The sequence below is a fragment of the Pantherophis guttatus genome, chromosome 3 (assembly GCF_059756535.1).
Source record: "Pantherophis guttatus breed Tessera chromosome 3, ASM5975653v1, whole genome shotgun sequence".
NCBI classification, from domain to species: Eukaryota; Metazoa; Chordata; class Lepidosauria; order Squamata; family Colubridae; genus Pantherophis; species Pantherophis guttatus.
Genome location: NC_142065.1, coordinates 17,301,735 through 17,531,493, shown reverse-complemented (window position 1 = coordinate 17,531,493; position 229,759 = coordinate 17,301,735). Strand labels below are relative to the sequence as shown.

At 40.6% G+C, this 229,759-nt stretch overlaps 5 protein-coding genes and 1 long non-coding RNA gene across 21 annotated transcripts; all 6 read left to right on the top strand.

Annotated features, from left to right (window-relative positions):
* Window positions 1–40,601: 40,601 nt before the first annotated feature.
* SPO11 (SPO11 initiator of meiotic double strand breaks) lies at window positions 40,602–66,000 on the top strand. The gene is made up of 13 exons (XM_034433072.3): window positions 40,602–40,803; window positions 45,280–45,393; window positions 48,455–48,543; window positions 49,837–49,903; window positions 51,207–51,315; window positions 52,135–52,221; window positions 53,196–53,229; window positions 53,435–53,544; window positions 55,885–55,984; window positions 58,198–58,235; window positions 60,363–60,439; window positions 64,027–64,138; window positions 65,510–66,000. The coding sequence occupies exons 1-13, from the start codon at window positions 40,691–40,693 to the stop codon at window positions 65,627–65,629; spliced, it is 1,170 nt and encodes a 389-aa protein (XP_034288963.2). The 5' UTR covers window positions 40,602–40,690; the 3' UTR covers window positions 65,630–66,000.
* Window positions 66,001–68,257: 2,257 nt separating this feature from the next.
* RAE1 (ribonucleic acid export 1) lies at window positions 68,258–89,537 on the top strand. Of its 10 annotated transcripts, XR_004594021.3 has the most exons (15): window positions 68,269–68,382; window positions 70,630–70,726; window positions 71,442–71,546; window positions 72,223–72,315; window positions 72,850–72,936; window positions 74,044–74,130; window positions 75,038–75,109; window positions 76,662–76,769; window positions 78,127–78,233; window positions 78,344–78,419; window positions 79,639–79,833; window positions 81,347–81,432; window positions 83,727–83,760; window positions 87,680–87,799; window positions 88,659–88,804. XR_004594021.3 is itself a non-coding variant. In XM_034433073.3 (14 exons), exons 2-13 carry the CDS (start codon window positions 70,637–70,639, stop codon window positions 83,728–83,730), a joined length of 1,110 nt encoding a protein of 369 aa, XP_034288964.1. In that variant the 5' UTR covers window positions 68,269–68,382; window positions 70,630–70,636; the 3' UTR covers window positions 83,731–83,760; window positions 88,659–89,537. The 10 variants fall into 10 exon arrangements, 6 of the variants coding, with proteins under 6 accessions (XP_034288964.1, XP_034288965.1, XP_060545595.1 ...); XR_004594018.3 differs by lacking the exon at window positions 83,727–83,760 and having other exon boundaries at window positions 68,258–68,382; window positions 88,659–89,537; XR_004594020.3 differs by lacking the exon at window positions 83,727–83,760 and having other exon boundaries at window positions 87,683–87,799.
* Window positions 89,538–98,330: 8,793 nt separating this feature from the next.
* Window positions 98,331–107,968, top strand: LOC117674863 (uncharacterized). 5 transcript variants are annotated; one of them, XM_060689611.2, is made up of 3 exons: window positions 98,331–98,594; window positions 103,028–103,085; window positions 106,785–107,968. In XM_060689611.2, exons 1-3 carry the CDS (start codon window positions 98,460–98,462, stop codon window positions 107,834–107,836), a joined length of 1,245 nt encoding a protein of 414 aa, XP_060545594.1. In that variant the 5' UTR covers window positions 98,331–98,459; the 3' UTR covers window positions 107,837–107,968. The 5 variants fall into 5 exon arrangements, with proteins under 5 accessions (XP_060545594.1, XP_087745196.1, XP_060545593.1 ...); XM_087889070.1 differs by having other exon boundaries at window positions 106,668–107,968; XM_060689610.2 differs by having other exon boundaries at window positions 98,331–98,612.
* A 10,779-nt stretch (window positions 107,969–118,747) lies between these two features.
* RBM38 (RNA binding motif protein 38) lies at window positions 118,748–172,870 on the top strand. 2 transcript variants are annotated; one of them, XM_087889068.1, is made up of 5 exons: window positions 118,749–119,424; window positions 128,904–129,027; window positions 136,261–136,315; window positions 167,502–167,723; window positions 171,397–172,870. In XM_087889068.1, the coding sequence occupies exons 1-5, from the start codon at window positions 119,257–119,259 to the stop codon at window positions 171,698–171,700; spliced, it is 873 nt and encodes a 290-aa protein (XP_087745194.1). In that variant the 5' UTR covers window positions 118,749–119,256; the 3' UTR covers window positions 171,701–172,870. The 2 variants fall into 2 exon arrangements, with proteins under 2 accessions (XP_060545592.1, XP_087745194.1); XM_060689609.2 differs by lacking the exon at window positions 167,502–167,723 and having other exon boundaries at window positions 118,748–119,424.
* Window positions 148,762–151,292, top strand: LOC148114505 (uncharacterized). Its single transcript, XM_087889067.1, has one exon. It carries the CDS (start codon window positions 149,508–149,510, stop codon window positions 151,269–151,271), a length of 1,764 nt encoding a protein of 587 aa, XP_087745193.1. The 5' UTR covers window positions 148,762–149,507; the 3' UTR covers window positions 151,272–151,292.
* Window positions 172,871–183,474: 10,604 nt separating the features above from the next.
* Window positions 183,475–199,910, top strand: LOC132711185 (uncharacterized). Of its 2 annotated transcripts, XR_015732973.1 has the most exons (5): window positions 183,475–183,985; window positions 184,346–184,413; window positions 184,574–184,619; window positions 188,695–188,796; window positions 199,339–199,910. It is a non-coding gene; the product is annotated as an uncharacterized LOC132711185 (long non-coding RNA). The 2 variants fall into 2 exon arrangements; XR_015732972.1 differs by having other exon boundaries at window positions 183,475–184,413.
* The last annotated feature ends 29,849 nt before the right edge of the window (window positions 199,911–229,759 follow it).

Genomic DNA, 229,759 nt, shown 5'->3' with positions numbered 1-229,759 from the left:
ATTGCAACTAGCTGAGTAATAACCAAAACACTCCCTTAATCCTTTTATAAGCCTAACCATTTAAATAGCTAGAAATGATTAAACACCCTACGTAAAGGATATAAATAATATTTGAGGCAGAAAATATGCTGAGATTGGATCCAACCTTGAAATGGTTCATTCCAACCTTATCTGTTTTGACTTCACCAAAGATGTTCTCAGATCAGAAGGGGCTCTTCTGACTTAAGGGAAGTGTCCAGACCTCAAATCAACTCATTCGGACTGTAAAATTGTGAGCCTTCCAATGAAGTTAGAATGACTCATTAAAAGGCCAGGTCAAATGTTCTGAGGCTCTAAGATGCTTTAAGTGTTGAACAATTTCACCTCAAAACATTTGCATACAGGTAGTTCTCGACTTACAACTGGTCACTTAGTGACTGTTCAAAGTTACGACAGACCCACAAAAAGATACTTATGACCCAGGTTTGAGGTTCCAATATCACCCCTTACACATGTGACCGGATTTGATGATAATTTTGCCAGATTTTGCTAACAACTGCAACATGATCTTTATGACCATTGCATTTGTTTAATAAACTCTGCAGAAAAATAGGTCCCTGTTTACAATCTCTTGAATTGCCAGGCTCAATTTATATATTATTAAACTTATTGGCCATCCATCTTATTACAGAGTAACTCTGGGAAGCCAACAATTACAGTTTTGTCTGGCACAAAGAATCAGGACCATAAGTTAAGTTGCAATTAAGAAGATTTATTACTGAAGCCTATACAAAGAATCTAGTCTACTAAGGTTCAGTTATAAATTGGTGCCAGATAGGGTCAACGGAATTCAAGAGGGGTTGGATTTACACCATTAGTGGTAACATAAGGACTAGGCTGATGACTCATGTAACTCTGCCCTACCTATACCTCTATCTGATTCAGGGGTGGGCTCTACTTACCTTTACTACCGGTTCACAGCGGGGCCACGCACTCTTCTGCACAAGAGCAGAAGCTTCTGCGTATGTGCAGAAGCGTTTTGATGACGTCGGGGTCAGTGGGTGGAGCCTCCCGCCGGTTTTACTACTGGTTCTATAGAACCAGTGCGAACCGGGGGCAACCCACCACTGATCTGATTCCTTGAAGACCATTCCCTGAGACTTCAGAAAGCTACTATCAATTGAAGCAGACAGTTTTGGAATATTAGTAAATGGATCTAATATGTACTATTTCTTATATTATTTCTTCTGCCAATGAATATAAAAATACTGAAAATAAACACCAGCCAATATGAGTCAACGAATGTTAAATACATTATGCCACACATGTCCTGAAGCATTTACTATTGATTACTGACTTGCAACACTGCAACCAATGTATTCATAGCCCAGTTCCCAGCTTTGTGACTAATGTGCCTGATAAAAGTTCAGCAGTAGTTTATCTTTCCTCATCCCAGTGCAGAGAGCCAAAAGAGCTTTATAGTCTGATTTTTGTGGTCACCTAAAAGGCACCTTTGAAAGCAGGAAGGTGTCTGTGGGGTGAGGGTGGGGCATGGAGTAAAATACGTCAAATAGTAGCCACCACTGTATGATCAAAGTATTGCCCTTTGTTTACATGAATTACATGACACAGGTGAAAAAAGGGCTAGAGCTTGAATGTCATAGTCATAGCTTCTATTCGATTTATTTGACACCCTCTGTGCAGTAGTGGGTTTCGATTTAGTTTGCTACTGCCTCGCTCATGTGTGTGTGCGCATTCGTGCGCATGCGTGACACTTCTGCGCAGAAGCGTCTGGGCAGAGCCTCCCGCTGCCACTGCTACCGGTTCACCCAATCTGGGGCAAACCGGTAGCAACCCACCACTGCCTCTGTGGACTGTCTAGGAGGTTACTAACTATATATCTAATACACTATTTGGAAACATTACCATCATGATAATGCAACCCATGTAGTGACATACAACCATTTCTAAAGAGAGACAATAAAAAATTGATTGATTGATTGATTGATTGATTACCTTGCTGACCCATACTGCTTAGCCATTTGACTCATCCTGCTGGCAGGAGAATCATAAGGTTGGAAGACCCTGGAGGTCTTTTAATGTGACACCAGCCCAATGCAGGAATCTTCATATTATCCCAGACAAATGGGTATCTAATCTTTTCTTGAAAATGTCTGTGGATGGAGCACATACAACTTCAGAGGAGAGCCTGTTCCGTTGTGTACTAGTTCTCCCAGACAGGAAATTCCTCCTTATTTCAAGCTTAAATATTCCCCTGTGAAGCTCCCATCCATCGGTTCTTGTTTTACCCTCAGGCTTCTCAGGCAATAAATCCACACCGTCTTCTGTGTAGCATCACTTCATGCATGAAAGACTGCTATTATGTCTCCCTTCTCTTCTTTAAGCTAAACATTACCAAGATCTGCTTTTCACGAGATTTAGCCTCCAAGTCCCTTACGTATATGTGGGGCAAACGTCGTGGAGGACATGGCGCATATAATATTTGAATGTAGGCTGTATGAGGAAGCAAGAAAACAATATCTGTCCCCAATTGTAAATAAATTTCCCCACTGGAATATAAGGCATAAATTATCATTTCTGTTGAAGGCAGACTCTCCTCCCCTGGTAAGGGCTATCACTCGCTATCTTAAAAGGATGACAGCAATACGAGCCAGTTATATCGAAAAAAATTTCATTGATTGTAAGAAAGATGAGCTGAGTTAGAGAGGAGCTATCTTATTTGGGTTATCTAATCTAATCTAGTCTTGGCAATTTAGCTATTGAAAGCTGATATTGTAAAATTTTAATGTCATATATCATATATTTTTAGATTGTTATTTCTGTAACTGTTTTGTCTTTTTCCCTTTTTCTTTTCTGTTTTGTTTGAAAAGGCCTTCGGGCTATTCAATAAACAAATACAAATACAAGTCCCTTACCATCTTTTCACTATTCTCCACACCCTTTCCAGGTTCTCCGTGTCCCTTTTGTATTGTGGCAGCCAAAACTGGACACAGTATTCCAGGTGCGATCCAATCAGTGCAACACAGAGCAGTGCTATCACTTCTCATGATTTTGACCTGACAACTCTATTGAATCAAAGTGCATGGGATCTTTTGGCAACTGTGGCACATTGTTGGCTTATGCTTAATTTGTGGTCTACCAAGACACGCAAATTCTTCTCGCAAGGGTACTTGCTAAACCAGGTACCTCCAACCCTACACCTGTGCATTTTTTTCCTGCCTAAAATGCAGAATATTTTTCACATATTTTACTATTCAGAGTAGCAGCTAAACAAATCATGGATCTGGTTTGCCTATTCGAAAGTCAACTATCTGATATCCTCAAATGTTTTTAACTGGCGTTCTCCTCGGCTGCAGCTAGATCAGTTTTATCCAGACAATCTAAAAATATTGACTCCCCAGTTTAGCATGATTTGGGAAATTCTGCTTTGTTTTCCTGAGAATTCAGAACCGGAAGCCATTTTCTTTTTGGATTCTCACTTAGGTTCCTAGTTTGTACGTCACACCCAACAAACTGCAAGGAATTAGTATTCCCGTTGCCAGCTGGGGCAAGTAAGAACTATGGAGCTTATGCACAATAAACTAGAATTATTCAGAATTCTATATTAGCATAGCAAACAGACATCATTAAGTACTCTGAAGGGAATAGTAATGCATATACTTTGTCTACTAATGTTCCAACATTAGGCCCCCAGGGACTCAAGTTAACCCTGAAAAAGAATCCAGATTACATTTTGGAAAGCCACTGCCAACCAAATGATAGTAGGCAAATTTGTATTTCGCACCATGCCATATGTCTATGGAGATTCTCAATCATCCAGCACATGGTTGTCCCAAAGGTGCTTTTTCCAAAAGACAATTGGACTTTCTTAGGTTTGTTTTTTTTTCTTTGAAAACATCTCACTCCTCATCCAAGAAGCTTCTTCAGGTCTGAACTGAAGAAGCTTCTTTGATGAGAAGCAAAATGTTTTCAAAGAACAAGAAACCAAGAAAGTCCCGTTGCCTTTTGGAAAAATTATCTTTGGGCACCAACCGATTTATCTCGTGTGAACTTGCCCTTGCTATTATATAATCTGTGTTTTATGAGACCACATGGTATGTGAACCCAGACAAAACTCATGGTCCATGCCTTAGAGTGATAATATGAACTTGCCCATTATAAGGCAACTCTATATGTTCTTATTACATGTGTCGCCTTCAAGGATAGAAAAGAACATGGAACAAACAATGACTATGTAATGAAATGTACCAGAAGTGGACCCTTCATAGAGATAGAAGGGCCATTGTGTCTAATCTTCTGTTCAGGGCACAAATCCAGATTAAAGCATCTTAATACAGATGGTTGTTTAGCCTCCACTTACATATAGCCACACTTTTAGGGAAGCCACCCACTTCTATGAAACATTGATTCCATTATAAAAATGTTAATTCACTTTGGAAGATTTTCTAATCCAGTAAATTAGCATTATTATTTTTAATCTTAGACTGTAGTCTAGAAAGAAAGAGAACAAGGCAGATGATCTTCTACTGATATCTTTTCACATATTTGAAGAGTTCTATTATATCTGTACTCGACCATCTTTTCTCAAGGCTAAAATGCCTAGGTCTTTCCATTTTATTGAATGATTCCATATACAGTTCCTTGGTCATCTTTGTTGCCCTTTAAACCTAGGATCAGGTCAATACAAGTGGTCAAGTAGACAATAGTGTATCTGAGAATAGAATGGAACCGCTCCAAACTCGATTGCAGAAAATATGACTTCAGCAACAGATTGATCAAGGCCTGGAATACACTACCTGGCTCTGTGGTTTCATCCCAAAACCCCCCAAATTTTAACCTAAGACCTCACCCAATTCCTAAGAGCACCAGCATGCCTACCGTCCCTGTCCTAATGTTTCCTCTATTTGTATCTATTTTATGTATCCAATCCATGTTTATACCTATTACCTAATGCGTTCTTGACAAATAAATAAATAAAAATAAATAAAAACTTATTTCCCAAGATTTGGGGATTATATTTCTGCTTGGCTCATTTGTTACAAATACAGATTTGCCTCTGTTGTGCTTAGTGTCCCTGAAATATTATGCCCAATCCAGGTAAAATTACAGAAAGGGGAAAAGAAGATCTTAACACTGGATAAGAGTGTTATCCTGGGAGAATAGCAAAGAGTTTGTTGGCTCTCCCTTCCTTCTCATCTTACTGTACAAGGCGGGAGAGAAAAGTATATTCTGAAGGTGTCTCAACTCTGCCTGCTAAAGTAACCTCCATGATCTGGTGTCCTCCAGATGTTTTCAGCAGCCACATTCCCAGTGAGCTGGGCCTTTGGAGAGTTATAGCCAAACACATCTGCAAGTCACCAGATGGGAAAGAATGCTGTAATAGCTTGCAGACAAAGTTGCCCCCTTTTCTATTTACTGGCTCTGCTCTTGAGCTTTTAGTAGCAGCCCAGGCAACCATATACATTGAGCAGGAAAACTGGTAATTGGAAAAATAAAGTTCTTTAACCCAGAATTCATAATCTCCTCTTGTACTTTACAGAAATCTTGGAAGGTATATTCATTAATACCCAGGTGTCTACAGAGATTCTCAGTTATCCAGATCACAGTTGTCATAAAGGTGCTTTTTCAAAAGATAACTGGGCTTTGTTTTCCTTGAAGACATTTCACTTTGCATCCAAGAAGCTTCTTCAGTTCTGAAGCTTCAGAACTGAAGAAGCTCCTTGGATGAAAAGCAAAATGTCTTCAGGGAAAAACAAAATCCAGCTGCCTTTTGAAAAACTACCTTTGAGATTTATACTCAAGCTTTGGATCCCAGGATGCCTTCCTTGCCATTCACACATGATCTCCTGTTGAGACCAAAATAGGCCTGGCTTCAGTAGCTTCATGTCTCCTCAGGCCATGTCTCCAGTCCAGTGAAACTGCTATAAAATCTGCATTAGGAGCGTCCAAAGGAATCTTTTCCAGTCTGGTTTGTGGAGTTTTAGAAACAATAGCAAAATGTGCTAAAATAACCTTCTCTATAGAACCCTCCTAAACGTGTCATTTTGCTAGATCTTGCGTGTTCAGCAGGATCTTGCATGTTCAGCACCTCCGTTTCTAATAGTTTTCTAGAAAAAGAAATTTGAGCAAGCCTTGGCTTACATGTCCAGCTGCACCTCTTTAACATTTGCTTAGGGACAGTTTTATTAAAGAGACAGGATATCCTCTTTCTTTTTCATTGGCTATTCTGAAGTGAAACAAAAAGCTTAGAAAAAGGAATAAGAATTAATCAGATATAGCAATTTACTTGTAGAGGAGCTGTGCAACCAATAAATACACTCCCACATTTAAGATATGCACTCAGTGGTGGGATTCAGACAGTTCGGGAGAACCGGTAGTTAAATTGCTGACTGACTCCTCCACATCCCTTCCAGGAGTCCCCACACACCCCATTTTGGCTCCCAGGTAAGTGCAGGGAGGCCTCCTAGGCCCAAAATGGGGCGCGGGGTGCAACATGGCCCACCTGTGGCCCCCCGTGGTCCATTTTCACTCCCAAGAGGCTGCAGGGAGGCCTACTAGGCCCAAAACATGGCACAGGGAGGCGGTGCGTCCCCCCCCCCCATGGGTCATTTTTGCTCCCAGGGGGTGCAGGAGGCCGAGTGCTGGCTGTCACACCCCCTGGCCGTGCCCACTATGGCCACAACCACCCAGCTGGTCATTAGGACACAGAACTGGTTGTTAAATTATTTGAATTCCACCACTGCGTAAGTATACTTTTTAATAAAAAAAACAAGAAACAAAGCCTGTTTATGTCTTTCCCAAGTTGTTTTCAAACTTGTAGGAATGCATTTATGCTGTTAGCAGTAATTGGGAAACATTCCTCACTCATAAGCTTCCAGATAATGAAAGCAGTTCGCTGGGAATATTACACATCCATGAACTCATTCCAGAACAACAGGGGAAAACCAGTTTCTCTTCTTTACCACCTTCCTTTTAGTACTCTCCAAGTGTCTTCCAAGATGAAGCAACCTATGAGCTGGCAGCTGTTATTTCTGATCTTTCCCAGAGATTACGAACACCAGCCCTGAGCCGCCTCCCTGCAGAGTTCACTCAGGCCATATGACCAGGTCAGCAATACTTCCTTTTTCCCCCCCAGGGACCTTATTCTTTTTGGCTTCATCACAGGGGTGAAATGCTACCGGTTTGTGTGAACTGGTAGTGATATAAACTACCGGTTCACGTGAACCAGTAGTAAAAAAAAGCTACCGGTTCATCCAAACCAGAATTTCTGCCAATCAGCTGTGCCGGATGAAATCCTGCTTTCTAGCAAATCTAAATCGCGCGGCACAGCTGTTCCTCCCCCCACCCACCGCGTTTGGTGCGCACCACGCATGCATGGGCAGCGAACCGGTGGCAATCCGTGGAGGATTTCACCACTGCTTCATCATACATCAATATATGATGCTGGCTTATTTCTCAGATGCCCTGGACAAGTGAAGACTAGCATTCTGAAGAAAGGAAGCTCTATAATGGCGGGGGGCGGGGGGAAGATGGCCATTCTTTATTTATTTTTTATTTATTTATAATTTAATTTATATATTCATGCAACCTTTATCATGTTTATCATTTCTGCTATAATCTCTCAGAGAATCTGCACACTCCCAAGTCAACCACTCTTGACTAACAAGGGTTAGACTACTGGAAATGCAGCCACCCCGTTTTCAAAGGTGATCCTAAAGGGTGAATGTTCTCTGTTTCTAATGGAGCTGTGGGAATTTCCCCCTCCCAATCCCACCCCATACTAAAAGGCAGTTAAATCTCATTACCAGTAGAAACCAGTAGAAACCAGTAGAAACAGTTTTAAATGGAACTGAAAGCTCAGAAGTTGATGTTTAAAATACGTACTGTAGGGCTGCCTGCTTTGGTCAAAAATAAAAGACAGGAAATCAGATTACAGATTAACAGAGTTGGAAGGGACCTTGTAGGTCATCTACTCCAACCCCCACCCCCGCCCAAGCAGAAGACCCTACACCATTTCTGACAAATGGCAGTCCAATCAAAATCAAATCAACTGAAATATAACTAATATATTTAAAGCTAAGACTATAGACTAGAAATAGAAGGGTAAATAACTGTTGTGCTTTCACAGCTGAACATTAGAGACCCAGAAAGTGTTTTTGAACGCTCAAGTTTAAAACCAGGATATCCACAGGGTATGGTAAAAAAAATAAAATAAAAATGGTGGCTGCAACAGCATTACAGGCAGAGCTTTTGATGGCATCACTGTGGCCACTAGCTTGACTTTTTTGATTGTACCCTGCAGACACCTGTTTAATACACAGTTTTGTGGCTGTCCACAAAATAGTGCAATCTAAAGTGCTACTCCTCAGGGTGCAACTGACTTCAGGATGCCTTTTCCAGGTTACTCCACTCTGGTTTTCTCTTTCATCTCTCCAATCATCAGCCAGCTTTCAGGTAGCTACTTATCAGATTCTTACCTCCATGGACCATTTTATATTCTTTCTCCCTTAGGAGTTCTTTAATCATTTGGGGTAAAATGATACCCTGTTTCCCCCAAAATAAGACATCCCCTGATAATAAGCCCAATCGGGCTTTTGAGAGCATGGCAATAAAGCCAAGCGCTTATTTCAGGGTTCAAAAAAATATAAGACAGGGTCTTATTTTCAGGGAAACACGGTACCTCTTCAGAACTTTTACAGTTTCCCTAAAAGTTGTTTTTGCAAGCAAACATGCTTTGAAGAATGGGATTTTCCCCAGAAAAAAAAAGCAGAAGCCATAAAACTTTACAAATAAAAACAATAACGTGAAAAAGTTAGGCTCGCTTCCTTCCTTCCTTCCTTCCTTCCTCCCTTCCTTCCTTCCTTCCTTCCTTCCTTCCTTCCTCCCTCCCTCCCTCCCTCCCTCCCTCCCTCCCTTCCTTTCTCTTTCTTTTTTTCTTTCTCCCTTCTTTTCTTCCTTCCTTCCTTCCTTTCTTTTCTTCTTTCTTTTCTTTCTTTTTCTCTTTCTTTCTCCCTTCTTCCAGGGATTAGCTCTAATATCAAGGTTCTTGCTCGGAAGAAGTACCTGCCTAAAAGAAACCCATGATGAGAAAAGGGGCTACTCAGCCCCCTCCCACCCGACCATCCTTTTTGTTTCAGAATCCTGACTGCTTGCTATTTTGCTTCTGCAGGGTGGAGGCAGCTCTGTGCTCCATCCATTGGACTGGGCTCTGTAAAGAGTGAGTGATGTTTCACTTGCATCAACCATTTGTTGGTAGTAGGATAAGAGCCAGTTTGGGGTAGTGGTTAGGGTGCTGTCCTAGAAACCAAGAGACTCTGCGTTCTATTCCCACCTTAGACACAAAAGCCACCTGCGTAACTTTGGACCAATCACCAGGATTCTAGTCCTACCTTAGGCATGGAAGCCAGTTGTATAACCTTGAGACAGTCATTCTTTCTCAGTCCAACCTGCCTCACGGGCTTTTTATAGTGGGGGGAAATAGGAGGAAGGAATATTAGGTATATTCACTGCCTTAAGTTACTTACAAAGTAATAAAAGTGGAATAAAAATCTAGTAAATAAATACATGCATTTCAAAATAACAAGGAGAAATCCCCTGAACAAATGTTCTTAAATATTTCTCTTTTTTGCACACCAATCTCAAACTTATCTAAAACTGGGTGCTTGCCTTTCCCAGTTTTTGAGGTCAAAAGAGCTCATCCAATTCTCTAGTCCAAAGGAGACCTTCAGCTCTGACTGATTCCAAATTACCAAATGGATTCATTTTCATTGGAAGACATTTATATAGAAAAGGCCTTAGGAGCCTATGGGATCTTGTATCTTCTTCACTGACAACTAAACACTTATAATTACTCTAGCAAGCTTAATGCAAATTCTGCTAATTATCAGAGCAAGATATCCCCATCTAATTTAGAGAATCCAGATTGACAGATTAACAATTGGAAGGGACCTTATAGGTCATCTAGTCGAACCCACTGCCTAAGCAGGAGACCCTACACCATTTCTGACAAATGACAGTCCAATCTTTTCTTGAAAGTCTCAAGTGATGAAGCTCCCACAACTTCCAAAGGCAACTTCTGTTCCATTAGTTGATTGTTCTCGCTGTGTTCTGCCCCAGCTCTGTATTGGATATTGACACACACCAACGGTCCTTATCAAATTTATTAAGTAGCAAGAATAAACAAGACCGGCAAAGGTTGGCAACCAGCCCAGAAAACAAGATATGATAGACCAAAATACTCTGATAATAATACGAGTTGTTTCTAGCAAGAAACTTACTAACGGCGTGTGACTTAAATAGGCTAAGGGAGTGGCCAATTATCCTCAAGCCTTACTCTCGAGGAGACCTCCTCCTCCTGAGTAGCCACTCCTGCCTTTTGGCAGCCCTGCGTGCTTGAGCATTGAGGAGAGGCTCCTCCACTTCGCTCTCTCCACTTGAAGGAGCCTCTGGAGGTTCTGAAGGCCCTGGCTGAGTCTCTGCCTCTGGCACCACATCCTCTTCAGCCTCCTCGCTGTCCGACGTGAGCGCCAGCTGCGCAGGCTGCTGGCGCGACACCACACCAGCCTCCTCGTCGTCAGGATCAGCCACGATCCGCGCAGGCCGCTGGCGGGCCACAACACACTGTCAGAAAGATCCTCCTTATTTGTGATATTTCTTATCCTTCAAAGAAGGGATTGAAGGCAAAATTATTAAATGACCAGGAAAAGAATTACCATTCCCTGTTATTGCACTGGTAACAATAACAAAATCTTGAGCATCCTTCAGGTTAATGGCTCCATATGCTAGCTGTTTCTCTTGTCCATCTTTTCCATGTGTCTTTTTTTTTCTTTTTTTTACCAAGTAAGGGAATATTGGAAATTCACCCTCATAAGACCTCAGTGCCCTGTCATCTTCTCTTCACTTCTAAATTTGCCTATGCTGTACAAAGTAGACTGCTTATACAATACACATTTAATCTGAAAGTACATCCCAGGTTAAAAGGGGTGATTTTTAAAAATAAATAAATAAATAAAGAGCAGGAATTGCTTTCTTTAAAGAAAAAAGCATGCATTTTTCTTCTATGTAAATAAAAGAACCGCAAAAGATGCAGCATTTGTATGAGTCAGGTTCATGTTAAGTATAGGGATCTAATTGAGGATCTAACATTTCCACATCTCTAACCAATGTTTGGGTTTCTAGACAAGTTTACCTGTCCTCCCATGACCTTTATTGTTGTGTAGGAAGGCTGATCACTGAAATGTGTTTCTTAAACTCATGAAGGCCATGTAAAGAATAAGGCTTCCAGATTGGGACTGGAAATATCTGGAGGACCATTAGATGGCAGAAATTCACTTTTAGCCGCCATCTTATTTTGGACTGAATTTTTGCAACTTGAATCTAATAGCTTTAGGATATAGTCAAGTTGGTTCCCGACTTGCACCTGCCTGATCTTCCTTACCATTTCATTCATAAATAAATAAGACACTGATTTTCCTGCCAACAAGCTTTCCCTTTTATCTTATAAGACTTGAACCACTTGTATAGACCTGCTTTTTGAGTTCTTCCACGCTTTAAAAACAAAACAAAAACAACAGCCCAGAGTGTAGGAACCCAGCTCGCAAGGTGGGAGGTTTTAGGCTTTGCGTATCCCTGTTGTGATAGAAAGCTGAGGCCCTAGCACTGATTTTGGAACTTCTGGGCCAGTAGACTCTGACTAGTTTTCAATTTGCTCCTAGGAAGATGCTCCAGGTACCTTTAGTTGAGATAAATCAAGAAAACACCATTTCTTCATTGCCATCCCAACAATCTACTTCTAAGATCTAGCTGGCCTTTGCTTAGTCATCTTCCATAAAGCCATTAAAACATGGCTGTTCTGACAAGCTTTGGGAGAGTAATATCTTTGCTATGCCCACATCATTTGGGTAGGATGCTATCTTATTTTTCTATTGTTTTAAGTGAGACTTATGTTGTGCTTCTATAGGCTTGCTGTTTTATTACGTGATTTGTGGATGTGTAATGGTGGATATGCAGGAAGTAGAAAATGAATGAGTAATATATTTCCTTTTTGCCATATTTATTCCTCATCTATTTTTTTAAAAAAACAATATTACCCTTCATCCTCATCTCTAATCTTAATCAAATTCAATTTTTCCCTTCTATTCTATATTATACCCCTTCCCATTGTCATCTATTTTTATATCCATCCGCACATTGGTTAATTATGTAATTATGTAATACAGTTGTTTAATACAAATTCAACATTTTAATATAAATTAATTAGTTATATAACTATCTTTTTTGTATATTAATCAATATGAACATGAATATTCCAATTATTTCCATGCAATCCAATTTCTTACAAATCAATTAATTGTATTTACCAATAATAATAAACCAAATAATTTCCCCCATATATTCCTCCAAACCACAACTTAACCATTTCTGCTTTCAACACAATATACAATTATTAATAGTATCTCAATTATTACAATTCCCTAGTTAAATAGAGCTTTTTTTCTTTTGTGTTTTAAAATCTTGAACTCTCCTCTTTTGCCCAAAATTTCCCATTGTTTGCAGTTTTGTACCTACCTTTTTTGGTGAGGAAAAAGAAAAAGAAAAAGAAAAAGAAAAAGAAAGAAATCTCTCTGTGTCTCATTTTGTCACGTTGCAGCTTTACTTTCGCTTTCGCCTTTGTTTTCAGCATAGCTAGGGGAAAAAAAAATCTGCTCCAGGAACTTTTTGCAGCTTTTTGCAGCTTTTTGCAGCTAATTAACCTAGCGGAAGCTGTTAACAGGGGCTGTTTTTTCTATTTTTGCAGGCATGGGTCTATTCATTTTTTTTTTAACACTGATCAGCTGTAGGTCGGCCCTTTGAAGCCCCGCGGCAAGAGTTTAAAGAGTTTTTTTTCCCTCTAGCCATCAGCGGGGATTCAGGAGGCAGCCAGGACTCAGGAGGCAGAATGAAAAATCGGGACTTTTTTAAAATGCCGCGGGACACGGGACAAATTGCTCAAAAGCGGGACTGTCCCGCCAAAAGCGGGACGTCTGGTCACCTTATACAACTGAGTAATGAAATTTTTATTTCATCTTTTATTCTTTATCTAGCGCGGCACATTGGCCTGGAAGCAGTGGTGGAATTCAAATTTTTTTATTACCGGTTCTGTGGGTGTGGCTTGGTGGGTGTGGTGTGGCTTGGTGGGCATGGCTTGGGAAGGATACTACAAAATCTCCATTCCCACCCCATTTCAGGGGAAGGATACTGTAAAATCCCCATTCCCTCCCCACTCCTGGGGGAAGGATATTGCAAAAACTTCATTCCAACCCCACTCTGGGGCCATCCAGAGATGGTATTTGCCGGTTCTCTGAACTGCTCAAAATTTCCGCTACAGGTTCTCCAGAACTTGTCAAAACCTGCTGAATAGCATCCCTACCTGGAAGTGAAGATGCTCATCTCCCACTTGGAAGGTTGAGAGTTCAATCCTAGGCAGCGACAGATGTTTCTCTATCAGGCTACAAAGAGAAAGTATCTGCTGTGAACTCCACATAGGCATCAGGAAGGGCATCTGGCCAGTAAATGCTCAGCTCCACTCAGTCGCCCTGACTCCACCCTGATAAAAGGAATTATATGGTCGTAAAAAGGAAAAAAAATCTTTGTCTATGAAGGTACTATTTTAAAATGCTCTTCTATTTAGAATGTTTTATATTTAAAGAACAGAAGGCAGCTTGTGAATCAGTGTATAGACATGATGGAAACAAGGACAGTCTGCAAAGATGGAACATAGACCAAGAAAAAAGGTGTTGGAGAAAAGGTGTTTATATTACTATTTCCTTTCTATTACAACTTTAATTTCTTTTGTTTATTTGTTTCTTCTTCGTCTATTTTTTGTATAATGCTGCTTGACCTAAAAGGAATTGGTACGATGTGTATGATACACATAAGTTCTATAGCGGATGTTTAGGGAACGCACTAGTCCATAATGTCTTCATTTTCCACCTATAGCAGGGGTGTCAAACTTGTTGTGGCCCATGGGCTGGAATGCGTCACAAGGTGGCCACACCCACCCCGGTTTAGCAAAGGGGGGGGGAAGTCACAATACATCATGTGCCATGATGCTGTGAGTTTGACACCTCTGACCTATAGGAAGTGGTTGGTTACAGAAAGGAACAACCTGAAACATTTTTTTTTTAAGTTATGGAGTTAAGAAACTTATCAGGGAAAAATATTCAGCAAAATGTCTACACTTCTGTCCGACTTGTTACTGTAATCCATGTAAAATGTAGAAAGCATTTATCTCTGCGCACATTGAAGTGTGGTATAAGAGAGAGTGATCCAGCAACCTATATAATTCTGTTTGCAAAAGTAGAGTTCTTCACTTTTTAAATATTTTTTAATAAAATACCAGCAAACAGAACTGTATTTACTATATGAAAATTTTCTTTAATGAAGTATCCAGCTTTTCAGTAATGAGTGGTAACTTTTCCTTAGAGTTTTTTATAACATTGTAGGCAAATTTATGTAGGTAGATAATTAATATGATTTTTCTGCATTTTAAGACATCCAGTGACAAGACAATGAGAACAAGCCGCCTTTTGTTCAGACCAAACTATTCCTAATGATCTCCTGTACCAGCAGTGCTACTAATTCACAAGGCCTTGCACTAAGTCCCTTTCAAAAGGCCAAACAGAGCAGAACATGAAGTAGAAACTCTCAGCGTTTGCTAGCTCTTTACACCATGTTGGTGGTCTCATAAACTGGGTGTGGAGAAATAGGTTCCAAACACGAAGAGCAAAAGGGGGGAAATATAAATCATCCTATAAAATAAAATGTTGCCCTGGGGCCTTCATTTCACTTCTAAATAAAAGTCTGCAAGTAAAGGCGTGTGGAATTTAATGGGAATTATCACATAGGAAACAAGGTGATCTCAAACATTGGAGATCCAGAAAGGTGATTCTTCAGTGACAGAGTGGCAGTGGTGCTGGCATTACAAAATTTAAGGACTCCAGAAGATGTCGTTTCAACACATATGGAGAGCATTTAGTAAGGAAAGGCTGTCTTGGTATGCTTTGTTCCATGTGCCCAACATGGAACAAGATCTTGGCTTCTCAGCAGAAAGCATGTTGCATAGAAAATGCAATAGACCAGTGGTAAAATCCAATTTTTTTACTACCGATTCTGTGGGCGTGGCTTGATGGGCATGGTGTGGGTTGGTGGGTGTGGCAGGGGAAGGATACTGCAAAATATCCATTCCCACCCCACTCTAGGAGAAGGATACTGCAAAATCCCCATTCCCTCCCCACTCCTGGGGGAAGGATATTGCAAAATCTCCATTCCCACCCCACTCTGGGGCCAGCCAGAGGTGGTATTTGCCAGTTCTCTGAACTGCTTAAAATTTCCGCTACCAGTTCTCCAGAACCTGTCAGAACCTGCTGGATTTCATCCCTGGAATAGACTGAAAAATGAGAACGCAGCCTTTTTTTTTCCAGGACCTTTGCCTCGCATGGAAAAGGAGAAAGTCATTTAGTGGGCGACTGCATACAATTATTTATTTTCATACCAAGTATGGCAACTAGACTCTCTCTGCTCTGCGCTTCCAAGCATATCCCAGAAGGTTGGATAGGTAGATTTATCACATAGGTTTGCCATCACAGTCCTAGGACATACCTGAGAGACCAGTTATGTATTTATTTAGCTTAAAGCATATCATACATAGACTAGCAATATAGATTAATATTTCAATTAGATTAATAGAACCCAATAAAATATAAATGTTAAAAAGATCTACGTTCAAATATCACTCTCTAAACCATCTAACCATTGAAGTGCAGTATCGTTTATATTAAAAAAAACAGATACTGGAGCAGTGTAGAGTCTCAGCTTACAGCTGGTCACAATGTGATCTACGGTTTGATGTGAACCCCATAGTCACACCGAGAGGAGGATACTATGCCCCATTTATATGGAGAGTCCCGGCAGACACCATGTGAGGTGTGAATCCTGTTCAGGATTGTCCATTGCTGACGTGGCAGTTCAAAGCCTGGCACCTTTTTTGTGGGCTCATTTACATGTTTTCTTATAACTCAGTGTTCAGCGACCCGTTTGACTTTCCATTGGGAATCAATGTTCAAGTTGTTGGGCAGATGTTGCTCCAGTGCCTGTGGGGGCTTCCTGGATTTGAGTCTTCCTGCTGATAAATGAGAGTGAAATTAAGCAAAAGATATAGAGCCACCTCTGGATTAGAGGAAGAGGAAGAATGAAATGGAAATCAGTGCTTGGGTGTAGAGAAATCTATAGGAAAATAGATGCCTACATAGATCAGCTCAGACTGTTTAACTTCCGTCAAATCCAAGTTTTCTGATGACCTGAATTCATGCCCATTTTCCATAGAAAGTTAGTACCTGTCAGAGAAATCAATATTTATGTAATAGAGGGATTACAAAACTGATGAATAACTTTCATTTAACCCCCATTCTTTGTTTGATGGTATAGAAGTTTCTGAATAATGAAAAGGGTGACCTTGCAAAGAAAAGTAAAGAGAAAGGAAGCTCATACCTGAATGTCTTGCTTTTTTTTCAGTGATTAAGAAGTGATGATTGATTTAATTATAGGTTATATTCATTTGGATGGGATTGAGACTGGCATTGGTTTAAAGTGCCATAGGAAAAATCTAACGTCTTCAGAAAAGAGTCAGGAAAGTTGTGAACTCATGGGATCCAGTTGCTTGGTATAATCAGGTTTATATCAGGACACGAACTGACTCACTACACACTTTTTTCTCACTGTGTGAATAATTCCTTCAAGATCTTATCTTTGCAATATGTCTTGTCTCGGAGATTAAAAGTGTCCAGTTTTACAGATGGTTTAAAATACCAGTAGCTTTGCTTGCATTCATATTGCAGCATGATGACTCAAACTGGGTGAGATCATGCTGTATCTGCAAATTGTCTGTGCTAGAACAGACCTGTTAAGATGGGGTCATGTTTGAAATACTCCCAGCTTCTGTCTGTGGTTAATGTTACATCTTAATGAAGCAGCACAAGTCAGGACCACAGGATGATGGAGATGTAAGTCAAGAAGATGAAGACCGGTCCCATGACAAGGATAAATCATATTTGGCAGAGCAGAAAATCATAGAGATGGACATTGGATTTCGGATTTTGTTGTTGTTTTTGATGTTTTTTTTTTTTTTTTTAGAATAAGTAAGAACTAGAAAGTTGTGGGGGGAGGAAGTAGGAAATGTGAATATTTAAGAACCACCTACAATTAACCTGGAAGCATGCACTGCTATGCTAAAAAGGGCCCCATAATCTCTCTGTAGGAAAATCTGAATGAATAAAGCATCAGATTTTCACTACAGTCTTGAAAGGGCTGCTACTACAGGAAGTGTGCACAAAGATCTGAAGATGATGCCTGAAGAATGGATGGGGCCTCACTTAAGAAAAAAAAAATGAATAGTTGGCAGAGTTATCAGGCCCAAACAACACAGCTGGCTGATTCCATTTAATATAAAAAGCTCGGAGGCTTTGTATTGTGGAGCAATTTGTTCGTTTGTATACGTTTATAATTTATTTGGGGACAAAATGGACCAGTTAAGGTGTCGTATATTATAGATTTCTAAGATTAAACTATGTCACATGTTGTCTCTCTTAACTTCAAAGTCTTTGGTCCAAAAGACAGCTGTTTACTTGTGAAGCTTTCTGATAAATGGTTGACTAAACTTGACTACAGTCTGCTGGCTGTAGCTTCAAAGACAATTTGGAAATTCCAGACAGATTTCTAGATATGTTTGAAAACACTTTACCATATTTTCTTTTTTTAAAAAAACCTCTCAGAGAAGCTCACAGAAATCTGTAATTTATTCAGGACAAAATTATGAAATTAAATGTGTAGGGTTTTTAAATGTTATTGTTTTCTTTTGTTAAAAAAAGAAACACCTCTTTTTATCTCTGATCTATATTCAAAAGGAATGTCAGCAATAGGCCTAAGTCATTGTTTAGTCATTTGCCTGTTGGGTATTATGGAACTTTTTCCTTTGATCCAATGTACTATCATCATTATTAAAGTATATCAGTTCAACATTAATTTGCCACTCTAGGTAAGGATCACTTTCAAAGACTTCCTCAAGTATAAAGGGTCCAACTTATTTCAGCCTTCCTAAATCATCAGAATATGATCCCTCTGCTGATAAATGTTTATATATTGGGGACAGATTGAAGTGGTGAACATTTGACTGTCTGCTTCTTACAAAAGACAATGAAATAGTAAATAGTCATTTAGTCCTTATGTCCTTCTCAACAATTATATGAATGAAGTTAGGCTGAAAAGACAATGATTAGCTCAAGATCACCCAGAAAATGAGATAGGTAAGATTGTTAAATTTTGACACACAAATTCTATTTGTCTTGCTATACTTGGGATTCAAGAAGGTTAAATCATTTGTGCGTCCAATCATTGTCCATCCTTATCCACCCTTTTGTGTCCGATTACATTTGGCCTATAAAGAATATTCTAATTCTAATTTCCATTAAGAATGGTTTATTGAGTAAACCAGATGACAGGAATTATGCAACACGCTCTCTCAGGAAATATGGTTTATAAAACTCAGGGGATAGATTTACACAGCATACTAAGCCAAATCACTTGTGTTATGGTTAAGAGCAGAGGTGTCCAACCTTGGCCATTTTAAGACCTGTGGTCTTCAACTCCCTGCTTGCTGGAGAATTTTGGGAGTTGAAGTCCACAAATCTTAAAGTTGCCAAGGTTAGATAATGCTGGTTTAGAGCTTCAGGCTTGGGATGTGAAATAATACCTTCAACAAAATCATTACTAGTCAGTGCTAAGTTCTGTTTTGGGAGACTGTAAGTAGAATTCTCCCTTGTGTTCCCAGTAGAGATCACCAAAAAGCGGAGTCGAAAATGCCTTTTTCTGTTACATTTTCTGAAAGTCACTGGTACCCCGCACAGGAATTTGCAATGACAAAAATGAAAAACAAGTCCTGTTAGCTAATACTATGGAAAGATTGATCAATTTGTAACCAAAGCTTTGCAAAGGCAGAATACACCCGGTAGTCCTTGAATTACAACAATTCATTTAGTGACCATTCAAAGGTACAACGGCACTGAAAAAAGTGACTTATGACCGTTTTTCACACTTAGGACCCTCATAGCATCTCCATGGTCACATGATCAAAATTCAAAAGCTTGACCCACATATATGACGGTTGCAATGTCCTGGGGTCATATGATCACCTTTTGCAACCTTTTGACAAGCAAAATCAACAGGGAAGCCAGATTCACTTTGTTATTCACTTTTTGACTGCAATGATTTACTTAACAACTATGGCAAGAAAGGTCATAAAATGAGGCAAAACTCACTTAACAAATGCTTCACTTAACAGCAGAAAATTTGGGCACAATTGTGGTTGTAAGTCGAGGACTACCTGTACAGTTCTAAATCACTCTTTAAAAGCACGGTGTTACTTCTTGCTTTTTATAGGAATCCACTCAGTTACCTGTTATCATTTGTCCAGAAATTATCACATTATTTAATTTAATAAATAAATCATACTTCTTTTCATTTTGCATATATTTAATCAAGTCTTGGCCTTCGTAGCTACCATCCATTGTTTATTGCACTCTTCCCCAAATTGTCTGCTGGTGCAACCAGTGGTTCGACATTCCATTTGAGCTGTTTCAAAGAGAACGATGAAGTTTTAACACTTGAATTATATTATTACTCTCCTCCAATATCTCTGGTGTTGGGAAGATAAGATAACTCTTCGGGCCCAAGGCACAAAAACTGCATAAAGCCTTCATGTAAATCTGGTTGGGTAACATGTCAAAAAAAGGGAGGATATTATCTATGGAAAACAGTTTTTAGATTCTATCAGCACACATTTGGCATAAAGAATTTCCTGTGGTAATGCAGGTTACACTTTCCCAGACGTTTGCTGGCACCAATAAAAGCTGCAGCCTTCTTTGTAATGTTAATGAATTATCTTAATGGACTACTTTATTGAGTGGGGGGAAAAAAACTTCATCACCTTTTGTGCCCCTGTAACTTATAAAAAAAGGTAAATAGTTAATTAGGTAATAAATCCATATCAAAGCAATCATTGTAGTTTATTAATCTGTAACTATACATAATCAGTCCAACATCCCAGTCATATTAGCACCTTCAGAGATTTTATCATTACCAAGCCTTAATGGGGAATCTTGTTCCTAATAAGAAAAAGTGTGTTTATCTGCAAAACATTCCTGTTAGTTCACATCTGCAAAAAAAGTGTGAAAAGGAATATCATTACAACTTGTTCAAAGATAATCAATCCCCATGCATTTCAGCTCTTTATCTTTACCTTTAGTTGGATTGTGGGTTCTGTATTTTTTCTGTGCTTTAATTAAGTAAACAATGAACACAATGTTAATTATGTAAAAGGAAAATAATTTGGAGGTATTTTTTCAAAGGAATTCCAACTTCTCTTCGGTTTAGAAGATGTAGTGAGTTATGAAATATTGGGGCCAAATTTTTGTCTTAATTCAGAAGAAATATAAAGCTGAAACAAGTTTTCTTTTTAGGGCTGTTGGATAAAGAACATGAAAGAAAATTTGGAACTTTGTTATTGTATATATTGAGAGCAGCGAGAATCTTATATATACAAAGATGGAAAGACATGTCAATTCCTACAATGAAAGAATGGATAGAAAAAGTTGGCGGAGATAGCAAAGTTAACTGTTTTAATTAAGGAGAATTTGTCCAGTTTCATTTCCGCTTAGAAATCACTTCTGGGCTTTATGCTCAAAAGAGAAAAAAATGAAAATTGGATCTACATTAACTTTATTGTTGTAGAAATGGCTTGTATCTATCAGAAATGTAAAGCAAAAATATGTGTTTGTAACTGTATTTTTGCATTCTACTGCACCAAAAAAGTTGGAATTCACTGCTTTTTAAAAACTTTTTCTTTTTACCTTACCCTCTCCCCACTGATCTTTTATTTCCATTTGTATTCTATATCACAATAAACTAATAAAAAGAAATTATGTAAAGGTAGATGTATTAGAATGTGAGAGAATCCAACATTTGGAGTGGGATGGGATGGGAAAAAGTAACATTTAAAATATTACTATTGCAGATATTTGGATCAGTAACATTTTTGTGGGAATTGCATTGAAAATACAAACTAAAGATTATCTAGAATTAATGGAATGCTTGATTGAACTCAAGTTTTGACACATTTGTGAATATTCCTAGCTATGATAACACCAAAATTATGCAACATACATTATGACATCACAACAGAAGACATGCCCAATCTTAAATCATGAGATCAGAAAAAATATGGGATGGAATGTGTGTCACAACATTATCATATATACTTGTTGTTTGCCCTCTCTCTTGGTTTAAGCACATTTAACAATATTTAGCACGAATAGAGAAAATTAAGATTTCAGAATATTTATCACATTTAGAATAGGTGGTAGCATTGAACTGACTTTGAGTGATCTTGAAAAAGTTAAGTATTGGTGGACTTGACTAAGACTCTGAAGGGAACATCAGAAAATCTGAAATATCTATTAGACTGGAAAGGGAGGAGGAGGAAGAGGAGGATCCTGGAAGAAAACAATAACTTCTGAATTGTTGCCAAAAGAACTGCATGAAGATGTCCATGTAATCACAAGGAATTTATTTTAGCTCAGGGGGAGATGTTTTCCTTCACTGCAATCAGTATAGGTCATTAGTACTAGCCTCATTATATTGATTCAAAATGAAAAGCATTATTATAGGTGGGTAATCCATAACAGAACAACAGTCTAAGACTCGTGGAAATTTAATAATGCAAGACCTAACCAAGGACCCAAGAATGATTAAAATAGCATCTAATACACGCAGGTCCAAGCAGGTGGGTTTTTTTTTTCCAGGGGGGGGTGGTGTGTAAAATTAGGATATTCAGGTCTGATAAATTCAATATTTCCAGATATTGAGGAAGTCCTTTAGGTACTACTCCAATCACAATTGGTATTATTATTATTTTCATTTTAATTTATATTACTGCCTTACAACTTAAATAGCGATATTGTATTCATTATTTATTTTTATCCCACTTATATTTATAACTCGAGGCAGCAAACATACCTAATACTCCTTCCCCTCTTATTTTCTCTAGAACAACAACCCTGTGAGGTGGGCTGGACTGAGAGAGAGTGACTGCCCCAAAGTAGCCAATTGGACTAAAACTCCCAGTATCTTGGTTTCTAGCCTGATTCCTTAACCACCAGATAAAACTGGGTGGATTTTTTTTTTTTTGGCTCTACAAAAAAGTATTTTGCAACGCAATAGTTATATGTATTACTAGTGTACATCTATGGTTTGTCTAGATAAAAGTTATAGGACTGGATTTATTGATTTCTGGGGGGAAATAATATGTGCAGTGAAAAAAAATGTTTTTAAGCTGAACATTTCAACCCTAGGGAATTCCCCACTTGCTAGAGAGGTAACAGAAGATAAATGGATGTAAGAGAATAGCAAGAAGAACAAAGCCAGAGGTATAAGTTTTCATGCAGCATCAACATTTCTTCAAGATTCCCATCAAGTAGCGACAAAACATTTTACTGGATTCGTATTTCACATTAGGTGACTCATGTATTATCAAATAAATAGCCATTGGCTGGATTCAGAAAACTGACCAAGTTATAAACTGGCCTATTTGATTTTAGTCCTCTGTGATTCTTCTTTGTTTTGGTCAGGATTACTTGAGCATTAGAGTAAAACAAAAAAGGGGATTGTCTGAAAAAGATGTAACTGTACAGTACTCAAACTCTAATAATTTGGCTGTAACTCCAGCAATGACCTTTCAGGAGATCTGTTAATTGTGTAACTTATTTTTTATCAAATTATTGAGGAGGGTTTTTTTTTTTTTTTTTTTTGTAAGTGAGCCTTGAATTAGCCTTGAGGAGGTAACGGGGTGGGTGGGTGGGCATTTTAAAAAATACGATAAGCTACGTCAAGGTTAGAAATTATTTTTCATATATTTCCTAGCTTCACAGGCTGGAAAGTAATTTACAGCCACAGATTTGTGAAGGATTTAGACATTTCTACAAACCACCTAAGAGTCTTTTCCTTATTTAGTCAACACACTGGAGATACCCAATTCATCTGTAAAATAATAGGATCCTGTTTTCAATGGCAAATTGTGCTCTGGAGAAAAGACATTCACATTGGGCTCCCCCCCCCCTTGTTTTTTTTCTTTTTTTCTTTTTCATGTCCTAAGCTAGCATTGTATTACTTTGAATGTCACTTCACTGAATGAGTTGGATGACTTTAAGAAAAAGAAAAGAAAAGAAAACCAGTTGAACCAGATTGCTTGTGAAACAACTTTTGGTAGATATAGATTTGCATTGAGCCAAACATATATCCAGTCCTAAGTATTCTTACATTATTATGCATATTGCTGTGGTATGTACATATATTTATATATGCTGCATTTGTTAATCAAACTTATAACCACAAAATCTTAAAGAGTATTTATGAATCATTTGTAGAGTAATAATTGTTAAGTATCTACATATCCAGTTGATAGCTTCTACATTGTTCCTAAGGAATCATATCATTTCAAATTATTCTACATCTTATCTTCATTTTTATTTTACAGTTTAGCCTGTCACTTGCAAAAACTTTACCAATTGTAACATCGAAGCAGTCAAGTTTCAAAAAATGGGATACCAAAGGTATTCAAAGAATAGCTTTGTCCAGATGAAAGAAAGCTGTCTGCTAGTGAATCTAACCTGTTTGATCTCCATTGCAATTTCCTCCTAACATGAAGTTAGTGCTAAGTGTTTATGATTTGTTTTCTTTTTTTGTTAGTTTGAATTTTAGGGAGAAAATTGGCTTGAGGCATTACATGGCCCACGATTAGAAAAGCAAGTATGTATTAAAATGATAAGTAAATATAAGCAATATTTCTTTTTTCACAAGGGGATCCAAACTTTTTAAGAATTTACCAGCTACTGAACTGACCCACTTATGTTCTTGTCACTTTTGTTCTGATATTTAAAAAAAAAATCATACACAATGCTGATTGGTTAGCATATGTGACAGGCATAAACTCATTTTCTTCCCATTTCTCAGAGTAATAGTTCATTTTTTTTAAAAAAATATCAGTTTATTATGTAAGGCACTTTATAAAAAAAACCTGGCAACCCAATTATTATTATTTTTCATTTATTGGAATTTCTATGCTATTCCAATTCAACAGGACTTTTAGCAGTTTACATTCACTTCTACAATAGAAGAGCTAAAGTACAGATATATTGTAATAAAATGGCATAACACAATACAAAACAATAAGAAGTTACTAAGATTAAACCCAAGAACAACTTATCTAAGGACAATCCAGTCTAATTTATATTATTATATAATTGAAAACTGAAGGAAATCCAAGATGAAATGATATTGAACTGGGATTAAATAAATTTATTACTTAAATAAGAACATGAGATCATCCACTGCAAACCATTTGCAAGTAGTCCCTTGTTTCATTGGAAACCTTACTATCTCAGATCATTTCATGGAATTACCACGTAGAATATTCTATTTAAGTTTTTAGAAGTCTTATTTTGATATACTCTAGCAGCTGGAAGATGTTCCAACGAAGTGTACAAGGTGCCCCCTACAGTTTATATCAGTGAAGGACATCAACCAAGAACATGGAGTAATCTGTCCAACTTCTTCCCATTGATATTTAGAGCAAAGAAAAAAAATAACTACAGATTAAATCTTTTATTATACTAATCACATCAAAATTTCTTTCAAGATGAAGCTGAGAGTTTTATTCAATCTGCAGTACTATCTAAATATTAAAGAGAAAATAGGGGCCATGATCAAGAATAACCAGAAATGAATAACACCTACCATAATTATAGGAATCTAAACTTTTTTTGAAGCTGTCTCTCAATCCAGCAAACAAGGTGCCATGAAACAATAACTGACTTTAATTTATTACATTTACATATTATTTTGCTATTAATCTTCTCATCGTTCCCACCACCCATTTCCTTCCACTTATGACTGTATGACTGTAATTTTGTTGCTTGTATCCTTACAATTTATATTTATATTGTTTCCTGATTGCTTATTTGTACCCTATGACTATCATTAAGTGTTGTACCTTATGATTCTTGATGAACATATCTTTTCTTTTATGTACACTGAGAGCATATGCACCAAGACAAATTCCTTGTGTGTCCAATCACACTTGGCCAATAAAAAATTCTATTCTGTTCTATTCTATTCTGTTCTGTTCATTTCTGAGTTCAAGACAGACTTTGGGTAAAATGTAAATGTATAAATAAAATTTGAATTTAAAAAAATCCTATCTAGTTAAACATAATTAAAATAAATCAGTATGATTTAATCTACTTATTATAATTTTATCTTATACATCTATAGAAAACTTCATATATTTATAGACAAATCTTTGATTGACTTAAATGTTTAAGAATAAATGCCTGCTTTCTGAATAGTTATAGCAAGAATTGCTTTCTTATCTATTCAGAAAAGATTTTGTACATTTAGAGACTCAGTCTCTAAATACTTACACAACAGCCAATCCTTTGAACTCAGTTTGGCTTATGTTTACAATTCAAATTGGAATTGGGAATTGGAATTAACAGTTGAAATAAATTACCAATTTATCAGAAACACTAATGTCCAAAGATCTCCCATGTGCACTTTGTTTGGGTTATATATGAAAAGATTATATCTTCAAAGGATATTTCTCAGCTCAGACAGGATAAATTCTGTTAGAAGATTTTTTTTTTTTTTTGCTCCACATAAAGAATTTATAGATTTACAGCAGATTGGGGAAACTGTGAATAATCCATTTTGAAGACAATTTACAAGCTTCCAGTTATAAACTAGCATCTAAATCCCTTAGAGAACTCTTTTGGAATACATGGAGCTTGTATCAACAGATCTTAGGATTTTTATTTATTTAGATTGATTGATTTTAAAGGCCAGCTAACTCCAAAACAACTCCAGATGGCTTCCACTTTTAAATAGTAGAAATAATAAAAAGAACAGAAACTTTCCCACTGGCATCGTAAGCACTACTTCAGAGGAATATGTTAATGAAAGAAAGTATCACTATTAGATAATTGTTAGTTGTTGATGCCCATAGTTTAATCTAAAGTATAGAATATAATTCAGTTACACTTTAGATTAGGAATGTGTAAAAGGAGTGTGTTTGGGGATTGTTATGTGTGTTGGACCTGGTCTCTGGGTTTTAAGTGAATTTTGTTGTATGGGTATACTGTGTATACACGTACAACGACAATAAAGTTATTATATTATTAAAAACATTACTGCATTTTTTTTTTAAAAAAATGTGAATATAAGCCATCCAATTAGCATTAGATTTTACCATTATTTTTAAGCAACATGGTTTAAATATTGCCTTAAAGAAGCTTCAAGTGGGTCCGTGTAAAAGATGTGTGGATGGGAGAACATGCTAATGTGAAATTAAGAGTTTGCCTTTTCCAGAGTCTTTCTAAATCAAAACAAAAAGTTTCTGCTGTTAGGGTAGTCTCAATATTTTCATTCCTACTACTGATTGTTTCTCTGTCCTAACACTGAGCTTGTAGGAGGCCTTTTTGCAGGACAGCCCCAACATTTCCTGGTATCTACATAGCAGCCAAGCACAGGGAGATGTAAACCATACTAGAAACAATATAGTTCAGACTTCCTGCTGTTACATATGCTTAGCACATTATCCCTCCCATTATGGGGGAGGTTGGCACTCTGCTGGAAATGTTGTCCCAGTTCATCTGGAGGATGTTGGGATGAAGAATGCTTTTTAGAAGAGTTTTTTAGATCCCAGAAAGTAATGAGGACCTCCAGAGTGACAATATATTTTCTTGATTTAATTTAAATTCAATTTACAGGGCTCATGGGCTTATTTTGAAGAGAAACTATGCAAAATTGATAACAATTACAGTGTGTTTTAGTGGCTCAAACGTCTTCATATCTGCCATTACAAAAATGACAAATTCAGTCAACAATTTGAATTTTATTTTTTACCAGGAATCAAACTGCACTTGTGTGGTATGGAAATCCGATGAATAATCTAGTTTGTACATTACTTGTTATGATTGAAGCAATGAGTGTGTAATCATTCTTTGGGAGTCATGTTTAGTATTCTAGGAACTTGGACTACATTTCACAGCAGCATGTCTTCCAGAATTATAATTCATATTAGAGTTTGCGGAAGAAGTACAGGTAGTCGTTGACTTACAACTGTTCATTTAGTGACCGTTCAAAGTTACAACGGCACTGAAAAAAGTGGCTTATGGCCTTTTTTCACTTATGATTTTTGCAGCATCCCCATGTGAATTACATTCGGATGCTTGACAACTGACTCACATTTATGACAATTGCAGGTGTCCGGGAGTCATGTGATCCCCTTTTGTGACCTTCTGACAAGCAAAGTCAATGGGAAAGCCAGATTCACTTAACAACCGTGCTACTAATTTAAGAAGTGCAGTGATTCACTTAACAAATGTGATGAGAAAATCATAAAATGGGCAAAATTCACTTAACAAATTTCTCACTTAGCAACATAAATTTTGGTTACAACCATTCCCATTATTGTTGTAAGTTGAGGACTACCTGTATCTAATGCAATTTATAGTAAATATGGATGAACCTTAATGTTTTCCTGTATTACCCAAAAGAAGAATGTCCCAAAGTGAAAATTTCTCCACCATCACCACAAAAAATGAATAAATACAGACAAAAGTTCTCTGGAATACCCATCACAACAAACAAGGGGTACCAACTCCAGCTGAAACTAATTGCTCACTATATGTCTATCTGTTTGTAGACCTGCCAGAAGTTACACACACAGAAGGAAGAACTAAGATTGTTTGTCTGTCTGTCTATCACTTTTTCAAGCACCTTTGGGATAGTGACATTTACCTACTTCTATCTATCTTATCTACCCATCCATCCATTCCCTCCATCCATCAATCCAATTAATTATATATTAATGTTTTTATGTATAGACACCTTTCTTAAATTTATTACACAAAGGTACCCCATGAAGCAGGTTGAATTGAGTCTTACTCAAAGTAATTCAATGAGCAACATGTCTGAAGGAGTTTTGATTGTGTCCCCTTGATCTTAGTCTAATGTGTTAACCACTGTACTCTGTTAGCACTTTCTGATACTTGCCAACCTCCATGCCTACTCTCTAACAGAACTGACAGAAAAAAAACAAGCTGCACAATGACCTACAACAGGTTAGGATCTATTCATTCTAACCCTTTACTCATAATTGTCTTATTATGACCTGGCTTCTCGCCCAAGAAGATGAGGTGATAGGATGAAGTGACTACATGTTGGAAGCTTGGCTTGGCGTCAGGATTTTGTTTTTAATGTCTAAGGTTTTAATAGTTTTATATGGTTTTTATTATTTTTAATTCTTGATTGGGAGATGCCCAGAGTTTGTTTTAAATATTTATTAAACTTTTAAAAAGTGATTTGCTTTATTTTCTGATCAATATTCATTTTCTGATCAATATTTTCTGATCAACTTATTTTTCAAAGCACCATATGGCAAAGGGAGAAACAATGAGTGGAAACTAATCAAAGAGAGACACAACCTGGAATTAAGGAGACGCTTCCTAATTGTAAGAAGAATTAACCTGTGGAACAGCTTGCCATCAGAAGTTATGGGTGTTTCATTACTGGAGGTTTTTAAGAAGAGACTGGTCAGTCACTTGTCTCAAATTGTAGGGTCTTGAGCAGGGGGTTGGACTAGAAGACTTCCAATGTTCCTTCCAGCTCTATTATGATTGATTGATTGATTGATTGATTTCGAAGATAGATATTCATAGCATTTTCCTAGGAATTGAACAGGTTTGCTTCAGGGAACATGTTCAACATTCATTTCAAACTGAAGTTAGGATGGGGCAAGACTTCTTTAAGACAGCACACAGGACACATGAAACAACTTCAGTAGCTTGCTACTTGTGCTGCTGGTAACTTTTTTAAAAATGCATTTTAGCATGACTACTAAAGTACGTACTGCCTTTGGAATATTGTATGTCAGAGCAATTTCCCCCTCCTCCAATTATTTATTTAAATAAATAAATGTTCAGAATCCCAACTTAATTCTATCTTAATCCAGAATCTAAAGGAACTGATTCAGGTCCTTCTATTCTGTGTTAGATGAAAATTAAATTCTGTTTTGAATTTCCCTGATCAAATCAACTCTGAGCTCTGTATGAAATACCTACCTCATGGAATAGAGATATACTTGATTAATCTGAAGGTATGTTGAGCTTCTTGACCACAATGAAGAGGTCAACGCACCAATCTTTTGTCTTTATATTGGCCTTATAGCAGTCTCATTATAGTACACTTAATAATTCAAGAAAAAAAATAGTATTTGAAAGCAAAATCCATGGAGCTAATCAGTCCGGATCCCTCACAGTTTCCCACTGCCAACCGCAAAGAAATGTCATGCTTTTCTTTATGTCCATATATGGCATATGTTTTTTAACAAAGACATCTGTCTGAGTCATTTGTGTTTGTTCTAAGCCAGGAGAAAAGAAAAAGTTACAGACAGACAGAAAACAGTCTGTTCTAAAAAGTGAAAATGAAACGTATTTCCTCTAATTTTAAAAATGGTACTCAAGAAAACATTCCAAGCATTTATTAAATAAGAAGGATATTAATATCTAGGTGTCTCAGCAGATTGAAATACATTTTTTGGTAATGCCTCTGAAAAATGAAATGAAATAATGAAGCTTTTCCTATGTGCTTTCAACTTTTCAAACTCCCCAGTTTTAAATTTATTTGAAGGATGAGGTGAGAAATGCAGTATAAAGATAACCAGGCTAAAATAAACCTCCTTACAACCCTACCAGTTTGACCTCTACTGATTTTTTTCCCTGACTATTTCATACAAAATTAATCTCCATCCTATTTCTTACAAGTCTCTTCCTTTTTGCTCCATTGTACACATTTTAGTTAGCATTGAAAATCAGCCACATGAGCTTTCATGTTCCCATTGTGCCTGGTGTAAATTTAAACCTATAGTACATTTATTCAAATGTTTCTCTTCCCCCTTTTCATCTTAGGACTCTAACTATGAAAGTCTAACTGATTTTAATACCACCATCATGCTTTCTTCCTTTCCTCTTCACTTTTTTTTTATTCTTTCCAACTCAATTTTATATAAATTATGTAATTATTTCTGTTTGTTAGAATAACTCTCTAAAAATTGAAGAGTACACTACCAAATCTTGTGTTGAGAGAGAAGCAAACATAAGGAAGATTGAGATCTGAAATATACTAGATTAATAGAAGAGAATATTTGTAGTTTTGATTGAAACATGGAATCCTTAGTGCTCTCTTTGGACCCTGCACCTGCGGGAATACGAGAACAAGAAGTCTCCTTAGTGCTCTCCTCAGAAGATGTTAACTAGTTGGGTAATGAAATGTCAACAATTAAACAACAAAGCTCAGTAAGCATGGACTCTACAATAGTCTAGATCAGTGTTTCTCAACCTTGGCCACTTGAAGATGTGTGGACATCTCCCAGAATTCTGGGAGCTGAAGTCCACACATCTCCAAGAAGCTAAAGTTGAGAAACACTGCACTAGATCTAACTAGAAGTTGTCAAAAAGAAAAAGATTCGGGGGGGGGGATCTCCCAACAATCCTTTGAGTGACTCATTGACTGGAAAAGTTGGTGACTACACCTTTCTTAAGCCCTAATGAGGAATTATTATTAAGAATTTGGAAAGAATTCTGGAAGCCAAGCTGTTCCTGCTTCCCAACCTCCTCCTTTAACATCTTGCTTAAATGAAGAATTTGAAGGTATCTGTAGAGGACTTTAGTGTTCACCTTAAGAAGGAAGAGGGAGGGAGAAAATGGTCATTCACCCCTGGGAAAGTAGAAAACATGAGAAAAGGAATGGCTTCGGGGTAGAAGGATGCACAGATAGTCAAGGAATGCAGAGCCATTCATAGATAAAAGCGACAGTAAATCTCAGCCCTGTGAAAGAAGTGCAAAAAAGATACTCAAAATAACCCCACCTTGAATCTCTGTGTACTAAGAGAGGACAAAAGGAATTTTGGCAGGCTTTCAAAATTATGATGCCCTTCCTAACAACAATAAAATAAAATTTAAGTAGCCCTCCTTGTATCCAATTCCTGGTCTGGTCTATTTTGAAGGAGTTTCATTTTGTTATTCTTGAAAATAGGCAATGAAGGTTTTGAGGAAGGATTTTAAGATCCTGATGATATATACTAAAATGATTCAAGTAGCACTTCTAGTATCCGCTCAGGTGTGTTTTTGATCTGGCCTATCTCAAAGGGTGGACATCCAACTTGAAAAACTCACTACTCTCTCATCAGAGAGGCATTGAATCCTACTTTTAGACCAGGGGTGTCAAACTCAATTTCATTGTGGGCTGCATCAGGGTTGTGTTTGACCTCGGGGATGGGAGGGTGAGTGTGACCAGGGTGGGCATTGCCAGCTCGACGTCCTGCAGCTCTCTGCCAGTGAAAACAGAGCCTGGGAGGACCGCACACAGCCCTCACGAGCTCTGTTCTTGCTGGCAGAAACACTGCAGGCCAGTTCTTCACTGTTTTCAGGATGGCCCTGTGGACCAGATCCAGCTCGTGGGCCTTGAGTTTGACACCCCTGTTTTAGACCTTCAAAATGGCAAGGGATTCTTGGAGCCCCTTGTTGTCGGTAGAAGAAGCTCTTGAGGCATTGTTGCAGCATCAACTGCAAGTGGTTCTGCAATTAAACCTACCAAGGTCATAAAAAAATTAACAAAATTACTGGGTTGAATCAATTGATGGAAAATTCTATTAATATGCCCCATAACAGTGAAGCAGCATTCCTGGAATCCTTGCAGTAACCATTCCTTAACATGGTCTACCTCAAAAGGGTGACAATATTAAACAATTTTTCATAGTTGTGTACATGTCTGTTCCACAAATCAAGATGTTGACTGAATATTTTGGCTTTTTCTAGGGGTTCAGAATAGCATGCCTTATTTATAAATCCCCAACTGATGTTTCCAGAGGAACTATTCCTCACCAGACAGAAGGCACCATATAATTACTTTATCTCTTGTAAAATTTTGTGAATGAAGCTAAGCAATTGCACAACTGTCTAGATTTTTTGCCCAATTATATCCTTTGACTAAGTAATGACAACAACTATCCAAACTTGGCTAATTGTGAAAAAACTAAATAGAGTCAGAACTTGGTAAATTCTTAGATGGGAGACCACAAGGAAATCCCAGGACTATAACTTAGATTGGATTGAATTTAAATAATCTATTGATTATTGAATGAATGGCAAACTAATTCTGGATTGATTTTTTTAAAAAACTGTCCATGTAGTCACCCAGAATTTAGTTCAATTCAACGGTGTCTTTATGTTACTAATATTCCTACTTAAAATGGACTGCCTTACATGTATCTCAACAAAGTTCATATGTATCTAGATTTAATAGACACCACACCTTGCTTATTATTTGAAGGCCTGTAAAGCATTGTTGCCAATCTAGGTTGTTACATTATTTTAGCTTGATTTCTCCAGGCATTATTAGGTACTTGGTAATGCAAGTTTCTATTCCACCCTCAATTCTGAGTGTTTAAATTCTAACAGAACCACACCCTTCATTTCAGCAATTTGATACAAGTATAATTGCAAGCAGCCTTTATCTTAAATTATTTTGGACAATTTTGAATTCTGGAAGTAATTCTGTATTTCACCAATTTATGGAAATTGAAAAAAAAAGAACATAATAAAAGACAGATGCAACACAATCACCGTAACAAAAAGTTTATCAAGCTTTCCGTACAATAAAAAAACCGGTTTGCTGAAATTTCCATTTAAGATATTTCTGTTCTTAACACAGTTTTGCAAACTGCATTGCTGACCGATTGGCATATTTGGAATGTGAAGAACATGGAAGGTGCACCGCCCCTAAATGACTATCCTGATAGTTCCTTGATAATTATAAAATTTATCAAACATGAAAGTAGTCACTCCTATCATATCTATATCCACCGTTTACTGTTGACTTTTATTTGAACAGCTGAGCAGACTTTCAAACAAAGCATCTTATCCTTTTCATTTTCTACAAATGCTTGTCCAGGTGTACTGGGGGCCCAGAAATGTTGGAAGTACAGATTATGTATGAAGCTGTTACTTTACTATTTTCTCATTCATTTTGATTTAAGAAAATGTAATTATTATCTTCTATTCTGCATGAATCAGATCATGCCTGTAATATTGTATCCAATTCTAGGTACCACACTTTTGGAAAGGTACTGATAAATTAGAGATTGGGCAGAGTGGAACAATCAAAATGACAAAGGGTCTGGCAGGAATGACCACCACAAAAAAGGTTGTAAAATTAGATTGGTCATGTGATGCATTTTACAACCATCATGACTTATTACTGTAATGGGCAGACTCCATTATAGTCATAAGTCGAGGACTACCTGCACATACAACATAAAGCAAAATTTTTCAGAGATGCTCCTGAAGACACGTCTAGAAATAATGACTTTAAACTATTGTCCAAGGAAGTAAATTTCCTAACACTAAAATATGTTCAACTGATTGTTGGGGATGCTATGAGAATAGAATTCTCCAATTTGTAAGGGATTGGAATAAATGAATCCCACAATTTGTAACAATACTTACATTCCATTAATTTTTTTTAATGAAAGCTGCAGATACCAAGTTGTGGATTGGATATCAAATATCATACTTATAAATACATACTTTCACCATGTTCTCTTTGGGGATAAACAGCATTACGTGGGAAGCACAGCAGCGTAGTGAGAAATATCTATAACAGTTAAAATCCTGAAATTTAAAAATGAAACATAACTAAATCTAATTTACACCAGTACCATGTATCATATTTCTCCATACCTTTCTATCCTTGCAAGTCATGCTTGCCTCCACCACATCCATACATAGCTTCATACGTTGTCTTTTTTCCTTTAAATATCTCATCTCTTTTGTTTTGAGACCCTCATTATTTCATCCAGTCCTCTTAGCCAGGTTTTCTTTTGTATAACTGCTTTGCAATTGTATCTTCATTTATTCTCTTTCTTTGACCAAACCATTTCAATTTACTTCTTTTCCTTTTTTCAATAATAAAAAAGTGACAGTTCAGGGGTGAAATTCAGCAGGTTCTGACAGGTTCTGGAGAACCAGTAGCGGAAATTTTGAGTAGTTCGGAGAACTGGCACATACCACCTCTGGCTGGTCCCAGAGTGGGGTGGGAATGGAGATTTTGCAATATCCTTCCCCCAGGAGTGGGGAGGGAATGGAGATTTTGGAGTATCCTTCCCCTGCCACGCCCACCAAGCCACCCACACCACACCCACCAAGCCACGCCCACAGAACCGGTAGGGAAAAAAAATGGATTTCACCACTGCGACAGTTATATGGTTTCCAAAAAGGATGACTGGGCAGTTCCTGGGTATTTCAGCTTTTCGTCTTCATCCATTGAGGTCCTTCTGTTCAGCAATATTGTAGAGTTTCACTCTGGCTCGATTTTGTTTTAGGGATGAATAAAACACTAGATTCTACTGGTCATTCACTTTTGTATACAACTCACATTCTTGAGCCTACATCTATTTTTACCATGTACACTGCTTAAGCAATGAATTCCCCTTGCATTTAATTCACTTTTCTTTTTCTCCTGACATTTCTAGCTTTATAAAGTGAGCAGATCTCTTCAAACACAGAAATGGCAGTACAGATAGTCCTCGACTTACAACAGTTCATTTAGTGACCGTTCAAAGTTACAATGGCATTGAAAAAAGTGACTTATGACTGTTTTTGCGGTACAAACACTTATGTTTCAGAATGTAAGAACAAAATTATTGAACTTTTAATCTGTTTACTAATAAATTTCAGTTTTACACACATTTTTCAAACTCAATTTCCTTAAGATTTGGTTAGCTTGCTACAGCTTATCATAATTTTGCTAAAATTTTTAACCATATTCTTAGGATGGCTGCCAGAAAGGTAATTTCAGACAAATTCTCAAAAACAACTTTTGTTGCAGTATCTAAAGATATAATATTCTCTATTGCTTCTTCCTGCAGTAGCATAAAATGCAATTGTACATTACTGACAGGATTATCCAGTAATCCAGTTTAAAAGCTCATGTTTTGCATTTTGAAATGAAAAAAAAGTCAATAAAAAATGAAAACAATGAAGAATATCAGAATGGTTCAAGCAACCAGCAAACAGAAAGTCCTTGACCTACAACAGTTCATTTAGTGACTATTTATTTATTTATTTATTTATTATATTTTTATACCGCCCTTCTCCCGAAGGACTCAGGGTGGTGAACAGCCATAATAAAACAATATACAAGACGAATTTAAAAACCATATTAAAATAATTCAATTTTGGCCGAATTTAAAATTCCCATTCTAAAACCCTTATAAAACATATTAAAACCCATATTTAAAACCCAATTAAAATTATTGTCCCATCAGACCGGCTTGTTGGAATAACAGGGTCTTCAGCGCACGACGGAAGGCACGGAGGTCGGGGATCCTTCGTATATCCAGGGGCAATTCATTCCATAGGGCAGGAGCCCCCACAGAGAAGGCTCTCCCCCTGGGAGTCGCCAGTCGACATTGTTTGGCCGACGGCACCCTGAGGAGGCCCTCTCTGTGGGAGCGTATCGGTCGGTGGGAGGCAGTCAGTGGCAGCAGGCGGTCCTGTAAATATCCAGGCCCTAAGCCATGGAGCACTTTAAAGGTGGTAACCAACACCTTGAAACGCACCCAGAAGACCACCGGGAGCCAGTGCAGCTCGTGCAAGAGAGGTGTTACATGGGAGCGATGAGTCACCCCCATTATCACTCGCGCGGCCACATTCTGGACCAGTTGGAGCCTCCGGGTGCTTCTCAAGGGGAGCCCCATGTAGAGAGCATTACAATAGTCCAGACAGGAAGTGACGAGGGCGTGGGTGACTGTGCGCAAGGCGTCCCGATCCAGAAAGGGATGCAACTGAGAGATCAGGCGAACCTGATAAAAGGCCCCCCTGGCTACGGCCGTCATATGATCATCCAACGACAGCCGTGAGTCCAGGAGGACGCCCAAATTGCGAGCCCTTTCTGAGGGGGGTAAGATCTCATCCCCAATAGCCAGTGATGGTTCTAGCTGACTATATCGGGACATCGGAAACCACAGCCACTCAGTCTTGGAGGGGTTGAGTCTAAGCCTGTTCCTCCCCATCCAGATCTGCACGGCCTCCAGGCAACGGGACATCACGTCAAGGGCATCATTGGGGTGGCCTGGGGTTGAAATGTACAACTGTGTGTCATCGGCATACAGTTGACACTTCACCCCAAAGCCACGGATGATCTCACCCAGCGGCTTCACATAAATGTTGAACAGGAGGGGCAAGAGGACTGACCCTTCCGGCACCCCACAAGTGAGGAGCCTCGAGGTTGACCTCTGTCTCCCATCAACACAGACTGCGTACGGTCAGAGAGGAAGGAGGAGAACCACCATAACACGGTGCCCCCCACTCCCATCCCCTCCAGCCGACGCAGCATGATAGCATGATCGATGGTATCAAAAGCAGCTGAGAGGTCCAGGAGGACCAGGACAGAGGAGCAACCCCTGTCCCGGGCCCTCCAGAGATCATCAACCAATGCGATCAATGCTGTTTCCGTGCTGTAACCCGTCCTGAAGCCCGACTGGCACGGATCTAGATAGACAGCTTCATCCAGGAATCGAGGAAGTTGTTACGCCACCACACTCTCAACAACCTTCGCCGCGAAGCGGAGGTTGGAGACAGGACGGTAGTTAGCTAATACAGCCAGATCCAGGGAAGGCTTCTTGAGGAGGGGCCTCACCACTTCCTCTTTCAAGGCGGATGGGAAGACACCCTCACTCAATGAAGTGTTAATAATCTCATGAAACCAGCCTCGTGTAACCTCCCGGGAGGCCAGCACCAACCAGGAGGGACACGGGTCCAATAAACATGTGGTAGTGTGAAGCCTCCCCAAAATCCTGTCCATGTCCTCAGGAGCCACCGGGTCAAACTCCTCCCAGATAACACTCTCAAGACTCACCCCCATCATCCCATCCGAAACTACCCAGTCGGAGTCCAGACCGTCCCAAATCTGACCAATTTTATCATGCAGATATTGCACAAAATCCTCAGCTCTACCCTGCAAGGGGTCCTCCCTTGCTCCTACTTGAAGTAGGGAGCGGGTCACCCTAAACAGGGCGGCTGGGCGGTTCTCTGCAGATGCTATAAGAGTGGAAAAATAGTTACAATGGCACTACAATTAGGGGATTATGACCATTTTTCACACTTATGACAATTGCAGTATCCCCATGATGACGTGATCAAAATTCAGCTGCTGCTTGGCAACTGATTCATATTTATGATGGTTGCAGTGTCCCAGGATCATGTGATCATCTTTTGTGACCTTATAAGCAAAGTCAATGGGGAAGCCAATTAACAACCATGAAACTAACTTAACAATAGCAGTGATTCACTTAACAAATGTGACAAGAAAGATGGTAAAATGGGGCAAAACTCACTTAACAAATATTTCACTTAGCAAACAGAAATGTTAGGCTCAATTGTGATTGTAAATTGAGGACCTGTAGTCTGCTGCATTTAAGCCAATTGTTTTCAATTGGCTTAAATGCAGCAAAGTACAATTGGCTTTCACCTTTCCAGTCATCAAATATTAAAATTTTGAAAAGCTTAAGAAATATGCTTTGTGCATTGCATGTGTGGTTTGGCTTGAGTCTTTGGCAACTCCAAAGTGTTTATTCTCATGATTCAAAAAGGAACAATGAAAAACACTGTTGTTTAAATTTTAGAAAAATGATAACATGTATTATTTCACACAAAACATTGCAAACTGCTGTGAAGATATATATTTTCCTGTAGTTCCGTTACCATTACAGCCTTGATATATTTTCATGCTATATAGTAGTGGAAGCATCTTGAATTTTTGAGATAAACATAAAGTTCCTTCTCATTAAAGAAAGATTTGTAAATGGTTTAAAAATACAAAACCAAGAACAATAATCTGGAAGTAAAGTCAATCTATTGTACTGGCTTGGCTGCCATTACTAAATTACTTGCAGGTGGTTCTCATTCAAATGTTGGGTAAGCTTAAAATATATTGGATTTTCTTCTTTAAGGAAGGCATGTCAAATCAGAAAGGATATGCCTGTTTTATGCTCTTTGCTGTGAATGACTTTTTGTCTCCTGTTTCTATACTAGAGGCTTTGTTCATTAAAAAAGATCAGCATCTGTCTGTCCATGTAAGCAGCAAATGATAAGTTTAATTCCCATACTCAGCTAATTTGTTCAATCAAATCATGCTACTGCAATGGAGGACTTTTCTCACAGTCATGAAGATTTCATGGTTATCAGTTGGAATTCCTTTACATTTCTTCAGATTGCTTTATGAAATTATTACGAACAGAAACATAATGTTCTGTTGGCAAACAGTAACCACAATTTTAGTACAGAAGATGAGTCAAGTGATTAAACTGTTTCTACACTGAAATGTTCTTTAATTAACAAATTATGGATTGCACATGATATAGGTAGCCTTCAATTGACACCAGAATTTCCATTGCTAAACAAGGAAGTTAAATGAGTCACACTTGATTTTATATATATATATATATATATATATATATATATATATATATATATATATATATATATTGCTATGGTTGTTAAATGAATCACTGTAGTTAAGTGGCCATTAAGTGAACCCAAGTTCCCCATTGACTTTGTTTTTTGGAAGCTAGCTGGGAAGGTTGCAAATGATGATCACATGACCCCAGCATGCTTCAACCATTGTAAATACATGTCGGTTGTCAACTGCCCAAATTTTGACCATATGACTGTGAGGATTCTGTGATGGTTGTAAGTGTAAGGGCTGGTCGTTAGTCACTTTTTCAGTGCTGTTGTAGCTTCAAACAGTCACTAAACTAATGTTTGTGAATGAGGACTACATGTATAGCTGAATGCAGCGTATATTTAATCATCTTTAATCTGACTTCTGTAATCTGAGTAATGGAAACCATTTCACTTAGATTTTTCTACCATTTGATCTTTATATTTTCAGGTTTAGCTGGAACCATAATTTAAATACATATTGCATTTATATTTATTCTATTCAAGGCAAGAAAGCATTAAATGATATTCCACATTGGAGTTATGGTAACTAACAACACTTGATGCAACAGAAATCTTCAAAACGTTCCTGACACATATTTATCAGTTTGTATATCAAGGAAATCTGTAGATGTAGAAACTGAGGGAGAGAGACAATGAGTTCTTAAAAAGGATTATAGGGGCTTTTATAAATACTTCCTGTCAGAACTGATTATTATCTAAAGAGGAAAGTGTGTTAAATGTAAAAGTATTCATTTATTTGATCTGTTTATTAACTGTACTTTTTCTTTTCTTTTATGACAGAAACTAACACTTAGACTGGTTAGAATGATAAGGGTGGAAAAAAAGTCTTTTTTCTTAATGTATTTATTTAAAGTATTATAATTCATCCACAATAGAGATCATTCTGTGGCAGGATACAAGTGTTGCTGCGAAATCTGAAGGTTCATGTAATTTAGGGCCATATGGCAAATGGTTTTTTTTAAAAAAAAAATAAACAACCAAATAAATATGCCCATGTCAAATAAAAAGTACAGTTGATGGGATCTATTTAAATAGACATTAGCTCATGTCAGAGACTTGTGTGGAATGCCCACTTAATCTTGCTATATACTTGATGAACATATCTTTTCTTTTATGTACACTGAGAGCATATGCACCAAGACAAATTCCTTGTGTGTCCAATCACACTTGGCCAATAAAGAATTCTATTCTATTCTATTCTATTCTATTCTATTCTATTCTATTCTATTCTATTCTATTCTAGTTCTTTCTCTAACGTTTCTTAACCTCAGCAACTTTTAAGAAGTGTAGATGTCAACTGTCGAATTCCTCAGCCAGCATGGGGAATTCTGGGAGTTGAAGTCCACCCATCTTAAAAGTGGCCAATGTTAAGAAACACTGTATGGTACTAATCCTTCTGAACCAAGTTGAGGGGTAAAAAAATTACAGCTGCAAATGTCTCCCCAACTTCTGAAAGAAGAAAACCAGAGCTTTATGGCTTTCATTACCTCAGAAGGAAAGACTAAACAGATTAAATCTTTACAAAAGTAAAAAAAAAATGTCCATGTGTCCTAGAAAGTATGGGTTAATAGAGACCTGGATATTGCAAATACTAGCCAAATCAGTCCCCTGCAAAGAACAGGAGCCCCCCCTCAAAATCAGCCCACAACAGCCATGGTTAATCCAGGCCCTTCTGATCACATCCAGGGGAAATATATACACTAGTGACACTGAAGTTTTTTTTAAAAAAAGATAACGGTAGCCAATTTTCTTCATCAGCCCTCAGAGTACAAACAGGTGTGTCCACACTGCAGCCCAGCAAGCAGACTAGGCCCACCTGTACCGTGATTTGATTGGCTGTTTTTCTGAGGCAAGATAAAGAGATAAAGGCCAGACTTTCAGTCTGAATCTGCTTTTTTTCCACGGGTTGAGTGTAACAGGTTGTTCTCTCCTGTTTTTTGTTTAAATCTTTGTTTATTTTCCTTATGGCTTGTTTGACAGACTGGTCTTTGTTCACTTTATTGGATCAACACCAATTGGCCCTCAGGAAAACTTCAGCAAAACCCCATGTGGCCAGCTTCAGTTGTGAAATCTCTAGGTAACGTTATCCTAACACAACCCAGATTATAATTTGAGTCCGTTACAATAAGAATCAAGGCAGAGAAAATCTTGTCAAAAGATGGTTGAACTGGTCGAGTGCCAGTTGTTGCTGAAGCCCATTCTCACTAGCATCCTGGCATCTTCCTATGGCTGCCTCCCAAAATAACCCACAAATGTCTGTCACTCCAGGTAATAGACCATGTGAGACCTCACCAAGGGGGTTTGACATCCTTCAGAGGCTACTTCAAAAAGATAGAGCAGGAACCCAATTTTCACTTCTGTTGCCACATAATAGCAGGGATACAGGTAGTCCTCATTTACTGACCACAATTGGGATTTTGGGAACGTGGTCGCTAAGTGTAACCGCAACTGTGTTTCATCTTACATCAACTTTTCTTTGCTATGAATGCTGTAAATATAAGAATTCATCATATAGTTATTTTTTTTCATCACTGTTTTAACTGAACAACAGTCGCCAAGCAAGGATTACCTATACTTGTTCTGAAGCAAGAGAATTTAATGAGTTTAGTCTAATGAAAATGCATCAGCTAGCACGTGCTATACTTAGCTACACAGAAATATTTTCACACTTTTGTAGCACACAAGAACATCCATGATTGAGAACAGCAAAAGTAACGTTTATTACTCTGCTTCTAAAGCTTTTATTTGAAACTATTTTTCTAGGTCTAAGAAGCTCTATTTTTAGGCAGTTAGTATTTTTCTCTTGTCCAGTAAAACGTTACCGTGTTTCCCCGAAAATAAGACCCTGTCTTATATTTTTTTGAACCTCGAAATAAGCGCTTGGCCTTATTTTCCGGGAGGTCTTATTATTTTGGGGCGGGTGGAGGAAACCAGAGGAAATGGCGGGGACCAGCTGCACATGGGTTTAAATATTTTCGAAGAGGGCTTATTTTCAGGGGAGGGATTATTTTAGTGCATGCGCTCAAAAGCCCAATTGGGCTTATTATCAGGGGATGTCTTATTTTAGGGGAAACAGGGTAGTTTAACAACATACCCTAAAAAGTATGCTGACTCTAAAAAATAGCTGATATTTAAATCAGTTCAAATCTGTTTCTGTTAAAATCTGTGTTTTCTGGAAGGTTGGAAACAACTTCCAGCAGAAATAATGGGTCAATCAGCAGTAATTGAGTTACTGCTTGGGATAATTACAAGTCTTATCATTTGACAAAAAAATTAAAAAATAAAATTAAAAATAAAAATAATAAGACAAAACCCCTCAAAAGCAGACTCAATGGACTGCTGGGTCTTTTTCTGACATCAGTTTTCTATGTTTCTATATTGTAGTGGCTGCTTTATTGTTGATTCTAATTTGAAAATGTGAAGCTGCCTTGCAAATTCTCAATCTCGTTTATAAATGTCTAGTAAAGGCTGGAGGAAGAGAATGGAGGAAGGCTTTAGGCTAGGACATTGAGTTGCACAACACCACATATGCAAGCTTTCCTTGCTTTTTATTCATTTCCAATCCTTAGTACAAGTTGTCCTCGACTTACAACTGTTTGTTTAGTGGTCGTTCAAAGTTACAACACCACTGAAAATAGTGACATGACCATTTTTTCACACTTATGACCATTGCAGCATCCCCATGGTCACGTGATCAAAATAGGAATGCTTGGCAACTGGCTTGTATTTATGACAGTTGCAGTGTCCCGGGGTCACGTGATCTCCTTTTGTGGCCTTCTGACAAACAAAGTCAATGGGAAATCCAGTTTCACTTAACAACCGTGTTACTAACAACTATAATGATTCACTTAACAACTGTGGCAAGAAAAGTCATAAAATGGGACAAAACTCACTTAACAAATGACTCATTTAACAATATAAAATTTGGGCTCAGTTGTGGTCATAAGTCGAGGACTACCTGTACAATATTTCTTAAGCTTTTTGCTCTTAGGATCCCTTCCCACTTTTAAAACTTAAGGAGCTTCTGTTTGTATGGGTTATATTTATCATTATTTATCATCGTAAAAATTAAAATTAATGCATTCATAAAATGTTAATTGAATCATGTAAAAATAACAACATTAAACCCACTAGCTATAACATAAATATATACAATAATATACAATGCAAAGAGTGACATTGTTTTACATTTTTTTCAAAATATCTTCAATATCTAGTAAATAAATTTGCTTTTAAGTATCACCAACAAATGAATAATAAGTTGCCCAGATTCACCTTATGGAGTTCTAGTTGAAATATGGCTTGCATTTGCTACTTTCATTAGCATTATTCACTGTAACATCTGTAATGAACAATTATTGGCTAAATTTTCAGCTTATATCAATTGTATACAAACTAACATTTGAAATTAAGAAAAGGAAGACTGAATATTTTGAAGTATGGGATCTGTTTTATCGATGGTTAAATGAGAGAAATAGGAGTTAGAATTCCTAAAATTACAAGAGAAAGATTAATTTTATTATTAGGGTTGATTTCTAACTTATTAATTCTGATTAGTATTAACAATTAATATGCATTAATATTATGAGGGAAAAACACTGTCATTATGAGATTACTATTAGAGAATACTATTATTATTATTATCATGATGAATATTACTCAAAAGAATTGTAACCAGACAACACACTGTCTACATGGATTTTGAACATGTTGCTCTTTCTATTTCTATTAATAAAAAATAAAATAAAAAAATTAATTGTACATAAGCAGCTCTAATGCTTTGAATTATCCTTTTTGCACATACAAACACAAACCATTTGAAAGTTTGCATTCCCCAAATGAAATTGGAAATGCTATTGTTTTCTAATTTAAGGAATTTGTCATCTGATACCATTGCCACGTATTTAATATTTAGTTTAGTTAGTATTTCTAACTTCAATTTGAAATAATAAATCCTAACCCACATTTGCTGAAACAAACATATTCTGCATCTTTTAAAATTTCTGTTGTGAAATAATGTTTCTATTTCTGTTGCCAAATGGAAAACAATGCTCATGCTGTGACTTGTTGGAAATGAGCTGACAAGCTTTATCCTTGTGTGATACACTGTTATTCCTTACCGTTCAACAGTTTAGATTTGTCTGTAATTACTGCTGAGGTGTTTTTTTTTTCTTTTTAACTTGGCATGTTTGGCCAGTCATATAACTTTTTATTGAGGCTTACTTCATTTTTAAGCAGTGAGAGCTAAAACGTAGGAAGACACTTGTGCAATTTCTTTGAATGAGCATGTCAATTAAATCTTTCTCTTCTCATATTTAAAATGTTCTCAAACTTTGTTGGCTCCAAAAACCTTAGATCTTAAGCCTGCACATGAAACCTGGATCTACCATCTGGGCCTCATTACTTATTTACACATTTCTAAAGATTAAATAGAAATCTGTCTAGTTAAATGATGTGGTTTACAAAGAACAATAATATTATTTAATATACATGGATCATTAATTATTACAACTGTAACTACTGAAAGAAGTGAAATAATTTAGAAAAAGGAATGGCTAATCAATAATACCAGGATTGTCCATTTCCTATTAACTCAATTTTATTCTGAAACATTTCAATCTAAAACATGAGCAATAAGTGGAGAAAGCTATCCCCTAATCTTTTTAAATGACAAATATTAGTCCTCTTAACAATACCTCTAGAATCATATTTAAAAAGCACTCAAAAATAGCAGTGAAGAAACACTAAATTTTGAGGCTCTTTTTTGTCATTCATTAAATTACTGAGTTCCCTTCTAAGAAAGTACCATGTTCAGATTTCAACTTCATGTAAGCTGTATTACAATTTTAGTTAGGAAACTTCATATTCACATATTCATATATGTGACAAAAGAAACTTGTGATTTGTGTGTGTGTGTGTGTGAACTGCAATAAAAATTCTAATCATCTTCATTCACATGGGAAAGAATGTGTCTGTGTCTGTGTGTGTATTGTCCATGAGTACAGAGACAGAGAGCAGTACTAATGTACTTACTTCAGCTCATGATACATTTCGCCTCCCCCTGCCATACACACAATGTTGTTATCCAGCCAAAACCTTCATATAATTAAAAACCACAGGCACTCATTCAAAGTGTCAGATCAAAAGGTTAATGTGCTATGGTAGAGAGGAAGTACTTATATTATATCCTTGAACTTTTATTTTAAGTTTACAGCATTTAAAAACAAGTTAAGTCAAATTCTGGCCAAAGCTAATATTACATCATATGATTGAAAAACATTAATCATAGTTGTTTTAAATCAGTTGATCCAAATATTTGGCTTGATGAAAAAAAGCTTGAGAGAACTGGCTAGAAATGCACTTCTTAAGGCTGAAACTTAAACATATGAACTGATTTCTACTACTGGAAGCAAGACAAAGCACTATGAAATGTTTCTAGAATCTTCAGAAATCTCAAAAAAAAATAGTTAGAAGGCAATAATGAAAAATATTTTGGGAAACTTGGGAAATGATATAAAATCTGTATGAAATTATATTTTGTAACATCTTTCAGCTCCGAGGTACTGAGAGCAATAGAAAATGTTATTGAAGATGTTATCATGAGCTTGTCCAAAAATAAAGCACCTATTCTTATCTTCAGAAACAGATCTGACTGGGGAAATATACAGTAAGTAAACCATGCTAGTGAAATGTGAATGTATTATATACAAACATTATGTGTAAAATATGAATTGTATATTTATATATTTATTAAATCTTATTAAATCTGTAACCTCTGATTTAAATTGCAAATGCCAAAGATAACATTATGAAAACTTTTGGTTAACAACCTACATTCTGAAGCATTAGATTAGACTCAAGTAATTCTATAGTCTTTGAACCAGAATCTAATTCTGTACCTACTCATGATTAGCAAGGCTTCATTTTATTTCTGGTTTACTGGCAGCGTATTTAAAAACCTCACTAAAATCGTCCTTCCATTGAAATGCTGATGCTCTGCAGAAATCGTGAACAAGTATTCTTCCCTTTTGCTTCACCCCAAATCCTTACTGCAGGGCTTATGCTGACACTTTTGGGAATTTCCCCTCCCGGCAGGAACTGTTCAGTTTATGAATAGAACTGGGGGTTTGACAAATATCTGTGTAAGGTGAGGATAGGAGATCTTTGAAACTTCAGAACCTTATGTAATTTGCAGTGAACATTGATCAAATTCTGCTTTTTGCACTTCTAACGATCAGTTTATTGGAGTTTGTTCTAGCCAGCTGATTGATGTTCTCAGGAGAAAAAGAGGTAAAACATGGAAGTGTCATTAGTAATACTAGTAATACTCCTTAGTAACAAGGAATGACATGGAAACAAATCAGCTGCCAATTAAATGCTCACTATTCAGGAAATTAAATGGTGATTCGAACTGTTAGCTTAATATGGAAGCCAATGGAGATGGCTGACAAAAAGAGAAAAAACAAAAACCTAGGAAATCAAAGAATTATTGGAAATGATAGTGTGGAATTTCAATAGTAGGGATTACAGATTATAGGCAGGTCACTATGACAGAACTATTCCTGAATCTCATCAATAAAGATCTAAAAATATAGAATTGTTAATAGATGTGTCCTTACTATATAATTTTTTAAAAATGTTTTAACTGCTATGAAAGAAGAAAGGGCACTAGAAATCAAGATCTATAATACTAGTGAAGAATTTATTCTATGTTTTCACTTTGTGTATTATGCAGCTACATAATAGGATTTTGGATTTTATAATTCAGAAATTTGCAATTGACTTAAACTGCATTACATTTGGTAACATGAAAATTATTATTGCTATTATTCAATTTTATATTCTTCAGTTTTAGGCTATTTGGGAGGGACCACATTTATGATAGAATAAAATTTTACAATTAGAAATTTTCAGGAACAGCAACATAACCAAAAGCTAATGTCAGGGTTCCAAGTAATAGATCCATTGCAAGCAAAACTCCGAGGCATGTGGATTCCTTAAAGAATAGCTTTATTGGAAATATCAAGTTGGCACCTGTCTGGTGAAAATCAACTCTGAGGGGGCCCTTGGTTTTCACCTAATTAAAAGTAAAAGTTGTTCCCCCAACCCCAAACAATCAGTCACATGGCCCAATCAATGCAGCGTCTGCTGGTCTGGTGACATCACTCCTCCTTCCACTGGCCAGGTGTGAGAACGTCCTTGGTTCCCAGGGGAAAGTATTTTATTTTGACTATACAACCCCAGCTATCTCTAATCCCCCTCTCTATACCTCGCTCCAGTGTGGCAGCACTGAAGCTCCAAGATGGCTTCAGCCAGGTCATGATAGATTAAACATTGCAACTCTAGCTCAATCTACAACTAAAGGTTTGGCTAACATGTTTTGTTGAGTTAATTTAGTCTGGGTTTGTGAATTTCAGAAAAGGAAATTTTGAAGTCTGTGTTCACCTCCTTGAGAACTATGAAATAAATACAATAAGGGCTGGACTAATTAATTTGAGATCAAAGTTTAATCACGAAGTAAATAAGTAGAAAGAAAGTAATCCATTTCTGAGTTTAGATTCACCTGATTTTTGTTTATATGCATAAAAAAGCAAACCAAAATAATTTTATATATAATGCTATTACCTAATCATGTTACCTAATCACATTCTTTCTAAATATAAGGAAAACTGAAATTTGACTGTAATTTGTATCAAATTTAAATGACAAAGAGTTTTCTATGCAATCACTGAAGTAAAATGAAATTAGACATGATGACTAACTTACTCTGGATTCATTTCAGTACCTTGAGAAATCACACGTTTTCTAAGACTAGATTTATTATGATTTTATAATGTAGTATCTTCTGCCACCTTAAGGATGTAAAAAGTAATGACTTTGGATACCAAAATGCAGCATTAATAACTGCTTCCTAATATTTTGTATAAATGAGCCCCATATTTCATTATACTTATCCATACAAAGTCTATGTCTATAGGCAATCTGCTCATGAGTAACAGATATAATCGGGATTTCAATCCATTAAATAAATGGGAGTGTACAGAATGTGCTTCATTCTGGACTTTAAAAATGTTTCAGTCCCTTTTGTGTAGAATAGATAATGGTAACTGCCTCTCTCCACCAAGGTCATCTTCTTTGTCCCTACATTTACGAATCCTGTTGTATTTCAGAGAAATTTTGAGATTTGGGGATTTTCTCTGAGGTGGGAAGTTTGTTTGAGGCCTTAGTCACTTCTGGAATAGTGGTGACAGGGGCTTGGATTGTACCATCCCTATGAAGCCTTTCCCTGTGTATCTCCCTGAATTATACTATACTGTGAATTTCCCTAAACACCCATTGTGTACTCCCGGGTGTTCGTCCTTGTTTCATTGGGAAGCACAGGTAAGATATCTGGAGCTCCATTGAAGGAAGACAAAGAGAAAGACAAACGGATTTTTATGATTCAAAGCCCATATTGAGAATTAACTTGAAGTGGTAAATACAGTGAAACTTCAATATTTCCCTGCCCTTAAGGCTTAGTGCATCTACTGATAGCCATCTAGTGGCCTGGAAATATTAGGCTCAATTGTGGTCATAAATTGAGGATTACCTGTACATTTTATCTTTTTTTCTCTAATCTTTAGTGCTAAAAATATTCTTGACTTTTATGCCATACTACCAATCTTGATGAATAAAATATCAGATTATTAGTTCTTCTTTTAAATTCCTGATTGGGTTTTCAAAATTAGTTTTACAGAAGCTGTAGGTTTGCAGATGATATCTAATTGTACCACACAGCAAATAAGAAGTGACAGTCCTAAGTCAGCACCCAAGTTTGGTAAGTTAAAGAAACTCAGCAATATATTGATCTATTTAGTTCAAAAACATTTTATTCCAATTCAAAGAATGCACAAATGGATGGATCTGATCATTTAATTGGGATCCACTTTTGTCCTCTTTGCTTCAAGATAAATTGTACGACAATTTGTTTTGATTTGAAGCATAAACCTTGCTTCATAAAATCCAAAGCTTTGTAGGTCTATTTAGTAAGAATAATGTAGAAATAAGTGAGTTGCTAAAATATCTTTGGGTTAAAGCTTCCTGGATATACATAATATCCTCCCGTAATTTTGCATGTATTCTTGTTTCCCTCTGCATAGTGGTATAATTATGGCATTGTTCCTATTGATAAGCAGAGATGCAGTCATTGCATATATTTTAAAGAAATCATAAGCCATACCAGAGTGAATCCATCTCCATATTTTAATGTACTTTCCATTACACCATCTATACATGAAGCCTTAGCATTTTTTTATTCAACTATCTCACATTATTTATAACTTCCTTTTCATCTGTTTTCTTTGACACAAATTCTTCAATGTATGTTTCCCATACAAAGCTTCTAGGTCTCCAACTGCCTCAGTCACTGTTTCTACATTCTTTATATCATTCCCACTAGGTATTCCTATTCTCTTCATGCCACCTAGTTCTTTTTTTCCCTTCTGGATCACATTTATTCAGAATATTCAATTTTCCCCCTCCAAAACTTCTTCCATTATCACCATTCACTGGAAGATAACTTAGATTTATTACCAACCTATGGATTCCTCTACAGTATTTCCAATCTATACCTCTACAATACCCCAATTACCTCAGTTCCTATTCCTGACATCTTTTAGCTCTTTTATTCAATTAAATATTCGAATACCTTCACTTCTGTGCATGTATTCGACAATTGTACTCTATATTATCAGATCACTTTCTTCAGATACTTTCCCTTTCTCTTAGTTCCACAAACACACACTATAAGTATTTTTCTTTCAGTTCATTTCATTTATTAATTCATGCTCTTTACCATTTAAGCCTTTTTATTCCAGGTTGTAATTTTTCTATGCTATTGTCACCAGGTAAGTGAATAAATATTGATCTCCATTGTCTGTTGTGGTTTTCATCAACTGAGGTGTTGACATAAAGCCTTACTGTCAGATAAGGTTTAGACTAGATTGTCATATCTTTACAAATAGTGCCGACAGTAAGAGAAATAAATTGTATGCCAAGCACTTGAAGATAAAATACAAGGGATGCAAATGTTTCAGGTGGCAACTGTATAAGGTTTTGCTTTATGTTTCAGCTTTGTGTCTTAAAATATTATCTATAATCTACAAGATGGTTCAGACAAACACGTATGCAACAAAAAGGTAATAATCATATTTATATTTATATGTATTTGTAAGGTTAAAATAAATATATACAATTGTGCTTAAAAGTTAGTGAATCCATTTGAATTTCAATATTTCTGCGTAAATATGGCCTAAAATGTGATCTGTTCTCCAGATAAGTCTCAAATTACATTTCTGCCTTTTATAGAACTATTGTTTTAGCAGTGAATCTTCTTCCGAGTTATTCCTAATGCCAATTATAATTTCATAGAAACAACCTTAAGAAAGGTATCAAATGATATCTGCATTTTAATGACATTACACAAAATTATGTAATATTTGTGTTACATGTCATGGCAAAAATTATATAACTGTATCATTAGTATAATGACATATGATGCATATGTCATAATTTTGATGATGTGGCTTGTAACAGATGCCTATGATGTGACACTTACCCTGTGATCTTATTATGCAAAAGTGAATTAATTTCATAAAAGCTTATTTGTGCTGTATAAACATAGCCTCTGTGATAACATTTCTATTGTGACCTTCTTCACTACCATGATATTGTTTGAAATATTGGACAATAAAGTTATTCACTGAAACATAAAATCTAGTTCACCATTCTGAAATCTTTTTGTAACTGGTTCTACCAAATATATTACATCTGAGATTACCTAATTAGCCTACAAGACTGCTGTGTTTTTATGATGCCAGAGTAGCTGTTTCAAGTTTCAGATAAATTAATATGGCTGATCAAATTTTGCTCATTTAATGATATACCAATAAGAGAATGAAAGGAATCATTTATTCCCTAATCAGATCCAAACTTTACAGATGCCACAAGAGCAGTCTAGTAAGTTAGCACACATCAAAAATAATATTTATTACATTTAAAAAGTTTTCTAAGCATCTCAAATAAGGATTCATCATTTTCCATGCCACTTCCTAAGCTTTTATCCTCTCTTATGGTAAAATAGACTGGAAGAGAAAGTAACCAACCCATTTTTGGTTGCATAGTGGTCTGAATATTTTTTTCTTCATCTTAGCTCAACAAACTCTGACAACTTGTAAAAACCATTGTTGAAAAATTCTGTATAAAAATAGTCCTGAATGCTCCCTTGGGGGTTTTTCCTACAATTTTCAATTATTGTGGGTTCCATTTAGAAGAGACAGAACCTAAGATTCAAGGAAGATGACAGAAGACTGGGACGATGTCCACAGGCAATACTTACGGGATGCCCTTTGCTAAATATTCATGAGTATTATTTTCTAAGTAGCATTGAAATCTCTTGAGACTATCATTATTTTAATTTAAAACTACATTTTATTCTGACAGAGATATCTTTTACACCGATACAGTACTTTTTGGTAACCAGAGGGTTGTGGATAATATTATAAATGACATTTCCTGTATGCTCAAGATACCCAGAAGGACTCTACATATTGTTAAGTATTAAATGTCTCTTACATGATCTGTAATAGTTTAGTACATTTTGGGGAGAAAAGGTATGAAATAATATTTTTATTAATTTCCCATAATAGTAAGCAAAGATAGACATAAGAAAATAAAAATAGAAAAATCATATCTGTATCTAATGAGTAGATTTGTGCAAATCACAGGAGGAAGAAGAAAGTATATATTTGTGTATGTGTGTGGAGGGGGGGTCTTGTCATTTCCTTTCTGTAATGAAACTATACAGTATAGCCAAAAGAAAAGAAAATAATTCTTATTTGCCCTTTCTGTGACTGCTCATAAATTTATGAGCATTATAATCCACTTTGAAAAAGAAACTTTTCAGCATATTGTTTCAGTACTATAGTGTAAAAGGGAGATACCATCCTCCTATGGTCCAGCAAGACTGTCACTGCCAGAAAACTTTCTAAACTTTCCCCATTTGCCAATAAAAAAAATACAGTTGGATAGTTTTGAGCAATCAGTTATTAAAAAACTTAAATATTGTCTATTGACAATATTGAAAGAATTGGAGGACAGTGGTCAAATTTCTATAAATGTCAAATTGGTATGGAAATAAGTCATACTATTTATGAACATGAGGAAGTAATTGCCTAAGACAATATTAAATTCAGCCAATCGAAGAACTGATAAAATTTCCTGTGACTACAGTAATTAAGAACACTATCACATCACTTATGTTCACTTAGGATTAACATTTTTTTCCTATCTAGCCTATAAATAATGATTAGATATATTATCCTGGTGACTATGTAATTACTATCTGAAGTTACTATTTTTTTCTTTGCAGCTGTCCACTAGCAAAGGATGCATTGCTGGTAATCTTAGTTATATTGAGGAAGATGGTACAAAAGTAAATTGTAGTTGCAGTACCACAGTATGTATAAATCATTATTATTTCCTGATTTTATATAAGAAAGGTACACATTTCTATATTCTAGTTGAAGTACATAGATGACATGTTTTTGCTCAATGCATTATGAGGCCTTGTCATTTTTATTCAGGAGCAACATTTTAGTTCTTTTAAAAAAAAAGACAAAAATGGGTTTTTTTTGCAAAATTACAAAAAATTGCTCTTCTTTTGTAATTGCTGGTAAAGTCTGGATTGCAAACACTCTGTTTATACTGTAGATATTGTACAATTATTGTTTCCCATCCATTCCATCAAAAACAGAATTAGTCCATAATTATTTTCAATCTGACTTCAGCATGACAATCTACAATAGCATTGGGTATAGTATGTTTAAATCGCTAGAGAAAGAATTAACACTGAATTATCCCAAATTTAGAGAAATTATACTTTAGCACTCAAATATTTCATGGCATTACTATATATATTAAGTAACAGAAAATCATTATTTATATCCATTAGGTTTCTAATATGATAATCAAATTATTGATGCTTGGGTATAATTTTACTGAACTGAATATCTGTGCTTTCTCAACTTGCACCTAACTAATGCACATTGTGGAAAAATCTTTTTCTGCACATGATGTAGTCTTCACCTTACCTCTGAATTGTGAATGTTATGTGGATTTTACTAGCAAAATACTAGAGAGAGTTGTTGTTTTTTTTCTCCAATGGATTTTATTTAATCTAATAAATTCCCAATTCATAGAGTATTTCTAATGTATGGGTCCCATCACCACTATAAGATAATGACTCTTGAAGGATGGTTAGAATTAGTGTAAGTTAACATATAAAAACCATAATACTTACAATGAAGAATTACTATAGTTAATTATTTTGGAAAAGACTTTTAGAGATTTACTTTTGTTTTTTATTGTCCAACTTATTTGAAAGAATGATTTTCCTCAGTTTCTAAAACAATTTGATGTCTGTTTTTTTAGACACCTGTACCATCTAATGTAGAAGGAATAAGAAGTATCCTTTAAACAAAATGTATAGATTAAAGAAAATAAAAAACAAAATGAAGACTCGAATACAAAAATTACTAAAGATTCCATATAAAGTGGCATCACTGATGCTAACATTGTTCATATTATAGTAACATAAAGTTATATAATCCAATACTTTATGTAGTGCAATTAAATTCCAGTATATTTTCTTGAATCCTTTAACTTTACAGATTTGATTACAGATGCAAAATTTATTCTAATTATAGAAAAAGATGCAACTTTTCAGAGACTGCTAGATGACAACTTCTGCTGTAAAATGTCCCCAAGTATAATAATTACGGTACAAGTTTACATTTTTCTAAGTAAATCCAATCATTCTCAAATAAAATTAATTATCCAGATTCATTTCAATTGTATTTAGGTCTGGTTTCAGAAGCGAAACTGCCTTGGTTATACTATGAGGTGGACTACTACCGGTATAATCTGAAAGCATAATCCTTTTTAAATTCTCCTGTATTCATTTCAGCAATTTTCAATGCTATCAATTATGCCCTTCTTGTAAATACTTTGTTTAATATTTTACAGTGATTCTATTGATAGCTAGATTATTTTTTTGAGAAAATGGTGCTAAGGTGTTTCTGCTCAACCACAATGACATTTGTGCTTTGGGGCTGTGTGGAAGATTTCATGTTATTTGCCATGCCATGTGAAACTGGTAAGTGAAGTAATTCAGATGTTAAGCATGCAGTGGCACCAGCATGGCAATCATAGGCTGTTCTGTTCTATTCCTGGGGTAACATGGAGGGATTATCCTATCATCCCAAAATGACAATATGGTCATCACCACAAAATCATTACAGAGGAATAATGTAAGCAGTATTATTAAGCCAAATCTGATTTACCTAGTAGCACTTCATATCGGAAGGAGTCAGGAAGGAGCAATAATCAGAAAGAAAAGAATCCAGGTAAATCTCAACAACTCTGGGTTTCCAAGTAGGGAGAGGTAAGACGGAAGTGTTATTTCCAGCCATTTGCTTGGCGAACTATTTGTTTATTTATGGTCAAAACACACAAGCCTAGCCATATGATTAACTAATAAGCGGTGCCCATTATTCCCCAAAAGCTGAGGTTTCAGCCTCATATTTGCACAGCTTTCACACAGTGACACTATCACTGTCGGATTGAAGGCTTATAGTTCTACTCATACCCTGCAGAAGTAATAGAAAAAGGTTCTGATTCAGGCTAAAATAGCAGGAGCCATGTCTCCCTAGAGTCTTGTCACTTTTCCTTTTTTCATCTTCTGAAGACTTAGCTACAGACAGAAATATATCATCTGAAAACCTTAATCAGTGTTTGATTGTGGGACTATGTACTGACAGAGAGCTGATGAGTTAAAGCTCAGTCTAGTCAAAGTAAAAGCTCGGTGGTTTGCCTATCCAGGAAAATGTTGCCTAATCTACAGTATATCAGCAATGCCACATTGCTCTAAGGGTCAAGTGCACGCTTAGGAGGGGTTGCAGATTTATCTTTGTCATTAAGGCACAATATCTTTCCTACTTAACAGAGATTTCTCTGGCTTCAATGGGCCTCCATTAGTTCCAACAACAATGCATTGTTGGGTAGCAGAGAGCTTTATATAGTGGAAAGAATGCATGGAAAGAGAAACACTAAAGTTAGGAGTGTAACTGAAGGTATTCTTGAGGCTGGTGCTTGAATGAAAGAAAATAAAGATAAGCTTTATTTAGAAAATAATTCAGTGATAGAAAAGCCTTAGTTATTTTATCTACAGATAAGAATTCATAGTGTGAGCTTACATTATGGAAAACGAGTGACCCGGAGAAATACCTGAGGTGTATGGTCAGAGTGAAAAGAAAAAGAGATCGGAAAGAGAAAAAAAAAGAAAGTGATGAAATCCCTGAGAATGCTAATCTAATCAAAAGGACATGTGTTACATGGAGATGGGCAAACTGGGTCTTTTTAGAGAAGGAATGGAGATAAAAGTACAGAGTCTTTCCAATGACTGTCTCTGCATCTATTGTTCATAGTGACCAGTAGGTTCATAGGTAAAGAAAGCTAGTCTGTGCAGAGCAGAATTCCAGCTTTCATTGTGTGTGAATATGCTCTGGATCCAGAACTTTAACTGATATAAAATATGTGGGAAGAGTTACTGATACTATCTGTAGTCAGGAGTGTGAATAGAGCACTGTGGGGACCAAGGCAAACCTTTCAGATGGGTGATCACCTCATCCTTACCACGTTACACAATGAAATCCTCTTGGCATTTACCCAATGTATTTTGAGACACTGAAAATACTTTTTTTTAAAAAAAATTCAAGTCTTTTTAAATTGTAATACCTGCCTGATTTGAATCTGCCTTTTGGATGTTTTTTTAAAAAATTCTTTTAATGAGCATTGTATGTTATGCCTTAATTCCCAGTTTTCATCAATTTTTTTTTGTACAGCTTTTAAGATATTAATTTTATGGGTGTGGATTTTATTGTCTTTGCATTAATGTTTCATCCATTTAATATGAACAATTGTAAAAAAAAAAAGATTATACTCATTGGAAGCTGAATTTGGAATTCTGTAATGAAGAATTTTGCTGAGTAAAAGTACAACCATGTCTAAACATACATTGAAAAATGTATCATTGTTGTAAATATTGTAATTATTTCTTCAGGGAAAAGGTGTACCAGATGTCAATACAAGACTACTAGTCAGAAAATTATGGGATACTTGTCATGTACCAATCTTTGCTCTCATGGATGCTGACCCACACGGTAAGTATGGGGATTCTCAACTTATTTATACCATATGTCTAGCAATGTAGACATGGTGATGGGCATTTTCTGTCTGAGCACATAGGAAGAATTCTGTTTCTGTTTCTCCTACCACCCCGCCCTGTCTGACAAGGGATAGATTTCAGCCTTCCTTTCCCCTTTCTTTTAGGGATAACAGATCGTCGTGGGGAAAATCCAAATGATCCACAGATGGCAGTAAACATTTAGAACAAATCTTTTGCTCCCAGTGATCAGCCCATTTTTTACATTCAGATTCAGTAACGATACTCTCTCAAAAAATTTAATACACTAGTATATATTATATACAGACATAAATACCCATTACACTAAAACTCCTTTTTTTACAACTCTGTAATCTATTTCGTTTTAAAGGAAGAAAGAGTAAGAAGTAGTAATAAAAAAAAAGAAGGCTCTAAGAGAAAGAAAATATAGATCAAAGTAATTTATATAAATGTATATCATTTGCTATTCCTTTCCATGTCTTTACCATCTGGCCTGGGGATCCAGTAATGTAGGTGTGGAATCTGTACATTGTTAGGGAACCTGACTGCACTCTTCCTCAAATTATGTATAATGGTTTTATTTAGCATTCAACACTAATCCATTCATGACTTTTCCTCCTCTTATCACAGATACTTATTTCCATTGTATTCAATTTACCTTATGTTTCTCCTGAGTCCTGTCACACTCAACTCTTATATAACAACATAGGCAGAAGTATATACACTTTTTACAAGCCATTTGGGTATTTAAAAAAAAACAAACTTTTATTCATTGCTTCAAACCACTTACTGCCCACTAACTTTTTATCAGCATTCAATATCTTAAAATTTCTCCGTCTATTTTGTCACCTTTATTAAACATTTTACTGTGATAGACAAATGCATCTCCTTTCTCTAATCAAACTCCTTTCTTCCCTGTCAAACACAACTATCTGGTTTATTATTACTTTAATTTTCAGATCTGTATTTCTTGTTGACTGTTGTGTAGGTCATATAATTTACTTAATATTCATTGCAAACCATCCAGGTTTTCAGGCAATAACTTATCTCTTGCATTAGTGGCTTTTGCAGAACAGCCAAAAAGATAAGAGACAAAGGCAGGCATAATATTGTGACCCAAGCCCAGCTCTTTTTGTATATGGGTAAGAAACTGATGTACGTACAAACCAGGTGGAAGGAGGGGCTTAGATTGCAATACTGTACCTGCTATCTGATCTGCATACAAAAAATACACACATTCACATCGTCAACTACCATACCTCTAAAATCACCAAAATAATTCCCTATACATTCAGTAATATTAAAAGACAAGGGAACATCACACATCCATATCTTATGTCACACTCAGATAAGAACTATTTGCTAAACATTTGATTAATTCTCACGCACGCTGTATACTCCTTTTATTGTGCTTAGCAATGGACTTCAACTGCATATTTATACAAAACATTTTTTATTGATTTGATTTGTATTCCACCTTTTCCATGGGAACTAATTCAAGCTTCTTGACTGTCATATACTATCTCTAAATTAACAAAGGTATAATACATGTTTTATTACATTAGTATATTTCTCACTAATTTCCTGAAGAACAGAAATCTGGTTTCTATACCCTTTGCAAAAAGTACACCACACTTCTCAGATTTTGCAAATTATCTTGCTGTTTGCTTAACATTTTTTTCATCCACAGTCTTTTTCCCCTTCATTATTTTACCTGCCACTTTTTTCTTACTTCAAATTATTCAACATAGTTCTGTTGCATTTTGGAATGTACTTTTCATTCTGCTTCAATCAGCCAGTTCATTTACATTCATTCTGTTGGCAGATTAATCCATCCACTAATACTTTTTCATACAAGACTCTTTTTCTCTTCCTTCAGACATTCTACTATATTCTATTTTCTTCACTTGCTTTCACTTCTTTTTTCTTCTATCTCTATTCTTACTCCAAGAGTCTGTCTTGACACTACCAAGATGGTAATATGTAGTACTCTTGATCTCAATGTACACATAATGCAAGGTGATAAATCTGTTCATTATTTCTGTCTGGCACTGCTACTGACTAGGAACTTCAAAACTGTGTCTTCTCTGGGACATCTGTGCCATGCATATACTTGGTATTAATTAATTCACTTGGAATTAATTGCTAACACATTGTAAAAAATTACTGGAAAATATTGTTTCTGTACAGGTATTGAAATAATGAGTATCTACAAATATGGATCTGTGGTAAGTTTTTATTAAATTTAAGCTTGTCATATTATTTCATAATGAATGAAATGTAACAGCATGTGTGTGTGTACATGTGAGCACACACAAACACACACAAACACACACATACTTTATCTCTTTCTCATATTTTGGTTTGGAATTGCAAGGTTGTTTTGAAACTGATGGGGATTGGTCACACAATTAGAACATCAATTCAAATGTTGAGAATTCTGGCAGGTAGAATTCCAAGTTAGATAAAAAGGTCAAAAATATACTGATAGTTCATTCAGAGCAAGAGAGACTCCTACTGGGCATTAACAATAATCAGGAGTAACATGGAAATCAGGAGAAACTCCAATTGAGACTACAGTCATATCTTAATCTACAGAACCACAAGAGTCCTAGAGAGAGAGCCATCAAGGGAACACTTGTATCTTGTTGACAACTATCTGCCTGTGCTTTCATGGAGGGAAGAGAGAATACTTTTAACTGTTATGTTTGAAGAATAAAAAGGGTAAAAGAATTTTAAAAGAGCAGGCTGAGATATAATGAGAATGTCAAGCCTGCATGGATGGCGAGACAAAATTAGACTGAGAAGCTGATGGACTAAAGGTAGGAAAAATATTTAAAAAGCTTTAACTGGTTAAAATTTGTATCATGACAACACCTATGTCTTAAAATAAGAAGAGGGAAAACTTATGCAAAACACTGTCACATTGATTTATTGTACCTCAAAAAAATGCACATATCCTATGTGCCATGAATATTTTATTATTTATTTATTAGATTACAGAATACCGTGCTCATACTCAGAAGCTAAAGATGGCATACATAATATTCCTTTCTCCTATTTTCCTCTCAACGCTTCTGGAATGGAGATTGGACTGAGATAGTCATTGGCCCAAAGTCTAAAGTATACAAAAGGATAGATAGAAAGACCTCGGTGTTCTTGGTGCCAGTCGAATACCTCCACTATGGCACCACTCAATCTTCTCTATTCTGAGAAGAGACTAAATATAAAAACTCACAACATGAACCATTGTTGTTATTAAAAATTTCAGTGAAGAAAACTTTTAGGGCTTATTTACAGTAGTTATTCAACTGAGGTATAGCTCAATTTTAATTTCACTCCCAGTCTGCAAGGTAAATGTCATTCCATCCCAAATCCTTCCAATGCTTTTTTTTTAATAATCAAGCACAAGGTTAGCTATGGCACAACAATGTACTGTTTGGGAATGCTTAATTCCCTCTTCCCTTCTGTAAAGAATAACAAGTTGAGCCACCAATATAGATTACCCAACCAAATGTTTGCTGCAGCATTGTATGCCTATGGCACTGGAAGCATTTAAAAAATACCTAGGCTTGGGATGGAAGGTATTTTTTCAACAGCCCTTCCCCTTAACTGTATTTCCTTACTTGATTAGCAGATATCTCTCATACATCTGATGTGGTGTAAAAGCAGTTAATCAAAACCTTGCAGAGAGAGAAATGAATAAACACACTCCCACATGTTGCCTCACCCCACAAATGCTCACTTTTCGCATCAGGGAAGAAGAGAATTAGGCTCCATTGCATACTGTAACATTTGTTGTTCTCCCCTTTGGCTAATTTAACTGCTATTCCCACATAAAGAAGTGAGGGTTTTAAAATTTTTATCATGCTTTCTGTTTCGCTTTGGTCTAATACAGAACACGTTAATTCATAAATGGAACCTGTAAACCATAATTTTTATACTTCTGCTGAAATTTTAGAAGAACTGATTCAAATAATGCAGCGAAAAAGAGAACTTAATTCTCCCATTATCTAATCAATTAGCACTGCCATAATTTGGAGGATAGAAATAATAAATCCAAGTAGACAATTCTAAGAGGATAACCAGCAGCAAGGTGGATTGACTCAGTTACCCTAGCCGTGAATACACAATTGGAAGAACTGATGGACCAGGTTAGGGACAGATCCTCATGGAGAATATCTATCTATCTTTTTGGATGCTAAGTGTCAACAATGACTTGACGGCACATAATCAGTGAAGCAGAGTAGATCTGCCTACAATGATATTAATCATTAAGAGCCTTATTTTATATTAAGTTTCAGTCTACTAAAACCAGATATATTGAGCAAAAAAATTGTGATTTCACGTTTCAGTCAATGTCATTTGAAGCCCATCGCCTCACAGTTCCAGCTGTACGATGGCTTGGCCTCCTTCCATCTGACATTTATCGGTTAGTTTTTCTAACTATCATACTTTCAATTTATTAAAAAAGCAAAAAAAGGTTCATTTTTTCTTAATAGTTAGAAGAGTTCTATTGATTTATTCTGCACAAATTTACAAGGGACAAGGCAGCAGGATAATTAGAATTAGAATAGAATAGAGCTGGAAGGGAGCTTGGAGGTCTTCTAGTTCAGCCCCCTGCTCAAGCAGGAGAACCTACCAGTATACCATTTCAGGCAAGTGACTGTCTAGTCCCATGATGGCGAACCTATGGCACGCGTGCCACAGGTGGCACGCAGAGCCATATCGGTGGGCACGCGAGCTCAGCTCCGGCGCTGGTCAGCTGATTTTCGGGTCTTCTGGGCCACCCAGAAGTAGGCTGTTTCCTGCCTCCAGAGGGCCTGGGGAGGTGGGGAAAGGCCCGTTTTTTTTTGCTCTCCCCAGGCTCCAGAGCCTCTCTAGAGGCCTGGGGAGGGTGAAAACAGCCTTCCCCATCCCCCAGAGGTCCTCCGGAAATGGCCCGTTTGCCAACTTCTGGAAGTTGGCAAACAGGCTGTTTCTGGCCTCCAGAGGGCCTCCGGGAGGTGGGTGGGGAAGGCTGTTTTCACCCTCCCCAGGCTCCTAGAGAGACTCTGGAGCCTGGGGAGATTGCATGCCAAAAGCATGGGGAGCGTGTGTGGGGGTGTCGCATGCACATGTGCAGGGCATATAGAATTATGGGTGTGGGCACGTGCGCACGACCCTCCCCCCACACTCACCCCGCTTTTGGCACATGATGGCAAAAAGGTTAGCCATCACTGGTCTAGTCTCTTCTTAAAAACATTAAAAACCTTCATGGAGCGCCCATCATTTCTGAAGACCCTAATACATGTAAGAGTATTGCATGACTAGAACTTTGACTTATTTACAATTTTTCATTCAGTTGTGGCACACAAAACTATGTATATTCCATGATTTAATAAGTATAGGTAGTCCTAGATTACAACAGTTCATTTAGTGACTGTTCAAAGTTACAATGGCGCTGAAAAAGTGACTTATAACAGTTTTTCACACGACCATTGCAACATCCCCATGGTCAGGGGTGAAATGCTCCCGGTTCGGACCAGATCACCTGATCCAGTAGCGATGGCGGCGGGTGGTTCGGAGAACCGGTAGCAAAAATCCCTGCCCCCCCCCCACATGCCCAGCTGAGCCGCGGGATCATCAGAGGCTTTTTTTTTTGCCTTTTAAAAGCATTTTTTCTACAACCTCTTCTGACGAAAAAATGCTTTTAAAAGTAAAATAAAAAGCCTCTGATGATCCCGCGGCTCAGCTGGGATTGTCAGAGGCTTTTCAAAGCATTTTTTCTGCAACCTCTTGGCCGAAGAGGTGGTTAAAAAAATGCTTTGAAAAGTCTCTGACGATCCCAGCTGAGTTACCTGATCGGCAGAGAGATATTTTTTAAAAAGCCTCTCTGACGATCCCAGCTGAGTTACCTGATCAGCAGAGGCTTTTCAAAGCATTAGAAAAAATGCTTTGAAAAGTTAAAAAAACAAAAAGTTGGCCACGCCCACCCCAGTCACATTACCCCCCCCCCACCAAGCCACGCCCACAGAACTGGTAGTAACAAATTTTACATTTCACCCCTGTCCATGGTCACATAATCAAAATTCAGATGCTTGGCAACTCATTCATATTTATGATGGTTGCAGTGTCCCATAGTGACATAACTACATAACTACCCCTACTGACAAGCAAGTCAATTGGGAAGCCATATTCACTTAACAACCGTGTTACTACCTTAACAACTGCAGTGATTCACTTAACAGCTTTGGTAAGGAAGATCATAAAATGGGGCAAAACTCACTTAACTGTCTCACTTAGCAACAGAAATCTGGGGCTCAGTCAAGGACTACCTGTAAAATGTAGAAATAAACAGTAAATATATACCAATTTAACTTACGAATTTCAAGTCCCATGCTTACAATATATATTCTGATCTATTAGGGATTCCTGCCAGAACTTCCAAATCTCTTCCAAATAACATGAAATACCGAGTCATAGAACATAGAATAGAATTGGAAGGATCCTTGGAGACCTTCTAGTCCAACCCCCTGTTCAAGCAGTCTCTATATCCGTGATGGCGAACCTATGGCACGCGTGCCACAGGTGGCACACGGAGCCATATCAGTGGGCACGTGAGCTCAGCTCCTGCCAGCTGATTTTTGGGCCTTCTGGGCCCACCAGAACTCAGGAAGAAGGCTGTTTCTGGCCTCTGGAAGGCCTCCGGGGGGGGGGAGGCCCATTTTTCGCTCTCCCCAGGCTCAGGAGCATTTCTAGGAGCCTGGGGAGGGCATAAATGGCCTTCCCCATCCCCCCGGTGGGACTGCAAGTTGGCAAACGGGCAATTTCCAGCCTTCAGAGGGCCTCGGGGGGGGGAGGTCATTTTTGCCCTCCCCAGCCTCCTAGAAAGGCTCCTGAGCCTGGGGAGAGCGAAAAATGGGCCCATACAAGCGGGGGGAGTGCAGGAGGGGGTCGCACATTCATGCATGGGGGGGGGGGCGGGGCACATAGAATTATGGCACACGATAGCAAAAAGGTTAGCCATCTCTGCTCTATATCATTCCAGACAAGTGGCTGTCCAGTCTCTCCTTAAAAGCCTCCAGTGATAGAGCACCCACAACTTCTGAAGGCAAACCGCTCCACTGGTTGGTTGATTGTTCACACTGTTAGGAAATTTCTTCTTAGTTGCTTTTCTCCTTGGTTAGTTTCCAACCATTGTCTTGCCTTCTGGTGCTTTAGAAAATAGTTTGACCCTCTCATTTTTGTAAGAACCCCTCAAATATTGGAACAGTGCTATCAACTCATTCCCAAATCTGCTTTTGCCCAAACCTTGAATATGCAGCTCAAATAGCAGGCTTTCATTTAATATCTATATTTCAGACTGTAAAAATGAATTATTTAAAGAATAATCATACAATTTAGATAAAACAAAAATTTGCTATTTGGGTGCTATGTTCATGCAAGAATACAGATATGCTCTATTTGATTTTCATAGAATGTGCATTGCTGCATGCTAAATCTCTATTGGAGATGTGACAGGAGGGCTTTCTCTGTTTACTTTGATTTAAATTTTAAACACACTTCCCTCTATAGAACAGTATTATGTACAATTTCATCACACGTAGGTCTTCAGCAACACTAGTAGCTCTATCTCAATGCCTGGATGAGAGAAAAAATGGATAATGTCCCAAACATGTGTAGCAAAAGAGAGCACCAGTTTCTAAGAGTCTTAGGGCAGATATGAAGCTTCCTTTCCTGAACTATCATCCTCCTTTGTTCCTTTCCTGTAGCAAAATGACAAAATAGGCAAGACTAACTATTGACATGTGGCAAGGAGACACATTAAGTATGTTAGCGTCCCTATTGTATGATGAGCCACTGGTAGGTAACACTTCATGGTCCCTAAAATGTGCAAAGCCTTTAGTTGAACATTAATATTTGATAGTATTAATCTTATTGGGTTTTTATTTCAGTTTCATACTATTATTTATGAAAAATAAAAATAAATCTGTAACTGTAAAAATAAGCACAGACTAATCAAACTGTTTTTTTTAGACTGAATGTTCCTAAGAGTGCATTAATTCCACTAACTAAAGAAGATCAGAGTAAACTAACTGCTTTACAGGCAAGACCATATATTGCTCATGAGTCAGCCTGGAAAAAAGAAGTATGTATAGATCATAATAAATTCTGTATTTTGTATTATAAGCAGTTTTAGCAGATTCATTTATATTCTGTTGGTAGAGTTCTACTATATGATGTAACTACATGTCCCCTCTTTAACTTGAGAATGACTAATTAAATAACTCCACATGAGCCTTCTTCAGAACTTCAGCCCATGCTAAGGGATTGGTTGCTCTGAGCCAAATTTTAACTATTGCTTTTTTCACGTTTCCTGGCAAAAGCCTTGATCTTAGATGATATGTTGCATTTGACAGCGATGAACTGATTATACAATAATTTCCCCATCATCTATTGGCTACTTGACTGGGGCATGTATGTTGTTCCAGTCCACTCTCCTCTGCACAGCATGTCAGTAGCCATGTTGGCAGGTTATATTCCCTTGTGATATGTTCTATGCAGGGATCCCACAAATCCTTTCTATAGTGTGTCAACATCTACGTCAGCCGGTCATATGTGATGGCAGCCCTTGGTTTTAGTGGGAAAAGTCTTCTTGATACATACAGAGCTGCAGCCTAATGTGAAATGTTAGCGTAGCTACAGCAGTAGACTATCTGGTTGAGATCTCTTGTAAAGTGTGCTGATAAATTGTGGGAGTCTGGCAATATAAATGCAGAAAATCCATGCTGACATGTTTGTGTTGCCTCATGGACCTAAAGGATAATAAAGCTGGTTTTGTAGAATTCTACTTGTCTCTATTAATATTAGAAAAGAATTTAAAAGAACTCCAGAAGTCAGGTGATCCTCTCTGCTGTTCAACATAAACATTAACTTGCCGGTCTAAATAATTTTTAAAAACTTAATTTTGATATTTGAATCAAGAAATAGTTTAAAAACAGATCTGCATAATATAACTTTGAACTGGATAAAATGTCTTCTTGACCAGCAGCAGGTCTAAACATGCCTTCTTATGTAAAGGCAAAACAAGGTGGGCTTCCAGAGGACTTTACAGATTCTAGTCTAGAAGAGGACATCAGAAGGTTTTCTAGTGCTGTAACACAGTTGAAGCTTAAATGCCTACCTAAAAAGGCAAAGAATATTGACATTCTTAGCTGCCTACGTGCTAAAGGAAATGTCTGAGATGTATAGGCTTGACTTGTCCTGACAATGTGCTGGATTTAAAAGATGCAAATGAGGACAGAGAGACAACACGCAATTCATCTGGCACAATATTGTAGCAAAATAACCTCTGTAGCAAATAACCTCTGCTGGTCTGTATTTTTCTATTTCTATTTTTTATTTTTACATTTTATATTTATAATGTGGAATACATGGCATAAAATGCTTAACTTTTGAATTATACGCATCTATATCAATGTTGATTGAAATGTTAATTTCTAATGCTTTTCTTTTACAGTTAGATATTATGGAAACATTTAAAATGAAAGCTGAAATTCAGGCTCTGACTTCATTTTCAACAGATTATCTTTCCAGGATATATTTGCCAAACAAGCTGCAATTCGGTGGATGGATATGAATATCAGGACACCTTTTAAAGATTTTTAATGTATGTTGACAGAATATAAATATTAAAAAAGTAAAAAGACGTAGAACATATAAGAAAACAAAAGAGAAGGTATAGATAGTTATTCCTAATGGACTACAATTTATTTCAGAGGTGTTAAGGCAGGCCATATAAAATTTTCAGTTATGTAAAATACTCTGTGAATTAATATTTCTCTTTAATTTTCCTTTTTGATAGGAAGAATGATTTCTGATCTATTCTAATATTAGTTTTCATATTTTATAATTGCATGTTTCAAAGAAAAAATACAGATGACAAAAGGATGATATTGTTTCACAAATGCTTTATCACAGTTTACTAATTAATTAAAAGGACTTGTTCATAATGTGTTGAGTTTAAAAATATGATATAAAAATTATAATTAATCAAGTAAGAAAGTCTTTATCATTATTTACACTACATTTTAAATAAGCCAAAGATTCAGGTTTTTTTATAGTTTACAACTTAATGAAATCAAATACAAATGGAAAAATTGTTAAGGATTCCCCCTAGTTTAAATGTTGTGACTACAGCCTTCTTCCAAAAGGCAAGGAACAGTTATATTCAGATAGTCCTCTACTTACACCCTACATTTCTGTTGATAAGTGAGACATTTGTTAAATGAATTTTTCCCAATTTTACAATTTATCTTGCCACAGTTGTTAAGTGAATCACCACAGTTGATAAATTGGTAAGTGAATTTGGCTTCCCTATTTTGCTTGTTAAAAGGTTGAAAAAGGTGATCACATGATCTTGGGAAACAGCAATGGTTGTAAGTATGAAACAGTTGCTAAGCATCTGAATTTTGATCACATGATCAAGGGGATGCTACAAAGGTTTTAAGTGTAAAAAATGGTCATGTCACTTTTTTCTGTGCCTATGTAACTTCGAAAGGTCATTAAATGAACTGTTGTAAATCGAGGACTACCTCTATGTGAGTAATATGTCTTTTGACGATACTGAAGAAAACCATTGGATCAAAAATAATATTGGCTCCAAGTAAGAAACAGCATTCAGTATATATCCTGTCCTCAATACTCACTAATGCAGCTCATAAATAATTTTCTATTGGAGAAAAACACAGGTGAAAGATCCATTAACACACTTCAGATGCAATCCTCTATGGAGATTCTCAGTCATCCAAGTCATGATTGTCCCAAAAGTGCTTTTTCAAAAGGCAACTGGACTTTCTGGTTTTTCTTTTGAAGATGTTTCGCTTCTCATCCAAGAAGCTTCTTCTGCTCTGACTGAAGAAACCTCTAAGTGGCCTCAACTCTGTAAAAAGAATGCAAATAACCAGCTGTGTGCAAGGAGTATAAATCCTTCCACTCCTCACCATCCGGCCAGAGCTAAAGAAGCTTCTTGGAGAAATGAAACGTCTTCAAAGAAAAAAATCCAGAAAGTCCAGTTGCCTCTTGAAAAAAAGCACCTTTGGGATTTAAATGGAATCATTAGCATCCCATCAGTCTTTAAGCAGCCCCCTTAGTAAAATCCACAGCAAGAGCCATGGTAGCACAGTGGTTAGAATGCAGTTCTGCAGGCTACTTCTGCTGACTGCCGGCTGCCAGCAGTTTGAGTCTCACTGACTCAAGTGTCTATGGCGATTCTCAGTCATCCTGGTCATGGTTATCCCAAAGGCGCTTTTTCAAGAGGCAACTGGACTTTCTGGTTTTTCTTTGAAGACGTTTCGCTCAGTGGTAAAATGTAACATTTGTTACTACCGGTTCTGTGGGTGTGGCTTAGTTGGGGGGATGTAATGTGACTGGGTGGGCATGGCCAACTTTTTTTTTTAACTTTTAAAAGCATTTTTTCTACAACCTCCGCCGCCAAAGAGGTTGCAGAAAAAAATGCTTTGAAAAGCCTCTGACGATCCCAGCTGAGCCCTGCGATCATCAGAGGCTTTTTTTTTTTACTTTTAAAAGCATTTTTCCAGCCGAAGAGGTTATAGAAAAAAATGCTTTTAAAAGTAAAAAAAACAACCCCTGATGATCGCACGGCTCAGCTGGGCATGGGGGTGCGCAGGGATTTTTACTACCGGTTCTCCGAACCACCCACCACCATCGCTACTGAATTGGGCGATCCGGTCTGAACCCGGAGCATTTCACCCCGGTTTCGCTTCTCATCCAAGAAGGTCTTCAAAGAAAATCCAGAAAGTTCAGTTGCCTTTTGAAAAAGCATCTTTGGGACACCTACTCAAAGTTGCCTCGGCCTTCCATTCTTCCAAGGTCAGTAAAATGAGGGCTCAGATTGTTGTGGGCAAGGGTCTCCAACCTTGGCAACTGTAAGCCTGGCGGACTTCAAATCCCAGAATTCCCCAGCCAGCTTTGCTGGCTGGGGAATTCTGGGAGTTGAAGTCCGCCAAGCTTACAGTTGCCAAGGTTGGAGACCCCTGCCTTAGAGAGGGCTTTAAAGCACTGTGAAGCGGTATATAAGTCTAAGTGCTATTGCTATATAGTCAGGAGGCTGAGTGGGTGAGCATCTAGCACACCTCCGAGACCCCAAGTTCGAGCGGCTACTTTTACAGCACGCTCAGCAAGAACATCACCCACCCAGCGAAAGGGACCGACGCCAACACGTCACGCCTCACCATTAACCCGCCAGTTCTATTGACGAATGAGAAACGGGCCTGGCTTGGCGCATGCGCAGTGAAGAAGGGCCTAGGCTTCGCGGACAATCCCAACCGTCCTGACCGGCGTGCTGGTTTGAGGGAAGCGGAGGATTGATAGGTGGGTGTAATATTTATTTCTCTGCTCCCGGCAGGCCCGAGTCGCGTGTCTGTCTCCTCGGATAAGGCTCCTCTCCGGAAAAGCGTCTCCGAAGTAGGCGAGGCGGCTTAAGGGCTCCCCCGTCCTACTTCGCTCTCCGGGTCCCTGTCCTTTTCTGAGGACCGTTGAGGCGGACGGGGCGCCGATAAAACTACCGGTAGAGGTAAATAGCTTCCTTTACTTCCCCAACTCTGTTCGGAAGAGAGCATCTGCCTGCCCTCTACCGCTTCCTAGTCGGTCGTGCTCTTCCCTTAACCGGCATCCCGTCCTCGGTGCGTTGGACCGCTCTCCCCATAATTCCCAGCCGGCTCGCTTGAGGTTATTGGACCTGCAGTCCCCACTCGTGGCGAGGAGAGAAGTCAGATACTGTGTGGCTCCTCGCTGTCCCTCAGTCAGGCAAGGGGGCTGGGTTTGGGGGCGACTATCGCTGAGGCTGAAGGGAGACTTTCTGAACTGAAATTGGCCCCCCAAGGGGACATTTTGGTTCCCATGGAAACCCAGAATCCGGCTGTCAAGAGTACTACTACTGAGTCCATACCGGAATGATCTGATGGCAACATCCACATCGGTTCTGAAAGACGAGCCCGTTGAATGCAATGGGACATGCTGCTACCTAAATCTATACCAGTTGTTTGTTTTCTTTTCCAAATTTGGCAACTTTTAAGATAATTATTCGGCCTGAGTGCTGGCTGGGAAATTCTGGGAGTCGAGGTCTTGTCATCTTAGAAGTTGCCAAGTTTTAAAAAATAAATGGATGGATCTGTCTCAAGACGAGAAACATATAAATACCCCTTCTCCTATTTCCCCACAACAACAACCTCATGAGGTGGGTTTGGTTGAGAGTGACTGATCAGAAGTCACCCAGTCTTTCATGCCTAAGGGATTCTCAGTCATTCATGGTTGTCCCAAAGGTGCTTTTTCAGGAGGCAACTGGACTTTCTGGTTTTTTTCCTTTTGAAGACATTTCGCTTCTCATCCAAGAAGTTTCTTCAGCTCTGACAGGATAGTAGTCCTTCCATTTCCCACTATCCTGTCAGAACTGAAGAAATTTATTGGATGATAAGCGAAACGTCTTCAAAAACAAAAAACAAGAAAGTTCAGTTGCCTCCTGAAAAAGCACCTTTGGGACATGCCTAAGAGATCCTTCCTTCCCTCCCTCCCTTCCTCCCTCTTTTATTGGCCACCCATCTTACCATAGGGTTACTCTGGGCGGATCACAATCATTAAAAATACATTAAAACATAAATAAATTAAAACCAAACATTAAAATCTAATGACACGTGGGGAGGACAGAGTGGAGGGAGTGGGATCTGTTCAAACTCACCGTCTCCCAGCACCCGAATCCCTGTACCAAAGTAGCTCTAACTAATTCACATCTAACAAATACCCTTACGATTCTGCCCACAGACATGTTCCATTCAGTGAAGTGTTATTTATTGGCTGTCCTAGAATGTAATGTAGTGTATTTTAAGAAACATTAAAATTTATAAAGAAAGCTCCTCTCCATATTAAAAATAAAAAGATAATGTGGCCAGTATATACAGATTAAATAAACTTCAGTTGAAAGTATAAACCCAAGATTAAATATGTTGTAGAAGATACTGGAGTGCTTAAGCCCATGTAAATCTCACATAAAGCAATTTTGAAGTTAAAGCTTGATAAGGTTTCAGACTAAAGATTTGCCAAATACTGTAAATGATAATGTGCTGGAAAGGCCTTAAGCCTAGGACAGATATCACCTGTCTAGAGAGTAACTGTAGATGAAAAAAGAGGCATGAGTTGATGCTGTTTTTACATTTATTTCTGTGTAAACTTTTCAATTATAAAAGCAGCCTATATTAACAATAAGAGTTATTTATTTAATATGTTATATTGATTTTTGAACACCCTGTTGAGCCCAGTCCTTGGACTCGCCACAGTTGGGAACAGTGCAGGAGTAGCAAAGGCAAAGGCAGCAATACCTGGCAGAGGTGTGACCTACCAGCACATGTCCTGGAACGTGGGAGACGCCGAAGAGCCCATGCACTTCTTAGCTGAATACTGGCCTAGAAGGCCACTGGGAAAATAGCCTGACACACTCCTTAGTCATCTATGCCGGATGTTAGCTGCGGGGGGTGGGGGGGATGCTGTAGGATAGTTGGGTAAATTGATGGTTGGGTAATTGGATAATAAATAACTTCCAGAAATTCATTTGCATTCTTATAACAGGACCAAGATGAGTTTGTTTGGGTCAACATCAGGATTTGGAACTGGAGGCACCAGCATGTTTGGCAGCACTGCTACAGATAATCACAACCCAATGAAGGTATTAAGCCACTGGATGCCATGAGAAAAACTAAAATTTAAATATTAAATTAAATTAAATTAAATCAAATCACTTCACATAAATGTTTTGAAATTATTAAGTTCCCAAAGATGGCAAGTTTGCCTATTAGTGTATGTGTATAATTCCTATAGCTGAATTCAAATATTGGTTTAGGTTTATGCATTTTTTGCTGTGAGATTTTGAGTCTGCAATAAAGAAGCTGTTAGAACTGTCATTCAAATAGCTACTACAGTTGTAGACCCTTAAGAATATTCAGAAAAAAGTGCATTGGACCTCACACAAGGACACAAGCCTCTGCTATTTTTTTAAAAGAGCTTGATCTTTCATATTTCCACTTCACTTTTGAAGTATGCAAACCTTGAAAGCTATATATGATTTAATAGGTTCTTTGACAAAAGAAAGGAAGGGAAGAAAGAGTAGTTTATTGATGTTATAAAGTGTTATACGGAATAGATATTTTTTGCTCACAAAACACATCAATTTTAGGTTATGTGAGTATGTTCTCTGTAGTATATCATTTTTGATATGAGATTTAAATGCAGATATTTATTGGAGCAAACTGTAATTTTATTTTTCTAAGGTTTTTTTTTCCATTGTAGAAGTGTAGCTGTGACCCAATTTGGATTTAATTGGATTTTTAAAAAGTGTATGATATGTGTGTTTACAACACATTTTACCTTTGACTTTTTTCCAGGATATTGAAGTTACTTCCCCACCTGATGACAGCATAGGTTGTTTGGCTTTCAGCCCACCAACATTGCCGGGTAATTTCCTTATTGCAGGATCATGGGCAAATGATGTAAGTAACAAATGAAAATAGACAGAGGCATATCATGCATTCAGCTTTCCCTGCATTTGCTGCATGGAATATGACTGCATCTAGCAGACAAAATGTGATATCTGTAAATGGGCAATGGTTAAGGTAAATTGCATGCTATCTCTATAAAACAAAGTGGGCTTGTAAAAAGTATTAATAGTAAAGAAGTGCTGCAATTTAATAGTTTGTTTTAAAGGTATCAGAACAAAACCTCTCATAGTATTAAATGAGTTAGGTAAAATTTCAGGACTGGGCTACTAATTGATTTCATTTCGTCAAACTTCATTAATTTTACATTTTTCTGACGATGCACTAAAGTAGAATGATATTTTACAATATCTAAATCTGGAGCAAGGTATTATTGTTGCTTGGGCTTCCATGAGCTGGTGTCTGTTTCATCAAAAAACACCTTTTTTCAGGTTTCTATTTATGAAATATTCTCTCATGGAATGGAAAACTGCTAAGAGAAGTGTGGCCCAGTTGCTATATAAATTGATTTCAAAGGCCTTGAATTGAGCTTCTTGGTCGATAGTCTAATCTTAACACCTTGTTGCATTTTTATAAAGCTAAATGTACTTCATTGTCAAAAAGACGGTAAAATACTTACATTCCAAGTGCTGTTTCATTCATATTTACAAATGTTCTCCATTTATTTCAGGTTCGTTGTTGGGAAATCCAAGATAACGGGCAAACTATTCCAAAAGCCCAACAGATGCATACAGGACCAGTACTGGATGTTTGCTGGAGTGATGTACGTTCCATTATTTCAGAAGAGATGTACTTAAAAGGTTTATAGTGGTTTTCAGAGGAGGAGGAATGTGAGATCAAAACCACTGTCTGAAAGCAATTTCTTTAGTGGAGGAAATTATCCTGGAATGAGAAAAGCAACCCCATTTTAGAGGTTTAACCACTAAAAATCACGTTACAAGTAGTCCTCAACTTATGACCACAATGGAGCCTAAAATTTCTGTTATTAACTGAGACATTTGTTACGTACATTTTGTCCCATTTTACGGCCTTTCTTTCCCCAGTTATTAAGTGAATCAATGCAGATGATAAGTTAGTAACATGGTTCTTAGAATTTTGATCACATGATCCTAGGAATGTTGCAGAGGTCGTAACTGAAAAACGATCATAAGTCACTTTTTTCAGTGCCATTGTAACTTTGAATGGTCACTAAATGAACTGTTGTAACCGAGGACTACCTATATTTCTTTTTAAAATGTCTCCACTCTCAGTAGGCACTATGGAATACATAGTTTTTTTGTTCTCTGTTGTTTAATAGGACGGAAGTAAAGTGTTCACAGGGTCCTGTGATAAAACTGCCAAAATGTGGGATCTTAACAGTAATCAAGCAATACAAATTGCACAGGTACAATTTTCAAATGGACATTGTTTTCTTTGTAACAAATTTAACACTAAAGATTTTGATGAATGTTTCTTCCACAAAATCGGGGGGTGGGGGGAAGCTTGCTAGAAACAATACTTAAAAGTTTCCTTACAGAGTGCAGAATACTCAAACGGAGTGATTGTGCATACCAGTCTGTGGCCTGTTGGGAACCAGGCTGTGCAAACGAGCAAGCATGCAGAGCTCCATTTTCACATGCGCAGGATTAGGTTGCATGTGCAAAACCATCCCCACCCCATCCCTGCCGCTGCCGGTCGAGTCAGGAAGGTTGGGGACCACTGATGTATACTAATTAATTGGCCTCACTTTAATTCCAATTTCTAAGAAAGGATACAAACCTTTGTCAATATTTTAGGGTATGTTCAAAAGCAAACATTTTAAATGAAGAAATTATACATGATGCTTTGATCACACAGTCTTGTCCCTAAGATTTTTTTTTTCTTAAGTGGGATTAAAAAATTGATTATATATTATTCATTGGAATGTACCCTGTTTTCCCGAAAATAAGACATCCCCTGATAATAAGCCCAATTGGGCTTTTGAGTGCATGCGATAAAATAAGCCTCCCCTCGAAAATAAGCCTTCCCCGAAAATATTTAAACACAGAGCTGGAAATCAGGAAAGACGGCAAGAGGAGCCCCATCTTGCTCCACACACCCCAAAATAATAAGACCTCCCCAAAAATAAGACCACTTATTTCGGGGTTCAAAAAAATATAAGACAGGGTCTTATTTTCGGGGAAACACGGTAATATACACTTTTCACATTATTCCTCCTCTATAAGGTAGTTTCCAGATATTTGAAAACTATGAATTGACTGAAATATAATGTGATCTTAGTGCTAATGGAGTGAGATCTGTGGGTTTGAATTAAAACTTGATGTGTTTTTAATGGGACCAGAAATGTAACAAGTCTATATTAAATTGAAGAGCACAGGAAAAAACTAAGAGCCTTACCAAAAGCATTGCAGAGGCAAGGCTTAGGCCAGTGATTTTTTTTTTATAGAAAAAATTAAATCTGTAATTGCATGAATGGGAAGTGATTCAATATTCTTTTAAATATATTCTTCAGCATGAAGCTCCTGTAAAGACCGTCCATTGGATTAAAGCAACAAATTATAGTTGTGTGATGACTGGAAGTTGGGATAAAACGTTGAAGGTAAGTCTTGTAAGTTTTTTTTAATGTGTAAAAAGGTTTTCTGCAATTCTGTGTAATAATTATTATGGAAAAATGATTGCTAGTACATAGTAGAGTAAGGTGCAATGCATTCCTGTAAATGTGAAACTTATTTCCAAGTGAATGAACTCGAGGGGAAATCTAATGGTTGACTCAAGTATCAATCTATTTAGGGAAGTCTCTATTCCATAATATCCATTTAACATATTCTTTCCCAGTTAGTGCCAATCTATCTCTGAATATTATGAAGGATATATGTGAAATACTTTGAACTTTTTACAGTTAGGAGCAATTGTTTTTTGTCTATTACATTTGTAACACTATTTTTAGCAATGCTTTTTAAAAATGCAGCAGATTAAAAATTAAACTACAAGGAACAAACAGATGAGAAAATTGGAATAAAATAGATGAACACAATAATGATGAGCTTCCAAGCAAATAGTCCTAATTTATTTGGTATCCTGACATAAATAGTTTTTTAAAAATCATAAAAAATACAGATGAATGCTCCAGAAAAATAATCTGTATTGATAAAAATGTACATTTTCAGAAACTGGGCCATGCTTGAAGTACTTCGAACGGTAGAGAAGTCAATATTGAGAGTTCCACCAAAAAGAATCTTACTTAAGTATATCAAATTCCAATATAAAAAAAATGCTTGGGAGTCTTTTGAATTGATCCTTATTTCTTCAGTGTGAACTGAGCCCAAGCATGACTTATTCAACCATTTGCTCGTTTGTATCTTCAGTCTCCCACATTCATTATAACATATTTCCTGAATCAATTTTAGTTAGGGTTTGGAGGCGTTTCAAAGTGAAATGATGAATTACCATTCTGCTACTACATAAAAAGAATTTATTGAGGCCTTATTGAACTTTTTTTTTTAAAGTTTTGGGATACACGAACCCCCACTCCAATGATGACGCTGCAGTTGCCTGAACGATGCTATTGTGCCGATGTGGTAAGATGAATTTCAGAAGCCTTCGGGCCTTGATTAGTTAGAATCATGCCACACTTGACTATCAATCTTTTCTCTATACTGTGGTAATTAGCGGTATTTGTATTATGTGTTATGATAATGAAATAGATGTACTGTTACTGCAGGAAAAAAGCATGTGATTGAATTTTGTTTTAAATACTTTGCTGTTTAGATGTGAATGTGAAATAAAACACTCTTTACTACATAACTGGCTTATGTAACATGGTCGATGGCTTTTGATACCATCAACTATGGTATCATGCTGCACCAGTTGGAAGAGTTGGGGGTGGGGGGCACTGTGTTACGGTGGTTCTCCTTTCTCTCCGACCGGTCACAGTCTGTGTTGGCAGGGGGGCAGAGGTCGACCCCGAGGCGCCTTATATGTGCTGCAGGGGTCGGTCCTCTCGCCCCTTCTGTTCAACATTTATGTGAAGCCACTGGGTGAGATCATCTGTGGTTTCGGGGTGAAGTACCATCAGTACGCTGATGACACTCAGCTGTACATCTCCACCCCGGACCACCCCAATGATGCCCTTGAAGTGATGTCCCGGTGCCTGGAGCTGTGCGGATCTGGATGGGGAGAAACAGACTCAGGCTCAACCCGTCCAAGACCGAGTGGCTGTGGTTTCCGGCGTCCCAATATAGTCAGTTGGTGCCATCACTGACTATTGGGGGCGAGTCATTGGCCCCCACGGAGAGGGCTCACAGTTGCGTCCCTTTCTGGATCGGGACTCCTTACGCACGATCACTCATGCCCTCGTCACTTCCCGCCTGGACTACTGTAATGCTCTCTACATGGGGCTCCCCTTGAGGAGCACTCAGAGGCTCCAACTGGTGCAGAGTGCGGCCGTGCGGGTGGTTATGGGAGCGACGCGTTCCCATGTAACACCTCTCCTGCACGAGCTGCACTGGCTCCCGATGGTCTTCCAGGTGTGCTTCAAGGTTTTGGTTACCACCTTTAGAGCACTCCATGGCTTAGGACCTGGGTACTTACGGGACTGCCTGCTGCCACCAGTAGCCTCTCACCGGCCAGTACCCTCTCATAGAGAGGGGCTCCTCAGGGTGCCGTCGGCCAAACAGTGTCGACTGGCGGCCCCCAGGGGAAGAGCTTTCTCTTTGGGGGCACCTGCTATCTGGAATGAGCTCCCCCCGGAGATACGGAGGATCCCGGATCTACGCACCTTCCGCCGCACCCTCAAGACCTTTTTATTCCAACAGGCTGGCCTGGCCTAACCTCCCTTTTTAATTGTAAATTTTAAATTTGTCTAAAATTTTAGGGTTGTTTTAATCTGTTCTGGGCCAAATTTATTTAATTAGGTTTTTATACTATTTTTAAATTTTGTAATTCTGTGTGTTTTATCTCTTGGCTGTTCACCGCCCTGAGTCCCTCAGGAGTAGGGCGGTATATAAATCTAATAAATAATAAATAAATAAATAAATAAATAAATAAATAAATAAATAAATAAATAAATAAATAAATAAAATCAGAGTTGAACATTCTCGATCTGTACTCACGCAATTTCTCCTGTTTTAGATATATCCCATGGCTGTTGTTGCTACTGCAGAAAGGGGCTTGATAGTTTACCAGTTAGACAATCAGCCTTCTGAATTTAGAAGGATAGACTCTCCACTTAAACATCAGGTAACTTGCGTTTTCTTGATTTCCGCAGTATGGCTTGTTTTTAATTGTAACAGATGGTCCTCGACATATGACCACGATTCAGTCTAAAATTGCTGTTGCTAAGAGAGACATCTGTTAAGTGAATTTTAGGCGTCCTCTTGGACTCACGGCTGTCTTTAGAAGAACACTTGACAGCTGTGGCCGGGAGGTCTTTTTATCAGGTTCGCCTGATTCGCCAGTTGCGTCCCTTTCTGGATCGGGACTCGTTAAAAACGGTCACTCATGCCCTCGTCACTTCACGCCTGGACTACTGTAATGCTCTCTACATGGGGCTCCCCTTGAAGAGCACCCGGAGGCTCCAGCTGGTCCAGAATGCGGCCGCGCGGGTAGTTATGGGAGCAGCATGGCGCTCCCATGTGGCTCCCCTCCTGCGCGAGCTGCACTGGCTCCCTGTGGTCTTCCGGGTGCGCTTCAAGGTCTTAGTTACCACCTTTAGAGCGCTCCATGGCTTAGGACCGGGGTACTTACGAGACCGCCTTCTGCCACCAATAGCCTCTCACCGCCCAGTACGCTCCCATAGAGAGGGGCTTCTCAGGGTGCCGTCAGCCAAACAATGTCGACTGGCGGCCCCCAGGGGGAGAGCCTTTTCTGTGGGGGCACCCACCATCTGGAACGAACTCCCCCCAGAGATACAGAAGATTCCGGATCTGCGCACTTTCCGCCGTGCCCTCAAAACATTCCTGTTTCAGCAGGCCGGCCTGGGCTAACTTTGCCTTTATATTGCTTTTTGATTTTATTTTAAACTGGGATGTCTTGAATTATCTAGGACCAGAATGTTTAGTATATTTTAATTGGTTTTTTATTATTAACGTTTGTATTACATGTATTTTTATCGTTCGCTGTTCACCGCCCTGAGTCCCTTAGGAATAGGGCGGTATATAAATTAAATAAATAAATAAATAAATAAATAAATAAATTTTGCCCCATTTTACGACGTTTCTTGGCCACAGTTAAGTGAATCACTGCAGTTGTTAAATTAGCAACACGGTTAAGTAAATCTGCTTCCCCGTTGACGTTGCTTGTCAGAAAGTCGCAAAAGGCAATCACATGACCCAGGAACACTGCAGCTGTCATAAATATGAGTCAGTTGCCAAGCAACTGAATTTTGATCACTTGAGCTTGAGCAACGGTTGTGTGAATGACAGTCATGTCACTTTTTCAGTGACATTGTAACTTTGAACAGTCACTAAATAAACTGTTGTAAGTTAAGGACTACCTGTAATGCTAGCATTGGTTTCTTATTCCTAATGGGATCAATAGAAAGCTGTAACTGCCATATATGAAAGTACCTGATTAAAATAGAGTCCCTTTTATTTAGCATCGCTGTGTGGCTATTTTCAAAGACAAAGTGAACAAACCAACAGGCTTTGCCCTTGGAAGCATTGAAGGAAGAGTTGCCATTCATTATATTAACCCACCAAATCCGTAAGTATTTGGAAATGGTCTGCTGTTTACTTTTGAATGCCAAGAAGTGCAGGCTTTTAGAATAACTGTGTTGCATGCAGAGTGAAATGAAGGAATGCATTTTTTTTCAGCGCCAAAGACAACTTTACCTTCAAATGCCATCGATCCAATGGTACAAACACATCTGCGCCTCAGGATATCTATGCAGTAAGTATTTTGTGCATTGCGCAGTAACTTTCCTCTAGGACAAATTAAAGGAGAAAAATGGATATTTATAATAAATTGCAAAAATAATTGCTCTGTTTTCTTAGTACATTTTCATTTAATATCACACATCTGAGTGGAAACCTTCTCTGACAAACTCTAGTATATTTGATAAGTAGGATTCAGAATTTAGCTAATATAAAAGCTTGGTTCTGATTAAATTCTACAGGTAAAGCAATTATGATTTAGCTTGAGGAAATGAAAAGAACAACCCTTCCTACTTCAAATATTTGCATTACTTGACTAATGGCTCCTAAGCGTACTTTTCATTCTTGCCCTTATAAATTAATTGCAATCATTTGTTTTGCGAGAATAAAATATGATGGTGAGGAAAGTAATGAAAATGAGTGCTTTAATCACCAACCCATATGGGAAAGCAGTCCTGTCTCATTGTCAAAAGCAGAGTTTGCAGTTGGCGGCCTACCATATATTGCTGAATTTAAACTCGGATTACTAAACCAATTGTGAAGGATACTGGCTGTTTAAGAATCACATTGTTCAAAGCTGTTGTTCTCTGAATCCAGTCATGTCAGTATGGGAAGCTGACCTAAAGTAGCTCTGACCGCAACCAGCAAGGAGAGGCCACTGTATTTAATAATTGCAGTCATTATCAAACTGCTTTTACAGTTAGGAAGGGTTGTTTTCCTAACATTCACTTGGGCTTTGCTTTCCTGTATATTGAATCCATTATTTGGTGGAATTCCAAAATGGTAGATAACGGGTCTTGATTTTCTTTTGTGATATATCATTTCAAGTATTTGAAGACTGCTGCCATATGCCTCTTAGTCTTCTTGTCCCAAAGTTAAATATTTTCAGATCCTTCTGTCCCTCTTAGGTTTCCAGTTCATGCTTATTTCGCTTAACTGAACTGATTCCAATTATTGTGAATCCTTCTTAAAATAAAGTGTCAGAACTGAATCCAGAGTTGATTGTTGCAGAGTAAAGTGAAGCTATTATTTGGAGCTTTTTTGTGCCACAACTACACAGCTTTTGTTCTGTACTTTAGGATACAAGTCATCTGGTTGTGGAAATAGTTACTGTTTTTCCTGATTGATTTTGTTTCTCATACTTTTAAAATTATAAGCTTGCTAAGGTGGGACTTCAATCTTCATTATTGAGAGTATGTGAACATTCAAATTATTTTTTAATTTTTACTGAACAGGTAAATGGGATTGCCTTCCATCCTGCCCATGGCACTCTTGCAACTGTGGGGTCCGACGGCAGATTCAGTTTCTGGGATAAAGATGCGCGAACAAAGCTAAAAACATCTGAACAGCTAGACCAGCCAATATCTGCTTGCTGCTTCAACCATAATGGCAACATATTTGCATATGCTTCTAGTTATGACTGGTCAAAGGTAATTGAGTTTGCTTAAGATAATTTCTATCAACTAGCAGTTGTTAGGAAAATTCAGCCTCTCCAGTGCATTGAAATATCTAGTAAACATCTCCATTGCTGTAGCTAACAATTGGAACACACTTCCAATGAGATCTATCTAATAATGTGCTTAGTAGTTGAAAAATATAAAGGATTTTGAATACAGGTAGTCCTCTCTTAACCATCCAAATTGAACTGGATTTTCCATTGCTAAGTGATGGGAGCGAAATATGACCATGCCATTGAGCAACAGTAGTATTGGTAGTCCTAGTTCTGATTGTTAGGATAGGATCTCATGCTTCTCTTACCCTTCTGCACTCGCTTTCACTCCTGCCTTTGGGAAGGCCTCACACAGCCAGCAGCTGCCTCAGGCAGGGCCATGCCACACACATCTGATCAGCAAAAGGCGGAAGAAATGATGAAGCTGGGGGTGGGGCAGGGGCATTGGAGTGCAAGGCAGACAGAAAAAAAAGTGAGGGGGGATGGGAGAGATATTTGGGTGAGGACAGTTGAAGCACACCCTGAGATCATAAATGAAGACAGGGTGCCAAGTACCCGGATTTCAATCACATTATCATGGGGGCACCGCAGTGGTCACAACACCAAGAACTACTCATAACTAAACTAACTTTGGTCACTGAACAGTGGTTGTTAAGTGAGGACTACCTGTATGACATACTAATATGACAGAATATTTTATTTGCTACTTCATTAGTAAATGTGAAATCTTCCAGAATACCAACCACATTTTTGTAAGGAAAAACTTATTTTTCAGATGGCTAATGATAGGCATTAGGCATAGTACATGATTCAGAAAAGAATTCTCATCATATTTCACCTCAACATTTTGATGCCACTGAACTCCATCTTAAGGTGGTGCAAGACCTGGTACCAAGTAGAAAATCAGTATTAAGTTTTCATAGCAAATTTTAACTGAAGTGGCAGAGGTAAGAAGGTGAAAATACCAAACCACCTATAGATCTGTTACAGTTGTGTTACATATTCTGATGATAGATAACAAAGAATTATTGGAAAAATTAGTACATTATCCACAGTATAAATAGATCTATTCTTTCTTATTATATACAAATATATATAATTTCTCCTTTCCCTTTCACCCTATTGGTGATAGAACTTCAGGTAATCTTCAGATTACAACAGCAATTGGGATTGGAATTTCTGTCACTTAGCAATTGTTTTATTCTCTTCAATCTTGCTTTTTAGCTGACAGTCTCAATTTAATTTCTCTTGCATACAGAATTTCTCTTAATGCCCCTGCATGGATATTTAAATGGAGAACCGCTTTTCAGATATATATTTTCACATAAAGTTTTAAGTCGAGGAACAACTGGTTTTTACTCTGGGCTAAAGGTTTCTATAGCGTTAATGAGTGCTTAGTAATTGTGAAGAAAAATCTAATTGAATACCACAAATATTGTGCGCAGTTATTCAGGTTTATACATAATGGTGTGTTCAACCTTTTTGTTCCCCAGGGGCATGAATTCTATAATCCCCAAAAGAAAAACTATATCTTTCTGCGCAATGCGGCCGAAGAACTAAAACCTAGAAATAAAAAGTAGTGAGTATAACTCTGTCCATTATTCCATGTTGTTTTCCTGCCACCTGCTCTCCCTTGGTTTCCTTGGAGTTGCCTATTAATTCTTAGGAGGACATTCTGTAACTAACATCAAAGCACATTTGGTTGGCTGGAAAATTACCTTGCAAGGAATGCCTGACATGTGCATGAAGGTGTGTCCTTTTTCTTAATAGAGGCAAAATCCTTGCATTGGATCAAGAGACAATAGTTGCATCTTTTAAAGGTACTTGTCAGTTTGAAAAACATATTATGAATACTGCAAAAAATCTGAGACAGCCACCCACCCCCACCCCCTTTTTTTTTTCTTGATGGAGGTAAAAGAAAGGCTAACAACTGGGATCAAGGAAATAAACCTAAAAAGACAGTTGTGATTGAAGACCTTTTGTGTATTTTTTGTTATATTTATAGGGCACCTTTCTATTTCAATAAAAACTCAAGGCAATGATTTTTCTTTTTATAATGAAAATGTAAAATTTAATGACTGTCTACTTAGAACAAAATAATGTGTTCTTATTTTTATCCTGTATGCATTATTTTTCTACCTATGAATGTGAACAATAAATTTGTGATTAAAAATCCCAAGCTAGATCAAACATATATATTTGAGATGACGGCAATTCTAGCATGCAACCATAACTTGAAAATTGTAGGCAATGCCTTAAAGGATAATTATTGGCCTTGAGGCTCTGTATCATGTAGAAGCACCATATGATACCGTATATCTTTGTGAAATTTTAAATGTTAGCACCCTGCCTTCCATTTCCAAGGGTCTGCATTAAGTGACAGGGAGTGAGTAAACAGGACAAATGTTAACATGTGCCCATGCTTGTGGTATCAACAAAAAATGAAGGACTAGTGTTTTAGATTGAAGAATACCTTCTGTGACTCAGTCGCATATGATTATTTCTGTAAACCAATCTGTGCCCTAACAGACTGTAAATACAGGGGTGTCGTCCCCCATCCCCCTGATATATCCCAAGTAGAATAACAGTTTTACCCTCAGCATTTTTATGCCAATTCCAACATCATCAAGCATGGGGATCAAATCAGAATACCACCAAATAGAAATGGTTTGAAGATTTTTATAATGTTATTCCAGTTGAGGTTTATTTTCATTTCGGAATCTTCTGTGTGACTGCCAAAGGACTATTCTTTCAAGGTTGATGCTATAGATATTTATAACGAATGGGAGCAAAACTGTAGAACTTGTATATTACGATATTTCTGTCAATTCAATCTCTGTAAGTTCATATGTTGTAATATTTGCTACTATTTAAATAAAACTGATTTGAATTAAAATGTTTTTCACGTTAATAGACTAATGGTCAAATGCTTATAATCTGGAGTTAGGCAGTGAAATAGAGGCAGCTGGCAATTGCTCTTACTAATTATTTAGCAGAGGTCTGCTTTATTTTATATATATATATATCTGCTTCTAATCTAGAGGGCAATCACTAACTTCACTGTAAATGAGAAATCTGTAATGCATCGTGTAATCTTGCTACACTTCTCAGCTCAATAACTACACGGTTGTGCTACTACATAAAGAGTGCATGTCTGTTGTTCCTGATTGGCTAACATTAAGTTAAAAAGTTAATTTGTGCAGCTTCAGACAGTTCATCCCAATACTATATCCTATTTCTCTTGAGATTAGAAAGGGTCTGATGAGAACAATGTTAGTTAATGCTGTTTTAAGTGAGGATGCTAGAACTGAATCTGCAAGACATTTAATCCACATGTTTTCATGCTGCTTGGTACCTTACAAGGATGCCTGATCTGTTAGCATCTCCTATAATGACCCTCTTCTACCCACTGTTGAAAAATTACCTTCAAGTTCACATAACCTAAATGTCTCCCAACAGAGCCATAGATTGTTTTGATGTGAATCTGTGAGATTAGATGTAGGACTACAGAGAATTCTTCCTACAGTTAGGCAGGTATGTGCATGCCCGGTATTTTGTTCAAATCAATCCAGAGTTTCACTGTGAAGGTCACAAGAAAATGCATATTTGGCATGCAGAAGCTTTGACTGCACCAATACTTGTATATGCCAATATTTTGAAATCACCTTTGCATGCATTAGGCTTTTAGGAAGAGCAGATCTGGCCCTAATCTATTGCTTAATGGCAAGAATCTGATTGTGCTGTTTCTAGATCATAGACAGTAGCTCATAAACATTTAAATGTTTGTGTCAGAATGCTGAACTGTAACTAATGTAATACAGACTAAATGTATACTCTTTCTGATTATAAAAAAAGCGTTTTTCATTTTTACAGTTAAATCTTATGGAAGTCATTATGATTCTAGCAGGTAACCATTCTTTGTGTTTATGTGTGTGACCCCTATTACTCATGCAGAGCAATGTACTCCTGGTTTCACTAGACCATAGTTATAGTCCTCTACCTGTGACCATTCATTCGGTGATTATTTGAAGTTACAGCAGTGCTGAATGAATGATATTATGGTCATTTCAGCCCTTGCAGCATCCCTAAGATCATCCTCGCAGACTGGGCGCTATGCAACTGTTTCACACAGTTGCAGTGCCCTGGATCCTCCTGACTGCTATTTACAACCTTCTCTGCTGGCTACCTCAGAAAGTCAGTGGGGAAGCCAACAGGGAAGGTTGCAAATTGCTAGGGTAAATCTCCTTCATCTGAGCAACCTCCCCAGTCCCTCTATGCTCATGCTAAGGGAAATATTCCCCAACCATTGCTGCACCTCCCTGACCTTTGCCAGACCCTTCCCGATTTTCTCACACACTCTTCCTGACCCCCTTACACTATGCTTCATGACCGGCCTCTCGTCCATCCTTCTTGACCCATGCTCCACCTCTTGCGCTATCCCTTTCATCCTCATGTACTTTCCCTGGCCCGTGCCATGCATCTCCTGAACCTCCTTGCATCCTGTCAAGTGTTTTCCTACCCCCCACCCCAAACCTTTCTCCACACCTTGCTCTGTCCCCCACCCAGCAGCCACCACTTACCTGGCTGCCAGCCTGAGACATGCAACTTCCTGCTGGCTTCCCCACTTGACTTGTGAGAAACCAGCAGGAAGTTGCCTCAGCTAACAACTGGGATTCCATTAGTGACAGCAAATGTGACTGCAGGGATTGCTGTTGCTAAGAAATGAGGTTGTACTTTATGACCACATCATTTAGCGATGGAAAGTCTGATCTTGATTTCTCTCATGTTGAGGACTACCTATATTTATGTAATATCCTCAGCTATGAAAAGCTTTTTTTTAGAGTAATATATTATGAAACCCACAATTAATACAGTGCTTTTTATTCAAGCGATTTGAACTTTTAATAATTGTAACAGGTGTTGCAAGAAAACTTCGATTTATGCATAATATCTAATAGACAAATCAGGCATTATGTTGATGGGTATTTTTTCAAAAGCTAATTGTGATACTAAGTTTTGGCATTGTTATAAGTATCAACCTTACTTTTTTGTAAATATAAATCCCATGTATTTGTCTTTAAGACATAGCTTCTTTACAATGGCACTTTTAGGTATACAACAAAAGTAAAACATGAACCAGAAGCCAGTTGCTATGCTATTGGTGGAATAGGCTATCATAAAAGGAATGGAAGTTAGTGTTTAACAATAATGCTCATTAATTTACTACAGTCGTTAAGAAATGTCAGCAGATGTGCCATGTGCCGCTATAACTCCAAACTGAGAGCTTAACCACAGTTGTCTGCAATTTTGTAACGTCTCATTGCAACTTCTGCAATTCGTTGCTTTTTAAAATAGTTCTGAAACTACAGATGGTTTAGAAAAAGACTGGCAGATTATTAATTTTGGCTACCAATGCTTTGTTGGTTGGGCTTCTAGGCCCAAGGTAAAGTTCTTTTAATGGGATGGAATCAAGATACCTTAAAGATCATTATTTCTTATGCATGGTTGTCTTGTAAAATCTTCATCAGGAGTCTAGACGCCCCCATCAATTAAAATAAGGTGGATGGATCAAGTGATATACCTTACTCATTACTGAATCATAAGGTAGAAGAAACCTTTCTCTAAGGAGACATTCAATTGGCCTTTTTCATATCACATGAAAAGGTTTAACAGAACTTCTGTTATTCATTTAGATTTAACAGAACTTCTGTTTTTACAGTCTAGTTTTCTTCATTATTTTTGTTTTTCTTAGTTATGTTTTCTTCCTGTTTTGAAAAGGACATGTTTTTTGTGCTGCCATAACAGATTGCAACTGCTCATAGAAAAATCGCTCTCCTTTCTCAAAAGTTGTCTTAAGAGTGACAACATCTTAGGGTCTTCATTTTTGGTGCACCACTTATGTAGTATTTTTCTACTGCCACCAGTTGTCCTTCCAAGGGAAGGGAATGCTGTGGGCTGGCTCTTCTTCCATTAGTATCGGCTTAGAGGGAGCATCTCAATTTGAGCAGTTACTTTCCTGAAAACCAGGTATAATGGTAGTAATAGTAGTAGCATTAATACAGTTGGTAATGGAATAGGAAGCTCTGTAGCATCATCTGCAGGGTCTAGAACTTTTAAGATGTGTGACAGAAAATAGTTACCTCTACTTTTAAAAGAAGGCAAAAGCACCAATCTTTTAAAAAAAATTATTAAAAAAAAGAAAAAGTACAGTATCTATTTAACATTACGTAGCCAAGTATCCAGAGCAGTGACAAATGGATGGAATAGGTCATTTAGTACTGACAAAAATCACAAATGGCATCTCAGACATCAGTTTCCAGCACGTCCATAATGGGAGGGAGCTGAGCCCTTGAGATAGAATAAAAGAAACCAAAGCTTTCCTCCACTGTCTTTCCTCCTTGTGTTCTCAAGGAGTTTTTGTCTATCTGGAAAACGCATGTGAGGAGAGAACGTGCCTGTTTTGCTCCCATACAGCAAATGCTGGAGTTAAGGGCATGCCGTGGACTCTGTGTGTGTGTGTGTGTGTGTGTGTTTTCTTTTTAAATATGTTTTTTAAAATAGTATAAACTATACAATAGAATTTTGGTTTAACGAGCACTCATTTAGTGTCTATTGAAACCTGTAACAGCCCTGAACAAGACCGGTGCTTGAAATTCTAGCTATTACAGTGTCCCCCACCCCCACAATCATGTGGTCACGATCCAGCCGCTCAGCAACTGACCCAGATTTCCAACAGCTGCAGTGTCGTGCATTTTTATGTGATTGCCATTTTCACCTTTCCTCCTGGCCTCACATTCACAAAGTCAATGGAGGAAACTGGCAGGCAGTTGGAAGTCAACATCCGTTTGAGGTCCTCACTTAATGAGCTGCATGGTCCTTGCTTATCGACGGCTAACTGGAGACAGTGCCACGTGATATTGTGCTTTACTACTGCACTGGTTAGTCCCAGTTACCATTGTTAAACAAGGACAACCAATGTTACTGTTCATTTGAGGTCAATCATTTAAGAGTCAGCAAGCCCAAATGTGTGCAGTTGATAATTTTCCATACTGGGAGCAAGAGAGAAGAATTGTTTTTTTATAAAGTATATCAACTACTTGAGATACAGCAATAACATCAACATGGACTGATTTAAATCTTAAGTATGTGGACTTAATTAGAAAAGAGTGATATTTCAATTATATTTTTGCAAATTTTCTCTTCAAATATTTCAGCTTAAAACTACATCATCTTGAAAGTATAATTTACCATTCAATATCATATATTTGATTATGTTTTATCTTTTAAAACTGGCTTATTATGTGTTTCTGCTGCATTTATGTTGCAAAATGTTCTATTTCTTTAGTTGGTGGTAGCCGTAAAGAAAAGCTTGTTCAAAGCTTTCCTTCAAAGGTGCCCTGCATCACGCTGTACCTTCCGATGTATATGTTTGGACAATATTAGAACAGTCTAAAGGAATTAATATATTAATATTGTATTAATATTAATATTAATAGAATGCAAATGTTCTTTTACATTTCTGATGTAAAGCTTTTGGCAGACTGGGTTTCTGTCCTTTTTTTAAAACTGCTGAGTTCTGAAGAATGATTTTGAGAAGCTTCATTTATGTGCTAAAACAAGGATTCGCTTCATTAGGGATTTAAATACATCTACGATGCTATGTTGGGTGCTCTTAAGTCCAAGTTAAGATGTTTTGTAAAGCAATTGACAAAAGATACTCACAATATTGTGAGACACTTTTAATTCAGAGTTTGAGTAGGAATGTGTTTGTGTGTATATAATATTGTCAGCTTTGAAAATGTGCTTTGTTCTTTATATTTTTCTAGCAGCTGCTCAGGTTCATGGAAAAGGTGCTGAAGCATGTGCTTAGAGATCAGTTATTTGTGTGCATCTCAGAATAATAGATCTTCAAAAGACCCCAAAATTTTAGTTTGCACCGCTTGCTGGTAAATCAAGGGTAGCGGGGAACATACTAAGTAATTATAGTTAATTCAGCAAAATGCATCTTTTCTAAGAATCACTCTTCCACTCTGAGCTTCATGTATTTAGTTTTAGGAGTTGCCAACAGGTACCATATTCCAAAGAAGGTTTTCCCTTTTAAATCTGAAATACTTCTGAGCCCTGTTAAGCAAGTACTCCTTAATGTATTACCAGCTGCTTAGCTGATGTTACGACGTATCCCCAAATGTTCTTATGACCAGAATTCAAAGTTCCAATAGCTGTAGACATGATCCATTTTTGGTGCCCAGCTCACATTTGTAGCCATTTGCAGTGTCCTGTGGTCATAATGACCCTGATTTATGACTTTTTTGCCAGATGGCATTTACTCCCAGTTTCCAGGGGAAAAAATTCCCATTGTAGACAATGGATTTGTTTAACGACTGTGGCGTTCACTTAATGGCTGCCACAAAAATGTCAGAAAATCTAGTTGATCATGTGATGATTTGCTTAATGACCTGCACAACATAAGATAATTCTGGTCTCAACTATAGTTGTAAATTGAGGACTACCTGTAATAGGAGAGTACAATTTGGAGTTGTGAAGTAGAGTATTACCATCAAACCTAAATAAAATAATTCTTATATTGTATTATATATACATGAATCTTAACTAACAAAATGTTACAGATTTTGTAGGAATTAATTGATCAGTTTATCTTAGTGTAATAATTGTTCTTTCCATTTCTAACACTGTGAGTTAATTGGTTCATAAAATAAATGTTTGGACCCTTGCGCCCATACTTGGATTGGATGATTTCTAAAGCAACCTTTCTTACAAATCCTTGTGTTCCTTTTTATTTTGAAGGTGCCACAAGAACTTCAACTGAGGAAGGAATTTCTACCAGAAACTTAACTAACCGTGCCTGTCAGTTGGGCTTCTTCCTTGTGCTTTTAATGAGGCCAAAATAAGAAAAATCAAAAAAAAAAAAAGAAAGAAAAGAAAGAAAGAAATGCTCAGTTGTCTTTTCCTTTCCCCTGTTTTTAAAAATCTGTTGTTTTTATGGGAACTGCATTCACTTGAAGTGTTCTACATGTGGCCATTTGTTCCTACCTGTACTTGAAGGCTGCGGGCCTTTAACCTGTGGCTTAATTTCAAGTAATCATGCATAGGATCGCACTGTGCATGACAGCAGCACTGCCTCCCTCCTCCAACAGGACTTGGAACAGTATTGAGGAATATTTAACAGTGAGAAAACAAACAGCAGCATAAAATATTTTAAGATCTCTCAAAGGTTCACAGTATATGAAGAGTTATAAAAATCATGAACAAAATATTTTCAGTTCTTTTCACCATGGTTGGGATTCTTATATTTTTGCCCCATCTTGGTTCTGGTGCCATCTTTATAAGTTCTTGAAAAATTTACCTTGATTTTTTTTTCCAGTAGAAAGTTAAGCAAGTGTCCTTAGCAGCAATCTGGTTGTTATTATGGATCTTCTTCAGCACAATGTCTTCAGTGGTGATTTTAAGAAATCAGTTTTCACACTGTGGTCCCATGAACTCCATTCAGGAAATCTATCGAAAAGTCAACTATTATTTATGCTTTGGCCTTGAACTTGATTTATTTTCTAAGAACAGACTTCATAGCCTGGTTGAATTAACCCTTAAACTTCAGGCGCCAGGTTTTTACAAGATGCTTCTTTTCAACAGTAATGGTGCTACTGAATAAAGCAGCATTTGTTCTTATATGAGTTATGTTCGTGCTGGAATTTGAGCTGTTTACTAAGAGGCTCATGAAGCTGTCTAACAATTTGCAAGTGGTCCATGATTTAAAATAAAAATTGGGCATCTTGTTGGAACCTCTTAATTGCCCCAAATTGATACAGAAAAGACGATGAATAGATTAGACAATGCAGATTAACAATTTCTGAAATAGGTTGTCACACTATGACAAAACTATGTGGAGAGATGATGAACCTGCATGATGATTTCACAAAACATTGGCTTTGCTTATGGCAGAAAAGTTTTATTTTACAATTTTCACCATGCAGATTCTATTCTATACCCTGTTGTATCATACCATCAGTTTGTTCCCTTACCATGCACGCACACACAAAAAACAATAACTTGCCTTTATTTCTCGTTTCTGGCATTCTTTTATTGATCAGTTCTTGCCAGGTATTAAAAATATTATATAGGGACTACTAGTGGAATCATTTTAATAATTCCTCCCACATGTTCATAGATGGCAATTTTGGTGCACTGCTGGCAAAACAAAGATTAATAGAGCTCTTCCACCATCAGCATTACACCCTGGTGTTGTGTGTAGTATAAGCAGACCAAAGTCTCACAAAGAGCAAATGGAATAAAACTATTGGTGGACTGTTCTCTTCCTCATTGTAGGTGATTGGCTATATGACTTCCTTTATCTGTAGAGAGACGTGTTAGAGGGAACAAATCTACAATATATATTTTTCTCTGTTGATGATTCCTTGTAGATGGACCTGGAATGGCAAGGTCCCAGAAAAATGTTATCCTTCCTCTGCTAATTCTTTAAAGATACATTTAAGATGCTTTGGAAATCAGTTTGCCCCATCAATTTAATGCACGTTTGCTGATCTTGCTGTTCAAACACGTGGTCCTTGACTTAAGATCATTCAATGCCAGTTCAAAGTTACGACAGCCTTGGAAAAGGTGACGACTTGTCCTCAAAGTTATGACCATCGCTTCACCCACACCCCTCGATCACCTGATGGCAATTTAGGCTCTTGGCACCCAGCTCATATTTATAGTGGTTGTGGAGTCTTGCAGTCGCATGACCATGATTTGTGACCTTCCCAGTCAGCTCCCGACAAGCAAAGTCCACTGGGAATTTTGCATTAAAAAATGGTCATAAAAATGGGTCTGGGTCACATGATGACTCATTTAATGACTGAATCATTTCATAACCAAAATTCCAACTGTTGTAAATTGAGGACTACACGTGTCCACAATATTTTGGTAAGTACAAATTCCATAGTAGGCATAGCTGCTTTAAGGCATTTGTAAGGTCCTTGGACATTTGGGACAGAATGATTATAACGACTGAAAGAGCACAATAATTTTGAGGCCAATTAATTGTTACACTTATATAATTTTTATACTTGTTTTTAACTGATACTCATTTTGTTACAGATATTTTTGTTAACTGGTATACAGTATGGCAATCAACTGCTCGAACGGCCCTATGAAAACTTTACATAAATAAATCCTGCAGACCCCAATCCCTTGAGACACTTTAGGGATCAAATCAGAAACACTACAACTTTACTAAAAACTGGAATTTCTACTAAAACAAGGTGATAAAATCTGTAAAGCTACATGTAGGCATCAGGAAGGGCATCCGGCCAGTAAATGTTCAGTTCCAGTTGCTCCGATTTTACCCCGGACAAGGATTACAGGGTTGTAAAAGGAGTTTTTATATAACTATATTGAAAACTTTTATTAATCAATAAAGAAACAAGAAATGGATGGGATTCAAGCAATCCTGCATACAAGTGTCACATGTTCTTCATAAGCAATTTAATTTCTAAGAAAGCAGTGTGTCTTCTAAGCACAAATAAGTAATGTACTTTTTTCCTTTTTTTTTTCTTTTGGTTAGTCTTTTCTATGAAATTGTTTAAATATATTTTTTTTAAAAAATATAACAAAGCGCATATGTTAATTTATGTTCCTGAACAGCCACATAAATACCTGTATGTGATACTTGGCCTGGCACTGAAAAACAGTTTTTCAGAAATTAACTGCCCACTATGTAAATAAATATATGGATGAATGATAAAAAATTTTTTTTAAGAATTGTTGATACTGTACACTTTACTTGAGCCAGAAGATGGCAGCATTTATCTATTTCAGGTTGAAAAAGGAAAGTTTGGAAGGCTTGGTCTAATCAGCCTAAACTAAAAAACGAAATAAAATTACAGGAAATTAAAATTAAAAACTCCACTGCTTTAGGTGCTTATCAAACTTAGGAAGCTGGAACCACCCAAAAGTCAGATTCCTTGTTTTGGTTTTCCTGATAATTATAGAAGACAGGCTCAGCAAATTCAGATGCTTCCTTCTGGTGTTCCAGGATGAATTTAGATACCTCCTAAAGCTATTTATAAGAATAACCTTTTCTCTCAACTGACAAGACAGTAATTTCTTCAAAAGAAGAATGGTTTTGTTTACACACTGAACTTGCAAAGAAATACTGGGAGGTGATATGCTCAGCCTGCCAAAGATTTTTTTCAACATAGCTTTCCATTCCCAACTCCCCTCCAAACTTAGACAACCCCAATAGCAAGACGTATACCCTTCATTTGACTGAGAGATGGGAATACTTCCTCTGCCCTTTCTCATTTTCTAAAATTTTCTATAGTTCCACAACAGCGTGAATCACTTCCCCCTTTATATCAAGGTGCCATTTGGCATTGGAAGTGCCATTTTGACTACATAAACGTCAGAATTTAGAGTATTTGTTATCAGCATGGGTGTGTATGTATTTGTGTGAAACACATAACTTAAAGGTTTCAGGAAAGTAAAAAATAATGCCCTTTATCATTCCAAATGTAATTTAGGATGCTGCTACATTTATATCCTGCTTTATATCCTCGTCAGCCTTGTGAGGTAGTCCAGACAAAAAGCATACTTTATTGTAAGGTTATATTAAGAGAATCTTGCAAATCTGAAAATACATCTCACCCCAACCCTGTCTTTATAATATAAGAAACTAGGAAAGGCCCCTTCTAAGATGTTTGCATGCCAAACAAATCTTACTTCATTCTTTGATAAATGACAAAATTAGTGGGCCAGTGAAATGCTGAGGGTATAGTATGCTTGAATTTCAGTAGATTGCAACCTATTTCTTGATACAATAGAAAATGTGGATAGACAGCATCACCATCAGATGAATTTGTAGCTGGCTGACAAACCACACTCAATGTGTAGTCCTCAATAGAAACTACATCTATGTGGAAGGAAGTATGCCTTGGGGTACTATCTTAGCTCCAGTACTCTACAACATCTTCATAAATGATTTAGATAAAGAGGTAGAAGGGAAACTCATCCAATTTGTAGACGATATCAAACTAGGAGGATTAACCAACATTTTAAAATATAGGCTCAAGATCCAGAAAGATTTTAACAGACTTGAACACTGGGCCCTATTCAACAAAATGCAATTCAGTGGTTAGAAGAGTAAGGTACACTTAGGCAAGAAAAACCAAATGCACGGGTATAGAATAGGTGGAACCCAGCTCAATCATAATAACTGACAGTTATCCACTATCCACTAAGTCCTAGTGGTTGACCGCTTAAGTGTAAGCCAGCAATCTGCTACAGCTGTCAAAAAAGCCAATGCAGTCCTTGGTTGCATCAACAGAGGGATAGTATCAAGATCACATGAAGTATTAGTACTGCTATATACTGTCTTGGTAAAACTACACCTGGAATACTATGTCCAGTTCTGGTCACCAGAATACCAAAAAGATGTTTAGACTCTTTTCTGGAAAGAGCAACAAAGATGATCAGGGGGCTAGAGGCCAAAACAGAACAAACAGTTGCAAGAACTGGATATGTCTAGTCTAATAAACAGAAGGACCAGGAGTGACATAGCAGTCTTCCAATATTTGAGAGCTGTCACAAAAAAGGGGACAACCTATTCTCCAAAGTAACTGAGGGCAGCAAACACAACGGATGGAAACCTATCAAAGAGAGAGATCCAACCTAGAATTGAGAAATTTCCTGACAGAACAATTAAGCAGTAGAACAACTTGCCTTCAGAAATTGTGGGTGCTCCAATACTGGAAGCTTTCAAGAATATATTCCACAGCCATTTGTCCAGAATGGTATAGGGTCTCCTGCTTGGGCTGGGGTTGGACTAGAAGACTTTCAAAGTCCCTTCCAACTCTGTTATTCTGTATTCTGCCATGTGTTCATGCCTTCTGCAGACCCAGGTGCCATTTGTCTGGCCATTGTCTAATACATGGATCTTTCTCCTGTCTCTCAAGTCATCCCCACATATTACATTCCTCCAACACATACAGACACACATAGAGTGAGAGAGAATAACAGAGTTGGAAGGGACCTTGGAAGTCTTCTAATCTACACACCACCAACTCTGTGAACTAGGCTGGACTAAAAGCAGAACTGTCCCGAGGGCAACCAGGGAGCTTCTTGTCCACGTAAGCAATTTAATTAACAGGTGAAGGCATTCATGTTCTGCAGCCAACTTCATAAGATAAGTAGTCTGGCTAAGGTTGATGTTGAACCCTAAGGTACCACCATAGATTCGCTTGGCCCTCCTACTAAAAGCTTTGGTAGCTCAAGTAGACTTGAATGTTGGGATTTCTTTTCCCAATTCCCTAACTGTCACAGCACACTAGATATCTCCTGTAGCTCTGGCACTATGTGAGATATCTGTGGGGTATGAGCATTTTGAGACATTATATACTCCAAACCAGGAACTGGTTTGCAAATGATACAATTTAAAGAGTCTTCAAACTTGGGAACTTCAATTCAACATTCTGGGAGTTGGCCACATATCTTAAAGTTCCGAAGTTTGAGAATCACTAATCTGAAGGAATTGAAAGACAAAGGAACAGTCTACATAAGCACTGAGTAATTAATGTCTTCCTGAGCTGAATGCATATGCTAAGTAATTAATCATGAGGAGAAAATCTGTTCAGTTTAGGAAGGCAACAGTGCCAGCTGTTGCATCTTGTGCTTGACTTACAAATGATATTGCAAGACCAATAATATGTACCAAAAGTTACAAGCCTGGGAGGGCAAGAATCGCTTAACCTACATTAGTGGCCTTTTAAGCAGTGTGCAGCCGCCGCCAAAAAAGGCTAATACAATCTTGGGTTGTATAAGCAGAGGCATAGAATCAAGATCATATGAAGTATTAGTACCGCTTTATAAAACCCTAGTAAGACCACCACCTGGAATACTGCAACCAAACACCAGAGGGCAGGACAAGAAACAATGGTTGGAAACTAACCAAAGAGAGAAGCAATCTGGAATTAAGGAGAAACATCCTAACAGGGGGACAATTAACCAGTGGAACAACTTGCCTCCAGAAATCATGGGCGCTCCATCACTGGAGGTTTTTAAGAGGAGACCAGACCAGTGATAGTTAACCTTTTCGGCATCGAGAACTGAAACTGGAGTACATGCATGCGTGCTGGAGCACCGTAACCCGGAAGAGAGAAGCTGGCCAGTGCACATGTGCGGCGGCCAGCTGCTCTTCCGGGTTCCGTCATGAGCATGTGCGGCGGCTATCTGGTCCGGCGCGCATGCGCACCAGCAGCTTCTCTCTTCTGGATTCTGGTGCATGCCACCTCTGGCACATGTGCCATAGGTTAACCATCACAGGATTAGACAGTCATTTATCTGAAATAGTATAGGTTCTCCTTTTTGAGCAGAGAGCTGGACTAGAAGACCTCCAACATCCCTTCCAGCTCATTCTATTCTATTCAAGCAACTAGATTATTTTTGTAGGTATTACCATCCCTCAACTGCAAACACCTGAATGCTCACGAGATGGCAGTAAGAAGACACTAAAACTCTCTTTGGTGTCATTCAGGGCCACTCAGCTTTTTGTAGCCCAAATATGCTATGCCTATTTTTTCCAAAACGTGTATTTATGATACTGTATGTAATACAGATAGTCTTTGACTTACAACCATCCGTTCAGTAACCAGAGTTACAATGGCACTGAAAAAGGTAACTTACGACCATCTTCACACTTACGACCGTTACAACATTCCCATATCATGTGATCAAAATTCAGAGGCTTGGCACTTGGCATGTAGTGTTTAAAAGCACATAGACACAGACAAATAACAAAAGAATTGTGGAAATCAGCAGAACCCATTTAAAAAGCTATTCTGGCAAAACTCAGCAGGAATGACAGTTGCTTTACATCTTTAGCATCTCCCATTAAAAAGGTCTCCAATTGGGGTGCTGTCTGGTTACAGATTCTGGAAATCTCTAGCCAAAAGGATTGGCGCAGAATCGAAGGCCAATGAAGAATGGGACAGAATTATTGGGGAAGCTGGTCTCATATTGTGCCCTGTCATCTTACCCATCCAAATAAGGTAAAGCAAAATAAGGAAATGAAAAGAAAATTGACAAATTCCATGTGAGCTTTTAATGAGTGTACTCATTAGACATGGGCTGCATGGCATGAATATTAAGCAGATCCTGTAGAGAAATTGAGAGAGGACCTTGGGGAAGATATGAAAGAGACATTAAAGGAGGGAAGAAGCCTTTAAGGAGGGATCTGAAGATGAGATTACACTCTCCAGAGCAGTGTTTCTCAATGGGGCAACTTTGAGGATGTGCGGACTTCAACTCCCAGAATTCCCCAGCCAGCATTGCTGGCTGAGGAATTCTGGGAGTTGAAGTCCGCACATCTTCAAGTTGTCATGGTTACGAAATACTGCTCCAGAGATCGAAGTGAGGGTGAAGAATATAAAATAACTCTGCCTTGTTTTCAGGACTGGAAGCCATCTTTTGCCTTGGGCCTTCAGGCCTGCCACATTTAGCACTGTGGGAAACTGAGAGGGGGGATTGTATGGAGCAGGGGAGATATAAAGTCATAACTACATTCCTTTCTCAGAGTGTCAAGGACATCTTGCCCTGCACCTGGAGGGGTGTGACTGGGAGGCATCTCCAGATGGGACAGTGCTTTGATTGAACCATATGATAACGTGGGTACTGGGCAGGGACTTGGACTTTCCTTTGGGTAGGGAAAACCTGGAAGCTTTCAGATTCGGGTTTTCCCAGATGTGCCAATATGACATCTCTAATAAAATGAAACTTTGAGGAACTTCAAGCCTCGGAATCTTCTTTTGTTGGGGGTGTTACTTGGAACCCTGACACCTTGATTTTTGTTTTGACAGATTTTGTTTGGACAGGCAATCAAGATTCTGTTCTATTTTACAACAATAATAAAGCAGCATTCCTAGAATCCCTGCCATGTATTTCTTGACCTGGCCTACCTCAAAGGGCTGATGTAAACCCTGAATGCCCATCTAAGGCTTGTTTCTCCCTGTTATGACCTCATCTACCAGGTCTTTGGCCAGCCATCAGAATTATACCTAAAACCAAAGGGATGCACGAATTTAAGGAAAGCTGCTCTCTCAGAAAGAAAATCTCAAAAAGCCTCATATTCACTGTTCAAGAAGTGCTTTCTGGCATTTCAGGAGATAATAGCATCCCTCTAGCTTTTGGGACAAGAATAATAAAAATTCTCAATTTGTGATAACATCTTCTCCTTCTTCCAATGAGTTTAGGATGATAAGAAGCATCACTTCATTAGGCTAAACAGGAATTGGCCAGTGGTGAAATTCAGCCGGTTATATCCGGTTCAGGAGAACCGGTAGCACCGGCTGTGGGAGGCTCCGCCCACTCACCCAGATGTCATCACGTCCAATTTTTGACCCTCTGTGCTTGTGTGAAGGAGGCGTGCACGCTCACATTTGCAAACTGGTAGCAAAAGTAAGTGGATTTCACCCCTGGAATTGGCCCCAAAGATCCATTTCTCCAGTATGATCTGGGAATAAATGCCGCATTTTTCTCTGTATAAGACAATACTGAAAAATGTTTACCTAAAAAGGGAGGGGTGTCTTATACATGGGGGGGTGAGGGGTGGGAGGAGAACCGTGGTTGCAAGACTGCCAATACCTTATCTCTGCAAACTACCCTCATGAGCAAAACTTCTGATTGCAGTGACAAGCTAACAGGTTTCCTCCAATCATGAGCCCTATGTAACTGATGTCAGCTCATGCTGCAGAGAGCGTGTAGCCAGTGCCCACATGCAACAGGCAGCGATAATGTCGGAGCGTTCTGAACCCATACAAATCAGTGGTGGGTTGCCCCCGGTTCGCACCGGTTCTATAGAACCGGTTCTAAAACCGACGGGAGGCTCCGCCCACCAACCCCGACATCATCAGAATGTCTTCTGCGCATGCGCAGAAGAGCGCACGCTCGTGGCCCTATTGCAAACCGGTAGTAAAGGTAAGTAGAACCCACCCCTGATACAAATGTCAGAAAACAAAAAAATAGGTACCGGTAAGCAAACGTCTTACTCTGCAAAATAAATGTCTTCTATTTAATGTTTAAAATATTGATTTCTGAATTTTGGGTAAGAAAAATAGGGAACGTCCTAAATATGGGGGGGGCGTCTTCTAGATGGAAAAATATGGTAAGTGAACATGACGCTTCCTCCTGGCCTCAATGGTTCAAGTGATGGAGTTCTTGACTGAGTATGGGACGTTAACACAGCCGCTACAGCTTAGCATGATTTGAAAAGAACGTCACCGTAGGTTGTCCACCAAACCTTAGGCTTCAAAGACTTATACGGTGTGACCTCTATCCAATGGATGAAGACCTCTTGTAGCCTTGTAGAAGACTTCTGATTGGTCAACCAAGACAATTCTAGCTTGACTCACCAGTGAAGAAATGACACAGGAATTCTGTCACAAAGGCTTGTGCAGAGGCTTGGACTCATCCACCCTTTGGAGATTTTCCACAGCTGCAGCTGGCGCTGTGCCTGCAGCCGGCAACACAGCCATGACAAGGAAGATGCTCTTCTGATTCTCAACTTGCCCATTTTGGTTTTGTTTTTTCCCCTTACCAACCATGGCCGTGCCGGGGGACAAGGTGTACAACAGTTGCCTCCCTTTTGGTGAGACCCATCAGAAGCTCTTAGCCACCATTCTGATTGTGTTGGGCCTTTTTGCTTTACTGGAATATGCCGTTAAACTGATTGCCTTGGTAAGCAAAATGAATCAGGTGGGTGTTAACACATGTCCTCACAAGCTGGATGGGCTGCAGGGAATATTTGGCCTTCTGAATTGTGGGCATTGGGTGAGCATCACTGGGCATTAAGGCTTCTAAGAGCTTCTCTACTGGATCTAAGAACCTCTTCTGAATATAAGCTTTTCTGCTGAGATGCTTCTTCTCCAAAGCAAATGATCATAGTTAAAACAAGGTTTCTTCTTTCCTGAGTGATGGTGGTGAAGGCGTGAATTAGGTCTAGGTTTACAAGGCAAGTAAATAGTGAGCACTAAAGATGATCAAGATGCAGCATGTTCCAACAGGAAGCCAATTTGGTTAATCCCAGAAAAAAAAATACTGTATTTTTCGGAGTATAAGACGCACCTTAGTTTTTGGGGAGGAAAATAAGAAAAAAGCTGATTGGCAGGTGGATCGGCCTCCCGGAATACCCCCAATCAGCTGTTCTCAGAGGTGAATTTTAGCAACAGGTTCCTTGGTTGTGAGCTCTGTGCCTTGGTTTTTTTTTCTGCCTCTGAAACTTCTGAAACTTCTGAAACTTTTTTTTCTGCCTCTGAAAGCCTCCGAAACAGAGCTTCAGAAAAAAAGCCTCTGAAGCTCTGTTTGGGGGCTTCTTTTCTGAAGCTTCATTTCTGATGCTTTTTTCAGCCTCTGAAACCTTCGTTTGAGAAGCTGGGCGGGGCTACATTCAGAGTATAAGACGCACCCAGATTTTCACCTTCTTTTTTGGGGGGAAAAGGTGCATCTTATACTCCGAAAAATATGGTAAGTAGTCTCAACCTGATTGGTACTGGGATAAGATATCACCAGAACAGGGGTGTCAAACTCACAATGACACGTCGTCATGTGACGTATCAGAACTTTTTTTCTCTTCACTAAAATGGGGGTGGGGGTGGCCAGTGCATGATGTATCCGGCCTGTGTCACAGCTTGACACCCCTGTGCTAGAAGATCAGCACAGGAGACTAGAATGGGGAGCTAAAGAAACTTTGCAAGATGGCAATGAAAACCACTTCTAAATGGCTGCCAAGAGGGCAAAGGGGACTTGAAGTCCCAAGTATCAAGTTGACAGAACAAAGTTTTACTTTTTAAACAAACAATAAGAAGAAAAAAGGGTTCTGCTAAAAAAGGCCTGTTATAAAGGTTTTCCTTACAAAGAAAATCCTGGTGAATTGCCTCAGAATCAAAAGAAATGAGACATAGGCGATACAAACACAGATCCCCAATAATTCAATTTTCTAAAAAAACAAAACCACTCAGGACTGACTGACTACTAAGTTACACTTGGCTTTCTCCTATGAGAGTCAGAGGGATGTACATTTAATATTAGTGAGAGTATGTTAGCCTTTAAAAAAGGGACGAGGTGGCTCAGCGGCTAAGACGTTGAGCTTGTCGATCGAAAGGTCGGCAGTTCAGCGGTTCGAATCCCTAGTGCCGCGTAACGGGGTGAGCTCCCGTTACTTGCCCCAGCTTCTGCCAACCTAGCAGTTCGAAAGGACGTAAAAAATGCAGGTAGAAAAATAGGGATCACCTTTGGTGGGAAGGTAACTGTTCCATGCACCTTTGGCATTTAGTCATGCCGGCCACATGACCACGGAGATGTCTTCGGACAGCGCTGGCTCTTCGGCTTTGAAACAGAGATGAGCACCGCCCCCTAGAGTCGGGAACGACTAGCACATATGTGCAAGGGGAACCTTTACCTTTACCTTTACGTTAGCCTTTCAACAATTACAAAAACACTTTTCCTTTAACTCACAAAAAGCTTCTAACACAGCAGGCTTCTATTTGTCAGCATTTTGGCCCTGCAAAAATGTGTATATGAATTAAAGTGACAAAAAACAGACCTAGATAAAGGAGAGGAATATAAATTGATTGCATTTATACAGCTGCCCAACTCAGGGAGACAAATAGCAGATCTGGGTAAGGGAGGAGAATATATACAGTATTTATTGATTTATTTATTACAGGGATTTACCCAGCCGCTGAACTCAAGAAGCATGGGCAGCATACAAAAAACATTAAGCAAGAAAAAAAGAATCCCAAAGCGTACATCGTTTGTAAAAATAATTCAAATATGCAAAATGACGAACTGACAGAATAGATTAAAACAACGGATGCTATAGGGCATGAGTGTCTAACCTTTTGGCTTGCCTGGGCAACATCAAGTGAAGAGGAATAGTGTTGGGCCACATATAAAATACGTAATATAGTTTTATAATATACAATCACATAATGTTAAAACTTTATGATCTTGTGGGGTCACATTACCTGAGATCCATGGTGGCATGTAGTCCGTGGGCTGTGGGTTGGCCGTGCCTCCTGTAGGGGATTCTACTCATCTAGACCAATGTTGAAATGTAAAATTTGTTACTACCAGTTCTGTGGGCGTGGCTTGGTGGTGGTGGTGGTAATGTGACTGGGTGGGTGTGGCCAACTTTTTTTTTTTTTTACTTTTAAAAGCATTTTTTCTACAACCTTAAGAGGTTGCAGAAAAAAATGGTTTTAGAAGCCTCTGACAATCAGGCAACTCAGCTGGGATCACCAGAGGCTTTTAAAGGCTTTTTTTTTTCCTAGAACCTCTTTGGCCGGAGGTTGCAGAAAAAAAATGCGGCTCAACTGGGCATGGGGGGAGAGGAGCAGGGATTTTTGCTACCGATACTCCGAACCACCTGCCGCCATCGCTACTGGATCCAGCGATCCAGTCTGAACCAGGAGCATTTCACCCCTGATCTAGACCCAAATGTCTAGGAAGACCGCAGTCTTCACTGCCTTGCTAAAGGCAGCAAAGATGGAACCAATTGTACATTGGAGAGAAGACAGTTCCATTGGAAGGTGACAACCACACAAAATGCACATCACTTTAATATCATGACATGGCAACCCTTAAAAATGAGGGGACCAGCACCATGGCATCCCCATGGGAATTTATGGTGCAGGCAGATAATCTTCTGAACGGATGGTCCCACAGTTATCCCAGTCCTATATCATGAAGGGTTTAAGGTGATAACCAGCACCTTGAATTGCATCCTACTGGAATGCAGCTCTCGGAGCAATCATGTTACATGGGTGTAATGACCTGTGCCCATAAGTACCCAGGCTGCTGCATATGAACCCCTGGAGGCTTCTAAATGACCTTCAAGAGCAGCCCCACATAGAGAACAATGCATTAATCGAATCAGGAGGTAAATAAGGCATGAGTCCCTATGAGCAAGGTCTCCTGGTGTCATTTATTTGTAAAATTTATTACACGGTGTAACTCTTATCCAGGCGCTACTAGACCCAGATTGAATTCCTCTTCACCAAACTACTGTCATGGCCCAATTCTAGGAGCCCTATAGCTGTTGAAAAACTAAAAGTAGAAATTTCAAAGATGCTTTTTCAAGAGGCAGCTGGACTTTCTGGTTTTTCTTTGAAGACGTTTCGCTTCTCATCCAAGAAGCTTTTTCAACGCTGAAGAAGCTTCTTGAATAAGAAGCGAAACGTCTTCAAAGAAAAACCAGAACGTCCAGTTGCCTCTTGAAAAAGCATCTTTGGGACAACCATGACCTGGATGACTGAGAATCTCCATAGACATAAATGTAGAAATATGGGAGAATCCAAACTGTGATTTCCTGAAGTTTTGAAACTACATAATGACTCTTGCTAATGACTCTTCTTGATAAGTAGAACAGGTTGTGAGTGTTCATTCAGTAGGAAGCTATGAGGAACCTTTACTGTCTCAAATTTGGGACAGCCACTGATACTCAGAACAGCGGTGTCAAGCAGAGGGATAAACAGGCCAATTGCCACCCATGCATTGGGTTTAAAAGGACATATATAGAGAGAGGCATCCTGCCCCCGAACTACACTTTCCAGCATCCCTTCTTATACGCTATACTGTTGGGGAATCTGTGGATTGTAGTTGAATCCCCAGTCCTATTCTGGGCAGTTGTGGATGTGGTAGTTGTGTCTATATGCAATGACTAATGTCTTTAGGATTCCATATTGGTTACTGTCATCGGTATCCAAAAGAATCTATATTTTGTCCTTTTTATTAGAAGATGGTATTTGCTTTCCACCCAGGCAATGAATAGGAGGAGGAAGCCTTCAGGAATGTCCAACTAAAGCATGGAAGGCACCCTCTGCCAGGCCACCCATAAACCAGCAAAGGCCTGTTCCCTGGGCTGCCCATTCTTCCTATTCCAGCTAATTCTCACGTTATAACTGCAGGAGTTCAGGGCAGTCACCTAGATGGAAAATAACCACAGCATCATCTCATATAATTTGACTTAAGTTCTTCCAATTTTACTCAAGAGGATCAGAAAACGGGGCTGGGGGTCTGATGAGCAATGAACCATTGGGGAAGACCCCAAATATTTCAGTATGTTAAGTTACTTAATTTAATGCGGTATTTCTCTCTCTCTCTCTCTTCAGTTATGGATTACCTTTCCCCCATTCCTGAGGAAAATATATGATTTTTTCTTCAAGAAAGGTATTTTATAGATGCATAAAAAGTAGGAGGGGAAACAACCAAATTCCCTTTTCTTTCCCCCCAGCCAATTCTTTTTTCTTCAGCCTTCACAAATCACCAGCTAAATTCACATATGACACAGAGTTGTAATGAGCTCTAGTTGGTTTTGCTTTAACATGCTTGCACAAAACCACACAACCATAGCTTATTCAATATAGCATTCAGTAAACTTGGCTTAATACAAGCTATGAACTAGGTCACAGAAAACTGGAGTAATTCATAACCAAAAATACCAAAAGATCCTACTCAAAGAAACAGTTGTGGAGTGAAAACTCTCAGTAAATTGTAACATTACTTTAACCATGGGTAAAGCTAAGGAAAACCCAAGATGAGGGGTCCTTGGTGCTTTGAGCTTGGTTGTTTTCTTGCAGACCTTTCATTACCCAAAATATTAATCAGAGCTAATAATCCAGCCATCCACTCTCCACTATAGAACACAGAATTCTATAGAAAGGCCTCAACTATAACAACAGGTGATGTCAATGGCCTGAATTTTTTTTGTAGCCTTAGGAGGATTTAAAACGGCTAAACTTCCCAGAGGCCCAAGAAAACTTCAGACAAACTATCATTCCACAGACAGAAGGAGATGAGAACAGGATCGACTTACAGCAGAGGATAGAGAAGCCCTCAGAAGCCTAAAAAAAGGGCCAGACCAGTGGTGAAATTCAAAATTTTTTTTACTACCAGTTCTGTGGGCGTGGTTTGGTGGGTGTGGCAGGGGAAGGATACTGCAAAATCCCCATTCCCTCCCCACTCCTGGGGGAAGGATATTGCAAAATCTCCATTCCCACCATTCTCTGGGGACAGCCAGAGGTGGTATTTGCCGGTTCTCTGAACAACTCAAAATTTCCGCTACCGGTTCTCCAGAACCTGCTGGATTTCACCCCTGGGCCAGACCATCATTATCCTACCAGCAAACCCTGAACCACGATTATTGTGGACAGATCATAATATCTACAAAAAAACAAAAAACAAAAAAATTAAGACTACTATTCCTGGTGCTGTTACCTAGTTTGGGTAATGAAACATCTGCAAGAAAACAACCAAGCTCAGCGACAGCAGCCTCATTTCACCCCCCCCAGCTGAAAATATTCCTCTTTATTGAAAACCCAAAACCATCTCACCCTTGAACTGAAAACAAAATTGAGGCATCCTGTTGGCAGAAAACAATGGCCAACGCATGTTTGTGTCACCATTAGGTGTAATGCGTTAGGGAAAATAACCTGAGGGCCTTTCTCTACTGCTGATACAAAGGGCTGTTGCTTGAAATGGCAAAAAAAAAAAAAATTAGGCAGCTTCCCTATTGCTGATCCCTATCCTGCCTCTGCCTTGACTCACTGCTGAACTGTGCCATCCTGATTTTGCCTCTGCCGTGTGATAAGCAGGAACTGGTTGATTCCGCGGGCTTTGCTCTTCTCCTCCTGCTTACGTCCGCCAATCATGGGGCTGTAGTAGAACAGGAGAAATGTGGCTGCAGGACCCTGTCATCTTCAGTCTCCCCTTTACCCCATTCTGGATAAAGCTGGCTTGTTTGAAAGAACAAGAAAAATAGGTCAGAGTAAATAAGGCAGCTGAGTCATAGGGACGCTTATTTAGAATGCTTCCATTCACACCCAAACACACACCTTTCTTCAGATAGGCAACAAATGCCAAATTCATGGGTATTTTGGCAATGGGGGGTGGGGGCCAGGAGGGTTTGGTCCTATTCATTCCATTGTTACTATTTTAGCTATGTCCTAAAATGGTAACGGCTGTAGATTTAAAGCACTTATCACACAGCCAGCTGAACAATGTAATGCTACTAACATCATCATGTTTCTACTCCCTGGAAGTAGAATAATGGGGCAGATGAGGCTGGTCAGGGAGTGTGGGGGTGGAGGAGCTCTTCCCATTAGCCTGAAAGAGTAAAGTTTAATTCCAATCCCACCCACAGTTGTTCACGTTGGACAATGATTGGTGACAAAGCATAATAGATCATGCACAACTTCTATCTGAATAGGGGAAAACACTGTTCACCGCACAGCTAAGGATGGCCTACAGTTGTCTCACTCATGAGCCAGAGAGAAGATTGAAAAAGTTCTAGGGGACAAAGCAGTGGTGGGATTCAAATAATTTAACAACTGGTTCTCTGCCCTAATGACCGGATGGGTGGGCGTGGCCAGGGCATGTGACAGACAGCACTCTGCCTCTTGCCCCCCCTGGGAGGAATAACGGGCCGTGGGGGGGCTGCCCCCCCATACCCCATTTTGGGCCTAGTAGGCCTCCCTGCAGCCTCCTGGGAGCCAAAACAGGCTGCAGGGGGAGGGGTGCCACCCCCTGCCCCCACACCCTGTTTTAGGCCTAGTAGGCCTCCCTGCAGCCTCCTGGGAGCCAAAACAGGCTGCAGGGGGAGATGTGCCGTACCTCCCGCCGCACCCTGTTTTAGGCCTAGTAGGCCTCCCTGTAGCCTCCTGGGAGCCAAAACGGGCTGCGGAGGGACTCCTGGAAGGGGTGGGGCTGGCCAGCCAGCAATTTAACAACCGGTTTGCCCAAACCGGCCTGAACTGGCTGAATCCCACCACAGGGACAAAGCCAAGGGAAAAAAAGGATGGGAAAAAAAGGATGTTTGACAATGTTGATGTTGTGGTTAGGTGCAAATGGGAAATGGCCTTAAGATTAGATTGTGAACTAATTGTTAAGATCCACTTTTTTGCCACACTGATGTGCCTTGTAGATGTTTAGACCACAATGCCCATCCTAGCCAGCTGACTGGTTAGAACAACAAAACAAGCACATGAGTGATTCAGAGAGAGTGAATAAGGAAGTATCTACATTGTACTTGCTAATTTCCCATGGTGGCTCTCATAGCCACTTTTCAGAGTCAGCAATTAACCCCATAGCTAGGGGTCATCGGTATAGGAGGTGGCTTAGCACATGATCCCGCCAGATCCAGGGAGATCCCTTTGCTGAGCCTATGGATCAACTATGGGTTTGTTTCATGTTCTCTTCACTGTTTTTCCAGAGAATTCTAGGAAACTCATCTTTCCTTTCTCCCCACCCCCCACCCCCATCTCACATTCATTGCTTCCATAATAGGTAAAATAATAGGACTAGCTCTTGACTATTGCTCGGTCAAGAATTCAATAAATTGTGGGTACAAAACAGAGTGAGCCACAACTCTATCAGGCAAGCTCCCAGAGATTCTGGGAGATGTAACTGAGCAAGGATATTGCTGAATTACGCCTCTAGCTATTCCAAAAGTGCTTTTTTTTTTCCCCAAGAGACAACTGGACTTTCTGGTTTTCCTTTGAAGACGTTTCGCTTCTCATCCAAGAAGCTTCTTCAGCTCTGACTTCCATTCCCCGCTATCCTGTCAGAGCTGAAAAAGCTTCTTGGATGAGAAGCGAAACATCTTCAAAGGAAAACCAGAAAGTCCAGTCGTCTCTTGGAGAATAAAAAAAAAAGCACCTTTAGGACAACCATACACCTCTAGCTGTGAGATGCCTTTCATGATTTTTCTTGCCCGTTTTTGAGGTTTTTAGGCTGCTTCTCCTTGGTTTGCAGGCAGTCGACTGCTCAAAACCATGAAGATTATCTCCAGCAGCAAGAGGCTATGGAAAGAATCAGCCCTTTTCAGGAGCCAGAAAAAGTCCTCAACCCTGCGCTTCCGTTGCATTGTAGATCCTGTGAAAGTGACTGTGAAAATCGGCAACCCCCACGAGTCCAAAGCCTTCTCCACTCAGCTGGGCAGGAAAAACAAGGCCTACTATTCTGGGGAATGGTCAAGCCACCATGACACGGATGACAAGAAAGCCAGTTGGCACAAGAACGAACACCTCCAGGACAGCCAAGGAAGCTCCCACCTATCTGACCCCGAGACTCCCCAGCCGGCGTGTCCTGTGGGATCGGTTGCTTCCTGGGTCCGTTTCAGCTTCAGCTCGCCAGTACGCACCCCTGACACGGTAAACAGTTCGGCCAACTATGGCGTTTTGGCAAGGAGCCACCAAAGGGCCACGGGCGATAAGCTGCAGAGTTCAGAAGTGACAGGAGGTAGTTCCCACGGGCAACGCTTCTTGACACGCTCTGTGGGCCTAAACACAGATGGCCCTGCTCCCCACCACTTAACTCAGCCCCACGAGCCCTTTCATCATCCAAACAGTGAGACCAATTTCATCCCCAGCCCAATCTTACCTGGTCCCCGGCGGGTGCTGTATTCTACCTTTGCTCCAGATACGGCATCTAGGACCCACCTTAATGCTGAGGAATATGTCTACCCACATTCTCCCAGAGGTCATCAGCCCCGTCTTGGCCTAGAGTGGCATCAGCACTTGCCAACAGCACAGCAAGCAGAGGTCTATGTCTATCTGGTCAGTCCACCCCACCCTAGAGCAGAACACCGTCCTGAGCAACCCAACCAAGCATTCCCAACCTCTCAGGCCATCTCCAGGAAGGAAATGCTGGAGAACAGAATCTCCCTTAACCAAAGCAGGGGCGGCAGCAATCAAGGCCCTGCGGTCCAAGGGGGCAGCGATTCCAATAAGCCACGCAAAAGCATCTGGGAGAGAAAGCGCCAGAGAAGATCACTGCAGCCAACCTCAGACCATGAGAAGTTAGTAGGGAGCAACGGTGGAGTTAACGTCGGGACCCATGAGCCGTTTTCTCATAGCCCATCTCTCTTGGTTGATAGAGGGAAGGAAGGTCTTGATGCAACTCCACCCAACATTGCCAGCTGAAGATACCCAACGGTCCTTTTGGGCTCTGGAGATCAGGTGGAATTCTTGAGGAAGAAACAGCCTTTCCTGCTGCTTCCCTCAACACTTCGGCGCATATCTGGGGTCATTAAAATAAAGGCAAAGCACAAAGCATTTATGGAGTGTAATTCATAAAGCACCGTATTGGTCTGGTAAAGGTACAGAACCAGTCCCGTTGATAGGCTAATCCAAAATGATAGCCCAGATCCTCAGCAACTAGGTCCCAAAGGAGCTTCCCCCGCTCCCCGCCTCCCCACAGGAGGCAACTGGATTTTGTTTTTCTTTGAAGATGTTTATCATTATCTGAAGGCATCATCCATCTCCAGTCTACAACACAGTTCTTTCAACAGTTCCAAGTAGGCTCCACACCCGTTTGCACCATTCAGGTGACCCTGATGACACAGATAAACCTCCAGGTGGCCTTAACAACTCGACTTGCTAAAAGAATGCAAAAATGGCCAGCTGTCTACAAGGTGTATAAATCTTTCCATTCCCCACCATCCAATCAGAGCTGAAGAAGCTTCTTGGATGAGAAGTGAAAACTCTTCAGAGAAAAACAAGAATGTCCAGTTGCCTCTTGAAAAAAAAGCACCTTTGGGACAACCATGACCTGGATGACTGAGAATCTCCATAGGTCCTTTGTTGCAGAAGTTATTTGAGACTTTGAAGGTTTTAAAGAAAGAATAATAATCTCCTCTCCAACTTGTAAGAACATACGTAATCCTGCTGTATTAGGCTAAAAGACAATCCAACTCAGCATTGTGTCTCACACTAGTCAACCAGATGCTTTCAGAAAGCTCACAAATAAAGGCAGGAGGATTAAAAACCTCTCCTCCATGGGTGCTTCTCAGCTGCTGGTGTTCCAGGAATGCCTATTTTTAGAAGGAAAAAAATAGAATAACAGAGTTGGAAGGGACCTTGGAGGTCTTCTAGTCCAACCCCCTGCTTAGGCAGAAAACCTTACACCACTTCAGACAAATCCAACATCTTCTTAAAAACTTCACAACTTCTGGAGACAAGTTGTTCCACTGATTAATTGTTCTAACTGTCGGGAAATTTCTCCTTAGTTCTAAGTTGCTTCTCTCCTTGACTAGCTTCCATCTATTGCTTCTTGTCCTGCCCTCAGATGCTTTGGAGAATCGCTTGACTCCCTCTTCTTTGTGGCAGCCCCTGAGATATTGGAAGACTGCTATCATATCTCCCCTAGTCCTTCTTTTCATTAAACTAGACATACCCAGTTCCTGCAGCCATTCTTCATATGTTTTAGCCTCCAGTCACCTAATCATCTTTGTTGCTTTTTTCGTGATATGAAACAGTTGTCAAGATCAATAGCTACATGCAGCCCCATCTCGCTTTGAAATCAGCAGATTCCACTTGACCATAGAATTTTAACTTCTCTTTATTGATCCTACAACTGTCCACACCATCAACTAACCCTAACTTCTAACTTTGGGGAGGGGAGGGGGAGGATTCTATCCATGTTTTCTACAGCACAGGCTATTTTGTCCTATCTGATGCAGAGCTTCTCACATCACCAAATATAGGTGCTTTCTGATGGATATCACTCATTGCTGGCATGCATAGAACCAGTACAACTGAAGCTTTTATTTTCTACCAGAATGAGAAAAGGGAGTTCTGTACAGTAATCTTGGTTTAGTTTTTGAATGTAACAAAATACAGGTAGTCCTTGACTTATGACCACAATTGAGCCCAGAATTTATGTTGATAAGTGAGTTTTGCTCCATTTTCTTGCCACGTTTGTTAAGTGAAATCACTGCAGTTATTAAATTAGTAATATGGTTATTAAGTGAATCTGGCTTCCCCGTTGACTTTGCTTTGTCAGAAGGTTGCAAAAGGGAATCATATGTTACTGCAACCATCAATACGAGTCAGTTGTCAAGCATCCAAGTGTAAATCACATGACCATGGGGATGCTGCAGTGGTCATAAGTGTGAAAAATAGTCATGTCACTTTTTTTCAGTGCCATTGTAACTTCAAACAGTCACTAAATGAACTGTCGTAAGTCGAGGACTACCTGTAACACACATTTCTGTTTAAAGATCTGCATGGAGTCTCGATTGCCAGATTTCCTAACTGAGCCATATATTCAGCTGTCAGAAGTTGGCAGTTGTAAAATGAGGTTGGGGGATGAAGCCAAGGAGATTCTCAGCTGGATATTCCTAAATTAAAATTGTTTCTTCCTAGTGGAACTGGTGAAATCACCTGCTTCCCTCACATTAAGAAGGCCAGCAAGCAACGAAACCACGGGGCTCTTTGATTTTCAAATGAAGACATCTCAAATTGCAGGAACCGTTATGGATCCTCTGTGAAATGGCCCTTGGTGGCACATTCCAAATCAGATAATGACAGACATGAGTTACAGAATTCAGAAGTTCTGATTTGTCATAATGCTACCCCTACATACTCCCATACCCAAAAGTCTATACCCGTGATGGCGAACCTATGGCACGGGTGCCAGAGGTGGCATGCAGCGCCCTCTCTGATGGCACGTGAGCCATCGCCCCAGTTCAGCTCTGTGTGTGCCCCTCCCACCAGCATGCTGCTCTTTAAGTCTCTGCCGTGCATTCCACAGGGGGGGTGCATGCAGGGGGGCCACGCGCATATGCGTGGGGGGGCACATGCAATGGGCCGCACACACATGCGCAGGGGGGGCTGGGGCATATGTGCAGGGGTCGTGCACACATTGCATTTTGGGGGTTTGGGCATGTGCACATTTATGCGTGTGTGCGCACACTGGGCATTCAGTCCAGAAAAAAGTTAGCCATCACTGGTCTATACTCATATTCTACTACACCTGCTCATCTGTCTTAATTCTAGGTAAGTAAACATACCCAACTAAGCAGTAGATTGCATCCATCCATCTTTTTTATTTATTCAGAAAGCTTATAAAATTCACCTTTCTTTTCATATACAGGTAGTCCTCGACTTACGACCACAATGAAGCCCCAAATTTTGGTTGCTAAGTGAGACATTCGTTAAGTGAATTTTGTCCCATTTTATGACCTTTCTTGTCACAGTTGCTACGTGAACCTGGCTTCCCCTTTGACTTCGCTCGTCAGAAGGTCACAAAAGGGGAATCACAGCATCTTGGCACACTGCAACCATCGTAAATATGAATCAATTGCCAAGGGTCTGAATTTTGATCACGAGACTATAGGGATATTGCAAAAGTCGTAAGTGTGAAAAAAATGGTCCTAAGTCACTTTTTTCAGTGTTGTTGTAACTTCGAACAGTCACTAAATGAACTGTTGTAAGTCGAGGACCACCTATACAATTCAAGGTGGTGAATATACCTAATACTTCTTCCTCTCCTGTTTCCCCACAGCAATCATGCGAGATAAATTAGGCTGGGAGAATGACTGGCTCAAAGTCACCCAGATGGTTTTTCATGCTAGGCTGGGATCTTAAACCACTATACCAAACCGACTCTCGTTTTGCAGCATGCCAGCTTGTCAATTTGTTAATTAAAGTAATTTAAAGAACTAAAAAAACAGCAAAGGAGGGGGGATCCCAGGGAGATACTGGGATACCACTCATAACCAGTCAGTTCTTCCGTATGTTCAGTACGGTTTATTTTTCCTAATGTCTTCCCTCCATCTTTAGAGGACTTCTGCAAAAATAGAATAGAATAACAAAAGTTGGAAAGGACCTTGGAGGTCTTCTAGTCCAACCCCCTGCTTAGGCAGGAAACCCTATACCACTTCAGACAAATGGTTATCCAAACTCTTCTTAAAAACTTCCAGTGTTGGAGCATTCACAACTTCTGGAGGCAAGTTGTTCTTCTGATTAATTGTTCTAACTGTCAGGAAATTTCTCCTTAGTTCTAAGTTGCTTCTCTCCTTGTTTAGTTTCCACCCATTGCTTCTTGTCCTACCCACAGGTGCTTTGGAGAATAGCTTGACTCCCTCTTCTTTGTGGCAGCCCCTGTGATATTAGAACACTGCTATCATGTCTCCCCTAGTCCTTATCTTCATTAAACTAGACATACCCAGTTCCTGCAACCGTTCTTCATATATTTTAGCCTCCAGTCCCCTAATCATCTTAGTTGCTCTTCTTTGGACTCTTTCTAGAGTCTCCACATCTTTTTTACATCGTGGCGACCAAAACTGAATGCAGTATTCCAAGTGTGGCCTTACCATCTACAAGGAAATTTCACATGTTCACAGCCCCAAATTCTAACGCTAGATCTCTTTCCTAAAAAGGAATGTAAGACCATAATGATGTAATAATCCCAGGGGCAGCAGTTATGAACTCCACGATGAGATTTAGTAGGAAGAACATGAGATCTAGATGGATGCTAGTCTCCAGGCTATGAGGCATCTTGAAAAAAGGTACTCTAAATCCTTTTCGGTTTGAAGCAGCAGCCATGCTGTATCCAAGGGATTTTTCTTTTTGTCTCTGCTTTTCTGATCGCCTTGAATGCACTATGCCCTTTGAAATCTCAATGCTGCTGCTATAAATAATGATGGGGGAAAAAATCTGGTTTGTGAACTAGAAAGAGAAAAAAAAAAGCATTAAAGAGATCTTAACTTGATTCAGCTATGCTTCTTCTGAAGAAACTGGTTTCTTCATCCAAACACAGTCATTTCAGGCTATAAATCCCAGGAAGGTAGATTTAAATGAAAAATTATAAAGATTTGCAGCCATGAATGTAAGTACATTATAAGCACTCTTTTCTGCTGAACACAAAGTCCTAGATTTCTGCCACACAAACCGTGCATTATGCAGATGTGTAAAACTAAGAACTACAGTAATTTGACATGGTTTTTAGCCTGTCTCAAAAGTCTTTGGCAAGCAAACTATTTAGATCTCCAATTAAACATTGTAATCTGTCCTTCCCATAGCAGAGGAAAAAATAACGCCTATGACCTCTCCATGTTGGGATCTTGGCAAAATAGAGAAATTGTTATTTTCTTCTAAGATGTTCCCCCATCCACCCAGGTCAGGGGCGGGTTTCAAAACGGGTTTGCTCGTGGGCGCGCTTGCAGGACACTTCTGCGCATGTGCAAAAGTGCCCGGGTATGCCTGCAGAGCCTCCCGCCACTGCTGCTACCGGTTCACCCGATCCAAGGCGAACCGGTAGCAACCCACCACTGACCCAGGTCCAGTTTACCTAATGATGTCCCATATCCAAGTTCTAATCAAGATTTGAAGCTGTGCCCGATTTTTACTTATCCTTTTACTCATCCATATTCCAGATCCCATAGCTGCCATTTTGTAACATGCATAAGGGCAGGATCATCCCAGGAAATTAAAATTGCAAATTAGATTTTTTTTTTATAAGTCGTGCAAGGCAATAACTAACCAAAGCCTCCATATTAAGTTAGTTGGTTAGTTTAGGTGCTCCAAGTCTGTTCCATCAATGTCTGATGCAGTGGTGGGTTGCTACCGGTTCTCCCTGGTTCTTGTGAACTGGTAGTGAAAATTTTGAGTAGTTCGGAGAACCGGTAAATACCACCTTTGCCTGGCCCCGCCCCCAATTTATTCGCTGCCTTCCGAGTCCCAGATGATCGGCTAGAAGGAAAAAATCAGGGCTCACTTGACAAAGAAGAGCGAGTCCCAACTGATCGGCTAGAACCGATCTGCTCCTTGTAAACCGCTCGGTGGTGGTAGATTGACAATTGAGGCCAAGCTGCCTGAAAGCGGTTTCTGATGCTCTCAATGGTGGCAGATGCAAAAAACTGTTTAAACTCTTGCCACGGCACTTCAAAGGGTTGCCCTACAGCTGATCAGCGGTAAAAGGCAGTGTGGTGGTAGACCAGTGCGCTCCAAAAACAAATGGGTAGACCGGTACGGCTCTGCAAGCAGTTAAATGCCTGGTAGACCGGTACCTCTGCTAAATCCTAAAGAATTGTTTGTCACATGACCATCAAACTACGCCCATAAAATAAGCCATGCCCACAGAACCGGTAGTAAAAAAAATTAGAACTCACCCCTGGTCTGATGGCTGCAACTTTTCTTTAAGCTAGAGAAAAGAAAATAAGCTTGAAAAGTATCTTCCCACAAACTAATGAAACGGTTCAAGGCAGTAAGCCATGTATCACACTAAGCCATAGTTTCTTAATCATAGGTTTGAATTAAGCAAAAATGAGTTGACACAAACCAGAGTGCAAAAGCTGTAACTTACAAAAATGGCTGGACATTACAAGTGGAACAGACTAAGATAAAACTAAATGTGTTCTGTTACTGGGTTCATACATCAGGCTAAGCCAAGCAGCAGCTTGGGTTTACACAAGCCACATCATTTAGCAATGCTAAGTTTAGTCAGTGCTCAACGTCGTCCGTTTTTTTTCCTAGCCAGGTGTGTGCACTTAGGTCATGACTACCTTGTGGTTTTAGAGCACCGTGTGAACCCAAAGAAAATTAAGAGGAAGTGCTATTCTCTTAAAATAATTTTGGGTTTCTCTGTCTTTCTTTCTTTCTCTCTCTCTCTCTCTCTCTCTGTGTGTGTGTGTGTTTGTGTGTTTCTTAAAGTTCACATGATGAATCACGTGATGTGAACTATCATTAAGTGTTGTACTTTATGATTCTTGATGAACGTATCTTTTCTTTTATGTACACCGAGAGCATATGCACCAAAGACAAATTCCTTGTGTGTCCAATCACACTTGGCCAATAAAGAATTCTTTAAAAAAAAAATTTTTTTTATTGAAACTCCAACATTTAAAAACACAATACAAAACTACAGAAAGAAAAAAAAACATAGAAAAACAACAAACCAAAAATTTTCCACTAATAACAGCTTTTCTCTATCGGTATCTCTATCATAAAGTACGTATTTACAAAATTTCTAATTCTATATATATCTTATATTACATCCTTATTTATATTTACAGTTACTTCTGTTCGTAGTTCAATTTCACATCTTATATTTCTTCAACAATTTTTACCTTCTACATATTATATTTAACAAGTTATCTCTTATTTTTTTCCGTCTCCTCTCAAGGCAGAAGTTCTATCAAATTTGGAACAGATGGCCAATAAAAAAATTCTATTCTATTCTATTCTATTCCATTCCTTTCCATTCCTATTCCTAATTCTATTCTATTCCATTCCTATTCCTAATTCTATTCTATTCCATTCCTATTCCTAATTCTATTCTATTCTATTCTATTCCATTCCTATCCCTAATTCTATTCCATTCCATTCCATTCCATTCCTATTCCTATTCCTAATTCTTTCTATTCTATTCTATTCTATTCTATTCTATTCTATTCTATTCTATTCTATTCTATGTACCATAGTAAGTTTATAAATAATTGCAGCTCTTTAATGCCAAGCCCTATAGGAAAAATACACTTTGGGCAGCTCCTCCCTTTGTAATTAATTTATAATTAAAAAGGCAAATTAAAAAAAAGAGGGGGGGGGAGAAGGCAGCCTCTCCTCGCGATCCCCGTCCCGCCAAAATCTCCCTTTGACCTTCTCCAAACGCCACCGTTTTCTTGCAAATATTCGGCATCACGATTTCCGCAAAAATCCACCCCGCCCCCCTCATCTTTCATCTACTTTATCAAAAAAAAAATTGATTTCAAACAAAGCCTCTCCTAAGGCGGTTTCCACCGGCGGGCTTCTCGACAAAAAAAAAAAAAAAACTCACAAACATTTGCTTTGCAAAAAGTGCATTTCTTAGTCAAATTAGGCGCGCCTTCCCCGCCTCTTCTTCTCCCGCCTCCTTGCAAATTGCTTGGTTGATTTCATATTCGCGAAGAGGGAAGGGAGACGAGCGGGCTCTCGCGGTGGCTGCTGGGGAATGTAGTTTCCGCGGGAGAGTCCGAGATCCGCAGGCGGGAAAAATCCAACCGTTCAAATCGTTTTCGGTTTTAAGCTGTAGGTTGGAGAAATGTCCCACTACTTGTTCAACGTGCTGACATGATCTGGCAGGCGTATAAAGTCAATTGTCTCCTTTTTCCCCCTGTTCACATAAACCAGAGGTCTTCAAACTTGGCAGCTTTAAGAATTGTGGACTTCAACTCCCAGAATTCTCCAGCCAGCTATGCTGGCTGGAGAATTCTGGGAGTTGAAGTCCACAAGTCTTAAAGCTGCCAAGTTTGGGAACCCCTGACATAAACTCTCGTTCCACAGAAGGGAACTCTTCTTCAACCTTATAAAATGTAAATCTGATCAAGGAGAGATTCAACCTAGAAATAAGAAGAAATTTTCTGACAGTGAGAACAATCAACCAATGGAACAGAAGTTGCCTTTGGCAGTTGTGGGAGCTTCATCACTAGAAGCTTTCTAGGGTTTTATAAAGTGGTACTAATATTTCACTTGATCTTGATTTTATGCCTGTTTACACAACCCAAGATTGTATTAGCTTTTTTGGCTGGTGCCGCACACATCTTCAAGTGATCATCCACTAAGACTCCAAGGTCCCTCTCTCACAGTTACTGTTTTTGAGCCAGGTCTCGCCTAATCTGTACTTATACCTTTGGTTTTTCTTGCCTACCTGTAAAACTTTGCTTTTCTCCACATTAAAATTCATTTTGTTGGATAGAGGTCATTGTTCAAGTCAGTCAAGATCTTTTTGGATCCTTTTTTAGAGAGGCATAGGAGCGGCATCCTTTCAGACTTCAGGGAATCGTCCTTGACAGCAGCCCTATTCTCTCCCGTGGGGTTCCCCAGGCTGACTCGGGTGTCTCTTGTTCCCTGTTTGAATTCTCAGAAACCTTAAATGGGGTTTCTAAGGTAGTTGCTAGGGTTATCCTCTAAGAAAATTGTTTCTGGCTAAGTATAGGTAGCCCTCAACTTACGACACAATTGAGCTCAATATTTCTGTTGCTAATTGAATAGAGCAACTTTGGATAGAGCAACTAAGATGGATCAAAGGCCTGGAGAGTAAAACATATGAAGAACAGCTGCAGGATTTGGATTTTGCTAGCCTAAAGAAAAGAAGAATTAGGCGTGACATGATATCAGTGTTCCAGTAATTGAAGGGCTGCCCCAAAGAAGAGGGGGTCAAATTATTCTCCAAAGTACCTGAGGGCAGGACAAGAAACGATGGTTGGAAACTAATCAAAGAGAGAAGCAACCTAGAACTAAGGAGAACTTTCCTTACACTGAGGACAGTTAACCAGTGGAACAACTCGCCTTCAGAAATTGTGGGTGCTTCATAACATTCTCAGAGACTCTTCCCATCCTGCTTACAATCTTTTTTGCACTGTTGCCTTCTGGCAGAAGATACAGAACAATTAAAACTCGGACCACAGGTTTTCTGAATAGTTTTTATCCCAGAGCTATAATTGCACTCAACAATGAACTAAAGGACCACCATCAGTGAGCTGTTGGACAGCATTACTTGGTCTGTTGTGTGGATGTTTGGGTGGTTTAGGGTTAGAGAATTTGTGGTGGGTGGGGGGGTGTTTGGGGATTGTTATGTGTGTTGGACCTGGTCTTTGGGTGTAAAGTGAATTTCGTTGTAGGGATATACCGTGTATACACGTACAATGCAGGGGTGGGTTCTACTTATCTTTACTACTGGTTCGCAATGGGGCTGCGTGTGCTTGCTTCGCTTGCGCACGTGCGTGGTTCACGGAAGCGCAGAAGCTTCTGCACATGCGCAGAAGCATTTTGGTGATGTCAGGATCCCGCCGGTTTTACTACCGGTTCTATAGAACCGGTGCGAACTGGGGCAACCCATCACTGGTGCAATGACAATAAAGTTGTTGTTGTTGTTGTTGTTGTGCAACCCATCACTGGTACAATGACAATAAAGTTGTTGTTGTTGTTGTTGTGCAACCCATCACTGGTACAATGACAATAAAGTTGTTGTTATTGTTGTTGTTGTTGTTTTTATTATTATTATATACACAAAAATGACAGTATACGCAGCAAACGAGATAACCATGCTGGATTTCGTATCACAAATCACTAGTCGAACAACTTCCCAAGCGTTTAGAACTGCGTGATGTATCGGCAGATTATGTCAGCAGATCCCAGTATTATTATTATTATTATTGGTTAATCTTTAGTGAGATTCACAGCCTTTGAGGCTGGTTAATAGCTCAGCAGCTTGAGTCCTAACCAAGGACCTAGGAACTGTTAAGGTATCGTCGGAGGATGTAAGCTGTTCCGAGTAAGGTGGTTTTTTGTAGAGTCAAAATGTTCAAGTCCAGCAAATTTAGAATTTCTAAATAGCGGGGTAGCCCTTTGGGTATTGCTCCGAGGGCTCCAATTACAATCGGGACAACACACGATTTCTTTTTCCACAGTCGCTCAACTTCAATTTGCAAGTCCCGGTACTTTGTGATTTTTTCTTGCTGCTTATCTTCAATCCGTGCATCACCAGGTATTGCAATGTCAATGAACCATACTTTTTTCTTTTCAACTATTGTTATGTCAGGTGTGTTGTGGACCAAGTGCCTGTCAGTCTGAATCCTAAAGTCCCACAAGATCTTGAGTTTCTCATTCTCTAAAACTTTCTCAACCTGATGTTCCCAGTGGTTTTTGCTGTACTCAAATCCAAACTTCTGGCACAATTTCCAGTGAATGATCTTAGCAACACAGTCATGGCGTTGTAGGTAGTCAGTTTGTGAAATTTTGCTGCATCCACCCACCCATATTATTATTATGATGATGATGATGATGATGATGATGATGATGATCATCATCATCATCATCATCATCATCATCACTGGAGGTTTTTAAGAAGCGACTAGACAGCCACTTGTCTGAAATGGTATACTTGAGCAGGAGGAGGCTGGACTAGAAGACCTCCAAGAACCCTTCCAGCTCTATTCCTTCTATCCTAGCTCGGCCAGGAGCATTTTAAGAGTCTCGTGCCCATTGCCCTTGACCGAGAGCGGCGAACTACGAAGCCCAGGGTCCTCTGCGGCTGACTCTCTCTCCCCCCCCTCCCTCCTCCCGGCCAGAGCATGGGGAGGCGTGGTTGACTCTGGGGTGGAAGCGGGCGGAGGGCGGGGAGGGAAAAAAAAAAAAAAAAAAGAAGGATGGGTACAAAGCCCGCTGGTTGCATCCGCCAGAAATTACTTTCGCCCTCGGCGGCTCGGCGCGGCGATCTTGGCGGGCGGTGCGCTTTTTGCAAAGGGGCGCCGATGCTGCTGCTGCTGCTGCTGTTACCGCCGCCGCCGTCTCAGCCCGTGCATGGGACGCGGGGCTGCCGGTCCGCTCCGTAAGCCTTGCGCCCGGTCTCCCGGGGGAGCAGGTTTGCCTTCCCCGCCGTGGCCCGCGTGCCGGAGAGCCACCAGCCGGGCTGCGTAGCGCCTTTTCTCCACCCTGGAACTTTTCCCTCGCGTCTCGGTTTCCCCGCGCCTCATTTGGATGCTTTTTCCAGCCTCTCCTCTTCCCCAGCACCCGCCGCCGTCGGCGTTTTCTCCTCCCAGAGCGACAGCCTCCGCTGGTCCCGCCGCCGGGGTTGCTCCGCCATGCACACGGTGCAAAAGGACACCACCTTCACCAAGATCTTCGTCGGGGGGCTGCCCTACCACACCACCGACTCCTCGCTGAGGAAATACTTCGAGGTCTTTGGGGACATCGACGAAGCCGTGGTCATCACCGACCGGCAGACGGGCAAATCCCGAGGATATGGCTTTGTAAGTGCGCGGGGCGGAGGGTGGAGCGGGAGCGCTGGCTGAGGGGCTTTTTCCCCACCCCGGAGTGTCCCATGAGCCGTCGGACTGGCCAAGGCACTTCTAACAAAGGGTCCCCGGGGGCGGGGGGGAAGGAAACCTGTGTGGCGACGTTACTGAGTTTGCCTTTTTCCTGTAGATGGATGATTTGATGCTGTAACCTATCATCCCCAGCTGTGCATGTCGGGCGCGCGCCTTTTTGCACATCTGTACCATGAAAAAAAAAAAAACTAGTTGAAAGATTGGTCTAGAACATGGCAGAAAATTGCCCCTCTCTGAATCTCCTCTTCAGCTCCCCATCTGGGTTTAAGCAACCGCTTTCTTCCTCCTTTTATTTGGCTTCCCTCTTTACACCATTTAGGAAAACATCACTCTTTTCTTCTTCCTCTTCCTCAGTCCTGGATTTGAAGCAAACAGCCTTTTCATTGTGAAGGGCTTGTACATACAAGAGATCCCTCAGCTTAACTCAGTGTTTCTCAACCTTGGTAGCTTGAAGATGGGTGGACTTCAACTCCCAGAATCCCCCAGCCAGCGTTGCTGGCTGGGGGATTCTGGGAGTTGAAGTCCACCCATCTTCAAGCTTCCAAGGTTGAGAAACACTGGCTTAACTGGATCACATTTTCAGCCTGATGAATGCTAACTTTGTTCCGTTTTGCTGTGGCTTAGTTGTCTTGTTTCTTTGTGGCTTGGTTTTGTGAACCCACCTCACCTAGTTACGACATCTAAGATGCTTATAATGAACTCAGAGAGTGAATGCAATCCGTACAGGTATAGTCCTCAACGTACGACCACAATCGAGCCCAACATTTTATGTTGCTAATTGAGGCCTGTTAAGTGAGTTTTGTCCCGTGTTACGCCTTTTCTTGTCACATGGGTTAAGTGAATCGCTGCCGTTGTTAAATCAGTAAAACCGTCGTTAAGTAAATCTGGTTTCCCCGTTGACTTTGCTTGTCAGTAGGTCGCAAACGGGGTTCATGTGACCCCGGGACACTGCAACCGTCATAAATATAAGTCAGTTGTCAAGCATCCAACCGTAAATCATGTGACTCATAGGGATGCTGCAACGATCATAACGGTGAAAAAACGGTCCTAAGTCACTTTTTTCAGTGCTGTTGTAACTTCGAACGGTCACTAAAAGAACTGTTGTAAGTCAAGGACTATCTTTACTTAGGTTAAACATGTGGTCTGAACTGGAGCCCTGACTGGATTGTGTTTCTTGTAGTGAACTTTAAGCAGGTAGAAAGGGAGGGAGGAATGAAATGTAAAACATGAGAAAGAATACATCGTGCGTTAAGCATCCCCACAGCTGCAACCGTCTTTTTCAAGTTTTCCGAAACGGATTGAAATGAGTCTCTAGAGAATGAGTTTCAAAAGTGCCTGTGGTTGGCATAACAGAGGTAAGATGAATCATTGATGCCGGGTGGGGTAGAAGAGAGAATTGGTGAAGATAGTTGGCTGCCAATTTTAAACAGAATAGAAAGTTGAACAGTTGGATTCAGCAATGGCTGTTCTTGAGATTCTTTGGAGATCAGAAGCAGCTCCCTAGATCTGAAGGGTTGAGTTCAAAACTGCCGTTTATAGACTCGCCAGGTTACATTTAATTATAGATCAGAATTATTGTCCACAATAATAGGAAGGAGACCTGATGACAGAGTGGGGCAGTTTGGTAGTCTAGTAAGTTTCTGAATAAATAGAAATATTTGGTTCATTGCTGTATCATCTACAATCAGTATATGCAGCCCTAGGAGCACGGTCTATCTTCTGTGAGGAAGTTGTCTTCTGAAATATAGAGTCTTATGAAGAAATTCCTTCTGATGTTTCCAGATAGCAACTGAACTCATTTTGCAGAACGGTAAAATGATGGATTCCTGGGCCTCAAAACTGGACAAAGAGATGGGATAACGTCAAATATGGATTCTTTGTGATGGTATTCGCTTGGAAATTAGTACTTTTCTTCTTTTGAAAAATAGAAATGTAACTGTAAATTGGTGCTTGCTGTCCCTGATCTCTGAACAATTGAAAGACATGTTTTTGTGAGACGGGATTTATATCCTCCTTGTTGCAGTTGTATTCCAGTTTTGTAAACATTGGGGGTGTCGCTCTTCCATATGTCACAACTGTCAATTCTAAGCCATGAAGTTTTTGTGGATACAATGCTATACTGAAGATAGGTTCCTTGCCTGTAGTGGCTCTTAACCATTTTCCACTACTGTTTCAAAAAAATAAATAAATTACAGGATAGGAAACAAAAACTGTCTCCAAAGTGAGTTCTGGATCATTCAAAATGGTGGAAAGATTGGATGGCAACTGCTTATATATTACTGTTCTATCTCTACATTAGGAATTAATTCCAAGGACATTAATTCCAAGGACAATCAACCAATGGAACAGAAGTTGCCTTCGGAAATTGTGGGAGCTTCATCATTTGAGACTTTCAAGAAGAGATTGGACAGCCATTTTGTCAGAAATGGTGTAGGGTCTCCTGCTTGGGCGTGTTGAACTAGATGTTCCAACTCTGTCAATCTGTTAATATCAGGAAAGTACACTGCTCAAAAAAATAAAGGGAACACTTAAAACAACACAATGTACTGTATTTAGACACTATGGTGAGGGAGAAACTCCGTATGCCATGAGATGTTAATTTGGGGAAGAAAATACGTCTGTCCTTTCAAATATATAAGCAAATACAGGAAATCTTATTTGAATAACGTTTGTTTGGAGGCTACAGGGATATTCCTATTGCTGCTTTCTAGGATATATTTTCACCTTTTTGAAGAATCTACAGCTTGGAGATTTCCTAACAGCCTCCCACCCAGGTACTATCTGACTCTCCTTAGGTTTTTGATGTTGGCCAAAATAACCTGGTATTCTCACCTAGCTGAACAATAAGAAGAATGGACATTTTAATAGCCACTAGAGTATTAGAACAAAAGTTTCTATTGGAAGTTTTTCTCCTTTTCTCCCTGGGAAGAAGGAAACAAAAATAGCCAACCCTCAGAAGGGAGGAAGATGCTAAATCTGATTATTGGAGAAGGGAGGAAGTGTAGGAAGCCATAAACAGCCAGTAACAAAGGTTTGCTAGAGAGGAAGGAACGTATACCATACTTCAGTTTAATTCCAAAGAGACAGTAACAATGCAAATGGTTGACTATTTTTTTGATAATTAAATCATGACTAAGGAAGCACTGAGATATCCTAAAATCAATTTGCAGATTCAAATGCATCACAAAGAGGCACAAACACATGCAGAACGCGTTTAAGCTCTTTTTTCCCTTAAATGCACTATGTAAAACAATTGTAGTCAGCCAACACAAATACTGTCACTTGCTTTTGATCCAATCCAGGACAGAAGTATGAAATCTGTTAATGGGTTTAACTATATAGAGAAACTGAATGAAAAGTAGCCATATTACAAACATCGGCCTCTAGTATCTTTATTTACAAGAATGTCTCTGGACTTCCCCTGAGCATTCCTAGAAATTTTTTTAAAAGTTAGGTTTTCTTTGCCCTATGATTTCTTTGGAAGGGTGTCATCTAGCAAATTCTCATTACTCTCTAATCGTATGTCGATTTTTTTTCCTAGCAAAGATCAATATAAGATTAGAGAGTAAAGAGAGTGGCAGGGAGTATCTTTGGCAGTTTACCTTCTTGGTAAACCAGTGTTTTGTGACTGGACATGTCCACCTTGATAGTCATGTTTTAAACAGGCAGGCCCCCCCTCCCTGCAGCTGCCATTTTATGAGCGCACCTGTGACATTCTCTCAAACTTCCAAATCTGCCTACAGAAATGGCCACAAAGTCTACCCTTTCCCTCTTCCTTGATCAGCTGTAAGTCTATAACTTCACCTACTTCTTCCTTGACACAATAACACCTGAAACATCAGATCTTATATCATATTGCTATCATTATATTTCCACATAATTATTAGCAGTGATCAAACTTACCTTTATTGTGAGCATTGTAGCCAAAGGCCAAGTAAAAGAGTGTCTTATCGATAGACTTACTGGAATGTGGAAAGCAAGAATGAAATTCTCCAGAATATGGAGCTTGATAGGAGATCTAATTTTTTTTCAATAATGCTTAAATTATTGACCTTCGCACCTTTCTGCCGTGAATTGAAAACCTGGGTATTTATGTCCCCCGGCCTGGACTGATGGGGTAGTATATTTTAAATTTTTTTAAAAAAAAAACTTTCTTGATTTTTATGTATATTCATTGTTTTTAACAGTCACTTGGTCGACTGTCGTTGTGAGCCGCCCTGAGTCCTTGGAGATAGGGTGGCATACAAATTTTATAAAATAAATAAATAAATAAATAAATAAATGCACTGACTGCTGGCTGAGTTTCTGGGGAAAAACTCAAGAGCATGAAGGCATGAAATGTGTAATGACATGGAATATCCTCGGATAAAGCAACTATGTTTTGCAAGCAGCACTTGCAAAGAATGTGGTCCACTATGCTGTGTTGTGACTGTCCCCTGGAATTTTTTTATATAGCAAATGCTCTCAATCAGTCATTGGTGTCAAAAGGCAAGAGACCGGTTCTTCCATGCATGAAGAGGGTACAAATTATGATGATGTACTATCCCAGGTTCAGAAATAGCACACCTGTAGGCATGAGTTGTTTGGAATGTGCATAAGGAGACAAAATGTAGCCTTGGATGCTGCTGTTGGGCTTCTCAGAGGGTTTAATTACTGGAAAGAAGATGTAGTTAGAAGAGCCTCATTCAAGGAAGCATGCTGAATTAGGAAGGTGGAGCAAACTGCAGCATCCGTGTTGATCCCTTCCCCATGCTGTTCTATATTTTCTCTGTTGATCTTGTCCACATAGTATGTAACCTGGTCAAATGTCCTAGTTCTGCAGCTTATAGCCCCAGTAACTGGGTCGAAAGTTGATATAGTGCAGGGGTATTAAACTCAAGGCCTGCTGGCCAGATCCGGCCCACAATGTGGTTGGATCCAGCCTACGGGGCCGTCCTGGTCTACCCAATGCGAAGAGGAAAGATCGGGCCAGCGTGGCTTCGGCCCAGTCTACCCAATGCGAAGAGGAAACATGCCAGCAGTTTGGGGAGTGGTGTCAAGCTGGCCACACCCATCCAGTTAGCCATGGCCACCCAATAGGCCATGCCCCCCCCCCAAGGTCAACCACAGCCCTGATGCGGCCCTTAGTGAAATTGAGTTTGACACCCGATATAGTGGGACTACAGAGCCCTCATCTGTTTTCTTCAGGAAATGCCTGCTAACCTATCCAAGGTTGTGCTTGTTCATTATTGGCAACATTTTATCACTCCTCATCAAACACCTCTTCCCAATAGGCATGGCTTGACCATGACTGTTGAGTCAATCGGTGCTTGAGAGGGGTGACCCCTGTCTGCTCTCTGGTCTTGACAGAAAGTTCAGCCACATAAAAGCTTCTTTGTGTTCAGCCAGTACATATTGCCAACTCTTCTTCTTATCACAGTGTTTCTCAACCTTGGCAACTTTAAGATGCGTAGTAGACTTCAACTCCCAGGATTCCCCAGTCAGCATGGTGTCTTAGCAGAATCACTCGATAAGGGTTGTGGAAAATAGCCTACTTTTGTTCCAGCAATAATGTTCATACAATGTAACTGGACCAGATGAATGTAGCTTAACCCTGACAAACTCAAGGCTGTTGGGGGATTAAAATAAACTTTCTCCCACCCCACTGCTGACTGAGATTGCTGTGATTGTGTGACTCATCCCGCAACTGATTTGATTTAAGTGTGTTCTGCAGAAAGAGAGCCAGCTTGCTAGCAATTCGGAAAGGAGCATTCCCACCCCCCACCCCCACGCCTTCTTAAAAGATGCTGGGGATTGCAGCTAAAAAGGCTTTTTGTACAGTTCATCCCTTGTTCTGATTGTTTTCTTAAAACTCCTGACCAAAAAAAAAAAAAAAAATTGTGAAGAGGAAATCTGTTGTTAAGAGCAACAGGTGAGGCTCAGTTTCCTGACCAGCAAATGAACTCTCTTACCTCACCCCATGCAACTGTAAAGTTCCAACGATTAAAGTTTCACTTTCTTGTCTTGCTGGGGGAACTTGTATCTTGGAATGAATAATGAAGCAATTTGCTGCTCTTCAGACCTACCCAGTGGAAGATACTTAAATCTACTACAATAGGGGCGGATATGTGCTCTGAGTCTGTTGTTGACTCCTAATGACTTCCTGGACTACTATTCATGGCAAGTTGTTTAGCAGTGATTTTTCCCTTCCTATCTTCTTTCTAAGGCTGAGAGAGGGGGACTGACTAAGGTCCCCCAGCTGGCTTTGACCCTAAGGTGGAACTAGAACTCACAGTCTCCTGGTTTCAAACTTTGTGCCTTAACTATTACACCAAATTGGCTGTCATACCTAAATAGCACTAGCAATCGCTCTTAGACTTATATATCACTTCACAGTGCTTTACAGCCCACTCTAAGCAGTTTACAGAGTCAGCATATTGCCCCCATCAATCTGGGTCCTTATTTTACCGACCTCAGAAGGATGGAAGGCTGAGTCAACCTTGAGCTGGTCAGGATCGAACTCCTGGCAGCGGGCAGAGTCAGTCCTCCATACTGTATTCTAACCACTGGACCCCCCAGGGCTCTTCGAACCATCAATGTTTTATTGATATCATTTACATTTCAACAAGTGCTTATGTCTTGTTCATGCAGGACTAGCCATAAATCACGGTTTATAAATGTAATGCTTAAATTATCCATTGTGCTTAGCTCAGATCAGTGATGCACATATTAAGCAATATGGGGACCCAGGCAACGTATTATGCTATAAATGTCCTTTTTAAAATTCTAGTTCTAGGAGCAGACCATATGGTTTTAACTTCTAATTTATTCAAATTTGGCTTGGATTTCTCAAAAATAAATTTTAGCAGATTAAATTTCCATTATTTGCCTCATCACAATCTTTATTTAGTATATTATAATAATCTTATAGACATAGTATATCTTGATTTCCACAGACTATTTGACAAAGTAACTTATGACATTCTGCTGGCAAGCCAGTTAAAGTGAATGGCTTAACCAATAAATGAATGTATATTTGGCTTTAAAAGCATATCCAGAGAGAACTCATGAATGTTAAACTGGAGTAAAATATTGACTAATGTCACAAGATACTAATCAGATTTCACTCTAGCTTTTTCAGATCAGCCAAATCAGGCTCAAAATAAGCTTTTAAGATATATTTGAATTGTTTTACTGTGTTTCTTCGAAAATAAGACCCTGTCTTATATTTTTTTGAACCCTGAAATAAGCGCTTGGCCTTATGCGCTCAAAAGCCCGATTGGGCTTATTATCAGGGGATGTCTTATTTTGGGGGAAACAGGGTAGTAAATCATAGTTTAGCCACTACAGTTGAAGGTTTGAAAATCATTTTGAACTGAATAATAAATTCCGCTGGGCAAACCACAATACAGGTAGTCCTCAGTTTAGGACTATTACTGAGCTCGAAATTACCGGCATAAGTCATTGTGGTCATAAATCAAAAGATCACATACATGGATACATTTTTTTGGACACTTTTTGGTGGTGGTTAAGCAAATACCATAGTCATTAAGGGATTCCTTTTTGCATAATGGGCTATTTTTGTTGGAAAGTAGAATTAAATGCCGGAAACCAACCCCCTCCCAAAAAAAGTCAGAAATCATAGCATTGCAAATAGCCATAAAGGTGGCCATAAGCACCCAAACCACAAGGGATGCATCCATCATAACCTCAAAAACAGGTCATAAATACCTTTGCTGGAGGGATCCATTGTAAACTTTGAATAGTCATTAACCAACCAGTTGTAAATTGAGAATTACCTGAAGTCCAAAAGAATGTATAGGTGTTTCAGGACACAAAATAGTATTGTAATTAAAAATGAAGGAGCTTTCACTTTCTCAAGGGGTCATACCTACTGAATCAAAAAACTTGAACTGCATTAGATTAACATCACCTTAGAATAGAATAGAGCTAGAAGGGATCTTGGAGGTCTTCTAGTCCAGCCTCCTGCTCAAGCATAGCATTTCAGACAAGTGGCTGTCCAGTCGCTTCTAAAAAACCTCCAGTGATGAAGCACCCACAATTTCTGAAGGCAAGCTGTTCCACTGGTTAATTGTTCTCACTGTTAGGAAGTTTCTTCTTAATTCCAGATTGCTTCTCCCCTTGATTAGTTTCCAACCATTATTTCTTGTCCTGCCCTCTGGTGCTTTGGAGAATAATTTGACCCCCTCTTCTTGTGGCAGCCCTTCAAATACTGGAATACTGCCATCATATCACTCCTAGTTCTTCTTTTCTCTAGACTAGCCAAATCCAAATCCTGCAATCGTTCTTCATATGTTTTAGTTTCCAGGCCTTTGATCATCTTAGTTGCTCTTCTCTGAACTTTTTCCAAAGTCTCAATATATTTTTTGTAGTCAAAATTGGTTGCAGTATTCCAGGTGTGGTCTTACTAGGGTTTTATAAAGTGGCACTAATACTTCACATGATTTTGATTCTATGCCTCTGTTGGCTGTTGCCGCAAACTGCTGGCTCATCTTCAAGTGATCATCCACTAGGACTCCAAGGTCCCTCTCACAGTTACTGTTTTTGAGCCAGGTCTCATCTAATCTATAATTATACCTTTGGTTCTTCCTGCCTACATGTAAAACTGCTTTTCTCCACATTAAAAATTCATTTTGTTGGATAGGGCCCGTTGTTAAAATCTGTCAAGATCTTTTTGGATCCTGAACTTGTCTTCTGGGGTGTTCCTGTCAGATGATTACTGGTAAACAGTGTCCAAAGCAAGCCAATATTTACATGCACGGGGGATAACCAGGTTAAGATAATTTTCTTAAAAAGCCAAACTGGGATGGGTATATGAAGACCTGTCTGGTTACAATACTGTACTCTGACAAAATGGACTTTTGTATTAAATGTCTTTGATCTTTGCATAGTTTTTGACATTAACTCATTGCCACAACACTACAGTGAACAGATTAGTATGGGTCTTATCTGCAAGTTTTCATCAGAGTTGATCTGGGGAGGTCTGAAAAAATCAGGGTGATGGGTATAAAAATAGGCAGGGCTTTGATCATGCTGTAGCACCCATCACCTTGGGTTTAATTTTCTTTTTATTACATCATATAAGACTGTATAATTTACAAGAATACCTACCAAGCATACACAGAGACGACTCCTGTGGACTCCCTGATTCCACCTTATTTGAGGGGAGGTACACCTGTGCCACGCCAACACTGTATGTGAAAAAAATGTAAATTTTACATTTATCCAACGTAAAACCGGTTATGCTTTAATTTTAAGGTTGCTTTTCCTACATCTTGTTTTTAATTGTTGCATACATCCCTGTCCGATCCATTTGGAGTGAAGTTGTGCTACGCATTTCTAAAACAAAATCTGTGCTTGATCTGTATTTCTACAAAGGGAAATTGTCTGCTTCTTTCCAGGTCACCATGACTGACAGAGCTGCAGCTGAAAGAGCTTGTAAAGATCCCAACCCTATCATTGATGGGCGGAAAGCAAACGTCAACCTAGCGTATCTGGGAGCAAAGCCAAGAAGTATTCAAACTGGTGAGACCAATAGCTCTTCTCTTACCGTCACTTAAGTTATTTCATCTTCCATGCCAGCGTTTCTCAACCTTGGCAGCTTTAAGATGGGTGAACTTCAACTCCCAGAATTCCCCATCTTAAAGCCTGCCAAAGTTGATAGACACTGTTTTATATGGAGTTCAGTAGAGATAATCCAGTATACAGCTCTAGCCTGCATTTTTCAAGAGGCAACTGGGCTTTCTGGGGTTTTTTCTTTGAAGACGTTTCGCTTCTCATCCAAGAAGCTTCTTCAGCTCTGACTTGGATGGTGGGGAATGGAAGGATTTATATTCCTTGCAGACAGCTGGTCATTTGCATCCTTTTAGGGAGTCCTTGAGGCCACTTGGAGGTTTATCTGTGTCCTCAGGGTCACCTGAATGTGGAGCCTTCTTGGAACTACTAAAAGGACTGTGTTGTAGATTGGAGATAGATGATGTTGTATCCCTTCCCCTCTGTTGAGAAGGAGCTGTTCAGTTTTATTCCACTCTCATGCTTTATGCAGCATTCAAGTAAATTCTGCAGTCTTTTCTTCCTTGTTTTCTACTGTCAAGCTTTGGCAGTATCCAAAGCCACAAACTGTCTCCCTGGCTATCAGTGGAGGTGCTATTATGCAGGTGCACTGCAGCAGAAGTCCCAATAAATAGCCACAGATTAGGTTCAGACATTGCACTAAGCCATTGTTTCTCAACCCCAGCAGCTTTAAGCCATGTGGCCTTCAATTCCTAGAATTCCCCACCAGTATAGCAATAGCACTTAGACTTATATACCACTTTACAGTGCTTTACAGTCCTCTCTAAGCGGTTTTATATTGCCGCCAACAATCTGCGTCCTCATTTTACCCACCACGGAAGGATGGAAGGCTGAGTCAACCTTGAGCCTGGTGAGAGTTGAACTGCCAAATTGCAGGCAGCCGGCAGGCAGCAGAAGTAGCCTGTGATACTGCATTCAAGCCACTGTGTCACCATGGCTCACCAATATGCACTCAATACAGCTTAAAGTTGCTGAGGTTGGGAAACTCTGCACTAAGTTAGGGGTACCCAACCCCCAGGTCATGAATCGGTGCTGGTCCATGGCTTGTTAGGAATTGGGCTGCACAGGTGGAGGTGAGCGGTGGGTGAATGAGTGAGGCTTCATCTTTATTTGCTGCTGTTCCCCAGTGCTAGCATCACCACCTCGGCTCCACTTTAGATCAACAGGCATTAGATTCTCATAGAAGTGTGAACCCTACTGTCAACAGCACATACGAGGGATCTAGGTTGCTCCTCCTTGCCCCTCCCTGGTCTATGGAAAAATTGTCTTCTACAATGCCAGTCCCTGGTGCCATAAAGGTTGGGGCCCACTACACTAAATCATTATGGAGTTTTCCTGTTTTCTGGCCTAGCTTAATTGATTTATTGAAATATTTATAACTTGCCATTCTGTGTAGGAAGTTTCAAAGTCACATACCAGAGGATTCAAAATGCAACCTCCATCTACAACCGTAATTTGCAAAATACAGTCAAAAATTGTATCACTTTGTATGAAGCAGACCACTGTGGATTGTTCAATAAACATGGTTAATAATCTTGGTTTAGCTTTGTGCATTACTGACTGGATTTACACACTGCTCTAAGCCATGGTTTAAGTAATCCAAAGTAGCTGGATCTACATATGTACATACATACCTATTATACTGTTCCTTTAGGGGATAAGCAACATTATTCCATGCACAGAAAAAAAGACCAATAAAAAGTAATAAAACAACAGAAATTAAAAACAAAAATAAAATAGAAAGCAACTCAATCTAAATTACACCTTTATATTTTTCTATTCTTGCAAGCCATCCTTACATCCATTACACCTATAAAGGTAAAGGTTCCCCTCACACATATGTGCTAGTCGTTCCTGACTCTAGGGGGCAGTGCTCATCTCCGTTTCAAAGCCGAAGAGCCAGCGCTGTCCGAAGACGTCTCCATGGTCATGTGGCCGGCATGACTAAACGCTAAAGGCGCACGGAACGCCGTTACCTTCCCACCAAAGGTGGTCCCTATTTTTCTACTTGCATTTTTTACGTGCTTTCAAACTGCTAGGTTGGCAGAAGCTGGGACAAGTAACGGGAGCTCACCCTGTTATGCAGCACTAGGGATTCGAACCGCTGAACTGCCGACCTTTCGATCGACAAGCTCAGTGTCTTAGCCACTGAGCCACTGCGTCCCATCACACCTATATATTGATATCAATATATAGGTGTGATATATTGATATCAATATATCACCATTATATATTGATTCAAACATTCCCTTTTGTTCCTCAAATGCCTCACTTCTATGTTTTTGAGAATCGCATCAGTTCCATCCCATCACACAACTTTCTCCAGCTTCCCTTTCATCTTGACTCATTAATTTTTCATACGCTTGTTTTGCAATTGGATTCTTATGCATTTTTTCCTGCAATGCCGCATTTCATGTCCTTCATGACGGGACATGTGCAACTGTATGTTGGCTTGTAAGGTAGACCGTAGGTGAGAGATTCTAGCTTACATAGATTAGTATGAGCGTGCATGGTATAAAACTGAGCATTGTTTTCACTTGTGCAATTTGCACTTGTTCCCCATCTAGAGTCACTGGGTTGAGATGGGCAGCTATAGAGATTAAGTTTAAGTAAAATACTTAGCAAAATTGACATGTGTGTCTATACTGTTAGTAGGGAACGTTGCCTGTTGTAAGGAATGAAGCTGGTACGACTTGAGAAACATTTCTCAGATGATAACAGAAGATCAGGAGCCTTCCAAGCCATCAAGAGAATAGGCAGTATCTTTTGAATCAGAAAGTTTGGAGTGAAAAACCTAGAATTTTAACCCAGGAGCATAAGATTTATACATATTTATTGATTTCTGAGTCTTGAAGTAGACATATCTTTTGCTTATATGTGACTTTGTTCTTATTGGGGGAAAAAAGAAGCTAATTCAGCCAAATCATGTCTTAATGCTTTCTACTGAGTAAGTTGTTTCCTGAATAAGAGGTAATCTATCTGGAGAGCTGAGTTTTATAGTTGAGCCTGGCATGAAGCTTAACAGACTTGAGACAGGAATGATTTAAGGCTGGTAACTTAGTATGTATCTTTTTCTCTGTTTTACTAACAAGCATTATATGAAAGCTCAGTTGACTAAAATCATGATAGGGAATCAAGAACAATGTTCACAAAACCAATATCTGGAATTTATGCTTAAATAGCAAAGCTAGGCAAGTATTTTGTAGCGGTTGACCAAAGTCAGATGGTAGAAAGGGATGTGAATGTTCCCTTTTTCATTTTTGGCCAAGCTTTGTCCTTTTTTTTTGGTTTGCCTTAGTCATAATTGGTCATGCCATCCAAAATGGGCACATTCAAAGCAAAGCAGAAATTGGAATCAGTGCATCATCCCCATGATCTTATCAATTTCATGCTTTAAAATTACTCTCCTTTAGATAGTGTTCTCGCTAGGTATAGGCAAACATTTCAAATTTAAATTATCTCACGCTCTCTGTTTTTAAGTACAAACCAGTTGTTTCAGGTGTGACACAAAACTGGTTTTTTTAGCCCTTTTGACAGGCGTCAAGATTGACTGTTGTTCTGAGCATGAAACTCTGTGGCAAACTTGAAATGTTTCCAAAATAATTGAAAGGGCTGTTTTGTGCGCAAAACAGGGTGCTTTGAATTTGGGGAGAGTTCAGTTTGCAATGCTTTGCCCATCCTTCATTTGCTGTTCAAAAGAAATTAAAAACCCGTCAAAATTCCAATGAGATGCATATTTTAAAACATGAACGTATAATTGATTTTCCACAACTTGCAGAGCTAGTGTGCAAATTTGAACTGGTGAGGGCATGTCACAAGCACTTTCACAAAATGGCAGCCACAATGAGCGAAACCAATCACCTATCACTCATTTCTTGGAAGGCAAGTTGTCTGGATTGCTTCTACCAATTTATGTAATTTCCCAGAATCCTGTGCACCACTTCCTCTTCCATCTTCTTTCTCCTGGTGGGGAGAGCAGGAACATTTCCAAAAAGAAAACAGCCTAAAAGTCCTGTCAGTGTATTTTCCAAGAAAGCTTCTCCAGAAACATTCCTGGAAATGATGATAATACTTGAGTTGGCACTTTGCTTTGATGCATGTTAGCTTCTCACTTAATTTCTTAAAATTAAAACAATCTTACCTTTGACTTTTCCCCCACTAGTAGATGAACACACATCCTAGCACAGTTTTGAGCTGTAACCAAGCTACCATTTTAATTTCTTGGAATGCCCCTTGAGGGGGTGAGAACTTATTTGGACTCTGGTCAAAAATTGAGAAAATAACCTAATTTGACTCTGCTGGCATTCATTTATTTAAAAAACACAGTCCATTTATGTATTATATAAAGAAATGTCAAGTAATTACAAAAAATGAAATGCAAGTAATAAATAAACTCATTTTCGGAAAGACCAGAGACCGTGCAAAAAGTACACCCCATATTCACGTAGTCCTTGCAGCCTCCAAAAATTGTGTTGAGAACCAGGAATGCTTCTGAAAATAATTGTTGGTTGTTGGGGAATGCTGGTGTGTCACCCAAAACAGTGTGGCGTTTCATCTTTGACACACACGTCATAGGTTCACCATCACTGGCCTAGCAACATTAAGGTGAGAACCCATGGGCACCAGTAGGGGGAATTGAAGGAACTGTGTATGTTTAACCCAGTGGTGGTATTCAACCGGTTCGTACCACTCCGACCGACCCAGTTGTTAAACTGCTGGGTGGCCCCGCCCCTTCCAGAAGTCCCCACGTGCCCTGTTTTGGCTCCCAGTTAAGTGTAGGGAGTTCTACTAGGCCCAAAACAGGGTATGGGTATGTAGCGCCCTCCACCCATGGCCCGTTTTTGCTCCCAGGAGGCTGCAGGGAGGCCTACTAGGCCCAAAACAGGGCACGAAGGGGCGGCACCCCCTGTGGCCCATTTTTGCTCCCAGGGGGGTGCTGCCTGTCATACCCATGGCCATGCCTACCCAGCCGGTCATTAGGGCAGAGAACCGCTTGTTAAATTATTTGAATCCCACCACTGATTTAACCTCAAGAGTGAAGGGGAATATCATATAACTCATTCCTCAAATATCTCTGCTAGACAGAAGAACATCAGAACTTTTTGGTTGTTTCAGATGCAGGACACAGAATAATAAATTTAAATTTCAGTATCAATTGAAATACCTTTGAACCCAGAGAGGTGCTGACTTTCTCTTTTTTGGTGTGGACTTGATGGAGACTTTAATTTGGATTCTTGCATGAAGCTGAGGGTGGAATTTTGTGGATTCAATAGCCCATCCCCTTCCAACTCTGTGTTTCCATGTCCCATGGAAAGTAATACAGCTTACTGCTTCATTAATAAAAAGTTCCCTCCTGTGAAGAATGCTAAATTGTGAGGTTCCTGAAAACAAGAGGATTGCTGGAAATTTCACACTTGTAAATAAAGCCAAAATGAGGGGAAACGATAGATGCTGATGGGAATCAGCAACAGAAATCTTGAGCCCTGCACTTCAATTTAGATTCTGTTTCCTCATTTTCTAGCATTGTGTAAGAAATGAAATAGAAACTGCAAAGGTATAAGCTGAAGATTTTAATTGCTTTAAAAAAAGAAAACAGAAAGTATGTTCAAATATATTTTAGCGTGTGCAGTATATTTGAATATATATCTGCAATTTTGAATATGAATTAAAAATAATAGTATTGCAAAAACAGAAAGAAATTGATGCATAAAGATGAAAATGATTTCAATTTGTATACAGAGTTGAAAAACTACAGCCAAATATTTTCCAATTAGGTAGGAGTGGTTTTGTATAAATCAGGTTCATGTCAGTGCTGCATTTATCTACCAAAGAAAGGGTCATTTATCTGAATAATACTCTGTTCTGCACAATTTCTTCTTTAATCATCTTTTTAAAAAATGTACAGAAAAAATAACATCAGGCAGATTTTGAATATGGTTTTCTGCAATACATGGATTTTTCTCCAAAGCATAACCAGCTCTTCTCATGGTATACATTAGTTAAGTTCACAAAACATACTAAACCTGATTACTGTACTGAATTAAATTATTTTTGTTGGTGTGCACAGTTTGCAGAACTATGAGTTAACAAAGTGGATGGAGTTCACATCATAGTAAATAATTAAGGAAAACCTAATTAAGAGTGAGGCTAATAAAGCTTAGGCTGTGATTTAGGTACATCTCCGCAGTATGTACTATTTCACCTGGGGGACGATATTTTTGAAACTTTCTTTGCCAAAAATAGAGAAGACCAAAGAAGACCCTATTTTGAATTAAAACACTGCAACAGTTCATACCGAAGTTATTTTTAAATGTTTATTACTCTGCTTCCAGAAGGTGTACCACAAGGAAACAAAGATGTAAATGTAATACAATCTCAAGGTGAACATTAAGAGAATTGAATTTAATCACAACCTAAATAAATAAATAAACTGGGGGCACTTGAGTAGAAAATAATAAAAGATGCAAATATGAACATCAATCTGGACGTTTGGGGAGGATTGGTCAATTGCAATACCATTATTCTACTCCAATCATGTTGTGTAAGAGAGGATGGAAAATTTTAAAGAAAGGGAAGACATGCAATATTATTATACATCTTTCTAGCACAGTCCAAAACAGCTTAGTGCATTCCAGGGGTGAAATCCAGCAGGTTCTGACAGGTTCTGGAGAACCAGTAGCAGAAATTTTGAGTAGTTTGGAGAACCGGCAAATACCACCACTGGCTGGCCCCAGAGTGGGGTGGGAATGGAGATTTTGCAATATCCTTCCCCCAGGAGTGGGGAGAGAATGGGGATTTTGCAGTATCCTTCCCCTGGAGTGGGGAGGGAATGGGGATTTTGCAGTATCCTTCCCCTGGAGTGGGGTGGGAATGGAGATTTTGCAGTATCCTTCCCCTGGAGTGGGGTGGGAATGGGGATTTTGCAGTATCCTTCCCCTGGAGTGAGGTGGGAATGGAGATTTTGCAGTATCCTTCCCCTGCCATGCCCACCAAACCACACCACGCCCACCAAGCCATGCCCACAGAACTGGTAGTAAAAAAATTTAGATTTCACCACTGGTGCATGCTAACAATTGAACATGTGAAAGCGATAAGATGCACAGTCCTATAGTTGGGTTACACTGTTGAAGAAGCCGCCAAGTTGCATGATTTAGTTTAACTTTCCTTCAACTATTTTTTCCCCAGGTTTTACCTTAGGGGTGCAGCAGTTACATCCAGCTCTTATTCAGAGACCCTATGGGTAAGTGGAACTTTTCTTTTTAACTGTGTTAACAACCAATCTGGGTTTGAATTCACAAAGCATCGAAGAAAGAGGAAACAAGCTCTAGATTACAAAACCCATGGTAGTATGGCTACAGCATCTCAAACAAGAATTCCTGGTCCTCACTTAGAATATGAAGCAAACTTTTGGAAAACTTTCTTGGATTGGGTGATTTATTTGTTTATTTGTTCATTCGATTTGTATGGCTGCCTATCTCAGCAATTGACTGTGAATAATCTTAAAATACATTAAAAACTAATTTTCTTCCTGATACAGCTCAAGGACACGGTTTCTATTTCTCTGGTTCTCTTCATTAATTCTCAACACTTCCGAGAAGTGTTACGGTGACAGATCTTCTGTAAGATTGTTCCACGATCTCCACTTTTGCTAAATTGAATTCCTTTATTTCATGAGCGTAGGTGGAAATGAAACAGAGCAGTGGTTCTTACCCTATCTTGGGAAGCAGAGCCGCTAGATTCATACATGTTTATTTATTTAATCAAATAAAAAAAATTGAGAGTTAGACATTATACTAAGCTCTCATATGTTTTGTTATTTATTTAGATAGAATGAATGTGTAATGTATAACCAGTAGTTGTGTGACTTATGCTTAAGATTTAATGAGTTGTGTGCACCCATCCAGCCTTCCCATAATGCTTCCCACAGGACGAGTCTAAGATTGGATTTGATCAGAGCCTAAAATCATAGTTTAATTATTGTTTATTTGAATGAACCATGGTTGACTGGATTTATACAGGAAAAAATAAATAAACCCATTCACATTATGGCTTAGCTTTTAATGCCCACATATCTCATGCAAAATGATTGCATTCACATAAAATGCTAACTCTTAAGGTGGCTTGTTCTACTTTAGCCTAACATGTTACATCCTCCCAACATGAAAAACCTAACCGATTGATGTTTTTTCAGCCAACTCATACCTTAGCCTGACCTGTGAACCCATGCATTTGAACTTCTCTTATCTCTGGAGTTGAAACAATCCTTTATAAGATTCTCTGAGATTGTGTTTCTTATGGACTACAAGACCTTAGGCAAGTCTCTTGCCCAAGGTCCTTGTCCCATAGGACTGTGGTGTCTCTGGGCTTGAGGCACCTAAAGACCTCTTACAAGGACATGCCGTGTGAGTTTTATATAAAACCCAACAAAAGCTTTGTTGTTTGTTTGTTTGAGTTCTAATTTAAATGGTGCCGATGCAGGAGGCCTTGGCAGCGGGTTGCATCTCATTGCTTTGGGCCCCATGTGACAATTCCAGGCCAGAGAACAAATTGCATTCAGATAGTAAATCTAATATTCAGTGAAAAGAAACATTAGGTCAAAAATTGATTCTGGACAGATGTTATACAGGACTTGAGGAGTTTATAGAAATCAGCTATTGTCTCCACTTTTCAATAGAATATCCCAGTTCCCTTTGGTCTAAAGCATCCTCTTTTTATACATCTAATAGGATCTGGCAGCTGCTTTGGAAAAGCCAAGAGTGCTTAGAGACAACAATAGCAACTGTCATCCTAACTTCATTTAACTGTTTAATGATTGATGTAATTCTCTGAATCGCTTCTCTTTAGCTCTCCAGCACTGCATTTCTGAAAATGGAAGCTTGTGGGTATTTGTGTGTCTTTTAAAGAATTTGGGAAAATTCGGTTCTCTTGGGGAGGGGTGGGGGGGGAGAAAAAACTTTGGAAGGCTGATGGTTTAAGAAACAATGGACCATTTTTTTCTTTGCCAAGAGGAATTAATATTTAATCTCCTCCGTGTCTCCCCCCCTTCCCTCCTCCAGAAACCCACACATTGACTGTCTTTAGAGCTTCCCTCTCCAACTTTCCTGCTCTGGATTATTCAACTCTTCTGAGTTTATGATTCCAGTGGTGGTGGTGTTTTTTTGCTCTCTTCTTGCTGGTCTGGTGGCGACATAATAGGGAATTAATAGGGAGCCATGATGGCACAATGCTTAGAACAGAGTATTGCAGGCTAACTCTGCTCACAGCTAGGAGTTTGACCAGCTCAAGGTTGACTCGGCCTTCTCTCCTTCTTAAATTGGTAAAATGAGGACCCAGATTGTTGGGGGCGATATGCTGACTCTGTAAATGGCTTAGAGAGTGCCGTAAAGCATGATGAAGCAGTGTACAAGTCTAAGGGCTATTACTATTGCTAATATCTTTATGGTTTCTGTAGAGGGTTCAAACAAGTTTTTCTACACCATTGTTAATGCTAATATTGGAATCCTCCTTTTATTCTGGAATAAAAGTAAGAAATATTTTTTTCTTATTCTTAATAACCAAGTGTGTGTCTTCTTATTGTTAGCAGCAGCAGCATTTTTGTTCATTAAAGTCTCTTGCAACCTAGAACTAAGGAGAAATTTCCTGACAATGAAAACAATAAGTGGAACAACTTGCCTCCCTCCAAAGCTGGAGGTTTTTAAGAAGAGATTGGACAACCATTTGTTTGAAATGGCATAGGGTTTCCTGCTTGAACAGGAGGTTGGACTAGAAGACCTCCAAGGACCCTTCCAACTCTTGTTATTCTGTTATGGTGAAAAGGTTGTCGAAAATTATAACAAGAGCTCTGTTCAATTAGAATAGAATAGAATAGAATAGAATAGAATAGAATAGAATAGAATAGAATAACAGAGTTGGAAGGGACCTTGGAGGTCTTCTAGTCCAACCCCCTGCCCAGGCAGGAAACCCTACATCACTTCAGACAAATGGTTATCCAACATCTTCTTAAAAACTTCCAGTGTTGGAGCATTCACAACTTCTGCAGGCAAATTGTTCCACTTATTGTTCTCACTGTCAGGAAAATTCTTCTTAGTTCTAAGTTGCTTCTGTCCTTGATTAGTTTCCATCCATTGCTTCTTGTCCTGCCTTCAGGTGCTTTGGAGAATAGCTTGACTCCCTCTTCTGTGTGGCAGCCTTTTAGATATTGGGAGACTGCTATCATGTCACCCTTAATCCTTCTTTTCATTAAACTAGACATACCCAGTTCCTGCAACCGTTCTTCATATGTTTTAGCCTCCAGTCCCCTAATCATCTTTGTTGCTCTTCTTGGTGCTTTCACTTGGTGCTTTCTGTAGCTGTGTTTTTGATAGCCACATTTCTCAATTGTTGATGTTTCCTAATTCTACAGTTCCTCTGAAGAAGCCTCGATAGGCATTTGCACAATGACTTTGCGATGTCGAATCCTGACCTGTCTATGAATATGTGCTTTAAATTTATAGTGCCCAGAAAAAAAGAGGAACAGTAAGGGGCTATGAATATGAATCTTGCATTTGTTTAAAACTTCATTTTAGAGCCGCTTTTTATGGCATGTTTCTTATTATGGCAATAATAAGAATTGGCTCAGTCCCAATTTTGAGGGCTTTGGTTATATAGCTGATGAAGCAGCAGTGGCAAGAGGGACCTGCAGAGTAAGAATTGTAGCAAGAGGGGAAAATACAGGTCAAAAGTCACTGTAATTTCCAGTCTACCCTGAAATCATCTAGAAATCAGGTGCTGCAGGTGGATTTGTTGGTGGGCAAACATAGAAAAGGGGAGAGTGTTTGATGTTGGTGAGAAGAGTACTTACAGAGGTAGCTTGCATGACCGGAAAAACTTGGGGAATATTGTAGAAGACCTAAACTCTATTTAATGAAAATAGTGCAAATCTATTCTCCATCAGCAAGAGTGGGATGAATAGGCTAACCTTCCCTTCCTTGTATGACCTCCATGGGTAAAAGCAAAGATGGCATCATGGAGAGCTTCTTCATAACTTTGAAGGCTGAAGATTCATCACCTCCAATCCCATTCAGAGTCTCCAGTGATGACGAAGAGTAGCTTGCTTACTTCCTGGATCTGAGAGTTTCTGTAACTGGACAATCTAGTTAACATTTGCAAACAGCTTTTTCTTTCCCTTCCTGCAAGCATTTTGAATCTGTTTGGTGAGTCTCAGTCTCTCTCTCTCTCTCCCTCTCTCTCTCTTTCCCTCCCTCCCTCCCTAGACTTACGTTCGCAATTGAGCCCAATTTTTCTATTGCTAAGCAAGACAGTTGTTAAGTGAGTTTTGCCTGGTTTTACAGCCTTTCTTGCCATAGTCGTTAAGTGAATCACTGCAATTGTTAAGTTAGTAACACGGTTGTTAAGTGAACCTGGCCTCCAAATTGACTTTGCTTGTCAAAATTGCAAAAGGTGAGCACGTGACCTCGAGACACTGCATCCGTACATGCCAGTTGCCCAATGTCTGAATTTTGATGACATGACTGTGGCGATGGTGCAACGTCCTTAAGTGTGAAAACACCATTGTAATTTCAGACGCTCATTAAATGAACGGTTGTAAGACAAGGACTATGTTGTATATATTTTTGCAACTGAACCCAGGATACATTTCGTTAAAAGAGTCTGCCTTTTGCTTTTTCCATCAGGAAAATAGTATTTAACTTGGTTACAGCAATAGAGTATGTACTGTTTCCCCGAAAATAAGACTGGGTCTTATATTAATTTTTGCTCCAAAAGGGCTTATTTTCTGGTTAGGTCGTATTTTGGGGGAAATACAGTACTAAATGCATCCATCTGGCTGACAATCTTAACTGGGGCTTATTTTGGGGGTACGGCTTATATTACGAGCATCTTGAAAAATCGTGCTAGGGCTTATTTTCCGGTTGGGTCTTATTTTCAGGGAAACAGGGTAGCTTGACGTGTAAGTTCTTTAAACTAGGATCTTCCATGTTCTTTGTAGCGTACCATACAAACCAATTCCAGTGTAGACCTCCATATTATATATTACCACTTTAAAATGCAGTCATTTGTGAGAGTCCGAGAAGAGCAGCACCTTTCTAGCAAGATTCTATGTTTAACTGTACTGTATACAAGCTACGACTGAATGGACTATGTGGTGAATAGCTCTACCGCTGCTCCTTGTTTCTAATGATTAATGGTATGACAATGTGATAAGGGTGACTCTGAGCAAAGAGCAGGCGTAACCGTTGCGTAACCATAACAATCATTTCCTTCAATAGCAGCTTTCATTAGCTCCAACGTATACTTTGAACGTAAATAAATAAAGCAATAATCAAGCTTTCTTTACAACACCCTGGAGAATAGAATCAGGCGGTCATGCAAATCCTGCCCCATCGGCTGAATGAATCCCAGAAATCCCATTCATAACTGGACTTCCAGCATACTGCAGAAAGTTGGACAGGGTGATCATTGTGGTTCCTTTCATTTCTATGACTATGTGCATCTTCAGAGTGCCAAGAGTGACTTGAATTTAATTTGTCCCATTTCTAGGTCACTCAACTCTCAGACAACTCTTCCTTGGAAGCTTTCAAAGCACACAGAGACTCCTGTACGCTAGTCATTGCGGCCACCCCAAAGGATTAAATAACAGGGCAGCCAACCTAAGCTATTCTTTCAGAAGGCTTCTTGCCATGAAACCTCCCAAGGAAGACAGGGAGAAAAGGGATTGAGGAGGATGAAGACTTTGGAAAAATAGCTGAGTTGAATCCCTGAAGATTGGCTGGGCTGCCCTGACAGATGGCTTTAAGATAAGAAGAGCCATTTTAGCTGAGGGCAGAAAAGGAACAGCCGAGGGGAAGAACTTACATAAGAAAAATGTGACAAGTAACTACCAATAGCTGTATTCCCCCCCCCCCCCAAATGGTGTGATTCCTTTTTAAAGCTGTCCTACTTTTTAAGAACCGTATATAGTAGTAAATAGATTGTGCAGTGCTTCAGATAAGTTTCCAAAAAGGTGCTTTGTTTGGAGCATATGGGGACCAAACACAGCACCTGTCTGCATCTTCTTAAGTCAGCTGTAGGATTGCACAGCTGCCAGGTGATTCCAGGAAAAAAGTCCAGCTACTATAACAAGTTGCAGACCGATACTACATTTGCATTCCTGTGGGATCGAATCTGAAAATCCATAGTAGCAAATTCTTCTTCTTCTTCTTGTGCCATATCCGTCATTGGATGTTGGCGATCATGTTGGCAATCCTATTTTTATCAACAGCTGCACGAAAAAGTTTTGTTGAGTTTTGTCCAAACCAGCCCCTTAAATTTTGGAGCCATGACATTCTTCTTCTGCCTGGACCTCGTTCTTTCAGTCTTTCTTTGGAGGATTAAGTGAAGGATGCTGTATTTTTCTGGGTGTCGCATCACATGTCCAAAATATTCTAACTTTCGCTTTTTTATTGGTTTTGATGATTTCCCTTGGCTTTCCCAGGCAGCTTATCACCTCCTCATTTCTGATTTGGTCAACCCAACTTATACGTAACAGCCGCCTGTAAATCCACATTTCAAATGCTTCGAGTCTCTTCAAGTGGTTTTCTGTCAGAGACCAACTCTCCACTTCGTAGAGCAGGATAGAAAAGATGCAGCATCTGACAAGCCTGATTATCAATCTTAGGCTTATGTCGTGACTGCAGAAGACCTTTTTCATTCTTTCATTGAAGAATGCTGTTTGAACTTTCTCTATCCATGTCTTTACTTCACTGATCAGGTCCCAGCTTTCATGTAAATTAGAACTGAGGTACTTGATCCTTTCAAATTTTTCTAGTGGTATTCCTTCCGAAGTTATCGGTGGTAAATTAGTGGGTTGTTTGCTGATGACCACGGTCTTGGTTTTAGAGTAGCAGCAGTAGTAGTAGTAGTAGCAGTAGTAGTAGCAGCAGCAGCAAATACCATAATATATTTATTCACTGAAAAAAAGCTTCTCCACCCTTCACTTCACTGGATGACACAGGATGACAATTCATCACTTGATGCTTTTTTTTTAATCGCATCCAACTACAATACACTTACCATAGCAGAAATTACATCTGTCCCTTGATCTTTTTTCTCCCAGTTTCTTTTTCATCTCTTTGTCCCTACTTCCAAGCACCATTTGGCTTCAAGTGCGAGTAGACCCAGCTAAAGCAGCTGCCAGGATGTATTTGCACATGATTGCACAGATTGTTCAGTGTGAACAACAGTCAGCCTAAATAAGGCAATCCTAGAACATGCTGAGAATTCATACATGGTTGTGGACAGATCTTTCTGCTCACAGGTTCAAGATTAGGGTGTCAGGGTTTTGACGGATGCCCTAATTAAATCATGAGTCTCGAGCCAAGCTTCAAAAGAAATCCAGTTATTTATTAGGAGCTTCATGTTGGCATGTTCCCAAGTGAAGCCAGCTCTGACCCTATGTAATTTACGCTCCAATTATGACCCTGTTTCCCCCCTCCCCCCAGGGTGTGTCATCAATCACATTCGCAATGGAGCAATTTCACGGGTTGTAGAGGTCACTCCCCTTGGCTGCTGTAGGTAACCCTGGGATACAGCCTTGAGAGAGATAAGTGTGGAATGTTGCTGCTGTGCCATTTCGCCGGTTTCCCATCCCCCCCGGCCTATGGCAACTCGAGAGCAGGCCAGGGATGCTTTGCGAGTTGACATAGGTATTGAAAAGGGAAACAAATGCCCTTTGAAGGAAAAGTGCACCAGCCTTCACCTGGAGCTTATCACTTGTGGATAGGCTTGGACATATAGGTAGACCTCAACATACAATCACAATTAAGCCCAAAGGTCATTTTCCACCCCCAAAAAAAGCAATTGGACTTTGTTGGAAAAACAAAGTCCAGTTGCTATGAAGGTTCTCAGCCATCCAGGACATGGTTGTCCAAAAAAATGCTTTTTCCAGAGGCAACTAGGAGCCTTGGTAGTACAGTGGTCTAAAGCACCCTGTTATTAAGACCAGCTGCCTGCAATTACTGCAGGTTCGAATCTCGCCAGGCTCAAGGTTGACTCAGCCTTCCATCCTTTCTAAGGTAGGTAAATTGAGGACCCAGTTGTGGGGGCAATAAGCTGACTTTGTATAAATATACAAAAGGATGAAGGCTATTGCTTAGCACATTGTAAGCCACCCTGAGTCTCCGGAGAAGGGTGGCATATAAATCAAATTAAAACAAAACAAAAAAACTAGGCTTTCTGTTTTTTCTTTGAAGACATTTTCGCTTCTCATCCAACAAGCTTCTTCAGTGCAAAGGAAAAAACACCTTTGGGACAAAGCCCAGTTGCCTTTTGGGGGAAAAAAAAGCACCTTTGAGACAACGATGACCTGGATGACTGACAATCTCCATAGACAACTGAGCCCAAAATTTCTGTGGCTACACAAGACAGTTGAGTTTTGCCCTATTTTACAACCATTCTTGCCACAGTTGTCAAATGAATCATTGATCTGGCTTCCCCGTTGACTTTGCTCGTCAGAAGGTTGCAAAAAGGCGATCACATAACCCTGTCATAAATACATGCCAGGGAACTGGCATCCAAATTTTGACCATGTGACCATGGGGATGCTTCAGTGATTGTAAGTGTGAAAAATGGTCATAAGTTTTTTTTTTCCAGTGCCGTTGTAACTTTGAACAGTCACTAAACAAATGGTTGTAAGTTGAGGAGTACCTATATTCTTGTAAGGGAGCTTAGCATGTTCTAGAAATGATTTGTGACTTCCTTCTTGGATGTGTTTTGACTTTCCAGTTGAGCCAACAAGCTTGGAGTTCCCAGGCAATCTTCTTTTCAAGTACTAACTGCGTCTTTCCTTTTTCTTCTTAAACTGCTTCTTAGGTCAGCCAACATTGGCTAAATATGCCCACCTTTTCAAGTACATTTGTCCATATATACACTTACAAGTTTACTCTCCTAGCATGTAATTAAGGATTCTTGCAACTTTTTTTCTATTCCTGTATGCAGAAAACTTCAGTGCATGAATAAGAATTGTTCAGGCATATATTTATGTCTGTATAAGAGACGAAGTGGCTCAGTGGCTAAGATTCTGAGCTTGTTGATTGAAAGGTCGGCAGTTCAGCAGTTCGAATCCCTAATGCCGCGTAACAGGGTGAGCTCCCGTTACTTGTCCCAGCTTCTGCCAACCTAGCAGTTTGAAAGCACGTAAAAAACGCAAGTAGAAAAATAGGGACCACCTTTGGTGGGAAGGTAACAGCGTTCCGTGCGCCTTTGGCATTTAGTCATGCCGGCCACATGACCACGGAGACGTCTTCGGACAGCACTGGCTCTTCGGCTTTGAAACGGAGATGGGCACCGCCCCCTAGGAGTTGGGAATGACTAACACATATGCGCGAGGGGAACTTTTATCTTTAAGAGTGTGCACATAGCCACAAATACCCATACATATGCCTTTCAGCAATTACCTTTCTAGATTTTAGACAACCACTTCCCCGATCAAAACCATCCCAGCTTCCCCTTGGGCCACTTGACGGTGTTTGTTATAAATTATTTATTGGTTGCTGAGAGATGAATGGAGTCAAGAAAGCGGGGGATATATCATTAGTATGGATCATTTGGATCAGTAAACAAGAATTTCGCCACATTCTGTTCCAGCAGTGGTTTAATTGTGAGAAATGCAGATTGGCAAGGCCCGTGCCATTTGCTTGAGCAATCTCGGTTACTATGGTGCCTTTTTTTCCTAGCAAAGCATCAAACATTCCCTTAGCAACATAGGCTTGGCTACGGGCTCTATTCTTGCCAGTTGAGACAATTGGTAATACATAGGCTTCAACATTAAACCAACATTCCTTGAACTCCCCTTCTTCAGTCTAGCAAAAAAAAAAAAGATCAAAATTTCTAAGCATTGTATGGTTACAGATCTTTTAAAACAACCGTTAAAACAAATTTGCTAAAGCGATGTTTTTCGTGCGTGTGCATGTATGTATAAGGAAGGAACCAGATTTTGTCTCTTCCGAGTCTACTTACTCATCCCATTAAACGGATATAACTCTTCTCTTTTGGAAGTCCCTCCGATGCTTGTTTTCAAACAAGGGCTCAACACATTCATGATTCCAAAGAAAGACAAATGTGTGTGTAAAGGCGGAGAGCTTAGTTGACAGATCAGGGTGGTTGCAATGGCTGGATCTTTTTGTCAGTTGGTAGATTTATTTGCTGCATAAAGTGATATTGTTGTTTTATCATTAATCAGTAGGAAATAGAAATACTGGAAATGGAGCTCTTAACTTTGTTGTTAGTTGCGAAGTCGTGTCCGACCCATCGCGACCCCATGGACAACATTCCTCCAGGCCTTCCTCCATCCTCTGGAGTCCATTTAAACTCATGCCGACTGCTTTAGTGACTCCATCCAGCCACCTCGTTCTCTGTCGACCTGTTCTTCTTTTGTCCTCAATCTTTCCCAGCATTAGGCTCTCCTCCAGTGAGTCCTTCCTTCTCATTAGGTGGCCAAAGTATATGAGTTTCATCTTCAGGATCTGGCCTTCTAAAGAGTAGTCAGGGTTGATCTCCTCTAGGACTGACCAGTTTGATTGCCTCGCAGTCCAAGGGACTCGCAGGAGTCTTCTCCAGCACCATAGTTCAAAGGCCTCAATTCTTTGGCGTTCAGCCTTTCTTATGTTCCAACTTTCACAGCCATACATGCAACTGGGAAAACCATAGCCTTGACTATATGCACTTTTGTTGGCAGGGTGATGTCTCTGCTTTTTAGAATGTTGTCTAGATTTGCCATAGCTTTCCTCCACAGGAGCAAGCGTCTTTTAATTTCTTGGCTGCAGTCCCCATCTGCGGTGATCTTGGAGCCCAGGAAAATAAAATCTGTCACTACCTCCATTTCTTCCCCATCTATTTGCCAGAGGGCCGGATGCCATGATTTTAGTTTTCTTAATATTGAGTTTCAAGCCAACTTTTGCACTCTCCTTCTTCACCAGCATCAAGAGACTCTTCAGTCCCTCTTCACTTTCTGCCATTAGAGTGGTATCATCTGCATATCTGAGGTTGTTGATATTTCTCCTGGCAATCTTAATTCCAACTTTTGATTCATTTAGCCCCGCCTTTCTCATGATGTGCTCTGCATATAAATTAAATAGGCAGGCTGACAGTATACAGCCTTGCCGGACTCCTTTCCCAATTTTGAACCAATCAGTGGTTCCGTGTCCAGTCCTCACTGTTACTTCTTGACCCACATATAGGCAAGAGACAAATAAGATGATCTGGTACTCCCATCTCTTTAAGAGCTTGCCACAATTTGTTGTGATCCACACAATCAAAGTCTTTAGCATAGTCAATGAAGCAGAAGTAGATGTTTTTCTGGAACTCCCTAGCTTTCTCCATGATCCAGCATATGTTGACAATTTGATCTTTAGTTCCTTTGCCTCTTCGAAATCCTGCCTGTACTTCTCGTAGTTCTCAATCCACATACTGCTAGAGCCTAGCTTGTAGGATTTTAAGCATAACCTTACTAGCATGTGAAATGAGTGCAATGGTGTGATAGTTTGAACATTCTTTGGCATTGCCTTTCTTTGGAATTGGAATGTAAACTGACCTTCATATCTCCAATTTTCTTGAAGAGATCTCTGGTCCTCCCTATTCTATTGTTTTCTTCTATTTCTTTGCACTGTTCATTTAAGAATGCATTCTTATCTCTTCTAGCTATTCTCTGGAATTCTGCATTCAACTGGGTGCATCTTTCTCTTTCTCCATTGCCTTTAGCTTCCATTCTTTCCTCAGCTATTTGCAAAGCTTTCTCAGACAGCCGTTTTGGTTTCCTGCATTTTTTTTCCTTTGGGATGGTTTTAGTTGCTACCTCTTAGCTCTTAACTAGGTAAATTCTGAGGAGAGTAGGAAGTTGGCCCCCATAGCAATTTCCATACACTTATTAGCTCCTTGTAGATTCTGGTTACATGTTAGGAAGAAGCTTACTTAAGAATAGTGTGATGATGAAGCCAATTACTAACAATGGGGCCCTTCTTTCTTTCATTAGATACCTTCAAGCAAAGGCTGTACAATCATTTTCCAGAAATGCTTTTATTTGGATTCTTGTAGTGATCAGGGACTTGGACTTGATCATGTTGCTACCTTATTCCAACTATGATTCCACAAAAACCAACTACAGTATTTTAAGTTGCTTTTCCTAATTGCTGCATGTGTTGGGCTCTATCATCCCATTCTCCATTGTGGGTGGAGACAGCAGCCAGGATGGGTTGTGCCCGTCTGCTAAGCTGATAGACTGAGCCCGTCAAAGTTGTTAAGTCCCGCCCTTGTCACTGGGCAGACCCAGCTTTTGGCTCAGTCTGTCAGCCTAGACAGGCGTGTGGGACTGTTCCTCTGGCTAGTTTTCTCTCTTTATTGGTATCTAATTCTTTCTCGATACGTATTTAGTGCGGATTTACTGGTTTTTCGACTTGGATTGTGACCTGGATTGCCTTGGATTCCCCTTAATTATATAGATAGTGAGTTCTCCACCCCAGTGACTGGCTTTGCTAGTTATCTGGGGTGGGTTTGTTCTTCTTTCTTCTTTCGGTCTTATTTAAGCCTTGGGAGGTTTTTTTCTGGGTATTTGTGGAGCTTTACGCCCCCGTTTGTGTTCATTTGGCCGCTATATTCAGCAACGCCTAAATCGGCGTTTGCGGAGTTTTCGCGCTCCCACTTTTATCTCCCGATCGCCATTTTGTATTCCTGCCGGCCGTTGCTAAATTCTTCGCTCCCGAGTCATCTTGCCTTACTATTTGCAGCTTCCAAGTGGAATCGGCTAGCGGAGCCTCGTTCCCTCATCACGAGCCTGCAAGCGGAGCCGCCGTTAGTTTAAAGTGGATTGCGGGCCGTGGAGCGCCTTGAGCACTGACGCCCGGTTTTGGCGCGAAGAGGCTTTTTGAAGAGCGTCGGCTTGCCGCTTTCCCCTGTCATTATACCAGCTGTTTAGCGCCGAAGGGGAGGAGAGAGGAGTTGGTGGGGCTTCGCGCCCCCCCCCAATTGTATCAGCGTCAGTGCCGCCGGGGGGAGAACGCTTTAAATTGGAGAGTTTTGCGATCTTCTGGTGAGCCTCTCTAACAACTTTATTAGTGGAGTTTTCGCGCCCCCTTTATTGGCCCGGTCATTTGCCTCTGTGTGGCCTTATTGAAAGGTGGAGCTTCGCGCCCCCCCCCCCATCTCTACCCGGGAGACAGTCTGTGACAATTCTGCTGGTGGAGCTTCGCGCCCCCCCCCCTCCATTCTGAACTGTCCTTATAGCTGCTGTCTGAACGAGCCAGTTAGTTTAAGGGGAGTTTTTACGCTCCCCGTTCCAGCTGTCCGGTCAAGGACCTCTTGACTTCGGTCTGTACCTCTTAACAACAGTTCCTTCCTTTGTGACTCTCCTAACAACAGGAGTTTATTTGGCATTGTCACAGCTAGTAGCTTCCCTGCTTTCTATCATGCCCAAAGCTTCGCACAAATCAAAGCATGGCCGCAGGGCAGGGCGCTCAGATAGCCCTCATTATGAAAGGGCTTCCCCTCCCAGGCGAGACATCGAGCATGTCTCCTCTAAACAAGTGGGGGCGGATCCAGCAAAAGCTCGTCATAAATCGGCTTCTCATTCACTACCATCTCGTGCAGAGGCCCGCAGGGATAAAGTTCTTCAAAAGATCTGCGCTAAGGCTAGTAGGCAGCATCCATCAGCCAAGGAGTCCGCTACGACAGCTCCTCACGCTGCTTCAGCCCAGGATTCTGGGGCGCAAGCTGACCAACTTTCTCTTCAGGACTGCCCTGCTGTTATTCAGACTGCCGATCTCTGGGGTTCTTCCACGGCCCCTGCTCTGGAAGCCCCGGTGGGGCCTTCCCCTCCGACTTTGTCTTCATCGGATGTGACCAACTCAGCATCTGCACATCCCTCAACAACCGTTCCTGAGGCAGGGGCGGCGCTGCCTATTAATTTCTGGTCTCCTGAGCGAATCCAGCAACTCATATCAACTACGGTTCAACAGTCATTGGCAGCTCAAGTGCGACCAACCAGCAGGGCGGCTTCAGTTCAGTCTGACGCGTTGCTGTCCCGGATGGATGTCGAGCAGGACGATGTCCTTTCAATAGCCGCCCCTGATTCTCCGGTTTCATCCCTGGAGAGCCGTGCATCATTGCTGGCTGATGAGGAATCTCAGGAGTTGGAGCTTTCCGAGGACGAGGACCTTCCCCCTGACCAACCGGCCTTTACGGGCTTGTTTCCCCAGTCCTTATTCAAATCTCTGCTTCACAAAGCCATTAATACGGCTCAGCTCAGCTCTCCCTCCCCGTCGCCAGATACGTCAGGTACGGCTAAGGGGGCTCTCAACCCCCTTTTTGCGGAACCATCCAGGCCGGTAGACACCATTCCTACCCCTCCATTGTTCCTCGATGTGATTCGGAAGCAGTGGGCCTCACCTAGTTCGACACCGGCGCCTACAGCATTTGACCGACGTAACTTCAACGTCGCTGCGGATCTTACCTCCCTTCTTCAGGTCCCGTCCGTGGATTCTCCGGTGGCCGCTCTCTTACCGCATACTGCTGTTCCCGGTGACCCAGCTGAAGGCCTGCGCCCGGAGGAACGCCGGGCGGAGCAGGTGTTGCAACGAGCCCATCAGGGCGCGGCTTGGGCCATTCGAGCGGCTTCTACAGCATCTTTCTTTAATCGTACAACGCTCCTATGGCTCCGTCATCTCCAGGAATCTTTATCCACAGAGGATGCCCGGGTGAAACAGGAACTGAATAAAATTATCGCCGCAACACAATTCTCAGCGGACGCTTCCCTCACTGCTGCTCGGTTTGCTGCCAAGTCCCTCGCTTCTTCCGTTACGGCTCGCCGCTTGGTCTGGCTCCGCCATTGGCAGGCCGATGCCAGGCATAAATGGCGCCTGGCGTCGGTTCCATTTGCCGGCTCTAAACTGTTTGGAGAACCCCTTGAGCCTTTTTTGACCGAGACCAAGGACAAACGGAAGATCCTTCCAGCTGTTTTCCGTAGGGGGGAACCGAGATTCCATCCATATCCGTCTCGGCCTCTTCCTCGTTCGTATGAGGGTGCTAACCATCCCTCTTCTTTCTTGAGGCCTCAAGGGAGTTATCAATCTAGACAGCGGGGCTTTCAGGACAGGGCGTCGAGAGGTAGGAATTTGGTTTCAAAGCGGCCCTTTCGAGGGGGAGGAGGTCGTTTCTCCAGACGCCGTCGCTAACTGCACTTTGGATCCTCCTATAGGGGGCAGATTGGCCCTCTTTGCCCCTGTTTGGGAGGATTCCACTTCCGATAACTGGGTCCTGGCCACCATTCGATCTGGCTTGGCCATTGAGTTTCTCTCCCCTCCTCCGATGTCCTTTGTACGCTGTCCGCTTTCCACCAACATCGAGAAACGATCCCTTATGGACTTGGCGGTTCAGCATCTCCTTTCAATCAGGGCTATCCAACCGGTTCCCGAGATTGAACAGGGAACGGGATTCTATTCCCGGCTTTTTCTAGTGCCGAAGTCATCGGGGGGGTGGAGACCTATCCTGGACCTCAAGCGTTTAAACCGGTACGTCGCTTATCGGAAGTTTAAGATGCAGTCTTTGAAGTCCATTCTCGACGGTGTTCGGAGGGGCGATCTCCTCTCTTCCATAGACCTCACTGAGGCCTACCTCCATATCCCCATCTTGCCGTCCCATCGTAGGTTCCTGCGGTTCTGCTACGGGGGACGCCATTTCCAGTATCGGGCCTTGCCCTTTGGCCTTTCCTCTGCTCCTCGTACCTTTACGAAGGTGCTGGCGGCTTTAGCAGCATCCCTTAGGGCTAAATCAATCCGTCTTCACTGCTATTTGGACGATATTTTAATTCTGTCGTCCACCCAGCGGCAGGCTTCTTCTGACCTGCAACTGGTTATCCAGACCTTAGCGGCCCATGGTTTTTCTATTAACTTAGAGAAGAGCCATCTTGTCCCGTCCACTCGTTTGCTCCATCTGGGAACTCTAATTGATTCGGTGGAGGGGAGGGTCTATCTTTCACATGACCGCCAGGACAGTTTGCGGGTCCTTATTAATAAGGTTGTCCGGACCAGAGCGGTGTCTCCCCTCGTCTTGTCCCAGCTATTGGGCAAGATGATTTCCGCCATCTCGATAGTTCCCTGGGCCCAACTGCACTTAAGGGAGCTGCAATGGTTCCTTTTGCCGTTGCAGAAAGCGGGCAGAAGCACTTCTTCCACTTCACTTCCCATTCCCAGTAAGGTACTCAGGTCCCTTAGGTGGTGGCATTCTCCGGCAATATCCAGAGGTTCTCTCTTCTTCGATCCACAGAGGGTAGTGGTGACAACGGACGCCAGCCTACAGGGCTGGGGGGCCCATTGCCTGGATCACGTCGCTCAGGGTACTTGGACCAGCACGGACGCCCGACGGTCAATCAACTGGCTGGAACTACGGGCGGTATACCTAGCGCTTCGAGCCTTTCATCGCCTCATCTCAAGATCTCACGTCCTGGTCCTCACGGACAACATCACGGCAAAAGCCCATATCAATCGCCAGGGGGGCACGCGGTCCCTTTCTCTGATGTCGGAAGCGCTGAGGTTGGGACTCTGGTCGGAAATCCACCTGGCCTCCTTACGTGCAGAGCACATCTCCGGCGTCGCCAATATACAAGCAGACTGGCTCAGTCGCCAACGCCTGGACCATGCGGAATGGCATCTTCATCCGCGCATATTCCATCAAATCGCCTCTCACTTCGGTGCGCCTGTGATAGACCTCTTTGCCACTTCGCACAATGCTCAGCTCCCGCGCTTCATCTCGCGGTACCCGTCGCCTCAGGCGGAGGCTGTTGACGCCCTCCGCTCCCCATGGCCCCCGGGACTCCTATATGCGTTCCCTCCGATCCCGCTACTATCCCGTGTGATTCGCAAGCTGTTATTGGAACGGGCGGAGATTGTTCTAGTGGCGCCGCATTGGCCTCGCAGACCGTGGTTCGCGGACCTAGTGTCATTGTCAATAGCCCCTCCCTGGCAGCTTCCTCAGCCAGCAGACGCTCTGACTCAAGGGGCTATACTGCATCCCGACCTGCAGTGGCTTCGTCTGACCGCCTGGCGGTTGAGCGGCACACACTAAGTGAGGCCAATGTCCCGGCAGACGTGATAAACATCATCCAGGCTTCCCGGAGACCTTCTACGGAGCGAATCTATTCAGCCACCTGGAGGGCTTTTTGTACGTGGTGTGATAGGAATGGGGTTCCCCCACTCCAGGCCTCGATTGTCAATGTACTGGTCTTTCTACGAGAGGGTTTTTCTAACGGGCTTTCTCCTAACACGTTGCGAAGGCAGGTAGCAGCTATCTCCTCGGTTCTGACATTTGGGTCGTTGTCTTCTTTGGCCCAACACCCTTTGATTCACCGTTTTTTGCGGGGCGCTACCAATTTGCGTCCTCCAGTTCTACATAGATATCCAACCTGGGACCTTTCCATTGTCCTCAATTCTCTCACGGCTGCCCCATACGAGCCTCTGCGGACAACCAGCCTTCGGCTTTTAACGTGCAAGGTTGCCTTTCTGGTAGCGATTACCTCGGCTCGCCGCATCTCAGAGATGGCCGCCCTCTCCATCCGTGCCGACCTTTGCGTATTTCACACGGACCGTGTGGTCCTTCGACTGGACCCTACGTTTCTGCCTAAGGTCAATACCGCTTTCCACCGCATGCAGGAACTAGTCCTGCCCAACTTTTGTCCTCATCCGGCTCATAGGCTTGAGCGGCAGTGGCATAACCTAGATGTCCGGCGGGCGCTGCGTATCTACATCAAGCGAACCGCGGATCTCCGTAAAACAGAATCCCTCTTTGTTTCCTTCCTGCCGGTTTCCTTGGGTAGTAAGGTATCATCATCGACGATCGGACGATGGATCCGCCAAACAATTGCTAAGGCCTACGAGCTACGCTCCCTTCCGAGACCTCCTCGGCTGACTGCTCACTCTACCCGCAGCGCGGCGACGTCGGCGGCCTGGGCCACTCAAGCCTCTCTCCTCGAAATTTGCAGGGCGGCTACATGGACTTCGCCTTCTCCGTTCATCCAACACTATAAATTGGACAAATTTGCGTCGGCAGATGCCGCCTTTGGTCGTCGGGTGCTGCAGCAGGTTCTTCAAGGGGAGGGTGCTTCGGACCAGCCTGGTCCCTCCCTTTTGTAGGGACAGTGAACTTTGGTATGTCCCATCCTGGCTGCTGTCTCCACCCACAATGGAGAAGGGGCGTTGGTCCTACCTGAGACGCACCTTCTCGTTGGGTGGAGACAGCAGCCAGACCCCCCCTTTTTTACCAGTCTGGTCTCTATCTCTGGTCTTTCCTTTCTCACTTATTGGTGTCCCACACGCCGAGCCTGTCTTCTAGTCTTCACCAAAAGCTGGGTCTGCCCAGTGACAAGGGCGGGACTTAACAACTTTGACGGGCTCAGTCTATCAGCTTAGCAGACGGGCACAACCCATCCTGGCTGCTGTCTCCACCCAACGAGAAGGTGCGTCTCAGGTAGGACCAACGCCCCTTTTCCCTGCTAGAGTATTGATCGGTTGTGTTTCTTGAGAGATTTTGAGCGTTGTTGTCCAATACTTTAGAAATGATTAATGTAGCTTCTGTAGACAGCATTACTCATAATGGTAACTTCTTAGTGTTGCAGGTTCAAAGGAAAGCTTGCTACCAACATTTTTGATTGAACTCTGTAGTTATGTTCATTTGTTGTTGTTGTCGTTGTTATTCTAATGTGAAAGTTCTTTCTGAAGTGCAATAGACATAAAATAATGAGTGAACATTTGCTTTTTGCTATTCATTTACTCTATATAAACTGTAGAAGGTTTGCCTGTGGAGATTCTTGGTCATCCAGGTTATGGTTGTCCCAAAGGTGCTTTTTCAAGAGGCAACTGGACTTTCTGGTTTTTCTTTGAAGATATTTCGCTTCTCATCCAAGAAGCTTCTTCAGTTCTGACTGGATGGTGTAGAAGGGGTTGTAGCTCTGTGGCATGTATAAAATAGTAGATTAGGAATTCTAGAAAGTAGTGAAAAATCATAAAGCCGGTGGGCACATTTGAAATTTTCAGAAAATACTGTAGATATATTCATAAAACGATAGTTGTAGACGGCTTGCCTCTGTATAAAATCACTGCATATAGCTCTACTTCATATTTCAATCCTTATTCTTATATCTAAAAGCAGTACAAGACCCCCAAAATATCCAGAGACATAGATTAGGCTATGGGAGAGTGACTGGACCAAAGTCAGAGAGAAACTATATTAAGCTAAAAGAAAATCAATTTTCTAGGACCTAAGCACACCATCTTCAAAATGCAAAATAATCCTTTTGATCTCTTAGGCCTCCTTTTGCTCTTCAGTTTCAAGAAGAGAGTCTAATTCTCAGAGGTTCAGAGTGAGTTCAAGGAACAGCCACAAATACCAACTGTTTGCTCAACAAATCCCCCATTTTCCAGAAAATGGAAAAATACTAAAAATATTAATATTTCTAAAAATGCACATGTACACATATGTGCACAAGTTCTACACTCATCTAATTCTCTCCTTAGGAAGATTGAGTCCATGAATCTAAAAAAGAAGATTTGCTGGTGATAATAAGTGCATCTATACCAGGGGTGTCAGACTCGATTTCATTGAGGACCGCATCACGGTTGTATTTGACCTCAGGGGGTGGGAGTGGCCAGAGTGGTGATGTCACTTATGTTGGGTGCGCCTGTGGCGGCCCTTGAGCTTTGCCAGAGAAAATGGGCTCCCAAGCTCCATTTCTGGCTGCAAAGGCCTCCTGCAACCCTATGCCAGCGAAAACGGAGCTCGGGAGGACCGCAGGCCAGTCCCTCACTGTTTCCAGGGTGGCCCTGTGGGCCAGATCTAAGCACCCCACAGGCCAGATCTGGCCCGCGGGCCTTGAGTTTGACACCCCTGATCTATACCAAAGTAGAGGGACCACTAAGTGTCTTGTTTATATATCGAGGTATCATGTTACTTCTTCCAATTCCTGTAAGGTGGAAGATAATCACATAATCTTGTCCTCCTAATGTACAGCCACATAACTGATCACATGGAGAACATGTTCATACATGCCTGGGAGACTCTGTGGCCCAGGGGGACAGAAGAAGCACCGTTTTCTTAGAGGATAATGCATGCAAAGAAGCAGGTAGAAACCATTATGACATTGTAGATAAATTTGGTGGACGTGGAGGAGTCCTCTCCAGTTAGCCTTACCATTTTTTAAAAGTCCATAACTTCACTGAAATTCCCATACCCTCTTGCTGGCTGGCTTGTTTTATTGGGTTTAAGGATTAAACGTCCAGTAAATAATTTAGAAAAGGGGTGGAGTTAAGAACTGTACGACATACTTGGCACTTTGCAAAGTGCTTTGTGACTCAGAGAAAATCTGTTGTGACATTTCATACCACTAAGAGAAGTGATGGAAGCTCAGTCATGTTGTACTAGGGATATAGCCAATAGCCAGGCTTTTGATTAAAAATGAGCCACAAAACTGGTAGCCTAATGAAGCCTTGGAAGCTTAAGATAAGATGAATGGTATGAGCATATGGTTGGGCTCATCTGCTTATAAAGAAGCTTGGAGGAAAAGGGGAAGGAAAGTACCCACAGAAAGGTCCAGTTGTATGTGTCAGGCAATGTGACCTACCTGATTTAAAGTGTTTTAGATGTTTCTTAAAGTTAATGAAATAAAGTTAAGTAAATAAAGTAGAAACTGGAAGGCTGCAGAGCGCTAGCACCACTCTTACTTTCATAAATATCTCTTAGCCTTATGACGAAACTATCTTAAACCAAATAGTATTATTCATGCAGTTGTGCTTATTTGTAATGATTCTGAGGGCTGAAACAATTACTTCTTGCCATCCCTGGCAAATGAAGCCTTTTATTTAGTTTGCCACTCCAAGTTGCTCATGCTTAAACTGAAGGAATCAAATTTTCTTTCGTTGCATTACCATCAAACGTGCAGTTGGTTCAGCATTATTTTTTTCAGGCCATTGGAAGCAAGATTTGAACTCATTGTCTTAACGCAAGGCTGCTTTGTAATGGCCAACATCCAAAGCTGTGTAGTCACCACATTCTGCATTGCATGTGCTAATTGGGAAGCCTTTTGCAGAACTTTCCAGAAGGAGATATCTGGATCAAATCAGATGCTACTGAAAGACAAAATCGAAAGCCCAGTTCCATAGCTTAGAGTCCATATTCCAATATCTTGAAGGAAAAAGGAACAATGGAATATAAAGAAGGAAGGAAGGAAGGAAGGAAGGAAGGAAGGAAGGAAGGAAGGAAGGAAGGAAGGAAATAAATTACGATTAACCGCAATTAGATGTTTTGTTTGGAAGTGTACCCATTTGCTTACTCTTGAAGTAAAAGGATTGCAGGATAAGAACTTTACCTATTTGCCTTCTAGCAAATAGGTATTTTGTCCACATATATACCTCCTTGCCCAGAAAAGGTGCACCATTTGAATAGATTTCACATCCACACGAACCATTTTGTTATAGAACAGATAACATGTTCTCAAGAGCCAAAAAAAGGATTGTTGCTTTGTCAGAAAATCCATTGGTAATAAATGCCCAAAAGAATCCCAACCTTAGAAATGGAAGTTGGGATTGTACTACATGCACAAGTTGTTTTGAAAGAAGCTATAGCAACCATCAAGATAATGCACAATGAACCCACATAAAGCATCATAAAACCTAAAAAAACTTGCTAGCCAGCCAACATAAAATATTAAAATGGCAATCAAACCACTAAAAGCTATTAAAAGCACATTCCTAATAGGCTTTCTGAAAACTAAGGCAAAGTCTTTCTGATGGAGACTTCTCAGGAGTTTTTATTTTCAAAGCTGTAATACAGATATTGAAATGTGAAGATGAGATGTGAATTACAGGTAAGTATGAGCTAGAAATAGGGATGCGGTGGCTCAGTGGCTAAGACGCTGAGCTTGTCGATCTAAAGGTTGGCAGTTCAGCGGTTCGAATCCTTAGTGCCGCATAACAGGGTGAGCTCCCGTTACTTGTCCCAGCTTCTGCCAACCTAGCAGTTTGAAAACATGTAAAAAATGCAAGTAGAAAAATAGGGACCACCTTTGGTGGGAACGTAACAGCGTTCCATGCGTCTTTGGCATTTAGTCATACCGACCACTTGACCATGGAGACGTCTTCTGACAGCGCTGGCTCTTTGGCTTTGAAACGGAGATGAGCACCGCCCCCTAGAGTTGGGAACAACTAGCACATATGTGCGAGGGGAACCTTTACCTTTACCTTATGAGGGAGAAAATAAAGAGTTGAGGGATTGGAAGAATTGGTCCAGTCTGAGGATGTATTAGATCTTCTGTCAGAATAGCCAATTGCTGAAATGTGCAAGATACTAAATCTTGAGCTCACCAGTTTTTTAGGAAACTGAATTTAGGTGAACTAAATCACTTCTACAACTTATACAGGAGCTCTCTGAAGGACAGAGATTGACACCAAGCCCTCATAAATCAGAGTATACAGTACAACTTTTTTTCAGACTTCAGGGCCCTGCTTGGTATTCAGGGCCATGCTCAAGGTGGTACAGTAAAACAGAAGTAGATTCAGAGTCAACTAATGGGAGTCAGAGCACATACTAGCTTTAACTCTCTAATACAAATCAAATTAGTTAATCATTTTTTACCTCTAGCTCACAAAAAAATGAAATTGTAATGACAGCTTTTGGAGGGCTGTACCAAAGTGTTGGGCGGGGCCACATGTACCCAAAGTCTGCACATAACAAGCATATGCCCTACTATTAAGATACTCACTCCTAATCAACTAATCAGCCCGTTGTTACAGGCCCGCTCAATCTTCATTTGTGTGAATTTTCTTTTCAATTAAACAAACAAACAAACAAACAAAAGCAGATGGGACATAGAAACTGGAGCTTGGCAAGGGAAGTACTTCTGGGCCAAGTTAGTGAAACAAATTGTAATTTTGTTCATGAGTTCCTGTGTTTGTGGGAGGATTCTTTTTGCATGCATACAAGAGTATGTATGTGTATATGTGTGTCAAAAAAAGTCAGTATGGTTACTACAATTACAAAATCAAAATCACCATCTTGACTTATTGATGTGCCACCTCCTCACCCCCACCGATGATCCAGGTTGCACAGGTTCTGTTTTGTAACTTCAAACATTGGAGTAGAAGGAGTGGTGATGATAACACTACATTGATAGACATGGAAGTGAAAACGTTTTCATCTGTTTGTTCCTCCCTCTCCTTTTTCTCTCTCCTGTGTCGTAACCTTGGCTTTGTTGCAGTGTTACAAGATCAACTTCCTCCCTCGGTATAATGTTTTCTCTCGAACTCTCCTTTGCTATGCCCCATCTACTTCCTGTTTAAGTATACCTTAAAAAAATAATAATAAGCCTCAGCTATGATTAAAGTGGAAGGTTTAAAGTCATGGGCGATTCTTTTTCAGAGATGTTGCAATCAACCATTAAATAGCCACAGAGAAATGGATGGTTCCTCCACTAGTATCAACTATGAAAATGTCTGGTTTCATAACTATCTTCTTAACTCTATGGTGGTATCCACATTTGGAAATTATTTTTTCTGCCTCTGCAGACTGGAAGAGTCAACTCTATTCTCTTCCTTCTTAGAAAAGGGGATAAATGCCCTTCCTTCCTACCTTCTTCCTTACTCATTCTCTCTCTCTCTCTCTCTCTCTCTCTCTCTCTCTCTCTCTCTCTCTCTCTCTCTCTCTTTCTTTCTTTCTTTCTTTCTTTCTTTCCACTTGACTGACAAACTGTCTCTTTGCCTTTTTTATTTTGTTGTTTCATGCCGATTGTATCTTCCCTTTGGTTGCCTAACAACCTTTTGTAAACTTCCTAGAATCATTTCTGATTCTTCCCGCCTTTAATGTGGCTCAATGCTGCAGTGGATAACCTGGATCTAGAAACGAAACGTTGAAACTTCTGGCTGGAGGGGAGGGAACGGATCTACTGTACTGATGAACTGAAGTATATATTGTAGCCCTCCTTGTAGGCGTAGCCTTGCACATGTTGAATTTCCTAAGGAAAAGCTGAGTATGTGGTTGGAAAGGTTTCGGTGGTTAAAGGTTGGAGAAAAGGGAGACGTTTCTAGGATTAAAAAGATGGCAGAAGAAGAATGAACTTGAAGAAGAATGAGAACTTGGAAACTACACAGATTGTATGATGCCCTGATGAGTCACACGCACTTCAGGGCCCTGTTATGGGCCAATGAAAGAATCAAAGCTGGACACAAATCAAGGCCTCAGAGGATCCTCTATCCTTTGCAGAGAACTTCAGGTCCTTAAACCAGAGTTTTCATTTTAAAGCCCACACGTATCTCCCTGCCTTCCTTCTCAGACTGGTGCCCTTCCTGTGCCTTGAATTCTATGCAATTCCCATCCTTTCAGGATTTGAAGAGACAAGTATCTAGCAAAAGCTGACCCCAGACGTTGTCTGGCCTGTGGCAAAGTAGCAAATGCTACCCTATGTTCACTCGTGTCAAATCACTTACATGTCTTTGCCTAATCCTGGCAATAAGTTAACTACAAGGAGTCCCCAACTTTCAACCACGGGTTCCCATGGAAGCTTCATGACACTGCAGGGAGTAGGGCAGATATAAGAAACAGCAGCACTCCTGCATTTAGAAGAACCCAAAGAATTGTCCAACACTGTTGACTTTTTTGGAACTCTGAGAATATAACATCTTAATAAGTATCACACTTACTACATCCAACTTCTCTTTCAGAGTCATAAACGTGTTCCTTAAACATGATTCACAGAACAGCCCAAAGCTTGTATTTCAGTAGAGAGAAATTCCTCGATAATGGGCTCTAGCATGAGTCCAAAAGCTCAGAAGAGTAAATCTCTGGTTCCAGTGACCGCTCCATCAATGATGGCTTTCAAAAAGAGATTGGACAACCATTTGTCTGAATGATAGAGGGTCTCTTGCTTGAGTAGGGTGTTGGACTAGAAGACCTCCAAGATCCCTTACAACTCTGTTATTCTGTTTAATTATGGACTGTGGCTTTGACTAAAAGTAGCATGAATGCAATACCAACAGCACTTAGACTTATATACCACTTCACAGTGCTTTATAGCCCTCTCTAAGCAGTTTACAGAGTCAGCATATTGCCCCCAACAATCTGGGTCCTCATTTTACCCACCTCGGAAGGATGGAAGGCTGAATCAAACTTGAGCCTGGTGAGATTTGAACTGCCAAATTGCAGGCAGCCGGCAGTCAGTAGAAGTAGCCTGCAGTACTGCATTCTAACCACTGCGCCACCATGGCTCAGTGGAGGGAGGGAGGGGGCCTTATATATTCCACTTCTTCAGTTAGATGCTTGGAAACTATATGTACTGGCTATTTTAGAAATGGAGTTTAAATTTTCTATAAAATTAACTGATCTTAAATTAAAACTAGGTATGTCTTATTTTTGTAGGTATTGCAAGTTTCCATGAATGTATATATCCTGTGGTTGTGTCTTGTTGATTTTTTTGTGCGACATCCAGCCCTTTAACTCCTGTCTCACCTTGAGTGTGGCCATATGCTGCCTTCCTCATCATGTTCTCCTGGTAGCAAGAGAAACCTGGCATGAAGCTCTACAACAAACCTCAGTGGTTCTAATTTTAGGTTTGAGTATGTTTCTTGGTATGTGCTTGAACTGTTTGTGGTCTTGGCCAGGAGTTAATCAGTAACGCTGTGAAAAGCTCCCAAGCTCCCATTCAGAGGGTAGATCTGATGTGTGTTGACCGTTTCAAGATGGATGTTTTGCATAATTGCGTTTCAGATGAAATGCTCTTCTGGCGTTTAGAGTCGTTATCTCCGGCTGCCTTGGATTCCCACGCGCTTTAAACAGAATTGCAAAACAGAGGAAGTTCATACTTTCATTTTCAAAACATGAAAAATCAAAGAACAGCCTTTTCAGGTTTCAGTCTTGTACTTTTAACACATTATGATGCATCTTTAATAATTTAGCCAGAAGATAATTTCATCACAAAATTGGTGTGTTCTTTGGTCAGAAAGAAACATAAAACTCAATAAACTTAGCATATCAATGTATTTTTCTTCACCCAAACATTTAATCCAGACTTAATTCCAATAATTGCTCTTCTTCTAGGAAACTTTTAGCTCGCCATTTCTGTTTGATAATTTATTTTCTCCAGTTTAAGGCTTCCATCAACCCGCTTTTCAATCAGGAAAAGTTTGGGATTTGGGTCACATTAAATTAATATCTACGCTTGATGTAAGAAGAATTGTAAGTTTTATTCTAACCATAGGCACTGGAGATAACATCCATTATTCCTAAGAAGCATAGCCAGTGGTAAGAGATGCCAGGGGTTGTCATACAGTAATATTTGAAGTGCTGCAAATTATTTAACTTGGTTACAAGGTTTGCTTGATTAGGGGAAAAGATATGCAATCATGTTAGGGCAGTATCTGAATTGCTATGGTTAGGAATGCAGAACAGAAGCTAGATTCAAATTGCTAAAACAAAATGGACATCCTACACATCTAAGACAAAGGAGGTGCGGAAGCTTTCAGACACATAAAAATATGTTTATTATGTGGAATATAATTCTAAAGAAATTACGGAGACATTCCTGGGCACAAATAGCTTCTACCTTTGGCTCTCTGGCTTCTCTATTCCTGCAGCAGGCTAAATATAAATTTGTTTAAAGTGCAATCCATATGAAACCAGCGGTCTCTTAAGGATGAATAAAGCAATTGTTTCTGGTCTAAATTAAGTCTCCCACTACCCCATTCCTTAACAGTATTTATGGCTTAGTTGCCAACATTGGTTATTAATGGCTAAGGGCTGCTACTAAATAAGATGTTGAAACCACTTTTGAAGCTACTGTATTTAACAGAATAACAGAGTTGGAAGGGACCTTGGAGATCTTCTAGTCCAATGCCCTTCTCAAGCAGGAGACCCTATAATATTTCAGATACATGGTTGGCCAATCTCTTCTTAGAAACTCCAGTGTTGGAGCACCCACAACTTATGGAGATAACTTTATAGCAAATCGAGGTCATTCTTTTCTATCATTTAGGACAGCAGCAGAATCAATTTCAGATTTTTTTGTGGGGAGGGTTGTATATGTGTGGAGAAATATTATAATCGAGTAGTATAGTTGCAATCAGTTGTCTGTGATAAAAAAACCTAAACCGGCTTACCAAATTCTGGGTGTCCACCAGATGTCAGGTTATTAGAAGTTTCTCTTGGGCAGCCCCAAATCCTTGAGAAAAGCCTTTTATACAAAAATCCATAGAACTGCAAAAGTGTGTTCCCTGATTTTATGATTTTGAGCACTATTACATTCACTTGGTGACCAGAGCTGACAACTCCAGACATCAGAATCACACTTAATACTGGAAAAGCCTTCTTAGAAGAGCCATACCCAATCTGGTACCATCTAAAATCTTTTGCAACTTACTTCCAATAATTTTCCTCTTTTCTCCTGCTTTCTGGAAAGTTTGGAAGTTGTAGCCCTAATACTTTTGGGATGATGTCATATTAGGAATGGTTGACCTCAGTGGTGGGATTCAGCTGGTTCGCACCACTTCGGGAGAACCGGTTGTTAACTTTCTGAGCAGTTTGGCAAACTGATCGTTGGAAGAAATCATTAGGGCAGAGAACCGGTTGTTAAATTACTTGAATCCCATCACTGGTTGACCTGCAGAGATGCATGCAGCATGGATAATAAACTGCTCAGAATCGTAACAACAGGGAAGAACCCTTGTGCAGATCTATGAGATCTCATATAAATGGCTTTTCTCAAGGATTTGGGATGGCCCAAGAAAACTGTGTGATAAATGCCAAATTGGTACAGATGAAAAAATATTTCTGCCTCATCTAATGATTCTTGCCCATTGAGATGTGTGTGTGTGTGTGTGTGTGTGTATACATACATACATGTGTGTCTCTGTGTGTGTGTCATGTAGAATGTAATAGAGCCGTGATGGCGAACCTATGGCACATGTGCCACAGGTGGCACACAGAGCCCTCTCTGTGGGCATGCGAGCCATCGCCCCAGTTCAGCTCCACCGCATATGCGCATGTGCCTCCTGCCGGCCAGCTGATTTTCAGGTCTCTGCCCGCGCATTCGCGGGGCATTTGGGAGATACACGGCATGCGTGGACGAGCACGGGGGGGTCACACGTGCATTGCATTATGGATTATAAGTGCAGGGAGGCCTACTAGGCCTAAAACAGGGCACGGTGGGAGTGCAGGGGAGGTTGCGTGCGCATGCACATGCGCTGGGGGGGCAGGGTGCATGGGGGGGTCGCACACACATTGCATTATGGTTGTGGGGGCGTGTGTGTGCTTTCAGCATGCGACAACAAAAAGGTGAGCCATCACTGTAATAGATTGTACATATTAATATATATTGTATGCAGCTGCCCAAAAAGCCAATATAATCCCAGGCTGCCTCAATAGAGGAGTAGTATCAAGATTACATGAAGTGTTGGTGCTGTTTTATACTGCTTTGGTAAGATCATACTTGGAATACTGCATCCAGTTTTGGTCACCATGATGTAAAAAAGATGTGGAGACTCTAAAAAGAGTGCAGAGAAGAGCAATTAAGATGCTAATTTTACTGGACTGGAGGCTAAAGCATATGAAGAACGGTTGCAGGAACTGGGTATGTCTAGTTTGATGAAAAGAAGGACAAGGGGAGACATGATAGCAGTCTTCCAATATCTCAGGGGTTGCCACAAAGAAGAGGAAATCAAGCTATTCTCCAAAGCACCTGAGGGCAGGACAAGAAGTAACAGGTGGAAGATTATCAAGGAGAGATTCATTCTAGAATTAAGGAGATATTTCCTGAAAATGAGAACAATTCATCAGTGGAATGGTTTGTCTCCAGAAGTTGTGGGTGCTCCGTGACTGGGGATTTTTAAAGAAGAGATTGGACAGTCATTTGTTCAGATTGGTACAAGGTCTCCTGCTTTTGAGGTAGGGGTTGAACTAGAAGACTTCTGAAATTCTGTAATTCTGTATTATCACTTTGTTTACCAAATACTGAAGAAGCAGATAGGGCTTCAGACAATTGAAGTAATACGTTAAGATCTGTGCAGTAATTGCATGAGTGATACAAAGAGTTTGGCACAGATAAGTGCCATTTAATGGCATTTGGAAATCTGAAAGTAGGTGAGCCACAGAATGGCCACTTGGAGAGAAGAGCTGCTAAATTAGTCAAAATATACCATTTAACCAGAAAACCTACTAGTGAAGATGTTCTCTGCCATTCCTTCTAGCCCCCTGGGATGCCCCTACCTCCACCAGTCTATTTTTAGCCATTTCTTCTGAAAAGGAATTAATAGAGCATAACGTGAAATGCTTAGCTACACTCAGTTACCTCTCTCTCTCTCTTTCTCTCTCTCTCTCTCTCTCTCTCTCTCTCTCTCTCCCTCCCTCCCTCCCTCCCTTCTTCTTTTTTTCTTTTTTTTTTTGATGCCCTTTCAGCTGAAACCTGTACAGGTCTCGGCCTGTAGAGGAAGTAAGAAGGGTGCTTGCTTGGTGATTTCATAAAAATAGGAATAGGGAGGCAGGAGGAAGAAAATTGAATAGAATAAGCATTTCATGCTTGACAACAGATGACCCCTGAAGTCACTGCTGTCCTGCAAAAAAAAAAAAAAAAAGCCTTCAGCATTGTGCCAGTGCATGTCTAAATGTAGAATACTTGACAACAGCCTGACATGTTACATAAACTTGAAAAAGGCCCTCCTATCATTCAAGGCAGAATAAATTAATCTGTGCCTATCAAAGAACAGACTATTACCTCATAGATATTGCAAATAGATAGATAGATAGATAGATAGATAGATAGATAGATAGATAGATAGATAGATAGATAGATAGATAGATATACCCTGTTTCCCCGAAAATAAGACATCCTCTGAGCACATGCGCTAAAATAAGCCTTCCCCTGAAGACAAGCCCTAGTGACGGCAAGAGGAGCCCCAACTTGTTCCATGTGCCCCAAAATAATAAGACCTCCCCGAAAATAAGATCAAATGCTTATTTCTGGATTCAAAAAAATATAAGACAGGGTCTTATTTTCAGGGAAACACGGTTTATCTCTCTCTCTCTCTCTCTCTCTATCTATCTATCTATCTATCTATCTATCTACCTACTACTACCTACACACACACACACACACACACACACACACACACACACACACACACACACATATATATATATATATATATATATATATATATATTCTCTATTGGGGAATAATTTTATACAGGATTAGAAGCTACACAATCAAAATCGAAAATTTAGGGAAAAAAGTACGAAAACAGAAAAGAAAAAGTAAGAAATTGTAAAAATCAAAGAAGAGAATGAAACAACCAGAAATAAAAATATCTAAGGAAATAAAAATACCTAAGAAAATTTCTAACCTGTTTTGCAGCAGTTACAAATATACTGTGGAGTCCTCGGTGCTCTCTGAGTTTGGTTGTTTTCTTGCACATGTTTCATTATCAAACCTCGTGTGGTGTTAGTGAGTGTGGCGTTTGCAGTCTGTTTGTATACAGTGGCTAGCTATGTCAGTGCTTGTTGTGAGAGTGTTGTTTTGGTAATTCCTTGATTAAATTGGTGTTTACTGTTTATTTGTCTTAGTTGGTAGTTCCTTGACTGAGGTATTGTTTAGTACTTGATAGTTGGTCTGGTGTCAAGCCCTGCTTATTTGGGTGCTGATTGTTGGCCAAGGAGGTGTTCTGGTCTTTTTGTTTCCTTTTTAGTTTTTTCAATGTCTGATGATTGACTGTAAACATTGTTTATCTCTGTGTGCCTGCCGACAGCTGATTTGTCTGAGTACCAAGCTTCCAGAAAATCCGTAGCGGTTTTGGACTTAGTCTAGGATGTTCAGTTTCCCAGTTGAAAATACAGGTAGTCCTCGATTTTTCTACTATAATTAGGACCAGAATTTCCATTGCTAAATAAGGTGGTTGTTAAATGAGTCATGCCTGATTTTACAAACTTTTTACAAACATGGATTGTTAAGTGAATCTGGCTTCCCCCGTTGATTTTGCTTGTTGGGAAGAGATCTGATCATTCATATCTTTCTTAAGTGGCATCTATGGATGTACATAGCAATTCATTGTCCTAGCTAGTCCCGGGGACACTTGTGGTTTGCCATGATCTTTGTGCTGCCTGGTATTTCTACAAGTAGTCCTCAGCTTACAACCATTCATTTAATGACCATTCAAACGTATAACAGCACTAAAAATCATGAGTTAACTTATGACCAGTCCTTGCCATTGAAACCAGCGCAGCATCCCCCCAATCAGAATCTGGGCGCTTAGCAACAAGTGTGTATTTACCAAGTTTTGCAACATTTTAAGATCATATTATTATGATTAGTGTATGGTGTTGTTACATTAGCCAGGACACCACAATGCTATTGCAGAGTAATAATTTGGCTGCCAATTTACCAGCTCTGTTGAAGGACATGGTCGTGTGCTTCCCAAGGTGTGCCACGGGAGGGCGAGCTGGCTTCGCACCAGAAAGAAAGACGAGTGCTTCTTCCTGCAGCGTCATCCTAGACCCCCTCCCTCCCCAGAGTGGCCTAGCAAATGGGCATCGGAACCAGGAAGGTCCAGACCTGGCAGGAATCTGACTGTCTGCACGGAGCACCAACTCGTCTCCCCACCGAAGTGGTACCTATTTATCTACTTGCATACAACATGCTTTCGAACTGCTAGGTGGATAGAAGTTGAGGCGAGTGACGGGAGCTCACTCCACTACACAGTGCTAGGACTCAAACTCGAGGTCATATGATTGCCATTTGCAATCTTCCCAACCAGCTTTTGACAAACAAAGTCAATGCTGGATTCACTTAATAACCATATGATTCACTTAACAATGGCAGTGGTCTGCTTAACAACTGCGGCAAAGCAGATCATAAAGTCGCGCACAATTCACTTAACTTGCTTAGCAATGGAAATTCTGGTCGCAATTGTGGTTGTAATCAAGGCCTGCCTTGTGCTCATATAGCACACAGCAGAACATACAGCACAATCTAACCTACTACATCAGTGTTTCTCAACCTTGGAAGCTTGAAGATGGGTGGACTTCAACTCCCAGAATCCCCCAGCCAGCGCTGCTGGCTGGGGGATTCTGGGAGTTGAAGTCCACCCATCTTCAAGCTACCAAGGTTGAGAAACACTGTACTACATACTTATCAGAAGGGTTGGGTTTGTCCAACACGTTAAGCCATCCCAAAAAGACCATCAAGGATTAACAGTGAAGTTTACCTTTGTTCAGCATATGGAGCAAATGGGCTTGCTAAATCATTACCTAACCAAGTATGTTGGAATTTCCTGAGCAAGGAAACAATAAATATTTCCAAAATGTTGCAGAAGAACAGATGGCCATTTCATTGTTTTAAATAAGCTATTAACACCCACCTCATTAAAACAAGATTCAGTTAGAAAGAAGATCAGAGCCAACAGAGAGGACCTTCCTTAGAATAACTCATTGATAACATTTTGGCAGGGGTGGGAATAGAATGGCCTTTTAATTATCCCTTTTTTCCTTGCAGTAATTCTGCCTAATCAGACTTCGTATAAGAACTTGGTTATGGACTGCTGTGTGTGGGTTAACACTAAATGTGATGTGCACATTTGGTAGAGGGGAAGAGGGGAAGCCTATCTTATAAACCTACTGTCATAATTGTGATAGAAATGCAAACAAGAGTTTGTATGAAAAGTAAGGCACACCTTTTACAAGCCCTTCACGGACACAACAGAAAAATGCGGCCTGTTTGTGAATTAGAGAGTAAAACAGGGTGAGCCTTGCAGATATTCAAAACATACATTTTACTACATATTCCCATGAAAATCAGGCCTATTTTTGTTCCCATCCCTGTTTATTTCTGGAGTGCTGCCAAAAACATGCCACGCAAGGCTAGCATGGACCTCAAACCAGGGGTGAAATGCTCCCGGTTCGGACCGGATCGCCCGATCCGATAGCGATGGAAGCGGGTGGTTCAGAGAACCGGTAGCAAAAATCCCTGCCCCCCCCCCATGCCCAGCTGAGCTGCACAATCATCAGAGGCTTTTTTTTTTACTTTTAAAAGCATTTTTTCTACAACCTCTTCGGCCGAAAAAATGCTTTTTTTAAAAAAAAAAAGCCTCAGCTGGGATCATCAAAGGCTTTTAAAAGAAAAAAACCCTTTTTTCTTTTAAATGCCTCTGACGATCCAAGCTGAGTTGCTTGATCGGCAGAGGCATTTAAAAGAAAAAAGTCTCTGCCGATCAGGCAACTCAGCTGGGATCATCAGAGCCTTTTGAAAGCATTTTTTTATAACCTCTTCACCGAAGAGGTTGTAGAAAAAATGGTTTTAAAAGTTAAAAAAAAATTGGCCATGCCACCGTTCCCCTACCAACCCACGCCCACAGAACCGGTAGTAACAAATTTTAGATTTCACCACTGCTTCAAACCAACAGAAATTTGGACAATGTGATTAAAAAAAATACTAGAATGTGCAGATAGGCTAACACTTATAATTAAGGAAAAGAAAGAAACTGAATATTTTTTGACTTGGGAACTATTTTATCAATGGTTAGCTGACAAAAAGAGAAGCTAGAAACAGGAAAGTGATATAAGGAAGGTATGTTAAATTGGTTAAACAAATATTATTTTTATTATTATAATTGATATTATTAAAACTAATGCTAATGTAATGAATACTGTTCTAAACATTTTGATTATTTCCTAAAACTATTTGTACCCAGATAACACACCGTTTAATTGATATTGGAATTTTTATATGTTATAAAATAAAAAAACTTGAAAAAAAGAGAAAAAGAAAAGAAATTTGGACCCCAATGTCGAACCACCATGTAAACCTGAGTTAATCACCAAGAATTTCCTTTCCTTTTTAGCCTCTCAAAGTCTCCTGAAACCATGAGATGGGCACTAAATAAATGTAGTAGTAATAATAATAATAATGTTCCCAAACTTTCCAAAAACAAATGTCAGGAACTCATGAGGGCTTTCTAGTGTCATCATTTGCAGAACAGATAATAATTAAACATCCTCTCCCTGCATGTGTTAATGATGATCACTAGGGCCCCAAATGATGATCACTAGGGCCCCAATTTGAATGGAACTTGACCAGTGGTGGGTTTCTACTGGTTCGGTCCGGTTCGGGCGAGCCGGTAGCAACGATGGTGAGCTGAGAGTGAACCGGTTCTCTCTAACGGTTAGGTTGGCCCTCCCGCCCCCCCGCCCCCCTGCGTTATACATACCTTATATTTGCTCGTTTTTAGCCCAGCTGAAAAGTGCGGCAAAGCGGATTGCCACGGCTCAGCTGTTCCCTAATACACTACGCTTGCATGAAGCGAACTAGTGGTAACACCGGTTGAAACCCACCACTGAACTTGACTGACGTAAAATGAAGGAATCAAACAGGCTGAAGGAAACACCAAGGTTTAAAGAAATCCATGTGGTATTCCTGTTAAAGAGTAGTCTCTTTTGGTGAACATGTGAGGAACACCATGTCTGCCTATCTATCATCTGTCTATTATCCATCTATCTATCTGTCTGTCTATCTTTCTATCATCTCTTCTGTGCCACCCATCTTGCCAAGGTGATTCTATGTGGCTAACTGTCCTGCAATTATAATACCATTTAAAACAGTAAAATATTAATACAATAAATATGAACATACATTTAAACATTCAAAGGAACTTTTACTTCAGAATACTTCTGAAGCCGTTGGCTGATTGTAAGTGTGAACAGGAGCTTCTATGTTGCATTATTCATGGCCCATGTCTTTCTAAGTATATATCAAGTCAATTATTCCGTGATTTCAATCATCTTTGTTTCTTATTTAAACCTCAGCTGTGTTGTTGCTTTCCCGTATCGCAGTTATGGCTCGACTTACTGTTTAGAGCAGGGGTGTCAAACTCGATTTCACTGAGGGCCCATCAGGGCTGTGTTTGAACTTGGGGGCCAGTATGGGTGTGGCCAGGGTGGGCATGGTCAGCTCGATGTCACTCATGCCGGGGGTGCTTGTGGTGGCCCAAATGCTCTGCCAGCAAAAATGGGCTCCCGAGCTCCTGTTTTCGGCTGCAACGGCCTCCTGCAACCCTCTGCCAGCAAAAATGGAACTTGGGAGGGCCGAACATGGTCTTCGTGAGCTCCATTTTTGGCTGCGACAGCCTCCAGAGGCACCATGGGCCAGTCCTTTCGCTGTTTCCAGGGTGTCCCCGCGGGCCAGATCTTAAGCACCCCATGGGCCAGATCCATCCCCCGGGCCTTGAGTTTGACACCCCTGGTTTAGAGAAACAATCTGATTATACCTCTTTCTCTTTCCTCTTACAGGCTGGCCCATCATTTTATCTACCCTCAAGCAATTGTTCAGCCCAGCATGGTGATCCCAACTCCTGTCCAGTCCATCACTTCTCCTTACATAGACTACACAACTGCAAGCCAGGCCTACTCGCAGTTCACCACTGCTGCCTACGACCAGTATCCCTACGCTCCTTCTCCTGCTGCTGGCTTTGTGGGATACGGGTACACGGGCGCCGTTCCTCAACCTGCCACGGCTGCCGGTCTACCAATAGCAGCACCCACAACTTTTGTGCAGTATCCAGCGACACAGCTGCAATCAGACCGTATGCAATAGAAACCCATCTTCGGAAAGGCCTTTCTGGCTATGAAGGAATGCAAAGACATGGAAGGGGCCGAGAAAAACAAAGGAGAAAACAATAATTAATTTTTTTTTTAATCAAGCTTTTGTTAAAAAAAAAAAATAAAGAAAAATTTATCCTATTAGGAAGGATGCATATCAATACCTAAGCTATTTATAGCGTTACAGACTTTTTGAAAACATCCTTGCAAAAAAAAAAAAAAAAAGACTTATAACTTACAACGAACGTTGGAAAATCTCTTTCTCCATCTTTCCCTCTCTTCCTTTTTATCGAGACAGATATTATTGCAAAGATGGACTAAAATGACTCCCCTGCGCTTAAAAGGGAAAACTGCAAACTCTTGAACATTTCATGGCAGTTCATTTCATCACCAGCCATTTTCTGCTTTATTACTTAAGTTGCTTATGTGCCATCCGATTCTTGCCATCTGTTATTTAGCCTTGTTGCAAAAGGTATTTGGAGAATACATAAATGGGGGGGAGGGGAAGGAGCAAATTTTGGGGTTCAAAGGGTGGGAGGATCCTTCCATTAAAAACTTTGTAATACTCAAATGCCTTACAGGAAAGGAAAAAAAGAGCCTATTTTAATATTTATTGTGATCTCTCTTTATTCACAGGAGCTGTGAATTGCAGGTGAAAAATATAGTAATATCTGCCTTGTCTAATACTCACACCTAAATTATTTGTGTGTTGGGGAGTTCTAAATTGCTTTCAACATGCAAAAGTAATATTGGCTTTAAGGACGGTGCAATACTCAAGTCGATGCACTGTATTTTTTCTTATTTGTAATTGTTACTCTTTTAAGATTATCTCAAAAAGTTTTAGGTATATTTTTAAAAGCAAGAAAAGCGAGGAAAAAAAAATATTGAACACATTGTCTACTTTAATAGATCTTTTGTTTATGATGCTGCAGGTCTAGAGAAATTTTACAGTATTTATATAAAAGCTAAGCGGGGTCTTTGACCACCACTGTTTTAGGCAAATGTCAGGAATAAATCCGAGCTCTGTTATAGTGTTACACACTTGAACAAGAGAGTTGAAAAAGTTACATTTTGACACCCGGTGGTACAAAGTGCTGAATAGGTAAAAGGCAATGTAAGAAGTGCATTTTTACAAAGAAGAGCAATAAACTATTTTGAATTTTAAGATCGTATTGTGCTTGGCTACCTTATGAAAAATCTGTTGGTTGGTGGGAGATATCTGTTGGTTGCTATACCTCATTGGACTGTATATTCTGATCCTGTATATCTTGGATTAGACTGTCTATGCAGATTCTCAATCATCCAGGTCATGATTGTCCCAAAGGTGCTTTTCAAAAGGTGTAGTCATAATTCGAGGGCTCCCTGAATGCTATTCCGGTTTTTATATACCGTAGTGGCCAAAATTGTGGAAACCTTTTGGGAAAAGTATATTTTCTAAAACTAGCTAATAACACCACTATTGTTTGGAGTAGTACCATAAAATTATATATCAATGGAAAGAATAATTTAATCAAGAATGCAATGCAACTTTATAACTTTTCATAACTTTTATGAAGGATTTGATATTAGAATAGCAGTTACAGTTTAAAGAAGAAAAATGAAACACGTAGAAAAAACGAGATATACAAAAATTATCACCACAGAAAAAAACGAGATATACAAAAATCATCACCGTGTCAGTTAATAGTTGGGTAACCTTTTAGCATGAATTACAGCCTTACAACGTCTTCCCATGGAGTGAACCAAGTCTTTTAGTTCTGCAGCTGTTACGATGTGAAACCAAGATCGAAGGATTGCATCTATTAACTGGGTTTTATTGCTGGATCGCTTCTGACTAACAAGTTTCTTTAGTCGGCTTCATAGATTTTCAATTGGTTAAGGTCTGGGCTATTCCCAGGCCATTCCAGCAGTGGAATATGATTATCTTGAAACTCCAAAAAAAGTGGTGTTATTAGCCATCAAACCTCAAAAATACATTTTTCCCAAAAGATTTCCACAATTTTGGCCATTACTGTATTATACTAATGTTTTTTCAGATCCAACCAGCTTCTTCGATTTGATGCAGAAATAGACCAACAATTAGAACAGAGCATCAGTTACAGGCTGTAAAGTTCATCCTACCTATAATACACATTTTAAAAGAATCTTCATAGCTCGGTTGGGGTCCAGTGAATTTGGGGGGGGAGGCAGTTTTTACAACAGGAGAGCAGTGAAGAGGGAAATTTCTCCATGCGTTTGTTGCTGGGATATTTTGATGGATGGGATTGTCAAAAGGCCATTCATGATGAACAGGAGGAAGATTATGCTGGAATGAAGAGAACAATGTAGAAGGAATGCTTATCAGGCAATAACAGGGCATTCTGGCAAGGGCAACTCTAGCCTGAGATGGTTGGCAAGCGAGCCAGCTAATGGCTGCAGAGGAACTGTTGGTCAGCAGAGCTTCAAGTCATAACTTTTCAACAATTCTCTGGAATGGAAACTCCCAGCACAGCCTGGGCTGGCAAATAAAATGTGCTTTCATTTTTTTACTTTAATCAAGATAAAATCTCCAAATCACGTCCAACTCTTGCAGACTTCATAGACATAATCCTGCAATTTTCTTCCAGGGATTTTGATTTTTCATGACTTATGCTTCTCAGCCTGCAGTCCTGGGATTTCCTAATAGGTCTTCCAATCGAGTACCAACCCTGATTACTTCTAAGTTCATTCAAGGTTGTCTAGATCCTGCTGCTTGATGAGACAATAATGTTTTATTGTGGGTCTTTAAAATGGACATTAATAGATTTGCTTAATTGACACAAAAGTGGGGTGGAGAGAAATTGCTAATACTTCAGAAGTGAGGCTCAAGATTCAAAAGAATTTTGATAGACTTGAACGTTTGGCCCTATCCAATAAAATGTGGGGATAAATGTAAGGTTCTGCACTTTGATAGGAAAAAAAAAAACCAGAGGAACAAGTACCAGGTATTACCTTGTTTAGGAGTAGCATTTGTGATCTGTGGTTTCTTTTTCTTTCTTTTTTTATTGAAAAAGTTTTACAAGTACAAATTTTCCCATTCCCCCCTCTCCCTCCCTAACCCTCCCTAGCCCTCCTCTCCTCTCATGACTTCCCCAAGGTGAAATCCAAATCCAAATCATATTGTATCATCATACTTTACCGCACATCTATTCTACCCCCTGTGTACTATACATGTCTACATGACATTGAACTATTCTATCCCCTGTATACTATACATTTCTACACAACCTTCAACTAAAAGCTATCTGGTACTTCCTAGTTTGATATTTATTCTGCACATAATATATCCATTTCTTCCACTCCCATGCATAAGTCTCTTGAGTCCGGTCTTTTAAGTATGCTGATATCTTCGCCATTTTGCAAAACTGGCCACCTTCAAAGTCCATTCTTCAATGGTAGGCATAACATCTGTGGTTTCTTAACAGAATAACAGAGTTGGAAGGGATCTTGGAGGTCATCTTGTCCAACCCCCGCTCAAGCAGGAGACCCAATACAATTCCAGACAAGCTGTCCAGTCTCTTTTTAAAAGCTTCCAATGATGGAGCACCCACAACTTCTGATAGCAAGCTGTTCCACTGGTTATTTGTTCTTACTGTAAGGAAATTTCTCCTTAGTTCTAGATTGCTTCTCTCTTAGTTTAGTTTCCATCCATTGTTTCTTGCCTTGTCTTCTGGTGCTTTGGAAAATGGGCTGACCCCTTTTCTTGCATCCCCTCAAATATTAGAATGCTGTTCAACCTACTTTGTAGTCTTGGTAGACCACAAATTAGGATGAGCCAGCATAGTGACGCAGCTGTATCAGTTTGCATTAATAGAGCTATAGTATCAATTTCATGGGAAGTGACAGCATTGCTCCATACTGCACTGGTCAAAGCACACCTGGAATGTTGTTTCTAATTCTGCCACCATAATGCAAAAAAGGACAATGAGGAACTGGAAAGACTGCAAAGAACAGGGGTTTGGAGGCTAAATCCTACAAAGAGCAATTGAAACAAGTTGGCATGTTTAGCCTAAAGGAGAGAAGGGAGACATGATAGCGTTATCAGAGTTTCTTGCAGAAATTAAATCCAGAAAGCACACACAGGTACACTGATTCAGCAGGATTGATTTAAATAAGAAACTTTATCTACAAGAATATATATACAATACCAACAGCAGAGAACAGTTTCATTTCAGCTAAGTTCACAGACAGGTTCAGGCAGATCACAAGGCAGGAGAGAACAATTAGTTTCATTTCAGCAGACCAGACAGCATGCACAGACTGCTTAGTTTCAGTTTCAATTCTCTGCACAGACTCAGAAGCTGCAGACTAAAACATATCCTTGCTCCAGTCTGTCTCAGCTCCCAATTGCCTGACTTAGTTGCTATGCCTATTCATTGGCTGACCTTGTTACCATGTCTCTGCCAGTTCATGAATAATCTGACAAGCGTACTTCCCACAGAAATTTCATAGGGAAGAAGGTGTGAATTTATTCCCCATAGTGTTGGAGGCTTAAGCAAGAAGTGGTTGAAAGCTCTACAGTGAGAGATCCAATCTTGAAATAAGAAGGAATTTCTTGTCTATGAAGCAATGGAGCAGGCTGTCTCTTGAAATTGAGGGTGCTCCATCAATGGAGGTTCTTAAGGGAAAACTGGGGAACTATTTGTCTGGTATGAAGATACCTGCACTGGGCTGGGTTGGCCTAAAACACCCCCAAGATCGCTTCCGACCCAAATAATTTTATGAATCTATGAGTTATGACTATCTTGTATGTCACAGTGTTTACAGCGTGACTATTATTTTGAGACAACCCAGGAGCAAAATACAGTACACAGAGGTCTTTCTTATAAACAGTGGTTTATATACAAGTCATATATATATATGCATACACATGCTAAGCAAAGCCAGACAATCAATCAGTCTTCTTCAACTCTACACAGAGAACTACAATGCATACACGAGGAGAGAGATACATGAGGAGAGAGAGAGAGAGAGACGCCCTCTAATGGCCTCCCTTATATAGACAGCTTCTTAACCCAGTTTCTTAAAGTGGCAGTAACCCGGCTGACTCATCCTCAGTCTTAAAGGGCTGGTCAGCTTTAAATCATCATTACCCTGACATTGTAAATAAAAGTGCATTCATCAAGAGGATTGTTTCTCAATTTCTTCTTGGTTGTGAAGGAATGTTTGAAGTCTACTCTCTGCCATCCACCGAATGTGATATTGTTAAAAAGAAATAATGCAGAAGGATCTCCATGACAGGCATCAAACCTGAGCAGCACCCCCAGAGAGAAAATGCTAACAAAACTCCCTCCCTTCTTCTCTACCCTCTTTGTATCCTGTATACTTTCTCGATTTCTCGATGAGCAATTTGGTTGTTCCAAACCAACCCTCCCATCTTTTTTTTTTTTAAAAAAGCCTACTGAAATCATTTGAATTACAAAACTAATTTAAATGAAATGCCTCTCCTAGAGCAACAGGGGGAAGAGGAATAGTGCCTAATTTGTGCGCGTGCCTGCCACCAGATCGTGCCTGGAAGTTTCTGCTTTCTGCGATAGAATACTCTCTCGTTCTTATCTGTCGTTTTCCAGCTCATCGTAGGATGTGCCCGATCTCTGTCTGGTCAGGAGTTATAACATGAACAGACTAGCTTCTTTTAATTAATCAAAATGAGCATGTAAAAGGCAGAAACAAACAGCAAGGTAGTTGTCAGTCTGATACATGGCAGAATAATTTTGGAAATGATAATTTGAAAAAATTGCTCTTGGGGCCTAGAAGTAAATGCAAGATGGGATACTTTGTTACTGAAGATAGTCCTTGATTACTACTACTACTACTACTACTACTACTACTACTACTACTACTACTACTTCTTCTTCTCCTTCTTCTCCTCCGCCTCCTCCTCCTCCTCCTCTTCTTCTTCTTCTTCTCCGCTTCCTCCTCCACCTCTTTCTCCTCCTCCTCCTCCATCTCTTCCTCTTCTCTACCTCCTCCTCCTCCTCCTCCTCCTCCTCCTCCTCCTCCTCCTCCTCCTCTTCTTCTTCTTCTTCTTCTTCTTCTTCTTCTTCTTCTTCTTCTTTTTCTCTGCCTCCTCCATCTCCTCCTCCTCCTCCTCTTGTTCTCCTCCTCCTCCTCCTCTTGTTCTCCTCCTCCTCCTCCTCCTCCTCCTCCTCCTCCTCCTCCTCTCTTCTTCTTCTTCTTCTTCTTCTTCTTCTTCTTCTTCTTCTTCTTCTTCTTCTTCTTCTCCTTCTCCTTCTCCTTCTCCTTCTCCTTCTCCTTCTTCGCCCCCTCCTCCTCTGCCACCTTCTCCTCTTCCTCCTCCTGCCAAATCCATCATCGGATGTCAGTGATCATGTTGGCGATCCTATTTTTTTATCAACAGCCGCACGAAAAAGTGTTGCTGAGTTTTGCCCAAACCAGTCCCTTAGGTTTTGAAGCCATGATGTTCTTCTTCTGCCTGGACCTCCTTTGCCTTCAATCTTTCCTTGGAGGATTAAGTGAAGGATGCCGTATTTTTCTGGGTGTCGCATCACATGTCCAAAATATTCTAACTTTCACTTCTTTATGGCTTTGATGATTTCCCTTGGCTTTCCCAGGCAGCTTATCCTTGACTTACAACCATTCATTTAGTGACTGAAGCCACGGTACTGAAAAAAGTGACTAATGACCATTTTTCACACTTACAACCTTGTTCCCGTGATCAAAATTGGGGCACTTGGCAACTGGCATGAATTTAAGACAGGGGTCACATACATACATACATACATACATACATACATACATACATACATACATACATAAATTTATTTCTATACCGCCCTTCTCCCGAAGGACTCAGGGCGGTGTACAGCCTATTAAAAACACAAGACAACATCAATTAAAATAGTTTAAAATTATTAAATGAATTTGGCTCAATTTAAAACCCCAGGAATTTAAAACCCAATTTAAAATTGTTATGTTGATAGCCCAGCCTGGTGGAACAACAGGGTCTTGAGTGCACAACGAAATGCCTGGAGGTCGGAGATCTTACGTATTTCCGGGGGTGATACACGATCACCATTTGTAAGCTTCCCAGCTGGCTTCTGATGAGCAAAGTCAATGAGAGAAGCCGGATTCACTCAAGGACTGTGTGATTCATTTAACAACAGCAGTGATTCATTTAACAACTGTGGTTTAAAAAAAAAGGTTGTAAAATGAGGCCAACTCATTTAACAACTACCTAGCTTAGCCATGGAAATTTTGGGGCCAATTGCGGTTGTAAGTGGAGGACTACCTGTGCTTTTATGTTTTAAAACTTCCAGAGTACAGGTAGTCCTCCACTTACGACAGTTCACTTTGTGACCGTTCAAAGTTACAACGGCACTGAAAAATAGTGACTTATGACCATTTTTCAGACTTTTGAAGCATACCCAGAATCATGTGTAAAAAATTCAGATGCTTGGAAACCAGTTCATACTTATGACGGTTGCTGTGTCCCAGGGTCATGTTGCGACATTCTGACAAGCAAAGTCAATGGGGAAGTCAGATTCATTTAACCAACGGGTTACAGACTGATCAACTTCAGTGATTCACTTAACCATTGTGGCAAGAATGGTCATAAAATGGGGCAAAATTCATTTTTGCTTGGTGGCAGCCTTGGTGCTAAAGTGCTGTTAACTAGCACTAGCTGCCTGCAATTACTGCAAGTTCAAATCTCACCAGGCTCAAGGTTGATTCAGCCTTCCATCCTTTCGAGGTAGTTAAAATGAGGACCTGGTTTGTGGGGGCAATAAGCTGACTTTGTATTAAAAAGAACACCGCTTGGGGGGCCCAAAAAGCCCTACTAAGCAGGTATATACAAAAGTATGAAGGCTATTGCTTAACGCATTGTAAGCCACCCTGAGTCTCCGGAGAAAGGGTGGCATATAAATCAAACCAATAAATAAATATTTTTTTTTAACAAATGTCTCACTTAACAACAAAACATTTGGGCTTAATTGTGGTCGTAAATCGAGGACCACCTGTACTACATTTCTGCTAGAATAGGAATGTTTTATGAGATCTTATGATAAGCAAGGATTGTTTCTTTGCTCTAAATTGTGAGAGCTTCATCACTGGAAGCTTTCAAGAAGCTTTCAACAAATGGACTGCCATTTGTTAGAAATGGTGTAGGGTCTCCTGCTTGGGGTGGGGTTTGGATTAGATGACCTACAAGGTCCCTTCCAACTCTGTTAATCTGTTAGTTAAAGTGGATTATGCATCTACCAGCCCTTGATAGGTTATAGATAGCTACCACGTGATAAAAAGGGATGTTCTGAGAAGAAAAAGCTAAGGCAATTTTGCATCTCCTCTTACCACTGCCCAAAAAACCCCAAAACAAAGCAGAGAAGAAATTTTTCCAGTTCAAGAAATATATTTTATTTCCCTTTCCAATTTCCCCTTGCAATAGCTTTATCAGCAGGGGAAGTTGGAAGAAACGCCTATTTAGAAAAAGAGGAAATTAGGTAGAGAAAGAAACAGCAGTGCTATAAATCTCCCCTGCCATGGATGCCTGCAAGGTATGATTAAAGAAGTCATGGTGGGAGTCATTGAATCTTCACCTGTTTTTATGTCTGTGTCATTTGAAATGTAATGAAATGCTACTACGAATTTTACTGCTGATAAATAATGATAATAATAATGGATATGCAGCAGGGGTGAAATCTAAAATTTCTTACTACTGGTTCTTTGGGCGTGGCTTGGTGGTGGTGGGATAATGTGACTGGGTGGGCGTGGCCAATTTTTTTTTTTTACTTTTAAAACCATTTTTTCTACAAAAAATTTTGCAAGAACCGGTAGTAAAACCGGTGGGAGGCTCCGCCCACCGATCCACATGTCATCAGGAAGTTTTTGCACATGTGCAGAAGTGTGCGCGCACATGAGCAAAGCAATTGCGCGCATGCAGTCCCGTTGCAAACAGGTAGTAAAGGTAAGTAGAACCCACCCCTAGCTGCCACCTACTAGTCGCATAGGGTTTCTGCAGCCAAGATCTTGTAGCCTAAATACATCTGGCTCTGCTTATTCCTTTCTCATATTATTCTCATATTGTTTAAATTAAATATTCATATTATTTAAAGCTCTCTCTCTCTTCCCTCCCACTTTTTAACCACGAGTGAGTAAATGCGTCATCTGTTTTTAAAGACAATGCAAATAGCTGTTGTCATTGTCCATTCTTGTCACATTACCAGGAAATTCCTAAACACCTACTTATACCCCAAATAGAAAAAACATTGAGAAGCCAAATCAATGTTAAAACGAAGACAAATATTTAAGAAATTAGTTTTTTCTGTTTTTTCCCTCCTTTTTACTACTTGAAATTCATCTGATAGCCTTCCTCATCCGAAGTTCGGCCTCCACATCCCACAATTAGCTGTAGGCTTTCTAGAAACCGAGTTTTAATTTGCATGTAATTCAGCAAATGTTTTCTTGAATAAGGCCTGAAGAAGAGAAGCAGCTTTTTCCATCTGTCTCCACCAAAATAATACGCAGAAGAAGATATTTCTTATTTATTTGCAAGATTTATATCATTTTGGGCAGGGGGGGGAATTAAAGTTTTTTTTTATTTTTAAACATACATCATTATCATCAGTATCATTGCACGGACAGTGTGGTGTCTGAGTATCATTCATTTTGATACAAAACCAATATTTATACAAATAAAAATTACTACATTAATCAAACTTATGTGGTCTAATGTTATAATACATATTTATATCAGCACATATTCCTTCATTTTTCAATTATTCAATATTTGCTACATCCTTCTAATAGTCATAACATTATTCTTGGGCATATCTGATATCATCCTTTTTCAAAATCTAATCCTAACCTCTAACATTCACTTTAAATGTGTTATGTAAAAATATGTATAACAATATTCCCCGTTTCTAATTTCTTACCTCTATTCTAATTCTCAGTACAGCCAATCTTATTATTATTATTTTTTAAAGGTTCTTTCTATCCATCATCTCTCTGTTGGAAGTTTCACTTCTTCTCTTTTTAACTTGCCTCCCATACTCCCTGATATAAAAATGATTTTTTGAGTAGAAGCACAAAGTGGAATTTTGTCCCGGAACCCTCAAACTTATAGCCAGATTTAGTAACTGGATTCACACATTGCACTAACCCATTGTTTGCTTAACCATAGTATACCAAAGGCACCACAACTGACAAAGCTCACTTGAAACCAAAGGAAATTATATCACATGAGCCCAATCTAGGCTTTGGCCAACATGTGAAGGAGAAAGGCTGTTTATGCTCCATTTTAGATAAGGAAGTAAATATATATTGGACTGATGATACATCTAATGAATGTTGAAATAGAAGAGCAGCAAGAACGATTAAAAGCTGAGGTGGCGCAGTTGTTAGAGTGCAGTACTACAGGCGACTTCAGCTGACTGCTAGCTGGAGTTCAGCAGTTCAAATCTCACCAACTCAAGGTTGACTCAGCCTTCCATCCTTCCGAGGTGGGTAAAATGAGGACCCAGATTGTGGGGGGCAATAGGCTGACTCTGTAAACCGCTTAGAGAGGGTAGTAAAGCACTATGAGGCGGTATATAAGTCTAAGTGCTATTGCTATTGCTATTAAAGGACTGGAGGCTAAAACATACAAAGAATGGTTACAGGAATTGGGTATGTCTAGTCTAATGAAGGGATAATAATTAATTATATAATAAATATAATAATATAATATAATAAATAAATAAAGGGACATGGTGGCTCAGTGGCTAAGATGCTGAGCTTGTCGATCGAAAGACCGGCAGTTCAGCGGTTTGACTCCCTAGGGCCACGTAATGGGGTGAACTCCCATTGTCCCAGCTTCTGCCAACCTAGCAGTTCGAAAGCATGTAAATAGGGACCATCTTTGGTGAGAAGGTAACAACATTCCACGTGCCTTTGGCATTTTGTCATGCTGGCCACATGACCATGGAGACGTCTTCGGACAGCACTGGCTCTTCGGCTTTGAAACAGAGATGAGCACCGCCCCCTAGAGTCGGGAACGATTAGCACATATGTGCGAGGGGAACCTTTACCTTTACTCTAATGAAAAGAAGGACTATGGGTGACATGATAGCAGTGTTCCAATATTTGAGGGGCTCCTACAAAGATGAAGGGGGTCAACCTATTCTCCAAAGCACCAGAAGGCAGGACAAGAAACAATGGATGGAAACGAACCAATAAAAGAAGCAACCTAGAACTAAGGAGAGATTTCCTAACGATGAGAGCAATTAACCAATGAAATCGCTTCAGAAGTTGTGGATGCTCCATTACTGGAGGCTTTCAAGTAACAACCATTCATCTGACATGGTAGAGGATTTCCTGCTCAAGCAGGGGGTTGGACTAGAAGACCTCTAAGGTCCCTTCCAACTCTATTCTTCTATGTTCTGTTAAGTTATGTTTGCAGAAGACATTCACAAGAAGAAAGTGTTTAAAGGATTTGACCTCCAAGCTTGCCAGGTGAAAACACAGATAGATCATGCAGAACAACATTTTGGTCCCAAGTGCCAAACAGAGCTCAGAACTGGCATTTATAACAAAGAAATTAAACCTCTGGGCCAATGTCGTTTGGCTACTTTCACCCAAAAAGTACAAAGCTGTTGAAAGGAAAAGCAACTCTGGCTGAAAGGATAAAGCCCAGGGCTGGGGAGGGGGGGAGGATTGGGGGGAGGGAGAGGAGGAACAGAAAGAAACAACATTTAAGAAGAGAAAACATTTTTGCAAAACCTAAAGCCGCCCCCTTTTTCCCCTCTGTTTTATGTATCGCCATGCTGACACTCTCTTAGCAACTATGCCTTTTGTTTGCTAGGATGAATTGCACAAGTTTTGCAAGGGCACATCAGTTAAGCGGGAGACACTGAATGCTGGCTTAGAAAATCGCCGGGAGGGAGAAAAAAAATTGCAGTCTCTGCTATGAAAGGCCATTTCAGTTTGCTTGGAGCATGCAGCCTAATTTTTAACTCCTCCCTCGCTGGCTATGAAAGGGCCATCAACTTCTTGTTTTGTACATAGCTGATTTCTTTCTTTGGGAAAGAAAATACCCAGCTTGACCCAAGAATGGGATGGAAAGCTGCAAAATGGGCATGATGCTACTTATGAGTAGGGATGGATTATTTAAGGAGCATTTAATAGAGGGAATTCTTTGGTTTTTGTTTTTTTTAATCGAGGTGCATAATTTATGGCTTATGCCTAATTTTCATTAGCTTCCTGCCTTAGAATCGAGAGGCAGGTTTTAGCCATTCGTGGTTAGAGGGACTCTGAGGCAGGGGTGGGTTCTACTTAACTTTACTACCAGTTCGCAACGGTAGTATTTACAGACATTACATATTTGTGTGCGTTTCTGATTTCAGTTCTTCAGTCAGTTCTTTTTCCCCGTTATAAAAGTGTACTCTAAATACTTGTATTTGCCTTATTATATAACATACAGTATGTGTAAAACCTACTCTTGCTTAAATTTGGTTAAACGTCTGTTGTGGATAAATACTGTTTATTGTTACTACATGTTCTCCAACTTTAAGTTCCCAGTTTTCTTTCTTTGGTAATGTCTCTCTTTTCCAGTGTTGTGCTAAATTTATCATTACAGTAATAAACATGCATTTTAGTAAACTGTGATATTTTTTGTTAACAGATTTTGGAATTGTGCCTAAGAAGAATTATGTTTCATTTCAAGTTTGATTTCTAAAGTTTTCTGAGTGGGTATGTCTTTCCACTTTTTTTTTTTAATGTGTCCGTCACATACAGTAAAGGGTTCCTTCTGGTTCATGACATTTTCAACAGGAACGATTTATATTGGCAATTATTGACAGAGTTATATATCATCTGTAATACATTTAATATGTTTTCTCTTTATATATAGGGACGACTCTCACCCTTTACCCTCCTACCATCATGAAGGATCAGTGGTGGGTTTCAAATTTTTTTACTACCGGTTCTGTGGGCGTGGCATTGCTTGGTGGGCGTGGCTTGATGGGTGTGGCAGGGGAAGGATACTGTAAAATCTCCATTCCCACCCCACTCCAGGGGAAGGATACTGTAAAATCTCTACTCCTTCCCCACTCCAGGAGAAAGTTACTGCAAAATCCACATTTCCTCTCAATCAGCTGGGACTCGGGAGGCAGAGAATAGATGGGGGCGGGGCCAGTCAGAGGTGGTATTTACTTGTTCTCTGAACTACTCAAAATGTCTGCTACCGGTTCTTCAGAACTGGTCAGAACCTGCTGAAACCCACCTCTGGGGAAGGATATATAGAAGTATAGTCAGCTGCACAAACAGGCTGAAGAATAGTTTTTATCTGTGGACTGTTAGACTCCTGAATGAGAAATAACATCATAATTATGTAGTATGATGGACTGCAGGGCCGGCACAACGTGTAACATGCTCATACTGGTGCAATAGGACTGGGTGTTTTGTTAATATGATTTATTGGGTTAGGGATTTCCTGTCTTCACTGTGAGTTGTATTGTGTTGGGGAAGGGGTGCGCTGAGGGAGCTCAACCAATCTCATTGTATATATGTTGTGCACTGACAATAAAGATTTGAACTGATATCTTGGGGTAGATTTTACAAATTTATTCCATAATTCTTCCCATTGTTGGTTTGTGACTGTTTCTTTAAAGGTTTGCATCCATTTCATGATGCCATTTTTAATTTGTTCTACCTCTGTGTCACATCTGACTAACACACACATATACAAACACCACATATACATTCTATCTATCTATCTATCTATCTATCTATCTATCTATCTATCTACTTACCTACCTACCTATTATCTGTCTGTCTGTCTTAGTGGGAGATCTTGATTCATTTGAGCATTATGTGTGTTCTTTGAGAGGGCACTACGGATCTTTTAATATGCAAATCTGAATCATACTAAAAGTACACAATATAACAAAATGAAATCTCTGGAGTGTCAGGGTTCCGCCAGATGCCCTAATTAAATCATGAACCTCCCGCCAAGCTTCAAAAGAAATCCAGTTATTTATTAAGAGCTTCATGCCGGCACAGACCAGGTGGAGCCAACTCTGACCTTAGTTAATTTGGGCTTTGCCTCTGACCCTGTTTTCCCCTCCCCCCAATATGTGTCATCAGTGACATTCCCCAACAAAGCAATTTCGCGGGTTGTAGAAGTCACTCCCTTCCAGCTACTGTGGGTACATAAAATTATCTGCCACAATATCCTTCCTGTCAATGACACTTCAGCTTCAACCACAACAATACACAAGCAAATAATAGATACAAACCGTTCCAAACTCAATTGCTGAAAATATGACTTCAGTAACAGAGGGGTCAATGCCTGGAACGCACTATCTGACTCTGTAGTTTCTTCCCCAAACTCCCAAAACTTTAACCTTAAACTGTCTACTGTTGACTTCATCCCATTCCTAAGGGGTCTGTAAGAGGCGTGCATAAGTGCACCAACATGCCTACCATCCCTGTCCTAATATTCCTTTTTACTTACTCTTTTTATGTATTCAAATTATGTTTATACTTTTACCTGTTATCTTATATATGCTTGACAAATAAACTTATGATTATGATTATGAACAGACGGAGGTTTGACCTCTCCTTGAAACATCCAGAGAAAATAATTTCCATCTTCTCGCTGGATAATTTTATCCTATTGCCCAGTATAATACATATTATTATGCCATAGAATAAATTCCATTAGAAAAATGATTTAACAATACTTTTCTGGCCACTGCTATTACATTACTAGAATAGCACTGATCAGAATATGATAACTTTTTGGAAAAATAAGTCAGAAAAAGCTATATAGGATAGAGTGGTATTCCATTAAAGGGAATTAAACTTTTAAAAAATAGCAAGAAAAGCACTTTAGCGTTGATTAAAAGGACTGTTGGTAAGATGAGTTGATGTACTGGCACTCACTATGAAGACCGTATTGTAAGTCACTGTAAATCTACCTGCCCATTATGATGTGGGATTTATTTGAATGGGAAAAAGACCAAACCTTAGCTTGTACTTCTCAATAAATATGCATTGGACTAAAATGCACTTCGGTCATCTTTCCTGCCTTTTTTTCTCTGCACATTGATCATCTTTGTTACTCTAAGACATGTAACATATTAAAACATTTTAGCTTTGTTTGTCACCAACTATAAAACTATCGCAATCATTCAATTAAAAAAAAAAACCACCTATATCTCCAAGATTACTTGTATCCTTTGGAAAAAGAGAGTTGACATGAACTCTGTTGATTCCGGTCCTTGTACAATTTTTCATGCTTTACTTTTTGCAAAAGTTCTGCAAAATAGGTAAAAGTAAAGGTTCCCCTTGCATATATGTGCTAGCCGTTCCCGACTCTAGGGGGCGGTGCTCATCTCTGTTTCAAAGCCAAAGAGCCAGCACTGTCAGAAGATGTCTCCGTGGTCATGTGGCCGGCATGACTAAACGCCAAAGGCACGTGGAATGCTTCCCACCAAAGGTGGTCCCTATTTTTCTACTTGCATTTTTTACGTGCTTTCGAACTGCTAGGTTGGCAGAAGCTGGGACAAGTAACAGGAGCTCACCCCGTTATGCAACATTAGGGATTCAAACCGCTGAACTGCCAACCTTTCAATCGACATGCTCAGCATCTTACCCACTGAGCCACTGTTTCCCTGTAAAATATGAAGGGTTAAAAAAATCATGTTTTCATTCCATTGCTGGCAATAAGGCTAGAAGAAGTCCATGGTGGCAAAAACAGAAGACCAGGAAACAGTTTAAAGAGAGGTGGGTTACAAGATTACAAATTTATTGCCAAAAACTGAAGTCTCAAAATGAGGAGGGAAGAGTGTGAAAAGAGAACCATTGTTAGCACTTGCTGATGTGCTAAGTTTTGCTAAGATTGCTGTATACGTGGAAACTCTACTTCAGAGATGGATCTTTGCAGATCTTTCGTTTACGAATAAAACTTATATCCAGCAGTTCCCATCATCGATTGTCTGGAATTCTTCCCTTCCCTGGAACTGTGATGGACAATAATTTGCCTTTAACAATCTTTTTACCTGTGAACTTAATTTAGGCATTTGCAAACCATTCTTTACTTAGAAGTATAGTACACAAAGAAAGAGGGTCAACCTATTTCCCAACGCGCCAAAAGGCAAGGCAAGAGGGCATGGATGGAAACTAATCAAAGAAAGAAGCAACCTAAAACTAAGGAGAAATTTCCTAACAATTCGAGCAATTAGCCAGTGGAATAGCTTGCTTTCAGATTCAGAAGTTGTGGATGCTCCAACACTGGAGGTTTTGAAGAAGAGATTGGACAGCCACTTATCTAAATGTTATAGATTCTACTGCTTGAGCAGAGGGTTGGACTAGAAGACTTCCAAGGCCCCACCCAGCTCTGTTGTCTGTAATCCTGTTAAGTATTCAATATTTTAGGTGTGAATTTTAGAATTTTTAGGTGTGAATATTTTAGGTGTGAATTTTAGGTGTGAATTTTTGGCTAATGGATACATCTGGTATTTTACAAACATGTTATGGGCAATCTTAATTTCTCAGTTTCCAACTTAATTTAACAAACCCCTAAGACCGTGATGGCAAACCTATGGCATGCGTGCCAGAGGTGGCATGCAGCGCCCTCTGATGGCACGTGAGCTGTCCCCCCCAGTTCAGCTCTGGTGTGCATGCGTGCACACCACCCACCGGCCAGCTGCTCTTCGGGTATATGCTGCGCATGAGTGGGGGGCGGGGTGTGCATGGGGGGCCCTGCATGCACAGGGGGCAGGGGGCATGTGGTGGGCGCATGCATGGGGGGGGCAGGGGGCATGCAGGGGCACACTTTGGGCATTCGGTCTGGAAAAGGTTAGCCATCACTGCCCTAAGATATACTTGAAAAGGTGTTCCATGAAATATCACAATTCCAAACTGTTTTGGGCTTTCAATAACATCATACACCTAGACCTGAACTTGAACATGTTGGTAACTGATGATGTTCTTTTATAACCAGTGGTTGTACCTTTTCTACCGTAGGTTGCTTACAATCTTGCAGCTGCATTCTTTACGGTGTATCCACCTTTGAAGGGTCCTCAAGGAATAGTGTTTGCAATCAGAAATGCATGCCAACTACATCTGGTATGTAAATATCTCAATTATTTATCTTGCAACATTTCTAACCTGCCATACTCTCAACAGACTCTAGCGAATGGATAGTAAAATAAAATAAAATTAGGGGACTGGAGGCTAAAACATATGAAGAATGGTTGCAGGAACTGGGTATGTCTAGTTTAATGAAAAGAAGGAGTAGGGGAGACATGATAGCAGTGTTCTGAAATATCTCAGGGGCTGCCACAAAGAAGAGGGAGTCAAGCTATTCTCCAAAGCACCTGAAAGCAGGACAAGAAGCAATGGGTGGAAACTAATCAAGGAGAGAAGCAACTTAGAACTAAGGAGAAATTTCCTGACAGTTAGAACAATTAATCAGTGGAACGACTTGCCTGCAGAAGTTGTGAATGCTCCAACACTGGAAGTTTTTAAGAAGATGTTGGATAACCATTTGTCTGAATTGGGGTAGGGTTTCCTGCCTGGGCAGGAGGTTGGACTAGAAGACCTCCAAGGTCCCTTCCAACTCTGTTAGTCTATTTCTATTTCTAAAAAACAATACAGTTGAAACAATCTACAGTTTCTGCCTAAAAACTACTATACTGCCGCCATTCAGCTTGGACCAAGTTCACAAATGAAATGAAATTGTTATAACATGCTGCAAAAATCTAGGAGGGTTGGAGTTGCATATGATCAAGGACACAGCCACTGAGATTAAGATGCTGGACCAAGAGCAGAGACAATCAAATTCTAGTTCTCCCTTCAGCATAGAAGCCAACTAGGAATCATGCATTTCTTTGGGAAATCAAATGATAATTAGTTCACGTGAAGTGTTAATACCACTTTATAATGCCTTGGTAAGGCCACACTTGGAATACTGCATCCAATTTTGGTCGCCACCATGTAAAAAAGACATTGAGACTCTAGAAAGAGTGTAGAGAAGAGCAACAAAGATGATTAGAGGACTGGAGGCTAAAACATATGAAGAACGGTTGCAGGAACTGGGTATGTCTAGTTTAATGAAAAGAAGGACTAGGGGAGACATGATAGCAGTGTTCCAGTATCTCAGGGGCTGCCACAAAGAAGAGGGAGTCAAGCTACTCTCCAAAGCACCTGAGGGTAGGACAAAAAGCAATGGGTGGAAACTAATCAAGGAGAGAAGCAACCTAGAACTAAGGAGAAATTTTCTGACAGCTAGAACAATTAATCAGTGGAACAACTTGCCTCCAGAAGTTGTGAATGCTCCAGAGATTAGATTACCATCTGTCTGAAGTGGTGTAGTGTTTCCTGCCTAAGCAGGGGGTTGGACTAGAAGACCTCCAAGGTCCCTTCCAACTTCCAACTGGATATCTATCCACCAACATTGGCCCAGTGTGGTAGATCACACTCCATAACCTTCCATGAAAAGACCTCCATCCTGCCTTGGATTGTTTTGGGGCGGTGTTTCTCACCCTTGACCACTGGAAAGTGGATGGACTTCAACTCCCAGAATTCTGGGTGACTGGCGGGATTTTGGACTATGAAATGCAGAAGCTTTTCCAAATGCATTTTAAAAAAACAAAAAAACAAGCAGGCTAAACCATTTTCAGATACGGCTGTCAAGAGCAGTGTTTCTCAACTCCCAGAATCCCTTCACTAGCTTGGAATTCTGGGAGTTGAAGTCCATCCACCTTCAAGTTATCGAAAAACAGTGCTATGGCGCAATAGCAATAATTAGAATAATAATTTTGTCCATGGCTTATTGTTCTGTATGTATCAACCTTCCTCAACTGACACCCTCAGAAATATACAGTAGTGGCCAAAATTGTGGAAACCTTTTGGGAAAAGTGTATTTTCTAAAACTAGCTAATAATACCACTTTTGTTTGTAGTAGTACAAATTATATACCAATGGAAAGAATAATTTAATCAAGAATGTAATGCAATAACTTTTATGAAGGGTTTGGTTTTGGAATAGCAGTTACTGTATAAAGAAGAAAAGTGAAACACGTAGAAAAATCGAGATATACAAAAATTATCACGTCAGTTAATACTTAGTTGGGTAACCTTTAGCATGAATTACGGCCTTACAACATCTCCCCATGGAGTAAACCAAGTCTTTTAGTTCTGCAGCTGTTATAATGTGAAACCAAGATTGAATGATTGCTTCTATTAACTGGGTTTTATTTCTGGGTCACTTCTGACTAACAAGTTTCTTTAGTCAGCTTCATAGATTTTCAATTGGGTTAAGGTCTAGGCTATTCCAAGGCCATTCCAACAGTGGAATATGATACCTTGAACCTCCAAATAAAAAGGTGGTGTTATTAGCCATCAAACCTCAAAAATACACTTTTCCCAAAAGGTTTCCACAATTTTGGCCACTACTGTATTCTGATTACAACCAGGGGTGGATTCTAATTTTTTTTACTACCAGTTCTGTGGGCGTGGCTTATTTTGTGGGCGTGGCTTGATGGTCATGTGACAATTCTTTAGGATTTAGCAGAGGTACTGGTCTACCAGGCTTTTAACTGCTTGCAGAGCTGTACCAGTCTATCCATTTATTTTTGCAGGCACTGGTCTACCCATTTATTTTTACAGGCACCGGTCTACTCATTTATTTTTGCAGGCACCGGTCTACTCATTTGTTTTTGGAGGCACCGGTCTACCACCAAACTGCCTTTTACCACTGATTAGCTGTAAGGCAGCCCTTTGAAGCACCGTGGAAAGTGTCTAAATAGTTTTTCCTTATAGCCCATCAGCTGGGACTCAGGAGGCAGCAATAGATTGGGGGTGGGGCCAAATAAAAGGTAAGAATAATGCGGGGGTGGGGTGGGGGGGCAGTGGGCAATGGGGTGAATTGGTTCGGTGACGTCATATCATTACCGTTACCGGCTCAGCGGAACCGGGCGGAACCCACCACTGATTACATCTTCCATTCCCCTCGGAGCATGGGCCTAGCACTTTTGATCAGTGGAGGATAAACAATGGCAGATAAAATGAATAGGACAGGCAGGCTAAGCAGAGCCTTTAGTTTGTAAAATCCCTTAGTTTGCTAGGTTCTACAGTAGTCACAGCCAGTCTCCATCTGGTTTTGAGCAGTAGATAATTCCCTTGATCTAAAACTTTCTTTTTCCCCCTGAAACCTCCCCCTCTTTTTGCAGAAACTTCCACTTCCTCTTGATCTGACCAGTAATTTATTTTTGTAGTGAAATGGCCAAATATAGAAAGAAGTTTTTATTCTTCTTTTATTTATGACATCAGGAGCTCACCATCTCCCTGCCTCTCTTCTTGAAAAGTCTTCCTTGGCCTTGCAAACTAAAGGTGGAAGTGTCAGTGTTCCAGCAAGTCCCCAACTCCAAGTAAAAACTCCGACGCAGGCATTTTTCAAAGTTCCATTTATTAGAGAAGGTGAACTGGCACATCTGGGAAAACCCAAATCTGAGAGTTCCGGGTTTTCCCTCAGTAAATCAAAACCCCAAATCCAGCCCCTGCACCCATCAGTCTGTTACATGGCTCAATCACCATCCGTCCCAACTTGAGCCATCCCTGCAACCACTCCTCCTCTAGATGCATAAACACCATAACCTTGACCGAAAGGAAGAATGCTATTATGTCTAACTACAATCACTCCTTTAAATCCCCCCTCCCACTTTCCCAAGCGCAAGAAGTTGGCAGTGGGGAAGCATCTGGTGCTAATATGGCTTCCAAAGCTGACAGGAAGTTTACTTGTCACTCTCAGCCAGTGTGCGCTCTCTAAAGCATTGATTCCCAACTTTGGCACTTTGAAGATCTGTGGACTTCAACTCCCAGAATCTCCAGCTGGAAATGGAACTCAAGAAAATGAGGAACGCTGCTCAGACTTATCTGAGAATTTGAAGGTGTGCTTGTGTTCTCTAAAGCAGTGTTTCCCAAACTTGGCAACTTGAAAATGTGTGGAGTTGAATTCCCAGATTTGCCAGCCAGCAAGGGAATTCTGGGAGCTGAGAAATACTACTCTAAGACAGACTTATCTGAAAATGGTTTAGTCCACTTGTTTCCAAAACAATTGTATTTTGGAAAGGTCTCTGTGTACTCAGTACAGTCTAAAATCCCTTTTCCATTAGGTCCCAAGCATCAATGTAACAGCAGGAATTAACCAATTGCCAATTCAGTAATTCTTTCTTTTTTCATATGTGGTTTTTTTTTATTTATAAGCCTGAAACTGGTCCATCACTTCACAAAGTGAATTTTGGAGTAAATTGGGCAGAATGTCAGTTTTGGAAGTCATTTTTTTTCTTTTAGCTTCCTAACTGCCACATATATTCACCTGGGAAATTGGAAGGTTTTTTTTGGTTGGAGCAGTGGAAGAATAGCCATAACAACATTCCTTGCTCAAGGACATTTGTCTGCACCTGGATGGGAGTGACTGGGAATTGTTTCCAGTTGAGCCTGAAGGATGGATTGGACCATGTGATGAACTTGTAGATGTGGAAGCAGAGTTGTGAACTTTCAACTGGGTGGGGGAAAACGGGAAGCTTTCAGATTCGGGTTTTCCCAGATGTGCCAACATGGCATCTCTAATAAAATGGAACTTTGAGAAACTTCAAGCCTCGGAGTTCTCTTTCGTTGGGGGTGTTACTTGGAACCCTAACACAGAAGCAGCTTCTAGAGCAAAAAATGTTTTTCTCTCTTGTACTGAAAAAAAAAAATTGCGGGGCCAAAAGACTGCGGTAGATTTTTTTTCCCCCCATAGCACTTGTGATTTCTTTCCTTGCTGTTGAGTAACATCCTTTTTTAAAGAGGAGGAATCCGGCCCATTTGCAACCATATCCCTCTCCCCAAATAAATAGTAGATAAGTAAAAATAGCATTTGTGTTTTTCCTGTCCACTTGTGTCCAAATTTAAGGGGTGATGCTCATCTCCATTTCTTAGCTGAGGGAGCCAATGTTGTCCAAAAACATTTCTATGGTCAGGTAGCTGAGGTGCATGGAACACTATTACCTTCCAAACAAAGTGGCACCTATTTATCGATTTGCATTTGCATGCTTTCAAATTGCTAGCTATGTAGGAGCTGGGGCAAGTAATGGGAGCTTACCCTGTCACATGGGGCTCAGGTCTTGAACATCTGCTGTCAGCTTTCCAGCTAACAAGCACAGCATCTTTAACCACTGAACCATCGTGCCACTCATGGGAGCAAATAAAATGGCATTCACTTGTCTGGAAGCGAAAGTGGTTTAATTCCTTTCTCCCTCACCCTTGAAATTTACTTCCACCACAGAAAAGCACCTTAATGTCACAGAATAGCATCTTTGTAGGAATCAGGGCAGCGTTTCTATTCCTATCCTAATTCTGGTTCCACAAGTGGTATCAGATACACATCTATTGTTGTTGCACCATAAGCCTACGGTATATAGCTGCCATGTCCTCTCTCAATATTCATCTGAGGAACTGTTCAAGTTTATGAGCCATCAGGTTCACCTATCTTCCCCCAACTTGATGACTTCCAGACAGGGGGTGAAATCCAGCAGGTTCTGAAGAACCGGTAGTGGACATTTTGAGCAGTTCGGAGAACTGGCAATACCACCTCTGGCTGGCCCCAGAGTGGGGTGGGAATGGAGATTTTGCAACATCCTTCCCCCAGGAGTGGGGAAGGAATGGGAATTTTGCAGTATCCTTCCCCTGCCACGCCCACCAAGCCACATGATGCCCACCAAGCCACGCCCACAGAACTGGTAGTAAAAAATTTGGATTTCACCACTGCTTCCAGATGTGTTGGCCTACACCTCCTAATACTCAGCCAAAGGCAATACAGACTGAAAATTGTGAGAACTGTCATTTAAACACACTTAAAGGCTACCATACTTACGAGACCGCCTTCTGCCACCAATAGCCTCTCACCGCCCAGTACGCTCCCATAGAGAGGGGCTTCTCAGGGTGCCGTCAGCCGAACAGTGTCGACTGGCGGCCCCCAGGGGGAGAGCCTTTTCTGTGAGGGCACCCACCATCTGGAACGAGCTCCCCCCAGAGATACAGAAGATTCCGGATCTGCGCACTTTCCGCCGTGCCCTCAAAACATTCCTGTTTCAGCAGGCCGGCCTGACCTAACTTTCCCTTTATATTGCTTTTTGATTTTATTTTAAACTGGGATGTCTTGAATTATCTAGGACCAGAGTGTTTAGTATATTTTAATTGGTTTTTTTTATTAACGTTTATATTACATGTATTTTTATCATTCGCTGTTCACCGCCCTGAGTCCCTTAGGAATAGGACGGTATATAAATTTAATAAATAAATAAATAAATAAATATCAGAGAGGGTTAATCTACAGCAGGGGTGTCAAACTTGCAGGCAGGATGCGTCACGCGCTGGCCACGCTCACCCCCGTTTTAGCGAAGGGGGAAAAAGTTGAGATACGTCACGTGATGACAATGTGTCGTCGTGAGTTTGACACCCCTGATCTACAGTGAACAATGAAGCTGAATCTGCCTGTCCAATGAGATTGGGGAGAAAAGGCTTGCTAAGGTCCCAACCAGCAAGAGAGTTCCATCTCCAGGGATCCTGTAACAAAGCCTTCTCAGTGGTGGCTCCTTCCTCTGGAATAAATTGACATATCTTGGATCCCTACCTCCTTTGTAGATTCCTCTTAAAATAAGCGGCTTTGACAGAACACTGAGATTTAACCTATCTCTGATGGAGAGAGTTGATACTGCTGTTTCAAATTTATATGATTGTTATTCTGTTGGGTCCTTAATTCCTTTTCTGGTTATTGTATGCTGCTCTATGGCTGCAGGAATAGAGCAGCATAGAGAAAATTATAGAAGAGAGGGGGAAGAAAGGAAGGAAGGAAGGAAAGAAGGAAGGAGAGAGAAAGAGAAAGAGAGAAAAAGAGAAAAAGAAGGAAAGAAAGAAAGGAAAGGAGAGAAAGAAAGAGGGAAGGAGGGAAGGAAGGAAGGAGAGAGAGAAAGAGAGAAAGAGAAAAAGAGAAAGAGAAGGAGAGAGAAGGAAAGAAAGAAAAGAAGGAGAGAAAGAAGGAAAGAGAAAGAGAGAGAGAGAGAAGGAAGGAAGGAGAAAGAGAGAAAGAAAAAAGAGAAAAAAGAGAAGGAGAAAGAAGGAAAGAAAGGAAAGAAGGAAAGAGAGAAAGAAGGAAAGAGAAAGAAAGAGAGAAAGAAAGGAAGGAAGGAAGAAAGGAAAGAAAGAAAGAAAGATTTTTTTGTAGATTCTGCAGGAATACTGAGGCAGATCTGGGATCACTTTTTGAGCTTTGAAAGCAGAATGGAACTGAGCATCTCAGTCTACTAAACTTTCTTTGTTTAAGGGTTCTAATTTCATATGCCGCCTACCCTTAGTCATGTGAAGGTCTGCCAGTAAAGCAAAAAGATCATCAGATCGTTTAAACTATTTAGATTGGGGCTGTTTTTTCCAGTACTATTTTTGTAACAATGCTAAGATTAGGCAACTGGGTAGAGAAACTAAAAAAAAAAATTAAGCTGTGCCATCTGCTATCATTTTGACTTCATGGAATTCTCCAATGATCCTTACTGGGAAACACCATCTCTTCTCTCTCCCTCCCTCCCTCCTTCCCTCCCCCTCTCTCTCCCTCCCTCCCTCTCATTCTCTCTCCCTCCTCCCTCCCTCCCTCCCTCCCTCTCCCCCCTCTCATTCTCTCTCTCTCTCTCTCTCCCTCCCTCCTTCCCTCCCCCTCTTTCCCTCCCTCCCTCTCATTCTCTCTCCCTCCCTCCCTCTCCCCCCTCTCATTCTCTCTCTCCCTCCCTCCCTCTCTCCCTCTCTCTCTCCCTCCCTCCCTTCCTCCCTCCCTCCCTTCCTCCCTCTCTCTCTCTCTCTCTGATGGGAAAATTAAGGAGGCAAATTGACTGAGGTCACAAAACCACTGAATCTACCTCTTGGTTACAATGAAAGCATCCCAATCAGAGTCTCTCTCCTTGAACATATCTAGTGAAAGGTAATTCAGCCCTTCTCTGGTTCATCAATACATTTTCTCATCCCACACACTCATCCCACACACTTTGTTAGATTAGGATAGGCAACTTTTCACCCCCTTAGGGTGAAGGGGGCACACGAGTTTTTGCTGTGTGTAGGTGGTATAATGAACACTGCAACAGACAAGGCAATGACAGAACTAGAACAAAGATTATGGGATTTTTCTTTTCTGTTTTGGCTTTGCTTTTAGTAGAAGGGGTTGGGAAGGGCCACTGAGAACATGAGAGTCCAACTCCTTTCTCAGTGGAAAAATCTAAACACAAATAGTCCTTGACTTATGATCACAGTTGGGACCAGAACTTCACTTCACTTCACTTCACTCCAATTCAATCCTATTAAAAAACGAGTTTGTTAAATAAGTTTATTTATTTATTTATTGGTTCGATTTATATGCTGCCCTTTTCCGGAGACTCAGGGCGGCTTACAATGTGTTAAGCAATAGCCTTCATACTTTTGTATAACCTGCTTAGTAGGGCTTTCGCCCTCCCCCCACCCAAGCGGTGTTCTTTTTTTTATACAAAGTCAGCTTATTGCCCCCACAAACCGGGTCCTCATTTTACCTACCTCGAAAGGATGGAAGGTTGAGTCAACCTTGAGCCTGGTGAGAGTTGAACTTGCAATAATTGCAGGCAGCTGGTGTTACTTAACAGTGCTTTAGTCTGCTGCGCCACCAAGGCTCACCCAATTTTATGAACTGTTTTGCCACAGTTGTTAAGACATTAAGGGAATTTGGCTTTGCATGTTGGAAGCCAGCTGGGAAGGTCACAAATGCCAATCCTATGACCCTGGGACAGTACAACTGTCATAAATGCATACTGGTTGCCAAGTTCCTGAATTTTGATCACGTGGCCGTGAGGATGCCATGATGGTTCTAAGGGCAAGGACTGGACTTTTCTCAGGGCCATCGTAACTTCAAAAAGTTACTAAACAAATAGTCATATCTGAAGATTGCTTGTAAAACATCCCAGATAAATGGCTGCCTACTTCTAACTTCCCAGGGAAGTTTAACTACACATAGGAATGCAAAGTGCAGTTCCTGACTTGGAAAGTAAGATTGTGGGTCACTGACACTTAACTTTAGCCCAAAAAGATGCTGGGGACAAATCTTTGTTTCTGCCATGTTCCAGAACTCTGCAGATGTCTCCATGCTGTTCATCTCATTCCCAATCCATGAGCAACACAGGATTAAGTTGTGATGGTGGTTTCTCCCCCTTAATCCAATACATCCAGGACAGTGTCAAACTATGTAAGGTCTGTTAGGCTTTGTTACTTGTTAGTAACCTATTAGTAACTAATAGTTTGAGGGAAAATTAGGCCCCCTAGGTCAATAACTAGCTACAGAGGCAATAGAGCAGGAGTGAAATCTATTTACCTTCCTTACCGATTCGGAAGCGCACCTGTCGTGCGCGCATGCTCGCTTCACTTGCGCACATACGTATCACATGCACACGCACAAAACCTTCTGGGCATGCGTAGAAGGTAAAAAAATGACACCTGGGCGACGATCGCTACCGGATTGCCAAACCACAGGGAAAAATTGCTACCGGATCAGGCAATCCGGTCCGATCCGGGAGCATTTCACCCCTGCAATAGAGGCAGGAAATGAATTCACAATGCGAGCAGTGGCTTTTATGCTAAGATAGTTTTCTGCCAACTCAGAGATTGATGGAGAACTTAAAGATGGAAGGAGAACACTTTGACTTAGCAAAGGATGGGGAAAAGCTCTTAATAAAAGTTACAGTCAGCAAACCGAGCAAACTTTAGCTTTAGGTGTTTTTATATAGGCCTGTAGCAACATGATTGGGGGGAAAAATGCTTACCATTTTGAGAATGACGATCTGCAAAAACAGTAGTGTGAAACCTTTAATAGACATGAGATAAGAGAAAAACACTTGCCCTCCCCACATATACTCTTGCCCAATGTTTCTCAATATTAGTAGCTTGAAGACGTGTGAATTTCAATTCCTGAAATTTAACTGAGGTCCACACAAGTTCAAGCTGGTAAAGTTGAAAAACACTGCTCTAAGCTTATATTCTGTATTCTAGGTCTATTGGATCTGGGCTGTCAATATCTTCATGACCACAAGAGGGCAGCAAAGTGATAGTGACAACTCCTAATCTTTAACCGCCATCTATGGGTTGCCTGGATCTTTGCAACTCACATCCTGCAGCTTTAAAGTCTACCCACAATCAGGGAAGGGATTGGTAACAAGGGCTGCATTCATATACTCAAACAAAGATACAGCCTGCATTTAACTAAACTTGGTTGCCTATAAGTCTGTAGAGATTCTCAGTCATCCAGGTCACGGTTGTCCCAAAGGTGCTTTTTCAGGAGGCAACTGGGCTGTCTTATTTTTTTCTTGGTTGCCTATAGTATGCCTGTACGTGTTGGGCAAAGTCCGTCAGTTTAGTTTGTTTAGCATGGTGTGGAGGTAGAAAACAAATAAGTTGAATAAACAAGTTTTGTTTGTTGTGTAAAAACAGTAGCTGAATTTAGAGGGAAACTAGACAGGTTTGTCTAGTGCCCTGGCTTGGGGTGGGGCAGGGAGTGGGTTGGATTAAATCTGAAGAAATGTGTTTCAAAGCCATACATGACCATGCTGACTGTTTGGTCCACCAGCAGCCTGCGGATCTGGCAGCGGAGTCGAACAGCGATGAGGCTGAGGAAGAACATGGGCCAGTCCTGGAGGCTGGGGAAGATCCGGATGAGGGCTCTGTGTCGGAGGCAGAGATGGGGCCAGGGCCATCGGGGAGTGATGCAAGGACTCTGGAGCCTCCAGAGGCTGACAGTAGAGAGGCAGAGGAACAGGAAGAGCCTGTTCCTAGTGCACGTATAAGAAGAGCTGCCAGAAGGCAGGAGCAGCTAAAGCAGAGAGGACGACTCGGGAGTAGGGCCAAGAGATGATTGGCCCCTCCCATAAGGCTTAAAAGACCAGTAGTGGCTCTTGGCCTCTTTGCCGGAAAACAACCGTTGAGAGATTTGCTTTGTGTTTGGATGTATTTCTTTCTTGTCAGCGTCTTCTGTTCCTGAACTGTTGCCAAGAAAAGCCTTTGGCAGTTTGCCTAATTATCCCAAGGTCAGAGATAAACTGAAGAATGGTGTTTTGAGGACTTTGCTTTCATTTAATTTGGAATACGCTGAGAATGAGTTAATTCTCAGCTGTTTTAATAAAATCTGTTTGTTTTTTGGAACTGTTTTGCATTTAATATTAACTACGTGGGCCTGGGTCACAACACTGACTTCCAACTAAGCACTGCCTCTTCATTGAAGATAGTCCCCAAGTTCATGGTGAGAATTGTGACGAGAAGGAGCCACCTATACATCTGAACTCTTAAACATGTAATCCACAAAAACAATTAATACCATTTTAACAGATGCCATTCACAAAACATTTGCAGGTGATCACAAAAAAACCAAAAAACATTCTGAGGTCCACTGAGGTTTAAGCAGTCACCTTCCCTCTTAACATTTTTTTCACAGAGAGGAAGACGCTGGTTGCCGTTAGTAATACATACTGCAGCCTGTCTTTTGAACTGACGGAAGACATAAATATTTTCCTCTCTATATTTAGAGATTTGCTTTGACCGCCTGGCCCTGGGGAGTTTGTGCAACCATCATGGACACAGCACTGTGCTCCGCTCCACTCTGATTATCAGCTTCTCACCGCAAACCTCTGGGCTCAGTTGCCAACAGCCGAGGGGCTTCGGGAAAGGATGTTCCCCCTGCTGTTGGCTCAGACTAACTGAGCAGAAACTGAGTATCAAAGGAGAAGAAGGAAAAAAAGGGGGGGGGAGTGCAAGATGAATGCCGTCTTTTGCAGGGGGTAGGGTGGGGAGGAGGCTATCAACATATATTTTTTAAAAAAAAAACATTTTTGTATTTTAGATCTGAAAAACAAAGTGGCTGCAAATTGTCAAGAGGGTGGTATTATCTAAAACAGGATGTTCAATCTTGTCAGCTTTAAGACCTGTGGACTTCAACTCCCATGCTAGCTGGGGAGTAGAGCGGGGGTGAAATGCTCCCGGATTGGATCAGATTGCCCGATCTGGTAGCGATTTTTCCCTGTGGTTCGCCAATCCGGTAGCGATTGCCACCCAGATGTCAATCTTCTGCGCATGCCGGTAAGGAAGGTAAGTAGATTTCACCCCTGGAGTAGAGTAGAGTGGAGTGGAGTGGAGTGGAGTGGAGTGGAGTGGAGTGGAGTAGAATAGAATAGAATAGAATAGAATAGAATAGAATAGAATAGAATAGAATAGAATAGAATAGAATAGAATAGAATAGAATAGAATAGAATAGAATAGAATCTGGAAGGGACCTTGGAAGTTTTCTAGTCCAGCCCTTTGCTCAAGCAGGAGAACCTATACCATGTCAGACAAGTGACTGTCCTGTCTCTTCTTAAAACCCTCCAATGATGAAGCATCCACAACTTCTGAGGGCAAACTGTTCCACTGTTTAATTGGCCTTATCGTTAGGAAGTTTCTCCTTAATTCCAGGTTGCTTCTCTCTTTGATTCTGGGAGTTGAAGTCCAAAAGTCTTAAAGTCACCAAGATTGGGCACCACCTTCCCTGCTGGTGGCCTGCAAAAGGGTTGGAATTCAGTTCCCATTAAAACAAATTGCACTGTACTTATCCTGATACTTCTTTCTTTTTGGCAGGTTGTAGCTAACTGAAGGAACCGTTTTAGCATAATAACCATTTTAAGTAATATTGCCGATGGGTTGAGCTCCTCTGAAGCTTTTATTCCCCATCTGAATGGCTGTTGCACTCCCTAATAAAACTGGCACCTGCGTTTCTCCTTGCATCAAAAGAGATGAATAGGGCACGTTCCCTTTGCTTTGTGGACATGTCTCAACCTGCTTCCTCACAATAACGCATTTTATTCTGGTGCTTTACCCACCCAGCTCCTTTTCATGCTGGCTGTGCCTTTGACATTTATTGTTGAGTCTATTTACCCAGAAGCGGAGCCAAAGATTCTCTAAGAGGAACTGAACAATTTGTTAGAGGCTTTAAGTAAGCTAATTGACCCCAGTGTGTGGTCTGGGTGATGGATGACTGGTGTGTGTAGCCTGTGGTCTTGTATGGTGACTTCCACCTTTGCGGGAATTGGATTTGACAGAATCCTGAGCCATTTTGAGTACAGGAAGTCCGTGACTTGCAACTGTCATTCACAACTGGTCCTCACCAATGGTGGGATTCAAATAATTTAACAACTGGTTCTCTGCCCTAATGATTTCCTCCAACAACCAGTTAACCAAACTGCTCAGAAAGTTAACAACCGGTTCTCCCGAAGTGATGCAGACTGGCTGAATCCCAGCACTGGTCCTCACATTTATGACTGTTGTAGCATCTCCACAGTTACCGGATCAAAATTTGGTACTTGGTAACTGGCATGTATTTATGACCGTTGCAATGTCCTGGGGTCATGTGAATGCCATTTGTGACTTTCCCAGCTAGCTTCCACAAGCAAAGTCAATGGAGGTGGGAAGCTGGATTTGCTTAATGAAGGTGTGATTCACTTAACAGCTGCAGTGATTTGCTTGACAACCATGGCAAAAGAGGTCATTAAGTTGGATGTGACTCACTTAACAATTGTACTGCTTAGCAATGGAAATTCTGGATATAAGTTGAAGACTACCTATCCCTGATTTCATCTCTGCTCCAGAAAACACCATGGCAGCAACTATATTTGCAGTGTTGGAAAAACTCTTTATATATCTACTCATTTAATTACTTATTTATCCTCTTATATCAGTGTTTCTCAACCTTGGTAGCTTGAAGATGGGTGGACTTCAACTCCCAGAATCCCCCAGCCAGCAGCGCTGGCTGGGGGATTCTGGGAGTTGAAGTCCACCCATCTTCAAGCTTCCAAGGTTGAGAAACACTGCCTTATATGAACATCTCACGGTTGAATATTAGCAAACATTTTTGGTCATATTTCATATCAACCTGCATAATTTGAAGGATGGTTTAGCTCATGTATGTATTCATAAATGGCTGACCTCATTTGAGTGAGCTTGGTAAGGGCAGGGCTAATTGGAAGACATTTCATGCGTCTTAAGATTACTTCTGGTTTGACTTGGATTGTCTTGGTTTTGATATTCTGATTAGTTTACAAAAGACCCCGTAAAATTGGGCTGCCCTGATTAACAAAGGGAGGAGCTTAACTTTAATTTTCCATTTATAACTTATGTTCTGACCCAGCTCCCCAAACACGACAAAACCCTCTGTAGTTAACTCAGTTATTCCTTTATTAGGAGCGGCAGCAGCCCTGGCAAAAGTCTCTCTCTCACACAGCAGGCTGACAAGTCTGTCCAGCAGGAAGATGAATAGTTATCTGCCACACCTATTCATCTCTGTCCCCTGCCTTTTATCCCCAGACCTAGGGTGGGGCTTTTCTAGCACCGGGGGCTCTTCCATCCCAAGGATCAGCCCACAGATTTCCATTGCTCTCCGCTCTGCTGCCTTCTGTGCATCCGCGCATCAGGCACTGGACCCAGCTGTTTCTCCTCTTCCACATCAGCCACCTCCAGACCTGGGAGTTGTTGACTCTCCATCTGAGGGCTGAGGGATGGCCCAGGCTCCACCTGTCTCTCTTTCTGACAGCTCCATTCCCTCTTCCCCCTCGGAGCTCTCAGGTTGCACTGATGCTGGCCCTGACTCCTCCTCATCAGTTTCGGCTGCTGGAGCAGGGGTGGGTTCTAAATTTTTTTACTACCGGTTCTGTGGGTGTGGCTTATTTTGTGGTTGTGGCTTGAAGTTCATGTGACTAGGTGGGCGTGGCTAGCTGGTCAGAGTCATTTCTGGAAGGTCCTCGCACTTACGACCAGTCCTCGCACTTACAACCCGACTCATTTGTTTGCTTTTAACACTGATCAGCTGTAGGATGGCCCTTTGAAGCCCCGCGGCAAGAGTTTAAACAGTTTTTTTCCCTCTAGTCATCAGCTGGGACTCAGGAGGCAGCAATAGATTGGGGGTGGGACCAAATAAAAGGTAAGAATAACGTGGGTGGGAGGGAGGGGGGGGGAGAACCGGTTTGGTGACGTCATATCGTCACCGCTACCGGCTCGGCCGAACCGGACCGAACCGGGAGGAACCCACCACTGTGCTGGAGGGGCCGGTGGCCGAAAGGCCACAACTTGCTTCAGCTGTGTGCAATCAAGGGGTAGTGAGTTTAAATGGTTAAGCATGCCACATCCCTTTGCCTAGAGGAGAAAGGGTTTATCCATCTGTCAAAACTTGCTCCCCCTGGGCACAGAAAAAAGGAAAGGGGGTTAAAAGAGTATAATTTTTTTTTCTCCCCATTTTCCTATCCTTGGTAAAAAATCTGATGCTACATTATTTTGGTACTTTTGTTTGTGTATTAATCTTTCCTTTCCTTTTTGTGACTTAAAAGTAAAAATAGAAACATTCCACACTAGGTTTCCTTCTTCAAGCTGGCATTGAACAGGAGTAACGTCATTACTTCAGCCTGTTGTTAAAATGCCAACTTGGAGAAAGAAACCTAATTCTGCTCACTGTTCTAAGTTCCATCAGTTGGCGGCAATGTAATAGAATTGGTTTTAAAACATTTACGATTTATATGAGAACCCTTAAATCAAACTTAATTAAATGGACTATTTTGTTCAGTTTGACGTTCTTGCAAAGAAAGGGCGTCCTGGTTTATACAGACACAGGTTTCAAACATGATCCTGTGACCACCTCCTTCGAAAAAGGGATAAAATTAATTCTGTGCAAATATGACCACTGTTGAATGTAATGGTATGTGGGAATGACCTTGAGAGATAGGAGGAAGGACTAAAGCCAACGGAATAGTTCGAGAACAGAACAGAACAGAATAACAGAGTTGGAAGGAACCTTGGAAATCTTCTAGTCCAAACCCCTCCTCAGGCAAGAGACCCTAGACAATTTCGGACAAGTGGCTGTCCAGTCTCTTTTTAAAAACCTCCAGGGATGGAGCATCCACAACTACTGAAGACAAGCCATTCCACTGATTAATTGTTCTCACTGTCAGAAAATTTCTCCTTAGTTCTAGATTGCTTCTGTCCTTGATTAGTTTCCATCCATTGCTTCTTCTTCCACCTTCAGGTTCTTTGGAGAATAGGTTGACCCCCTGTTCTTTGTGGTAATCCATAAGAGGCAGCTGAGCCTGCAAAAGAATCGTGGGCATGGCAAACATCTCAGCAAGGATCCTCCTTAATTTATTGGGTTGTAAGTTGCTGGATCTTTAAAGGATGATTGGGGGTACAGAGTTCTAGAACCATTGCATTGTTTTCCTTTCAGTATGCTTTGACATCAAACTGTAAGTCTGCTTGAAAAATACTTAAAGTCCAGTAACATTCCATCTATTTACTCATGTCCTCCCTGGCCCCGCCAGACTTTGAAAAATGCTAGGACAAAGACTGGATTCCCAAGACATACAGAAACACAAACACTCTTCTTCCTGTTTAAATGTCTTGTGCAAACCTAGCCATAATGAGTTTTGCCACAGCAAACTGCAATATCAAGCCAATATTCTAGATCATTAGAACATTTAATGAACATTCAATCTAGCTCCGCAAAATCTTAGACCAGTTGTATTTCAGTCTATCCTACCTCCAAGTCATGGTGTGATGAACAAAAAATGATATAGGGCAGGGGTGTCAAACTCGATTTCATCGAGGGCTGCATCAAGGTTGTGTTTGACCTCTGGGGGCTGGAGTGGGTGTGGCCAGAGTGGGCATGGCCTGCTTGATGTCACTCATGTCAGGGCACCTGTGGCAGCCCAAGTGTTCCGCGTGCAGCCCTCCCGAGCTCTGTTTTCGCTGGCAGAGGGTTGCAAGAGGTCGTCGCAGCTGGAAACTGAGGTCAGGAGCCAGTTTTTGCTGGCAGACACACCGCGGGCTGGTCCTTCACTGTTTCCAGGGTGGCTCCATGGGCCATATCTAAGCACCTCAAGGGCTGGATCCGGCCCGCGGGCATTGAGTTTGATACCCCGATGTAGGGGGAAAGGCATATTTATAACTCTAATCCCCTTGGAGGAAGTATTATATGAAGAATACCCCACTAACCCTAAACCATGATAGACATCATGTCTTGGTCATGCTGAATTGGGTTGAACTTATTTTCTTTGTTATATTATGAAACACCCAGAATCATTTGGAGTTAGGAGGTACCTAAATCAGATAAAGTAAACAAAATTAACAATGGAGTCTGTTGTACTCTCTGAGTAGTTTTCCTGCAGACATTCTATTACCCAATCAGGTAATAGCTTCAGTACCCGTAGTTGAAAGGGGTTTGATCTCTATTTTTATAGAATGAGTTGCCCTGCCAGTGTTGGTGGGAGTGTTGTTTTCTTTTTGACAATTCCTTGATTTGGTTGATGTTTACTGTTTGATTGTTTTGAGTTGTTAGTTCCTTGATTGGGATATTCTTTGCTGCTGGTCAAGTATTAATCTTGGTGTTAGTTTCTGCTTATCTGGGTGTTGATTGCTGGCAGGGAGGTGAACAATCAAATTAATAATAAGTTGTTCAAGATGGTGGCAAGATTTCAGAAGTGGTTTGCTATTGCCTCCTTTCTAGAGCCTTGAGAGAGAGAGAGAGACTGTCCCAAAGTTCACCCAATTGACTTTGTGTCCAAGAGGAGACTAGAACTCCCACTCTCCTAGTTTCTAATGCAATGTCGGGACTTTAATATCAAACTAAATGAAAAGAGCCTCAGGTCTTTTAAACCTGGGGTCTCCAACCTTGGCAACTTTAAGATTTGTGGACTTCAACTCCCAGAATTCCTCAGCTTTGTTGGCTGAGGAATTCTCGGAGTTGAAGTCCACAAGTCTTAAAGTTGCCAAGGTTGGAGACCACTGTTTTAAACAGTTCAAAAAGGATTAAATTTTGTGTATGGTGGAAGCTGCATAATACTGTAAATTCAGGGAATCAGGGAAACATCAATCTGCATTTTTTGCAGCATCCATAACATGCTGTCCCCCAAAGAGATGCTACTGTCAATAGGAGAATGCAGTCACCGATCAACTATTGAATTTCAAGAAACGGAAGTGCACTAAGATGCCTCTTTTTCTTCTGCGCTGTATTGCTTCACACAGTTGCCTAGCACAGTTTGAGAAAGCAAGCAAAGGCTTTCATGACAAGCTGTTATTTAGCAGATGACATCTGTGTAGATAAGGTTGGGAGCAGGTGGTAGAAATCTTCCCATCTTGACTGTAAGAACCGCAGTAACTTATAATCAACATTCCCAGCAACTATTAGTTTATGAACAGGCCGATTTCTCATGGAAGACATTTTGTGAGAGTGTTTACAACATGTGTTTAATTTCCAGATCAGCCCAAATGAACAGGGCACCCTACACAAGTCATGGCAGAAGTCCAGGAATATTCAACATACTGTTTTTACTGTAAACTAACAGGATACGTCAATAGATACAGATGGTAGACCCAAACTCAGAGTTGGTATCACATACGACACAAGATTTAAAGATTTAACAGTTTGCACAACTTGAAATTAATACAGATGGGCTTACAAAAGGATATTATTCAAACATAACTGTGACAATATCAATCTAGGATAGTGATGACAATCTGCAGATTATGGGTTGAGTGTAGTCTCAAGAGATTGCAACACTGAAGTTCAATAACAGGTTGATTCTCAGTTTTTCTGTGTTTCAGTTCTACTCATTTATTTATGCAGATGTAGTCCAATTCCACAACCATTAAACACCCCCCCCAAACATAACTCAGTTAATAGCACTACATGAGATCATAAAAGTTAAAACCACTCATAGAAGAATTTGAGAGAAATACACAAAATGCCAAAACAACAAAGGTTCAGCTCAAAGTTTGGGCAAACATTTGCATCTTAAATGATGCTTTGTTGTTGTTGTTAGTTGCAAAGTTGTGTCTGACCCATCACAACCCCATGGACAATGTTCCTCCAGGCCTTCCTGTCCTCTACCATCCTCTGGAGTCCATTTAAGTTCATGCCTACTGCTTCAGTGACTTCACCCAGCCATCTCATTCTCTGTCGTCCCATTCTTCTTTTGCCCTCAATCTTTCCCAGCATTAGGCTCTCCTCCAGTGAGTCCTTCCTTCTCATTAGGTGGCCAAAGTATTTGAGTTTCATCTTCAGGATCTGGCCTTCTAAAGAGCAGTCAGGGTTGATCTCCTCTAGGACTGACCGGTTTGATCGCCTTGCAGTCCAAGGGGACTCACAGGAGTCTTCTCCAGCACCATAGTTCAAAGACCTCAATTCTTTGGCACTCAGCCTTTCTTATGGTCCAGCTTTCACAGCCATACATTTCAACTGGGAACACAATAGCCTTGACTATACGCACTTTTGTTGACAGGGTGATGTCTCTGCTTTTTAGTATGCTGTCTAGATTTGCCATAGCTTTCTTCCCCAGAGCAAGTGTCTTTTAATTTCTTGGCTGCAGTCCCCATTTGCAGTGATCTTGGAGCCCAGGAAAATAAAATCTGTCACTACCTCCATTTCTTCTCCATCTATTTGCCAGGAGGGTAAATCCACCCTTCTATATACTGGGGCCAATAAGGGGTTGGCTCTGGGTGATCTGATGGCTTCATTGAGTCGTATGCCTGGAGGCCTAAAAACAATTACAAAATAAAAAATAAAGTGTATCCCGCAACAGGGGAAAAACTGCTTCAAACATCAACATTAGTACTTCCATACGAGTCAAGATGGAGGATGTAGTTAAGTGTGCACCTACTTATTAGCTAGGTGGTCTTTCTTATATGCAGAGATCATTTGGCAAGAAGGACAGATCTTTAGGGCAAGACTTATGCAATATTTTGCATAGACCTACAGGAATTTGGTTGTTCTGTCATTATTCAACATGGAAAAAAAACTGCAGATGTAGGACATAGGGTACTGGAATAGAAATACACGCAAAGCAGGAGCCAGCATTGCAACTAGACACTCTTGATCTAATTCCAGTCCATATTTAGGCAGCCTGTGTTAATTGATTGAAAAGCTACAGAGAACTCAGGGATGCCTGCAGAAGTCAAAAGAGCCTCTGTGGCCACATGATCAAAGCACACCCACCCCTTCGCTTTTTTTTTTTTTTAAACAGATGACCCCGAACGCAACCCCAAACATAGACTAAATTCAATAAATATTAATAATCTCTCTTGTTGCAGTAACAGCTAAGTTTTGGCTTATATTAGTGGTGCAGCAGTTAGCATAAACAGAAATGTTCTCCGGATTCCATTAGGCAGAGGTGGGGAGTTCAGAAAGAGGAGTCAGGAGAGGAGACTGAACAACTTAGGCTGCAAAATATGGGTTTTCTTGCTCTTTGCTTAGCATTGCAATTTGGCACAAAGCTTGAACAAGCTTCTTTTTGTTGCTTCTTGAGATTTTGGGAAAGCCAAAGTATTTACAGTGAAAAGATAACTATCCTAGTCATTTCCTTCAATCAAGTTTCCTCCACTACTTCTTCTTCTTCTTCTTCTTCTTCTTCTTCTTCTTCTTCTTCTTCTTCTTCTTCTTCTTCTTCTTCTTCTTCTTCTTCTTCTTCTTCTTCTTCTTCTTCTTCTTTCTTCCTCCTTCTCCTCCTCCCCCTCGTTCAACCTTGGCAACTTTTAGACTTGTTGACAAAGAATTTCAGAATTCCTCAACCAGCATGAGTGTTGAAGTCCACAAATCTTGTTGCCAAAGTTGGAACAAGAACAGAATAACAGAGTTGGAAGGGCCTTCTAGTCCAACCTCCTCTTTGTGGCAGTCCCTCAAATATTGAAATACTGCTATCATATCTCCCCTAATCCTTCTTTTCACTAGACTAGACATACCCAGTTCCTGCAACCATTCTTCATAGGTTAGACACTCCTATTGTAAATTATCATGTTTTAAAATTGTGCTGAGTCACCTAAACCTATTCATAATATCAATTGGCATGAATTGCTGAAGTTATCTCTTGAATACAATAATCAATTTATCAAATTAACAGTTACTGGTCATACCTATTTCTTATGCGTTGAAACTAACTAGCTAATAACTTGTCAAAGTTTACTCTTAATTATATTCTCATAATATATAATGCTATGTTCAAACATTACTATTATTTGTAATGTAATCTTTGCCCCAACCCACAGCTCACAGCCATTGTAATTGGTTTACATATACATATTTATGTTTTGTATTGATTCTATTTGCATACTCTTTACATTTCCTCCCTATTTTTGTTCTTGATTTGCAGTCATATATTTTTAGAAAATATATTTTAGGTACTTTGAGCTTATTGAATTTTTTCCTGTTGGATCTTCTATGCTGTGGCATTTCATACATGTTTTATGTTTAGCTGAGTGTGGGATTCTGGGATTTGTAGTTCATGAACATTTGGAGGCCCCCAAATAGAGGCCTGTTACCATACATAGAGATTAATTGCCTATAAAAGCTAGACAAGTCAGGTTTTAGTTTAGTAACCCTGTTAGTAGGGATTATTTGGGCCAATTGTGTTGCATAATAGTTGTCATTTTGCTATAAAATTGAGAAATCCATAATTAAGGCCTTACCTGCTCTGTAAGACATGACACAGTTAATAAAATTAAGAGATTTTTTTTTTAAAGGACAGTTTTATTCAAAGGATAATTAATAGGTTAGCCGTCGTTAGTCACCTTACTCACGTTAATCAGAAAGCAATAAAAGATGCTGAACCTATTTGCTAGGAATAGCTTTGTTGCAAATGTCCCTTTTCATTCTAATTAATTATGCAAAAGCACCAAGTCATGTTTTTTGAAAGCCTCTCATTGAAATCTGCATTTGCAAGGAATGATTAAGTATGTTCCAGCATTATATGCTCCGTTCAAATGGAGGATAACCAGATATCCCATGGAAACAGTACATGTGACTGAGAATGCCACCCCAGAATCCTTGGCAGATTTTAGAAGTTTCTTGGCAGACTAATTCGGGGGTGGGCTGCTAGGGGTTCGCAGGAGTTCGGGAGAACCTCAAGCTAAGATTCTGTGCACTTCGGTGAACCCCCAAATCCCATTCCTGGCTGGCCCTGCCCACCCTGCCCCACCCTTCCCAGGAGTCCCCACGTAGCCCATTTTGGATGCAGGTAAGTGCAGGGTGCACTTCGGTGAACCCCCAAATCCCATTCCTGGCTGGCCCTGCCCACCCCGCCCCACCCTTCCCAGGAGTCCCCACGTAGCCCATTTTGGATGCAGGTAAGTGCAGCCTTGCAAGTGCAAGGCTCAGGACGCTGAAAAATGGACCTACTGGAAGTTCGGGCCTGTTTCTGGCCTCCAGAGCCTGGGGAGACCATTTTCACCCTCCCGGTGGCTCGAGGAAAGCTTCCGGAGTCCGGGGAGGGCAAAAACGCTTCCCCCTACCGTGGTGCAGGAGGACGACTAGGCCACGCCCACCATGGCCACACCAACCCAGCAACCGGACAAAGAACCCCTTGCTAAAATTTTTGATGCCCACCCCTGGATTAATTGTTGCTGGACAGTTTTATTTTTTTCCTGAAGGCCAATTTGGAAACCATTTTCTTTGCTAATCAGCTAAGATTAAGTGACTCTTGGTTATCATAGGGTCACTGTGCTTATAAAAAGAGATCACACACTAACAGAAAATGAATGAAAATGAAACAAAGGGCTATCTTGACAGTCATATTTGGAGTTTCTCCCAAAAGTGAAACATGTGAGTGGCATTTTTGTGCTGCAATCCATGCTTCTTCCAGTTACTTCTAACTTTATCAAGAAGATCTGCAGGAGGAAGGATGTGTCAGGATGGAGAATGAGATGCACAATTTAAGCTCCCCATCTTTCGATGTGTCACAGGTCTTTGAGTGTGTAGTTGCAGATGCATCTTGAATTTTTCACCACCTAATACATCATGGATATCCCTGAATTTGTCTATGGAGATTCTCAGTCATCCGTGTCATGGCTGTCTCAAAGGTGCTTTTTCTTTTTCTTTTTCTTTTTAAATAATTTTTATTACAATTTTCCTTTACACAACTCTAGTACATAATCAACAGACTGTGTCATTTTTATATACTTCGGATCCACATTCCATACAATATATACATTATATGCATTCAATATCTAATCCTCAATAGCCTTATGTATATTTCCAATTTTTATTTCTATTATCTATCCAGGTATACCATTTTTCCCAAACCACATAAAATTCTGAATCATCTTTTTCTTTTAGTTCTAGGGTAAGTTTATCCATTTCGGCACATTCATATGAATGATCTGAATGATCATTCTGAATTATCAATCCCTCTGGTGGTGTATTGCGTTCCTTCCAGTATTGTGCGAATGCAATTCTTGCCACTGTTAATATGTGTAGAATCAAATGTCTTATCTTTCTATCAAGTTTTATTTTAAGTATTCCCAGGAGAAATGTTTCCGGGTTTAGTTCTATTTGACATTTTATTAGCTCTTGTAACCATCCTTGTATCTTAGTCCAGTACTTTTTCGCTTCAGGACATAGCCACCAAGCATGAAAGAAATACCTTGACGTTGGTTACATTTCCAATATTTTGGGTTTTGATTCAAATACATTTTAGCCAGCCTTGCTGGGGCTAGGTGCCAATGGTCAAAGGTGCTTTTTCAAGAGGCAATTGAACTCTTGAAAGTCCAATTGCCTCTTGAAAAAAGCATCTTTGGGATATCCCCGAATTATATTTCTCTATATGATACAGAAAGTTGGAATCTAACATGGCCTTTGAGACTCCATGCTGGTCCATGGAAGTTTTATTTGAAACTTAGGCCCCCTCTACCCTGATGTCCACTCCTTTAGTGGGAAATTGTCCAAAAGTGTTACCAACATATTATTAAAGATATAGTTAACTGGGGTTTGGCTTCTTTATTGCTTTGTCGGCTTGCAGTTGGCAGCCACAAAGATTACACATTAAAAAATGGGTGCAGCTTCACACTTGACAACAACAACAACAACTACTACTACTACTATTACTATTTCCTCTTCCTCCTTCGTAAGACATCCACAATCAAACCTTATGAAACCACTGGGAATAGTATAAACAGGTTGTGTGTGTGCATAGGTGAGGGTGTGCAACACAGGTAAAACAGGGCTGGGTGGGCTTCAAAAATTTTAGCAAGGGGTTCTCTGCCCAGTTGCTGGGTGGGCGTGGCCATGGTTGGTGTGGCCTAGTCGGCCTCCTGCACCACAGTGGGCGGTGGGGGGGTGTTTTTGCCCTCCCTGGGCTTCGGAGGCTTTCCTTGAGCTTCCAGGAGGGTGAAAATGGCCTCCCCAGGTTCCAGAGGCCCTCCAGAGGAAATAGGCCCATTTCCGGCCTTCCCGAACTTCCAGTAGGCCTGTTTTTCACCTTCCCCGAGCCTCTGCGCGTGCCCTGCACTTACCTGCATCCAAAATGGGCTGCGTGAGGACTCCTGGGAGGGGCTGGGCGGGCTGGGCAGGGCCAGCCAGGAGTGCGATTTGGGGGTTCTCCGAACTGCACAGAATCTTAGCTAGAGATTCTCCCAAACCCCTGCGAACCCCCGGCAACCCACCCCTGAAACAGGGGCAGGACTACAATCATTCCATCACAGCTACCCTCTTGACTTTTGTGACTGTCTCTCCTTCCTGCAGATTTTCTGCCTCGTGGGGGCATATACAGGCCATTCTCAGTAGTTGCCCAAAGCCAGTTTGATCCTTAGGCCAAAATATGGTTCCTCCTGGCTCAATCTCTTTTATCACCACACTTTGGTTTTCCTTCCAAATCTCATATGAGATCTTGCAACATTATAATCTTGTCAGCCAAAGTAACTAAGATCTCTTGAAGTTTCTTCACTTTGTAAAGAAGTAAGGAATAATTTGTAAGATTTCCCCCCCAACCCCCCCCCCAAAAAAAAACCATTGAGTACTCTGTTCCCAAGAATGGATATGGACTCTATGTACCTTCACTTAATTTTTCCAACCACGATTACTATGGGAGGAAGAAGAAACAAATCAAACCAACTAGATCCTACCTACACCTGTTAAATAAATCAAGCAAAAAGGTGAAACCACAGGTCTTGCAAAATTATTAAGCATTGCGCCTTTTTTGCCGCCTTGCTTGGCTGTTGGTTAGGTGTGCAAACAATTCTTTGGGACTCTGCACAGGTGCTGTTTTCCCTTTCTTTTGAGGGCTTGTTCCTTCACAAAACCGTTAACAAAACCTCCAGAGTTAGTTGCTATTTATTTATTGTTACCTGGGCCTGCTTTATTAATGGTGCCCAAGTGGGCAGGTGGTTTATTCTCCTGATTGTTTGTCAAAGGAGACGTTAGTTGTTTGGCTACCACATCTCAGGTCGGTCACAATTGCATAATCAGGAGTCAAATGGACTGTGCCAACTACTCATTTTTTTTCCTCTCTGCAGAATTTATTCCCATCTTTTATCTTAAAGGTCTTTACAACACTTGTTGGTTTAGCTTTAGTTTTACTGCTTCTCTAATTTAATTTCCTAAATTTCCTTGGCTTAATTCCAATCAAAGCAGAAGAATTTTGATTGCCTTATCCCCAAGAAAAGGGATTTAAAATCCCTTTGGGAATCACTTTTTGGATGATCGAATTTAGTGGTTTAATTTTTAATGCAAACGGTCAGGAGGATTGAGGATTTTGGAAGGCTGGTTATCACTATTCAGAATATGTCATCAAAGTATAAATAGTATTTATACTATTCATTCCAAGGATCAATCAATTAAACAGGCAAATGTTTTGATTTTTGGTTTTTCTTTTCTTGATGGATCATTAGAGTGAGTTTGTATCATGTTCTTAAAATGGCATAAAAATATTTAAGTGTAATATAAGTAGTCTTCTAGTTACAACTGTAATGGAGCCTGCCCATAATGTTCTTAATGGTCACATGACCAAACTGATTTTACAGAATATGTGTTTGGGTACGTCTAATTTAATGAAAAGAAGGACTAGGGGTGACATGATAGCAGTGTGCCTGTGCAAGAACATGTATTCTATTGGCTGTTGTCAGACTTCCCTGGGACCATGTAGGGGTTATGTAGGAGTCATAGCTGGCTCTATAGGCAAAGTACAAATCCTAGGTCCGTGATGGCAAACTTATCGCATGCGTGCCAGAAGTGGCATGCGGAGCCATCTCTCCAGGCATGCAAGCCATCACCCGTTACTCTTCTGGGTTCTGGTGCGCCGGCCAGTTGTTCTTCTCGCACATGGGAGTGCTGGAAACCGGAACAGCAGCCACCCAGTGCGCATGTGCACGCCAGGTAGCTGCTCTTCCAGTTTCTGGTGGGTGCATGTGCATCGGCCACCTGGTCTTCTGGTTTCTGGCGTGCATGCACACGCAAAGACCAGCTGGCCGGTGCACATGCGCCCGCCGGAAACTGGAAGATCATCTTCTCGGCACACCTATGTGCACCGGGCAGCTGCTCTTCCGGTTTCATGCATACACTGGAAACCAGAAGAGCAGCCACCCATTGCGCTCATGCGCACAGGGCTGCTGCTCTTCCGGGTTCTGGCTTCCGGCACACGCACGGACACACACGTTCCCGTTTCGGTACTCAGTGCCGAAAAGGTTCGCCAACACTGTCCTAGGTGTTGAGCTATGTTTGGTTGAAATTTGGATTGCTCTGAGGGCGATGCAATAATTCCTATTGTGGCTTAACAGCTTTGTCCTGTGTTGGATCTTGAGTGCGGGCTAATCCTACCATTCTGCCTTTGCTTCAAAATATCCTGTCTTGAATGGATTACCAAATTTACATGTCTAAAAGGTGGCCTCCTCAGTTTGGTTTCTGAATAGGTTGGCCCAATCTTTCTTAATGGGCATCTAAATGTCTGCTGGGGGCTATTAAGACTGAGTTTGCTTCCTGCCTCTAAAAAAACATGTTTCTCCATTTCTCATTTAGGGAAATACAATATTCTACCTTTTTAATATTTCCTAAAATATTTCATTCTTCTAGGAAAGGGGTGGGTGCTAACTTTCTACACTTGTGATACGGGTACAGGCAAGGAGAACGTTGTCTATACCCCATATTACAGGGCTGTGGGAATGATATAAATTAGATCGTGGCTAGCCCTCCCAGTAATGGATATGGATAAGAAGATGAAGATTATACCTGAGCACACAGAGAGTATTTTTTTTTAAGCATAATCAGTTGCACAAACACTAGGACTTTAAAGGTGAAGGGTGTGTTCTTCAGCTCGGTTGCACCTGCCACTTCAGAACATTAAACCAGGATGAACTGTCTTGGCCTGCAGCCTGTGAATTGCACTGAATCCACTGAATTACACCCAATGATGGGCAGGGAGCCAATGCAAAACCACCTTAGCACAAAGACAGCCGAGAGGTCATGCATATGGCTGAGAAAGAGGAACCTTAAAGAAATGCCATTTAGAAGAAGCACTATTTGGAGTTGGGGGTCTCCAACAGGGAAGAACCCCAGGACTGCCTGGGCAGGGGGGAGTGGTGGAACTGGGGAATTCCTTGCCTGAAGGGAAATTGGAAAAGGCAATTAAAGGACAGAAACTTTACCTTTGCTTTGTTTCTTTGCCACTCCTTCAAACGCCACTAATGCAGCTGTTTGTCTAGCAAATAGACCTTTCCTCTTCCTCTCGGCTGACGAAAGCCAAGGCCAGTCTGGCTATAACTTCCCTCGGCTGCTCTTTTGTCACCAGGAGGCTGATGTTTTAATATATTATTGGATGGTTTCAATGCAAAAGGCTTCCCCAACTACCAGGAGAGGTTCTTTCGTTCTTTCTTTCTTTCTTTCGTTCTTTCGTTCTTTCCTTCCTTCCTTTCTTCACTTTCTCTTTTTCTTTTTTTCTTTTTCTTTTCCTTCCTTCTCTTTTTCTTTTTCTTTTCCTTCCTTCCCTCTTTTTCTTTTTCTTTTTTCTTTTTCTTCCTTCCTCTCTTTTTTCTTTCTTTCTTTTTCTTTTCTTTCCTTCCTTCCCTCTCTTTTTCTTTTTCTCTTTCTTTCTTTTTTCTTTCCCTTCCTTCCTCTTTCTTTCTTTTTTCTTTTGTTTCCTTCCTTCCTTCCCTTTTTCTTTTTCTCTTTCTTTCTTTTTTCTTTTCCTTCCTTCCTCTCCTTTTCTTTCTTTTTTCTTTCTTTCTTTCTTTCTTTCTTTCTTTCTTTCTTTCTTTCTTTCTTTCTTCCTTCCTTCCTTCCTTCCTTTCTTTTTTCTTTTCCTTCCTTCCTCTCTCTCTCTCTCTTTCTTTCTTTTTTCTTATCTTTCTTCTATCTCTATCTCTTTCTTTCTTTCTTTTTCTTTTCTTTCTTTCTTTTATCTATCTATCTATCTATCTATCTATCTATCTATCTCTTTCTTTCTATATCTCTTTCTTTCTCTTTCTTTCATATTTCTTTCATCTCTCTCTCTCTCTCTCTCTCTCTCTCTCTCTCTCTCTGTGTGTGTGTGTGTGTGTGTGTGTGTGTGTGTGTGTGTGTGTGTCTGTTTGTTTGTTCTGGCTCCTGCTACTAAGGGGACAGAACAAAGGGCTCCTTTGGCAAGGGCTGGTGGGTTCAGTATTGATCTGGGCTATGCTTCTCCCTGCAATTTGAGCTGTGCCTTCAGTGCCTGCATTGCAATAGGATGCCATGTCCATTGGGAGAGAGTTGTGTCATGTGTACAACAGTTAGGTTGCTACAGATTCCGCCGAGAGCCTGTGCTCAGCCACCGGGTGACTGTCTCCCCAGCAAAGGGAATCCCCTGCCTTTTGCCTATATATGGTCTGCAAGCAACTAACTCTATGACTATCATGGAGTGTTTGCGATCCTTCATTCAGCATTGTTTAAAGAGGGTGTTTGGCATTGGGCATTGTGTGAGATTCTTGTTAAAAAACCTGGCACCAGGCATTGTTTGACAGAGTTCGACATACCAAAGTCTTTACAAGAAGCACAGGGGTGGGATGATGGAGAGAAGCAGAAAAGGGATGGTGTGTGCGTTGTATGTCTGCTGCTTGCGTCGTCCCATTTGCTCGGGGAGACTCTGCAACATTTAAAAGGATAGGCGTCTTATTATGTAATCAGAAGATACTGTGCCGAGCTGCAGCTTCAAATAACAGGGCAATTAAGCCGAAATGGACATGATAATTTCCTCCCTGTTAACCCCTGTCTTTATATCCTGCTCCCGTTTCAATTGCTTTTGTGGTGAGCATTTTTCCACTACAAAGCCCTAAGGGGAAACTTGCTTTTTAGAAAACATTTGTATGCTCTTAGCAGAAGAGGCATAAAAACCACCACCACAATAACAATAATAGGAACAATAATCCCAGGATTGTATGTTCTGAGAATTCCAGGGGTTCTTCAGTCCAACTAAAATGGGAATGCCAGATGGTGGACTTCAGGAGATGTTGGGCAGCAAGTCTTGATTGTTGGATGATGTGTATTCAACTAAAATTTCTGGTCAATATTTCCAAGGAAAGGGCCCCATGATAAACATTGCACTCTTTATTTTAGTATTCTGCACCCAAGTTTAACCTGGTTATGAAGTGAGCCAGAGGTGAGCTGAAGTGGTATTCAGCCGGTTCGCACTGGTTTGCACGAACTGTTGGTAGAAATTTGGCCAAGGTTGCTGAAACAATAGCGATGGCTGGCTGGCCACGCCCCTGAACAAGTCCCCCGGTTGCTGCTCACTTGCCCCACCTGCCATGTTCATTGCTGCCATGTTCTTCACACACACGCATCCCATTGCCTTGCGGGTGCAATGGGATGCGCATGCACGAAGAACATGGGGGTGACAGCAGCAACTTTTTCCAGGACCTCCGATACCTTTTGGCAGTCTGCGGTCAGCAGCTGCCTCTTTGCCAGCCGCTTTCCATCAGCATTGGCTGGCTGGGGGCCGCCGAAAACTCCGGTCAGCTTGCTTTCCAGACTCTGGACTGTGCGGAAGGTAAGCAGCCCAAATAAAGAGGTGTGGTGGTGGAGGAAGTGGGGCTAGGGTCGGGGCCACTAAAGGAGAGGAAACAGGGGCGACCAGCGAAGGGAGGGCAGGGATAGATAGGTGGAAATTCCAAAAATTTTCCTACCTTTTCCTGTGGGCGTGGATAGATGGGGGAGGTCATGTGACTGAGTGGGCATGGGCGTGAGTGATGTCAAGTTGACCAGGCATGCCCCCCTCCCCCCACCTAGCCACATCCACCAAACCGGTAGCGAAAATTTTTGAAACCTACCACTGAAGTGAGCCATTTTTCTTCATTTGCAGAATACATTGAATCATTATCTAAGGAAGCCAACTGAATTTTCATAACAGAATAACCAAGCTTAGCATGTTGGGCAAATGCAGGCACTGCAACAGATACCTTAACTGTATTGTGTGAACACAGCCACTGAGTCACACTGTTTTGCTTTTTTTTAACTTGGCACAGATCTGCTTCTGGGGAAAACCAATTATGGTGTCTATTATTGTTCCTTACTTGTTTGCTTATGTTCATTCAAACTAGTAGAAAACAATGGTAGACAGAGCCCACTAATTATAATTCTGCATCCATCACAAATAATATTTCATATTTAGAATACCTCCATATGAATTGCTTTTAAATAAAGAATACGGAACAGAATACAGAACAACAGAGTTGGAAGGGACTTTGGAGGTCTTACACAGGAAAGACTGGGTGGCAGAAGATCATTGAGCCTGATGGGACAGTGCTTCAATTTCTCAGGTCAACCAGTCTCCAGATTTTCCAAGATCCTGCTCAGGACTGCAGTTGGCCCCTGCCTCTCTCCTAAACATGTCAGCATTATGCTCCCTCTTTTCTACAGAACCCTTATGTCTCCCCACCTAAAGATCCATTTAATCTTCCCAGTGGTGGAATTCAATTTTTTTTTTCTACCAGTTCTGTGGGCGTGGCTTGGTGGGCATGGCAGGGGAAGGATACTGCAAAATCCCCATTCCCTCCTCACCCCTGGGGGAAGGATATTGCAAAATCTCCATTCCCACCCCACTCTGGGGCCAGCCAGAGGTGGTATCTGCCAGTTCTCCGAACTACTCAAAATTTCCACTACTGGTTCTCCAGAACCTGTCAGAACCTGCTGAATTTCACCCCTGAATCTCCCCACTATTTTGCACATGTGCAAATGTACCTATCAGCTCTCCAACCCGCATCTTTGCAAACATCTGCTGATCTTCCCATCAGTCCACCCATCCTTTATCTTCCTGCCACCACCAGCTCATCTTCCTAGGTCACTTCCTCTCTCCCATTAACCTGCCCAGCCATACCTATCTTCCCAGTTTTTCTTAATGCTATTTTTTTTCTAAAATTTTAGTATTTTACATTCTTCACAATCCCTTGAGGGATGTTTGCTCACCATTTTGGGAACCTTTGCTCTGGGAACTCCCAAAGAAAGGTTAGTTTCTCCCTACTCCCCATTCTCCTAGTTTCAACATGTATTTGAATAACAAGTTGAGAAACCTTTTTTACAATGTCATCTGCATCTGCTTAGGAATGCAGAAATCTGCTTTTTGGTGGTTTGGACAGATGAAAATCGAGTTGAATCAGTGGTGGGTTGCTACCGGTTCACACCGGATCGGTCGAAACGGTAGAGGTTCTGCCCACCCGCCTGGATGCTTCTGCGCAAGCGTGCACAAGCAAGTGCACACACACGAGTGAACCGGTAGCGACAGGATTTGGAACCCACCCCTGAGTTGAATCCTATTTAGCAGGAGTTCCTAAGCTTCAGATAAGGCATCTTTGAAAGCTGTACACTGTGATGTCCATGTTCTCTTGGGATAAGACGTGATACTAATGCAATTTTGCTCTGTCTTCAGAAAATGATTTTTGATCTTTCTAAATCCCATGGACCATCTCGGTCTTCGGGTTATAGAAAATGCAATTAGATTAATAGGGCCCAGGATAGAGAACTTCAGAGCAACATCTCAAGAGTAATAGATCATTTCACATTATGTAGCACTTGCTTGTAAATCTTTCGACTGCAGAATTCTGCAGCACACTGCCCACTTCGAATCTACATTGCTGATGAACTCCAGCAATCAGTGATGTTCTTTGTGGCACACTAGAAAGAATATATTATTTGGGCAAAGAACCTCCATGGCACTTAGATTTACTGTCTGTTTCTTCTCTTTCAGGCAGCTCAGCATAATGGGCATAAGGGCAACGTCTTCTCCTGAGAGATGCAACTATAAAGGGTTCAACATCTCAGTTTGATGTATTTCAAACCAGAGACCTAATTTCCTGTGAAGGGGTAGCCACTAGATCAAATCAAAAAAGTTCAGTCTATCACTCCATCACTCTCCTCAAGATCCTAAGTAGTGACGGCAGAGGATATTTTTTGAATGCAAATGCACCTAATCTGCATTTTCAAACCAATGCAAACTGAAACTTTGTTATCCATCAACATTTCTAATTATCTGGATCTTGCAATGCAACTTGCTAATGGCTTAAAAAAACCACAATATTAGCAAAAATTGACTGCAGCTCGAATTCTTCATGTGCAGAAATGGAAAGTTATGTTAATCCACACAATGGAAGAATGGATGGAAAAAGTGATGGAAGTCAATGCTTTTTTTTCTTCCCTTCCCCTTTTTCCCACACCTCTCTTTCCCTTTTCTTTTCTTTCCACATTTCCCCACTATCTTTCTTTTCATTTGTACTTTATATACATTGATAATCTCAATAAAAGTTACATTTGAAAGAAAGAAAAAAGTTGACAAACTTGCTTATAGTCCTGAAAGTAATTTGAGAACATGCATCATTTAAGAAAGAACGGAGGAGGACTTGATAACATAGTATAGTTTGTGTCCTATTAAATAAATTATTGTGACTAGCTATGCTCACAATGGTTTTGCTTTTGAGATGGACAACCATTTTGTGAGAGTAGGAAGCAGATGTTCTCTAGATAACAAAAAGTTTCAGGGTCTTTGGCTCATGCAATGATGCTTTTACTACAAGAGACTTTTGAAACTCTTGTTAAGACACCTTTGCTCTTAATCACAACTATTTGACCACTAATGTAGTCAGCAGATTTTCAACAGGAGTGGTCTTACTCAGGGATCTCAAGCATGTAATCACTGCGCTACTACACATCTGTAGAAAATTTTGATAGTATTGAAGGATTAGATGGTTTCCCTATATATCAGGGGTGAAATCCAGCAGGTTTTGACAGGTTTTGAAGCAGAAATTTTGAGTAGTTCGGAGAACCGGCAAATAGCACCTCTGGCTGGCCCCAGAGTGGGGTGGGAATGGAGATTTTGCACTATCCTTCCCCTGGAGTGGGGTGAGAATGGAGATTTTGCAGTGTCCTTCCCCTGCCACGCCCACCACGCCTGCCACACCATGCCCACCAAGCCATGTCCACAGAACCGGTAGTAAAAAAAATTGGATTTCACCCACTGCCATATATGCACTGAGGAATGGAACTATCTCTACCCATTGTCATTATACTTCATTCTTTTAAAAAAGAACCTGAATTTCAAAACTGCCTAGAGAAAAAACCACATCTAAAGCAGGGGTGAAATCCAGCAGGTTCTGACAGGTTCTGGAGAACCAGTAGCGGAAATTTTGACTAGTTTGGAGAACTGGCAAATACCACCTCTGGCTGGTACCAGAGTGGGGTGGGAATGGACATTTTGCAATATCCTTCCTCCAGAAGTGGGGAGGGAATGGGGATTTTGCAGTATCCTTCCCCTGGAGGGGGAGGGAATGGAGATTTTGCAGTATCCTTCCCTGGCCACGCCCAACAAGCCACACCCACCAAGCCACACCATACCACCACAGAACAGTAGTAAAAAAAATTGAATTTCACCACTGAACTAAAATGGTTGTTTGAGTATAGGCTACATTTCTTTGAAAACAAGATCTCATACATTAATTGACTTGCTAGAAATTCCAAAGTTTTCTAATATATCTACAGCTCAAAGGCATTAAAATAAAATACTCAAAAACCACTCTCAAATTTTAAACTATGGTCAGATTCAAAAACCATGTATTAGATTTAACCCAGAACTCAGTTCCAGAAACTAATCCCAGGATAATGGTGCATATTAATTATAAAGCAGCTTGGTGCTAAAAATACATACTTGCTGAAGAAAGGACTTTGATTTGCTAATTACTATTGCTTGGGAAACATACAGGGTAATTTATTATTATACATATGGCAGAAAAATCCTCAGCACCTGTTATTTTATCAGTGCAAGACCAGGAGAAATTCTAACACATTGCAGAGTTCTGTGATGCTATTAGTAGCAAATAGAAGATGTTACGTTGTGCATCAAACACTACAAAAGATGCTCTTGGCTCCAACCTCAGTGTACAAGACAGATTAACTAAATGAGGAATGCCATCCAAATTAGGAAAGCAAGAAGGTGGATATTTGCAAATGGCACTGGAATTTGATGAGATAAGAAAGGACCTGAAGAAATAAATGGTGCCTAAGGTTGAGAATTATATTCCAACCTTCATACGTAGGTGTTCTACAGATATGCTGGACTTCAGCTTCAGAGTATGAGGCTAGTTGAGAGATCTCAGGGTTGAAGTCCAACATCTCTGATGGCTGTTGGTTGTAGCCAGGGGTGAAATCCAGCAGGTTCTGACAGGTTCTGGAGAACCAGCAGCAGAAATTTTGAGCAGTTCGGAGAACTGGTAGCGGAAATTTTATGTAGTTCGGAGAACTGGCAAATACCACCTCTGGCTGGCTCCAGAGTGGAGTGGGAATGGAGATTTTGCAATATTCTTCCCCCAGGAGTGGGGCGGGAATGGAGATTTTGCACTATCCTTCCTCGGCCACGCCCACCAAGCAACACCACACCCACCAAGCCATGCCCACAGAACCGGTAGTAAAAAAAAATGGATTTCACCACTGGTTGTAGCTATAAACGATAGACTCCATTGCCAGCCTGAAGCCAAGTTGATTCAGATTTTAATCAAATCTGGCTATATGGAGATGGGGAAGGAGAGCCAGTTTGGTCTAGTGGTTAAGACTCCGGGCTAAAAACCAGGAGACTGTGAGTTCTAGTCCAGCCTTAGGCATGAAAAATCGGCTGGTGACCTTGGGCCAGTCATCTGGTTGTTGTTGATGGAAAATAAGGAGGAATGAGCATTAGATAATAATGTTCCCCACCTTGAGTTATTTATACCTCAAGGTGGTATAAATTTTTATTTTATTATAAAAATAATAAAGGTGGGATAAAAAATATTTAACAGATCTAAAACACTCCACTGGAGTAATACTGTTTTGTAGCTGTCTAAATTCTCCTTAGAACCTTAAGAGGTTGGTAAGAATTGCTACAGACATTTTATTTTCCTACGACTAACAACTAGATAGAATCATGGAAAGATCTAATTTTTTTCCTCTTGGAACGATGTGCTGGGTACAGCGTTGATCTCAAATATAATCCGCTTTTTATTCTGCCTTTCTATGGCTTTGAGCCTCATTTTCTGCTCAGCCAAGTTTCAAACACATTGGATTAATCTGAGCCTGACTTCTGATGACTTCATACACATGTCCCTATTGTTTTATTGTCAGTTACATCAATATGTGTGCCCGTGTTTTTTCCCAGGAAGCTTTTTTTTTCCTCCCAACTTTCCAGTCTCCTATATTCTCTGGAGCAGAGGTCCCCAACCTTTCGGACCTCAGGGACCACTAAATTCATAATTTTAAATCCCGCAGACCACTAATATGATCTGCCTAATGACCGGCTGGGTGGGCGTGGCTAAGTGGTCATGTGACTGGGTAGGCATGGCCAACTCAATGTCACTCGCTTCGAGGGGTGCCTCACCGGCCTCAACTTGCCCCTCCCCTACCAGCCACTCCTCTACTGCCCACCCGGGCTCCTTAGGGCCCAACAGGAAGCAGTTGTTGGAGCTAAGCAGCCACCATGAGAAAAAGTTGGCAAAACAACTGGCTCAGTTCAAATTAGATCTGGCCAAGAAGGAGGCTCAGCAGAAGCACCTCACTGAGGACTACGAGTATAGGCTTTCCAAGCAGAGGGAAGACCTGCAGGAGTGCAAGGCCAGGTACCGGCGCCTGGAGGCTCAGTGGGCTGAGATGGTCAGCCAGTTCCAGGCCATGATGCAGTCCCACTGGAACAAGGCCTTCTGGCTCTTCACCACCAGCAGCACTTCCCTCCAGCCTTTGCTGAAAGCCCTGCACAAGGAGGCTGAAGCTGACCCCATGTCGGAATTTCTGTCCCCCTCCAACCGACACAAAAAGACCCCAAAGGGGGAGACTTTCTGCAGCAACACAAATGTTCATTGCATGTATTTGTCCTAGGGGCCATAGTTTGAGGACCCCTGATTTAGTGCAATATAAAAAATGCAAATAATTTTTTTGAGGACCATCAAAATTTTCTCACAGACCATCAGTGGTCCACGGACCACCAGTTGGTGACCGCTGCTCTGGAGAGCTTCCATCCAAATACCCATTGAATCCAACTACTAAACAGATCTAACCCAGTTAAGCATTTGACAATCAACTCAGCCTAGGTCATCTACTGATACTGTATATGAATTATATGGTATACTGCAAGTTATTTACTCTCAATATCTGGAATATGCTAATAATTGACTTGCCTTACAGCAGGGGTGTCAAACTCAATTTCATTGAAGGCCACATCAGGGTTGTGTTTGTCCTCGGGGGCTGGGGTGGGCATGGCCAGGGTGGGCGTGGCCAGCTCGATGTCACTCATGTCGGGAGCGCCTGTGGTGGCCCGAGCGCTATGCCAATGAAACGGGCTCCCCAGCTCTGTTTTCAGCTGCCATGGCCTCCTGCAACCCACTGCCAGCGAAAATGGAGCTCGGGAGGACTGCCCTCCCATTTTTACTGGCAGAGGGTTGCAGGAAGCTGTGGGAACTGAAAACGGAGCTTGGGAGCCCGTTTTCGCTGGCAGAAGCACCATGGGCCAGTCCTTCACTGTTTCTAGGGCGGCCCTGTGCACCAGATCTAAGTACCCCGCAGGCCGGATCTGGCCCCTGAGTTTTAATACCCCTGCCTTACAGAGTTGTAGCAAAGATTACTGTTAATATTTATGAAGAATCAGGACAGGATGGCGGCTTACCCAATGCTTTTAAAAAAGGACAAATGATGCTATTAATGCACGTAACATTCACATCTGCTAATTTCTATTAGGCATGTTTAGAAATAAATTGCTATAATTATAACAGAAAGACATCGTAATGGGCAAGTTGGTGATTATTTGCTCCCACTGCTGTTGATGGGCACTTTCAGACTTTCTGGATGTTGGCTATTTACCCAAGCTTTGAAGTATGGTGGATGGGGCTCCCCTGTTTGTGATGTTTTTGTCTGCTTCATTGTCAGGCTGCCATCCTGTAATTATTTTATAGCTATATTTTGTACTAGTTCTGTGTTTTTATTTTTTTTGAAGAGGGATGTTTTTATGTTCTGGTATGGTTTTGAGCCTCCCAGATTTCTTTGGAGTTGAACGGCATCCAGATTGAATCAAATAAAAAAAGTTTCTTATCTTTAAACGTCTATGGAGATTCTCAGTCATCCAGGTCATGGTTGTCCCAAAGGGGCTTTTTTTCAAGAGGCAACTGGATTTTTCTTTGAAGAAGTTTTGCTTCTCATCCAAGTATCTCATCCAAGAATCTCATCTCATTCAGAGCTGAAGAAGCTTCTTGGATGAGAAGCAAAATCAGGGGTGGACTGCTGGGGATTCGCAGGGGTTCGGGAGAACCTCTAGCTAAGATTCTGTGCAGTTCAGAGAACCCCCAAATCCCACTCCTGGCTGGCCCCGCCTATCCCACCCATCCCCTCCCAGGAGTCCCCACGTGGCCCCTTTTGGATGCAGGTAAATGCAGGGCATGCGCAGAGGCTTAGGGAGGGTGAAAAACATGCCTACTGGAAGTTCCAGAAGGCCTCCAGGGCCTGGGGAGGCTGTTTTCGCCTTCCCAGAGGCTCAAGAAAAGCCTCTGGAGCCTGGGGAGGGCAAAAACGCCCCCCCCGTGGTACAGGAGGCCGACTAGGCCACGCCCACCATGGCCACACTCACAAGCAACTGGGCAGAGAACTCCTTGCTAAATTTTTTGAAGCCTACCCCTGAGTAAAATGTCTTCAAAGAAAAAACAGAAAGTCCAGTTGCCTCTGGAAAAAATGCACCTTTGGGACATCTTATCTTTAAAATGAAATGCATTAATAGGCAGGCCTTTAAAGAGAACACTGTCATCTGTGAAGGAAAATAAATCATCCTTGTGGGTGGACATGAAGGGCTACAGTATCTAAACTGGGGATGAACAAGCTGAATTTATTTATTTATTTATTTTATTAAATTTCTATACCGCCCTTCTCCCGAAGGACTCAGGGCAGTGAACAGCCACAAGATAAAACACATAAATACAAAAATTTAAAATAGATTAAAAACGAATTAAATAATTTGGCTGAATTTAAAATACCCCATAATTTAAAACAAATTAAAATTTACATTTAAAAGGGGAGAATTGCTCCATCCATTCATCTTTCCTTTTTTTTTTGTTGTTAACTGACATGCCACCTATGCTAAATGGCAAATCATAAATAATTGTGGGAAATTTCCCACTTCTGGTGAAAGTCCTAAAATAAATCCTAAAATAAATTTAATGACCAGTACGCTCCCACAGAGAGGGTCTCTTCAGGGTGCCATCGGTTAGACAGTGTTGACTGGCGACCCCCAGGGGGAGAGTCTTCTCTGTGGGAGGACATGCCCTCTGGAACGAGCTGCCCCCGGAGATTCGTTGGATTTCCGACCTCCGTACCTTCCGCTGCGCCCTTAAAACGCTATTATTCCATCAAGCAGGGCTGGCTTAAAATATTATTTTAATGGGTTATTGTGTTTTAGATGATTGGCCAAACTATCTAATAATTTTAAATTATTTTTAACTTTTATATTGCTGGTTTTTATCTTGGCTGTACACTGCCCTGAGTCCCTTTGGGAGAAGGGCGGTATAAAAATTTGATAAATAAATAAATAAATAGACCTCCACCCCCCCGTTAAAAAAAAAAATTCAAGGCATGAAAGAGATTCATAATGGCAGTCTCACTCCCTGCAGTGTTATCATTGCCTCACTGCCATGCCAAAAAAAGGTTCAAGAAAAAATGTACTCCTGGCTAGCAAAAAGATTAGGGGTCCTTGGTGCTCTCTGAGCTTGGTTGTTTTCTTGCAGACGTTTCATTACCCAACCTAAGTAACATCATCAGTGCTAGTTTAGCAGTGCAATGCAAGGAAATAACCAGGCTCAGGGACCACTAAGGAATCCTCATTTCAACCTTGAGTTATAAATATTCTCTTTTATTAGCAGCAAAAGATTTTCTGCTCTTACAGTAAAGGGATGAAGCTGAAATAACTGTTCTGCTCCAGCTCCGGATTTCCGAGGATATTGACACACACCAATGGTCCTTATCAAATTTATTAAGTAGCAAGAATAAACAAGACCGGCAAAGGTTGGCAACCAGCCCAGAAAACAAGATATGATAAACCAAAATACTCTGATAATAAATACTAGTTGTTTCCAGCAAGAAAGCACTAGCTGCGTGCGACTTAAATAGGCTAAGGCAGTGGTCCCCAACCCCCGGTCCGCGGACCGGTGCCGGACCGTGGAGTACCTGGCACCGGGCCGCGCAGCGGCCGGGGGACATGAACGCTGCAGCGCAAAGGCTCCTGGGCCGTGCGCAAAAGCTCCTGGGCCGTGCGCAATGGGCCGTGCGCAAAAGCTCCTGGGCCGTGCCCCCACCCCTGCGTGCGCTCAGCGGGCCGCGGCGATAAAAAGGTTGGGGACCACTGGGCTAAGGGAGTGGCCAATTATCCTCAAGCCCTACCCTCGAGTAGACCTCCTGAGTAGCCACTCCTGCCTTTTGGCAGCCCTGCATGCTCGAACATTGAGGAGAGGCTCCTCCACTTCGCTCTCTCCACTTGAAGGAACCTCTGGAGGTTCTGAAGGCCCTGGCTGAGTCTCTGCCTCTGGCACCACATCCTCTTCAGCCTCCTCGCTGTCCGACACGAGCACTGGGTGCGCAGGCTGCTGGCGCGACACCACACCAGCCTCCTCTTCGTTGGGATCAGCCACAATCCGCGCAGGCTGCTGGTGGGCCACAACAATAACTGAGTCTGAGATGGGTTTGTATTTGAAGGGACCATGGAAAGGAAAGTGGGGGGGAGGGCTCCTCAACTCAACAGTGTTCCTCAACCTGCCACCTTTCGGCACATGAAACTCCAAATATTTGGATTTTTGATCAACACAAGTGAAGAGATTTTGTTCAGGGATGAACAGAAGAAATCATACGAATTTGGAGGGAAAGCATTATCAGTATTATCCTGTTTAAACATAACGGTATAAATTAGGAGATGAAGTTAAAGGAAACACTTAGAAAAGCTTCCATTCTGGCAGGGATATAATAGCACTAGCATTTAGACTTATATACCACTTTATAGTGCTTTACAGCCCCTCTCTAAGTGTTTTACAGAGTCAGCATATTGGCCCCAACAATCTGGGTCCTCATTTTACCGATCTCGGAAGGATGGAAGGCTGAATCAACCTTGAGCTGGTCAGGATCGAACTCCTGGCAGTGGGCAGAGTCAACCTGCAACATTCCATTCTAACCACTGCACCATCCCCAGTGGTGGGTTGCTACTGGTTTGCCCCGGATCGGGCAAACTGGTAGCGGCAGCGGCGGGAGGCTCCGTCCACCTGCCCAGATGTCTCTGCACATGCGCAGAAGCATCACACGTGCGAGGGCGCACGCATCCACAAGCGAACCGGTAGCGATGGGATTTGAAACCCACTACTGACCACCACAGCTCTTATCTACTTTGTCTACAATCTACCCTTATCATCTTTCCATACATTTTTATGATTAGCACATAGCTGACTTTCTACAAACTGTTTTAGCCCTGGAGTTTTCCCTTATGATCCTCAAGCTGTCATCATTCATAACAGCAGTTTTATGGACTCTACAGAACTAGTGACACCAGCTGCATGGTAAGCCCTCTTCTCTTTCATGTCTTTTCATTTTTTATTTTTTATTTTTTTTGTAACAAATGCATTAGAAAGGCAATCTTCCTAGGGTGACCATGAGAAGATTCTCGCCATGCAATGATGATTCATGCTTCTCCAGTGCAATTATCCTTCTAATGAATATTGTATCTGACACATTCTTGGGCCGAGCTAAAATTTCC

Coding starts and splice junctions, on each gene's coding strand:
- RAE1 (XM_034433073.3), top strand. CDS start 70,637: ATGAGTTTGTTTGGGTCAACATCAGGATTTGGAACTGGAGGCACCAGC. Junction 72,316..72,849: donor TGGATGTTTGCTGGAGTGAT/GTACGTTCCATT, acceptor GTTGTTTAATAG/GACGGAAGTAAAGTGTTCAC. Junction 78,234..78,343: donor TATATTAACCCACCAAATCC/GTAAGTATTTGG, acceptor ATTTTTTTTCAG/CGCCAAAGACAACTTTACCT.
- LOC117674863 (XM_087889069.1), top strand. CDS start 98,460: ATGGCCGTGCCGGGGGACAAGGTGTACAACAGTTGCCTCCCTTTTGGT. Junction 98,613..103,027: donor TGGTAAGCAAAATGAATCAG/GTGGGTGTTAAC, acceptor CTCTCTCTTCAG/TTATGGATTACCTTTCCCCC. Junction 103,086..106,667: donor TGATTTTTTCTTCAAGAAAG/GTATTTTATAGA, acceptor CTTGGTTTGCAG/GCAGTCGACTGCTCAAAACC.
- RBM38 (XM_087889068.1), top strand. CDS start 119,257: ATGCACACGGTGCAAAAGGACACCACCTTCACCAAGATCTTCGTCGGG. Junction 129,028..136,260: donor GCCAAGAAGTATTCAAACTG/GTGAGACCAATA, acceptor TTTTTTCCCCAG/GTTTTACCTTAGGGGTGCAG. Junction 136,316..167,501: donor CTTATTCAGAGACCCTATGG/GTAAGTGGAACT, acceptor CCAATTTACCAG/CTCTGTTGAAGGACATGGTC.
- SPO11 (XM_034433072.3), top strand. CDS start 40,691: ATGGCTTGTTTGACAGACTGGTCTTTGTTCACTTTATTGGATCAACAC. Junction 53,230..53,434: donor TAATGTAGAAGGAATAAGAA/GTATCCTTTAAA, acceptor TTAACTTTACAG/ATTTGATTACAGATGCAAAA. Junction 64,139..65,509: donor AGTCAGCCTGGAAAAAAGAA/GTATGTATAGAT, acceptor TTTCTTTTACAG/TTAGATATTATGGAAACATT.
- LOC148114505 (XM_087889067.1), top strand. CDS start 149,508: ATGCCCAAAGCTTCGCACAAATCAAAGCATGGCCGCAGGGCAGGGCGC.